A 288,358-nucleotide genomic window follows, 5' to 3' on the forward strand; every position below is an offset into this window, starting at 1 on the left:
AAGGTTATTTTAGAGTAGTTTGGCTAGGGGAAAAATAAGATTACAGTGCTCGAAGGGGTTGTGAGAAGGTGGAAATGGGATTAAAGGAGAAAGGATGAAAAGTTAAGTAGGAAAGAGGCCAGAAAGGAGATACAAAGGAGTTGAGTGTGTGGCGGAAACAGGGAAAAGCAGAAAAGAATGGAGATGGATCCGAGAGGGTGCAAGTAGGGTCACTTGTGGGAGAAGGAAGACTCGTAAGGAGAGTGTGATGAAGCTCTCGGCATTGCTGTGGCGGGGATGGGGGAGCACATACCTTTGAAGTCTGATGCCGGGGCAGGGGAGCGGATCCCTTTCGAAGTCTGATGCCCAGGCTTGTGGTGTTTTGTGCACGTGCCTGGCTCACATGAACTGTACCGAACCCGCAGCATTTTGGGTAGACTTTTGAAAGCCTCGCTATAATCTCGACACAAACAAGCATTGCTGAAGCAATGATGTAGGTCGAAACCAAAAAATAGGGATGAGGAATAGAAGTAACACCATATAGACATGAACAAAGCATAACCAGGTACAGTTGGATTTTATTTATTGTTCTGAAGGATTTTCTCATCAACACAGACCTAGATATGCTAACACGTCACATTAATACTGCGCTTCTTTGTGCTAATGAGTGTTCGATTGTCACAATACAAACAAGGTCAATGTCAGCTGGAAATATCGACAGGATCCCTAGAGGAGATGAGGCCTCGAATGGTGAGGATAAATATGTCTGCATTGACCACCCCAACTCAGAAGTTAGTTGTTATGAAATCCTCTGGCAGAGATAGCAGTTCAGAGTTTGGTTAATAAAACATTGATCATTACTTCCAAGTTCATGCAATGATGCAAACAGTGTATCACAACACCTATAAGATGGGTATTGGGGACCCAGCAGCAGCTGCTGTACCAGCCTATCATCTGTCATGAGGACATTGGACAACAATCTGCATTTTTCGATCCTCCCTTGAGGCTGAAGGCCACAGCCTTCCGTTGGATCCAGCAATTCTTCTTGAGATGCAGTCCGTCTAGCTCTCCCAGCCCAGTAGCCCAGATCTGGATCCTTCTCCCCGGGGTATATATCGCATGAGCCGTAGACCCAGACGCATGAGAGAACGTCTGGATTTTAATGCAAGGTGCACTGGCTTGACTCGCGTGATCTGCAATATGAGTTATTTAACCCCAAAAGAAAACACCAATGACTGTCTCTTCCTGCCTGCGCCAAGTAGAACTTTGACAATAATTGTGATTTTCATGACTGGTCTTTGTCAATTTTCTATAGCATTAGGTCACTTTACTGCAGCGCTGTAAATCTTCTTTAGATTTGCTAGGAGGTGCTCTAGCTGTACTGTCTTAAGGACCAATGATGCTGCAGCCCAGCATCTGTTACCAACAGAGGAATGAGACAGAGACGACATGGAGAGACAAGACTGGTGGTCCATGGGTCACCGAGGGCCCTCGCTTGGTATCTAGAGAGAAGGAAGTGGTCGCTGGACGTCTGGGCCCAGGAGTGATGAGAACTCTGCAATGATAGACTGAGGATCCCAGCCATGTGACACTGGTCTTCTCTCCCTGCATTTGTGCCTGCCAGTACTTGGTAATATGTAATGAATGACTTGGTATTATGTTCATTTGTGATGTTCTGTTTCTCATAAATTGCTCAATGCCTGATTTAGAGGTGGACTGTTACAGGAAACCCTCCAATTATTGGTGATAGTGTTAAATTCTTCATTGGCGGACTCTCCGCCAACACGCACGTATATCCCTTACGCCTGTACGGCTCGATCATTGGCTTACGCCACCATTGTGGACACTTGCAGAGCGGCAAAGACCTGAGAAATGTGGCCAGAGACCAGTGTTTGGGTTGTGCTTGTATCCACCATTTGTGACCTGATGGGGCTGTATGTGCTTTAACACAGGGCTTGCCTTTTGAAGTCTTCTACTGATGTGAAGGGAAAAGTAGCAAGCCACCTCGCCTGATATATCGCTCTAGCTAAGTCATTTCTAAAGTAGTCTTGCACTGGAATCCTTCATACCAATACCTTGCCTGTTTTTTTTATTTTTTTATTTCAGAGTATTTTATTACTACTTTTATAGTCAAGACATTAGAATTTCTGTTACAAAGATGGCCAATCGTAGTCGTAGTTTGTATAACATTGTTAACCGTCACTTCGAAACATATGCTTCCCTAACCCCACCTGACTTGATACCTGCAATGCCATGACCTGAAACATTACAACTTTGTCAGCCCCTAGTATATTTGTGATCCCAAATTAGGAATTGAATTATGTGCTTTAAACAAAAAAAAAACTCCGGCTAATACTGATGCAATGTCTAAGGAGATGTTGTACTCCAGTACAGTCATTGGCCAACTCCGCGTTTTGTCGTCTATGTCCTGTCAAACTCCATTGACACTATAGCTCTGCCACTTGCGGCCTTCCCTGGACCGCTACTGCGCTCTCGGAACGCAACTGCGCTTTCAGGCTGTGACTGCGCACTCAGATCGCAACTGCATGGGTATTGCTTCTTGGCCACTGCCTTAGACAACACTGAGCTCAGTTAGCCTAGGAGTCTGCGGCTGTCCGCTTGTGCTCAGTTGCCACTGATTGTGTGAGTGCGTCCTTGCCTGTCAGCTCACGGTGGAAGCTCTAGATACTGGCATGAGATAGTCATTTGTTTATTTGGCTGCGTTGAGGGTATATCCGTCAGTCGTGATCTCTCTCCTATTCAGCGGTTTTCGCCTTGAGTGTGAGTGCAAATCTTTAACACTAGGTGTTTGTGTACTTTACCGTTGAGTACTGCTCCTCTGCCTCTGAGCCCTCTGGCGGGCACAAGCGGAGGGGGCTTCTGAGATTACCGTACACAACCTGGTTCTAAGGAAGAGGGGATGCCTCCAGCTAGGTCCTTTCTCTTCCATGTTTGGCCTTACTTGGATCTAGTTGAATAGCTAAAGGGATGGGCTTCGAGCAAGGCCTATTCGCGTCTATGCTGGGTCTTAATCAGATCTAGTCTTCTAGCTAGAGGACGATTCGTCCAATTATTCCTTTACTTTTAGAGCTCCTAGTGTGCAGAGACTCACTGGTTTCCATTCCTTTCTCGTGTGATAGTTTGTGTCCCAGTATTATTGCTTCTGCGTTACTGATGCACGGTGCGTGTCATCCTTCTGTGCTCTGAGAGCGACTACATATCAGTCTAAAGTGCTATAGAAATGTGCTGGAGCAGGACATGATTTGAAGAAGATGCGTTGTCCCCCTGGTCTTTTACATCCCTCATTAGTTTGGGATTAGGCACCATTATTACCTGCAAGGCCTGAGTACCCTTCATTAGACACAAGGCAGTGCTCTTATAAGAACCCTGCCAAGGGTTGCCTTTCAAACCTCTGCTCCTTGTTGCCTCCTGGGAGGCTCCTGGTGGTCATGAGTAAGGTAGTGAAGGTTAAGTTAAAGAGACTAGTAATGTACACTTTCCATGGCCATTCATGCTAATAGATCCAACTTCTCCCCACACTTATGTCATATCAGATACTTGTAACTCTTAAGTGCATATAGATACTCAGCCGTACCATAAGTGGCACAAATGTTCTACGCTCCTTTACTACGCACCCACTCCCTGCCCCATAGGATCCTTTAGTTAATACATTTTACTAACTTAGTCCTAGGCAGGGTTAATCGCTCAGTTTGCAAATACATATATAGTAGGGTAAGTGCTATTATTAACCCAGCAATTCTCCTTTAACCTTGAATACCGTTGGGAAAGAGGCTTTTATGAACGTATGATGCAGACGCCACTCGGGCCGTCCCAGCTCAGGGAGGTGTATGTGCACTTTACCCAGTCAAAAATGATTTTGGATGCATGTCATGGGCCTACTGCAGCAACCATGAGTTAGTATTTCACAATAACCCTTGAACCCAAGGAGCCCTCATATGGTGGTAAGGAGATCCTACGGGATGGGGGTGCCCAGGTGGTCTTTGAGAAGTGCATTTCCCACTCACGCCATTGTATAATACTGCGTTTAGCTTGTTTTGCCATGAGCACTTACTTACAGCTGTGTCCATGAGCACTGTTGTTACCCCATGTTACTAATGAGTGAGCAGGTACGTTTAATTTGTTATTCTCGTTATGGGGCAGTCTCTATGTTGGCTTCGAGGTGATCCTAGAGCTCGCTTGGGTAGGGCTCCATCTGCCCTTACTGTAGCTACTGGTGAAGCTGATGCCACATGGCGATTTGTCTCCTGGGGTTGTTCAGCATTTCCTGCCAGTGGTTCCTTTCTGTGCCCACGGACTGCAGTCCTAGGTGACAGCGGCCCAGCACATGGTAGGGCCCACCCGGAGTGTGCTGGCACAGCATCTCCAGCTCCACGCTGGAGGAACCCAGGAGCTCCTGCGGTACCTCGAACATGATCATCTCGTTCCATACCGGACTGATCCTCTGCTTGACGCGCTTCGTCTGCTTCTTCTTCACCTTCAGAGCCAAGTGCCGCAAGGTCACCTTCACAGACATGTCTACATCAGGAGACAGGGAGAAACAACTGTCAGTCAAGGCACTGTACACTACTCCATCTGCCTTCACCCAGTTGGGAAGAGTGGGTGAGTGCAACTCTAGGACCTGCATATAGCCCAGCGCTGTTCACATTCCAGCACATGAAAATTTAAGAAAGGCAGTACCCCAATAGCCTTTTCTTTCCTATTGAACAGTAGTTCGACAGGAACACAAGCCCATTCCATTCCCAGGAATGTCCGCATCGATACTTCTATACCATGGATTCCACTGTTTCTCCAAAGTAATCCAACCCTCAGCAAACAATGACCAATGTGGATGCAACTGATACATCTACATGAAGATACAATGGTGGATTAAACTTGGATCAGGAGAGCTCAGCATTGGTGTAAAGTGCCCGGTCAATGTCAGATTTTTAGGTCCATGAGATAAATGTACATGCAGTCAGTCTACATGTACATACTGTGTATCCCACAAGTAGGTCATCAATCAGGTCCAACCGGATCAAGGTTGGATATCCCTGGAGTAGATCTTATGGGCTCCCTCACCTTCCCCCGTCTTATGGCCTAGTATGTGTATTTCCTGCAGTGTTTCACATGCACTATAATAAAAGTGGTCAATTTGTTCCTTTTCATATGTCTTGTGGAAGTGAGGAGTTTCAGAGCCCACCATATCTCAAATCAAGAGGGCCACCCAGGGACAAAAGTCCAAACTTGCCTTTGCTAAGGAGATCATCGAGCCTACTGGAAGGAAGATCCCTCGCTTTGATGAGGACCACAATGAGACGACTCGCTGCCGGCAGGTAGCTGATGGACAGTAGAACCTCTCCACCAGGGCTGGTGTCACTGTTGGTCTCCGCTCCATCCTGCAATAGAAGAACAGATTTAAGTTAAGACTCTCCATCTCTGAATTGGGTAGTGACCAAACTACATGGATGTCTAATTTGCCCGGGGTTGTTATTTGTCACATAATGAGGCAGCAAGCTGTAAGGTTTGGGGTTTAATTGTGGGGTTGACAAAGAAGGTTCCCACTGTGGCTGTTATTTTGCGTTTGTGGTTTACTTTTCTGCTATGTGTGTATGTTCACAAGTAAAGATACTGATGCTCTTTTTCCCACTGTAGAAAAGGATTTGTTTGGTTGTTTTGTTTTTGCCCACTTTTGGCAGCTTTGTGTCCATTTTTGCCAGGACATAGTCTTGTGGCACCTTCCATGCCCTCTTTTTGAAACCACGCAAGGCATATTAAAATCCAATGCCACCAATGAACCTAGCTCAAGATTTACAATTTGAAAACTACTGGTTATGTTGTGGGCCCAATTTTGTTGATGGGTTTGATTTCCCAGGTTCACTTGAAGGGCAGTATAGTGGACAGCGCCTTTTGGTTCTATTACGTGATATGTGGGATTTTATTCTTGCTGTTGAGGTGGTCGGCTGCAATTTGTGAGACACAGCCATTTCTTTTGTACTGTTGGACACACCAGAGTTCAAGAGAACGTTGATGTTAGTACTATGTTTGTGAAAGTAGTGTAGTTCCGGATCACTGCAGTTAATATGCTGGCAAACTACATTTATTAATAGGATTAATCAAAAACGTGGATAGTTTGTCGAAGGGGGAGAGAACCTACTTCAAGAATATTCACAATCTTGGCTAGCTCTCCTCTGACTTTAATGGGAAGGGCTGCCCTGTATAAGGTGATGTCCCTCCCAAGATTCCGGTATGTGTTGCAAAACACACCCTACCCTGTCCACCCGATCTTCTGTAACCAAATAGATCAAAAGCTCCGTAAATTGTTATGGATCAGGGGTGCCCCGCAGATCACCTTAAAGAAACTTCAGAGAGGAATCTATGACGGGGGGCCTAGCAGTTCCAAACATAATATTGTACTATTGATCCTCACAGATGCTGGTCATCAATGGTGGGTGTACTCTGACTGGGATGAACCTGCCTATAGGGTCGATAGAACGGCAATGCCGGGTAATATCTACAAAGCCATACTATATAATCGTAAGAAGAAAAACACCCTTCCTATTAATACAGCCACTGTGGTCAAGTGCTGGATGAAAGCCGAGGCCTACGTAAGAAGCCAAGACACATTCACAGCCATGACTCCTCTCTGACATACGACAGGTTGACAAAAGTCTCGAACTTGACTGGTTTCTCAAAATGGGCAAAAATAGGCATTGAACATTTAGGCGATGTGTGGGGAAATGGAGCCTTCATTTCCTTTGAATCCCTAAAACAAGAATTTGAAGCCCTTCAGGGACCCCGAGAAACAGCGATCCGGCCACAATTTAGACTAATACAGTAGAAGATTCTCCATAGAACATATTATTCTAGCAGTTTATTGCACAAAATAGGAAGACCAGGAGGCCAATGTGCATGAGGGAATGTGGGCAAGAGGGCTACTTTTTTCATATCGTCTGGGAATGTCTACTTAGTCTCAGATATTGGAAGGAAGTAACCGCTATCATATCACAAGAACTCTTGGTTGAGGTCCCGCTTATGATGCAAGGGGAGGAAGACTGGACCAGACATGCTCGAGTATGCTTGGCAGTACCAGAGGGAGAAACCAAAAGAAACATTGGGCGGGGATGGGGATCGCGACCCCACCATCGGTGGCCGACTGGAAGAAAGACTTAGACTGGTGGCAGAGGGACGGAGGTAGGAGTATATCGCAGTAGGGGAGGCATCATCAAATGGGGAAAAATCTGGAACCCATGGCAACCCTATCGGGCACTAAACCCATCCTTGGGTGAGGATAACCTCATGAAAGGTGTTGGTTCTTATAATTGATGTATTGAAATGTAAATGATATGTACATCTGCTGCTTGCCACTTAAATCATCGATTACAAATGAAACGTCTGATTGTACTGCAACATCGAAAATTGATCTAATGCCGATAATACTATGTGATTATCTCTGCAACTGCTACCTGCAGTTTACCTTGTTGGTATGTAATGAGCAACTGTAATAAAAAAAGATTTGAAAAAAAAGGATAATCACAATCTTTGCCAGGGTGAACCACAGAATAGACTAAATAATCCTGTGTTTAACTCTCTTCTGGCATAAAGCAGTCAGGCTTAACCTAGAAGCAATATTGATAGTATCTATGCAGAACTCAAACAGTATAAAACTCAAAACACAACAGAAGAAAGATCCCAAATCAATTTAGAAAAATAGAGTAAAACTCAAATAAATAAAATGAGACCAGTAAAACAAAAATCAAAATAGTAGAACTGGAATTTTTTTTCAAGTTTGAACTACAAATACTGCCAAAACAGCACAAAGTGACAACTGCAGTTATCTGGTCATACTAGACAGGTTAAAAGTCGAATATTAAGACCGACCGAATTGGACCATGGGTTGAATACAGAGACCAGGTGGAAAGTTTTCCTTCCAACCTAAGACATCAAGTCATTAAGTCATTGCCTCCATCGAATTTGGTGTCAGCCTGACTAGAAAGACAAAGGGCAAGCAGGACTAAGTGTAAGTTGAGTCTGCAATTGGCTGGGTTGGCATGTTTTGAAACCAGAAATAGGATGTCGTGCTGCAGAGGTATTCTGGAATATCATTCAAGAGGTCCTAACCAAACTAACAAGAGTCACAAACATCAGTAACAATATTTCCATAAGTCCTTGGCACTCAAAGAAAGAGTGAAACCCAATTCTCCAACCCCGGAAATGCAAGTTCCTGAAGCCAGGCATCAGTTCCTCACCAGTAATTCTTGACTGAGGGTGTTGCTCCAGATCAGGGTGGGGATATAAATTCTTCACGCCGCCCACATTAATGTCGGAGGACGAGTTTCTTCTGAATGGGACAATATTGTGGGTGGTTCAGCCCATCAGGAAGTGGGGCTGGAGATAATGTTTGCCACTTATTGTGGGTTGAGCTTATGGGAACGATACTCCAATATCCTTTGAGGAAAGGAAAGGCTGGCTGTCATCATGTAAATCCAGGGCTGCTTGGATTGAGGCTGCTTGAGTGCGGAGACAGCGCTACGTGGCAGGCTTCCAACGATGAACGCTTATTTCCAGCAAGCCATGAACTCTAATGCAGTCTGGAGAGATGGCGGCCATATTGACCTTCCAGTCATGACTTCTATTATGGCTCTCTTGACCCTCTCGAACCCTTGTGGAGGTTTTGAGTACGGACTTTGATGAGGAAATAGGAAGAGGCAGCAGCCGTATCAACCCTCACACAATCAGGATAGCATTCTTATTTAGTAACATAAGCACACACAAACATATATATATTTCCTCACCAAAGTCGTCCGAGCAGGAGGGCACGCTTTGCACAGCTGGTGCATGCTGCGGGGACGGACTTTCCCCGAGAACAATCCACCACCACCACCAAGAATGCTCTTGCACTCACCCTGTTCAATATTTTAAGGTTTATTTCACAAGGCTATTGCTGTGGGGAGTGCTGTCAGTGGCAATAGCCTTGTGAAATAAACCTTAAAATACTGAACTTGACCAGTGCAAGCGCATTCTTGTTGGTGGTGGATACCCTTGATTATAGAATTTGGCCCTGAGGAATGAGGTCCCCAAGGCCTAATAAGGCTGGGAGGGGGGCTGCATGCCCCCTCCCCTTCGAATTCAGCTCTGTAGGAAGGGGTCCCCAGTGCCTAATATGGCTCTGGGAGTGGGGCTGCACACCCCACCTCCCCTTCAAATTTGGCTCCGGAAATGGAGTTCCTGGGGTGTAATAAGGCTTGGGGGGCGGGCCATGCAGTCCCCCTCCCTGTGAAAACATTTTTTAAATGCCACCGTTCGCTATTCCAGCCTGCGAGGCGTGGGCTACCTGCAGGGAGCGTCGGCCACATGGCCATCCTCCCACCACACACAGCCTTTGGCCATGCGTGGAAGGGTTTTGGCTTTTAGTATAGTAACAAAAAGCCACTTTACGTTAAAAATAAAACCTAGAAATTTACAGAAAAAAACAGAGGTTAAAGTGACGTTATCGTTCGGAATTGTTATTATATTTTGATTTACATTTTTTAAAAAACTTTAAAAATTCACTCAAAAAGACAAAGCTTAAAGTCAATTTATAGTTAGGTGAATGTCAGTACCAACATAATTTTTAACCTAAAAAAACACAGAAATTCATCAGTTATATTTAGCAGCACTAACTATAACTTGTGCTCCTGCCATGCACTACTTATGACCTCACATATTTCATCACTCATGACATGTTCTAAGACATCACTGATGACATCTCAAATTACATTATTGATGGCATCACTGATGACACTGAGAGACCCCTGACCCTCCTGGTAGGTCGCTCCCCCTCTGCACAGCTCTGCCTGTGTGCCCCTGCCGCTGCTGAGGTCTCGCTCGTAAGTGTGCTTCTTCCGTCTTGGTGCCCCGTTTTTTTGCCTTCTGTGCCACTGTTGTGCCACTGTTTTCCCACTCCTTGTGCATTTTTTGCCTTCTGTGCCACTGTTTTCCCCCTCTTTGTGCCCCGTTTTTTGTCTTCTGTGCCACTGTTGTCCCCCTCTTTGTGCCCCGTGTTTTGCCTTCTGTGCCACTTTTTCCCCCCTCCTTATGCCCCGTTTTTTGCCTTTGGTGTCACTGTTTTCCTCCTCTTTCTGCCCCATGTTCTGCCTTCTGTGCCACTGCTCTCCCCTTCCTTGTGCCCCATTTTTTGCCTTCTGTACCACTGTTTTCCCCCTCCTTGTGCCCCGTTTTTTGCCTTCTGTACCACTGTTTTCCCCCTCCTTGTGCCCCGTTTTTTTGCCTTCTGTGCCACTGTTTTCCCCCTCTTTGTGTCCCGTTTTTTGTCTTCTGTGCCACTGTTTTCCCCCTCCTTGTGCCCCATTTTTTTGCCTTCTGTGCCACTTGTCTCCCCGGTCGCTGTTTCCCCTACAGCCCCGCCCCCCCTGACTGACCACTGCCCATTCGCTGCTCCTGCCTCCCGCCTCCCAGCTGGTCCTCCATCTCACCTCCCCATATATGCCGGACCATGCGCGGCCGTGCCGCAGGCGCGCCAACGGCGCGCCTCAGGCAAACCTGTCTGCGCCCGTCCGCGCCTGGACCGCTCCCAGCACCAGGAACTCTGGACCCCGCACTCACCACGACACCCTCCTCTGCTATGACTCCAGCACTCTCCACGCCGAACGATCTCGCTCCTACTGCCTGGCCGCCCCGAAACGTACCTAAGGACCCTTCTCCTGCCGGAACTGCAGCTTCACCAGCATCCGGCCCGCCAACCCATCCAACATGGAATCCAACTTCCTCAGATGTATACTGCTCAACACCCGCTCTGCCCACAAACACGTCGTCAAACTCTGGGACCTATTCGACACCAATGCCCCAGACTTCGCCTTCCTGACTGAGACCTGGCAGACACCCTCCTCGACACCTGACATCGCCATAGCCATCCCGGAAGGCTACAAGATCACCAGCAAGGACCGCACCAACGGAATAGGAGGAGGAATTGCCATCTTCCACACGAACACTCGCAGACGACACACTCAGCACCGCCAAACACCTGCACTTCCAGATCCACACCGACCCCAACACCACCTTCAGTGGCACCCTCATCTACAGACACCCCAGGACCCCAACCGCAGTTCTGCTACTCCGTCACCGACCTCGTTAGCACACACGCCCTCACCACCATGGACTACATCCTCCACGGGGACCTGAACTTCCACCTCGGGAACAACAATGACGCCAACTCCTCCACCCTGATTGACAACCTTGGCAACCTCAGACTCAGATAACTCGTCACAGCACCCACACACTCCGCAGGCCACACGCTTGACCCCTACTTCTCAGCAAGCACCCTTGTCTTCTTCGACCGCACCACCGAACTCCACTGGACCGACCAACGCTGCATCCACTTCACCTTCCGGAAACCCACCACACAACACCGCACCCAGCAGATGCCTCGCCGCAGCTGGGGCAAGATCACAGAGTACCAGCTAACAGCCGCCCTCGCACAGAACTCACCCACAGACCCAACCGACCCAGATGCGGCAGCACGCAGCCTCAGACAATGGATCAACGACTGTGCCAACACCCTCGCCCCGTTCAAGAAACCCCAGAATACCCACACCAGCAAGAGAGCCAGCTGGTCCACCGAAGACCCCCAGGAACGCCACCCGACGACACCACCAACTCATCAGATCTGCCAAAAGGACCGCCTTTAAAGACCACCTAGACAACAATGCACACAACAGCAAAGAGCTCTTCAGCATCGTGAAGGAACTCTCCACCCCGTGCTCCAACACCAACGACATCCCGGTGTCACAAGACCTGTGCGACTCGCTGGCCACCTTCTTCCTTCGCAAGATCACAGACACCCACAACACCTTCGATACCGTCACCACCCTGGCAACAGCCCACACCCCCGCTCCCACGACCACCACCCGCACCAACCGCCTCCGCACCTGGACCAACATCAACGACACCATCAAGATCATGAACAGAGTCCACTCCGGTTCCACGGAAGACCCCCGCCCACACCACATCTACAACAAAGCCAGCAGCACCATCGCACCCCACCTCCAGAAAACCATCAACATCTTCTTTGAGACAGCGACCTTCCCGGAGAGCTGGAAGCACATAGAGATCAACGCCTTACTAAAGAAACCCAAGACGGACCCCAAGGACCTCAAGAACTTCCGACCCATCTCCCTGCTCCCGTTCCCGGCGAAGGTCATCAAAAAGACCGTCAATAAACAACTGACCAGCTTCCTCGAAGAAAACAACATCCTGGACCCATCCCAGTCATGGTTCCACAGCAACCACAGCACCGAAACTGCCCTAATCGCTGCCACCGACGACATTAGGAACATGCTCGACAACGGAGAAACCACGGCCCTCATCCTCCTGCACCTGTCAGCCGCTTTCGACACAGTCTGCCACCACACACTAAGAGCACGCCTCCACGACGCCGGAATCCAAGAGAAGGCTCTGGACTGGACCACTTCCTTCCTCTCCGGGAGAACCCAGAGCATCCGCCTCCCCCCCCTTCCGCTCCGAAGCCACCAAGATCATCTGCGGCGTACCCTAAGGCTCATCTCTCAGCCCAACGTTGTTCAACGTCTACATGGCACCACTCATCCACGTCGCCCCATCAGCACGACCTAAACATCATCTCCTATGCCGACGACACCCAGCTGATCCTCTCGCTCACCAAGGACCCCCACACCGCCAAAACCAAACTCCACGAAGGAATGAAGGCCATCGCCGACTGGATAAGGAAGAGCCGACTGAAGCTGAACTATGACAAGACGGAGGTCCTCATCCTCGGCTCCACCCCCTCGGCCTGGGACGACTCCTGGTGGCCGACGGCACTAGGAGAACCCCCTACACCCACTAACCATGCACGAAACCTAGGGGTCATCTTCGACTCCACACTCTCCATGACAAAGCAGCTCAACGCCATCACCTCCTGCTTCAACACCCTCCGCATGCTTCGCAGGATCTTCAAGTGGATCCCCACCAAAACTAGAAGGACGGTCACCCAGGCCCTCGTCAGCAGCAGACTGGACTACTGCAATACACTCTACACAGGACCCCGGCCAAACTCCTGAAACGACACCAACGCATCCAGAATGCCTCCTCACGCCTGATCCTCGACATCCCCCGCCGCAGCCACATCACACCCCACCTGAAAGACCGGCACTGGCTCCCCATCAACAAGTGGATAACCTTCAAGCTCCTCACCCACGCACCCAAGGCACTCCACGACACCGGACCAGCGTTCCTCAACATACGACTCAGCCTCTACACCCCTGCCCGCCAGCTCCGCTCTGCAGACCACGCCCTCGCCACCGCCCCCCTCATCCGAAGAGTGACCGCCAGTGGCAGATCATTCTCCCACCACGCCGCCAAGACGTGGAACACCCTCCCCATCCACCTACGGCAGACCGAAGACCTTCTAACTTTCAGGAGTCTCCTCAAGATCTGGCTCTTCGAACAGTAGCAGCACTCCCCCTAGCGCCTTGAGACCCTAACGGGTATGTAGTGCACTTTACAAATGCTATGATTGATTGATTGATTGATTATTAAATCATCCAAGCTACTTCTGTACATTACTCTTTAAAGTAGTGTGTCAGAAGAAACCTTACTTTTGCCTTTTCCTCCATTTTCCCCTTCTATGTTTTTTCTTACATTTTGATTCCTTCTCCTCCTTCATCCTCTTTATTTCTCCTCTTTTTCTCTACTTTTTTGATAAAAAAAATGTATTCGCCTTTCTTTCTCTCAATACTTCTCTCCTTTGATCTTTAATTTTTTATATTTTCCTCCACTTTCTGGCTTTCACCTTTCTTTCTCACCTTTATTTGTTCTCTCTTTTCCTATTGGTTGCTACTTCTTTCTTTCTCTTGCCTTTTTCTGTATTTCTGTCATTATTTTATTTCTTTATCTCTTTCCTGCTTCCTCTTCTCTCTTCCTCTAATTTTGTTCTGTTTTTCTCTCTTACACTCTCTCTGTTAATCTCTCTTTCCCCCCTTTGCTTTCTCCAGAGCAAAGGGACAACACTGTTCCATAGAGACCGCAAATGTAAACCTTTCGCGATACATATCTTGTGCCATTGATGTTTTCTGGTCACTGTAGCAAAGCTGGTGTCCTCTAGGAGCAGTGTTTCAGTTATTTGGCCCCTGCGATGCACAATAAAAGACTTCCTTTCTTGCTTTTGTCTTGTTGGGTTATGGTATTGGCCCATGGTATCTGTGCTAAGCAATTGAGATACATCGATGCGTCCAGAACCTTGCTACAAAGAACTCTTATTTCTTTCCAAAACCTATTGCTTATTAATGATTTGTTTGGCTGGGTACTGGGAATACAGAGATGTATTCAGAAAGTCCTGTCAATCAAAACAAACTTTGACATATGTATCGAACATTTCTAAGACCTATTCTGAGAGTAGGAGTTGTTACATTTTGCTAGGATTATCCTGTAGATAGGAAGGAAGGAAGGAAGGAAGGAAGGAAGGAAGGAAGGAAGGAAGGAAGGAAGGAAGGAAGGAAGGAAGGAAGGAAGGAAGGAAGGAAGGAAGGAAGGAAGGAAGGAAGGAAGGAAGGAAGGAAGGAAGGAAGGAAGGAAGGAAGGAAGGAAGGAAGGAAGGAAGGAAGGAAGGAAGGAAGGAATTTACAAGCCTGTGCGTCGCCGGAGCGTCACTTCTGGTGACGTTCCGGTGGTGGACAGGGCATAGCTATATCTACAAGGCCATGTAAAGCCACCCTGCGTGCTTTACATGGCCTTGTAGATATCGAGTGAGGCAAGGCAGCGCAAGTTGCTGTGTTGTCACACTGCGATGGGGAGGAGTGCCATGGTAGTTACAGTGGGTGTTCCCATGTAACACCCGTGCCATTTGACACATCGCTAGATTTACAACAAGCTGTAAACTTGGGAATGCGTCAAAAAACTACACCTCCCCAGAGGAAACGTAACGGAGAGAAATTACTTTGTTTCTCCCTCTTTCTAAGTGTTCTGCATTCAGCAGCACACATAAAAAGAGGAAAAAGCCTCTGTTGTTTGTTTTTTTGGCACAAAACTCCCCTTCCTGCACAAAAACAATCATCCTTAGAACGCAGTCACCCTTGCACCTTGATTCAAGGGTGACTGTGTTGGCGCAAGGCAGCCAATCGAGCGCCAGCACAGGGAAGAAGGACAAGAGTGTGCTATATCTGATAGATACGATGCACACCTTCCCTTTTCTTTTGCCGTTGGGCTGCTCAGCAGGAAGGTTTGCAGCTCTGCCCTACACCAAAATCTTTGGAGATGAGGCTCTTAGAGACTGCAGAGGAAAGTACCTTTTGAGATTTAACAAATATGTTTTGAGCTCTTTTGTAAAGAGCCTCAAGTCAGGTTGAGAGCAGAAGTGTAGCGGGATTTTGTTCCATGCTTTCCATGTGAGTACTGAAAGCCTCTGTCCCCAGTTTCTGGGCTTCTGAAAATTGGGGATGGCAAGCAGAAATTGTGAGGAAGACATCACATTTTTGACAGAGGTGTCTGGAAAGCATATTCTCTTGTAGTTATCTTTCTTATCACTATACATTACATTATGACAAAGGCGAGGTTTTCGATGCGGATCTGACACCCTAGTTCGTTGGCGAAGACCTAGAACTAATCTAGCTGCGGAGTTTGTACTACTTCCTGCTTAGGAGTCACATATTTCATGCTTTTTAATCACCTATGTGTGCATCCATGGCAAACTTCTGGCACTGACATATTATATTTAATTCTTTTCATAAGGAAATCCCACAAAATACTTTTTGGTCCACCTGGAGGTAATTCATAATTTGAGTGAAATCCCTAGCAATGATTAGGCCCTCACACACTAAGGGTACGTCCTGGAATGCACTTTCAAATCCTATTGCTGCTTAGCAAATTTATGTGAAATATATACATTAAAATGCACTATTTGAAGCCCCTTTTTATACAAAAAGATTTCTTGTGGGACACTACCCAAACCCTTCTAGAAGACTTTTAACTTACTTTGCAGCCAGACTCCTTGGCATCCCTCAACATAAACACATCACCCAATACCTGTGAAACCTCCACTGACTCCCACTCGAGAAGAGAGTAACTTTTAAGATACTCACCACACCTATAAATGCCTCCACAACACCGGACCCCAATATCTCAACAATAGAATCTCCTTTCACCTACCTTAGAGGAACCTCTGATCCACCGACCTTGCTGAGGCACTGTGCATCCGCAGAGCAAGAACTAGTGGAAGATCCTTCTCCTACATCTCGGCCAAGACCTGGTACGAGCTTCTGATTGACATCAGACGCGCCCCCCACCATGCAAATCTTCAGGAAGAACCTCTACCATAAAGTACAACTCTTCAACTGACCAGAGCTGCTTTTCCCCTCCTCCCCTCCCATCAGCGCCTTCATACCCTCATGGGTGAGTAGCGCACTTTAAACTCCTTTATTGATTGATTGACTGGAATTCTAGGTATGTTCTATGCCCTGTCGTTTTCAAAAATGACCACTCACTACTGAAGAGTAGAGGTGGCAGCGAGCAGAGGAGGCAGTGTGAGCAGGATTAGAGATTTAGCATTTAAAATTAACTATATTGTCCAGTCATAAAATTGACAATAAGCAAGAAAAAAGTAAATAAGTCATGGCACTCAATTTCTTCCTGCAATTTTTTCCAATTGATAGTCCATTTATATTCATGATTATGTGACCCTGATCTCACCACAATTCTTGTGAACCTGGCCCCCTTGAGTGCACCCTACATATAACTACACCCCCCGGTGATCTAAAAAGGTCCACCTCAATATATGAGGTAATGCCCATGGATTGTAATTGCATTTAAAAAATTTTTTTTTTTACATTCAGCACTTACTAGCCCTGAGAAGACACTGAAGTGCTTTTCTCAGGGTGAGTATGCGCTTTAAAAATCTTAAACTCTCGGCTTTGTAAACCTGTATAGAACAATATTCTATGTAACAGTTTTGGTGAAACCTCTAACTAAACAATAAATTATCATTTTTACTTTATAATACATGGAAATGTGCAATCCCTGAGCGAAAGCACGTCTCTAATTTCTTATTACAGGCAATTTTCGTGATGACTAGGTTAACCGCGCAATTTACAGCTGAATTTTGACATCGCAATGCCTGCTGAAACAGCAGTCAGGGTGAAAGGCAGGTCACAGAACATAATTAAAGCTGCACATTAAAAAGGCACTGGCAAAGCACTGGTCTGCATTTGGGTAGCCTGTAATTAATAAAAAATGTTTTGCAATCATATTAAATAAGTATTAAAAGTAATAAATAGTAAAAAGCTGTTATCGAAGTTGTGTTGACATTTCCCAAAAGAAGTAAAAGATGACATTTGCAAAAAACATGAAAAGCATGTAAGGAATGCAGAAATGAATGCGAAAACGGGCCCACCTGCCGTGCCACTGAAGTAAACTGTTGTGTAGCAAGATGCACACATGCAAAATGCTGTTCCTCCCAATGGGTTCCACTACCTAAAAAAGGAACTGGGCCTTTGGTCTCAGACCTTTGAGCTATGTGATCACGGAACTCTTCTGTGACTTGTAATATCCTTATAATGTACAGCAGGGGGTACTTTATCTCGTAAAGGAGTGTGGTACTTATTGCCATGCTTGGGAGCAGCAGGAAGCCATGCTGAATTTTCTCAACATCCAGCTCCAGCCTCCCCCCAGAGCAGTAGACTGTAAATGTGAATTCATTATTGAGAGGCAGCCGAAACACAGCAGCTTCGAGGAGTGCCTGCCCCAGTTCTCAGCAGCCTTCCTCACTGCATTATTTAATATCCGCCGTTCGCTGTCTTTGCAGGGTATTCCTCTCAGGAGGTTGCTTCTGACGCAAATCCACAATTTGCTGCACAGTTCACAGCGCCTCTAATTGAGCCTAGCGCTGTAAGAAAAACGCCGCCGCAAGCCGCCAGCTGCAAGTTGCAGGTCTGTTGCAGGTCTGTTTCCCGGCCTGTTTCCCGGAGATCAGAGACTTTTACTTCCACCGCAGGGAAAAGTTGCGGAGCCGCGGAGCGGGAGAGAACAGCCGACAGCTACAAGCCGGGACTGCTCGGGCTGACCTGGACTATCCCGGTGAGTTGGAGAGCAGGGGGCGGTCGACAGGCACGATGCACACGGCTCACACGGTGTAAACAGAGTCGGCTGGTGGGCGAGTGCACAAACTGAGCCGTGCCAGAGCCCGAGCCAAACTCCGAGCTCCAAGCCCTGAGTACCTGCCCCCGCTCTGAGCCCCTGAGCCCCTGGGTGACCTTCAAGAGAGGCTGCAGAAAGGCGTCTCGGCACATGACCCCGGCACCCACAGGACATTACGAACTAAATCTACACCACAAATCAAACAGTCCACGTCACCCACAGAACTGGTTCAGAACCTGGCGCGCCGAACTTCTGCCCCTGTGAGAGGGGGGCCTTCAAGTTGCAGTCAGGCAAGTCAGGCGAGTCACAAGCGCGGCCGCCGATAGGGGCGGTTGCAAAGTAAGAGCCCGGGGAGTAGACCGAGGGAGGCTGCATGACTAGGGGGACTGACCAGAGGAGTAAACTTGTGTACCTGATTGCCAAGGACCACGAGAGCGTTGCTGTGTCGCCACTGGAGGCGGAGCCCCTGTGGGTGTACCGCGCCGGTCTTTCAGCAGACCGAGAGGGTTAGTGAACTACCCTTCCCAGCTGCCCTGCAACCAGGAAGAGGAGGCGGGACCCGAGAGCGCGCTGCAGGCGCTTAAATTCGACGAGCCCCACCGGCAGAGCGGGTGACTGACCAGAGGAGTAAACTTGTGTACCTGATTGCCAAGGACCACGAGAGCGTTGCTGTGTCGCCGCTGGAGGCGCAGCCCCTGTGGGTGTACCGCGCCGGTCTTTCAGCAGACCGAGAGGGTTAGTGAACTACCCTTCCCAGCTGCCCTGCAACCAGGAAGAGGAGGCGGGACCCGAGAGCGCGCTGCAGGCGCTTAAATTCGACGAGCCCCACCGGCAGAGCGGGGGACTGACCAGAGGAGTAAACTTGTGTACCTCATTGCCAAGGACCACGAGAGCGTTGCTGTGTCGCCGCTGGAGGTGGAGCCCCTGTGGGTGTACCGCACCGGTCTTTCAGCAGACCGAGAGGGTTAGTGAACTACCCTTCCCAGCTGCCCTGCAACCAGGAAGAGGAGGCGGGACCCGAGAGCGCGCTGCAGGCGCTTAAATTCGACGAGCCCCACCCGTGTCGCTGGAGCGCCGGGCGAAGCCCCAAGGCCAGACAAGGCTGGGCTGGGCCACGTTATTAACATCTGCGGGACTGTAAAAATACGACACTTACAAGGTACAGTCGGGTCCTTTTGGGAGGCTTTGGAACGGTTGTCTATACTTTATCCTCCCCAGCCCTAATATCAAAAATCATAACTAGACGTATAGCATAAAGAGGCAGTCAAGTTAAATATGAGGAGAGGCTCCAAACTGTCTAAAATAAGCAAAATGCCCACCCTAAGATCTAACACCAGACAGAAAGGTGATAACTCGCAGTCGCAGCCACTACCAACTTTAACAGCGATTGACAAAATGCTGCAACAAACAATTGGGGTAGTGGCCACAGCCATCGAGAACACGGAAAGGCGACTTTCGCTCCCACCCACTGTAGCTGTTCACAACACAGAGGAGGGTCAGTTGATATCTTTAATAGATATCCCAGACGCTAGTCTTTCCCTAACCTCCTCGTATGTTGATCTTCCCTGTGCCCAACCAACCCCAAATATTCCGAAAAATGTGCGCAGAGCAACAGATTCTATAAATGTAGAGCAGTCACCCACAGTAACAACACAATTGAGCAATGCAGGGAAGCCTGCTCAAAAGTCTAGGAAAAAGAGTGCTAGCAAACCTTATAACAAAAATAAGAGTAAAGAGAACTCTAAGGCCAATCATAACTTGACAACTCCGATGGCCAGCTCCACATTTGGCATCCCCTGTTGGGTGGCAAATATGGTGGCAGACCTCAAGGCAGAATTAGAAGAGTCCATTCGGACTCAGCTTAAACCCCTAATGGCCAAACTGGACAGGCTAACATCCGTCATAAACAACAAGGTGGCAGGACCAACCAGGCAGGCACCCCAAATATCATCCATAGCCTCAGATAATGCTAATAAAATGGGAGTGGGGGCTAAAGAGAACATAAGCAGGGGTACATCATCCATTTCCTCAAATACTGGCAAATCAATAAATAATACAGTCCCACAAAATGATATGCCGGCTAAAACAAATCCCTGCCCAACGACTAACACAAAGAGTATAGCGCCACAGGAAGATAAAAATCAGGGGAAAAGTACCACATCAGTAGCTAAAGTAAGTCAGAGGCAAGATAACGTTGGTAATATCATCCAACCCAAAACTAACAACCCTTTGGGCACTCCCAGAGAAACAACGGGAGGGCGGTTCCACGCGATCAATTTACCACCAGAAGCACTACCATACGTAGTGGTCTTAACAGGCGTCCCCCCCCTAAAGGAGGGAAAAAGAGAACAGGAAGGGGACTTAAGGAATAAATGCATTCAATGGCTGAGGTCCAATAAACCTTTGCCCCTACATATGTCTGGAGAAATTCTATCTGTTAGAAGGGGCCAGTGGATTGGAAAGGGCGCAAAAACAATAGCAGGGGATGTAATTGCAATTAACTTTAGAGATACTTCGGCAGTTACCCATATATGCAATTCCCCCTCGATGTCTTTACAAACCAACATATTTCTCCTACCCCTATCATATTTCTATCCCTTGTATGGTAATCATGGAATCCCATACACGTATACAAACAGGGCACAAGTAAATATGGCCCCACCCCCCATGCAGCATCATAGGGTAGAAAACTGGCAGGCAAACTGGCAGGCACCTTGGCACGCACCATCGTTCTACGACCCAATAGCTCAAATGCATGCACATTGGAATAGATTCTCCACTCTGGAAGATGTCGATTGACTCCAACAAAAAAGGGAACTTAACTCAAGCATAGGGAATGTTAGTCCCATGGAAAGCAGGCAAAAACCAGCCTACCTGCCCTCCACCATTACAACAGACCTAGGTAGTGTACCTATCGTATATATGGATGAACACCCACTAGGGAAGAGTAATGACTATACAAATCCCGGTCAGTTGACCGTGTATGGGGAAGATTCTGCCCCAAATGAAATGGGCTCCACAGTGACATTGGGAGAGATTCCAGTCAGCAACTCCATGATAGCCAGCAACCAAAAAGAGGAGGTTGATAAAGGCATAAAAATCCTATCATGGAACATAGCGGGGATTGCATCCAAATATAACGTGAAGGAGTGGAGAGAGTTCATAACCAATTTCCACATCATCTGTCTACAGGAAACCTGGACTGTTGACCACAGTCAATTTCCACTAGACGGGTTTAAAAGTTTTGGAGTCCCTGCAACAAATGCATCATCTGGGAGAGCTATGGGTGGACTACTCATATATGTGGCCCTTCACATCCAGGGGCGCTGGTCAGATCTAAAATGTGCCTCTAGAAACATACAAGCAATCGGCTTTTCACATAAAGGACTAAAAATCACCCTGATAAACTGGTATAACTCGGTGGGCTCACAGAATAAAAATAAAGCTCTGAAAGAATTGGATGAATACCTTAAAAATCTATCTTCATCTAATCCTGCTAAGGGTGTACCATACACGATTCTAGTAGGGGTCTTCAATTGTCACCTTTGTGAAAAACTAAGACCCATAAACAAGGATTGGTCAAGGTGCACGGAGGAAAAGGGGCCTCATTTTGCCCACACTGTTGAAGGAAAGGAGATGGAAAACTTCACCAAGAGGTATGATCTAGTGCCCACAATGGACCTGATTAAGATAGATAACAAGAAGGAACCCAATCCAACATTTAAAGGAAGAGGTTGTCACTCCTATATAGACTTCATTTTGGTGTCCGCAACTCTCAAAAAATGGATTACAAATTGTGACATTATTTTGAGTCCCTTCAGCGACCATAATCCACTGAAGTTGAACATTACATGCATGAATCTCAGCCTAAGAGTGGGTGCACCGGAAGCCCTGGAACAGGTAACCGCACAGGGGAGAAGGCTCAAATGGGCAAAGATAGATGGGGACAAATTCTATCGGGATCTAGTGAGGAAGGGACAAGCACATTTAAAGATTTGTCTAGATGAAAATGTGACAGGCCCAACTGTAGTAAGTGCATTTGAAGAAATTGCCAAACTTATAAACAATCTATTGAAAACCTCACCACGAACAGGACCTAAACAGCCGTTAATGCCACGCTGGTTTGACCATGACTGCACCAAGGCACTAAAAGAGCTAAAAAAAAGCCTTACGGAACAACCGAAAGACAAAGCCAAGATCGCGGGGAAGAGAGCTATTTATAAAAAAGCCCTGAAAACTCGTAAAAACTCTCTACAATATCGAGCATGGGAGGATTTAAGGGAAGCGGCAGAGCGTAGAGATATGTCGGCTTTCTGGAAAATTATTAATGAACCTTGCTTTAAAGACCCGAGAGGGCCGGACATAATAAATACCATACTTCCTGAACAATGGCGGAATCATTTCTGTGGTCTTTACAACCATATGGGGGCCACACTGCAAGAAAAAGGGTCAAAACCACCAACAACCACATGTTTATCGTTCACACTAAAAGAAATAAAATCAGCCATTCAAGGGCTTTCCAAGAATAAAGCCCCTGGTCCCGATGGCATTCCCCCTGACCTCTACCTGAGCAATATAGAGTTGTGGGCTCCCGTCCTTACCAGGGTATTGAACGAGGCAGTTGTGACAGGACTGCCCCGAACATGGTCCTCTGCAACCATTGTCCCCATCTATAAACAAGGCAGTCGGGACGACCCCCAATGTTATCGTCCCATTTCATTGATAGACGTTACGGCAAAAATCATGGGACATGCCATTTTAAATCGTCTGCAAGTTTGGGCAGAGGATCATCACATTTTAACTGATGTACAGTATGGATTCAGGGAAGGGAGATCCACAACAGACCAATGCCTAAATCTATATTTACTTACCGCTAAATATACCATTGCAGCCAAAGAAACCATATATATGGGTTTTATGGATCTCTCAGCTGCCTTCGATCGTGTAAATAGACAGAAATTATGGGCCCTGATGATCTTGATGGGGGTGGATTATGAAATAGTAGACATTTTAAAGGCTCTGCACTGGGAGACCACGGCCACAGTCCGTTACAGCAACGAAGGGATGAAGACTGAACCGTTCCCTTGCACAAGTGGAGTGCGGCAGGGCTGCATTTTAGCGCCGTTTTTATTTTCTTTATACATAAACAATCTGGACAAAAGCCTCATGGAACTAGAAGTGGACTGCCCTAAGATCGGCCAGCGCTCAGTACCAGTCCTCCTTTATGCGAACGACGCTGTGTTGCTAGCCCGAACGCCACTGGGACTCCAAAAACTTATTAATGGGTTCGTAAATTTTATGAATTCTTTGGACCTTTCAGCCAACCTGGATAAATCTTTCATCATGACCACAGGCCGGAATGCAAAAAATAACTTCTCGTACAGTATAGGTAGTCATAAGATGGGAGTAGTTAAGACATTTTCCTACCTTGGCGTCCTCTTCGACGAGAAACTAGAATTTAAAAATCTGGCCGAAAAGCATGCATCCAAATTGGTGGCCTCTACGGGTGCTATAATGGCATATGGAAGGAGGCTTGGTAGGTGGTCACCGGAACAGATACTAAACTTATACAAAGCTGTATCCTGCGCGAAAGTGTTATATGGAGCAGAAGTGTGGGGCTGCAAAATTAATCACATACAACAAAAACAAACGGAGGAAAATACATTTTTCAAAAGACTACTTAAGGTCCGTCAGAGTACCCCGGCACATATAACCCATCTGGAACTGGGAGAACCCTATATCGAGGATAAAATCAAGATTCAACCTCTTATGGCCTGGATCAGGATATGGACAAACCCAGAAGCCAGCTTTAGTAGACAGATAATTATGGACTGTCTAAACCGGGACAAATGGGAACAAATCACGTGGTTAAAATACGTTAGGGATACCCTGGTCCGCATTGGCTGCAAAAACATGTTCACTGACCCAGAGCAGCTGACCACACAGAACAAAACATTGCTTAAAAATTCATTTGAAGCATGGTCAACTGATAGGAGGGCGCTCACTGAAAACAAAAAACCCTCGGTAGCGGCTCATGGACCAGTGGTAACCACAAATTTTAAAATGGAACCATATTTGGCTGTACTGTACAATGCGCAGCAAAGATTTTACATGACCAGGTTTCGTTTGAATTTATTACATCATTTATTGGCAAGTCCTGCTGGTTACACATCTACGGTAGAGGCGAAGGGCTCCTGCGGCTGCGACTCTAGGTCTCCGCAGGACACCCTTCACTTTGTTTTATTATGCCCCCGCTTTTCAGAACCTAGAAAGAAGTTTTTAGTAAGGATCTTGAAAAACCGAAAATTTAAGCACACCAAAGATGCCATTTTATTTTTGCAAAAGGCACCAGATCCTCATACTTTGTTAAGTGTTATTAGCTTTATTAAATCTGCTATAAAATTGAGGAACATGAGGGAAATATCTGTAGACTCCACTTGAACGCAGACTGAAACCCCCATTACCTGAAAATGACAAACTGTACCTTTTTGTAGATATATATGAAATTTTTAATAATTTTTTAACTGTTTTTATATAAATTGTATGTATGTATTAACTATGCACTTTAATGGTATCTTTTTAAGTACCGAATAAAGGAATTTGAATTTGAATTTGAAAACTGGGCCTTTGGTCTCAGACCTTTGAGCTATGTGATCACGGAACTCTTCTGTGACTTGTAATATCCTTATAATGTACAGCACGGGGTACTTTATCTCGTAAAGGAGTGTGGTACTTATTGCCATGCTTGGGAACAGCAGGTAGCCATGCTGAATTTTCTCAACATCTAGCTCCAGCCTCCCTCCCAGAGCAGTAGACTGTAAATGTGAATTCATTATTGAGAGGCAGCCGAAACACAGCAGCTTCGAGGAGTGCCTGCCCCAGTTCTCAGCAGCCTTCCTCGCTGCATTATTTAATATCCGCCGTTCGCTGTCTTTGCAGGGTATTCCTCTCAGGAGGTTGCTTCTGACGCAAATCCACAATTTGCTGCACAGTTCACAGCGCCTCTAATTGTGGCACAGCACTTCAAGGGCCCGACTGAGCTCTGGTTTATCAAGTCAGCTTAATTAGGGCGAGTGCCTTCGGGAGTAAGTAACTGTAACTCATATTTGAGGATACACTAGCCCGGCCTGAGAGGGAGCCGGTGCTTAACTTTTTTGTTTTACAGAGTTTTATACAGCGCTTTACATAGCGCCAGTTGCGTCACAAGAGGACACATTTATTCTTGTTAGGCACAGGAAGATTTAGTGATTTTCCCAGAATCACAGGATGTTCAGCGTCGTTGCCAAGACTCAAACCCAAACTCCTCTCCTCTTGGTCTAGAGCCGATGGTTGCAGGTCGGGCCCACCAGCACTCGTTTTTAGGGACCGGGACTTATTTTTCATCATAAGACTATGAACCATACCAAGAGAGAAAAAAATGAAATGGAAGGAAGGAAGAAGAAGAAAAAGAGAGGAAAACAGTGACAAATGGGGAAAGCAGGGATGAAAAAGAACCAGCACAAGTGAGATGGAGAAACAGGAAGTGTGTTGCAGTGAATGAAAGAGCCAAGAGGTCGAATCAATACTAGAGAACCTTTGGCAGCACCAGGGGCGAGCTTCTGAGATAAACTTTGGACCCAGACATTATTATTTCACATATTAAGCACTGGAGAGAGCCCAGGACCCCTGTCACCCTGGCATCAGTGAGCACTTAATCTACCCACCTCTTCCCCGCTCTTTAGGGCCCTTATCCTCCCCTTCCCGCTCTGTAGGACTTAGTTTGTCTCCTAGCGCCGGGACACCCCATTGCTGGGGTAGCTGTTGCGCTCTACCAAACCTAGAAATTAGAAAATTAGAACCCGTCTCCTAGCCACCGCCCGTGGCAGCCTCCCCAAGGGCAGGCCCTGCAGTCCAAAGAAACACAGGGACATGTTGAATACCACCCCATATTGCAGGAAGCAAGCCTGACCCTGTGTAAGAGGAGTTGGAGATGTATGCAACATTTGCTTTAATAAGGAAAGGTTGTGGGATGGAAAACTCAGAACATATTCTTTCTTACTTGTATTATTGAGATCCATTATATGATTGTACAAAAGGTTGTGTTGTTATCGACATTTATATGGCTCACAAAGTAAATAAATAAAACCACTTACCTTGTGCTCGCCGCATCTCCGAGTGAAAGGTATGTGGTTTTATTTATTTCTGTACTTTCACCGGGCCCGTGGTGTCAAAGATGGTAAGTTGTTCAAATGCCCCCACATACAATCCTGCCAGGCTGGGGGCAAAGACACTCCCCATGGAAGTACCATGGGTTTGTAAATACATCGTACCCTCATAAATAAGTAAGTCGGTCGAAACATGTTGACAACAGCGGTATGAGGAGGGTTGTTTTGAGAACTTTATTTTCTCTTGGAAACACTACCCATCCTTTCTTTTCTTTTAATCCTGGTTGCGGAATCTGTCAATAAAGTTCTGTTTGGTATCCTCAAACCAGTTTTAACAATTCCTTATTAACTGCACGTGTTGCACTTCAGTTCCAGTCACAGGATGACATTCGCTGATCACTACTTTTGTTCATGTATATATTTTGTTTGGTTTTGTATTGTGTCCTGTGGTCTTTTATGTTCAAAACCCCCTCCTCTATGCTTCGTCCAGATTGTGGCTACACCTGGGCGTATTGTAAGCAGACCCGATGATGAAGCATGTCACACACTACGGTGTGTGAGTGAGGGCAGTATTTTCAAAACAATCATATTTGGTTTGTTGTACGGGTTGCTTTGGGGTTTATTTTGAGTCTCTCCATCCCTCTACATGTGTATAATTATAATTGTAAACCCCCACCTCCCAGGGACATCAGATGCCCCATGCTAAGAACATATCTATATGAAACAATTGGATAAATGTATGTTTTATATGTTGTACATGTTATATATATATATATATATATATATATATATATATATATATATATATATATATATATATATATATATCGTGTTCTTGGGTATGTTACTGTGATGTTAGTCATATACGATTTCGTCAAATCTGTTATTGATTTTAAGATGTGAATTAAATATTTTCTTTGATATGAGGTTTTCTGCCCTTCTTTGGCATTAGTAAAACTTAAAGATTAATTCAAGAAATGATTTCCTGTCTCAAGATTGAACTTATGGAGTGTGGGTTGTACATGTGATTGGGAATTGTGAAAGCGTTAATTGAAAAGTACAATACGCTTCATATGGTACGTGCCTAGAGTAATTATGAAGCTATGCCAAGTAACTGTTATATCTGTGGTTGATGCGGGGGTTACTTTTTTCATTAATTTGTATATTGGGGTATGGATCAGTATTTGTGAATGTAGACATTTCGCTAGTATGGTGGGAGTGTTGCACCTAACCTAGAAGCAATCCTACAGGTTAGTTTACTCTGCCTTTTGTGTATCATGGCCTCCATCTCCATGTGTCTCAGCACCGGAGTGTCCATACCGGGGGCATCCATACCTTCGACAGTGGAGGAAAATACCATGAGATTCTGAGCTGTGCTCTGAGGGTCCCAACTGGAGGAATCAGGAATAATACACAAACTTCCCTCAGTAATACTCCATGTTTCCAAAGTTTTACCCAGACACCTATGTTGTGCGGAGTAGCGAAGTATAGGGGTGAATTGCCTCTTATCCATCATTATAACCCACAGTCTTGTCTTGAACAGCCATGTGATTAACTCCACCTCAACTGTGCTGGATGTCGAGGCTATTGCATTGTTTGTTTGTATGCCAGTCCTCCTCCACACAGGCTTGCCTTTGTGGACATTAGTTGCCTGAATTCCTCGCCACAAGGCTTGTCGCACATCAAAAAGGTGAGCCTCCCGGAGAAACCTGGCTCTTTGATTTTGTCGCAGAGTTCAGTCATCCGTACGCAGTATTCTCTTCCATGGGCCATCCAGGGTCGATGCCAGTGGGTTGGCATGGCCAGGTTCTTCAGTGACCTTCCCAGGAAGAGCTGGGCAGTTTCTTGAGTCAGTGGAGAAGGTGATTAATAGCCCATAGCCTGCCCCAGAGCTGCTGCCCTACTCTGGAGTCTTTAGTCGCGACTGGTGTAAATTTAAACGTGATTTGACTTAAACCTGGGTGAAATGGATCAGGTTGAATTGAATATCACGTAAATTGTGTGCCACTTTGAAGTGCAAACTCTCAAAATGTCTTCTAGTTTACAACCTAAGTGCCTTGACCACTAAATCTGCCTTCTCAGGTTTTTCATAACAAGAATATGTATTTCTGTTGCACACGCCTTTTTAAAGACAGATTTTGGAGTTTGACTACGTCGTTTTTAATTATTGACCCCGAGTCAATTATCTCAAATCCCATCAATATATTCTTAGGGTTGTGTGCAAGAATAAAAGCAGCTTAGCCCCAGCGCATGTTTGAATGTAATGGGAAGCAGCAGCCAAGCCATAGGGCTCTTGATATTGGTAAACTGTGGAGAGCAGAAAGGTGGTGGAGTCCTGAGGGGTGGAGTCGTGAGGAGCGAACTAATAAAGTTCTCTGCATTATTTAATACAACATTTGAGGCCAAAGAAATTGTCAAACAATAGATATTTAGTAGTAAAACTGTTGTCCTTTAATTACTCACAAACGACTGCGTTTTAGGATACCCAAAGCCCTTAGAGAGCATGAAGTAGAGTAAAAAACGCGGGGGTCACTAGAGAGTCAATGGACCAGTCCTCTTCTACGGTTTGATATTTTTCCTCTAGTTCAAATCTTCTCCCTCCTTGTGATGGTCCTTTTGGGCGCGACATCCTTCTGGTCCTTGTCGCCCACCCCCTCCACCTATTCCTCCTCCGCTTGGTCCAAAGCCACCTGCTCGTACTCCTTGTCTGCATCTTGAGGCTCCTCCTCCTTCTGATGCTTCTCCTGGTACTCATTCCTGTCCTGCTTCTTCTGGTCCTACTGCTCAGCCTCCTGGCCTTCCTCCTCATCCTCCTGGTCCTCCTCCACAGCCTCCTGGTCCTCCTCCTCAGCCTCCTGGTCCTCCTCCTTCTGATGTGTCTCCTGGTACTCATCCCCGTCACACTTCTTATGGTCCTCCTCCTCAGCCTCCTGGTCCTCCTCCTCAGCCTCCTGCTCCTCCTCCTCAGCCTTCTGCTCCTCCTCATCAGCCTCCTGGTCCACCTCCTTCTGATGCATCTCCTGGTACTCATCCCCATCACGCTTCTTCTGGTCCTCCTCCTTAGCCTCCTGGTCCTCCTACTCAGCCTCCTGGTCCTCATCCTCAACCTCCTGGTCCTCCTCCTTCTAATGAGTTTCCTGGTACTCATCCCCATCACGCTTCTCCTGGTCCACCTCCTCAGCCTCCTGGTCCTCCTCCTTCTGATGCGTCTCCTGGTACTCATCCCTGTCCCGCTTCTTTTGGTCGTCCTCAGCCTCCTGCTCCTCCTCCTCAGCCTCCTGCTCCTCCTCCTCAGCCACCTAGTCCTCCTCCTTCTAATGAGTCTCCTGATACTCATCCCCATCACTCTTCTTCTGGTTCTCCTCCTCAGCCTCCTGGTCCTCCTCCTTCTGATGCGTCTCCTGGTACTCATCCATGTCACGCTTCTTCTAGTCCTCCTCCTCAGCCTCCTGGTCCTCCTCCTTCTAATGAGTCTCCTGATACTCATCCCCATCACGCTTCTTCTGGTCCTCCTCCTCAGCCTCCTGGTCCTCCTCCTCAGCCTCCTGGTCCTCCTCCTTCTGATACGTCTCCTGGTATTCATCCCTGTCACGCTTCTTCTTTTCCTCCTCGGCCTTCTGGGCCTCCTCCTCAGCCTCCTTGTTCTCCTCCTCAACCTCCTGGTCCTCCTCCTTCTGATGCGTCTCCTGGTACTCATCCCTGTCACGCTTCTTCTGGTCCTCCTCCTCAGCTTCCTGGTCCTCCTCCTCAGCTTCCTGGTCCTTCTCCTTCTGTTCCTGAACTACTCTTGTAGTTCCTGAATATCCAAGTCCTGGTCTTCCTGGTCATTGCTGTCCTTATCCTACAGGTCTCCTCAGTTCTGATCCTGCTCTGGTCACTTGCCACTGACTTTCCTGGTCCCTCCTGTGCTGGCCACCTCTGTCCTCAGTCCTCATGATCCCCCGTTCCTCATTCTCCTGTTCCCCTTGGTCCCCTTTCTTGATCTTCCTGGTTTTGGTCCATCAGGTCTGGTCCTATTATTCATGGTGCTCCCTATTCCAGGTACTGTTCATGTTCCGGCCTCTCCCAGACCTGGTCCTGCTTTTGCTCCTCCTGGTGCCAAAACTCCTGGTTGCCGGATCATGGTCATACTCTCTTTAGTCCGTATCTTCCTGTTCCTGTTCCTCCTGGAACTAGTCAAACTGTCCCAGTCCTCCTGGCCTTTGTTGTTCTGACCCTGGCCCAGGTCCTTCTCCCCTGGGCCCTGGTTCTTTTGGTTCTCTTAGTCCTCCATTCCCTCTTCTCTCTCATGGTTCTGGCTTGGCTGCGCTCCTGATCTTCTTGGTCCCGGCTCCCTGGGGGTTCTAGTCACGCGTGTGATCCTGGCCCTCCTTCCTTTGCCCTGATCAGATTGGACCCGCCTCCAGACATTCCCTCTGGCTTCTCTTTTGGTTTTTAGGGCTCGCAAGCGAAGCGAGCGAATAGCCCTTTTACTAGGGTTTCAAAAATGGACCTTGAAATTCCACATAGCTTGTGCAGTTCAAGGTCCATTTTGATTGGGCTTTGCATGCGTGCTGTTCTATAACAAAACACGCAATAGGCCATAGGCAGTCGCGTAGCTCCGCCTATGACCTATTGTTGTCTGTTACGCGCACCAAAGCCCATATGTCTTCAATTATGACGGCCAGACACGGCCACCAAAGATGAAGACAGATGCTGACAGTGGCGCACGCGGGTGCATCATTCGCTGCAATTTTTTTTTTGGATCCATTTCACGGCGAGCAACTAAATCAAAAAACAACCGCTCACATCTTGTTTTTTTTTTTAGATGCAAACTTACACTAAAATATGTATTCACTAGATCATACCGTTGTTCGCTCGAACATTCACTAACAAGCATGCGTGTATTTTAGTGAATGACCTATCACATGACACCTGCAATTATGAACCCACTGTAAGAAAGATACTAATGTTCGCTGCCCTATCACCAAGGTTCCCACCTGTTGTGTCAACAAACAAAACATTACCTCAGCTCTGTGGGGCATATTACCAAGGGCCTTATCGCCGCTTTAGCGGGAATTTTTCCCGCTAAAGCGGCGATAATTTTATCGCCCTATTACCTAGCTGTCGCTAACACCAGTTAATGACAGCTAGTAGGAGATAGCGATCATCTTGGGGCCCACTTTGCATGTCAGCGATAATTATCGCTAATGACATGCAAAGTGGACTGGAAACAGTCGCTAACATCGCTATCTCCTATTACCTACTTTTGGAAATATTTGCGCTAAGCGCGAATATCTCCAAAAGCTAACGCCTGCCCAGAGCAGTTCTTAGCCATGTTATCCAATGGTAGGTGGATAACATGGCTAAGAGCATTAGCTCGGTAATGCATGAATATCGCTGACTTTTCAGCGATATTCATGCATTTCGGCCGATTTTTATCGCTTTTGAGATAAACCTTGATAATAGCAAGGTTTATCTGCGATAAAAATCGGCGGAGCTCTACGATAATATTATCGCCGCTAAGCCAACATAGCGATAATTATCGCTAGTTGTTGGTAATATGCTCCTTTGTTCCCTAAACGTGTCCACTGTTTCTAAGCATTATAAAAAGCAGGTGTTCTATTGGCCAGATTACAGGTGCTCCGTTTATCAACCTCAGATCGATTGAATGCTAAGACAGCTCCGTCAGGACTTGTACTCGTGACCTATTGAGCGCCGCATTTGCTTAGTGACAGTAAAAAAAAATCTAAAACATTCTGACCGCTCAGACCGTTGCCCTCACGTGGAAAATGAACCACACTAACTGAACAACAATATCGAGGAGAGCAGAGCATATAAAAACCATCCAGTAAGTGAAGCAATGAAAAACGGACTGACGTCATATGATGTGAACAGATGTGCACAATTGGCATTTGTGAAGCTGAATCTTGGAAGTTTTTCCAGTAATAATATCGTTTACTGCCACCCAGTGAGGTATTTACACAACAGCTGCTGTAAGCCCTGCAAATTCCTGTTTTTGTTTGATAACTTTGTTACTTTAATCTTATTCAAATATTCCTCTTTTAGCCCTCTCGCGTTGTTTGCACATCATTAGTCACTTTCTTTTCGGGTGTTCAATCATTTTGTGTGTCAACTAAGTGTTCCCCTGCCCAATTAACTTCTTCCGTTTGGTCCAGGTGCTCAATGCCAGCTGTGTTGCTGATTTCCTGCCCACCTGGGTGGAATCTGTAATAGTTCTGATCTATAAGAAGGGGAATAGACATGACCCGACCTGTTACAGGCCTATTTCCCTTCTGGATTCCTTTACAAAAATAGCAGGGAGAGTTATTTTGGACCGCCTCTTGGAATGGGCAGAGGAAAAGTCTATCCTGTCTGATCTCCAGTATGGCTTCCGTTCCGGCCTGGGGACAGTAGAGCAGGGTTTGAACCTTTTAATGTTGGTCGGGAAGTATACGAGGGTAAAACAGGGTAACCTGTTTTTGGCCTTCGTTGATCTCTCGGCCGCCTTTGATTGTGTGATCCACTCTAAGCTGTGGTTACTACTAGAACAACTAGGGGTTGAATCTAATATTATGTATAATCTTAAGCGTTTCTATAGCGACGCCTCAGCCCGCGTTTGCTTTGGCCTAAAGAGAGAACGCACAGATAAAATTCCAATCAGGAGTGGGGTCAGGCAGGGCTGTGTCCTGGCCCCTTTCCCTTTTAACTTGTATATAAATGGATTGGAAGAAGTTCTGTGCAATGATAGCTCGGATCCCCTTATGTAGGTGGCCGCCCAATACCAGCACTATTGTACGCTGACTATGCTGTACTTATGTCACGTACTCAAGTGGGCCTACAACGTGTGGTTGATAGTTTTTCCCGTTTTATGAATGTGCTGGGCCTGAAAGTCATACAACAAAAACTTTCACTATGTACTGTGGTAGGCAAAGCAAACCCAAGAGGCCTATTTTTATAGCAGGACAGAAACTCGATTTTGCCAAGCAGTTCTCCTATCTTGGGATACTCTTCGCTCAAAATGAGACGTGGAGCCAAGCTGTGTCTGCAAAACAACTTGAGCTGATACGCTCGACTGCTGCCCTTAAAATCTTTTCAAATAAACTAGGGACCAGACCACCTGTTTAACTAATTAAAATGTATAAAGCTAAATGTGTGGCTGGCTTTTCCTATGGTAGTGGGGTCTGGGGATCTGCAAATCCCGCACCTATTCAGATGGCTGAAAACTCATTTTTAAAATATATCTTGGCGCTTCCCAAAAGCTCTTCTAACTACAATTGTCACTCAGAACTGGGTCTCTCTTATATATTAGAGCTAATTAAACTAGAGCCTGTACTATTGTGGCACAGGCTCTGGACACATGATGCAACGCACTCAAATAGGGATGTTCTGACAGACATTTAATACTAGAGGGAGCTACAAAAATACCATGGGTGAACTATGTTTGTAACTTTTTAAAGGATATTGGGAGAGAAGATTATTTCTTGAACCCTACTAGTATCTCAGCTATCTCACGGAAAGAGTTGAAGAGGGAGGGTCTAGCTTTTCTGGACTCACATAGAATTGCAGCGGAGGTCTTAAAACCTTCTGTCTTGCAGCATCAAATGGTTTTAACGACTTTTAATATTCAGCCCTATTTAATCTATGTATCAAATAAATATGAGCGTTTTTTACTTTCACGCTTTAGATTTGGTATTTTCCACAGACTGGTTAGTTTTCCTATGATTAATAATTAGACGCATGATCTACCTCTTTGCCTCTGTGATTATATTTCACCTCAGAGTACTATCCATGTCCTCCTGTTTTGTAAATGTTATGATGCAACTAGGAAAAATTTATTGCTCCCATTATTAAGAGAATTAGGACATCGACAGTGTCGTTTGGCGATGCTTAATATTCAATGTCTTGACAACCACCTATGTGTAGCAATAATAACATTATATTTAAAAGTTGTGATGCGCACTAGGAAAAGTATGGACATTTAAATGCACTGTAAAAACACTTTTAATTTTAAACTTTTATTTCTGAGCCTCAATCCCTTGAATTGATTGATGAATTTCTGTACTATAATTATGTATTTCAATAATGTAATCAATGTATTTTTTATGTGTACTTTTATGATTGCTTCTAAACAATCGAAATAAAGATAATTTTGATTTGATTTTACAAATGGGCACCTAACCATGCTGGGGAGATAGCCGCGCTTCCACAGCGGCCATCCCCAACCCTGTCCCCTGGCATCTGCTGACATGGATGGACTTCTTTTAGTTGGACGCATTTGGACGTGTCTCTGCGCTGCCATTTGTTTAATGTGCAGCACTGCAGAGTCGCACATTACGAGGCTCCTGTTCAATGGATACATGTTCTTATGGCAGGGCTTGAACAAAGGTAAATAACTGCGCCCTCTGTTGTTGAGGAACGGCAAGAGAGGCAGTGGATTGTGCATGCCTGCTGACTAGAAACATTTGATGGAGTCTTAGGCACTGAGGTGTTTATTAAATGCAGTTTGGGAACGATCCTTGCCTCCCGTCTTCGTCTGTCTGCTTCATCTCACTCTGGCTCGACGTGTCACGCGCTGTCCAGCTGTTGCATCGTCCTCAGTTCTCTGCATTGCATCAGCTGCATCTTTCATCTGGGTGTGGTGAGTCCTGATACTGGTGCTTTCAAGCCCTCACCGTGCATTGCTGCAGCAGTATCCTCTGTCGACGCGTGTGCCCCATCTGTGTGGCATGGTCTTTTCGATGCATTGTGTCCTGTTACTGGAGCCTAAACAACTACTTACCATCTCTCTTGTCTGCAAATGTGACAGAGGAGATTATGCCACACCCTCAAAGCTACAGGAATGGCTGGTGAAGCAGGTATTAGTATTTTTAGGTCTCGCGACCTATCGATGTGCGCAAGCGCATCGAGCGTAGCGAGAATTCATGTGGCGAAAACATCTTCAAACCAAAGGGCTTTCAGCCCCGCGGTTTTCATGCAGTGCCCGTGTACATGCACGCGCATCGCATGCAAGCCCAGCCTCTCCCGCCCCCATCCGGCATCAGGCTTCTCCTCCCCTAGCAGCACTCCTCCCACACCAGCAACTCCCCCCTCCCACACCAGCACCTCCCCTTTCTCTCCACGCAATCACAGCCTCCCCCTCCCACACCAGCACCTCCCCCCTCCCACACCAGCACCTCCCCTCTCTTTCCACGCAATCACAGCCTCCCCCTCCCACACCAGCACCTCCCCCCTCCCACACCAGCACCTCCCCTCTCTCTCCACGCAATCACAGCCTCCCCCTCCCACATCAGCACCTCCCCTCTCTCTCCACGCAATCACAACCATGCTGCACTGCCGAGCCTGGGCTTTTCCAGCTCTTCCCTCCCACTCTCTCACTCTCCCGCCCCAACCCGACTTGTTCTTGTTTTGTGGTTCTTGTTTGTGCGTAAATATTTGAAACAAAACAATGAAGCAATGGGAAATGGGGGAGAATTCATGTGCTCCATCGGATAGTCAAACCACCGCTTTTTTCCGTGGCGTTTTCTTCGAGTGCACGTACAGGCACGCGCATTTGGCCCATACACTTTCATGGCCATCTGTTCCTGTTCCTAATGGCCCTCCCCCAGCACAGCGTGTACTTCTTCTTGTGTTGCTGTCTCCCTCGTGCTTTTCCCCCACCACTCGTGTTGCTCTCTCCCTTGTGAACCCAACCCACCCCCCCGCCGCTTGCATTTCCCGTACTTGTTTTTATTTTTGACTAAGAAGTCCACGAGAGTGCATGTGCTTGCCTGATTTCTCCCTTGTGTGCATCTCTCCTGTTCCTCCGTATTGCGCTCTCTCGTATGTCTGCGTCTCTGCCCCCATTCTCTCCTTCACAACCAAATGCTTCTCTCCCCTACGCTGTGATGTTCTCTTGACTGTTGCTGTCTGCCATGTCTGAATTTTGCCCACTCCCTGTGTTGCTGCCTCCTTCGTGTACTTCTTCCTGTGTTGCTGGCATTTGGCCCATACACTTTCATGGCCATCTGTTCCTGTTCCTAATGGCCCTCCCCCCTCCCCCAGCACAGCATGGACTTCTTCCTGTGTTGCTGTCTCCCTCGTGGTTTTCCCCCACCACTCGTGTTGTTCTCTCCCTTGTGAACCCAACCCACCCCCACCCCGCCGCTTGCATTTCCCGTACTTGTCTTTATTTTTGACTAAGAAGTCCACGAGAGTGCATGTGCTTGCCTGATGTCTCCCTTGTGTGCTTCTCTCCTGTTCCTCCGTATTGCGCTCTCTCGTATGTCTGCGTCTCTGCCCCCACTCTGGACTGCGCACTTCGAAGATCCTTTGCAGAGTGTAAACGAAAATACTGCATCGTTTAAATGCATTATTTTCACATCATAGCAATACGGTACAGCACCATTAAAAGCGCATAGCAGGCTGGGATAGCTTGTTTTTTACTTGGGCAGCGTTACTTTCGTTTTGCAGGTTTCAACTTTTAATTTTCTTTTTGTAGTAGTATGTGCGGTGAGCACAGGGAGGAGGGCTCATGGGAGAGTCCTGCAGTGCAGAGACCTGTAATAGAACTTCATTTTCTGTTCGGGGGTTTTAGGCCTCAATATAGACTGCTTTAGCTGTTTAGCAAAACCTTATGTTGGCACATTACACTACACCACACCACACTTGCATACATACAGTAAGAGGCTTTTGGTCAGCCCCCTTCAGCCATTGTCTTGTTTCCGACAGTCCCCTTCAGGCATTGGCTCAATCGGTTTTCATTCATGTTTTGGGTCCGCCCATGGCCTATCACAATGTTCACCTCATCCTTTAAATTGATGACGCATGAAAATGCATTGTTTTTTACCTGCCACAACTTAAATGCACTTGTATAAACATCCACACCACTCAGGGACACCACCACAGCACTGAGGGACACCACCACAGCCCTCAGGGACACTACCACAGCCCTCAGGGACACCAACACGGCACTCAGGGACACCACCACAGCCCTTAGGGACACCAACACAGCACTCAGGGACACCACCACATCACTGATGTACACCACAAAATCAATCAGGGACACCACCACATCACTCAGGGACACCACCACACCACTCAGGGACACCACCACACCACTCAGGGACACCACCACACCACTCAGCACCATAACAGCATCACTCAGCACCACAACAGCACTGTCCTTGCTGGCTAACAACAAGCATTCCCATAGCCAATACGACTCGCATTAGGAAAGTGTAAGCTATTGGCTTTGTAAATAACAATGCTATTAATTTATATATTTTCAATGCCAACACATATTAAAAAAATAATGGTCATTTACAATACCAATAGCTCACACTTTCCTAATGCGAGACCTATTGGCAACGCCAGTGCTTGTTTAAATGTATGTTGCATTCATAAACAACCGTTGTTCTGCTCATCTCTAAATTAGATGAGGAGCGCCACCATGTGGCAGACTGTCAAAAGTGCCATGTTGACAATTCAGTGCTGATGCTGAGCACCGTAGACCACCGGCTCAAAACACCACACAGTTCCACGCCACACAGTTCAGCTCCACACATTTCAATTCTGCACCACATAATTCAACAACAAACCACATAATTCAAATCAACACACTTACACAACAAATGCAACCAGTCCACACCTCAAAATTCAACATGTCACACAATTCAACAGCTCACCACATAATTAAATTCCACTACATACCACGCCACAGGACAAGACTAATACACATATTTACGCTTCATAACACTCAATCCCATTCTACATAATTCCAGTTAATTTAAAACCACATAATTACTATCCACATAATTCCACTACACAAATACACACACACTATTCTACCCCGCACAATTCCACAACTAACAGGTTAAATCAATCCATATAATTAAACTCTACACTACATACAGCCACTCGATAAACAAAAGACGTTATTATTTAGAGCACCATTAGCTCCAACTTTCACTAATGGGAGACCAATTGCATTGCAGATGCATGTTTTATTGTACCTTGTGGCAGATCCGCTCCACTGGATCTCTTGGGGCTCTACAAGCAAATTTGGCGATGAAGAGTAAATTGTATTTTTCTTAACAACTTTTTAATTAAAAAGTCCTACTCTTTAATTTCCTGTAATTCCCATAGTTGAAAAAACAAGCATTTGCAATGCAATAGGTTTAGCTCGTTTGAGCTATTGCCACTATAAATGCCAATTCCTTTTATTTATGTTTTGATTTAGATCTGCTTTGTATTTGTTTTCATAATTTCACACTCTTTACGTTAACATAGCCATTGCTTTAGTGTACAGTTGCTATAAAAGCATATAATATGGTATAGTGTGCATTTTCTTTCTTTAAAGAATTGCTTCACTGCAAAAAAAAAACACAAATAAAAAAAATTGTCATTTACAGTGCCAATTTCTCCAACTCCAACAAATGCGAGACCTATTGCATTGTAAATGCTTGTTTGTTTAGAGGCGTCTGTATCTTGAAGCTGTGCTGGGGACCCAAGGTGGACACAAACAGGGGGCTGGTCAGGGACTCCTCTCACAGCTCCTTCTCCAGCTGCTGAAGTTGGACCTCATTGAACCCAGGACCTGGAGACACATCTCTGGGCCTATCTGGCAGCACCGGGCTCTGGTGGCGGATGCAGCTGGGGTGCCACGTGTGTATTGCAGGGTGGCAAGCTCGAAGCATCTACAGATACCGCAGAGGGTCATAGTGCTTGGTGTGGAGATTACTGCAGGCTCATGTCTGTATGTTTACATTATAGCTCAGTGGGTTATGTCTTTTGTTGCGGAGATCCTTGTGTTACCTGTAGGTCATATGTTACAATTCTGCTATTACAGCTCAGTGGGTTATGCACTTGCATGAAAGAGCTGCACGTAACTGGCAAAGCATGCGTTTAGAACCGGGCAGCCTGTTCCTGTCATCATTCTAAGGTAGTAATAATTCTTTCATTGAGGTTCAATCACACCGACAGATGCACCCGAGGCGAATAGACGCATGCAAAGACCTACACGTCCTGAAGACAGCGCTTGAGAGGGACAAAAACTGCTACAAAACATTGGTTTGTCTCTAAACAACTTGTGAAGGGACAGGTCGCGTGTCTCTGTGGAGTGACAGGTCGCGTGTCTCTGTGGAGTGACAAGTCGCGTGTCTCTGTGGAGTGACAGGTCGCGGGTCTCTGTGGAGTGACAGGTCGCGGGTCTCTGTGAAGTGACAAGTCGCGTGTCTTTGTGAAGCAACAAGTCGCGTGTCTCTGCGGAGTGACAGGTCGCGTGTCTCTGTGGAGTGACAGGTCGCGTGTCTTTGATGAGTGACAGGTCGCGGGTCTCTGTGGAGTGACAGGTCGGGTGTCTTTGTGAAGTGACAAGTCGCGTGTCTTTGTGAAGTGACAAGTCGCGTGTCTCTGTGGAGTGACAGGTCGCGTGTCTCTGTGGAGTGACAGGTCGCGTGTCTTTGATGAGTGACAGGTCGCGTGTCTCTGTGGAGTGACAGGTCGCGTGTCTTTGATGAGTGACAAGTCGCGTATCTCTGTGGAGTGACAGGTCGCGTGTCTCTGTGGAGTGACAGGTCGCGTGTCTTTGATGAGTGACAGGTCGCGTGTCTCTGTGGAGTGACAGGTCGCGTGTCTTTGGTGAGTGACAGGTCGCGTGTCTTTGGTGAGTGACAGGTCGCGTGTCTTTGATGAGTGACAGGTCGCGTGTCTTTGCGGAGTGACAGGTCGCGTGTCTCTGTGGACCCATGTGTCTTTGTTGAAGGGACAGGTTGTGTGTCTTTGTGACTCCTTGTGTCTCTGTGGAGTGACAGGTCGCGTGTCTTTGCGGAGTGACAGGTCGCGTGTCTTTGTGGACCCATGTGTCTTTGTTGAAGGGACAGGTCGCATGTCTTTGAGGAGTGACAGGTCGCGTGTCTTTGAGGAGTGACAGGTCGTGTCTTTGTCTCCTCTGATGAGAGTCTGTCTGAGTTTGCCACGAGGGGTGCCCGGTATTCACTTGTGGTCCCTTCAGACACAAGTGCTCACAGCCTTGTGAAGGGAGCCGCTGACGGCCCATTGGCCGTGCCGGGCCCAGCTGGAAAGTTAAGCTGAATTAATGAAATCTTTATTGTCGGATTCTAAAAATCATTAAAATCAAAGGAAAAATATAAAACCGTTTGCACATTAATTTATAAAAGAATGATTTGAAGATAAAGTTGAAGCGCTCTCTCGCCTGTTTCTGCCAGCTTGTAGTTGGTCTAGGGCCCCCCACAGGCTCTACAGTACCCACAGGCTCTGCAGCACCCACAGGCTCTGCAGCACCCACAGGCTCTGCAGCACCCACAGGCTCTGCAGCACCCACAGACTTTGCAGTACCCACAGGGTTTACAGTCCCCACAAGCTCTGCAGCACCCACAGGCTCAGCAGTACCCACAGGCTCTGCAGCACCCACAGGCTCAGCAGTAACCAAAGGCTCTGCAGCACCCACAGGCTCTGCAGTACCCACATGGTTTTCAGTGCCCACAGGCTCTGCAGCACCCACAGGCTCTGCAGTACCCACAGGGTTTACAGTACCCACAGTCTCTGCAGTACCCACAGGGTTTACAGTACCCACAGGCTCTGCAGCACCCACAGGCTCCGCAGTACCCACAGGCTCTGCAGTACCCACAGGGTTTACAGTACGCACAGGCTCTGCAGCACCCACAGGCTCTGCAGAACCCACAGGCTCTGCAGTACCCACAGGGTTTACAGTACCCACAGGGTTTACAGTACCCACAGTCTCTGCAGTACCCACAGGCTCTGCAGTACCCACAGGGTTTACAGTGCCCACAGGCTCTGCAGCACCCACAGGCTCCGCAGTACCCACAGGCTCTGCAGTACCCACAGGGTTTACAGTACGCACAGGCTCTGCAGCACCCACAGGCTCTGCAGTACCCACAGGGTTTACAGTACCCACAGGCTCGGCAGTACCCACAGGGTTTACAGTACCCACAGGGTTTACAGTACCCACAGTCTCTGCAGTACCACACGCTTTGCAGCACCCACAGGCTCAGCAGTAACCAAAGGCTCTGCAGTACCCACAGGGTTTACAGTAACCACAGGCTCTGCAGCACCCACAGGCTCTGCAGCACCCACAGGGTTTACAGTAACCACAGGCTCTGCAGCACCCACAGGCTCTGCAGCACCCACAGGCTTTGCAGTACCCACAGGCTCTGCAGCACCCACAGGCTCTGCAGCACCCACAGGGTTTACAGTAACCACAGGCTCTGCAGCACCCACAGGCTCTGCAGCACCCACAGGCTTTGCAGTGCCCACAGGCTCTGCAGCACCCACAGGCTCTACAGTACCCACAGGCTCTGCAGCACCCACAGGCTCTGCAGCACCCACAGGGTTTACAGTAACCACAGGCTCTGCAGCACCCACAGGCTCTGCAGCACCCACAGGCTTTGCAGTACCCACAGGCTCTGCAGTACCCACAGGGTTTATAGTACCCACAGGGTTTACAGTACCCACAGGGTTTACAGTACCCACAGTCTCTGCAGCACCCACAGGCTCAGCAGTAACCAAAGGCTCTGCAGCACCCACAGGCTCTGCAGTACCCACATGGTTTTCAGTGCCCACAGGCTCTGCAGCACCCACAGGCTCTGCAGTACCCACAGGGTTTACAGTAACCACAGGCTCTGCAGCACCCACAGGCTCTGCAGCACCCACAGGCTTTGCAGTACCCACAGGCTCTGCAGCACCCACAGGCTCTGCAGCACCCACAGGGTTTACAGTAACCACAGGCTCTGCAGCACCCACAGGCTCTGCAGCACCCACAGGCTTTGCAGTGCCCACAGGCTCTGCAGCACCCACAGGCTCTACAGTACCCACAGGCTCTGCAGCACCCACAGGCTCTGCAGCACCCACAGGGTTTACAGTAACCACAGGCTCTGCAGCACCCACAGGCTCTGCAGCACCCACAGGCTTTGCAGTACCCACAGGCTCTGCAGTACCCACAGGGTTTATAGTACCCACAGGGTTTACAGTACCCACAGTCTCTGCAGTACCACACGCTTTGCAGCACCCACAGGCTTTGCAGCACCCACAGGCTCAGCAGTAACCAAAGGCTCTGCAGCACCCACAGGCTCTGCAGTACCCACAGGGTTTACAGTACCCACAGTCTCTGCAGTACCCACAGGCTCTGCAGTACCCACAGGGTTTACAGTACCCACAGTCTCTGCAGTACCCACAGGCTCTGCAGTACCCACAGGGTTTACAGTACCCACAGGCTCTGCAGCACCCACAGGCTCTGCAGCACCCACAGGCTCTGCAGCACCCACAGGTTCAGCAGTAACCAAAGGCTCTGCAGTACCCACATGGTTTTCAGTGTCCACAGGCTCTGCAGCACACACAGGCTCTGCAGTACCCACAGGGTTTACAGTACCCACAGTCTCTGCAGTACCCACAGGCTCTGCAGTACCCACAGGGTTTACAGTACCCACAGGCTCTGCAGCACCCACAGGCTCAGCAGTAACCAAAGGCTCTGCAGTACCCACAGGGTTTACAGTACGCACAGGCTCTGCAGCACCCACAGGCTCTGCAGAACCCACAGGCTCTGCAGTACCCACAGGGTTTTCAGTGCCCACAGGCTCTGCAGCACCCACAGGCTCTGCAGTACCCACAGGGTTTACAGTACCCACAGTCTCTGCAGTACCCACAGGCTCTGCAGTACCCACAGGGTTTACAGTACCCACAGGCTCTGCAGCACCCACAGGCTCCGCAGTACCCACAGGCTCTGCAGTACCCACAGGGTTTACAGTACGCACAGGCTCTGCAGCACCCACAGGCTCTGCAGTACCCACAGGGTTTACAGTACCCACAGGCTCTGCAGTACCCACAGGGTTTACAGTACCCACAGGGTTTACAGTACCCACAGTCTCTGCAGTACCACACGCTTTGCAGCACCCACAGGCTCAGCAGTAACCAAAGGCTCTGCAGTACCCACATGGTTTTCAGTGCCCACAGGCTCTGCAGCACCCACAGGCTCTACAGTACCCACAGGCTCTGCTGCACCCACAGGCTCTGCAGCACCCACAGGGTTTACAGTAGCCACAGGCTCTGCAGCACCCACAGGCTCTGCAGCACCCACAGGCTTTGCAGTACCCACAGGCTCTGCTGTACCCACAGGGTTTACAGTATCCACAGGCTCTGCAGCACCCACAGGCTCTACAGTACCCACAGGCTCTATACCCACAGGGTTTACAGTACCCACAGGCTCTGCAGCACCCATAGGCTCTGCAGTACCCATAGGCTCTGCAGCACCCACAGGCTCTGCAGCACCCACAGACTTTGCAGTACCCGCAGGGTTTACAGTCCCCACAGGCTCTGCAGCACCCACAGGCTCTGCCGCACCCACAGCCTCCGTAGTGCCCACAGGCTCTGCAGTAACCACAGGGTTTACAGTACCAACAGGCTCTGCAGCACTCACGGGCTCTGCAGCACCCACAGGCTCTGCAGAACCCACAGGCTCTGCAGCACCCACAGGCTCTGCAGCACCCACAGGCTCTACAGTACCCACAGGCTCTGCTGTACCCACAGGGTTTACAGTACCCACAGTCTCTGCTGTACCCACAGGCTCTGCTGTACCCACAGGCTCTACAGTACCCACAGGCTCTGCAGCACCCACAGGCTCTGCAGCAACCACAGGGTTTACAGTAACCACAGGCTCTGCAGCACCCACAGGCTCTGCAGCACCCACAGGCTTTGCAGGACCCACAGGCTCTGCTGTACCCACAGGCTCTGCAGTACCCACATGGTTTACAGTACCCACAGGCTCTGCTGTACCCACAGGGTTTACAGTATCCACAGGCTCTGCAGCACCCACAGGCTCTACAGTACCCACAGGCTCTGTACCCACAGGGTTTACAGTACCCACAGGCTCTGCGGCACCCACAGGCTCTGCACTACCCACAGGGTTTACAGTACCCACAGGCTCTGCAGCACCCACAGGCTCTGCAGCACCCACAGCCTCCGCAGTGCCCACAGGCTCTGCAGTACCCACAGGGTTTACAGTACCCACAGGCTCTGCAGCACTCACGGGCTCTGCAGCACCCACAGGCTCTGCAGAACCCACAGGCTCTGCAGCACCCACAGGCTCTACAGTATCCACAGGCTCTGCTGTACCCACAGGGTTTACAGTACCCACAGTCTCTGCAGCACCCACAGGCTCTGCAGCACCCACAGGCTCTGCAGTACCCACAGGGTTTACAGTGCCTACAGGGTTTACAGTACCAACAGTCGCTGCAGTGCCCACAGGCTCTGCAGTACCCACAGGGTTTACAGTACCAACAGGCTCTGCAGCACCCACAGGGTTTACAGTACCCACAGGCTCTGCAGTACCCACAGGCTCTGCAGTAACCACAGGGTTTACAGTACCCACAGGGTTTACAGTACCCACAGGCTCTGAAGTACCCACAGGGTTTACAGTACCCACAGGCTCTGCAGCACCCACAGGCTCAGCAGTACCAACAGGCTCTGCAGCACCCACAGGCTCTGCAGTACCCACAGGGTTTACAGTACCCACAGGCTCTGCAGCACCCACTGGGTTTACAGTACCCACAGGCTCTGCAGTACCCACAGGCTCTGCAGTACCCACAGGGTTTACAGTACCCACAGGCTCTGCAGCACCCACTGGGTTTACAGTACCCACAGGCTCTGCAGTACCCACAGGCTCTGCAGTACCCACAGGCTCTGCAGTACCCACAGGGTTGACAGTACCCACAGGGTTTACAGTACCCACAGGCTCTGAAGTACCCACAGGGTTTACAGTACCCACAGGCTCTGCAGCACCCACAGGCTCAGCAGTACCCACAGGCTCCTACAGTACCCACTGGCTCTGCAGTACCCACAGGGTTTACAGTACCCACAGTCTCTGCAGTACCCACAGGCTCTGCAGTACCCACAGGGTTTACAGTACCCACAGGCTCTGCTGTACCCACAGGGTTTACAATACCCACAGGCTCTACAGTACCCACAGGCTCTGCAGCACCCACGGGGTTTACAGTATCCACAGGCTGTGCAGCACCCACAGGCTCTACAGTACCCACAGGCTCTGCAGCACCCACAGGCTCTGCAGTACCCACAGGGATTACAGTACCCATAGGCTCTGCGGCACCCACAGGCTCCGCAGTACCCACAGGCTCTGCAGAACCCACAGGCTCTGCAGTACCCACAGGGTTTACAGTACCCACAGGGTTTACAGTACCCACAGTCTCTGCAGTACCCACAGGCTCTGCAGTACCCACAGGGTTTACAGTACCCACAGGCTCTGCAGCACCCACAGGCTCCGCAGTACCCACAGGCTCTGCAGCACCCACAGGCTCTGCAGTACCCACAGGGTTTACAGTACCCACAGGCTCTGCTGTACCCACAGGGTTTACAGTACCCACAGGCTCTGCACTACCCACAGGGTTTACAGTACCCACAGGCTCTGCAGCACCCACAGGCTCTGCAGCACCCACAGCCTCCGCAGTGCCCACAGGCTCTGCAGTACCCACAGGGTTTACAGTACCCACAGGCTCTGCAGCACTCACGGGCTCTGCAGCACCCACAGGCTCTGCAGAACCCACAGGCTCTGCAGCACCCACAGGCTCTACAGTACCCACAGGCTCTGCTGTACCCACAGGGTTTACAGTACCCACAGTCTCTGCAGCACCCACAGGCTCTGCAGCACCCACAGGCTCTGCAGTACCCACAGGGTTTACAGTGCCTACAGGGTTTACAGTACCAACAGTCGCTGCAGTGCCCACAGGCTCTGCAGTACCCACAGGGTTTACAGTACCAACAGGCTCTGCAGCACCCACAGGGTTTACAGTACCCACAGGCTCTGCAGTACCCACAGGCTCTGCAGTAACCACAGGGTTTACAGTACCCACAGGGTTTACAGTACCCACAGGCTCTGAAGTACCCACAGGGTTTACAGTACCCACAGGCTCTGCAGCACCCACAGGCTCAGCAGTACCAACAGGCTCTGCAGCACCCACAGGCTCTGCAGTACCCACAGGGTTTACAGTACCCACAGGCTCTGCAGCACCCACTGGGTTTACAGTACCCACAGGCTCTGCAGTACCCACAGGCTCTGCAGTACCCACAGGGTTTACAGTACCCACAGGCTCTGCAGCACCCACTGGGTTTACAGTACCCACAGGCTCTGCAGTACCCACAGGCTCTGCAGTACCCACAGGCTCTGCAGTACCCACAGGGTTGACAGTACCCACAGGGTTTACAGTACCCACAGGCTCTGAAGTACCCACAGGGTTTACAGTACCCACAGGCTCTGCAGCACCCACAGGCTCAGCAGTACCCACAGGCTCCTACAGTACCCACTGGCTCTGCAGTACCCACAGGGTTTACAGTACCCACAGTCTCTGCAGTACCCACAGGCTCTGCAGTACCCACAGGGTTTACAGTACCCACAGGCTCTGCTGTACCCACAGGGTTTACAATACCCACAGGCTCTACAGTACCCACAGGCTCTGCAGCACCCACGGGGTTTACAGTATCCACAGGCTGTGCAGCACCCACAGGCTCTACAGTACCCACAGGCTCTGCAGCACCCACAGGCTCTGCAGTACCCACAGGGTTTACAGTACCCATAGGCTCTGCGGCACCCACAGGCTCCGCAGTACCCACAGGCTCTGCAGAACCCACAGGCTCTGCAGTACCCACAGGGTTTACAGTACCCACAGGGTTTACAGTACCCACAGTCTCTGCAGTACCCACAGGCTCTGCAGTACCCACAGGGTTTACAGTACCCACAGGCTCTGCAGCACCCACAGGCTCCGCAGTACCCACAGGCTCTGCAGCACCCACAGGCTCTGCAGTACCCACAGGGTTTACAGTACCCACAGGCTCTGCTGTACCCACAGGGTTTACAGTACCCACAGGCTCTGCAGTACCCACAGGCTCTGCAGTACCCACAGGCTCTACAGTACCCACAGGCTCTGCAGTAACCACAGGCTTTGCAGCTTCCACAAGGTTTACAGTACCCACAGGCTCAGTGTTACCCCGACCCCCGCCTCACCTTTCACCTCACTTCTGAACCTATGCATTGATGCCACCGGTCTGTGGGGCAGCAGTCCGTGCGCAGGTTGGCAGGGGATGGGGCACATTGCACATTCTCCAGGCAGTGAGCCGTCACCCGCCGCACGTCAGTCAGTCCGTCACTCGCTGCCAGCCTGAGTGGGCTAGAAACGAGATTCACGCAGCTGAAAACTGATGGCTTCGAAGAAAGGAGGAAGCGTGAATCACACGAGGCGACAACGGCGGCTGCCTGGGGAAGGAAGCGAGCGTGGGACACAGCGCCTTACGGCGGCGCGGGGGCGCCTCTTGGCGCGTCAAACCGCAGCAGCGGTATATTTTTAAAAAACGTTTTTGGTGCAAATGCCACAGGCTGGGGCTGCTGCCTTCCACTCAGTGCCAGGCCCAATTCATCGTCCAAATTGCCCAATATGGACACATCAAATGTGTCCTCGTGCAAAAGGGAACAGGTACAAGTTGCTGCGTGTGTAAACACTGGGCCAACGAAGTTGGCTCCAATGTAGATTGCATGAAGATATTTGCACAAACGGAAAAAACACAACGGAATTCACTTTTATTTTTGCAGTGTTTATTCGTAGTAGGGTAGGGAACCAGTGCCGTTTTCTCCAGTTTTAGAATGTGGAACTGAAACAGCTTTGCTCCTTGATATGAATGCAGCATCGGAAATATGGACAAGAAGACAGCGCTGGCGGGGGCAATGAGGGGGGCAATGAGGGGGGCAATGAGGGGGGCAATGAGTGGGGCAATGAGGGGGGCAATGAGTGGGGCAATGAGGGGTGCAATGAGTGGGGCAATGAGTGGGGCAATGAGTGGGGCAATGAGGGGTGCAATGAGTGGGGCAATGAGTGGGGCAATGAGTGGGGCAATGAGGGGGGCAATGAGTGGGGCAATGAGGGGTGCAATGAGTGGGGCAATGAGTGGGGCAATGAGTGGGGCAATGAGGGGTGCAATGAGTGGGGCAATGAGTGGGGCAATGAGGGGGGCAATGAGTGGGGCAATGAGGGGTGCAATGAGTGGGGCAATGAGTGGGGCAATGAGGGGGGCAATGAGTGGGGCAATGAGGGGGGCAATGAGTGGGGCAATGAGGGGTGCAATGAGTGGGGCAATGAGGGGGGCAATGAGTGGGGCAATGAGTGGGGTAATGAGTGGGGCAATGAGGGGTGCCAGCCGCAGTGGCCTCCTGACGAGGGCCTGGCACTCATTTTGTTACAAATTAAGCACGGGTTGCTTCCATGACGACATATGGCGCCCTCGCTACACCAGCCGCATCATATGTTCCTTCACATGATGACCCGTTGTGCCCTCGCTACGCCAGCCGCATCATAGGTTCTTCCATGATGACCCATGGCGCCCTCGCTACGCCAGCCGCATCATAGGTTCCTTCACATGATGACCCGTGGCGTCCTCGCTACACCAGCCGCATCATAGGTTCCTTCCATGATGACCCGTGGCGCCATCGCTACGCCAGCCGCATCATAGGTTCCTTCACATGATGACCCGTGGCGCCCTCGCTACGCCAGCCGCATCATAGGTTCTTCCATGATGACCCGTTGTGCCCTCGCTACGCCAGCTGCATCATAGGTTCCTTCCATGATGACCCGTGGCGCCCTCGCTACACCAGCCGCATCATATGTTCCTTCACATGATGACCCGTTGTGCCCTCGCTACGCCAGCCGCATCATAGGTTCTTCCATGATGACCCATGGCGCCCTCGCTACGCCAGCCGCATCATAGGTTCCTTCACATGATGACCCGTGGCGTCCTCGCTACACCAGCCGCATCATAGGTTCCTTCCATGATGACCCGTGGCGCCATCGCTACGCCAGCCGCATCATAGGTTCCTTCACATGATGACCCGTGGCGCCCTCGCTACGCCAGCCGCATCATAGGTTCTTCCATGATGACCCGTTGTGCCCTCGCTACGCCAGCTGCATCATAGGTTCCTTCCATGATGAACCGTGGCGCCCTCGCTACGCCAGCTGCATCATAGGTTCTTTCCATGATGACCCGTGGCGCCCTCGCTACGCCAGCCGCATCATAGGTTCCTTCACATGATGACCCGTGGCGTCCTCGCTACACCAGCCGCATCATAGGTTCCTTCCATGATGACCCGTGGCGCCATCGCTACGCCAGCCGCATCATAAGTTCCTTCACATGATGACCCGTGGCGCCCTCGCTACGCCAGCCGCATCATAGGTTCTTCCATGATGACCCGTTGTGCCCTCGCTACGCCAGCTGCATCATAGGTTCCTTCCATGATGACCCGTGGCGCCCTCGCTACGCCAGCTGCATCATAGGTTCTTTCCATGATGACCCGTGGCGCCCTCGCTACGCCAGCCGCATCATAGGTTCCTTCACATGATGACCCGTGGCGTCCTCGCTACACCAGCCGCATCATAGGTTCCTTCCATGATGACCCGTGGCGCCATCGCTACTCCAGCTGCATCATAGGTTCCTTCCATGATGACCCGTGGCGCCCTCGCTACGCCAGCTGCATCATAGATTCCATCACATGAAGACCCATGGCGCCCTCGCTACGCCAGCTGCATCATAGGTTCCTTCACATGATGACCCGTGGCGCCCTCGCTACACCAGCCGCATCATAGGTTCCTTCACATGATGACCCGCGGCGTCCTCGCTACACCAGCCGCATCATAGGTTCCTTCCATGATGACCCGTGGCGCCATCGCTACTCCAGCTGCATCATAGGTTCCATCACATGAAGACCCATGGCGCCCTCGCTACGCCAGCTGCATCATAGGTTCCTCCCATGATGATATATGGCGCCCTCGCTACGCCAGCTGCATCATAGGTTCCTTCCATGATGACCCGTGGCGCCCTCGCTACATCAGCCGCATCATAGGTTCTTCCATGATGACACATGGCGCCCTCGCTACATCAGCCGCATCATAGGTTCCTTTACATGATGACCCGTGGCGCCCTCGCTACGCCAGCTGCATCATAGGTTCCTTCACATGATGACCCGCGGCGCCCTCGCTACACCAGCTGCATCATAGGTTCCTTCCATGATGACCCGTTGTGCCCTCGCTACGCCAGCTGCATCATAGGTTCCTTCACATGATGACCCGCGGCGCCCTAGCTACGCCAGCTGCATCATAGGTTCCTTCACATGATGACCCATGGCACCCACGCTACACCAGCCGCATCATAGGTACCATAACATGATGACCCACTGCGCCCTCGCTACGCCAGCTGCATCATAGGTTCCTTCCATGATGACCCGTGGCGTCCTCGCTACGCCAGCTGCATCATAGGTTCCTTCCATGATGACCCGTGGCGCCCTCGCTACGCCAGCTGAATCATAGGTTACTTCACATGATGACCCGTGGCGTCCTCGCTACACCAGCCGCATCATAGGTTCCTTCCATGATGACCCGTGGCGCCATCGCTACTCCAGCTGCATCATAGGTTCCATCACATGAAGACCCATGGCGCCCTCGCTACGCCAGCTGCATCATAGGTTCCTCCCATGATGATATATGGCGCCCTCGCTACGCCAGCTGCATCATAGGTTCCTTCCATGATGACCCGTGGCGCCCTCGCTACATCAGCCGCATCATAGGTTCTTCCATGATGACACATGGCGCCCTCGCTACATCAGCCGCATCATAGGTTCCATCACATGAAGACCCATGGCGCCCTCGCTACGCCAGCTGCATCATAGGTTCCTCCCATGATGATATATGGCGCCCTCGCTACGCCAGCTGCATCATAGGTTCCTTCACATGATGACCCGCGGCGCCCTCGCTACGCCAGCTGCATCATAGGTTCCTTCCATGATGACCCGTGGCGCCCTCGCTACGCCAGCTGCATCATAGGTTCCTTCACATGATGACCCGTGGCACCCACGCTACACCAGCCGCATCATAGGTTCCATAACATGATGACCCACTGCGCCCTCGCTACACCAGCTGTATCATAGGTTCCTTCCATGATGACCTATGGTGCCCTCGCTACACCAGCCGCATCATAGGTTCCTTTCATGATGACCCGTGGAGCCCTCGCTTCGCCAGCCGCATCATAGGTTCCATCACATGATGACCCGTGGCGTCCTCGCTACACCAGCCGCATCATAGGTTCCTTCCATGATGACCCGTGGCGCCATCGCTACTCCAGCTGCATCATAGTGTGGAATTTTAATTTGCGATCTGAACATTATCTGCGCCAGCTTGTCACCTATGTACTACGTGCACGGCAGCCATTTTAGATATCATGGTCTCCCTGTCCACGATCGATCGCCAGCACGTCCCTCTGACCCAGCAAGCATCCTCCGCACACCCTGGCTCCCCCTCCCTCCTCCTCCTTATGAGCATGACCCTTCTGCATGACCCTGTCCTTGGGAGTCACGCCAGCGCCTGACCAACACCTCCTCTCCTCCCATGAATGCCCCTCTGTTGATAAACCTCCCTCCTGCGCTGGATTGTCCACGCAGCATGAATACCACTCCATTGATGGCCCCTCACTCCGTGTCCGACTGTCCACACAGGTCCGAGGCCATTGCCTAAGCCGGGAGATATCATTTACTGCCCTTTATTGTATGAGGTCGCTCTCCTTCAAAGGACCCTCTATTGATCCAGGCCTCCCCACCCCCCTGTGATATGATCAGGCGCACACATCCCAAGACTCGACGGAACACTCAGCTGCGTGATGGCCCCCTCCTCTTATCAGCAGGTTGAGGACCTCTATTGTGAAGGTATATGGGGGTGGGATTGACACTAGGATTACGGGGATGTCTTTTTCTTGCCTTACAAAGATCTGATTGTATTAAAGGAAGGTCACATGCCATAAACCAGTGTATAAGAGGCCAGGCCTCCGAGAGGCTGTTAGAGCACCTCGAGATGATACCTTCTTGTCTGATCTGATGTGTTCTGCTCCGTCGGAATAAAACTTCTGTTTCCTGCCTTCTGGTCTCCAGCGCCTGCCTCATTGCTTGGTAAACTTGAATGGTACAAGGGCGGTTAGCGCCGGGCAAATCTTGAGAAAGGTCCTAGCCCTACCTTTTTCTACAATTGGCGCCCAACGTGGGGCCATCAGCGACACGTGGATCCAGTGGGAGAGGTCCCGATGACAGAGTGAACGACTGCAACGATCGGGAAGAGCTCGTGTCCGATAGACCCTCGTCTGACAGCCGATCATCCGACCTTCACTAGTTCTGAACAGACCTCTCTTGAGTGATCTACGGTCCTGACTGGGAACCATCAGGAGTGCCGCGAACAACACGAAGGAGAGAGGACGATCGGGCGCTGGATCCGGAGGACAGGAAACCGTCCATGCGGTCCGGGTAAGGTCGTGTAAACACGACGAATTGAGGAAAATTGTTTTTGTTTGGATAATACTAGTATTACGCTTTGTTGAAACCCTCTGGAGATTCACTGTCTGCAAACGGGGAAAAACAAACAGGCTCTCTCTTTGCAAGCAGTGAAGGATAGGTAACGCAGACTTTTGTCCCCATTGTAATCCGTCGTGCCTATCTTCCTCCCCCACTGTTTCCCGAACTGTCGTTCGTGGATTATTGTCTGGAGATTCTTTGTCTGCAAACAGGGAAGAACAAGGCCTCTCTTTGCAGGTAGAGAAAGAGTGGGTAACGATAATTTTTCGTGCCCACTTATTCTCCCCACTGGATTGTTTGATTGGCCGATTATTCGGTATTGGTTCTTTTGAGGTATTCACGGCCTCCAAATAACGTAGAATAGAAATATTCTGTCTAGTCTTTGTCCGCCGTGATAAGACAGGTAGTGCAGACTTTTGTCCCCGTTGTAATCCGTCATGCCTGTCTTCTCCCCACTGGTTGGTAGCCTGTTTAGCCCGGACCGCTTATTAGAGATGAACCATCCAGCTCCACTGGAGGGCACCCCTAATAAGGACATGTTCACTAAGTATGGACTAGTCGCTATAGCTTACACTAAACTATGGCATAAATATACGAAAAAGAACCCTGAAAGTCAGTGGCCACTGATAGGTTCCTTTGACGAAAATAAAATAAAAACATTAGAAATAGCGCTCCAGAAGAATAAAACTACGCCCACTATGCTCGACAGTATCGGCATGTGGCGCAAAGAAACGGAACAACGAAAGAAAAGAGAAGAAGCAAAAATAGGGAAAGAATTACGAAAGGCAGCCCACCTAGCCGCGAAGCAACTAGAAGAAGAAATAAAAGAAAGAAAAGATACTATGCAAAACCAAGAATCAGGGTCGACAGGCCAATGTCCTGTTAGGACCCCCTCTGCGCTCTACCCTGAATTGCCCTCCAAACAACGGACGAACGATGAGTTACTACTAGGTCCCCCAATCATCTACATGCCCCCTCCATATGCCCCCTGCCGACAAAGCTTTCACGCTCCGAGTGTGAGCGAAAGCGATCTCAGTGCTAGTGCACCAGCCCTTACGGCCTTTGCACCAGCCACATTAACAACCTCATCAGACGACCCCGAGCCTAGCAAACAATCACCAGCCAGACTAAATAGGTTGAGCAAAGATGAGCGGGATGGGATCGACAAAATAGCAAAGACATTAGTAGAACGAAGGGAGAGCGAAGATTACACAATGAGCGTATATAATTCACATGCTGACAGCCACAGACGGCATTTCATCTTGCGATTTAGCTACTATACCCTGAACGCGTATGAAGATAGGTATCAGAGTAAGGGACCCGCTAAACTAACAACACTGTATAGGAAAATTGATGTTGGAGATGGGACTGAACGTGAGGCGACGGAGCTCTTCATGCAAATGCTTGATGTCTTCCGCCACCTCACAGAACAGAAACCAGAAGCCAAGGTTACGGTCCCTGAAACAACCTCGGCAGAAGTAGCCAATACTATGATGCCTATCAGAGAAGCGGCTCCTTACTGGATCCCGCCACGGGGCCAGGGAACGAACGATGATATTAATAACGAAAATGCAAAGGGAAGGGTTGTGTACAATTGGGTTTACCAACCATGGGACCGACAAGATATCCTAACCTTTAAGCAAACCCTGCCCGACTTAAGAAAGAACCCGACAGCATTTTATACCGAATTAGGCACAGCCTTGGGTTCGACAATAATGACTTTAGCAGATATTGACTTGTTTTTTGGGCTATGTCTGCCGGCTGACGTGTGGAAGCAAATCCGGAAGGCTGACCACACGGATCTGTTTGGACATACCTGGGACCAACTCGGTAAACTAGATAGACAGCGAGAGCCGGGGAGTAAACCAGTGAAGGACATACTGGAACTCCCAGATAAAATAGTTCAGAAATTAAAAACACTGGTCCCGGAAAGAAAAGTAGACTGGTCGATAGTCACGGCCTGTCGACAGAAACCCCAGGAAGATGTGTCAGAATACTTCTCCCGATTTGAGACAGTGTTCTCCGACTACAGTGGCCAAGACATGACCACCGCAACCGGACAGCACCTGTTTGTGCAAAATTATGTAAAGGGACTAACACAAGAAGTCTCCCAAAAACTGCAGACGAGTGAGAGTAGTTGGGGGGCCTCCAAACCTGCAGCTATCCTTCAGATGGCTCAGTATTACGAGCACCAAAAGAATGAGAATGATAGGGCGTCCGAGAAAAAGAAGAAAGATTTAAAGGAAAGGGTAATGATAGCCCAGATACAGGGTATAGCGCTAGGACGGGAACATCAAAGGGGGAACTACCAATCAAACACCCCCAGAGATCTACCTCCTAAAGATCACACCCCAACATCCCACACTGGACGGAGAGACATTAGCAATGACCAATGCGCCTTCTGCAAAGGGTTCGGCCATTGGAAAACCCAGTGTCCGGTTCTGCTAGAGATGAATAGAAATAGGGATTCCAGGGATGTGGCAGGTGGTCCGAGGAATAGAGTACAGGGACGAGGGAACTCCAACGACACCAACAATGACAGATCAGGAAGACTGAACACATTTGACCGTCCCCGACAGAACCAATATCAGCTATCCGAAGGTGAAAATGCCCCCGATTTTGCATAGGACTGCCAGGGGCAAGGGAGGGATCCAGTCGAGCTCTGTGTTGACCAGCAAGGTCCTTATGTCACCGCTAAGGTCTTGGGTACAGAGTCTCCATTCTTGGTAGACACTGGGGCGACACGTAGTGTGTTATCAAAACGACTGATTCCAAGGGCACCCTTGTCTGGCTCACATATAACGTCGATAGGTTTCGATGGGACGCCCTCCACTAACCCCCTGTCCGTACCTATTACCTTTGACCTAGAAAACAACACTGCTGACGTGACATTCCTACTCTCCTCCAACTCCCCTGACGCCATTATGGGCATTGACTTACTGAAGCATTTTCGGGCTACCATTAGGTGTTCCCCAGATGGAATACGAGTCATCCTGTACGACAACCCAGACATGCCCAGATCCCGTCCCCCACGACACATGTGCCCCATAACTGACGCTGACATGTCCTTGCTTGACGACCTGCCCCCGTACTTGTGGGCCAAAAACGACTCTGATGTGGGGCGAATGATGATTGATCCTATCCACATAACTGTACAACAGGACGCTATGCTCCCGAAACTCCCGCAATATCGGATATCCCCAGAGGGTGAGAAGGCACTGGTAGCGATCATTCAGTCTCTGGTAGATGCAGGAGTGGTTGAAGAGGTGGTTAGCAACGTCTGCAACAGCCCAATCCTACCTATTGTTAAGAAGCAAGGTGAAGGAGATGAGAAAGCGTACCGCTTCATCATCGACTTACGAGAGATTAACAAAGTGGTTATACCCCAATATCCCGTAGTCTCTGATATCACCACTATTTTGACCCTCATCCCGTCCACCGCCACCACCTTCACTGTTATCGACCTTAAGAACGCGTTTTTCTCTATCCCCATCCATCCAGACAGCCGTTATCTCTTCGGCTTCACTTTAAAGTCCCGCTCGTACCGATTTTGTAGAGCTCCCCAGGGGTACACTGAAAGTCCCAGCATTTACAGCCAGGCCCTCAAAAGACAGCTGGATGCCTTCCAGCTACCAGAGGGAGTGGTGTTGATCCAATATGTCGATGATATCCTTTTGGCGGCCGACACCACCCCGCTTGCAACGACAGCCACCGTCCAACTCCTACACTTCCTTGCAGAAAATGGCCATAAAGTCTCCAAAAAGAAGTTACAGTTCTGCCAGCCACAAGTGACTTACCTAGGCCATCTTCTGTCCAAAGAAGGGAGGAAACTTACCCCTGACCGAATCCAAACCATCCTAGACACCCCCATCCCAAAAACACAAAAACAGGTCCGCTCTTTGGTTGGCCTAACCTCTTTTTGCAGACAGTGGTTGCCTAATTATAGCCTCATTGTGAAACCATTACTCGCCCTACTGACCAAAGACGTCCCCTCCCCGCTTCCTTGGACCACTGAGTGTCAAGCCTCCTTTAAGGAATTACGGGATGCACTCTGCTCGGCACCTGTCCTCGGAACGCCGGATTACTCCAAATCCTTCTCCCTCTTCACCCACGAAAGGGAGGGATGCGCATTGTCTGTCCTGACTCAATTGATTGGCCCTAAGCAGCGCCCATGTGCCTACTTCTCCGCCACTCTTGATCCTGTAGCCAGAGCCTTACCTGCCTGCCTTCGAGCAGTAGCTGCCGCTGCTGTCTCTATCCGTCAGAGCGAGGGAATCGTACTTTCCAACTCCCTCACTGTATTAGTGCCCCATGCAGTTGACACCCTTTTGAACCAGACAAAGACCCAACACCTGACTAGCGCACGACTGACAGGGTACGAGTTGACTCTGCTTGCACCCCACATTACACTAAAAAGATGCACGACTCTGAATCCTGCCACATTGTTACCCCTGCCTGAAAACGACCCCGACGTCCCTCCCATACACGACTGTGTGACCCTCACAGACGAACAGACTAGGAGTAGGGTTGACCTCCGAGACACTGCTTTCACTGACCCCGATGGAGAGCTATGGGTAGACGGCTCATGCATCAAACTCCCAGATGGCACCACTTCAGCTGCCTATGCAGTCACGACAGCCCGAACAGTAGTTGAGACAGCCTGCATCACACAACGATCTGCCCAGGCAGCAGAGCTGATAGCCCTCACCCGAGCATGCATCATAGCCGCAGGGACCACCACGAACGTATATACGGACAGCCAGTATGCCTTCGGGGTGGTCCACCATTTTGGGCTCCTGTGGAGGGAGAGGGGATTCCTGACGTCCCACGGTACCCCAATCCTCCACGGAGATTTAGTCTCCGCTCTGATTGAGGCAGTTCTCCTCCCCAAACGATTAGCGGTGATCAAATGTCAGGCACACAAAAGGGTGACAGACTTAGTCGGACAAGGGAATGCATTAGCCGACATCACTGCACGAACCACAGCTGAGAATAGGACGGTGACACGCATATATGTGACCAGGTCACAAGCAGAAAAATGGAGTGACACGAGGGAAATGATCAGAGACATACAGTCGGCCAGCACCCCTCACGAATTGACTAAGTGGGCAAGGGTGGGTTTGAAGGATGAAGAGGGTTGCTGGCGAACAAAGGATGCGAACAAATGGTTGCTGCCCGACTCATATCTGATTCCCATACTGACGATGGCACATTCCCCCGCACACATAGGATCTGCACCCATGATCGAACTCATTTCCAAAGTCTGGCACAATGACAAAATCCCTGACTCAGCCAGACGCCTAGTTCAGCAGTGCCTTATCTGCCTGCAACACAACCCCGGGAAAGGAACTGTAGTGCCCCGGGGAGGGTTTGGGACCCCCAATCACCCCTTTGAGGTCCTTCAGATGGATTACATCCAACTAGAGAGATGCCAAAACATGAAGTATGTACTAGTCATTGTATGTGCCTTCAGTAAATGGGTAGAGGCCTATCCAACCCGTGACAACACTGCCATGACTACTGCCAAAGTACTACTGAAGGAATTCTTCCCTCGCTATGGCCTTTGCCGAATTTTATGGAGCGACAATGGCCCCCACTTCATAGCTGAGGTTATCCAACTAATACTAAAGGGGTTGGGGGTGAAGCAACGGTTTCATGCGGTCTTCCACCCCCAATCCGCCGGTCTAGTGGAACGCCATAATGCCACACTGAAGCTGAAACTGGCAAAAATAGTGGCCACCACTGGACTTAACTGGCCGGATGCCCTCCCACTGGCCTTGTTATCGATGCGCTCCACCCCCACCAAGCACCATTTGACCCCCTACGAGGTCGTGTTTGGGCGACCGATGAACCTCTGGACTGCTCCCAAACCGACCTCCATTCATGACGTCCCAGACGTCCTACTATCTGATTATTTGTGCAAGTTAACCAAAACGTTGTCTGTCATTCATCAACAGGTGCAGCAAGCCATCCCCGATGCTTCCAGGGGCCCCGGCCATGACATCCAACCGGGAGATTTCGTGCTGATACGAAATTTCCAGCGAACCAAGAGTCTGGAACCTCGGTGGACGGGCCCCTGGCAAGTGCTGATCACCACCCGAACGGCACTCCGAGTGGAGGGGAAGAAGCACTGGCTGCACGCGCATCATTGTCGGAAGGTCTCTGCAAACCTGGCCACGACAGAAAACGTCAGCACCCAAGAAGAGCTCCTGAGCAAAGACCGACCGATATTGGACTGTTATCCCGATACTGAGGCACTCGAACTTGCAAAATTCTCCGATCCCACTGTGCCGTCCAGAGAAGGGTATTTCCTGCGTCGAAAGGAGGGAGTTTCGGCTAAGTAGGCCACGGACTAAGTTAAATCTCAGAACGGTGACCTAAACACAATCAAGGGTTGCCGGGAGAGAAGCTAAACGAAGTCTGTGGTTCTGCCCGCTACCGAGCTCCCTTGAAGATGATGGAAGCGCCAGATAAGAAGATGATGGAAGCGCCAGATAAGAAGATGATGGAAGCAACAGGAAATACCCAGTATAGAAATCCAAAGACTGACAACTTGCACAAATCAAAGACAATCGCACTCTTCATTGTCTTCCTCTTCTGCCTCCTCCTCATGACCTCCTTCTGGATTCTGGAGGAAAGCACACCGGCTCATGAGGCATTGCTACCTACTGCACAGCCGACCCCCCTGAAGGAGCATCACCTAATCTCTCTGTCGCCTCAGCTCCGAGAAAGGCGCAGGGAATTCTGGAACAATTCCTTCGTGCAACTGTTGCACCAACACAACCTTGCTGCGAATGCTACGAACTGTTGGATCTGCGGGTTGCTCCCGCATGCCACTGGACACTCTATTCCCTTCATCCCTTCACCCTTCTCAGTTCACGGTTCTTGCCTCGCCTGGCTGATCCTCATGCAAGAGAGCCACAAGGACAACGCCACCTCCAGCCGGACAGTGTCACACTTCTACTCTGGGTTCTGGCTGAACAAAACAGGAAAGACTCCTACTGCCCTGTGTCCTGCGCTCGCCGGCGCCACCTTCCTCAAAGACATTCCAGCCAAGGAACGAGTCGAAGTACAGGTGCTCCACAATCCAGCCAGAACCACCTTCTCTCATCTGCAAAAACAAACTACCGCCACTCTGACTGTGGCCCTGTCTGTCATCAATGTCACCGGCCTTGTATGCCTAGAAGGCCAGGGAACGCAACTGGTGGGTCACAGCGCCTGCCGAATCACCAGAACATTGGACTCAGCTGACCCCCCTTCCTTTGTTGCTTCTCCAAACATGTACTTTGTGTGTGGCACCAAGGCTTACACCTGGCTCCCGAAGGGTTGGAAGGGTACCTGTTACATTGCCTTCGTTCTCCCACCCACATATGTAGCCCCTGCCAACCATCACCGGCAGAGGCGTGTAGACGACCTTGGACAAGCCGACTCCACCGGAGCACAGTTCCTAGATGCAGCAAAGGGACTTGTTCCTCTGTGGGGCCCAATGGCAAACAGCCGTGCTATCCGGCACCTGACCCAGGCAGTAGAAACAACGATCAACATCACTGCCGGTATCCTCGCCAACAACACTGCGGAACTTCAGGCGGTCCGCCTTGTGACCCTTCAAAATAGACTTGTCCTAGACGTGGTCCTAGCCGACCGAGGAGGAGCATGCCGCATCATCGGATCCAGCTGCTGCACATACGTGCCTGACAACTCGCCTTCAGTCTACAAAGCCATTGAACACCTCCACAGACTTTCCTCAGAGGTTCACCAAGAACAAGAAGGATGGTCGCTTGGGAACTGGTTTTGGGACACTTTGAAGAATTGGGGTTGGAGGTTGTTTTCCTTCGTGCTGATACCTGTTGTGATCTTATGTGGGTGTTGTTTAGGTATCCAATGTCTGCCACCTTTGTGCGGCCTTGTTTCTAACTGTATGTGCCCAAAGACTTTGGACTTCCGAAATGAGCACATGAGTCCCCTCTATGAAGTAGAAATACGTGGCCTTATGGGGATAAATCCAAACTGACAAGTTGGCGAGACATGTTAAAAGGGAGGACTGTGGAATTTTAATTTGCGATCTGAACATTATCTGCGCCAGCTTGTCACCTATGTACTACGTGCACGGCAGCCATTTTAGATATCATGGTCTCCCTGTCCACGATCGATCGCCAGCACGTCCCTCTGACCCAGCAAGCATCCTCCGCACACCCTGGCTCCCCCTCCCTCCTCCTCCTTATGAGCATGACCCTTCTGCATGACCCTGTCCTTGGGAGTCACGCCAGCGCCTGACCAACACCTCCTCTCCTCCCATGAATGCCCCTCTGTTGATAAACCTCCCTCCTGCGCTGGATTGTCCACGCAGCATGAATACCACTCCATTGATGGCCCCTCACCCCGTGTCCGACTGTCCACACAGGTCCGAGGCCATTGCCTAAGCCGGGAGATATCATTTACTGCCCTTTATTGTATGAGGTCGCTCTCCTTCAAAGGACCCTCTATTGATCCAGGCCTCCCCACCCCCCTGTGATATGATCAGGCGCACACATCCCAAGACTCGACGGAACACTCAGCTGCGTGATGGCCCCCTCCTCTTATCAGCAGGTTGAGGACCTCTATTGTGAAGGTATATGGGGGTGGGATTGACACTAGGATTACGGGGATGTCTTTTTCTTGCCTTACAAAGATCTGATTGTATTAAAGGAAGGTCACATGCCATAAACCAGTGTATAAGAGGCCAGGCCTCCGAGAGGCTGTTAGAGCACCTCGAGATGATACCTTGTTGTCTGATCTGATGTGTTCTGCTCCGTCGGAATAAAACTTCTGTTTCCTGCCTTCTGGTCTCCGGCGCCTGCCTCATTGCTTGGTAAACTTGAATGGTACAAGGGCGGTTAGCGCCGGGCAAATCTTGAGAAAGGTCCTAGCCCTACCTTTTTCTACAATAGGTTCCATCACATGAAGACCCATGGCGCCCTCGCTACGCCAGCTGCATCATAGGTTCCTCCCATGATGATATATGGCGCCCTCGCTACGCCAGCTGCATCATAGGTTCCTTCCATGATGACCCGTGGCGCCCTCGCTACATCAGCCGCATCATAGGTTCTTCCATGATGACACATGGCGCCCTCGCTACATCAGCCGCATCATAGGTTCCTTTACATGATGACCCGTGGCGCCCTCGCTACACCAGCTGCATCATAGGTTCCTTCCATGATGACCCGTTGTGCCCTCGCTACGCCAGCTGCATCATAGGTTCCTTCACATGATGACCCGCGGCGCCCTCGCTACGCCAGCTGCATCATAGGTTCCTTCCATGATGACCCGTGGCGCCCTCGCTACGCCAGCTGCATCATAGGTTCCTTCACATGATGACCCGTGGCACCCACGCTACACCAGCCGCATCATAGGTTCCATAACATGATGACCCATTGCGCCCTCGCTACACCAGCCGCATCATAGGTTCCTTCCATGATGACCCGTGGCGCCATCGCTACTCCAGCTGCATCATAGGTTCCATCACATGAAGACCCATGGCGCCCTCGCTACACCAGCTGCATCATAGGTTCCTCCCATGATGATATATGGCGCCCTCGCTACGCCAGCTGCATCATAGGTTCCTTCCATGATGACCCGTGGCGCCCTCGCTACATCAGCCACATCATAGGTTCTTCCATGATGACACATGGCGCCCTCGCTACATCAGCCGCATCATAGGTTCCTTTACATGATGACCCGTGGCGCCCTCGCTACACCAGCTTCATCATAGGTTCCTTCCATGATGACCCGTTGTGCCCTTGCTACGCCAGCTGCATCATAGGTTTCTTCACATGATGACCCGCGGCGCCCTCGCTACGCCAGCTGCATCATAGGTTCCTTCCATGATGACCCGTGGCGCCCTCGCTACGCCAGCTGCATCATAGGTTCCTTCACATGATGACCCGTGGCACCCACGCTACACCAGCCGCATCATAGGTTCCATAACATGATGACCCATTGCGCCCTCGCTACACCAGCTGTATCATAGGTTCCTTCCATGATGACCTATGGTGCCCTCGCTACACCAGCCGCATCATAGGTTCCTTCCATGATGACCCGTGGAGCCCTCGCTTTGCCAGCCGCATCATAGGTTCCATCACATGATGACCCGTGGCGTCCTCGCTACACCAGCCGCATCATAGGTTCCTTCCATGATGACCCGTGGCGCCCTCGCTACACCAGCCGCATCATAGGTTCCTTCACATGATGACCCGTGGCCCTCGCTACACCAACTGCATCATAGGTTCCATCCATGATGCCCCATGAGGCCCTCGCTACGCCAGCTGCATCATAGGCTCCTTCACATGATGACCCGTGGCACCCACGCTACACCAGCCGCATCATAGGTTCCATCACATGATGACCCGTGGCGCCCTCGCTACACCAGCTGTATCATAGGTTCCTTCCATGATGACCTGTGGCGCCCTCGCTACACCAGCCGCATCATAGGTTCCTTCACATGATGACTCGTGGCACCCACGCTATACCAGCTGCTCATAGGTTCCTACACACATGATGACCCGCGGTGCCCTCGCTAAACCAGCTGCATCATAGGTTCCTACCATGATGGCCTGTGGCGCCCTCGCTTCGCCAGCTGCATCATAGGTTCCTTCCATGATGACTAGTGGCGCCCTCGCTACACCAGCCGCATCATAGGTTCCTTCCATGATGACCCGCGGTGCCCTCGCTAAACCAGCTGCATCATAGGTTCCATCACATGAAGACCCATGGTGCCCTCACTACACCAGCTGCATCATAGGTTCCATCACTTGATGACCCGTGGCACCCTCGCTACACCAGCCGCATCATAGGTTCCATCACATGATGACCCATGGAGGCCTCCCTGCACCAGCTGCATCATAGGTTCCTTCCATGATGACCGTGGTGCCCTCGCTACACCAGCCGCATCATAGGTTCCATCACATGATGACCCGTGGCGCCCTCGCTACACCAGCTGCATCATAGGTTCCTTCACATGATGACCCACGGCGCCCTCGCTACACCAGCTGCATCATAGGTTCCTTCACATGATGACCTGTGGCACCCACGCTACGCCAGCTGCATCATAGGTTCCTTTCATGATGACCTATGGCGCCCTCGCTACGCCAGCTGCATCATAGGTTCCTTCCATGATGACCCGTGGCGCCCTCGCTACACCAGCTGCATCATAGGTTCCTTCCATGATGGCCTGTGGCGCCCTCACTACACCAGCTGCATCATAGGTACCTTCCATGATGGCATGTGGCACCCTCACTTCGCCAGTTGCATCATAGGTTCCTTCCATGATGACCCCGTGGCGCCCTCGCTACACCAGCTGCATCATAGGTTCCATCCATGATGACCCATGACACCCTCGCCACACCAGCTGCATCATAGGTACCTTCCATGATGACCCGCGGCGCCCTCGCTACACCAGCCGCATCATAGATTCCTTCCATGATGACCTATGGCGCCCACACTACACCAGCCGCATCATAGGTTCCATCCATGATGGCCTGTGGCGCCCTCACTACGCCAGCTGCATCATAGGTTCCTTCCATGATGGCCTGTGGCGCCCTCGCTTCGCCAGCCACATCATAGGTTCCTTCCATGGTGACCCGTGGAGCCCTCGCTACACCAGCTGCATCATAGGTGTTAAAACTTAGGCTGCAGCATCAACATTATCAGCGCCATCTTGCCCCTTTTCGAGCCCATTCGTGCGCGTAAGCGGCAGCCATTTTGAGTACCATGGCCTCTCTGCCCATCGTTGATAGCCAGCGCGTCTCTCTCTCTCTCTCTCTCCTGACCTCGCAAAGCATCCCCCGCACGCTGACAGCCCCCGCTCTCACATGCCTTGGGTCATAAACCCCTCTTCAGCGCAGCTCTGCCTCGGAACCCCATCCTGTTCCCAGCGCGACACCTCCCTCCATTCCTTTCATGGTCCCGGATCCTTTGATAAAACCCCCTTTTCTTTGTGCCCGTTTGTCTTACTCGTTCCCAGGCCGCCACCTGGCCCTGCGGATACTGTTATTGCCCCCCCTCCTGTACAGTAGGAAGCTTCCCCCATCAAAGGATCCATGAGTTGATCAAAGCCCCCACCCCATGAGATCCGATCGACCACATACATTCCGTGAATCGGCGGAATGTCCAGCTGCGCGATAATCATCACCTGTTGTGACCGGGGTGGGGACTTCAACTGTAAATGTGTGTGGGAACGGGCCTGAAGCGGGGATTCCGAGGATGTCTTTCCTTACATCAAAGTAGTGACAGAGATGTGTTTAACGTAATAAAGCAATAAACTTGTGTATAAGAGGCCAGGCCTCGGAGATGCGGTTAGAGCACCTCGAGAAGATACCCTGTTGTCTGATTTGACGTGTTCTGCTCCGTCGGAATAAAACTTCTGTTTCCTGCCTTCCAGTCTCCAGCGCCTGCCTCTTTGTTTGGTAACTTGAGTGGGTATAGAGGCGGTTAACGCCGGGCAACTCTGAAAAAGGTCATCAGCCCTACCTTTTTCCACAATTGGCGTCCCAAACGTGGGGCCCATCAGCGACTCATGGATCCAGTGGGAGAGGTCCCGACGACAGAGTGAACGACTGCAACGATCGGGAGAGCTCCTGTCCGATAGACCCACGTCTGACAGCCGATCATCCGAACTTCACTGGTTCCGAACAGACCTCTCTCGAGTGATCTACGGTCCTGACTGGGAACCATCAGGAGTGCCGCGAGGATCACGAAGAATAGAGGACGATCGGGCGCTGGATTCGGAAGACAAGAAATTGTCCATGCGGTCCGGGTAAGGTCGTGTAAACACGACGAATTGCGAAGTGATTGTTTTGATTGTTTGGAAAATACTAGTATTACTCTTTTGATTGATTTGTTTGGAGATTCACTGTCTGCAAACGGAGAAACAACAGGCTCTCTCTTTGCAAGCAGTGAAGGATAGGTAACGCAGACTTTTGTCCCCATTGTAATCCGTCGTGCCTATCTTTTCTCCCCCACTGATTGATTGTTTGAACCCGAACTATTGTTCGCGGATTGTTTTCTGGAGATTCTCTGTCTGCAAACAGGAAAGAACAGGTTCTCTCTTTGCAGGTAGTGAAAGGGTAGGTAACGCAGACTTTTGTCCCCGTTGTAACCCGTCGTGCCTACTTATTCTCCCCATTGATTGTTTGATTGACCGAACATTGACTGTTCGATATTGGTTCTTTTGAGGTATTCACCGCCTGCAAACAACGAAGAATAGAAATATTCTGTCTAGTCTTTGCACGCAGTGATAAGATAGGTAGTGCAGACTTTTGTCCCTATTGTAATCCGTCATGCCTGTCTTCTCCCCACTGATTGGTAGCCTGTTTAGCCCGGACCGCTTATTAGAGATGAACCATCCGGCTCCACTGGAGGGCACCCCTAATAAGGACATGTTCATGAAGCATGGATTGACCGCTATAGCATATAGCAAGCTGTGGCATAAATATACGAAAAAGGATCGAGAAAGTCAGTGGCCACTGATAGGGTCCTTTGATGAAGATAAAATAAGCGCGTTAGAAACAGCCCTTGGGAAACACAAGACAACGCCCACTATGCTTGATAGTCTTGGCATGTGGCGCAAAGAAACCGAACAGCGTAAAAAGAGAAATGAGAGTAGGTTGGGAAAAGAGCTGCGAAAGGCAGCCCACCTAGCTGCTAAGAAACTAGAAGAAGAGATTAAGGAAAGAGAGGAAGCCAAACAGAAACCAGAGGTAGAAACATCAAACCAGTGTCCGGTTAGAACGCCCTCTACGCTCTATCCTGAATTGCCCCTGAAACAACGAGCCAACGATGATCTTTTGTTAGGTCCTCCGATCATCTATATGCCCCCTCCATACGCCCCTTCCCAACCCTTAGCACAGCACCCACTACCCCCAGGCACAAATGAGAGTAGCGCCACAGCTTCGGCCCCCATGGCCTCCGTGCCGGCCGAACTCCTTGTATTAGATACTACACAAACGACAACGTTAGGCGACCCTGAGACCCAAAAGGCTGGTTCCGCAAGAACAAACAGATTAAGCAAGGATGAGCGAGCAGGGATTAACAAGATAGCGAGGACATTGGTAGAAAGAAAGGAAGGTGAAGAGTACATCACGGATATGTTCAACTCGTATGCAGGGAGTCACAGACGACATTTTACCGTACAACTGTGTTATCATGTCTTGAACGCATACGAGGACCGATATCGAGACAAAGGTCCCAAGAGCCTAACGACTCTGTACAGGAAGGTCGATATCGGGGATGAGGGTGAGTGTGATGTGACAGACCTCCTTACGCGTACGCTTGAAGTTTTCCGCCACCTCACTGAACAAGAATCGGAAGCTAAACCCACGACATCCGTAGCAACCGAACCACAAACTGAGCGATCTAACGCCATGATGCCGATACGAGAGGCTGCCCCTTACTGGGTTCCTCCATGAGGTGAAGGAACTAACGATGATGTCAATCACAAAGATGCAAGAGGGAGGGTAGTGTACAACTGGGTCTACCAGCCATGGGATCGGCAAGATATCCTGACGTTCCGGAAATCTCTGCCTGATCTACGTAAAAACCCCACTGCCTTCTATACTGAATTAGGTACAGCCCTTGGTTCAACCATTATGACCCTGGCTGACATCGACTTGTTTTTCGGGTTATGTCTACCAGCTGATGTGTGGAAGCAAATCCGGAAAGTCGACCACCCTGAGCTAGTTGGACATACCTGGTCACAACTCGATGGCATTGATAGACAACGAGAACCTGGACAGAAGCCTTTGAAATCCATTTTAGACCTCCCAGATAAAATCGTACAGAAATTAAAAACCCTGATTCCAGAAAAGAAAGTGGACTGGTCGATAGTAACGGCCTGTCGTCAGAAACCCCAGGAGGATGTATCGGACTACTTCTCCCGGTTTGAAACGGTGTTCTCCGATTACAGCGGCCAGGACATGACCACTGCAACCGGACACCATCTGTTTGTCCAGAATTATCTTAAGGGTTTGTCACCAGAGGTCTCCCAGAAACTGCAGGCCAGCGAGAGTAGTTGGGCAGCCTCCAAACCTGTGGCTATCCTCCAGATGGCCCAATATTACGAACATCAGAAAAATGAAAACGATAGAGCAACAGAGAAAAAGAAGAAAGACTTGAAAGAGAGGGTGATGATTGCACAACTGCAAGGGGTGACTATAGGACGAGACCAATACAAGGGAAACTATCAGACGAATGTCCCTAGGACCGCACCTCCCAAAGACCGCACTTCGACTCCCCACATTGGACGTACAGACATTAGAGAGGACCAGTGTGATTTCTGTAAAGGATCCAGCCATTGGAAATCCCAATGCCCGGTTCTTTTGGAAATAATCAGAAATAAGGACCCCAAGGACATAGCAAGCGGACCGAGAAATAGGGGACAGCAACGAGGGCCCGCAAATGATACGACTAACGATAGATTAAGCAGACCAAATACATTTGATCGAGCCAGACAGAACCAGTGCCAGCAATCTGACTACGATGACGCCCACGACTTTGCATAGGACTGCCAAGGGCAAGGGAGGGATCCAGTCGAGCTCTATGTTGACCAGCAAGGCCCTTATGTCACTGCTAAGGTCCTGGGTACAAAGTCTCCATTTCTGGTAGACACTGGCGCAACACGTAGTGCGTTATCTAAACGACTGATTCCAAGGGCACCCTTGTCTGGCTCACTTATAACATCGACAGGTTTCGATGGAACGCCCTCCACTAACCCTTTGTCCGCTCCGATCCTCTTCGACTTAGAAAACAACACCACTGACACCACGTTTTTGCTTTCCTCCAATAGCCCTGACGCCATTATGGGACTTGACTTACTGAAACACTTCCGAGCGACCATTAGATGTTCTCAAGACGGAGTTCGAGTTTTCCTGTACGACAACCCCGTTCTGCTTAGACATTGCCCTTCCCGACGCATGTTTTCTATCACTGACACTGACACATCCCTGCTTGACACTCTGCCTCCGTATCTGTGGGCCAAGACAGATTCGGACGTAGGGCGCATGATGATTGACCCAGTGCACATTACTGTCCGACCGGACGCGATACTCCCAAAACTTCCACAATATCGGATATCGCCCGAGGGCGAGAAGGCATTGGTAAAGATTATTCAGTCACTGATAGACGCAGGAGTGGTAGAGGAAGTGGTTAGCAACGTTTGCAACAGCCCTATCTTGCCCATCATCAAGAAACAAGGAGAGGGAGATGAGAAGGCATACCGCTTTATCATTGACCTTCGAGAGATCAACAAAGTGGTTGTACCCCAGTACCCCGTGGTCTCAGACATCACCACCATCCTGACTTTGATCCCTTCTACTGCCACCACCTTCACTGTCATTGACCTCAAAAATGCATTTTTCTCTATCCCCATCCACCCAGACAGCCGATATCTCTTCGGCTTCACCCTAAAAGCCCCCTCATATAGGTTCTGCCGAGCACCCCAAGGCTACACGGAAAGCCCCAGCATCTACAGCCAGGCCCTCAAGAGACAGCTGGATCAAGTCCAGTTACCCGATGGAGTGGTGTTAGTACAATACGTCGATGACATCCTTTTGGCAGCTGACACCACTCCACTAGCAGTCACAGCCACCATTCAACTCCTGCACTTCCTTGCGGAAAATGGCCACAAGGTTTCCAAAAAGAAGTTGCAATTCTGCCAACCCCAGGTCACTTACTTAGGCCACCTCCTGTCCAAAGACGGAAGGAAACTCACCCCCGACCGGATCCAAACCATTCTCGACACCCCTGTCCCTAAGACTCAGAAACAGGTTCGCTCCCTAATAGGCCTCACCTCCTTCTATCGACAGTGGTTACCAAACTTCAGTCTCATTGTAAAACCGTTGCTTTCTCTGCTAGCCAAAGATGTCCCTTCCCCCCTCCCTTGGACTACTGAATGCCAATCCTCCTTTACGGAATTACGAGATGCCCTTTGTTCGGCCCCTGTCCTAGGTACCCCTGATTACACTAAGCCTTTCTCCCTTTACACTCACGAAAGGGAGGGGTGCGCTTTATCTGTCCTGACCCAGTCCATTGGCCCAAAGCAACGACCGTGCGCTTACTTCTCTGCCACTCTTGACCCTGTAGCCAGAGCCTTACCTGCCTGCCTTCGAGCTGTAGCTGCCGCTGCTATCTCTATCCGACAGAGTGAGGGGATCGTACTCTCGAATTCCCTCACGGTACTAGTACCCCATGCAGTTGACACCCTCCTGAACCAGACCAAGACCCAACACCTGACGAGTGCACGACTGACTGGATACGAACTGACTCTGCTTGCACCCCATATCACCCTGAAAAGATGCACCACCCTGAACCCAGCAACTCTGTTACCCCTACCAGAGAATGATCCCGATGCGCCCCCTGTGCATGACTGTGTGACCCTCACGGACGAACAGACTAGAAGTAGAATTGACCTCAGAGACACGGCTTTTCCTGACCCCGACGGAGAGCTGTGGGTGGCGGCTCTTGCATCAAACTCCCCAATGGCACCACTTCAGCTGCCTATGCAGTCACCACGGCTCGAACTGTAGTCGAGACAGCCCGCATCATGCAACGATCTGCTCAGGCAGCGGAACTGATTGCCCTGCCACGAGCCTGCATCCTAGCAGCAGGAACGACGGCGAACATTTACACTGACAGCCAGTACGCCTTCGGGGTGGTTCACCATTTTGGGCTCCTTTGGAGGGAAAGGGAATTCTTGACCTCACACGGCACCCCCATCTTACATGGAGATCTAGTCTCCGCCTTGATCGAAGCTGTCCTTCTCCCCAAAAGACTTGCGGTCATCAAATGCCAGGCAGACAAGAGAGTGACAGACATTATTGGACAGGGAAATGCACTAGCCGACATCACTGCTCGAACGACAGCTGAAAATAGGACAACAACACGTATGTATGTGACCAGGTCACAAGCAGAAAAATGGACCGACGCTAGGGACACTATTAGAGACATTCAAATGGCTAGCACACAACACAAATTGACTGAATGGGCACGGGTGGGATTAAAAGACGACGAAGGCTGCTGGCGGAAAAAAGACACAAACAAATGGTTGCTACCTGACTCATACCTGATTCCCATACTGACTATGGCACACTCCCCTGCTCACATAGGATCAGCCCCCATGATTGAACTTGTCTCCAGAGTTTGGCACAATGAAAAAATCACAGACTCCGCCTAATGTCTGGTCCAACAATGCTTGATATGCCTACAACACAACCCCGGGAAAGGAACTGTAGTACCCCGGGGAGGGTTTGGGGTCCCAAATCACCCGTTTGAAGTCCTGCAGATGGACTACATCCAGCTAGACAGATGTCAAGGCCTGAAATATGTACTTGTTGTGGTATGTGCATTTAGCAAGTGGGTGGAGGCATACCCAACCCGTGACAACACTGCTATGGCCACTGCAAAAGTACTGTTAAAGGAATTCTTCCCTCGCTAAGGCCTTTGACGAATTTTATGGAGCGACAATGGCCCCCACTTCATAGCCGAAGTCATCCAGCTCATCTTAAAGGGGCTGGGTATCAAGCAGAAGTTCCACGCAGTCTTCCACCCCCAGTCTGCCGGACTTTTCGAACGACACAATGCCACATTAAAACTAAAATTGCCCATGATAGTAGCTACCACAGGACTGAAATGGCCAGACGCTCTCCCCCTGGCATTGCTATCGATGCGTTCCACCCCCACCAAACACCACTTAACACCTTACGAGGTCGTTTTCGGCCGACCCATGAGCGTCTGGTCTGCACCAAAACCGACTTCCATTCATGACGTCCCAGACGTCCTAATGTCTGATTATCTGTATAAATTGACTGAAACTCTGTCTGTCATTCATCAGCAGGTGTAGCAGGCCATCCCCGATGCTTCCAGGGGTCCGGCCACGACATCCAACCGGGGGATTATGTACTAATCCGAAATTTTCAGCAGGCGAAGAGTTTGGAACCCCGGTGGACGGGCCCCTGGCAAGTACTGATCACCACCCGGACGGCTCTTCGAGTGGAGGGGAAACGGCACTGGCTGCACACGCACCACTTCAAAAAGGTCTCCTCGACCTTGGCCACAACAGAAAGCATCGACAACCAAGAAGAGCTCCTGAACAAGGACCGACCATCACTGAACTGCTATCCTGATACCGAGGCACTTGAACTTGCAAAATTCTCTGATCCCACTGTGCCATCCAGAGAAGGGTATTTCCTGCGTCGAAAGGAGGGAGCTTCGGCTAAGTAGACCACGGACTAAGTTAAATCTCAGAACGGTGACCTAACCACCACCAAGGGTCACCCGGAGAGAAGCTAAACGAAGTCTGTGGTTCTGCCCGCTACCGAGCACCTTAATGATGGAAGCGCCAGATAAGAAAATGATGGAAGCGCCAAATAAAAAGATGATGGAAGCAACTGGAAATACCCACTACAGAAACCCAAGAACAGACAGACTCCACAGCTCAAAGACAATTGCACTTTTCATCGCAATCCTTTTCTGCTTTCTCCTCATGACCACACTCTGGATTGTGGAAGAGAATGCACCTGCTCATGAAACATTCCTGACCACTGCTCAGCCTACCACCATGAAGGAACACCATCTGATTTCGCTCTCTCCTCAACTCAGAGAGAGACGAAAGGAGTTTTGGAATAACTCCTTTGTACAGCTGCTGCACCAGCACAATCTTGCCACCAATGCCACCAACTGCTGGATCTGTGGGTTGCTACCCCATGCCACTGGACATTCAATACCTTTCATCCCTTCACCCTTCTCAATTCACGGCTCCTGCCTTGCTTGGCTGATCCTCCTGCAAGAAAGCTATAAGGACAATGCCACCTCCAGCAAAACCATAACGCATTTCTTCCACGAGGTCTGGCGAAACAAAACCAAGACTCACTTCTGCCCGCAGACCTCCAACGACTCTATCCACATGGACATCCCTGCTAAAGAACGAATTGAAATGCAGGTGTTCAACAATCCAACCAGACCCACCTTCTCCTACCTATGGAAACGAACGGCTGCCACCCTGACTGTGGCTCTATCTGTCATCAACGTCACATGCCACATGTGCATAGAAGGGCTTGGGACACAGTTGGTAGGCCGCAGTGCTTGCCGTTTTACCAGAACTTTGGACTCCACCGATCCACCTTCCTTCTTATCGTCTCCAAACATGTACTTCGTTTGCGGCACAAAGGCTTACACCTGGCTCCCCAAAGGCTGGGGGGGCACTTGTTTCATCTCCTTCATCCTTCCTCCGACTTATGTGGCTCCAGCGAATCACCATAGACAGAAACGAGCCAAGGACATTGAACAAGCCGACTCAACAGGAGCACAGTTCCTCGATGCTATGCAGGGACTTGTTCCGCTCTGGGGCCCGATGGCAAACAGCCGTGCCATCCGACATCTGACTCAGGCAGTTGAGACAACAATGAACATCACAGCTGGTATCCTTGCTAACAACACCGCCGAGCTTCAAGCAGTCCGCTTGGTGGCTCTCCAGAACCGCCTTGTCCTAGATGTGGTTCTTGCGGACCGTGGTGGAGCATGCCGCATTATTGGGTCCAGCTGCTGTACATATATACCGGACTATTCACCCTCAGTGTATAAAGCCATCGAACATCTCCACAGACTCTCTTCAGAAGTCCACCAGGAGCAGGAAGAATGGTCACTTGGTGGGTGGTTCTGGAGTACTGTTAAGAACTGGGGCTGGAGACTGTTTACCATTATCCTGATTCCTGTAGTTGTAATATGCGGTCTATGCTTAGGAATTCAATGCCTGCCACCTCTGTGTTCATTATGTACAAATTGTATTTGCCCTAAGACTGTGGACTTTGGAAATGAACGCATGGGAGCATTGTGTGATGCCGAGGTTAGGAATTTAATGAAGATCGATATCGAGTAGGCAAGCTGGCTAGATATGTTGAAAAGGGAGGACTGTTAAAACTTAGGCTGCAGCATCAACATTATCGGCGCCATCTTGTCCCTTTTCGAGCCCATTCGTGCGCGTAAGCGGCAGCCATTTTGAGTACCATGGCCTCTCTGCCCATCGTTGATAGCCAGCGCGTCTCTCTCTCTCTCTCTCCTGACCTCGCAAAGCATCCCCCGCACGCTGACAGCCCCCGCTCTCACATGCCTTGGGTCATAAACCCCTCTTCCGCGCAGCTCTGCCTCGGAACCCCATCCTGTTCCCAGCGCGACACCTCCCTCCATTCCTTTCATGGTCCCGGATCCTTTGATAAAACCCCCTTTTCTTTGTGCCCGTTTGTCTTACTCGTTCCCAGGCCGCCACCTGGCCCTGCGGATACTGTTATTGCCCCCCTTCCTGTACAGTAGGAAGCTTCCCCCATCAAAGGATCCATGAGTTGATCAAAGCCCCTAACCCATGAGATCCGATCGACCACATACATTCCGTGAATCGGCGGAATGTCCAGCTGCGCGATAATCATCACCTGTTGTGACCGGGGTGGGGACTTCAACTGTAAATGTGTGTGGGAACGGGCCTGAAGCAGGGATTCCGAGGATGTCTTTCCTTACATCAAAGTAGTGACAGAGATGTGTTTAACGTAATAAAGCAATAAACTTGTGTATAAGAGGCCAGGCCTCGGAGATGCGGTTAGAGCACCTCGAGAAGATACCCTGTTGTCTGATTTGACGTGTTCTGCTCCGTCGGAATAAAACTTCTGTTTCCTGCCTTCCAGTCTCCAGCGCCTGCCTCTTTGTTTGGTAACTTGAGTGGGTATAGAGGCGGTTAACGCCGGGCAACTCTGAAAAAGGTCATCAGCCCTACCTTTTTCCACATAGGTTCCATCACATGATGACCCGTGGAGCCCACGCTACACCAGCCGCATCATAGGTTCCTTTCATGATGACCCGTGGAGCCCTCGCTACACCAACTGCATCATAGGTTCCTTCCATGATGGCCTGTGGCGCCCTCGCTTCGCCAGCCACATCATAGGTTCCTTCCATGATGACCCATGGAGCCCTCGCTACACCAGCCGCATTATAGGTTCCATCACACGATGACCTGTGGAGCCCACGCTACACCAGCTGCATCATAGGTTCCATCACATGATGACCCGTGGAGCCCTCGCTACACCAGCCGCATCATAGGTTCCATCACATGATGACCCGTGGAGCCCTCGCTTCGCCAGCCGCATCATAGGTTCCTTCCATGATGACCCGTGGAGCCCTCGCTACACCAGCCGCATCATAGGTTCCATCACATGATGACCCGTGGAGCCCTCGCTACACCAGCTGCATCATAGCTTCCATCACATGATGACCCGTGGAGCCCTCGCTACACCAGCTGCATCATAGGGTCCATCACATGATGACCCGTGGAGCCCTCGCTACACCAGCTGCATCATAGGTTCCATCACATGATGACCCGTGGAGCCCTCGCTACACCAGCCGCATCATAGGTTCCATCACATGATGACCCGTGGAGCCCTCGCTTCGCCAGCCGCATCATAGGTTCAGTTGGTCTAGAAAAAAGTAATGAACAGAGAAAACACCCTTCCAAGACATGTTGTTATCCACCGAGGGGTCAAACCCCTCAGTGGTTTCTAGGACACCACCGACAGCAGCAACAAAGGACTTTAAAATATCATCAAAGGTCCCTACGGAAGGCAAGAGGTGTCCATTCACGAGCTGAAGCAGGCTCCCGCAGGCTCCAAACAATGAGCCTCTGCCTCCCCTTCTTCCGTTACCCACTCCAGTGGGGGGAGTATTTCCAAGAGGGTGGAAATCTATCACAAACGACGCCTGGGCACTAAATAGTGTGCAGTCTAGTTATTGTCTTTTATTCACCAGTCAGACCAAATATTCCATCAAAATCAGCCAATCAACATCTACAGAAGTTCAGATCAGAAGTGAACATTCTTCTGCAGAAGCACGCGGTGGAGCCCATTCCGCTCCATCAACGAGGAACATTGATTTATTCCCATTATTTCGTTGTGAAAAAGAAAAGCCAGAAAAAGGAATTCCAACCCATACTAGATTTAAAAGTCACAAACAAGTGAATACAGAGAAACAAATTCAGGATGCTAACATTACACCAAATTAATCCTCAGATTAATTAAGTAGACTGGCTCTGTTCCATGGATCTCCAGGATGCATACTTTCACATCCCAATCTCCAGAAAGCACTGCCAATTCTTAAGATTTGCAGTAGGACATGATCACTGCCAGTACAAAGTACTTCCTTTTGGCCTTAAACCATACCCCAGAATATTTTCAAAGTGCATGGTAGTGGTGGCTGGACATTTCAGAAAACTCAAAATATGTGTTTATCCATATCTAGACGACTGGCACATCGAGGCGTCAACACAACAACAAGCACAACACCAGTATCAAACCACTGTCTTTACTCTCAATCAGCTAGGTCTTCATATCAATCACCAGAAATCAACCTCATCACCAGTTCAGTCTCTTCATTATCTAGGAGCAACTATCGACACCATAAAAGCAGAAGTGTTTCCTTCGGGGAAGAGACTTATCCATACGTCTGAAATTTCAGTCTCTCATGAATGTTCTCATCCAACGGTGAGGAAAGTGTCATCCATTCTAGGCTCAATGGCATCTTGTATATTTCTAATGCCAAATGCCCATCTTCACATAAGACCTTTAGACGAGTGTCTCGAGGCCCATTGGAGTCAATACTCAGGCAACTAAAAAAAAAATGTAAATGTAGTGCTTATAAGGCGCTGTACACATACCGCTGTGGAACCCTTCCTGGCCTTTCCCTGTGAATTACCCACTCCTGGTCACCCCCAAGGTGAAGCCAGGCCTCCCAGCACTGTTGGGGCCATTGTGGAGATTAGGCAAGCTATTGCCCAGAGTCACAGAGTGGGACCCATGATTAGACTAGGCACCAAGGCGAGAATTATCAGGTCCAGGGAGATTGAGCCCAAGACCCGCCGAGGCGGGAAATTAAACCCTGGTCCGGGCCAGACCTCTGCATCAGGGTCTGCCGCTCTAACCATTGAGCCACACTTCTCCATGTGGGGAGACTGGGAAGACTATATCACATGTTCAAAGTGAGGCAATCCCTCAAACGGTGGTGTCAACCGAAAAATCTCCATCAAGGGATGCCTTTTCACCAGGATGTTCCCTCTAAAACAATAGTGACCAATGCCTCTCTTGTAGATTGGTGAGGACACATGGATCACCTTCAAACTCAGGGAACATAGTCCACAAAGGAAATGACTTACCATTTCAATCTTCTAGAACTACGAGCTGTCCATTTGGCCCTAAAGTCTTCCCTACCATCCTTCAAGGTAGAATCCCTCTTTGTTCAGATAGACAACACAACAAGGATCTGCTATCTGAACAAGCAAGGGGGAACAAAGACCAGAGCCTTATCACTGGACGCACAAACAATATGGAATTGGTTGCTGGCCAGAAACCTGAGGATTACTGAAGCCCATCTACCGAGCATCCAGAATACACAAGCACACTCCCTTAGCAGGATTCTTCAAAAGAATCACTAGTGTGTGCTAAACAACATCATTGTTCATGACATCTTCTGCACCTGGGGCTATACTCACATAGATCTACTCACAACTGCAGAAAACAAAAAATGCCCAAACTTCGAATTGAGGTTTTTTCAATCAGGGACAATGGGGAACGCCATAGGAATTGACTGGTCCAACATATTTTTCTACGCTTTTCCTCCATTAGAACACTTTTTTTTTAAACTGCATTCCAAGTTGCCATTACATCAGCATGTAGAGTTAGTGAGATACATGCTTTATGTTCTCATAAACCATATACAATATTTTATCTAAAATTCTTGGCCAAAATTGTTTTGGATTTTCATATTAATCAAAACATTTCTTTGCCTACTTTCTTTCAACTTCAGCAGAAAGTTCTCTCCACACTTTGGATGTGAGAAGGGTCTTAAAATGTTATCTAGATAAAATAAAATATAAATGTAAGATCAATCAATTGTTTGTAAATTATGATCTAGTCCGAATACGTTTGGCCACATCCAAACAGTCTATATCCAGGTGGGTAGTTTATTGCATCCTAATATGCTACTAAAAGGCAAATAAAACTCTGTCTGGCAAACCAAAGGCCCATTCTACCAGAGGGAAGGCATCAACGGCTACTTTAATGAAGAATAATCCTGTTGCAGATATCTGTAAGGCAGCTACATGGAAATCTGTTCACACTTTTTCGAGACACTATTCTTTGGACTCGGATGCTAGAACAGATGCTCAAGAAGGGCAGGCTTCCCTCAGGATCTTTTACACTTAGGACCATCTCTGGTCCATCCTTTTCTCTTCCATTTGTAGGAATGTGTTAGCTACCTTATTCAGTGTTTTTGATTATCAATGGAGATGCCCTGAAAGAGAAGAATGGTTTCTTAATTGTTATTCTAGCTCTCAGGGGAATCTCAATTTAAATCAAGGGAGGTGTGAGCCCCCCACCCTAGACGCTACAGTGGGGGCAGAATTCATTATAGGCCTCTTCTGCCTGCACCTCTACAGACAAACGCTGATAATTAAAACTATGAAGGAATACAGTGTCAATAAAAAAGCAAGAAGGAGCAGAGAAGAATGAAAGATGGGTAAATACCAGAGGTAAAGATGGAAGGAATATTGAATGGAAGAATTTGTGAAAGGATGGATGGAAGAGTGGATGTAGGAATACGTGGGCAGATGGATGAGTGAGTGAAAGGATGAATAAATGGATAGATGGATAGACTTTTACATGTCAGAATAAATGGATAGGTAGGTGAAATAATGGCAAAGTATAGGGATAGGTGGATGAGTAAGTGAATGGATAGGTGTATGATTAGATGGATGGATGTATGATATGGATGGAGGGAAAGGTGGCAAACTGGATGGAAGGATGGAAAACTGGACAGATGGTAAAATGGATGGATAGATGGCAGGGAAATGGATGGATGAGTGGAAGAATGTATTTGGCAAAGTGGATGGATGGCTCAATGGATGGGTGGGTGGATGGAAGAGTTGCTGGATGAGTGGGTGCATGGATAGTCGGGTGGAGGGCAGGGTGGATGGATGGAAAGACAGACTGGTGGATGGCAGAGTGGATAGATGGATTGATGGATTGATGGCATGATGGAAGAGAGAAAGATTGAATGATGGATGAAAAAATAAATGGATAACAGAATGTTAATGTGAAATAGTGGATATCAGCAGGTGAATGGAAGAGTGAAAGAATGTTTGGATAGATGCTTGGGTTGAAGAGACAAGGGAACTCTTCTATGCTTTAGTACATAGTGGGGACCATTTAAAAATTTCCGGCTACTCCCTAAAAATCATAAGAAACCCGCTGTCCACCTTGCTTTTTTGTTGTCGCTTGATTAAATTTCTTGTGCATTAATGCTTAAATCTATGATAAATACATAGAAGTTCACAGAACTCAATGGTATTGAATCGGTGTAATTGTCAAAATAGGAGTTTTTCATTCTAACAAAATCCCTTGTAGGCAACCTTACTTGATAGTGTTAACTCTGCCCAAGCCTCCAAGGGTATATTGGGTTTCCCCACGACCTTTCTGTCCCCTTAGTATTGTGACACACCTTCCACCATCTTGAAGAAGCCGCAGACTAGGGGAAGTGTATTCATTTCTCCCAAAAACGCATGTCAGCTGTAGTGCATAATAATCACCTAATGCATGGATCCTTCTGAGTGTGTCTATGCATAGGAATTCCTACCGGAGTGGTATACTTTCCAGTAAAAATCCTATGAACACTCACATCTGTGCCATATACAAGGCTCTTGCTAGTGCAACGCAGCTAGTTATCCAAAATCCAAATATGGTATTTGTAAAGTGCGAACTACTCACCCCTAAGAGTCTAAAGGTGCTGAGGGCCGTCGGGGAGATTAAATGAGCATTTGCCCAGAGTCACATGGTGCTGAGCTGCATCTGCTGATCAAACCGTGAGCGCTGAGCTCGGGAGTCAGCCACTCTGGTCCCTACGCCACACCTCTAGATAGAGCCCCATCTAAGTAAATGAAGAAGCAGTAGGGTAATCTTAATAGATTTAGGTCTGCGTTGCCATAAGGGCCATTGCTAAAGCAAATTTGGATACTTCACTGCTTTGCATGACACATCAGTAAACATTGGCTCCTGAGGTTTCTGTTCCTTCCCAACTCTCAGCAGCCTTTCCCCTGTGAACATTCCTGTTACTCCCACTGCCCCTGAATGCAGTGCTGTGGAATCCCTGCTCTCGTTGTACATTTTCAGTTATATGAAGTTCCATCTGCCGGTGTAAATATCCCCACAACCTTGGTTTATGAATCAGGACCTGAGATTTAGCTCTACAGATGGATAAGTGTATGCATTTCAGTGTTACTTGGAGGCATAGTTTCGGAATCCTTCCTTCTGAACCCAGCTGCAGCAGGCCTGAACACCCCCTTTAAATGCTTTTCTCGCTGCCTTGTACTGGCTCTTCTCACACAAACTGAACCTTGGTACGAAACAACAAACTTCATGCACTTCCGGGTTCACAGAAGTGTGCTTAGATTCTGCAGCCCCAGGCCTCTCGTAGCAGCCTCTCTCGGAGTCACCTCATCTCACGCAGGCGGGGTCGCTGAGAGGGAGGGTCTGCTCTGGGGCCCCTCATGAAGCCACTGTAAGAGAAAGGGCCACTGGATCTGTGTGAGAGCCCATCAGGGCTTCTTAAGATGAATGGCTAAGTCACCCTGCTAGACATGTTAAGGTGACCATGTTTGATCTGTAAACAGAGGAAATACATAGAATCTCCTCCAAGGTTGCCTTCAAATTGGAAGTAAAAAGATTCCTTATGAACAAGTTCTTACCCCTCCATGCTCATGACGAGCTGAGCTTGTCATGAGTCACAGTGGAGCTGTGCTCATGATGATGAGCTGAGTTTGTCATAACGACTGCTGCCCGCCCACGGCCGGCTAATTACCCGCGGGAGAATTAATGAGTGGGCGGGTCTGTGTCGAGCTGAGCTCGTCATGAGCACAGCTGGGCTACAGACCCTCCCCTCACCCCCCGCCCCCGCACCGTGGGGGAATTACCCCCGCTGCCAAGGGGTTAATAGGTTGATGGATCGCCTGCTCTAATGCGTTGGACTTACACCTTTAAGCCCTGCGCTGGATGATATTTCTTTTTTTTTCTTTCCTCTCTCTCGATGCACTTGCTCCCCCCCACCCATCTCGCTATGTACCAATTATTTTCTTATTATTTTGCTGACCCCTTGTACTTGTAACCGTTCTTGTCCTGTGAGTTCTATTTTGAAATGTGATTCTGTCTGTATTCCTATTTGACACATGTACTGCAACTGTTAACTTCCTTTCCCCACATATTTTAAAGCGCTCGGATATCCCTCGGGATCATGTTCACGCCATATAAAACTTTATAAATAAATAAAATAAATAAAGATGGAAGCTTCCTGCCCATGGCAAGTACCTTTCCAGGAGGTTTCAGATCCACCCAGTGGTCAGGACGCTCCGCGGCCTCCACGTTGGCCAAGCTCAGCCTGATCTCTCCAGCAGTGTTGTGCCTGGAGAATTTGTCACAGTTCCTGAGGGTTAAAGTCAGCATTGCCTCTGGCTTTTCTGGCTCTACCAGAGGGAACAGTAGTGTGCTCTCCCAGACGACATGGCTCTTCTTGTTCACGAGTCCCGTCTGGGCCACAATCTTGCCAGTGCTGGTGGCCAGGCTACCAAGGACATAGCAGTCGCAGAGCGCCTCTTCGTTGCCTTCCAGTATTCCATTGACTGCTGAGTGAAAAGAGACAGCGCGTTACATCAGAAGGTCTATATTGAGACGGGTGGCATTGGGTATGTTAGTATGATATTCACAGTAGATCAGACAGACTGGCATCCCAGAAATCACTAGAGCATCAAGAAGGGCCCTTAAAATGTGGAGGTCAAGCAAGCATTACCAAATAGCACATACACATGTACACACACATTTATACGGCCCTCGAAGGGCATTCATGCTGACATGCCATGTGCCTGTTCATAGGAGGCAATGTCCAAATTGGTTCATTGTAGCACAGAACATTACATTCAGTACAGGGCAATGTCCAGCGAGAGAGACCAAAGGTCAGATTTACTAAGGACTTGTGTTGTGTTTGCATGATACAAGTCGTTGCAAGGCAACACAAGTCCCAAAATGGGATTTACAGAGCCAAGCAAGAAGCTATTTCCACCGCCTTGCGTGGCTTTGTAAAGAAAGTAACACAACATAGTTCCTTGTGCTGTGTTGCGTTATGTCTCGTTGCAGTTGGCATCTATGCAGCAGCCTGCCTTATTTTGGGTCTCGTTAAGTTTGAAAGGATCACATACACTCTGAGAGAACTCTACTGACTCCCTCAGTCGGCCGAATTACTTTCGAGACATTCTGCAACTGCGCAAAGCTCCTAGACAAGCACAATGGCCAGACTAAAAACCAAGCGATGCAACAAGGTGATTGAACATCAGAAAGCATGCCTTCTCCTGCCTTATCAAAAATCAGGAATTTCATCCCCGACCAGAACTGACAATTGTAATTGCATTTATATAGTGCTTAGTACTCCTGACGAGGTGCCGGGTGCTTTTCAGCTAGTAGCACGCTACTCCGGAACCCAAAATGAATTAGTGGTGAGTTAGAGTATAGGGAAATTAGAAATGTATTTGCGGGTGGACATTTGAGTCTGTTATGTGGGTTGAAAAGGACAGTGGAAGGGACAGATGAGGAAGTGTTTTGCATTTATTTAGGTCTTGGTACCCCTTATAAGGCATCAAGGTGCTTTCAGGGAGTAGCACGCTACTCTAGAACCCAAACAGGATTAGTGGTGAATTAGTATAGGGAAATATGAGTTTAATTTAAGCGATGGGCATGTGAGTCTGTTAGTTGGATTGAAAAGGATAGCGGAGGGATAGAAGAAGGAAGGGTCTAGAAAGTGTTTATTTGGAGATCATAGCAGCTGGAGGAGGTGTACTCTTGCTTCTCACAGCATCTCATCGAACCCAATTTCACCTCTGACTACCCCACTCCTCACTTAACCTCTCGAGAACTCTCTTATCCTATGTAGTCCCCTTGTCTTGCTTTTTACCTACCTTCTCCTAAGGCTGTGCATTGCTCAATCTATAGGTCCATGGTCTATAGATGCCATACATACATACATACATACATACATACATACATACATACATACATACATACATACATACATACAAAGGCAAGAAGCCAATCAATAAAGCAAGACAAGGAGAACAGAAAGGTACCTGAGGTAGAAGAGTGTAAAACGGAGGGGCTGGGAGTTTAATAAACAGGGTGTAGGGTGAGGAGAACCAGCCTACCCTATCAAAAGCATTGTTAATGTTTTCGACATTGATATTTTAATATACAGCCTGTAGTGATAGGCCAAGGATAAAAAGCATTAACTGCTTGTAGTGCTGAATATATTCCCATATTCATGTAATCACCTCATTGAAAATTCTTACCTTCCAGACTGGCCACAGTGACCTCTGCTTTCTCACGGTCATAGACTAGCGAAAAGTGTAGTTTGGGGACCGGGCTCCTGCTGGTCCTCTGCTCAGGGTCCAGGCTCTCAGTCCTGTGGATGTCCTTGTGGAGATCTACAAAGGCAAATGCAAACCCGTGTCACCAGGATCCACCCTGTGGTATTAAGGTGCATAAAGAGTTGTTACAAATTCTCTAAGTGACAAATGTCTCCCCCTCTATCCTGGTACACCCACATAAATACAGGTGCTTTCTTGCGTCTCCTATAAGCGGCAGCCATAGAGCATTGAGACTTTGCCGGGGCGCAAGCCCCCCCGGACGCAATCAAGGCCGGGCTCAAAGCATAAGGTACTGGAGGGCACGGGGTACAATTCACACGTGTCGAGCGTGCTCGATCAAGGCAATGCCCAGGGAGAGTAAGGTGGCAATGTTTACTTTAGATGTAAATGATAAGGCACTTGGGCCCAGGTTTACTAAGGGCTTGCATTGCTCTTGCGTCACGCATGGCAGCACTAGCTCTTCAGATGGTTTTACTATGGCGTGCAGGGACGCCGTGCGTGGCTCTGCTTGGCACGCGAAGTCTGGAGTAACGCAAGGAAGCGCAAGTCTCGGCCTCGCGTCACTCTGGGCTGAGAAGGCGTCCCATGGATTTTGACGCGTGGCCAGATTAACTGTAAATGTGTAAATGTATAGGCATTTATATAGCGCACTACTTACCCGTAGGGTCCCAAGGCGCTTCGACCGCTGCAAAACCCTTCCTGGCTTCCCTGAGAGATGGTCCCTTAATGGGTATCTCCAGGGTGAGACCAGGCATCCCTGGCGGTCAGGTGGGGCCGTTAGTGAAGATGAGGCAAGCTAATGCTCAGAGTTGCCGAGTGTGATCGCTGATCAGAATGGGCACCGAGGCGAGAGAATGATCAGAGTGGGCACCGAGGCGAGAGAATTATCGAGTCGGCTGACCCTGGTCCAGAACGCTAGCAAACCCAGGTGAGGCGTAATGAGGAGAAATGTATTTATTTCTCATTGGTTCTTCCTCTTTCTACGTGTGCTGCATTTTGTAGCACACACAGAAAGTGGAAAGTGCCTTAGATGGTTGCTTTTTGTGTTGGAAGCGGCTCCTGGCAGCAAAGAACAGCCACTAGTGCACCAGGGCAGAGAGAGCACAGGCATGTTCCATATGTTAGTAAATAAGGTGCATCCCTGCCCTCTCCATTTGACACAGCTCAGCTGGGTGTCGCTGCGTTGCACTGGATCACAGGCCCGGCTCTAGCAGGGGGGCCAGGTGGGCCCGACTCACCCAAACGTGACTTTTGGTCCATCTAGTCGGAGCGGAAGATGCTGGAGAGGATGCACAATATTGATTGTTGTGATGTATTTTTCACTTTGTTTACTTTAATTCTCAGTCAGTGGTCAAGGAACCTCTAGAACATCTTTTTTAAAGTGCATTGCTTTTCTATTTATACCTGCAATTTTAAATATGTACTGATAAAGAGAAAAACACCGGCTTTAGCTGATTTTCCCTATTTTTGCACTGGCAGAGACATTAAAATACTGGCTATGCTGGTAAAGTCTGGAGGCAACCCTAGCTCGTGACTGAGACAAGCTGCAGTTGGTGAGCCAGGAGGAGCCGAGCCAACGGTCTGTCTGGGTTCTTAGAGAATGCGCACGAGCCAATCCCTTAAAGTGTTTCTTAATCATACGACAAACATTATGCACAATATTATAAAGTCTCTTCAAAATTCTAAAAGTGCATTTCTTTAAAGTGCAAATGCTTTGACATTCATATTTAGCATTACAGCGCTGCACAGACAAGTAACTTATTAAAAGTGATACTTTTTAAACATGAACTTGGAGCCATTCTTGCCCCCTCTTCACACTGGCTACAGTGCCTTCAGCCCGCAGTGCCCACCCGAACGCACCTTGGGCCCATCCTGGAACAGGGCCTGCCTAATGCATCATATCTTAGGACATATGGGCCTTGGTTGACATAATGGTGCAGCGATAGTGAGATAACTTTTTGTCGAGCTAGGATGCAGGAGCTAACAAAGGTGCAGGCTTCTTCACACGCGCCCTTCACTAGGTCACACATTGGCCTCAAAGTGTGAAGATAGGGGCGGCATGTGCAAGCTGTGCACCTGCACAGGGCCACCAAACCCCAGGGGCCTCCGGCTCTGTTCCACTTCCAAACACCCTGACACCCCCCTTCACTGGACTCTGTGCTCCGCCCCGCCCGGACCCCCTCTTCCGGGGCCCCCTACCTACGCTCCCTGCCCAGGGCCGCCATGAGCCTAGAGCCGCCCCTGGTAAAGAGCGCGGATTCACAGCAGTGACGAGGTCATCCCACCTGGTGCTTTCTGCAGGGTCACACACTGCTCTGGCACAACATAAACACTGGCGCTGAACGCCACTCACTGTTGTGTGGATGCACTACTAGTTAAAGAACAGAAGGAGGGGCTGAAAGTGAAGTCAGCCAGTGGGCAAATTGGGCTGACCCATTGCCCCAAGCGGCATGCTGACGTGGGCGGAAGCGAGACTGGAGTGACACAGCAACAGACCAATGGATGAAGAGAGGTGCCAAAGCCTCCGTAAGTAGGGATATGCGGCTGCCCGAGGCCACGCAGTGGCCATCAGGAGGGCGGCCCCCTAGACATAGAGGGCTTCCCCCGCCCCTCTATTAGCAAAGGGTAAGACCTAGAATTTGCTTAATTATCCTAATTTTAGCACAGCCTAAGACGGACTTCCATTCAGTCAATCCTTCGCCATGACAGCACAGTTAAGCTAATACCCTATAGAACTGAGTTCATACAGAATAGCTACCTGGGCCAGGCTGCACCAGGGAGTATCGCAGGGATAGCGGGATATAGCTTAGCGTACTGTGTGATGGGGCATGCTCACTTTTACTTGTCTAAGAGTAGTCTTTGCATACAAGTTGCTATTTTTCCCCAAGCACATGTCCTGGCAGGCTCCACTTGTGCATCCACGGCGTTCAGCCACTTTTCTCTCCTCACTTCCCCAGCCATAAGCAGCGCTTTGGCCTTTTCCTGTGTCTGCACCTATGAGCATTAACATCAGAAAGGTACCGAACAAATGATATTGATGAGCCCAGTGAGAACAGCCTGTGGCTGTTTATTACGTGTTGTTGGCCGGGAATGTGGGCCACTTCTCCGAGGGGCCCCGGGCCACATGGTGGTCCCAACCCTCCCTGCTGGTAGACAGGCCTACCCAGGAACGAATGGTTATGCAGGCGTTAGTATCACTGGTGCTTGTCTGGTAACCAATCGTTGCTTTGTAGCACATAGTGGTTACAAGAGGTTAGTATAAGTGCATGTCACTACGAGTTATTACCTGGTAGAAGATCACTTGACAGTTGTCGGACTGTTCTCAACACAATTGCACTGGGAAGACACTTCCACACTCTAGGCAAGTAGAATTACTAGAAGTGTAGGTCCGCCACCAAATATGGGAAAGGGCATGTAGTATAAGTGGAAGTGTCTCTTTTTGGGGAAATCTTGTTGGTCAGTTTGTAGGCCCACGCCTTCACCTTTCTTATGCAGTAGGCGCTGTAGGCACTCAAGCTCTTGTCCACTGTGACTTAGAGTTAGTGACGCATGCTTGTTGGTAGAGAGAGAGTATTCTCTGTACCTGGCAGACTCTTTCCTTGGGTTAACAATGGGAGGCCCCTTTCTTAGTAAAGGAGATCTTTTCCATCATTTAGATCCTCTTAAGATGAGAGAGGGCCTGTAGTTTTGGGAAGTGTCTTTAAGGCATAGAACCTTGTTTGTGCCACACCCTACTTCTTCTTCCAGGTGGGGTGACTAAGTGCTCGGGCCGTACACCTAATCTGACCTCTGTCGTGTGGGGGCAGTATCGGCGGCCTGTACCCTTTATGTTAGTAGGCAGTGTGGCCTGTCTCAGTTGCACCCTTTCCTGGGCTTTGATATCTCCCCCCTGACTGTACTGCAGCTGGTCTGCATGGGCTTGCACAGTGGTGGGCACTTGTATCCATGACATCCTGCGAGGCAGCTAGGATACAAAAGTATATTGAGTATAGCAACATCCCAGTACTCCGGGAATCACGCACTGCGTTGTTTAACTTGTCCTTCGCATCCTTGATAGTTGGAAAGGCCGGCAAATGGCAGCTAACGTGCCTGGACGAGCTTCTGCTGCCGGGACCCACAGGGGGGATCTGGCAGGCTCCCTGGGATAAGTCTCAGGTAAATTCAACCTGGGGTGTACAGGCTCCCCAGCTAGTGGAAGCTGCGTTCACTATTAAACATTTGTGTTGGGCACGCTTGTTCTCTACGCAATGGTATGGCAGAAGGCTAGAATCGCCAGGTGAACAGAGTGCAAGTGGGAGCCCTATTTTCCTATAGACTAGAAGTAAGATGCAATGTCGCCTACTATAAGACCGGCAGCAGTCCTACAACCAAAATTCTTCTATGTGCTGCACATTTGAATTTCTTTCTGATAGCATGGTATTTTCCTCGTTTTTAACCGTAACCCCATATTATCAGAGGGATGGAAAGGTCAGGGCGGAGGCACATTTCTGATGTCGCTGACCTGACATTTTCTATGGGATAGCTGGGTCAGCATGCCCTGTAGCTTTCCCTACATGTTTTATTGCAGATTCCTTAAAGTGCATTCCCTGTAAAACAGAACTTCCAACAGCTTCTCCCTTCGAGTAGGGTTGCGCTCTATGCACTAATTATCCACTAGTTTTGGACGAGCGTGGTCTAAAGGCTGTGCAATTTGTGGACGCTAAGGTTTGATGGCTGCGAGTAAGCAAGTAAAGCTACGATAGTAAAAAATTTTACTATGCTAGATACCTTAGTAGTGACACTGCTAACTGTGAAAGGTTAATTATAAGATATATGTACAAAGGGTTCAGGTAGGAAGGAGGCTAAGTAGTGGGGGGCCGGGCCGGCGACGGTTGCCACCGGCCGGGCTGTGGCGGAGTTACAGGGCAATCCGGAAGCAGAGAAGTTCAGCACTGGACCTCAGCGGGCACATAGGGGTGCCAGAGCCTAAGACCTGGGGCCTCAGGGGAGGTTCCGGGAACACGTGTCGGCGCCCCACTAGTCCTTCGGGCGGTTGTGGGCCTGTGCAACCGGGGGTTTGCCTAGTACGCCCGCAAGGGGCGTGAGTATTATGTTTACCATAAGGGGCAGCACATGGTGGTTCGCCCCGGTGCTGCCTGGCTCATCAGGCGGGCAGGTGGCGAGAATGCAGCCTGCCCTTGGATTGCCCGTAAGATAACCCACTATGATTACATAACGTTGTATGTAATAAATAAACCTGCAGCAGTTTCTTCCCAATCTAACACTGGTGTCTAGTGTGTTATTTGCGGGATGCATGCTAAGTGTGGGGTGGGGGGGTCCTGTTGCCCTGTAGTGTCTATCATACAGATCATTTTAGTGGGCTTACCCCAGACCTAAAGAGACTGCCAGTGCCTTGCTACACAGGGGGTAACCTGGGACGGTGGCATGTAAGGGACAAGTAGCAGTAACGTGGAACATGGACTGCGGCTGCCCGAGGCCACCCGGTGGCCATCAAGAGGGCGGCACCGTAGTTACAGAGGGCCCCCCCCGCCCTCCTTCTTGGCTGGGCCACTCACTCCTCCTTTACCAGGAGGAGTCCCGGCAGGAATGGGGGCAGGACCAGTGACGTGCGTCTGGGGCGGTAATCAGAGCCAGCACCGGCAAAGCTTGAAAATGGCGGATGCCAACATGGGGGCTGCCATTGGTGCCTATGTTCGCCATTGCTCTTCGTGACGAGGGGGGGCAAGGCGGTGATGATGTACGCGGTGAATGGGAGGCCGATGGGGTCGAGGCAATGTCGAATTTCTGCGCCGCAATTGCTGGTTGTTGGGGGACAGCGCATCTGCCACGGGCCCGGCATCCGCGAGGAGCGGTCGCCTAGTTCCTGGAGTGCCGGCGGGCTGCTGCGGGCCTCGCGCCTCGGACTGGCTTGATGTGCTGTTCCCCCCCCTTTTGCTCCCGCTTTTATGCTGCTCACCGCATTGCGAGGGGGGGGGCGTATGGTCCAGCGCTTGATGCACTATGCACCTTCACCCCCAACTTCCCCCTTTCCCAACCGCAACAGTTACGTGACCGCGCGCGGGACCGGCTCCGTGCCGGGGGCGCCTATGCATCTGTGTTACGGGCCCTTTGTACGGTCATCGAGTGTGGGCGGGCATCCCAGGACCGAAATTGCACTGTCGCCCTGAACGGGGCTCGACCCGCTGAGGGTCCCCCGGCGGAGCATGCTTTGCTCACTGACCTCCTCTTCCTCAGTGGCCCGCACTTTGCTAGCCCCCATGGCCCCGGCTGCCTCTCATTTGGGGGAGTGGCTGCCTCACATCCCGAGCTCGCGGTGTGCTCGGCACGGGGTGTTGGTTGGGGGACAGGAGTCGAGGGGTGCTGGCTTGTGGGGAGCGCAATGAGCGCCTCCTCCCCCCCGTCGCCTCGCAAATCTTGTCAGTGCCATGTTCACGGCATTCCAGGTTAGTGCCTTAGAATGATACCCTGTGCCACCAGGCATCAGGGAAAGTTGCGCGCTTTCGCGGACGGTCGCTGCTGTTCCCTCGTGCTACGGCATTCCATAAGGCTTCGGAAACAATCGTCAGTTACGGGGGAAGTCAATGAAGTGAGCGGGGCGCCAACCGGCAGGGTGGAAGGGGCCAGTCTATATAGGATATGCAATGTAAATGTTAGCATGGTAATTGGTTGTGTGTGCTTATGGTCTCCTCTGTTTCAGGTTTAGAAGGACGTGCTGGGCGTGCAGGGACATACAGTGCTTAACAAGGTTCAGGCAATGCTGGGGAAGTTGGGCCAAGGTTGTTGTTTGGAAAGGGGCCCTCAGGTTGCACCCAGTTACCCACCATATGAAACTGATTGTATAGGGTGCACCTAGCAGGCTATGGCTGATTACACAGTGGCACACCAGGTCTCAAGGTTGTACTCATGGATCCGTTTTCCTTTCAGACTCACGTCGTACCCGAATACATTTGCAAACGCATCCGCACAGCATTTTAGTGAGATACATTTTCAGAGGTATGTATCATTGCTCACGGGGTTAGCCCAAGACGGCAGGAGAAGGGAGGAATGGGTGTGATACATGGGCCGGGGGGGAAGGCCTGTGGCTTGTGTCAGCAGCGAGGGGTAGTCTTTGCCCTAGGCCACACATCGCTATCCCTGCATTACTCTCACGGAGCCTTTCTTTTTCAGGATCCGAACTTGAAGTGACGAAATGGATAGCCAGGGATCCCCCCCACTTTTCACCCAGATGTCCCAAGTTGACGATTCTTAACCGGGAAGTTCCCACGATGCACAAATGAAGGCACTCATGGACCTGATAAAGGCCAAAGGGGTGGGGTGGCTTGGACCAGCGAACTGTTAAGTGCCAACAGTCCCAGGGATTCCGGTGTTGTCATGTCCCCACCAGCGGCGGAACCTGAGATAACAGAGGACACTGGGCCTACGAGGTCCAAGAGATTGAAGCAGCCCACATGCAAAGACTTTCCTGCGGAACCGGCTACAGCCAAAAGCCGCACAACAGAGTAAGCCAGGAATGTGATAGTCCATGCAACCGCATCCCCTCCCACCGTGGTCAGGGCGTCCCCTCCCCGGGCAGCGGTTGCCCCACCTGCGAACTTTGCTACACATGACGAGTTGGGTAAGCTCACCAACACCCTCACAGACTTTATGGCTGAGATTATAGCAGGACTAAAGACAGCTGGTCAGCCAGCAGGCGGTGAAAAAATGGTTTCGGGGGCGTAATAGGGGCACCAGCACCTGCTCCTTTGGCCACAGCAGAGGCAACTTTTACACTAGTGTGGGGCAGCCAAAATTCACAGGGAGGAACCGGCACAAGCAGCGCAGCGGTTCCCCAGCAAGCAGTCCTACCGCCCCCCCTGCCCCTGGCGAGCAGCAAAGCGTAGCGCCAGCGCCTCTTACCACAGTACTGCCTCCTCCTGCCCCCTCCGTCCAGACACTCCCCCCGCCACCTGCACGTCCACTCCTGTTTCAAGCGCATCACCCGGCGTGTCATCAGCGCCACAAATGTCCATGGCTCCCATGCTTTCAGGGAAGTGCTCTTTGGCTTGGCAGGTGCCCCAGACGGCAAAGGAAGGCATTTGGCATAGGGAGTTTATTGATATTTTCTCCCTTCTCATGCTCGGGGCCGAAGGGGTGGACATCAGAAGATGGGGGCTAAAGAGGAGGAGAAGAAGGTACGCTATCATGCATGGCCTGAGAAATGCATCAAGACCTGGAGGCAGGCTTTCTCTATCTTAGCCGCAGTTATCACAGAGCGTTTTCCCGAGGAAGCGCAGGGCCTGTTTCAGTACGCAAGTGCCATCACAAATGAGGCGGAAACGAGCAGGGGCATGGGTTGGTACAGGTACGACTGCGAATTTAGGAAAAAGATGGCTGTGTGTCCCGAATTAGACTAGGATCAAATGGAGGTTAGGCTCTGGATGTAGCACAAGGGCAAGGGTAAGGCGGAAGTCACAGCTAAAGCCAGCTCCAGTGATAAGAAATTTGAGGCAGGGAAGGGCCAGAGCCAGGAGAAAAAAGGTCAGTTCAAACAGTCCTTTCGGGGGGCGAGGTGGAGGTGGCTCCAACAGGGGGGGCAAAAGAGGCTTTTTTGGAACCTGCAGGTTGTTCAATTCTGGGAACTGTACATGAGGCAAGGCTTGTAGATTCTCTCACACATGTGGCAAGTGCAGCGGCGCCCATCCTGCCTCGTCATGCGACAAGCGGGATTCAGCTGGGGGCCAGCAGAGACAAGAAAAGTAACTCCCCCGACATCTCCTTTACAGTCCAGCTTCCATTGACACCCGACCCGTCTCCTGCACCTCCACATGATCCTTTGTTTCAACTTAAAGCGGCGGCTACTCCATCTGCTTGTCCCCTCCAGTCGAAAGGCCTTCCCCAATTGTTATACCCAACCTCCTGCCTCTCCTGAGGGTATATCTCAATGTGAAAGACAGGGCAACATTGGCTAAAGTTTTTTTTAGAAGGTTTCAAAATCCCTTACCTTGGGCCGAGGGTCAGCAGGGATGCTGACAATTTGAAATCATCTAGGGACCTCCCCGAGGTAGTGTGTGAGAAGATCCGAAAGGAATTGGCTTTGGGGAGGGTCGCAGGGCCGTTCCACCTTCCTCCCTCCCGGATTTCATGGTATCTCGCTTGTGAGTGGTACCTAAAAGAGAGCAGGGTGCGTTCAGGCTCATCCATCACCTATCCTTCCCAGAGGGGGACTCTGTCATCTTGGTTGGCGGAGGGGGCATGCTCTGTCTTCTACTGTTCACTAGATGTAGCCATTGACACCATTAGGAGAGCAGGGAGGGAGGCGTGGTTGGCAAAGGCCGACATTGAGGCAGCATTCAGACTCTTGCCTGTTCACCCTGAGAGCCAGCACCTGCTGGGGTTCAAGTGGGGAGGCCAGTATTTCTTTGACAAGTGCATGCCCATGGGCTGTTCAGTCTCATGCGCCTTCTTCGAGGCATTCAGCCCCTTCTTGCAGTGGTCACACTCGGTGAAATATGAGGTCAGGGCGGTGACTCACTACCTTGATGATTTCTTATTCATTGGGAGGGAAGGTACTGAGGAATGCAGCGATGGGCTTTCATGCTTCATGGATCTGGTGAGACACCTGGGGGGTGCCTTTGGCTCCAGGCAAGACCGAGGGCCCAGCACAGGTTCTCACGTTTCTGGGCATTGAGCTAGACACGGTTAACGGGGTGTGAAGACTCCCTGCCGGGAAGGTGCAGGACCTGCAACGGGACATCCGCGATCTGCTGGGGAGGGACAAGGCACCGCTAGCGGTCATCCAGAGCCTCCTTGGCAAACTCAATTTCGCGGCACGGGTCATTCCTGCAGGCCGTGTTTTTGCTAGGCGATTAGCTAGGTCAACAGCCAAAGTAGTCAAACGCCACCACTTCGTGAAATTGTCAGCAGGCTTGAAACAGGATTTCAAAATGTGGGAGGAGTTTTTGGAGGACTTCAATGGCACGGTCATCTGGAGGGCTCCTTGGGCTGATAGTCCAGAACTCAGCATGTTTACTGATGCTTCAGGCAGGGAGGGCTTTGGTGCAATTCTGGGCGAACAATGGTGTGCACAGGAATGGCCCAACGTCTGACGCAAGCGTGGCATCACTGCCAACATCACAGTGTTAGAGCTCTTTCCAGTTTTCATTGCTCTTCATCTCTGGCCCGGGCCCCTGTCTGACAGAAAGGTCCTCTTTTGGTCGGACAACATGGCGGTTGTCCAAGCTATCAACGGACAAACAGCCAGTTGCCCGTTGGTCCTCTGCCTGCTGAGGGAGTTAGCCAGAAGGAGCCTGAGCTGCAACATTGAGTTCAGGGCGCGACACATTCCGGGGGTCATTAACGTTGCAGCTGATGCTCTTTCTCGTTTCCAGTGAGACCGTTTCCGGGTGGCCTGCCCGCGAGCGAGAGAGGAGATGACCCCCTTTCCACCGGCACTCTGGCGCATCTTGGAGTGGAGCAGGAACTGAGAGCAATGGGGGAGAGATTATTGGCGCCAGGTACTAGGAAGCGTTATGGGAGGCACCTGGCGAATTTCCACGAGGCAGTCATAGACATGGGCTTGACAGGATTACCGCTTGAAGACAGAGTGCAGGCTTTCATTGTCTGGGCAAAGAAGCAGGGCAATTCTCACTCTTGGGTTTGTGGCAATTTGGCCGCCGTTAGCAATGATGCCAAGTTGAAGGGTATGAGGGATCCAGCCCAGTCCTTTGTCATCAGAGCAGCCCTCAAGGGATGGCCGAGGGACGAACCGAGGATACCAGACAATAGAGCCCCCATTGATTGTTGCACTCTGCAGTCCATGCTGGTTGCGTTACAAGCCGTGGCACATTCTCAGTTTGAATCCTCTTTGTTTGCGGCAGCTTTCTGCCTAGCCTTCTTCGGAGCTTTTCATAGTAGCGAGCTGGTGGCACGATCCAAGAGTGACAATTCAGGGGATGCTCTGGGCCTGGATGACGTCAGTGTAGACACGAATCTGACTATCACGCTCAGGAAGTCAAAGACGGAACAGGCAAGGAAAGGGGTTGTCATTGTGCTGGCTCCACTAGGGGACCAACTAGGTTGTCCAGTCTCAGCGGTCCGTGCCTACCTCGCTCTTCGACCAACAGTGGCGGGTTACCTCCTCATGCATGCGGATTTTAGCCCGCTCGCCAGGTACCAAATGGACAAAATTATGTTGGCATGTCTCTCCAGAGCTGGTTGTGCGAATAAGGGAAAGAAGTTCTCTAGCCATTCTTTTCGTATAGGGGCGGCCACTGCGGCTTCCTGCGCTGGCATGTCACCAGCAAGCATAAGAAAGGTTGGGCGCTGGGAATCCCTTTGTTATAAGCGTTACATCCGCCCATGAGGTACGGATTGATGACAAGTTTGCAGTGATTATCTAAGTATTATATTCGTGTGCAGTGTTTGCTGTGTTTTACCATATGTGTCCATAAAAGAACAGAAAGCGAATTGTGTCCTTTGTTTTGACAGGTTCGAGAGTGTGGGTTTTGGGGCATTCAACCGTCGCAAGGTTAGGTCGATGGGCGGCGATCAGGAACTGGATGCACGGTTTCTCCAACACGAAATGCGTGTGGCTGGATTTCCCGGGCATGCGCTGGAACGGCCTTTTGCCTAGGGTCAAGGACTCTCTAGCTGCGAGGGGGGCACCTCCCCATCATCTGGTCATCCACCTGGGGGGCAATGACATCATCAACCTGGGAACGTCAGCGCTTTTGCAAAAAATGAAAGTGGACCTTGGAGAAGTTTGCAGACTGCTGGGAAGTTATGAAGTGTGATGGTCCGAATTGGTACCACGCAGGGTATGGCAGGGCGCTAAGTCAGGTGAAGCAATAGAGAAGTCAAGGAGGAGAATAAACAGTGACATGCGTAAATTCACTTTACAGAGGGGCATTGGTTTCATCAGGCATGAAATGATTCAGGACAAGATAAAAGGTTACTTTGAACCTGATGGTGTCCACCTTTCTCCAGTCGGTATGGACTTGTTTCTATTGGACTTACAGGAAGCACTGCAGGGCAAAGGCTGCAGGTAGTGTAGGAAGCTAGGTGGTGGGGGGCCCGGGCGGCGACCGATGCCGCCGGCTGGGCTGTGGCAGAGTTACAGGGCGATCCAGAAGCAGAGAGGTGCAGCACTGTACCTCAGCAGGCACATAGGGGTGCCAGAGCCCAAGACCTGGACCTCAGGGGAGGTCCGGGAACCCGTGTCGGCGCCCCAGTAGTCCTTCGGGCAGTTGTGGGCCTGTGCAACCGGGGGCTTGCCTAACTGCGCTCCGTCCCACTAGGGGCGTGAGTACAAGAATTACCATATGGGACAGCACACAGGTGGTTCGCCACGGTGCTGCTTGGCTCATCAGGCGGGCAGGTGGCGAGAATGCGGCCTGCCCTTGGATTACCCGTAAGATAACCCATCATGATTACAAAATGTTGTATGTAATAAACCTGCAGCAAGTTTTTTCCCAACATAACACTGGTGTCTTGTGTGTTATTTGCGGGTTGGTTGGTATGTTGTGGGGCAGGGGGGTCCTGTTGCCATGATGTAACTATGCGGCTGCCTGAGGCCACCCGGTGGCTATCTAGAGGGCGGCACCGTAGTTACAGAGGGCCTCCCCCCCCTGCCCTCCTTCTTGGCTTGGACACTCACTCCTCTTGGGGCAGGAGGAGTCCCGGCAGGAAGGGGGCAGGGCCAGTGACGTGCGTCCGGGGCGGTAGGCAGGGTGAGGGGTATTTAAGTTCCCCTCGCCATCTTAGATGCCTCTTTGCCAACCCAGACGCCTCTAGACGCTACCAGGACACTCTTTTCCCTCCCTACCTCTTACCCTGTGTGTCAGCTGGGGGGGGATTGGTTGAACTTTATAATGTATATCTTTTTCGTTGCAGGCGGAGTTACAGGGCGATCCGGAAGCAGAGAGGTGCAGCACTGCACCTCAGCAGGCACATAGGGGTGCCAGAGCCTAAGACCTGGACCTCAGGGGAGGCCCGGGAACTCGTGTCGGCGCCCCAGTAGTCCTTCGGGCGGTTGTGGGCGTGTGCAACCGGGGGCTTGCTAACTGCGCTCCGTCCCACTAGGGGCGTGAGTACAAGAATTACCATAAGGGACAGCACACAGGTGGTTCGCCGCGGTGCTGCTTAGCTCATCAGGCGGGCAGGTGGCGAGAATGCGGCCTGCCCTTGGATCGCCCGTAAGATAACCCATCATTTTTACATAATGTTGTATGTAATAAACGTGTAGCAAGTTTTTTCCCAACATAACACTGGTGTCTTGTGTGTTATTTGGTATGTTGTGGGGCGGGGGGTCCTGTTGCCATGATGTAATATGAGTGTTGCCATGGCATGTAAGGTGAGACAGAATTCAGGGTATCTTATCACATGTAAGGGGAGTAGTTGTACCATATTAAGGACCTGTAACAGTAACATGGACAGAGAAAGAGAGTTTAGTAATAGCATGTAACATGCAAAGCAAGTGTAGCAGACATATGTGACATAGAGTAGGTAATGCATTCACATGTAGGCGGGCTGGTGAAGAGTTTAACTTATTTCTAAAGTTTTATATAGCGCAACATCGGAATCCGAGAGAAAGCTCTGGAGTGGATCATCTCGTTCCTCGCAGGAAGAACCCAGAGAGTCCGTCTTCCCCCGTTCTGATCCAAGGCCACCGAAGTCATTTGCGGCGTACCACAAGGATCATCACTCAGCCCAACCCTCTTCAACGTCTACATGAGCCCCCTCGCAGCCATCGCACGCCAACACAACCTCAACATCATCTCCTACGCCGACGACACCCAGCTGATCCTCTCCCTCACCAACGACCCCACCTCCGCCAGAGCCAACCTGCACGAAGGGATGAAAGACGTCGCCGACTGGATGAGGAACAGCCGCCTTAAACTGAACTCAGACAAGACGGAAGTCCTCATCCAGGGATCATCACCCTCCGCCTGGGACGACTCCTGGTGGCCCCCGGCCCTGGGCACCGCTCCCAAGCCAGCAGACCACGCACGCAACCTGGGCTTCATCCTGGACTCCTCCCTGTCGATGACCATACAAGTCAACGCCGTCTCATCTTCGTGCTTCAACACCCTGCGCATGCTCCGCAAGATCTTCAGATGGATCCCCACTGAAACCAGGAAGACCGTTACCCAGGCACTCGTCACCAGCCGACTGGATTACGGGAACACCCTCTACGCCGGAACCACAGCCAAACTTCAAAAAAGACTCCAGCGCATCCAGAATGCCTCTGCACGACTCATCCTGGACATCCCCCGACACAGCCACATCACCAGACACCTGAGAGACCTGCACTGGCTCCCCGTCAGCAAGAGGATCACGTTCAGACTCCTCACCCACGCACACAAGGCTCTCCACGACCTGGGACCCAAGTACCTCAACGACCGCATGACCTTCTACACGCCCACCCGCCAGCTACGATCGACCAGCCAAGCCCTCGCCACCGTACCCCGAATCCGCAGAGCCACCGCCGGAGGAAGATCCTTCTCCTACCTGGCAGCCAAGACTTGGAACTCCCTCCCCACCCACCTTCTGCAAACCCAAGACCATCTCTCCTTAAGGAAGCAGCTCAAGACCTGGCTGTTGGAGCAGTGACATACCCCCTCCCCCAGCGCCTTGAGACCCTCCCGGGTGAGTAGTGCGCTATATAAATGCCTTGATTGATTGATTGATTGATTGATTGATTGAACATGACCCTTGCAGGCGTCAGAGCGCTTTGCAAATTTTCAGGAAACAGGTAGTCGAAGACAGAACAAGGTGTAACAGTCATAGCATCCCGGAGAAGGGGAGACCCCCTCAAGGTCCAACGAGACAAAACCAAAAATAAGAACATAACATCTGGGGCTGCTGTCAGCTGCCACTCACAGCAATTTCCTGCAAAGAAAGATGAAGGTATGTGGACTCCCTCCAGGCTACGGATTGTTTACTGCTCTCTTTTAATGCTCAAAAGGTGTTATCATCTCAGCTGAAAGCTGATTTGCGCCTGTGATGGCTCGAATGTCATCACCCGAGGCCTGCGAGCCCTCGGCCCCGAGTTATAAACAGATCTGCGGGCGGCCAGTGATGGATGTGTGCGGCTATAAAAAGCCCGCATCCATACTTAACCTTGTTATCTTGTAATGTATGCTCTGGCGGTCCCGGGTGGGTCACGTCCTGGCCCCCGGGCCCGGTGAGACGAGCCGCGGCGCTGTCTGCGCTCCGAGGATGTGGGCTCGGCTCTGGGCGCTGTGCCAGGCCCAGCCGGCTGCTCAGCACCGCGGATAAAAATAGATTTCCTGGACGGCGGAAACGAGATATGGGGGCGAGGAGCACCGAGCCGGAGCTCTGCACGAGCAGAGGGTGGGGGCGTATGGGGGGGAGTCGGGGCTATTTGTATTCCGTTCCCAACTGCGGAGGGACGGAGGGGAATGAAGCAGCAGAAGAAAGACGGAGAAACAGGTCTACCTAAAACCAAGACCCCCGCGCCTAGAGACAGACTGACCACATGAGGCCAGGGAGACCCACCACCCGGCCCCAAACAAGCTGCAGCCTCGTGTGCCCCCACGCCCCCCATCACTTTGGTGGCAAAAAAAGAGCTATAAGGTGGGTGCAGTGGGCCGCTCAGTCCCCGGTGCCACTGCACCCGATGCACTGATCGTCCCGGGGCCCCAGCACGCGCCTGTCTTACTGATTGAGGGGAGCAGGGGTCCCTGGTAGATGCCAGACCCCGGAACACTACAGTACATCATGACGTTTCACCTCAGAACTGCTCGTAAACTGGATGTCTTTAAAGGGAGTATTTTGCAAAATTGTGTAAACCCGTCGTTTAATCAATAACAAGAATTGTTTTTGGAGGGTCCATCTCGGGGTCCCCTGGCAGGGGTGTAACTGCCTCCTCTCAGCCGCGCATCTGTGACGTGACGTCGCTGTGAGTGACTGAATACACATCTGGCCAGTGGGTGTTCCTCTTCATAGCCACCTCTCATCTCCGTCGGCCTCCTCGAGCTGCACCGGCCCCAGCTGGAGAGAGGTGAGCGAGCCGAGCCAGAGCCGAGCCACAGCCGGCCCTTGGCTCTAAGAGCCAGAGTGGACGCGAACAAGCCGAGCCCTGACAATATTTGGCATGTAATTGCAACCAACATCGAGTGAAAATATGATGAAGTCTCTTCAATGGTCAAAACAATATTTCTGTGACGCACTGAAGCGTTTCTCCTTCAGATTATAATACTAAATGGAAAGGGATTTATTACAAGTGATAGTTTTAATTCCTGAATTTATAAATATTCCTGCCTCATGACAATGCCACGTGCGATTTAAGATGCAAGTGGGATGCGTAGATTCTTATTGTAGGGAACATTAGCGCCAATTAAATCCAACAAGTGAGGTGCTTGCACAGCGCACACCCCTAGCTCACGTATTTCAAGGCGCTCTCATAAGCAATATTTAGGAAAAGGACGCAAGCAGAAATGCAATATTTTCCCAGGATCACACAGTGGTAGGATCCAAGGTTTACTGCTTTCAGGGCTCACGGCACTTTAAATGGTCACTTTGTATTCACTTGTGAAAGCTTGTGGCTAAATGTCTGAAGATATATTAAAAGCAGCCAAGAGCATTTACCCAGATAGTTCAAAGTTCGAATTAGAAAGATGTATTTGAAACTGTGTGGTATGGAAAAGAGGAGGAAGGCATTTAAATACCTCAAGGAAGAGGTCATCTTCCACCCCCACAGCTACTCTGACAATCCCCTGGACTGCTCACAAGTGAGGGGCTTCTTGGTTCAGACCGCATCTCCTCTTTTGTGTCCTAACTGATTACAATAATAACACTTCCCCACCTTTTAAGGGTCAAACGACTTACCCTGATACCTTCTCATCGTGAAAGTGGATTGGCTTAGAAACCTCACCGCCCGTCCAGGTATTTGTGGATTGTTTGAGGAATTTTTCCTTTTTATCTTAGTTTCCCAGGGCTTTCCCTTTGGAGGGGACCTGTCCTCTTTCTTCTAAACACCCCCCTGGTATTTTGTGGAAACCCTGGTTCTTACCCACTCATCCGCTGTCTCCTCCTGTTCCCTGGGACCAGACAGCTTGGTGTTGCCTAGAGACTGGCATAACCTTTCTGAGATACCATTAGTCAAGATGTGCTCTTTCATGAATACATTATACAGCCCCCCATAGGTACTTTCCTTGTTACCCTGTGTCCAGCCCTCTAGTGCATTTACCGAGATGTCGTCAAATTCCACCCAGGACTGTGGGTTTACTTTCTGGGTGTCCCTGAACTTCATCCTGTACTGCTCTAAGATGAGATCAAACTTCATGATCAGACATTTCTTCATGTGCCGTAAGATTCAGCGTCATCCCCTTCTATGGTCAGAAGCCCATCCCTCCCAGCAACTGGGATTAACCCCCACAGGAGTGAACCCCATTATTTGGAGCTAACCCTCCTTAGCCTAATGGTCCTATCAAATGCTGTCAGCCATGTATCAATGTCATCCCCTATTGGTACTTGGAAACTATCTCCTTCGGTAGTCTGGTATCAAACCCACCGTCCCTGGACATCTCACCATCTTCCTCTTCTTCACTGCCGCCATCCTTGTTCCCGTACCTTGCCCACTTCTTCATAGCTGGATCTGCTTTCTCCTTCTTTGCAGCTATGTTATCTAGTTGAGTCTCCAGCTCTGTTTCTCTGAGGGGCATCTCTGGGTTCTCTCTGGGGGAGCCTCCCCTCCCCGTGAGCTGAATGCCTGGACCTGGTGCTAGAAGTAGTTGTCAGCAGTCATCTTGCTCCCCCCAGAGGTTGTTGGAGGGGTCCGCCTCCCCTTCATTCCCCGGAGCTGACTCTGCCCAGACCAAAAGGGAACTAGTCAGTGCTGCTCTTCAAATTCTATTGGCAGCTGGTAGCCCCTTGGCCCTACACTGTATCCTAGGATCAACTACTTTAAGGGGAGTCTGGTTAGCAGTTATGCTCCACAGGATCCCTAGTTTTGGGTCACAAAAAGAAACTTCGCAAATCAGAGACAGAACAATTCAGACACATTAAAAATAAATTAAAAGCAGTTTAGTCCAAATGTAAGCATTTCCAAAATCAGTTTTTGTTCTAAATTACTGGTTTTTTAAAGATCTTCACTTAAATACTGTAAATGTAAATGTGTGTATACTTGTAAAGCGCACTATCACCTACAAGGTATCTTGGCGCTGTATACCGCTGTGGAACCCTTTCTGGCTTTCCCTGTGAGATGCCCCTTACTGGGCACCCCCAAGGTGAAGCCAGGCATCCTTGCACTTTCAGGGCCATTGTGGAGATTAAGCAAGCTATTGCCCAGAGTTGCAGAGTCGGGCCCATGATTAGAGTAGGCACCTAGGCGAGAATTATCGAGTCCCTGGACATTGAGCACAAGACCCTGCCGCGTCAGGAATTGAACCCTGGTCCCGGGCCAGACCTCTGCCTCAGGGTCTGCCGCTCTAATCGGTGAGCCACACTTCTCCACTGCATAGTGTGGTCATACACAAGTACTGGATCTCACCACTGCATGCGCTGCTTTCGCCAGGCGAGACCTAATAAAGCATGCATGTCTGCTCTTCCGAGTGTGCTGCATTCCCTGTGGTCCCTAAAGGCCTTTTCCTACTTTCTCAATACTCCTCTTTCTGTCCCCTATTGGTAGTCCCCCACTCTTCCTCCCTTTTTCTCCCCACCGGTGCCCCCCCTTTCAGTTATCAGTTACCCCACTAGAAGCTTGGGGTTCAACTGGGACTGCTGTCCATTATACATGCACTTCCCCTACTGAAGCAGGATGGGGCCTGCGCAGCTGGCCCATGATCCGACAGCATCTCCGCGAGCATGGGCCCACTTGAGGGTTACAACTGAGCAATGCCACCTTGCATTATTACCATCTCATGCCACTGGAGTTGGGCTAAGAAACATCTCATTGCCCCACATGTGTCTGTCACTGTCAAATGTAACATAATGCCAGCAAAGATAAAGTTAGAAAAAAAACTAGGGTACAGCCAAGTCTTGTGGCTTGAGCTAATTGTTGGAAAGGTTCAGAGGTCACATACTGTTCGATGGTGGATCACACGTCCCTCCCGTTCCTTGGGTCTTTCCGGCTTTCCCATTATTGATGTCCTCATCTGCTGGAACCGGAGTCTCAGGCGCTGGATTCTTCCTAATATCAGCGCAATTGATTAGTTCTGGTAAGGTCATCGGCAGCTTTGGGCTATAGATATTGGGGAATTTCAGCAGGGCTTTGGGCTGGATGGGCTCCGTCGTCTGCTCAATACTAAACTGGAGGTGGAAAGAAGAGAGAGAGAGAGAGAGAGAGAGAGAGAGGGGGAACAAAGTATCAAAGAGGATGGTCTCCAGCACAAGCAAGCTCTTATACTTCAACCAAACCTTATGAGAAGAAATTAGGAAAGTCAACCCTGACCTCTTCACCCAAATTCTCGTGGGAACGTCCTCCTCCTCCAATAACATTCTGGCATCCCTTAAGAGCTTCACCATGACATCACTCAATAGCCTCTAGCCCCTATCAGATTACCAAGAACAAAACATAATAAAAGCTAAAATTACAGCGGGTGCAAGGATTAACTCCATCTGTTGACACAAAGGTCTACTGCCCTGGAGGAACACCTGGCTATATCCCAGTCCCAGGTGACCACGTGGCTCCAATCTCGATGTTTAAGTCCATTGGCATCAGTACCCACACAGCCCACCTGAAAACCTACAGGGAGGGGGCATCTGTCTCCACCCCAGACCTGGTTCAAGTCTTCAAGGAACTGGTAACCTCGGTCCAAGCCCAAAGATCTCACACCTTCTCGGCTTTGATTCAGTGAAAGCGGACATCTCATCTGTAGTCTCATCCCGGGTGCGACAATCAACGCCGCTGGGTTTCTCACCTGAATAATTCCAGGGCATTGCTATGAGCTCTTTCTTCTTCAACATGGCACTCACCCAAACTGTCATCTGAGCTATTAAAGTTGTAAATGTTCCAACATCATCAATACTTCGCTGTTTACTAATATGGCCCTTCACTTCACTCAAACGGGCAATGCTGAAAACTCTATTTAAAAAACATAAAATACAGATCACGACAGAGTGTTCAGCTATGGATCATTCTCTACCCACTGCGCTTTGTAAAGGCACTATACATGTTGGTAACTGCCCAACTCACCCCACACCTGCATACCAACTCACCCCAAACCTGCATACCAACTCACCCCACACCTGCATACCAACTCACCCCACACCTGCATTCCAACTCACCCCACACCTGCATACCAACTCACCCCACACCTGCATTCCAACTCACCCCACACCTGCATACCAACTCACCCCACACCTGCATACCAACTCACCCCACACCTGCATTCCAACTCACCCCAAACCTGCATACCAACTCACCCCACACCTGCATTCCAACTCACCCCACACCTGCATACCAACTCACCCCACACCTGCATTCCAACTCACCCCACACCTGCATACCAACTTACCCCACACCTGCATACCAACTCACCCCACACCTGCATTCCAACTCACCCCACACCTGCATACCAACTCACCCCACACCTGCATTCCAACTCACCCCACACCTGCATACCAACTCACCCCACACCTGCATACCAACTCACCCCACACCTGCATTCCAACTCACCCCACACCTGCATTCCAACTCACCCCACACCTGCATACCAACTCACCCCACACCTGCATTCCAACTCACCCCACACGTGCATACCAACTCACCCCACACCTGCATTCCAACTCACCCCACACCTGCATACCAACTCACCCCACACCTGCATACCAACTCACCCCACACCTGCATTCCAACTCACCCCACACCTGCATTCCAACTCACCCCACACCTGCATACCAACTCACCCCACACCTGCATTCCAACTCACCCCACACCTGCATACCAACTCACCCCACACCTGCATTCCAACTCACCCCACACCTGCATTCCAACTCACCCCACACCTGCATTCCAACTCACCCCACACCTGCATTCCAACTCACCCCACACCTGCATTCCAACTCACCCCACACCTGCATTCCAACTCACCCCACACCTGCATACCAACTCACCCCACACCTGCATACCAACTCACCCCACACCTGCATTCCAACTCACCCCACACCTGCATTCCAACTCACCCCACACCTGCATTCCAACTCACCCCACACCTGCATACCAACTCACCCCACACCTGCATTCCAACTCACCCCACACCTGCATTCCAACTCACCCCACACCTGCATTCCAACTCACCCCACACCTGCATTCCAACTCACCCCACACCTGCATTCCAACTCACCCCACACCTGCATACCAACTCACCCCACACCTGCATACCAACTCACCCCACACCTGCATTCCAACTCACCCCACACCTGCATACCAACTCACCCCACACCTGCATACCAACTCACCCCACACCTGCATTCCAACTCACCCCACACCTGCATTCCAACTCACCCCACACCTGCATTCCAACTCACCCCACACCTGCATTCCAACTCACCCCACACCTGCATTCCAACTCACCCCACACCTGCATACCAACTCACCCCACACCTGCATACCAACTCACCCCACACCTGCATACCAACTCACCCCACACCTGCATTCCAACTCACCCCACACCTGCATTCCAACTCACCCCACACCTGCATTCCAACTCACCCCACACCTGCATTCCAACTCACCCCACACCTGCATTCCAACTCACCCCACACCTGCATTCCAACTCACCCCACACCTGCATACCAACTCACCCCACACCTGCATTCCAACTCACCCCACACCTGCATTCCAACTCACCCCACACCTGCATACCAACTCACCCCACACCTGCATACCAACTCACCCCACACCTGCATTCCAACTCACCCCACACCTGCATTCCAACTCACCCCACACCTGCATTCCAACTCACCCCACACCTGCATACCAACTCACCCCACACCTGCATTCCAACTCACCCCACACCTGCATTCCAACTCACCCCACACCTGCATACCAACTCACCCCACACCTGCATACCAACTCACCCCACACCTGCATTCCAACTCACCCCACACCTGCATTCCAACTCACCCCACACCTGCATTCCAACTCACCCCACACCTGCATTCCAACTCACCCCACACCTGCATACCAACTCACCCCACACCTGCATACCAACTCACCCCACACCTGCATACCAACTCACCCCACACCTGCATTCCAACTCACCCCACACCTGCATTCCAACTCACCCCACACCTGCATTCCAACTCACCCCACACCTGCATTCCAACTCACCCCACACCTGCATACCAACTCACCCCACACCTGCATACCAACTCACCCCACACCTGCATTCCAACTCACCCCACACCTGCAGTCAATGATGGACCACTTGGCTTCTGGTCCAGGCTCTCCCCACAGCTATAAACGGAAACACTGTGCCCTCAACATCAGAGAAGAAGTACTCAACACACTGGACTAAGGTCTTGATTTAACTCTGCCGTTCCTGTGCATCGGACAATGACCATTAACTGCTTGCTTATATGCCTAATACAAGCACGGACAAAGTAGGGACTAAAGACTTATACACGATTCCTAATCAGTTATTCCCAGCTAGTTAAGATGGTCACTACTTGTCTAAAGCCTCCTTCATCAGCCACAGGGTGCCAGACAGTATGGCTGTCTCGCTTAACCTTGTCCGCAAATACTTCTTCCACACCAAAAAAAACGTTATTGCATGATTTAAAAAGAAACCTTTGCAAAGAACAAAAGATAAAAATAACACGCATTGAATTTAATAAATAGAGTCCCAGTTCCAGTAATAAAAAGCACCCGACCCCCCTCTTGTCAGAGATCACTTGTAGGAGCCCTGCCACAAATACCCATGGTGATGGACCCTTAGGGGCATTTGTGGTCATGGCCAAGGCAGTGAATTGAGTCCCAACATTCACCGGCCTATACGCCAATCCCCTTTTGGTAGTGGTTTTGTTATGGTGTCTCTGACTGTTTTTCGTATATCTGGATGCCCCCTGGTGTGCACACTGATCTTCGTTTGTATGTGGAACATGGCCCCACTTGCTAGCACACAAGCGAGCACTTGTATGCGGGACATGGCCCAACTGGCTTGCACTCTTGTCATCACTGTTAAGAGGGAGTAGGGAGCAGGTGTCATAAAATGAATGACTCATTTATGAGGAATTGGCCTAGGTCAGCGCCACAAGTTTTCTGCCCTACGCCAATGTGAAAGGGCAAGAATACACTGTATTTATGAAATATGGCGCATTCCTTTCCGTTCCCCCTGCACTGGCACACAATTTCCTGCCTAGCGCCACTGTGGGCACCTTTGCTCCATGGTGGAAGGGTGCCTCCATTGCAGGCAGGAAGGGGCCGCTGGAGCACGATAGAAAGTGATGCTCCGGCGGCGCAAGCCTCTCATAAATAAGCCCCTAAGTAGGAAATTGCCTAAAAGACCTCCTGGCGTGCGTGCACAGGAATGGGTTATGTCTCAAGAATGAGACATGAGAGATGCGGCTCCTGGGACTGGTAGACCCATCACCCACCTCTGCTTTGGCTGACTCAATTGTAACCAACCCGCAATCAGTGGGGAAACATACCACTTGGGTTTGCTCTTTGACTGTGAACTGTCCTTTACTCCTGTAGTCCTCATGCTTTTCACCATCTACGTGGAGTCCTGCTCTCACAACTCTTTAGTGCTCGGTGTAGTCAGCTCTATACTGACCATAGAGATGTCCTCTACAGTCGTCTGCCAACAAAGGATATTTCAAACCTCCAAGGAACACAAACTCCTGCTGCTTGGCAGAAAGGTAGCCACAAAAGGCACCCACACCACACATGCACAAATAAGGCTGCAGTGAGTTCCAAATAAAGCTCAACCGCAGTTAAGTGGCATAATGAAACTTGAGGGGACCCCCTGCAAGGTACATGGAGGGGCCCCCACTCTGGATTTAACCAGGAGCTGTCAGGCCAGAGTACTGTGCTGAGGTCCCCAGTGCACCGCGGGGGCTGTAAGGGCCTGTGTTACTCCACTGCCGCAGTTCACCATTTTGTGGACACTGCCCTCCAAAGCCGCTCTCCTTCACCAGGGTATTCCGCTGTCCTGCCTAGCCGCTGGCTTTCCCCTCCATGTCCAAGACTCCACACTGCACAGCACCTTTCCATCACATCCATACTTTAGGATCCACGTCTGGCAGGGATCTCAAGACACCCTTCTGTTTCACCTGGTGCGTTGTGAACACCCCGCTTTAGCAGAAAAAGCGGGGCGGCGTTCTTGATAGGCCCCTACTGTCTGCAGCTCGGCGGACAAAGGCTCTTAGTAACGTGAAAGGGTGGGTGGTTGTTTGGTTGAGTGAGTTAAAGAACTGATGGATAGGTGTTTGAGTGAAAGGGTGGCTGGTGAGTGAAAGGGTGGTTGGATGGATGAAGGAATAATAATAATAATAAGGCATTTTATAAAGCGCATGGTTACACCCAACGATAAGACCTACCGTACCATCTAAAGACGGGCTAGCAGAAATACAGAAGGCGTAGGGGACACTCACCATGTGACAGTCTAGGCCGACTTGAACAGCCAGGTTTTAAGTCCTATTCAGAAGGTCTTTTCAGCTAGTTCTGCTCTCAGGTGTGCTGGGGGAGAACTCCAAATATTAGCAGCCAAGTGGCTAAAAGAGCGGGCCTCTAACCTGGCCCTCTGCACCCGGGGTAGTCTCACTAGGTAGGCCCTTGCGGATCTCCAATTGCATGAGGTTAAGTAGGGTTTCACCATTGAGATCAGATATTTGGGGCCATTGCCATTAAGAATGTTGTGGCAGTATGTTGTGGCAGTATGTGCAGTGCAATGAGTGCAAAGATGGATGTAAGGATAGAAAAGTGAAAGAATGAATGGATGAGTGAGAGGTGCGGATGGATGATAAAAGTGTGGATGGATGGATAGGTGAAAAAATTGATGAATGAATGATAGGGAGTGTGGATTATGACAGCATGGATGGATGAATGAAAGTGTGGAATGATGACGAGACAGAGTGGATGGATTCGTGAAAGTGTGAGTGGATAGATGGATGGTTAATAGGTGGAGTGAAAGGGTGCATAGATGGATGGAATGAAAGGGTGGATGGATGGACGAGCAACATGATGGGTGGATGAATGAATAGTTAGATGGAAGGATGAATAGAATTATTGACGCTGGGATGTCGTGAACCCACAACCTTTGAAGCTACTGTGGGGTGGAGTTCTTGATGAGTCTCTTCTGTCTGCAACTTGGCAGGCAAAGGGGAGCAGGTGAGTGCAAGAATGGATGTGTGAGTGAAAGGTTGGGTGGATGGGTGGGTGAAAGATGGCTGATAAGTACCTAGGATGGCTGAATAACTTAAAGGATGGATGAAAGGATAAATGACAGGAAAAATTGATCAATTAGTGAAAGAGTGGATGGATGGATGAAAGGATGGAGGGGTGAGTGAAATATTAGATGGATGAGTGAAAGGGAGGGGGATGGATGATGAGAGAAATGATGGATGGATAAGTGGAAGGATGGATGGCTGAGTGAAAGGGAGGTTGGATGGATTGATGGATGGGATTAGTGAAAGGAAGGAGGGACACATGGATGGATGGAGTGAATGGGTGGATGGTTGCATGAAAGGATCTTTGGATGAGTGAAATGATGGATAGATACAAGAAAGGATGGATGAACGAATGGATGGATGGACGAGTGAAAAGGAGCGTGATTGGAAGGATTAAAGGCTAGATAGATGGACAAGTAAAAGAAAGGCTGAGTAAAAGGGAGGGTGGGTGGATGGACGGATGAGAGAAAGTGTGGATGGATGAGTGAGGGGATGAATGAGTAAATTGATGGATGGATGAGTGGTTTGGTCAAAGAGTGAGTGAAGGGATGGGTGATTGAAAGACTGGGTGGATGGATGAATGGATTGGTGAAGTGCAAGGATGGATGGATGGAACGAGAGTGTGTATGGATGGCTTGATGGATGAATGGATAAATAGATGACAGAAAGGATGGATGGGTGATTAAAATGGTGTATGGATAGATAGATAGATAGATAGATAGATAGATAGATAGATAGATAGATAGATAGATAGATAGATAGATAGATAGATAGATAGATAGATAGATAGATAGATGGATAGATAGGTAGATAGATAGATAGATAGATAGATAGATAGATAGATAGATAGATAGATAGATAGATAGATAGATAGATAGATAGATAGATAGATAGATAGATAGATAGATAGATAGATAGATAGATAGATGGTTTGTTTATCAGGATTAGAGATTGATGCATAGGTTTGGATATGGATGGGTGGGTGGATGGATGGAATGGTGAAAGACTGAATGATAGATTAAAAGAATGATAGAATATAACTCTGAAATTTTGGATATCAGCAAATAGATGGAAGGATGAATGGATAGATGCTTGGAATTAAGAGACTCAAGAGCTCTTCTGGGAAGGGTTGTGATAACTTGCTTTGTGTGCTTGGTTCATTAAGAGCTTTGCTGCAAAATGAGGGCTACTCCCTTGGTTTTACAAATGCCCATTAAAAGAATCCTCTATTGTGTGGGCCCCTTTGCATTCAGGTCACCTCACTCTTGCACCATCATGTAGCTAGTCGAATGCTTAGGTCTGACCTGTCTCCCACTACCCAGCAGGGAGCTCGGGATTCCACACAGAGTGACACGGTGCTCAGCCAGGGTCAGGAGAGGTGGGCATGTTCTCCATACAGACTCCAATGCAGCCCTCATGGAGAAGGGGATAGTGCGCATGACTGGTTTGGGCAGCCTGAGAGAGCCGACCAAAGAGTCATTGCACACTCAGGAGTTGGAAAACCACTCCTCCCCTGCCCTGCTCTGTAAGCACAGCAGAGTAGCACCTAGCACCCACCCCCTGCAAAAGAAACATAAAATGGTAATATCTAAAAGTTATTACCATTTCATGTTTTTGCTTCTTGCACTGTGAGAAAACAGTGAGGCGACGCTCCTCTGCCATAGTGGAGGAGCCGCCACTGTCCTCATTACAAGCTGGCTGGCGCTTTAAACTATGGAATGAAGGACATATCGCCCTAGCAAGTCCCAGTGTTTCCAAAGCCCGGAGTACTGTGAACAGAAACACTAAGCCCAGTTTTACCAGGTGAAGAAATGTATCTGGTAAAACTACTGAGAATCCAGGGCTGGCAGTGAACAGAGATATCGGTTGGTTCGACCTCACCCACTCCTTCAGCAGCAAGAAGAGCCTGCAAAGCCTCAGTCACTTTCCCCATCCCAGAGACACTGAACAGCTGCCAGGAATAAGGGAAAAGCTGCATAAAAGGGCCCAGGAATTCTGGGTGTGGCAGGTTGTTAGAAATGGGGGTCTCTAGTTGACAAAGGTAGGTACCTTTGTTCAAATAGGGACCCTTGCTTGTAGTCAAGGTAAGGTGGATGCACACTTTAGATAACCCCTGCTCGCCCCCTGGGTAGCTTGGCATGAGCAGACAGACTTATCCCAAAGGCAATGTGAAATGCAATGTGTAAAGTATTTGTTCTCAATACACACAGTATTACAGTGATAACATGACAAATGGATACCACACCAGTTTAGAAAAATAAAGTATCTTTACCTCAACTCAACAAGACCAAAACAACAAAAATCCAACATACATGTAATAGGAATATGACTTTAAAAAGGTTTCAAACAACTGGGTCCATAGAAAACGATGGATGCGTGATTTTTGTCAAAGTACCTGCAGTTGCGACAAAATTCACATTGCCAAACAACCGACGCGTCAAAGAACAATGAGATGCAACAGTTACTGAGACCATGGGGAGGAGATGCAACAGTTCTGCTGCACGCAGGAGAAGTGATGTGCCGAATCCCTGCTGTAGGGGGAAGTGATGCATCGATTCCGAGATAGTTCTGGTCTGCGGGTGATTCGTCATGAAAACTTGCCGCACAGATACAATGTGTGGAAATCTGTATGCCGCACAGATACAATGTGTGGAAATCTGTATGCGTCGGTGATCGATGCTGAGCGGCGTTGTGTCAGTTTCTGAAGCTGCTATCCCTTAATGCGTCAGTTCTTGCATCGGTGACAGGTGCTGCATCAGTTTTGGCAGCGGCGTGGCGATGCATGGAGATTCTTCTGGCACAGCGGTGCTGCATTGGAAAAACAGCCTCAAGAAGAGCGATGCATCGATTTTCATTGTTCTTGGGGTTTCCTCCAGCTCCCAGCACCAGGCACAATCTCCAGAGGCCCAGGACTGGAAAAGGCACCTTGTGGCAGGTCAGAACTCTCGGCAACAGTGTTCAGGGGAGCTGGGAGTGAAGACTTTGTATCCCTGAGACTTCAGAACAGGAGGCCAGCACACACAGGCCATTGGAGATCTTCTTCAAGCAGGTTCAAAGCAAAGTTCCAGTCTTTGTTCTTTCCATGGCAGAAACAGGAACTGCAGGCCAACCCCACACAGCACACAACAAAAGGGGAGTACTCCTCCTCACAGCTCTTCTCCTTGGCAAAGGTTCCTCTTGATACCAGAAGTAGTCTAAAGTTCAGGGGCCTGGGTCCCACTTTTTATAACACAAATTTCTTTGTTCTCTGGTGGCAGAGAAGCTCTTTTCCCAGCCAAAACCAGTTCTGTCCTCTCTGATGTAGCTGCCTGGCAGGAGGCGGAGACAGAAATGTCCCAGGCAGACCAGGCCCATTCAGGTGTGAAAGAAATCTCCTCCCCCTACACTAAATGCAGCCCAGGTCTATTCAGCCCAGCCCTGACTCATTCAGGAAAGGTAGAACACATATCAAACCACCCCGCACCAGTGGCTGTCTGAGAGAATACACATCCCCTGCCCCTGTCACTCTAAAGCCAGACAGTCAATCCACAAACCAGCAGAGGCACACAGGATGGCTTAGCAAGAAAATACCCACTTTCTGAAAGTGGTATTTTCAAACACACAATATAAAATACATCTTTACTAAAAGATGCATTTTTATATTCTGAGTTCTGGCTTACAAAACTTCATCTTTCGATCTTGTCCAAATGTGAAGTTATATTTATAAGATGTTATGAATAAACTCCCATTCTATCCTATGGGGCAGATAGCCTTTCAATAGTGAATAAAGATAATGGCAGTATTTCACTATCAGGACATGCCCCACACACCAGGGCTTGTCCTACCTTTCCCTTACACTGCACCCTGCCCACAGGGGTACCTTGTGCCTACCTTAGGGTAACTCACATGTAAGAAAAGAGAAGGTTAGGGCCTGGCAAGTGGGTGCACTTGCCAGGTCGGCATGGCAGTTAAACTGCGCACAAACACTGCAGTGGCATGTCTGAAATACCTTTTCAGGGCTACTTATGAGAGTGGCACAATCAGTGTTGCAAGCCCACTACTAGCATTTCATGTACAAGCCCTGGCGCACTCAGTGCACTTTACTTGGGACTTACCAGTAAATCGAATATGTCAATCACGGAGAACTAATTGTAACAACAACTTACACAGGGAGCACTTGCACTTTGACACTGATCAGCAGTGGCAAAGTGCCCAAAGCATCTAAGACAGCATAAACAAAATCCAGCACAGCATCAAAAACACAGAAGTCAGGGGAAATCCCACCAAAGATGCCAAGTCTAACACAAGCTATTCTCCATTCTGTGGGGTTCAACTTGTGATCCCCATTACCTAATAGGGAGATATTGGTCAGTAATGTTGATTTCAGCCCCTTTCTCTCTCAGTGACTTAACAGGGAACTCGTGACGAGAGCCCTGTAGAGCTTCTCCAATATACCTATCCTGCATTGTAGGAAACCCTCCTCTCTATATAGTGTACACAATGGGGTATTTTGTGCAGGGAGGTCGAAGAAACCCTTATTTGTTTATAGAGGCAAAAGTAGATAATACTAACTCCCTATTTTGTGGTAGCATGGGTGAGCAGTAAGGCTTATCAGAGGGGAGTGTTAAGCATTTGTTGTACACACCAAGGCAGTTAATGTCAAACACTCTCAATGAATGAAGTCAAGTCCAAGTTAGAAAAATAGTACTTCTTTTTATATAAAATATTTAGACCAAGAACTTCGGGTACAAGGTAAATATTTTTTTCAGTATGAGAAATCACAGTAAATACAATATGTGCAGGTACACAATTACGCACAATGCATTTCCTATGGAAGGAAGGAAAAAGGCAAGTGGAAAAAACAATGTAAAACATTTGTTGTGTGGTTACCCTTGCAGAAATCGCAAAGTTCGGTGCCAAGGTCCAAAGTGCCAAGGCCAAGTTCTCTGGAGCTGCCCGAATTTCACCAGGAGCAAATGGACATTGTAGCTGGCACGCTACGAAGATAGGAGGCCACCTGTAAAAGCAATGCAAAGGGGGACTTGCAGGCAAGTCTGTAGACTCTCAAGAGAGAGTTGAGGTCGCAAGGGGTCTGTGGCCTCTGGAGCACAGCTGATTTGAAGATGCTCCAGCTGGGCGGGCTGGGTGAAGTGAAGCTTTGTAGCTGGGCAAAGGAACACAAAAATGAACCTCACGTTCATGGACTGGCACCTTGGAGCAACGATTCTGAGGCTGCTGGCCCACTACTGGGGTGGGTCTCCAGAGTTCTGGTGTCCCTCATCGGGTTCTGGCTTACTATGAAGTCGGAGTCCCCTTGGCCTCAGCTTTGTAGTTTTTTGCAGCTGGGGTCCAGTGCCCTGTGTATTCATCCCTTTCCACTCTGGTGGATCCTGGAGCCACAAGACATGGTGTGTAGGCTAAGCTGACCCTCCAGAGCAGGTGTACCTCTTGCTGGTACTCAGAAACATCAGTTGGGCTGGGGACCTGGATGACACTGGCCTGCATGTTGCATCTTTTTGATGCGTGTGGCTGCAGGAAGATAGCACCTCTATCTCAAGTGAGTTCTTTTGTAATTTGTGATGTGCTGATGACCCTCAGTGATGAGACGAGCTGAAGGTTGGTGATTGCCAAGTTCTATGGTGACAGGCAGGAGTTCATGCCTAAAAGTGCACCACAAGGTCTGCAGTTCACGGTCCCACAGCGTTTCTACATTTGTCTTCTTCTTGTGTCTGTGGAATCTAGTTTCAGGGCCTCGGTGCCACCTAAATAGTAAATTTAGGGGTGTTACAAGGGAGTGACAGGTAGTGGCCAATGCGCCCTTTAACTGGGGTGTCTACCACCCTCTGTTATGCTGACCCCCTGTGGGTGAGGGGCATAGCCCTAGCCCTGATTGGAGAAGTCCCACCATCTTCAAGATGTGGGCACTGAAAAATGTACTTCCTCTCACCTCCAGCAGGAGTTGGCTGAGGAGGGTACGCCTCTTACTCTTTCTTAGTTTTCCCATCTGTCTTCTCTCCAGAAGGGTTGAGGACAGTAGGGGGGGGGGGCAGATCCTGCTATCAGGAGAGGCTGGGACTGCATCACACACGCAGCAAGGCCTTTGAAACTTCCTGCCACTGATGTTTTTCCAGAACCGGGTGTGGGGGGAGGCTGTGAACACTTCTGCCCATGACAGGCATTTGTTCTTGGCCTATGAGGGCACTTGCGCTCACCCCAGGAGATTAGAACCCTGTCTGATGGTGACAGGCTAGCTATGACCAGTCGGTGAGCACACTAACGTTCCTCTAAGGGGTCCTCTGTGTGTATTTGTTAATAAATCTGACACTGGAATCAGTGCAGGTTTATTAAGATGAGATGTTTGGTCTCAAACTTTCCTTAATACAGTGAAGCCATCAGGGAGCTGGGGAACTCGTGATGACAAGTGTCTAGCCCATGTACTCCTCATGGCTTCCCTGCTCACTCACAATATCCAAGAATCAACATGGATGTTGCAGGGGCATGTCTGCTCATGCAGATCTGTCCTCACGGGACATATAGTGCACCATGCCTTAGGACTATTTGGCCTGCTAAAGGGGTGCCTTACCTGTATCCCATGCAGTGCCTGTGAGCATGTCACACAGGAATGTGTGCCATATTGAGTGTTCGGTTGCATCAAGGCATGCAGTCTGTAATGGCCGCGTGCAGGGCCTTGGTGAGGCCACCCTAGGGACGCACAATTCATGCTTCTACCCTTGGGGTTCCTTGTCACTGCCAATGCCCTATGTACGAGGGGTACCATTTAATAGGGACTTACAAGGAGTACTGAAGTTGTGCGAATTGGGAAACAAATAGTACAGTTTAGGTAAAGAGCTTCTGGCACAAGGGGCCTGGTTGGCAGTGACCCTGTGCACTTCCAGGCAATGTTGCATTATTTTCCGGGCTAAGAGTGGGGGCTAACCATGTCTAAAAGAGGCACTTTCCTACATGCTTCCAGAACTGGGACCCAAGTAATGAGATGTCGTGCACCCTGGTATTACATTCTAGAGACATCCAATGTACTGAGGCATGCACAAGCCTTTAATGGGCCCTGGGGGCATTGTGCTTAGCCCAATGAGAAGGTGTGCAGCGCCACCTTCTGCCACTGAGAAAGGTGGCACTTTCGATGTCTGATCCCTCTGATTAAGACATGCAGCCAGACTTGACAGCAGTAATGGTGTACCAAGTGCCCTGTCATGGCTCTATTAGAGGACTGGGGTTGGCACTCCGGCCCTACCTTATCTAGCACGATGCAGTGCACTCGTGCTCACACGGGCCGTGTAGTGTGACGACAACAGTGGCCTACAATCTGAGGTCAATTACCATGCTGCCTATTTGAAGAATCACAGTGACTGGCTAGGCACTTTGGGCCCTAACTGTCAGTCACTATCAGAAATGTATCCAATATGGTGGATTCCTGTCCTTTCCCCCTGCGCTGGCACCGTCTTGGTAGGCTAGCGCCAATGCCCGGACCCTTGCACCATGTGGTTCCTGTGTTGTCGGCAGGATTGTTGTTGTCCAGGAAGGAACCCCCCTCCCCCCGTAACAGCCATGGAACTCTTACTCCTCCGTATGATTTTGTCCACTGGGTCCCATCACACACTAGCCGAACTACTGAGTCCTGCGTCGGTCACACGCGGAAAGGAGCCGGAGAACTCCCAGGGTTCTCAGCGGTGCCATGGCACGTGGAGCACATTCAGTCACACAGTCCTCTGGATACTCCTATTGTAAGTATAGAACTACAGCTCCCATCATGCAACGGGCCGTTTCCTGAAATATAAACAACAACGGTCCTGGGGCTATTCTGGTGACATGGCCTCAGGCCGCATCCAGTTGTTGGCGTATCTGACACCGTTTCCTGAACAATCTGCCTTTTTTGCACATTGTAAAGTGAAAATACAGCAATGAAGCATCACTAACAAGGAAAAATAGCTGCGAGTAATGAGTAGCTTAGTCAGCCCCTGGAATTATGGGAAGGGTATACCCCCTCTGCCTGAGAGTAAGAACGACCAAGTGGCTGCGAGACGCAGATATCAAATCTCAAAGCGGGGGGGGGGGTGACTTCCACCCATCCCTTGGGGCAGCTGTAGGAGTGACTCAAGGTCAGCTGACGCGTTTGAGAGGTCACGGCTCATCGAGGTCAGCTCGACCTTTCCCTGCGCTTCCGGTGGTGCAATACACAGAAGGTCATCGTTATGTGGGTACCGGTTTAATTCTGGCGACCTTTATATTCTGCCTTCTCTACACGTTGTTCATCTTCCGCTCTGTCGCCCCCCCCTCCCCAGCAAGCGCGGATTTAATGAGGCCATTTGCATAAAATCTGTATCCTTTCTCTGAGATTCCATCTGCTCCACCAGATGCATCTTAAGGAGGCAAAGAACATATTTCTGTGCAGGGCTGTCTCTGCGCCGGATGTGGTCACTGTAGACAAGGGGTGAGAGGACACCTGCGGATGGACATGTAGCTGAGCCGAGAGCAACTGACACAATCTCACGTGACTTCTATGTCCCTACAAAATATATTCGAATCAATAGAAATCCTACATTTCTGCCACGGTCTGGTACCTCACTTAGAAGCAGGCTGTTCCTGCAGCAGTGACGTCACACATGAAACAGCTGCATCACACCAGAAGCAGCCATATCCCATCCTTGTGTATGACATCACCCCACAGCAGTGACATCACCCCACAGCAGTGGCATCACACTCAAAGGAGCGCCATCATACCTGCAACAGTGGCATCATATCTGTTACAGTGCTAGAACACCCGCAGCTGTGACATCATATCCACAGCATTGACAGTACATTACGTGTAGTGACATCACACCCACAGCAGTGACCTAAGCCGCTCAGTAATGACATCACTCTCGCATAAGCAACATCACACCCACAACAGCGACATTGCACCAGCAGCAGTGACATCACACCCACAACAGCGACATTGCACCAGCAGCAGTGACATCACACCCACAGCAGTGACATCACACCTTTGCCAATGGCATCACACCATGGTGGATGGTTAATGCATTCTGAGGTATGCTCTTTAAGGAGGGGAGTCTTCCATTCTTCCTTAAATTGATGCAGAGCTGAGGGATGCTGATGGATAACCGGATGTTGTTTCAGATCCTTGGGCATAGGTGGAAAGCTGCTGACCACCTTTCTTCTCCTTTTCACACTTCATCGAGCCTAATTACCGGTCCGGTGGTCCAAGAGCCTCCAGACGCGCGGGGGCACGACGGTGACGGGCCAGCCACCCCTGCACCGGCGGTCGTACTGCCCAATTACAACCATGCTGCCATTGCACTGCCACAACCGCCAGAGACCTGTGCTGCAGTCAGAGCGCAGCAATATGGCGATGGAGCCGCTGTGGCACCGCCAAGCATATTACAAGTTTCAGTGCCGCAGCGGTGTCATGGAAGTCACTCATTAATCCATGAAAAAGGCTGAACGTCCCGAAACAAAGGCTGCCCATGTGCATTGGGATGCATGCAGGGGGGCACTACATGCCCCCCCTACAGGCCTGTACCGCAGTACCTGCATGGCACGGGCTCCTCAGTCCATGCCGTGCAGGAACTGTTTTTGGCGTTCGCATTGCAGTGCCCATTTTCAGAGGCACCACTTTGGGACTTCCAAAAAATAGCTTGCCAGACAAGAGAACACCCGTAATCCGGTAGGTGGTGCGCCTACGGGTTTGGCAGTGCGGGTCATCGGCATTGGCGGTCCGCTGCTGCACCACCAAACTCGTAATCAGACCCTTAGTCTGAGGTCTGATGGTGAGAGGGCAGATCTTCTGTTCCGCACCAAGGCTCAGGAGCTCTGTTCCAACGAAGACGCGCAGGTACTACCCCTCCTCAACAAGCACAATGAACCGAAGGGGCAGATCTGCATACAACAGCACCTGCCGATCAAGAGCCCCCACGCAGAGCAGTTAGACTGTGGGCGAGGAGACCTGCCCTACGCCAGGTGCCCTCTTGCATCCTCTACTCGCTCTTGTGTCGAACTGCGTTGCTTTATAACTAAGGTTTGTGCTTAATTACAAACCACAGGAGCCAGGTTCACCGCCCTATTGGTGGGACCCAGCTGATATGAGCAGTTTCATGGGGATGCCTTTACTCACAAGCAGGATGGTCCCCAATAAACACGACGACCAAGAACTGGCCCTGAATCCTCAGCAATAAATAAGCAACGCAGTTATTAATTTTGTGCTGCGAAAACCAACCAGAGCTGGATGCCGACACATGCCACCCCGTGAGCGCTGAGAGCAGGGCCCAAATCCTAAGAAAAGTAGGAGAGGGGAAAAATGAGGACAAGCAATGGGCGTCAGTGTCACTTCATCAAAAGAAGGGGGGCCACAACCATATCACATCCTCCAGTAGAGTCAATGTTGGGGTAAAATCTTAACAATGTCTATAATATATGCATTCCAATATACATTTGTTTCCATATTTTAATATAAAAAACACCTGCAGGGTACAGAAAGATTTTTTCTTCTTGTTTTATTTTTATTGGTGCCCTGAAGAGGCCTCCTGAGTACCTGAGCGCTGCAATAATAAAGTAAATATCATTCGAAATGGAAAGCTTAATATTGCCTTATAGGCGCCGTAGTGGACTATACCAGCTATTAAAGGCTCGCTGCAGCATTAAAGGGCCGAGCCGAAGGCGAGGGACTTTAACAAGGCAGCCGGACTTAAATAGCCGGTTTAGCCCTTAGAACATTCTGCCACTAGAGGGCAGAATGTTCTAACAAATTAAACAAAGGTTTCAGGGAGCACCCCCTCAAGCTCCCTGAAGCCTTTGTTCACAGTCAAAAAGAATCATTGGAAAGTTGGAGCTCCGGGCTTATACCAGCCATTATAAGCCCAAAGCTATGCCATTGTTTTCAGTGGAGCTTTCAACGTTCCAATGTTCTCATTTATTTTATTCATGTAAATCACATGCATATTTTCCAGGTATTGAGGAGTGGCCTTTATGAATGAGTGGAAATGACATTGAAAACGAAGGTTACTGGTACTCTCAAAAGGGGCAGTGTTTGAACAAGTAAGCTAAATGTCTGCTTTGAATCTTAGAATGTTTTGGTGCTAAAGCCCTGTGAAATAAAATCATTATTTACTGGTAATCTTCATTACCCTGAATCATAGTCTTCCTCGTCCCAGTCCTGACATGTCTCAGGGTATACGAAGTGAATATAATTTGCACCAACAACAAGGAAGATGCGCATAGAAATACCTTTATTTTAGCATGCAACAATTACTGAATTGCGGCCCTTAACACTTCTGAAACCAAATGGTCTTCCCAGACTGAGATAGAGCCAACATGTAATCATCAACAAAAGTGTGTCGAGATGACCACGTGGTCTCACTGCATGTTTCGGACAAGGAGGCAACCCAGCTTCTGGCCATGAGGCTTCCGCCAACTTTATCCATCAGCCTTGCGCTCACTGCGGGGTTCTTCGTTTGCTGATCTCTGTGCTTGTGCAATGCTTCCATCACCCATCTACTTAACATAGGAGGGGACACTTTTTTACCTTTGTTAGCTGCCCAAAATGACATAAACAAAGAATCTGATGCTCCAAAGTGTATTGTTCTCTCGACATACGTGGAATTTGAACTGAAAACAGGTAAAAGTATTGATCTAATACGATTATATATTTCCAAAATTGACCTTCAGGATAGACTTCGGGTCTGGTCTCAAAACCACTCTGTCAGGGAAAAATCTCAGCTAAGGGTAGGACAGTAAGAATGCGGACAACTCCCCCACCAGTGGCTCAACGGGCAAATCCTGCAAGCCTTTCAACACTATCGCTCAATCCCAAAGCGGCACCTGCTTCTGAAGGGATGATCCCTTGAGCCTAAGACTCTTAAAGATACGAGCAACAAGGGCGAAACACTTGGGAAACTTGTCATTATGAACCCTTGGTGCTCTCACAGCCCCACTGAGCAGATGACGTTGCTGGAGCAAGAGTCTTGAGAAGCCTGTCCCCCTTATATTCCCAACACCTGGACAGTATCTGTAGAGTATGGAGGTTCTCCCAACACTTGGACAGGATCTGTAGAGTATGTAGGTTCTCCCAACACCTGGACAGTATCTGTAGAGTCTGGAGGTTCTCTCAACACCAGGACAGGATCTATAGAGTCTGGAGGTTCTCTCAACACCTGGACAGGATCTATAGAGTCTGGAGGTTCTCCCAACACCTGGACAGTATCTGTAGAGTCTGGAGGTTCTCCCAACACCTGGAGGGTACCTGTAGAGTCTGGAGGTTCTCTCAACACCAGGACAGGATCTATAGAGTCTGGAGGTTCTCTCAACACCTGGACAGGATCTATAGAGTCTGGAGGTTCTCTCAAAACCTGGACAGGATCTATGGAGTCTGGAGGTTCTCCCAACACCTGGACAGCATCTGTAGAGTCTGGAGGTTCTCCCAACACCTGGACAGGATCTATAGAGTCTGGAGGTTCTCCCAACACCTGGACAAGATCTATAGAGTCTGGAGGTTCTCTCAACACCTGGACAGGATCTATAGAGTCTGGAGGTTCTCCCAACACCTGGACAGCATTTGTAGAGTCTGGAGGTTCTCCCATCACCTGGACCGGATCTATAGAGTCTGTAGGTTCTCCCAACACCTGGACAGGATCTATAGAGTGAGTCTGGAGGTTCTCTCAACACCTGGACAGGATCTACAGAGTCTGGAGGTTCTCTCAACATCTGGGCAGGATCTGTAGAGTCTGGAGGTTTTCCCAACACCTGGACAGCATCTGTAGAGTCTGGAGGTTCTCCCAACACCTGGACAGGATCTGTAGAGTCTGGAGGTTCTCCCAACACCTGGACAGTATCTGTAGAGTCTGGAGGTTCTGCCAACTACTGGACAGGATCTATAGAGTCTGGAGGTTCTCCCAACACCTGGACAGGATCTATAGAGTCTGGAGGTTCTCCCAACACCTGGACAGTATCTGTAGAGTCTGGAGGTTCTCAGAAACACCTGGACAGGATCTGTAGAGTCTGGAGGTTCTCCCAACACCTGGGCAGGATCTATAGAGTCTGGAGGTTCTCCCAACACTTGGACAGGATCCGTAGAGTCTGTAGGTTCTCAGAAACACCTGGACAGGATCTGTAGAGTCTGGAGGTTCTTCCAACACCTGGACAGGATATATAGAGTCTGTAGGTTCTCCCAACACCTGGACAGGATCTGTAGAGTCTGGAGGTTCTCCCAACTCCTGGACAGGATCTATAGAGTCTGGAGGTTCTCCCAACACCTGGACAGGATCTGTAGAGGCTGGAGGTTCTCCCAACACCTGGACAGGATCTGTAGAGTCTGGAGGTTCTCCCAACACCTGGACAGGATCTATAGAGTCTGGAGGTTCTCCCAACACCTGGACACTATCTGTAGAGTATGGAGGTTCCCCCAACACCTGGACAGGATCTGTAGTGTCTGGAGGTTCTCCCAACACCTGGACAGAATCTATAGAGTCTGGAGGTTCTCCCACCACCTGGACAGGATCTGTAGAGTCTGCAGTTTCTCCCAACACCTTGACAGGATCTGTAGAGTCTGGAGGTTCTCAGAAACACCTGGACAGGATCTGTAGAGTCTGGAGGTTCTTCCAACACCTGGACAGGATCTGTAGAGTCTGGAGGTTATCCCAACACCTGGATAGGATCTATAGAGTCTGGAGGTTCTTCCAACACTTGGACAGGACCTGTAGAGTCTGTAGGTTCTCCCAATACCTGGACAGGATCTGTAGAGTCTGGAGATTCTCCCAACACCTGGACAGGGTCTGTAGAGTATGGAGGGTCTCTTAACACCTGGACAGGATCTATGGAGTCTGGAGGTTCTCCCAGCACCTGGACAGGATCTGTAGAGTCTGTAGGTTCTCCTAACACCTGGACACTATCTGTAGAGTCTGGAGGTTCCCCCTACACCTGGACAGGATCTATAGAGTCTGGTGGTTCTCCCAACGCCTGGACAGGATCTGTAGAGTCTGGAGGTTTTCCCAACACTTGGACAGTATCTGTAGAGTCTGGAGGTTCTCCCAACACCTGGACAGGATCTATAGAGTATGGCGGTTCTCCCAACACCTGGACAGGATCTGTAGAGTCTGGAGGTTTCCCGAACACCTGGACAGGATCTGTAGAGTCTGGATGTTCTCCCAACACCTGGACAGTATCTGTAGAGTCTGGATCTTCTCCCAACACCTGGACAGTATCTGTAGAGTCTGGAGGTTCTCCCAACACCTGGACAGGATCTGTAGAGTCTGGAGGTTCTCCCAACACCTGGACAGGATCTGTAGAGTCTGGAGGTTTCCCGAACACCTGGACAGGATCTGTAGAGTCTGGATGTTCTCCCAACACCTGGACAGTATCTGTAGAGTCTGGATCTTCTCCCAACACCTGGACAGGATCTATGGAGTCTGGAGGTTCTCCCAACACCTAGGCTGGATCTGTAGAGTATGGAGGTTTTCCCAACACCTGGGCAGGATCTGTAGAGTCTGGATCTTCTCCCAACACCTGGACAGTATCTGTAGAGTCTGGAGGTTCTCCCAACACCTGGACAGGATCTATAGAGTCTGGAGGTTCTCCCAACACGTGGACAGGATCTATAGAGTCTGGAGGATCTCCCAACACGTGGACAGGATCTATAGAGTCTGAAGGTTCTCCCAACACGTGGACAGGATCTATAGAGTCTGGAGGTTCTCCCAACACCGGGACAGGATCTATGGAGTCTGGAGGTTTTCCAAACACCTGGGCAGGATCTATAGAGTCTGGAGGTTCTCCCAACACCTGGACAGGATCTATGGAGTATGGAGGTTCTCCCAACACGTGGACAGGATCTATGGAGTCTGGAGGTTTTCCCAACACCTGAGCAGGATCTGAGCAGCATCTGTAGAGTCTGCAGCATCTGCCCTCTCTGCACTCCATGATGGGAAAGAAACCCCAAGTGTAGGGTCTCTTTAACCTTGTATGCCAAAGACAGCCTGCTGTGAACAACCCAGGGGCTCTAATCCGCCTCTTTGCCACGTCCAAGCTCTCAAGACCAGGCATTGAGAACTGAAACTGGTCACTCCTGAAACTGAACAGGACGATTGGGAGGAAGAGTGAAAGGACCTCTGAGCACCATCTGCGTGATAAGCAGCAACCAAGCGCGTCTGCACTAAATGGAGAAATCAACATGAGCATCAATTCCTCCCCAGCAACCTTCTGTAGTACCTTTGGGAGGGGGCGGGGCTGGGGAAGTAGCTAGTGAGGCCATGGGATGGACAGTGCACCCACTGCATAGGCCTGATGGCACCATGTGTCCGTGCAAACCAGGCAAGCGTTGCATCCTCTGGAGATGTTAAGAGGCAGACTGAACGAGTGATATCTGTTGGAAGTGAGTCCGAGTTATGTTAAAAGGCAGAGACTCAGAGCGTTGGCCTGAAAAGGTTATGTCCTTGGGAAACACGCCACTCTCACCAGCAGCAGATGCAGTTCTGGCCAAGAGAATATCATTCTTGCTAGGTCAAGACCTCCAGCTCCTTGTTCTCCCTTCACGGTTTAAGTATGATCTTGTTACCTAATTTTCTGTACTAAGCATCTATACCTTTAACTGAGCAGGCCTGAAGCCCTTAATAGAGTGCTGCTGGTTCCCTTCCGTTGGAAGAGACGTCACTCTCGCTCAGGGGCCAGTGACACTTTATTGATGCCGGAATCCGCCTCCCTCCCCCCACAAGCTTGCATCGGTTGCCAACAAGCTTGGAGGAACTCACCTCCCTAAGTTGGTCTCTGAGAACCACCGCTGATGGTCTGCCACTCTCTGGGAAGTAACCGGAACCGTGATCTCAAGGTCCAGAGTCGCCCGGTCCCAGTGACTCAACAGTTGAATGACCAATGGCTAAAGGCGAATGGGTAATGGCTTTAAGTTAAACCGAGACAAGGGGATCACTATAGATACAGCAGCCATACACCTTTGAACTCTCATCAAATACCGAGCTAGGGTGAACTGTTGTCCCAGGAGGGCCTACAGATTAAACTGAAGGGCCAGGACTCTCTTCTGAGGCAGAAAGGCCCATTCCCACTTCTGTGTCGACATCTGCATCTGTGAATGTGACTCGCTGAGCCGGGATCAGACAGGAATTGTCAGGTTGAGGGTCAGGCTCAAGTTACAGAGAAAACTGCAGACTGCGCTCACATCCCAACCTGCTCCACTGAAGAGGGAGGAAGCAGCCGAAAGCCAACCATCATGATAGGGAAAGAAAGAGATCCCTTTTAATTGCAAAACCGTCCCCACTGGTGATTTGTGAACACAATGGGTGATGTGCATATGGCCATGTCTGAACTGGGGTGGCAGAGTGGGCTAAAGAACGGTGATGGATTAAACCCAAATCAGTTGACTGGCGGTGAGTGCTTGTATTGTCAACGCTCCGTCCATCATTTCCTTTGGTTTTTCTTCAGAGGCCAAAGGGAAGGACTTGGAATTGGCAGTGTATGCCCTGTACTACAAACCTCAACTACTTCCTGCTGTCTGGGTGGATAGGAACATGGAGTTGACGTCCTGTAGGTCCAACATTGACAGAAAGTTCATAATGGGCTGGAGGTTGACCACCCTTAAGGTCTCTTGAAGCAGAATCGTGTTCAGGTCCTTGGGATCGAGGTCTGATTGGAATGATAAATGTAGTTTTGGCGCAAGAAATCGTATTAGATAGAACCCTTGATCCTGATGGCTCCCCGGTACTTGAATCACCGCTTCCTTTGACAATGAGGACCTGACTTATGTTCAACGTTGACTCCCTTTTAGTAGGGTCTCCCTGTAACGGGGTACATTTGTACCGTGCTGCTGGGGGTTTGTCCTGGAACTTCTGAAGACATCATTTGTTTATTGCTGACCAGACCCAGGCACCATGAATGATTTCTGACCATTGTGGAAAAAAGTCCTTGACCGTCCACCCACTTTCATAAAAGTATTTAAACAGTTACAGAATCTTTTTCTCATCAGCGGCTTTCTGCATCATTTCATTAAGTTCTTCTTTGACTAACTTAGCCCTTGTAAGTCGCCGCTTTTAATCAGAGCCATCTGTACGACATCGATCTTTCAAAGTCTCATCCAGAGCAACCTCCTCCTTGGACCACTGAAGAATGCAGCTGACCACAGATTTTCAAATGAAGTATCCCATATCAGCTGAGCTAAGAGATCCATATTAGCTGGAACGTGACCAGCGCCTTGCTGAACGCAATCATAAAGCCCTCGGAGATCTTTCTAGAGAACTTGGTTGCATGTGTGTTTGTTCTCAAGGAGGAGTTCTGTGGTAAACACCCTCATAGTGACCCCTCTACCTTCCCCTCTAGCACACCCAGAAGCCTCTCATCCTCTGACGCTGGTGAAGAAGTAGAAGTGACTGAGAAAAGAATTGTGTTCTTGTTGGGAACTTGAGAGAACTGTTCCTCAAAGATATCAATCATCAATCTCATACCTTTCATTAAAAAAGATGAAGTATAGACGATTTGTCCACATGGTTCTACTCTTTAAAAAGGATATTCTTGATCGCATCATGGATTGGTGATTTATCAGGAGGGGAGAACTGTGCTGTGCATACAACGCGTCCTGATCTTCCTGGATTTATTCAACACCCAACACGTCTCTAATTAATTTAGTTTCAAACCAGTGCTTTAAATGGGCTGGGAGAGCCCAGCACTTCTTTCATTTGAAAGGGAGAGTACAAGCACTTTTTAACACTGTTTAAATACATTTAATGGGAGAGTACCAGCACTTCTCATGGAGCAAAGATCTAGACAGTGAGTACCTGAACTTCTATGTTTCCATTTAAAGCACAAGTTAAAGCCTCTTGCAAGCGGCACCCTGGACGCAACATCCTGTTCATCATCAGAGTCTGATCTGACCATCTTGCAGCTGGCTCCTTCCTACTGTTTGTTTAATCAAAGCCTCCAAATCAACCTCCAGAAATCTGGAGGACTTCTTTCTCCGCGGGAGGGATTGGATTTTTCATCTTAAAGGTGGGCTTTGTCGACTCTGTGGTCGCAGTGCCCGCATGCAATGCCTAAACTGCAATGTTTGCAGAAAAAAACAGCTTTATTGGATGCTTGAAAACCAGTTCTGGTATTGGGAGATACTGGCTCCAGGCAAGGTGAGCAGCAGGACTCTCGGTTTACATGCACTGCAGGTAGCACCCGACAGAGGTGGGAGCACCGCTCCAGCCAGTCTTCTCTGACCTGTTTCCTGAGCATGCGCTTTCCCTACTCCAGCTCGGCACATGAGAAGCATCAGAGCAACGGTGCTCGGACACAGACAAGACCGAAGTACTCATCCTGTGACCAACGCCCTCAGCCTGGGATGACCACTGGTGGCCGGCTGCACTAGGAACCCCTCCCACCCCTACGGACCACGCACACAACCTCAGCATCATACTGAGCTCTTTGCTCTCAATGAACCGCCAAATCAACGCGGTATCCTCATCCAGTTTCCACATGCTCCGCCTGCTCCGAAAGACATTCAGACAGCTTCCCACAGAATCCAGAAACACGGTCACCCACCACTTATCACCAGCAGACGTGACTACGGAAACGCACTCTACATGGGCATCACTCAGTAACAGCTCAGAAAGCTACAGAATGCCCAAAGCGCCTCGTCCAGACTGGTCCTCGACATCCCCCGCTACAGCCACATGACACATCACCTCTGACAACTCCACTGGCTCCCTATCAACAAGAGCATCACCTGCCAGCTCCTCAGTCACGCCAAGAAGACCCTCCCTGAAGCAGGACCAGAATATCTCAACCATTGCCTCACTTTCCACATACCCGCCAGACCCAACTCCACTCCACCCATCTCACCCTGGCCTCCGTCCCACGGATCCACAAGACCAGAACCAGAGGACAATCCTTTGCCTACCTCACCGCCAAGACCTGGAATGCCCTTACCCTTTACCGCAAGCAATCTGAGTTGTTGATCCAGTTCAGTAAGGACCTCAAGACCTGGCTCTTCGATCTCGGTAGATTGGAATGAGGTGGATTGGATTGAGGGTGGATTGGAGTAGAGTATATTGAATTTGGCTAGATTGGGGTAAATTGGACTGCTGTGGGGTGGATTGGATTAGAGTGGGGTGGATTGGATTGGGCTGAGGTGGGGTGGATTTGATTGGATTAGAGTGGGGTGAATTGGGGCAAATTTGAGTGGGGCGGATTGTTTTGGATTGGAGTAGGGCAGATTTTTTGGATTGAAATGAGGAAGATTGTTTCGAATTGGAGTGGGGCAGATTAGAGTGGGATACATTGTTTGGGATTGGAAGGGGATAGATTGAAGTGGGATGAATTTTAAATCGAAAAACTAAAATAAAACTATGCTATATGTCACGTTCCGTCCTTTGTTCTCCTATATTGATTCATGACAGAAAATAATATTTTTGCTATTTTTTCCAGGCATTGGTAAGGCCAGTACGGCAGGCTTATGACAAACAACATTTGGAGGTACATGAAAGCCAGACATATTTGCATTACCGGTGATTGTCTTTCAGTGATGAGGCATGTCGCGCGTCCCCTGGTGGGCGCTCTGTAAATTTATCTTCCTCTGCTGGGTACCAGAAACGTAAGGGACCACCCGAAGTAGAATTCCTTTTAACATGACTACCTGTGGTCCTCGTGCTATTGCTTGGTTAAAGACAAAAATTTACTGCTGAGCTGCGGCGATTTTTATCGCAGATAAACCTTGGTATTACCAAGGTTTATCGCAAATGCGATAAAAATCGGCCGCAATGCATGAATATCGCTGAAAAGTCAGCGATATTCATGCATTACCGAGCTAATGCTCTTAGCCATGTTATCCACCTCCCATTGGATAACATGGCTAATAACTGCTTAGGGCAGGTGTTAGCTTTTGGAGATATTCGCGCTTTACGCGAATATCTCCATAAGTTGGTAATAGGAGATAGCGATGTTAGCGACTGTTTCCAGTCGCTAACATCTTGGCACACCCACTTTGCATGTCATTAGAGATAAATATCACTGACATGCAAAGCGGGGGCCAAGATGGTTGCTATCTCCTACTAGCTGTCGCTAACTGGTGTTAGCGACAGCTAGGTAATAGGGAGAGAATTTTATCTCCGCTTTCTTGGCTTTTAAAGCCAAAAAAGCGGAGATAAACCCCCTTGATAATATGCCCCGCAGTTCCCAGTACCATTGGAGCAGAAGCCTTGTTCACTAAAACTGAGGAATGATTGGTCATGGGGCTGCCCTCCCTAGAGTCAAGAACAGAGTCATGGCTACACTAGCAACCAGACCAGTAAGTATTACTAGGCCAACCTGCATGTGTTACCACTCACCACCAGCCACGGTCCTGGGAACCACACAGGAAACCAGTCCCAGGTTTCAAGGGCTGCTCTGTGAGCCCCCAGAGATCACAGAGTCAGAAACCACATCAAAAATGAAATACAGAATCTCTCTCTCCATAGAAACAAAAAGAATGCAAGAAACACAGAAAGCAGGAAGTACTCATAAACCAGGTTAGTAAAATCAATAAACATGTCATGGCAGGTATTCCTTTCGCAATAATATATCTATATTTTACACAAAGAAATAGCAGAATATGAAAAATTGGGGTCTCCTTTGAAAGCCAGTGGTCTCTAGACTATAGGGTACATGAGAGATGACCCAACATAGCTTTACTATAACATAACAGAGCCACACATGTCAACTGCCAGAAAGTTACAGGAGGCAATGTTACTCTAGTAACATGGGGGCATATTTACAAGGATTGGTGCCACCGGAATGTCACTTTTACCGACTTTCCGGTGGCGCAATGACCTGGACCATATTTACAAAGCAGTGTTAAGCCACGTTGTATGACTTAATGGCGCCTTTTTAAATATGGTACCCTTTCACGCAGATAACTGCATGAGAGGGGGTGCAATAGGTGTTGCTGTGGGTATTCCACCACAATACCCATTGCTCTTTGACACTGCCCCAGATTTACAAAGATGTGTGGAGCTAAGGTGCTACCAATAACCAATGGCATGCAAGAGTGGGCGTTAGAGATACCCACCATGGAGTGGATACAACAATGAAGACTAATGGAATATTAATGGAACGACTGTTGTATAATTGTGGTAATTGTTGCAACACCCCATTGTGACTCTCTTACTCTGATTATACGTCAATACTTTTCATCTTGCTCTTTCAACCCTATGTATAGCACTCTGATACACATGGGTCATGTGCGCGCTTTATAAAACACTCGAAAATAAATAAATAAATATAAAAATGAACCGCTTCCATGCTCGTGACGGAACCGCTCCATCACGAGCCTCGGTTGAGCTGTGCTCATGACGGAGCGCTTCCGCCATGGCCCGCTCGGCGCGCCTGCGCGGCGCTGCTTTTTCGCCTGTGCGGCGCGTTCTATTGAGCGGGCGGGGCCATGACGGAACCGCCTCCGTCATGAGCACAGCTCAACCGAGGCTCGTGATGGAGCGGTTCCGTCACGAGCATGTGAGCGCCGCTTGGCCCCCTCTCCCCCCTAGCACTGCGGCGGAATTGCCGCCGCAGCGAAGGGGTTAAAAAGTGGCAAAATGAGTAGAAATCCTTTTTTTTTCTCCTCGTTTGTGCTTTTTCTCTGTGTGCCCCATAGAAAGAGCTAAACGCCATGAGTGATTGTTTTTGTGCAGGACGGTGTCCCTTCCTGCACAGGAACAATCAATAAATAACGGCTATTCACTTCTTCTATGTGTGCGGCACAATGAGGCCCACTAGAAGTAGCAAATCGCCATTATTGTTTGTCCCAGAGACCTAGGGTTGTCCTGGAACCATGGTACCTTGCGATTAAGAACGCTAAGGATTTTCTAAAAATCTGCCACTCGCATTAATATTTTTGTCCGGCAGGGTCCCTATTGTCTTGGTGAGGGTTCCCTTTGGCTGAGTATATGGGTCTCCAGAAGCAGGGGAGCTGGCATTTCAAAATGGGTCACTCCACGGCAGTGATCCCTGGTTCATCTTTTGCGTCATGCTCAGCTGGGCATCTCTCAGGCAGCTTTTAAGACTCAGGTAGGACAGTCAGGCTGGTGTGGACTGGTGCTTGTGCTGTTGTTCACTGTGTGGTAAGAAATGCTCATTGTTAGTAGAGAGGGACCTCTGCCTAGTTGGCCCTTCATGCTGGGGCTCAGGGACAGACCTCATGCCAGGTTGGCCCCAGATAGAGGGCAATGGACTGTTCCTTGCTCTCTTATCAGGATGGGCCTTCCATGTCCATGGGGGGCTTCCGGGAGTCGCTGTTGAAAGTAATGGCTTCTGCAGCCCTGCCCAAGACTCCATCGGTCCAGTAAAGCAAGATTGAAATCCAGCCGCCACGAAGGAAAGAACTTTGTTTACTCTTCTAGACAGCCAGTTAATAATGAAAGAGGCAATTTTAGCAGCCAATTTTCGAGACTATCTGGGAGATGTTGGCTTGGCAGAAAATGATGTGTATTCTACTTCAAAGCCAAACAGTTTTCAAAAACAACTTCTTATTTCTTCATTGCATTTTCATTATGGGAAATGAGGTCACGGTCCCCATGTAATGCAACATCAATTTATAAGGCGCTCCAATACTGAGAAGGTGTCCTGACACTGACTGTATGTGCAGGTAACAATCATTTGCTTTTGTTTTATGGAATCAGATAACCAAACAAACTCTGTTTTCAGATTATCTCCTGGGCTCAGAAAGATTGATAGAAAAAGTGGCCAGCATCCCACTGCAGACTGCTGTGAAATGGTCCGAGCGCCCACCACGTGATGGGCAATCAGTGCTTCTGGCCTCTTAGACATCCTGATTGGTCTATGCACAAGCACCACTTCTGAAAGCTCAGAGGCAGCCAGCCAAAACTGTTGAAACAACCTTGTATTTCATCATTTCAGAAAAGCTGCCGTCAGCCTGCGCCTTCCCAAACCTTTGGCTTCATAGAGGTGTGGACGGCAGTGCTTGAAATGGAAATACAGAAGTGCTGGTACTCACTATCCGAGAGTACCTGTTTACCCAAGTAGGGCCAGCACTCGCCAATTAAAAGTATGCAACCCCCACTGAGGAGTGCAGCTACTCTCTTTTTAATTCTCCTGCTGGGACAGTGAAAGACCAAGGGTCAGATGTGCAAATCTTTTTTTCAGCTCACAAATGGCCAGATTCATAGAATCAGACCGTTTGTGACTGGAAAAAAGCCTTTTACTGTGTACCAAAACTTATTTTGCAATTCAGTAGCCTATTACCGAATCGCAAAACGGGTTCGCGGTTTTGTATTGGGAAGGGGCGCTTTAAAGACGTCACTTCCCAATAGCGACTTGCAGTGGTATGAGTGAATGTTTGGTGACCGAAATACGGTTGCAAAACAATCACATTTTACCATCAACTTCAAGTTGGTGGTAATCCATTTGCAAATAGGAAGGGGTTTGTGAATGTATGAGAAAATATTTTTTAAGAGCAGGCGGTGGCGCCACGGACCACTGACTACTCATAAAAAAATCAAAAGAAAACTCTACATTTTTCTTTTTGAAACGCATCCCATTTTTCTTTAAGGAAAGCATGCTGCATTAAAAAAAAATACCTATTGCTTTACTTAAAAGCAAACACAGACATGGTAGTCTGCTGTCCCGCATTTGCGGACGCAAAACAATCGCAATTCGCTATTAGGAAGGGAGCCCTTGGTATGCCCCTTCCTCATACCGGCTCACAAACCCTATTTTGCAAGTGAGTAATAGGTTACTGTCTTGCAAATTAGCGTTTGTACATGCTGCAAACGTTTTTAGCTATTGCAAACAGCCTGATTTTCTATTTGCGACTGCTAAAAAAGGTTGTACATCTCGCCTTTGATGTGTTAGGTCAATTGCGACCTATTGGGAATCGCAAACAGTGTAAAATACACTGTTGTACATAGCTGTTTGTGATTTCCTAATAGCGAATCTATATTAGAACATCGCAAACCCAAAGCCACTTACATCTGGTCTCTACTTTTCTAGCTTGACCAAAACCTTTCCATCGACACTGAGATTCAGATGTGGACATCCTGCTCCGCCTTTGTGAAAACCCCAAGAAAGATTCTCCCCTTTGTACCGCTGATTAACAGGACTAGAGTCAGAGCTGGTACTTTCCAAGTAAAAGCATGATGTACTTGCTAAAAAGTGGAAGTGCACTCTCAACCCTGTTGTAAAGTGCTGGTCCTCTCCCATGAAGAGAATCGAGCAGCTGCTGAATGTGCTGCTACTGTCTCATGCAAACCTGCTGACAAGTGCTGGTACTCTCCCATTAAAAGTATTACATAGCCACTGAAATGGCTGCAATTTCCCCCTTAAAGGGCATGCTTACATGCCATAAAACTGAAAACAAATGAAGGAGGGGCTGGTGCTCAGGCCCTGAAAATACCCATCCATTTCTAGCAGTGCAGTCACCATTCAAGAACGTGAAAAGGGGGCTCCGAAAAAGAGAGAAACTGTTCAACCCTGTTCAGGGCGATTGGCGGGCAAGAAGTGCTAATTGGGCCAAGAACAGGGGGGGCCGGGGATGTTTGCTTCTGATGTATTGATGTCCATCCTACTGTGGTTCTGCAAACTGGGCCAAATTCAACCCTCAAGCAGTTGAGTCTCTGTGCTAGGGATGGTGAGCAGTGAACACGCTTCTCAGGGAGGTGAGTGTGGGGCTACAACAGGCGCAATAGATACCCAACTGAGGTGTGCTGCAGCGGCCAGAGCAGCTGACTCCGGCGTGTGAGGCTCATAGTTCGATCCCCGGCGGCAGCTCAGCTCAGCATCATGGGACTCTGGACAATAGCTTATGTATCATCCCGACGCCCCCTAGCGCCTTGAAACCCTTCACGGGGTAATGCGTTTGCACTTTGCAAATATGGAATATTAAGTACTGTATTTTGAGTTACTCATGTTTGCATTTTTTCATTTTAACCTCTGTATGAACTCATTATCGTTTCAGGATTTTATAGTACTTGTAAATACTCTTATTTTTATCTGTAAATGTGTAAATATGTCTTTTTATGGTTATTTACCGATAATAAAAGCTTTTTGACTGACTTGACTGAATATTATTAATCAATATGAAAATGACCGGATGACTGGGTAAAAATTGCGCCGAGTTGAAGAATAGTAAATAGCGCTCCAAAAAAGGTAGCTCAAAGGATGAGGTAACGGTCATCCACCATTGACCAACCAGTAGGAAAAAGATCTCTACCTTCTAAACAAAAAACAAATATATCCTGAGCTTAAATCCGTACAAGTAAATGTCCTTATTAAATCAGAACGAAGTAGACCTTATTCTTTTCATTCTTCATTTAATCTTCAGTATTCCAAACTTGGTCCTAGCCAACACGTGTTTCGTCTTTCTTGGTGTCAACCATAGACTTCGTCAGGGCTGCCAAGAATTAGAACTTTTCACTAACAGAAAGCGAGCAAGTAGTAAATCGCAATGGAAAATTCCCAAAGTCAGTGTATTTGTAAAAGCAAAAAGTGTTCATGAGGTAAATTGTGGCCTCTCCATAAATAATTCCAGTCACAAAATCATCTGTAGTCAATCTGTATCGATAACGATGTTCTCTTATGGGAAAAACCGGCGTGTTGGCTAGAACCAAGTTTGGAATACTGAAGATTAAATGAAAAATGAAAAGAATAAGGTCTACTTCGTTCTGATTTAATAAGGACATTTACTTGTACGGATTTCAGCTCAGGATATATTTGTTTTTGAATGTTATTAATAACTGATTGTGTAGTCCAGTTGTTTTTTGTGAACGGAAGAGTATTTTAATACATAGCAAAACTTGACACTACACAAAATCAAGTACTCAGAGTCTCTGATGCAGGGTTACGCCCCATCGATGAGGATGCCTCCCCTCTGCCCTCTCCCACCTTCCCTTAATGTAAAGGTACCCCAGTGTAGGCTTCAGCACAGGTGCAGTGCCCGCCCCTCACCTGGTAGGTATTAACAGCACTAATGCACGCAAAGTGCATGAGGACAGGCATTACTGTAGTTATTGTTAGTTTTAGGCATTATTTGTCTTCCAGTACAGTTTGGGATGTAAATCTGTGGGTACCTTGTATTAAGGTATGATTAAAGTTACTGTGCAGCAACATGGTCATATTTCTGTTTTTATAATTTTTCAGACATCTCACCTGGTGACAAAGAGGGCCCCTGATGCTCAAACGTTTGCCCACTGGGCATTGGGTGGCATTGAACATAGGCTACCTGAGTACCTGAAAAGGATTTACTGTATGCGTCGCAGTCCTATGGCACTGGTGAGGACTTGGTGTTTGGATTTGGACAATACCGTACACTTAGGGCATCATTTATGAAAAGTGACGCATCGCTGCATGAAAACAGCAATGCATCACTTATCATTGCGCCCTCCTTGCGATACCAATGATGCGTCATATTTACAGTATGACGCATCATTTTGCAAGGAGTTCCAGATACGTTCGTTTTTCTGACGTATCTGTAAGCGCAAAAGTGACGCATTGCTGGAGTGTCTCACAATTTGACGCAACTTCAGCAATGCGTCCTTTCACATGGGGCAAGCCCCATGTGAAAGGGCCTGCGTCAGTCTTACGTCTGCTGTGAGGCAGGTGTAAGATATTGACACATTTGCATTTGATAAGTGGCGCAGTGAAATCTTATAGATTTCATGGCGTCACTTCTACAACCCTTTCTTGTGTCAATACACCCCCCTTGCATACATTATACCTGGTGCAGGTATAATGTGGCGCAGGTGTTTACAAAGTGACGCATCTACCTAGATGCCTCACTTTGTAAACATGGCGCTACAAGGCGCATTTTTAAGCCACTGGTGCGTCACAAAAAGTGACGCACCGGCGGCGTAAAAGTGACGCATAGCCTCAAAATGAGGCCCTTAGTGTGCAGGCGCCGCCCCACCGCTCTTACCTGCACGGGCCGCGGCTGCTTTTGTGTCACTTGGGTCTGTCGTCTGACTCTAAACTCGTAACATGACTATTGAGCATAGCTGCTCATTCTCACCCATCCCTCTATTAATTACCATTGGTATACATATATATGTAATTTTCCCCGCAGATACTTTAACTTTACATTGAACTATGTTCTACATGGACATAGGAAGTTATAGCGTCAAACAGTTACATATCACACGGGTAGAGTGAATGCACTTCAGCTTCACTAAATCACAAATGGTGTCTCCCAATCCCTCATTCGTTAGGGTGCAAGTCTTGGCTCGGCCTCCACTTCATAAACACAGACATCTTATCGCACTATCTGCACCTTTCACACTATGGTAATGGGAGAATCATCATCTCATACATGTATCATCTCTTCTTCTTCGGTCACAGGCCAGCTCTCTTCCTACGGCTTCTAAACTGTAGTGTAACCCTACAAGGGTTACATTTGATATCTATGTTGTCATCTTAACTCAGACTGATGTGACCCTTTTAGTGTACACTTGTTTCAGCCTTGAAAAAGTCTTGTAGACGAAACACGTGTTGGCTGCCTTTTTGTAGATGTATTTATGTTATACGACGATATAGAGCAGAATAAAAGCCAAGCATATTTATAAGAGAAAAACTTTCTGTTTCTGTTGACATATCATTGTGCACGAGAACTGTTAGGACTTGTTTGTGTGCTTCGGTACCATTTCTTCCTTAAACTCACTATGCTGGGACCTTACTCTAAGACGGATCTCTTGCCCGAGCACCACGACTGGGACAGTCTTCTATTTTTAACTTTATTTCCTTCTACTTTGATCACGTGTGGGATGTGGGAACCCTATAGCATGGCATTAACTTTGTTTTGTGTTCATTTAACCTGTAGGCTTCATGGTAGGCTTCACACTGCTCGTTTCTTGGCTGTGCTATGGATGGGCATCGTGAGAGAGCTCTCCAACCCCAACGCCGGAACCAACGACATCACCCCATTGCAAGACCTCTGCAACTCCCTCGCTTCCTACTTCTACAACAAGATCGCTGACATACACAACAGCTTCAGCACACAAACAACGCTCCCCACGACCACACCAACGCCCCCCACCACCACCCTCAACGCCTGGACACCAATCAACCTCGAAGACACCATCCGCACGATGAACTCAATCCACTCCGGATCTCCAACCGAACCCTGCCCTCACCACGTCTTCAACAAGACCGACGCTGTCATCGCACCCCACCTGCGGGACATTATCAACACCTCCTTCGACACCGCCACCTTCCCTGAGAGCTGGAAGCACGCCGAACTCAGCGCTCTACTAAAGAAGCCAACGGCGGACCCCACCGAACTCAAGAACTACCGCCCCATCTCGCTCCTCCCGTTTCCAGCCAAAGTCATCGAGAAGACCGTCAACAAGCAACTGGCAGCCTTCCTCGAGACGACTGGATCCCTCGACCCATCTCAGTCAGGCTTCCGGGCCAACCACAGCACCGAGACCGCCCTCATCGCTGCCACCGACGACATCCGAACCCTGCTGGACAACGGAGAAACAGTGGCCCTCATCCTCCTGGACCTCTCTGCGGCATTCAACACTGTCTGCCACCGCACCCTAGTGCAGCGCTTCAGCAACGTCGGAATCGAGGAGAAAGCACTGAAATGGATCATCTCCTTCCTCGCCGGAAGGACACAGAGAGTCCGTCTGCCCGCATTCAGATCAGAAGCCACGGAAGTCATCTGCGGCGTCCCTCAGGGATCCTCGCTCAGCCCCACCCTCTTCATTGTTTACATGAGCCCCCTTGCAGCCATCGCACGCCAACACAACCTAAACATCATCTCCTACGCCGATGACACCCAGCTGATCCTCTCCCTGACCAACGACCCCGCCACCGCCAGAGCCAACCTACACGAAGGGATGAAAGACGTGGCCGAGTGGATGACGACCAGCCGCCTGAAACTGAACACAGACAAGACGGAAGCCCTCATCCTGGGCTCCTCACCCTCCGCCTGGGACGACTCCTGGTGGCCCCCTGCCCTGGGCAACGCACCCAAACCGACAGACCATGCACGCAACCTGGGCTTCATCCTGGACTCCTCCATCTCCATGACCAGACAAGTCAACACCGTCTCCTCGTCCTGTTTCAACATCCTGCGCATGCAGGGTACATATGATCTTCCGCTGGATCCCCACCGAGACCCGGAAGACGGTCACCCAGGCCCTCGTCACCAGCCGACTGGACTACGGCAACGCCCTCTACGCCGGAACCACCGCCAAGCTCCAGAAGAGACTCCAGCGGATCCAGAACGCCTCGGCGAGACTCATCCTCGACGTCCCCAGACACCTGAGAGACCTGCACTGGCTCCCGATCAACAAAAGAATCACCTTCCGGCTCCTCACCCACGCACACAAAGCCCTACACAACCAAGGCCCGACCTACCTCAACAGCCGCCTCAACTTCTACGCTCCCAAACGCCACCTCCGCTCGACCAGTCACGCCCTTGCCGCCGTCCCCCGCATCCGCAGAGCGACAACAGGAGGAAGGTCCTTCTCCCACCTGGCCGCCAAGTCTTGGAACTCCCTCCCGACCGACCTACGCCTGACCCAAGACCACCTCTCCTTCAGGAAGAAGCTCAAGACCTGGCTGTTCGAGCAGTAGCGGACCCCCCCCCCCCAAGCGCCTTGAGACCCTCCGGGTAAGTAGTGCACAATATAAATGCCTATGGTTGATTGATTGATTGAATGGGTTGAAACTTGCCAGCCACAGAGATTTGATGTGACCGTGTCCCTCGTTGGCACACATGCGTGCAGTGTCAGGAGGCAGAGATGGCGGGGTTATCTCCAGGTGGTGACCCACTATTGGGTACTCAACCATCTACATAGGATTGGCCCACCAGTTGGGTGTGGCCTCCCCAGGGACTGAGGTAAGTCCCATCAGAAGTGGTCTTTGCAGCGATGCAGTCTGCTTTTGGGCACAGGTCCACGGACAGAAGTTGAGTAGCTTCAAGGTGCTGCAACACCAGTGGCTAAGTTATGATCAGGTCAGGTCAGTGCCACGTGGTCGCTCATGCACACTCTAACAAGTACCTCAAGGCAGAAGCTCCTTCTTCACACATACTCTGCACAGGCACACAACTGGAAAGTGCCATGAGGTTTGCCACTGTACAAGCCTGTTCAGACATACTTAGGGCACATACCACATGCTAACTTGGGTCTCTTCTTCAATGGCACAGACTGCTTGAGCACACTCTGGTACAAGAGTCTTTGCTGAGATGGCAACGTTTCTAATGGTACACTTGGCAAGAGCTGGTTCTTGGTAATAGTCTTTGCTTTAGCCGCCTAGACCACCCAGGCATAGCGTGAAGCAGGTGCCACGGTGAAGACAGCACAGCTGATGGTGTGTTTTGCTCAGGTACAGTTCCACAGTAGTATAAATCTTCGGTGTCATGGTGATGGGTGACTATGAGCATAGAGGACATGCCATTCATTCTTCCACGAGTCTCTGTCCGACAGAGCCATAGCACCCGGGTCACCATTCTTGCCCACCATGGTAGTCCACTCCTCCTATAGTCGACTCGCTCCTTCCTTCTTCCGGAGCCAGGATCCTCCGGGCTTCCAGGAAAAGGAACAGTTCTTCTTCCAGGTGAGCGTACAGGTGATCGCCCCTCATCTCTGGGAGATTGGCTGTCAGGCAACCATCCACACTGGTTATGCAGTAGCCCTCTGGGTACTCTGTGGAGCACCCCCTTCTTGGTTGAGGAGGACTTGGAACTGGAACAACAAGTGGGTCAACAGCTCCCAGCTTATCCAGGCACAGTGGACAGGGGATGTGTATTCTATGTTAGCATTTCCAGAATCATCTTGAGTTGGTTCGTCTTTCATGAGTCCTTCTCAGACTTTGCGTAAAGTGATGCTACTCACAGTGGAGTCACCTCCAGGCTGGAGCATCCACAGCAGGTGCCTTCTGTACCTGGCTGCCCCAGCCATGCCTTATAATGATCCTAAAGAGAGATAAAAGGCTGCAGACACGCTAAAATATCCTTAACTCTCTGACAAAAGGAACTGCAATCCCACCCTTCACCTCCACCAGCTATCAAACTACAGTATTCAGGGAGACGACTAAACAACTGTCTACAGCACAAGGACCTCATTGCATTTCTAAAGGCAGCCTGCCTCCTCTTTCCACACTTCAGTATCCAGGTTCCCTCCCTCTAGTGTCTGGAATGGCCGCAATACACTTCCACTGTCTGAGAAAGTAAACCCACCGCCATCATGTTCCCACGAGGAGGAGGGATTTGAGAAATGGTAGCCTAAAGACACCCTCATTCCAGTTCATCCGGACAAGAATATTGTGTGTAACATGTAAACCCTCCACATACATACATGCCTTCATGTGCTCGGGATATCGGTGCAGGGATGGGAAACACCCATCACAGTGATTTCAATACACTGCGGTGCTATCGCACTTTTACATCGCATGACCCTTGACATCGCGATGCCGTTAACATTGCATGCAATTACAACGAAGAAAGCATGCTGCCTACAGAAACGGCCTTTTCCTAACCAGGGTTCGAGCCTTCTATCGACGCCTCAAGTGCGCTTGCACGCTAACCAGCGCTACCTAACCAGGGTTCGAGCCTCAAGTGCTTCTTTTTATTGTACTATCAATCAGGCATGCATGACTTACTGCTCCTACGTGTCTGATGAGTTGTTTTTTCTTGGTGAATGGTGAGTGAAAGGCTGCGGCTGATTCAGAGCTATAAGGATTCCAGTTTCATTAAAGAACACAGGGGCATATTACCAACAACTAGCGATAATTATTGCTATGTTGGCTTAGCGGCAATATTTTTATCGCTTAGGAACCTTGCTATTATCAAGGTTTATCTCCTAAGCGATAAAAATCGTCCGAAATGCATGAATATCGCTGAAAAGTCAGAGATAGTCATGCATTACCGAGCTAATGCTCTTAGCCATGTTATCCACCTACCATTGCATAACATAGCTAAGAACTGCTCAGGGGCAGGTGTTAGCTTTTGGAGATATTCGCGCTTAGCGCGAACATCTCCAAAAGTTGGTAATAGGAGATAGCGATGTTAGCGACTGTTTCCAGTCGCTAACATCTTGGCATGCCCACTTTGCATGTCATTAGGGATAAATATCACTGACATGCAAAGTGGGGCCCAAGATGGTCGCTATCTCCTACTAGCTGATGCTAACTGGTGTTAGCGACAGCTAGGTAATAGGGAGATCATTTTCTCTCCGCTTTCTTGGGTTTTAAAGCCAAAAAAGCGGAGATAAACCCCCTTGATAATATGCCCTACACTTCTCATCTGGCTGTACCGGTGCTTTTGAATGTGTTATGTGTTATGCTACATTGTTCACAATGCACTAGGAAACGCCAATACACAACATTCTATATATTGACATCCTACTGCTAACTGATATTGTAGCTTCCGTAGTAAAAGCCTGCAATGACATGACCCTTGACATTGCAGGCTTTTACTACGGAAGCTACAATATCAGTTATATATATAATGACATCAATAATTTGTCCACCAATAATCTGTCCACCAGTAGTGACCAATTAATTTTTGTCTATCAGCAATACAAACAATATAGAGTGTTCAGCGAAACGTCACTTATTCAGTCTCAAAACAAAATATATGAGCAAATGAGTAGACAAACGGCAAAACCTTATGCGTAAAGTTGGGAAATGCATAGACGTATGTTGGATACTATCAGCTCACCACAACCTTTATATTATTTATGAATACAGGCTCCGTCACGGCAACTTTTAATCTCTACGGTGCAAATAATTCCACCTACCAGGGACACCTGATGGCTCCCATAAGGTAAAAAGCAAGGATGCAGTTACATAAAAATCCAATTTAATATATGGATATGTAATGTAACCAAAATCTTGTTCTGTTTCATTGTCCAAACACAGGATACTTCGCTGCAACACATTTATCCCTGAACTGGTAGCAGCGCTAGGCAATTGAATTTCTGATCCGGGCACTTACATGAATGAAGTATAAAAATATGTTAAAAATTAGGGTAGTTTCTATGCCAGCATTCCTTTGACTCATCTATCATGTATAAACAAGTTGAGAAATATATCTCTGACCTAATTCTTACAGATCACTGTTTAAATAAGCACAGAACGAAAATATTGACTGTTAGCCCGAAGGTTCTCCTGGGGTAAAATGTATATCTTGTTGACAATATAGATGATGACGGAAGCGATATGAACAACACAGAATTGACATTGTCTAGGATGTGTATTACATGAGATTGAGGCACTCCTCAAATACGATACTCTTTGTTTAATTTGATTTACAGACTCTATCTTCTAAATGTCATTCATGATGTAAATAATAGTTGTAATTCAAAAGCTTACAACATGCATTGAATCTGGCATTTTGCCACTATTATGATTGTATTTCCACTAAAAGGTATTTTCAAATATCGTTTTATTTTGAGGAGTTGAGAGCTCTTTGGGTGTTATATATATCAATTAGATCATACTTTTATTGGGTTGAAACAGTATTTTAATTTTTAATCTGTTATCATCTTTTAGGGTACTCAAGATATGAAATCCATGTCCTGAGGATGGTCTCCTACATGAAAGAACAGAGACCAAAATGTCGACTGTGGCTTTATCTACGATTGAATACTCAATCAATTTTGTGATAGGTAGAGAAGCTTGAGCAATTGATGTAGTAAGGGCTGTGTAGATTAATGTATTTACCCTTCTACATCATTGCTGTTTATCTTGTACCCAACTTTTTAACTTGATTTGAAAAAAGATTAAATACTTTTTGTCTATATACACCCGTTTTTCAACCTCTTTTTGCTCTCTCCCTCCTTTGATTACTAATAAGTGACAGTTTTGAACACATGTCATTTTTGTTGTTGTATAACCAACATTAGTGAGTTCAAATCACTAAGCCCACATGATTTCATTCTTTAAGTGATTTCAAAATTTCTGTGTCTATCAAAATCCCTTGAAGGTATCTTCACCCTACTGTATTATAAATACAGCGCATCCATAGTGGCACAAGGGTATTGCAGGCTGGCGCAGGAAAACCTGCATCTACGGATGCGCCAGTTTCTTGTAAATCTGCCCCTATTCTGCACATTATTCCTCATTTCCATGCTCAAACTCACAGTAGGGGATACTTACTACACCTGCTAAGTAACCCCCCCTTGGTGTTTACTGTGTATGGGTACTCACCCTGTACTGGAAAGTAGCAATAAGTAGGGACCTACCACCAGTAATAAGGACACAATAAAAGGTTCAGTCAAGGTCTCAATAAATTATGCCCATGGTAGCTGGCAATGAGCAGGCAGGCTTCACTTAGGAGGCAGGTGTGTAAAGCATTTAAAAATACCATTACATTAAGTAAGTAAGACACAATACACACCAAAAGCCAACACTAAGTTATAAAAATAGGGTATGCTTTTACAAACAAATTCCCAAATGACAAAAAGCCAATGTAGGGTAGCTGAATTATGATTTGTTAAAGATTAAAAGTAAAACTAGCACTTAGAAGCAAATAGCGCTTAAAGGGTTAAAAAAGGAAGCGCTGGACCAGAGCAAAGCCCAGAGTTCAGGCCACCCGCGATGTAATACTTTTACAGTTAATTCCAGAACTGTTTTTTGATTCAGAATAGTGGTCCACAACACCAGCCAAGGATTCAGATGCGTTATTTTGCCTCTTGGGGTCTGGGACTACAACTCCCACAATGTACCTGGTCAACTTACACAGCTTTTTACAATAGTTGCTCCAAACTTCTTGAACGTCTTCCTGAAGTTCCTCTTGTGGTTTGAAAGTGTCCAAAATACCAATGCAAGGATTGGAAGCTCTGAGATGGTTCTTGGGATGTTGGGACTACAATTCCCACAATGCAGCTGGCCAAATCCTTAAAAGTTCACTTTACGCACTCCACGATTGGGATTTCTTGTGGGGATGGTACAGGTGGGCTCTGTTGAGCTGTAGCTTTTAGGGAGTCCACGGCTTAATCCTTGTGGAGCCAGGCAAAGTCCTAAGGAATGCACTACTAGATTTTACATCAGATGCTGTCCTTCAGAGTGCATTCCTTTGGGTGCAGATCAGGATTCCAGCATGGGCAGTCCTTCTCCTTGTTGTTTCAGGCAGCACATCTGATTTGCCATGCAGCTTTCCCATACTTATTCAATGTTCCTGGGCGTCAAGCGAGGGGGGGGGGGCACCCCTCAACAATGGGTTGCAGGGTGCCACCCTCAGGTATGACCACTTCCTCCAAAGTGTGGCATAACCTTCTCCCAAAAAGCACTATTCTACCAAAATGGAGAAACTTTCTCCTGGAGGTGTTCGATCTGGATAAGCCAACCCGCTGGTGTGGCTAAGATTCTCAAACACTCCCCTTCCAGCTCCTTCACTAATATTCTTACAGGAGCTCCTGTGTGACTGGGAATGAAGTATGTGGGGGTGAGCCTGTGCTGTCCTGAAGTGTCAGTCTTCTTTTAGAGACCAGTTTTGCCACTCCACCCTCATCCTGCCTTTTGTCTCGGCAGCTACAGCTCTCCTTCCATAGGAAATGCGTTGTCTCTCTAGCAGGCCACTCCAAACCTCATGAATACAGCTTGGCTCATCCTGGCAGAAGTGGGCCAATCAGGAGAAAGCATCTGGAAGGCTGGATTTTGGCTGACAGTAAAGTAGTTGGATTTATCATAAATGTTAGTTTGAGTCTTTGAATTACATTTCTAGCTCGCAACTGTCAATATTTAACTTAAATAAATTGTTCCAATGTTATCCTATGGAGCTAGTTTTCTACACATCTTTTATAATGTCCCTTCTTTTTGTTAAAAGGCACACTACCTCTGGTGCACCTAGGGAGACCTTAGGGGTAACTTATTGGTAAAAGGAAGGTAATTTGTGACTTTGCAATTACCTTTAGTTCCAAAGTTGAATTTGCATATAACTTACCTTTAAAGCCAGCTTGCAAGGAAGCTCCGGCTTTTAAAATGACAGCAGGCATCACAGTAGAGCACACTTAAATACATTAAATCTACTGTGCCTCTAAACCTACACGCCCTACCATATACTAGGGACTTACAAGTAGCTTGTCAGTACCATTTGTAATTACATCTAATTACCATGTACTTTCAATCAAATCACAGACCCGGGCCTGGTTAAAATCAGAGTCAGAATATCTGCATCTAGTAGTCAAAATAGGGCAACAAGTAGTGGGACACTGCAAAAAATCCTGGTTTCTCACATAACTGGTGATCAGGACCTAGGACCGCCATCGCTGTCAACAAAGGAGAGATAATTGATACTTGAGGACCTCAGAATACAGCTGCCTCAATCGCAGCCTGAGGTGGCTGGCCTAGCATTACTCTTAAGAGGTGTGCAAACCCGTGGTGGTAAGACTACAGTTGAAATGGAATACGGAATAGTGCTCGACAGCTGGAAAGGTGTGATGCTACACCAACTACCCACGCTAAGCCCGCCTACTTGGACAGTAGCCCAGCCCCTCACTTGCTTGGCGGAGCTAATGGTTTATGATTATTATCAAAGCTAGTGCAGTTTAACAGGAGTCAAGGAGGATTGGCGCTCAGCTATTTATTATGGGTTGTGCTCTAATATTGATCAATATTAGTTTATGGGGCATCAGTATGGGGATTGGACAGAAATATAATCTAATTAGGATAGAACGCCTCATAAGGAAGGAGGCCATGGGCATCTGCAGCTTTGCACTGATTCAAACCATAGGATTGGGTAAAGGGTAGGATTTGTGAATGCAGTGGCGAGGCAAAATCATTTGCATAATGGGTTTCATCATTGATCTATTGGTTCACTAGTGATCTACCTACCTATGCAGTATAATGAAAGGGTGTGGAGGTATATATTTCTCAGAGGTGGGTTTAAGTCTAGAGACATGAGCTACTCTGGGGTGGTGTCACGTGGCCCGTAGGGACACTAGCGTTTTTCACTAAGTTAGCATGAGCACGTTGCAGCTTGTCTGCTTCTTTGCGCACGTTACTACGCGCCTTTATTTTTGCAATAACTTGAATGACTGCTTTCGCATGAGAGCTCATCGCTGTGTTAATTCTCTGCTTGCTCCTGGGATTTTTACCTCTGACCCTGCTCACAGGCAGGTCGCTCCTCACGCTGCTGCACGGCTCTGGCTGCATTGTTTTTGCCTAATCTTATATTTTTCCCCTGTGCCTAACTTGCTTTCTTGCCCAGACTTATTTTTATTCCCCTGTGCCTGTACTTGCTTTCTTGCCCAGACTTGATTTATTCCCCTATGGCTGTACTTGCTTTCTTGCCCTGACTTGTTTTTATTCCTCTGTGCCTGTACTTGCTTTCTTGTCCACACTTGTTTTTATTTCCCAGGGCCTTACTTGCTTTCTTGCCCATACTTGTTTTTTTTCCCCTGTGCCTAACTTGCTTTCTTGCCCAGACTTGTTTTTATTCCCCGGTGCCTAACTTGCTTTCTTGCCCAGACTTGATTTTATTCCCCTGTGCCTAACGTGCTTTCTTGCCCAGACTTGTTTTTATTCCCCTGTACCTGTACTTGCTTTCTTGCCCAGGCTTGTTTTTATTCCTCTGTTCCTGTACTTGTTTTCTTGCCTAAACTTGTTTTTCCTTCCTGTGCCCAGTTCTTCCATGGCCCCAGCCCCTTTTTTCCTGCCGCTGCATCCCTGTGACCCCGCCCTCCTGCAATAACATTTGCCGCCCCGCTCCCGCCTCCCAACTTCTCCTCCCTCATATGGACGCCACGCAGTGGTCACGCCTAAGGCAAGCCCGTCTGCGCCCGACCGCCGCAGGAACCCACCCAGCACCAGGACCCCATGACCCCATGAACGCCACAATGCGCGACACCGCTACAATGCCAGAACCCGCCATGCACTCAACACCAGACAATCACACACCTGCTTCCTGGCCGCCCGAAGCGCATCCACGGAGCTTTCACCTGCCGGAACTGCAGCTTCTCAAGCATCTGCTCCACCATGCTGCCGACCAGGAAAGAACCCAACCACCTCAGATGCATTCTTCTCAACACCCACTCCGCCCGCAAACACGCCGTTGAACTCTGGGACCTACTCCACTAACCTCCTCAGATATCGCCTGCCTGACGGAGACCTGACTGAACCCTGCCTCGGCACCCGACATAGCCATAGCCGTCCCGGAAGGCTACAAGATCACCCGCAGGGACCACACCAACGGAACAGGAGGAGGAATTGCCATCGTCCACAGGAGCACTCTCAGAGTCTTGATCAACACAGGTGACACCCTCAGCAACGCCGAACACCTGCACTTCCAGGTCCACACCGACCCCAACACCACCCTCAGAGGAACCCTTATCTACAGACCCCCCAGACCCCGACCACAGTTCAGCGACTCCATCGCCGACTTCGTCAGCACATACGCCCTCGCCTCCACGGACTATCTCTTCCTGGGGGACCTGAACTTCCACCTCGAGAACAACAACGACACCAACTCCACCACCCTGATCGACAACCTAGCCAACTTCGGACTCAGACAACTCGTCACAACACTCACTAACTCCGCCGGTCACACGCTTGACTCCATCTTCTCTGCAAGCCCCAACGTCTCCTTCAACCACACCACCGAACTCCACTGGACCGACCATCGCTGCATCCACTTCACCTTCAAGAAACCCACCATGCACCATCGCACCCAACAGATGCCTCGCCGCTGCTGGAGCAAAGTCACCGAAGACCAGCTGACCACCACCCTCGCCCAGAGCTCATCTGCCAACCCCACCGACCCCACCACCGCCGCCCTCTACCTCAGACAGTGGATCAACGACTGCACCAACACCCTCTCCCCGATCAAGAAACCCTTCAACAGTCACACCAACAAGAAAGCCAGCTGGTTCACTGAAGACCACCGGGCCCCCAAGCAAACCTGCCGAAAGCTGCAGAAGATCTGGCTCCGTGAACGAACACTGGACAGCCACGCAGCCCACAAGAACGCCACCCGCAGACATCATCACCTCATCAGATCCGTCAAAAGGGCCTCCTTCAAAGACTGCCTAGACAAGAACGCGCACAGCAGCAAAGAGCTCTTCAACATCGTGAAGGAACTCTCCAACCCCAGCTCCAACACCAACGACGTCCCACCTTCGCCAGACCCCAAGGACCTTAAGAACCTCCGGCACATCTCCCTGCTCCCGTTCCCGGCAACAAGTGACCCACTACCTTGAGGAGAACAACATCCTGGACCCTTCCAAGTCTGGGTTCCGCAGCAACCACAGCATCAAGACTGCCCTCATCGCCACCATCGATGACATCAAGTCCCTGCATCCACGACAGCTTCAATGCCACGACTGCTCCAACAACAACTGAGACCTCCGCCTCTATGACCACCATCCGCACCAACCGCCTGCTCTCTTGGACCAACATCAACAATGACGACACCTTCAAGATCATGAACACCAACTACTCCGGATCTCCGTCAGACCCATGCCCACACCACATCTTCTGCAAAAAGCCAGCACATCCAACGCACCCCATCTCCGGAAAGTCATCAACACCTCCTTCGAGACAACAACCTTCCCGGTGAGCTGGAAACATGCTGAGATCAACGCCTTACTCAAGAAACCCAAGGGGGACCCCAAGGAACTCAAGAACTTCCGGCCCATCTCCCGGCTCCCGTTCCCGGCAACAACTGACCCTCTACCTTGAGGAGAACAACATCCTGGACCCTTCCAAGTCTGGGTTCCGCAGACACCACAGCACCGAGACTGCCCTCATCGCCACCATCGATGACATCAAGTCCCTGCTGAACAACAGAGAAATGGCGGCCCTCATTCTCCTGCACCTGTCAGCCGCCTTTGACACGGTCTGCCACCACACAGTACGAACACGCCTCCACAACGCCGGGATCCAAGAGAAGGCCCTGCACTGGACCACCTCCTTCCTCTCCGGCAGATCACAAAGCGTCCACCTTCCCCCCCTTCCGCTGCAAAGCCACCGAGATCATCTGCGGTGTACCCCAGGGCTAATCCCTCAGCCCAACTCTGTTTAACATCTACATGGCACCGCTCGCCCATTTCACCTGTCGGCACAGCTTCAACATCATCTACTACGCCGATGACACCCAGCTGATCCTCTCCCTCACCAAGGACCCCCACACTGCCAAAACCAACCTTCACGAAGAAATGAAGGCTGTCGCTGAATGGATGAGGAACAGCCGACTGAAGCTGAACTCGGACAATAATTAGGTCCTCATCCTCGGATCCACCCCTTCGGCCTGGGACGACTCGTGGTGGCCGACAGCACAGGGAACCGCTCCAACACCCTCCGACCACACATGCAACCTAGGGGTCATCCTCGACTCCACGCTCTCCATGATTAAACAGGTCAAAGCCATCTACTCCTCCTGCTTCAACATCCTATGCATGCTCAGAAGGTTTTGCTGCAGAACCGCGAAGAACGGCCACCCAGGCCCTCATCAGCAGCAGATTGGACTACGGAAATGCCCTCTACGCAGGAGCCTCGGCCAAACTCCTCAACGCATCCAGAATACCTCTGCATGCCTGATCCTCGACATCCCCCGCTGCAGCCAAATCCCACCCCACCTGAGAGAGCTGCACTGGCTCCCGGTCAACAAGAGGATAACCTTCAAGCTCCTCACCCACGCACACAAAGCACTCCACAACACCAGACCAACGTACCTCAACAGACGACTCAGCTTCTACACCCCCACCCGCTAGCTCTGCTCTGCCGACCTCGCCCTCACCACAGTCCCCCGCTTCTGAAGAGTTACCTCCGCAGATCGTTCTCCCACCTCGCCGCCAAGACCTGGAACACTCTCCCCATCCACCTACGGCAGACCCAAGAACCGCTGACTTTCAGAAAACACCTCAAGACCTGGCATTTTGAGCAGTAGCAGCATTCCCCACCCCAGCACCTTGAGACTCCCATGGGTAAGTAGTGCGCTTTACAAATGATATCATTGATTGATTGATTGATTGATTGACCGAACATTATGTGCAAGGTCGACCAACAAGGCCCCTTGATATTTTGTTCTGGCCTGACCTTAGCCCTCAGACAAAACATACTGATGCAGCTGTTGTTTGGACAGAGTACTTGCATTTTTAGTGGGGTACACAAATAGGCGACACACACTTGAAGAGGGACCTTTCCAGGGGGACGAACGAGACAGCACCTATGATGTAGATCTACCATCTATAGGCTAAGGTATGGGGTCTGCGGACAAAGCCCAGAGATCTTCTATTATATAATAATATTTCTAATTAGCAAGGGGAGGAAGGTTAGGCACTATAGTCTTTTCTCCATTGTCTTTTTATGGTGACATCTCCCTTCATGATATATGAACTAGCTGCTATGCTGAATATATTTGTACTATACTATTTCCTGCTTGTTGTGGCATGTATACTGCATGTTAGGGCATGTTAGTTAAAATAAATATTTTAAACAGTTTTGTGTCTCTGTCAGATCTTATTGTGGGCAAGTGCAAGAGAGTGATCAAAAGGGTGTGTCTTGTTACCGCGAATCTTGAGAGATCTGGGAGTGTTGTGTTTCCGGGGTGTCTAATCATTTGTTTCTCTGTGAGTGAGGAGACACTATAGCTAGTTAGTCCAGGTTCGTGGTTACTAAGGTAGTAGAATGACTCCGTCCCTATACATCGAGGTTCCATAATCCTGCGCATAGTTCTATGTTTGTGCAGAATCCCTGCAACAGTGGTAAACCCCAAAAGTAGGAATTCAGAGGAGGATAAAATGCGTGCCTCAGTGATTGCCTCAATGGAGCCAAGAAAGAGACTGCAGGGCCCTATTAGCAACATAGAATGACTCCAAAACGTATGATGACCTAGGTCTAAAACGGTATACAACCGTTACCACGCAACTTTTACCACGAAATACTGTTACAACGAAACTATTACAACGCAAGTGTATTTACAACGCATGTATTTACAACGCATTACACTACAACGAAGATACTATTACAACGCATACCATTACAACGTAAGTATAGGTAAGTTTATCTTTTTTTTAAAACATTTATTAGGGGTATTGGGTTATGGGGTACAGGGGTATTTTAGGGTTTAGGGCTAGGTTTGGGTTATGGGGTACAGGGGTATTTTTAGGGTTCAGGGCTAGGTTTGGGTTATGGGGTACAGGGGTATTTTTAGGGTTCAGGGCTATGTTTGGGTTATGGGGTACAGGGGTATTTTTAGGGTTCAGGGCTGGGTTTGGGTTTTGGGGTACAGGGGTATTTTTAGGGTTCAGGGCTGGGTTTGGGTTATGGGGTACAGGGGTATTTTTAGGGTTCAGGGCTCGGTTTGGGTTTTGGGGTACAGGGGTATTTTTAGGGTTCAGGGCTGGGTTTGGGGTATGGGGTACAGAGGTATTTTTAGGGTTCAGGGCTGGGTTTGGGTTTGGGGGTACAGGGGTATTTTTAGGCTTCAGGGCTGGGTTTGGGTTATGGGGTACAGGGGTATTTTTAGGGTTCAGGGCTAGGTTTGGGTTTTGGGGTATAGGGGTATTTTTAACATATATATTTACAAATTCTTAAATAAAAATTAATATAATTAATTAAAATATTTAAATAATTATTAGTTACATTATTTTAAAATATTATATACTTACCTATACTTACGTTGTAATGGTATGCGTTGTAATAGTATCTGCGTTGTAGTGTAATGCGTTGTAAAGGGTCCTGCGTTGTAAAAATTGCGTGGTAATGGTATGCGTGGTAAAAGTATGCGTGCTAACGTCATACATCCGTCTAAAACTTGCCATCTGCAAGACAGATCAACAATCACTGAAAGTAATTACAGCTGTTATCAGAACTGGACCTTCACCAGTCCAACAGGCTTTTGAAAGCTGGAATGAGCGTAAGATAAGTGCTGAATATTGTCGATTGAGTGGACAGCAAGTAGAGTCAATCATGGTGGCTGTTTCCATGTCCTAGTCTAAGATCGCGATCAGCATACCTGAAATCTGATTACAGAGTACAGAGTGCACTCTTTCATCCATCTGGCACCTTTCAAGGACAGACCTACGCTAATATTATGTTTAATATATTCTACTTCTTTTGAATAAGTAATGTCATTTTATTTGAAGTGTATTTTTAAGTCTGACTTGGCGGTGCAACTGTCCCAGATCCTCCTATGTGCCGAACAGAAAAAGAGGATTTAAAAGTGCTTCTGATTGAGGGGCCTTGGCTCCACCCACATGCTAATTACTGTCAATGCTGCATTTGATTGGCCAGACGTTCTCTACTTCCACTGAAGACTGCTTGTATTGCACAGTTTGCATTCTGAGGACTATGTTGGTTATAGTGGCAAGCACTTGATCAAGGTGGTAGGCCTGAGGAGTTTATTATGAACAGTCATGACAAAGTCACTAGGCCTGGTGCATTCATTGTGAGAAGCAGATGTTAAATTGAGTAGGCCTTTAAGGGTGGATTGCTATTACTTTGCATTAAAACCTACAAATATGTATTTTGTTACATGGAATCTCGCAGTTGATCTATGTGGGTAAGGGTTTTAGTGTCGGTAAACCCCTCTGCGAACCGTGGGGATAGATGATTCACACTGTGATAACCCTTGTCAGGCCCTCTGCGGAGAGATAGCATGTTGTTTTGCCAAATTTAATTTTGCTTATATTTAAAGTTATAGGGCTGAATGTCTGCTGGTTACCATACAGGAAAGCGCATGTTCAGTACGGTAGGCCTGGGTTGGTTATGGTGACAAACTAACAATAAAGGTCAGAGGCCCCTATTGGTTCACTGGGAAGCTATCTCAGATGCCATAGGCCCATTCTATCATTTACCATGCATATATCGCTGAGTTTGTATGTTTGTTTTGTTGTGGTTAAGTAAGTGGGTGAATGGAAGAATAAGTCAGAGGGGGGCTGAATGCATGCATGAATGCAGGGATCAGTGACAGAGCGCCTGCATGATGACGCATTGAGTATCTAAACCCATTAAAGACTGACAAGGCACTTTCATTTATAAGCCAGACCTGCAAGCATTGTCAAGGTGTGGCAATGATTATATCTGCTTGCTTTATTGTCACTCAAACAAATTATTCAATAGAGAAGACAGAACAGCTCAGTGGGGTGACGATGCACAGGTACGGCCAGCAGATCACACGTTCAAGTCCTGGCTGTACTGAGGGAGATGTTCATCCTTCTCAGGGTGATCAAATAAGTACCACTAAACTGAGCAACTATGACAACTTTTACTAAGCACCAAGAGGAGGTGTAGTTTCTGGAGTGCGCTATGCTTGATTAATGACACACACCACTGGACCTGTAACAGACCCCAGAGGGTCTCCGGTGGGTGGTGGTCTCAAGAGGGAGACAGAAGGGAATTGAGTCCATCCTGCTGGCACACGTTATGTTAGTATGAAATTGTAGAGCGCACGTTCACCCCAGGGTTTCTTGGCGCTGTGTGCCGCTGGGAAACCCGTCCTGGCTTTCCCTGTGAGATGGTCCCTATTGGGCATCCCCAAGGTGAAGCCAGGCGTCCCCGGCAGCGAGGCCGTTGTGGAGATTAAGCAAGCTATTGCCCAGAGTTGCAGCGTGAGACCCATGGTTAGAGAGGCACCGAGGCGAGATTTATCGAGCCCGCTGACATTGGTTCCGTACCCTGCCGCATCGGGAATTGAACCCTGGTCCCGGGCCGACCTCTGCTTCTGGGTCTGCCGCCTCTAACCGGTGAGCCACACTTCTCCACACGTCCCCTTGTAACCACCCCCGCCTTGAATGCGCAGTCTGCACAGCTCTGGATGTGAGACACAACAATGCGCAGCAGCAGCTTCTCTCAGCTGCTCTTACATAAGGTTGTGCAGGGATCTGGCACAGACTACTAATTGCTCCCACAACACTCCTGCGCTGCTGACAGCTGAAAAACAGCCGCACAAATGCGAGGAGAGAATGCGCAACAGTCCTGCCCCTCCCTCCTCCTGACCCCATTTTCTCTTCCATGGCAGGTCTAAGCGCACTCGTCCACTGCACATTTTTATTTCGACTCTGATGGTCACAACCATGCCATTAACTAGGGATGTTACAGGTAATGTCTGAGGTGCATTGTCTGTGCTGCGAAAGAGCACAGACAATGCACCTCAGGTCTCCCTGCCGAAAGAGCAGGGACTGTACGGGTCAGAGCAGGGGTGCACTGGTAAAGTGCACGAAGGTCCCGCCACTGGGAGCTGCACACGGTCCTGAAGGCCAAGACTGAGGTGCATTGGTAGAATGCATGAAGGTTCCGCCCACTGGGAGCTGCACGCGGTCCTGGAGGGCAAGACTGAGGTGCATTGGTAGAATGCATGAAGGTTCCGCCCACTGGGAACTGCACGCGGTCCTGGAGGGCAAGACTGAGGATCATTGGGAGAATGCATGAAGGTTCCGCCCACTGGGAACTGCACGCGGTCCTGAAGGCCACGACTGAGGTGCATTGGTAGAATGCAAGAAGGTCCCGCCCACTTGGAGCTGCACGCGGTCCTGGAGGTCAAGACTGAGGCTCATTGGTAGAATGCATGAAGGTTCCGCCCACTGGGAACTGCACGCGGTCCTGGAGGGCAAGACTGAGGATCATTGGGAGAATACAATCAGGTGCCGCCACTGGGAGCTGCATGCGGCCCTAGAGGCCACGCCTGAGGTGCATTGGTAGGATACAAGAAGGTCCCGCCCACTTGGAGCTGCACCCGTCCTGGAGGTCAAGACTGAGGTGCATTGGTAGAATGCATGAAGGTCACACCACTGGGAGCTGCACGCGGTCCTGGAGCCCAAGAATGAGGCGCATTGGTAGAATGCATGAAGGTCACACCACTGGGAGCTGCACGCGGTCCTGGAGGCCAAGCCTGAGGCGCATTGGTAGAATGCGAAGGTCTCAACACTGGGAGCTGCATGCGGCCCTGGAGGCCATGCCTGAGGTGCATTGGTAGGATGCAAGAAGGTCCCGCCCACTGGGAGCTGCACGCGGTCCTGGAGGGCAAGACTGAGGATCATTGGGAGAATACAATCAGGTGCCGCCACTGGGAGCTGCATGCAGCCCTAGAGGCCACGCCTGAGGTGCATTGGGAGAATGCATGAAGGTCCCGCCACTTGTGCCTGCACGCGGTCCTGGAGGCCAAGACTGGGGTGCATTGGTACAATGCATGAAAGTTCCACCAGTGGGAGCTGCACGCGGCTAAGACTGAGGCGCATTGGTAGAATGCATGAAGGTCCCACCAACGGGAGCTGCACGCAGTCCTGGAGGCCAAGACTGAGGCACATTGGTAGAATGCATGTAGGTCCCGCCACTGGGAGCTGCACGCGGCCCTGGAGGCCAAGACTGAGCAGCATTTGTAGAATGCATGAAGGTCCCACCACTGGGAGCTGCACGCGGACTTGGAGGTCAAGACTGAGGTGCATTGGTAAAATGCATGAAGGTTCCCCCACTGGGAGCTGCACACGGTCATGGAGGCCACGACTGAGGCGCATTGGTAGTATGCATGAAGGTCCCGCCACTGGGAGCTGCACGCGGCCCTAGAGGTCAAGACTGATGCTCATTGGTAGAATGCATGAAGGTCCCGCCACTGGGAGCTGCACGCAGTCCTTGAGGCCAAGAATGAGGTGCATTGGTAGAATGCATGAAGGTCCCACCACTGGGATCTGCACACGGTCCTGGAGGTCAAGACTGAGGCGCATTGGTAGAATGCAAGAAGGTACCGCCACTGGGAGCTGCACGCGGCTAAGACTGAGGCGCATTGGTAGAATGCATGAAGGTCCCACCACTGGGAGCTGCACGCAGTACTGGAGGCCAAGAATGAGGCGCATTGGTAGAATGCATGAAGGTCCCACCACTGGGAGCTGCACGCAGTACTGGAGGCCAAGAATGAGGCGCATTGGTAGAATGCATGAAGGTCCGGCCCACTGGGAGCTGCCCGCGGTCCTGGAGGTCAAGACTGAGGCGCATTGGTAGAATGCAAGAAGGTCCCGCCACTGGGAGCTGCACGCGGCTAAGACTGAGGCGCATTGGTAGAATGCATGAAGGTCCCACCACTGGGAGCTGCACGCAGTACTGGAGGCCAAGAATGAGGCGCATTGGTAGAATGCATGAAGGTCTCACCACTGGTAGCTGAACGCGGTCCTGGAGGCCAAGACTGAGGTGCATTGGTACAATGCATGAAAGCCCCGCCACTGGGAGCTGCACGCGGCTAAGACTGAGGCGCATTGGTAGAATGCATGAAGGTCCCACCACTGGGAGCTGCACGCAGTACTGGAGGCCAAGAATGAGGCGCATTGGTAGAATGCATGAAGGTCCGGCCACTGGGAGCTGCACGCGGTCTTGGAGGTCAAGACTGTTGTGCATTGGTAAAATGCATGAAGGTTCCCCCACTGGGAGCTGCACACGGTCATAGAGGCCAAGACTGAGGCGCATTGGTAGAATGCATGAAGGTTCCGCCCACTGGGAACTACACGCGGTCCTGGAGGCCAATACTGAGGCGCATTGGTAGAATGCATGAAGGTCCCACCACTGGGAGCTGCACGCTGTCCTGGAGGTGAAGACTGAGGTGCATTGGTAGAATGCATGAAGGTCCCGCCATTGGGAGCAGCACGCAGTCCTGGAGGCCAATACTGAGGCGCATTGGTAGAATGCATGAAGGTCCCACCACTGGGAGCTGCACGCTGTCCTGGAGGTGAAGACTGAGGTGCATTGGTAGAATGCATGAAGGTCCGGCCCACTGGGAGCTGCACGCGGTCCTGGAGGCCAAGCTTGAGGCACATTGGTAGAATGCATGAAGGTCTCAACACTGGGAGCTGCATGCGGTCCTGGAGGCCCCCCCTGAGGTGCATTGGTAGAATGCATGAAGGTCCCGCCACTGGGAGCTGCACGCAGTCCTGGAGGCCAAGGCTGAGGTGCATTGGTAGACTGCATGAAGGTCCCGCCACTGGGAGCTGCACGCCGTCCTGGAGGCCAAGCTTGAGGCACATTGGTAGAATGCATGAAGGTCTCAACACTGGGAGCTGCATGCAGTCCTGGAGGCCCCATCTGAGGTGCATTGGTAGAATGCATGAAGGTCCCACCACTGGGAGCTGCACGCAGTACTGGAGGCCAAGAATGAGGCGCATTGGTAGAATGCATGAAGGTCTCAACACTGGGAGCTGCACGCGGTCTTGGAGGTCAAGACTGTGGTGCATTGGTAAAATGCATGAAGGTTACCCCACTGGGAGCTGCACACGGTCATAGAGGCCAAGACTGAGGCGCATTGGTAGAATGCATGAAGGTCCGGCCCACTGGGAGCTGCACGCGGTCCTGGAGGCCAATACTGAGGCGCATTGGTAGAATGCATGAAGGTCCGGCCCACTGGGAGCTGCACGCGGTCCTGGAGGCCAAGCTTGAGGCGCATTGGTAGAATGCATGAAGGCCCCGCCCACTGGGAGCTGCACGCGGTCGTGGAGGCCAAGAATGATGTGCATTGGTAGAATGCATGAAGGTCTCAACACTGGGAGCTGCGCGCTGTCCTGGAGGCCCCCCCTGAGGTGCATTGGTAGAATGCATGAAGGTCCCACCACTGGGATTTCAGCAGGTATTGGATGTCAGGGCTGAGGTGCATTGGTAGAGAGTATGTGAGCCTCAGTGCGGGAATCACCAAAATGCCCTTGGTCAAGACTTAGGTGCTTTTCTGTCATAAACATGCCATGTCAAATTGTTTATAGCATGGTTAACAAAAACCTATATAGTTTAAATGCTTAACTGTTGAAATATAAATCACATTTATTGTGACACACATAGAAGACAATTGAGTGCAAAAAGCTCCTAGATATATGTTTCCACTTCAGTATTGCGCACAAATGATCTGGTCATAGGAGTGATTTTCTTCCCCCACTTTGATATTCACAAACCAACTTGGTGCACCCCCAATGGCAGAGACAGAAGCCAGAAGAATGCTAAGCAGCACCTGGAGGCGCACACTGCAAGGCCTGAGAGTGAGGAAGGGAGCGGGCACAGCAGTCATCACCCTTCAGTAGCAGCTCAAAAAAGAACAGGAAACATCAGGATGCAGAACGCCCAAGCCCTTCAGTGGGCCCCAAGCCCAAGGAGGCATTTGTCTTACAATCAAAAACAGGTTTCAACTCCTGATAGAAATGGTAGATCAGCCAGAGCCGCTGCAGGCACAATCAACAAGAACTGGGAACAGGTCTCTTCAATATATGTGTAGAGCAGTGAACCGTGCAAGACAAGGAAGAGGAACGAATGGATAAGACAAGACACAGGGCAAGCTATGGAAGACATGAGGACAGCAAAAAAGAAACTCATGGAGGCCACATCTGAGAGGCTGCACAAGATGGCCCAACAACAGTACACAGAAGCAAACAGAGCAGTCAAAAGAATGACAAGAGTAGACATGTGGGGCATGTGGAAAGCATTGCCAGCCAAGCAGAAGAGACCTCCAATAGAAGAGAACAGGGGTAGGGATTGTCACTGCCATCTCCTCTCTCAAGAACAGAAAAGCTTCTGGCCAAGGCTGAAATGTTCAAGGCAGCCTGTGAAACACCAGCCAAGATCCTCCAAGCACTGTTGACATCGATTTCAGATGTCTGGAACACAGGCATCATAATCAATATTACAAAGAAGGGAACTTTAATTAACTGGTGAAGCATCACCTTCTGTCAATCCCGAGGAAAATCTTGGCGAAAATCATTATGCAATGCATCTCTGATACCAGGGCCAAGCAGTCGAGGAAAGAAAGGGCTGGGTTCTGCAAAGGTAGAGGGTGTGTTGATCAGATCTTTACTCCACACATCATCCCAGAGCAATGCATGCAGCAGCATAGGTAGCTATACATCAACTTTATTGATTTTGAGAAAGTCTTTGACTGTATCCACCGTGACATGCTATGGCGTATACTGACAGCCTATCGCATGCCGCGGCAAAGCTTCTCCTCATCAGGAATTTCTATGACAATTTTCACCGGATGTTGGACACTGTTTTTCCCTTTCTCCCGGTTGTGTTTCTTTCAGCCTCCCCCACCTCTTTCCCTCTTTCATTCTTTGTCTACCTCCCCTGCTCCTATCCCCTCTCCCCTGAATCTCTCCCTTTGCCTGCTTTTCCCCTTACATATATGTTTTTAACACATGCAACTACGCTCCAGCAACTTGCAACTATGCTCTGAAACTGTGTAACTTGTCACTATGCTCTGAAACAATGCTCGTCCTCATGTAAAGCGCTCTGATACCTCCGGGTCTAGCCAGCGCTATATAAAACTTTTGAAATTAATTAAATAAATAGATAACAAATACCTGCACGGTGGGAAACAATGAGTACAGCTTCAAAGTCTAAACCTTTGTGAGAAAGGGATGTGTGATGTCAGCATTGCTTTTAAACCTCGTCATCGACTGAGTAAAGCAACACACAACCGGAAATCAAGCCAGAGGCATCAGATAGGTCTCTCTGTACACTTGAGGACACTGACAATGCGGATGCCCTAGCCCTGCTCTCTCAAACACACCAAAATATGCAAGAAAGGACGCCTCACCTCAAAATCTATGTGCAGCAAGTTGGGCTTACAAATGAATGTGAAGAAATCAGTTGCATTGCCACTCAACATACCAAACCCTTCACCAGTCTAGGTGGATGAAGAGGACGTGGCCAAGAAGAGCTAACCTAGCTACGCAGTCCTATCAGGCATGCCGGCGAGGCAGGCAGTGACATTGATAGCAGACTGAACAAGGCCAGGATTGTCTTCAGGATGCTGAACAATGTGCGAAGGTCATCTCAGTACAGCACCAGCACCAATATTAGGCTTTACCAATGTTGCGTTCTGTCCACGCTCCTGTATGGATCAGAATGCTGGCAGATGACAAAATGCGACATCACTAAACTATCAGCCTTTCACATTGATAACCTGAGAAGAATCTCACTCATTTTCTGGCCGTGAACTGATGGAGCAAGGTGAAGAATAAAATGTTGTTCAAACTTGTGAAATTAATCTCTCAATAACAAAGTAACCAAATTAAAAGCTTGTGGTGAAATTATTAATCAACTTAGTTAAAGAATGCATTTATCATTACACGCGGGATAAACGAATATGCTTTATGTTGCAAACGCAAAAGAAAATAATAAACTAACCTTGTCTATTGTCTTTGTCAGTATTAAACGCGGCAGTAAAATTATTGGCATGTGCCTATTTTATGTGCTTATGTCATGTCTTTCGTGATAAAAGCCCTGGAGTTCCTGCTGTACGAAAAGGAGAAGTAATTATGATGCTGCCTATGTGTGCTTCTGCTAATTAACAGGATTAATTAGTTAAGGGAGAGGGTAACAGAATGGGTCTCAATTCTTTAATTAATTGATGTCTTGTGTTTGTTTAATAATAGTTTCCAAAGTGAGGCCTAAAAGAATGGTTCAGAAAATATGTCTGGCAGAGCTGCAGACGCAAAAGTTTGTTCAGAGTGAACTTTTCACACAAGCGCAGCCGAGAAGATTTTGCTGCATTGTCATCGTGAATTAAAAAGCAGCTTTTTGGTCGCGTTGAATGTGCTCATGGAAAGATGTCCCAAGGACAGGAACTGGATATGCTTGCCAAGGTTAGGAAGTGAAATGTACAAAACTCGAGGAAAGTTACTTTCTTGAGGAAGCTGAATTAAAGACAATAGGGCTTATGTAAAGCCTGGACTTGGTCAAGAGTTGGATATGACCTAATAACTTTATCGTGGACTGACACAGGACAGCCAATGAGAAGCACGTATTTTCATGAAAGAATGTAAAATGTAGAAAGTTTAGCTAGAAAGAAAGGTATAAAGTCTGACACAATGCGCAAGAAAAAAACTCTTACTTTCCGATTCCTGAGTGTTGAGACATGCTGATGGACCTTTGGTGCATGTAAGGACAGCAGACTTTAAATGATTTTTTCCTTTTCAGGCGAAGTGAGAAATAGTCAGGGAAATAGATTTAGGGAATGGAAAACTGTTATTTTGCTAATAATTCATGTTTCTGAGCTTGCTACGAAATGTCAATCTTAATTTCATTTCTCTATTAAATGCTGCTTTCTTCCTATGCAAAATAAAATAAAGATTCTAAACGTAAATGCTTTTTCCTATGAAAAATAAAGATAATAAAATTAGATTTGAAAAGACAAGGTGGTCTTGTTTATTCATGGTCTAGTTTCCATCAGTTGATCCAATCGCCTTTAGTGATTTGATTTATGCGTGACAATATGTTTAATAACATGCTAAAGAAAGATAAACTGCACTTGTATATAATAATGTAAATATTTTGTGAATAGATTTATTAATCAAATCACCTGATTCAGTTGCTCAGAAATTGTCTCATTGGTGTTATGGGCCTGAATATGTGTTTTATGTTTAATGGTGAGTATTGAGGTGATAGGTAGCGTTTATGAGACAGTTTTTCAATCAGAGCGCTGGATCAATTACCATCTCCAACCAGAAGCTGCTCACCAGATGCAAGCAGGAGAGCATGGGACCATCAATATGAGAAAAAGATGGAAATGTATAGGACATACCATTAGGGGAGTACAAGATTCCATCACAAGAACAGCTCTCCACTGGATTCTAGAAGACACATGGTGGAGACGCAGGCCAAAGAACACCTGGAGATGAACTATGGAAAGAGAACCGAAGACCCTGGACCACAGCTGGGCACCATACAGGAAGAGACCGAGTGCTAGTCTCATTGTTGGTGTTGTCAGTCAAGAGATGGGTGAGGAAAGAGATGCACTGGTAGAACAGCATCAGGTCTGGACCACAAGGAAATGCTGCTAAGATGGAATGAAGTACACAGGTGGCGCCGTGTTTGGGTCCCAGTGATGGAATAGCATGTCATTGTACTACGAAACATTGAGCAGAGCCCCATGGCTAGAATAACAGAAGGTTGAAAAAGTCATGAGTGATGGGTGGACCTCTTCCTCTGAGACTGCAGGACCCCAGTGGTCAGCACTGTGGAGCACTGGTGGGTTGCGTTAGTTGTTGACAGTCAAGACTGAGGTGCATTAGTAGAATGCATGTGGATGTTATGGATGATGCACACACAACAACATGTTTGGAAATGCTTGTTACACAATGGGAATCTCTATCGAGTGATGGGTACATGGACATGTAAGGTAGACACTCTCCTATGGATGTGTGTTGTTACAACGCATGCTTTTTCCACGCATGCCTTTACAACATAGGTTTTACAACGCAAGTCGTTACAACGACTTCCGTTGGGGGCGCTGGATAGTGAATAGTTTAATTTACTATTCCAACTCCAGTCCTCGTGGATAGTAGGGAAGGTTTTGGATAGTTAATTAAACTATTCCCTATCCCACAGCGCCCTCCAGCGCAAGTCGTTGTAACGACTTGCGTTGTAATTCCTGAGTTGTAAAGGTACTGCGTGGAAAAAGTTTTGTTGTAAAGGATGTTTCCCCTCTCCTGTAGGGCACCGCTCCTACCTGTCTAGACTCCATTTGGCCCCTTTACTTTCAACCTTGGCCCATATGTGTGGCGCTGTAGTTTGTGCCCAGCTTTATCCTGATGTCAAGAGATTGTCACATCCCAAGTGTCCCATCTACCTTGAATCTCCCAATAAGGCTATCACATAGTGTCCCAGGTCTGCTGGGTCTGTGGGGTGGGGAGCATTGCAGCACTACTGCCACGCTGTGCTTCTTTGGTCAAGGAAGGGAAGTTGTACTTTTGTTGTGATTCAATAGGTGCCTCTTTTGAGAAGGAAGGGAAACTTGCAACACTGTTTTATGAAAGAGAGACACTGCTACTGTTCTGTGAGTGACAGAACCCTGCACCTCTGTTACACTGCACCACTTGTTCTGACAGCAAGCACTAATGCGCACATAGGGTGCAGTGGCACCAGAACTCACTGTACGAGGGGCCTATTGCATTGCAGATAATGCGGTATTTCCTACTCAGGCAGGGAGGGGGCATTGAACGCCAGGCTCCATGGCACTCTTGCTAGGACATTGGTCGTACTGCTTGCTTTAAACTTGATCTCCCACCATGCACTGCGTCTCCCTGCAGGCCCTCTGCTGCTCTCTCCCTGTGACCCTGCACTGCTCACCACCCACTTGACCCTGTGCGCTAGCCCTTTAGAACCTGCACTGCTCCCTCCCTTATGCCTATGGAGCACAGACACATACAGGATAAGAACTCGAGGGTTTCCTGGTGTGAAAATAAATTATAATTGTATTTATATAGCGTTTACCCCTGAAGAGAAGGCTCAGTGTTCTGGGGGAACCCAAACAGGATTAGTGGTGAATTTATAAAGGGAAATATGAATTAAGTGGAGCAGTGGACACCTGGGCCTGTCAGTTGGATTTAAAAGAAGAATGGAGGGTTAGAGGAGAGAAGAGTCTAGAAAGTGTTTATTGGGAGATCATAGGAGTAGGAGGAGGTTTGTGATGAGTAGAGGGGAGACTGAGAAGAGGAGAATCTCAAGAAATGGATTAGGGAGGCCATGAATTGAAGTGAAGTCTTGGATGAGTCAAAGAAGGAATACATGTCGGAAGAATTCATGTCGAAAGGCTTGTTTGGGGGATCTTAGCACTACAGGCGCGCCAAGGAGTGGATAGAGGAGTCAGGAGTCTGGACAGGGTTATTTTGGAGATGTGCTTTGGGATGAGTCAGAGAGTGGAGGTAGAGGATATATTGAGAGAGGCTTCACTGACAAACTCACACAGGTGCAGCAGGGCAGCTGCAGGGCAAGATCACCTGTATGGCTGCCAAGGGCTGCTGCCTCTGCTGAGCATCACTCAAGCTTGCAAACATCTTTTGATTAGACAGAAGACAAACATTGGCAGGGATTTTCTCGGAACATAACTGGGCTATTCTTAGGCCTCCTCGGTGGACTCCGCAGGAGGCGGAGCCAGGTGGAAAGGGCGGAGTCTCGTCCCTGCTAATGATGCCGGGGCAGGGAATGAGGGCAGTTCAGTCACAGCAGGCATGATCTAAAAGAGCACGATGGGCGACTAGAACTGTCTGCCCTGCAATAGGCCACGCCAGCTGCGGTGGTTAGATTGAGGTACATTGGCTGAGCTTCTGCATGCTGGGCCCAAGTCATGCGGAAGGGCCCCCTGCTGAAAGGGCGGGCCAGCTGCCACCGGCAGGTCTGTCTGTGGACCTCGCTGCTCCATCAGTCCGGGGTGCTGTAGGGAAGGACTGAGGTGCATTAGCAGAGCTGTGTGCAGGGCTCAGGTGCTGAAGGGGGTTCAGTGGTGTGAGAATACGGGATGCTGCAGCAAAGTATTCGGTTTGTGGAGTATATTTGAGTGATTGCTATCCTAACAGACAGTTGAAGACCTAGACTGAGGTGCATCGAGAGAGCTGTGGGTGTGTCTGCAACAGCTCAGGAGGCAGCCAGTCTGGCCTGAGGCGCGCTGTCAGAGATATAGTTTCTGGCTCCCAGCGCTGCGAATAATGGCAGTGCTGAAGGTCAGGGTGGAGGTGCACTGCCAGAGCTGTGGATTCAACGCTGCGAATGATGGCAGTGCTAAGGTCAGGGTGGAGGTGCACTGGCAGAGCTGTGGTTTCAACGCTGCGAATGATGGCAGTGCTGAGGTCAGGGTGGAGGTGCACTGGCAGAGCTGTGGTGTCTACAATGCGAACGATGGCAGTGCTGAAGGTCAGCGCAGAGGTGCACTGGCAGAGCTGTGGTGTCAACGCTGCGAATGATGGCAGTGCTGATGGTCACAGTGGAGGTGCACTGGCGGAGCTGTGGTTTCAACTCTGCGAATGATGGCAGTGTTGAGGTCAGGGCAGAGGTGCACTGGCAGAGCTGTGGTTTCAACGCCGCAAATGATTGCAGTGCTGAGGTCAGGGCAGAGCTACACTGGCAGAGCTGTGGTGTCAACGCTGCGAATGATGACAGTGCTGAGGTCAGGGTCGAGGTGCCCTGGCAGAGATGTCGTTTTAATGCTGCGTATGATGGCAGCGCTGAGGACAGGGTGGAGGTGCACGGGCAGAGCTGTGGTTTCAATGCTGTGAAAGATGGCAGTGCTGAGGACAGGGTGGGGGTGCACTGGCAGAGCTGTGGTGTATACAATGCGAAAGATGGCAGTGCTGAAGGTCTCAGTGAAGGTGCACTGGCAGAGCTGTGGTTCAAACACTGTGAAGGATGGCAGTGCTGAGGTCAGGGTCGAGGTGCACGGGCAGAGCTGTGGTTTAAACACTGCGAAGGATGGCTGTGCTGAGGTCAGGGAGGAGGTGCACTGGCAGAGCTGTGTTTTCAACGCTGCGAATTATGGCAGTGCAGAGGTCACAGTGGAGGTGCAGTGGCAGAGCTGTGGTTTCAACATTGCAAATGATGTCAGTGCTGAGGTTAGGGTGGCGGTGCACTGGCAGAGCTGTGGTTTCAACATTGCAAATGATGTCAGTGCTGAGGTTAGGGTGGCGGTGCACTGGCAGAGCTGAGGTTTCAACGCTGTGAATGATGGCAGTCTTGAGGGCAGGGTGGAGGTGCACTGGCAGAGCTGAGGTTTCAACGCTGCAAATGATGACAGTGCTGGGGTCAGGGTGGAGGTGCACTGGCAGAGCTGTAGTTTCAACGATGCGAATGATGCTAGTGCTGAGGTCAGGGTGGAGGTGCACTGACTGAGCTGAGGTTTCAACGCTGCGAATGATGGAAGTGCTGAAGTCAGGGTCGAGGTGCACTGGCAGAGCCTTGGTTTCAATGCTGCGAATGATGGAAGTGCTGAAGTCAGGGTCGAGGTGCACTGGCAAAGCTGCGGTTTCAAAACTGCAAATGATGACAATGCTGGGGTCAGGGTGGAGGTGCACTGACAGAGCTGTAATTTCAGCACTGTGAATGATGGTGTTGCTGAGGTAAGGGTGAAGGTGTACTGGCAGAGCTGTGGTTTCAATGCTGCAGATGATGGCAGTGCTGAGGTCAGGGTCGAGGTGCACTGGCAGAGCTGTGGTTTCAATGCTGCAGATGATGGCAGTGCTGAGGTCAGGGTGGAGGTGCACTGGCAGAGCTGAGGGTTCAATGCTGTGAATGATGGTAGTGCTGAGGTCAGGGTGGAGGTGCACTGGCAGAGCTGAAGTTTCAACGCTGCGAACCCTGAAGGTGTTCATTAGAATCCCATTTACAGACAGATGTCGCACATACTTCTCGGAAGCCCCATCGTCCCTAAAGGCAGTCATTAGAATCCCATTGACAGACAGATATCAGACAGATGTCTGACACCCTCCCCCCCCCCCCCCCCCCCCATCCCCGAATGTGGTCCTTAGAGTCCCATTGACAGACAGGTGTCTGATACATGTCTCAGATCCTTTCCGGAAGCCCCTCCGTCCCTAAAGCCAGTCATTAAAATACCTTTTGCAGAAAGATGTCTGACAGATGTCTGCCCCCCATCTCGGGAGCCCCCCATCCCTGAAAGTATGGGAACATTGCCCCCCACCCCCATCCCTCCAAACCCCTCAGTGGGCATGTGGGGCTCACCTGCTGGCTCGGCTGCAGCACGCTGGCCCGGGTGCTCTCTGACGCCTCCTCCTGGCCAGGGTCCGGAAGCCCCTTCCTCACCCGCATGCAGTGACACACGAAGAGGATGCCACAGAGGGCGAGCAGGGCGGCGCCGGTGCCCAGGGTGGCACCCAGGGCGAGGACTGGCAGCGGCAGCATCTTGGAAGCGGGCACCTGCTGGTGTTGAAGGGGAGCCTGGGGCCAGGGTAGGGGGCTCTGCCAGGGATCGGTGGGCGGGTCATGCCAGTCTGGGCGCGCGGCTCCGGGGGGCAGCGATGGGCATCCGTGCGCGCGCCGAGGAGCAGCGCTCACTGACGGAGGCGCTCACTCTCGAGGGATGAAGGCAGAGCAGCTCCTGACGTCAGAGCCGGGGCTGCTGTGGATGCTCTAGATTCATGGGCTCCTCGCCCCCCTCTCTCACCTGGGCCGGTGGCTTCTCTTCTGAACCGTGCACAGGGGCATGGAACAACAGCTGAAAGAACTCCCAGCCAGCGCCTGGAGGCGGGCAGCTCCCCTCAACACACTCCAGCATGCGCCTGGAGGCGGGCAGCCCCCCTCAACACATCCATCTGACCAACCATCTATACACTGATCTCTTTCCCCACTCGTCGGTTTTTAATACCTCTATTCATCCACCTGGGCAGCCAATCAGTTCATAATCTACACACTGCTCTATCCATTCATTCACCCATTTGGGGCATATTTACAAGGGCTTTATCTCCGCTTTTTTGGCTTTTAAAGCCGATAAAGCAGAGAAAAAACATTGCCCTATTAACAAGAGGGTGCTACCATGCATTAGCGCATGTTAGCACCCATTTACCCGACGCCTCCCTTTGCATCTCTAATGAGATGCAAAGTGGGCGTCACTGGGCAGTCCAACCTTGTAAATATCGCTGATGCGCACATTGTGATATTTACAAGGCTGCCAACGCATTTTAGCAGACGTTAGTTTTGAGCGAAAACCGGTTTTCGCCGGAAACTAACAACTGCTTAAATGCAGACTTAGGCATACCTATTATGGGGTGGATTGTGCTGATACGACCATGTGGGTCGTATCAGCAAGGTTATCGCCGTTTTGCAGGGAACATCACTGAAAAACCAGCGATGTTCCCTGCAAAACGGTGATCTCCCCGCTATTGCTGGTAATTATATCGCCCTGGGGAAATGCGTTGTAAATAACGCGCTAAGAGGGCGATATAATCAAGCGATAGACGGCGATAAATAGAAAAGCACTAAGCGCGCTTGAGTCTATTTATCGCCGTCCTTGTAGATATGCCCCTTAGTTGTTATCAGTGGGCCTTCATCCATTCACTCTAACCACTCATCTGTTTCTCAATCCATCCATCAACCCAACCAGGCTTTAATGGGGTTAAACAAGTGGGGTCTCTAGAAGTGGGGCAGGCCTCTGTACTTAAAGATGTGGTGTAAAGAGGTGAACTGCATTTTCTTTACCTTGGCCTTGTCAATAGTTTGACAACTGTGTACCTCTTCCACACACATTTGCACATAATCATGATTCTGACCTTTCTTCTGTGCGCTCTGCAGAGAGGCCAAGGATTGGATGACTATGCATTCTGAACACATTTTTGAGTCAGTGACAAGCATTGTGAGAAACTCGCACTCCCTTTAGAGCTATCCCACCAACCCTCCACTCCCTCAACTGGCTTCCCATTGAAGGTAGATGCATCTACAAATTGGCCGGCATAACACACAAGACCCTTCACTCACATTCCCCCAACTACCTAAGCAGCAAACTGGTAAAAGTGGAAAGATCCAGAAACCTGAGAAGCTCCAACTCACTTCTTCTCATCCCTCTGAAATTGAAAAAGAAAACCACTCAGTCCCTATCCATCTCTGGTAGCGTACCCCAGGATGTGGAACACACTCCCTGTAGTACTCAGATGCAATCCTTCCTTCTCCTGCTTCAAAACTCCTCCTCAAGAAATACTTTACCAACCGAGTCAACTAACCTAGTCTTCAATAACCTAGCGGACTCCCCTCTCACCTGACCATCAAGGATAGGTGGGTTTCTGACTATCTCATCAACCTCCTGAGCTTCCTCCCTCCCACTCACTGAATGCCTAATTAATAATTATAATGTTTTGCTTGTATCTTTATGCATCCGCATGTCCTGCTATGTAATGCAACTTTTTTGCCGTTGTGCATGTAAAGCGCTCTGATACACCCGGGTCTAGCTTCTGCTTCAAAAGGGACCTGAAACTCCAACAATAGGTGGTTATTTGACTGTTTCAACCTCCTGAGCTCCTCCCTCCCCTTCACTGAATGCCTAATTATAATGTTTTGCTTGTATCTTCATGCATCCTTGTGTCCTGCTATGTAATGCAACTCTTTTTCCTTTGTGTGTGTAAAGCGCTCTGATACCCCGGGTCTAACCAGGGCCGGCCTTAGGCATGTGCAAGCTGTGCACCTGCACAGGGCCACCAAACCCCAGGGGCCACCACGCCAATATATATCCTTAATATATTAATCCTCTGAGGATGGATATATATTTGCGTGGCGGTCCCTGGCAGGGATTTGGCGGCCTCCGGCTCTGTTCCACTTCCAAACACCCTGAGCCCCCCCTCTTCACTGGCCTCCGCGCTCCGCCACGCCCAGACCCCCTCTTCCGGGGCCCCCTACCTATGCTCCCTGCCCAGGGCCACCATGAGCCCAGAGCCGCCCCTGGTCTAACTAGCGCTATATAAAAAAATAAAATAAAGACCTCAATTGAGGCCCGTTATAAGCACCTGGAGGAGACTCGTCGGACGATGCAAGCAATCATTTTAGCAGGGTAGTTCGCAGGGCCACACATGCACAAATACACACACACTCACTACCATACATTCACACACGTGCACACACACACACACACTCATTCACAGCCCTCACTCAGTCAAATATGCATAAATACATACATTCATTCATAACTGTACGCATACAAGCACCAAACAACAAAAAGCAAAACTTACCTTCACTGCAGCTTTCCTGGAGGGAAGTCTCAGGGTTCATGGAGGGTAGGGACTGCTGCCTTCTCTCATTGGCTGATGTAATGTCAACCAATGAGGGAGTCAAAAAACTACAGACGTTATAATACTGATCTCAATTCACCATCTCACATCATGATCACACAAACCACTGTGTATGACCATATATTTTATTTTTTCAGTTTTTTTAATATCATTTTTTCAATCGTTTTTTTCAAAGTTATCAAAAAGGTATTTTTCATTGGTTAGAACAACAATTTGCCACAAACCATTGTATAACATAGAGACACAAACACCTTATTGCATTAAATTACATTCTTTACAACAAAACAAACTTGTTTTTCCAAACAAGTGTTTTACGCAAGCATCTACCATGAACTAATAGAAGTTATAACTGAGATGGTGTATATTGAGCCCAATTGGCACCCTGTTTGGTTTTGCCCTTGTTAAAAGAATACATAAGTAGTGTGTTAAAACTAGGGGTGGGCGTACTACTCGTAGTCGTACTACTTGAAGCTACGTGAAGATGTTCTCACACTACGCTAGCTTTGCGTAGCTTTGCAAGCGTGCGTAGTAGTTTGTCGGACCCATTTGCGAAGCGTTTTTCTTGCTCGGGAGCGCGTTGTGCCTGTTTGGGCGGTGTCTGCGTGCTCGGGGGATCGTAGCTCACGAACGTACCCATGCGGTGGGCTATGGCCTCGGCCATCTTGTTTTTTCAACTGTCCCGCCCGCTCGCGTTGCCTTATTTCCTGTTCCGGCCCGCATATATCATGTTCACGTTGTGCATGTCATGTTCGGGAACGCTATCTACTTGTTCGCGACAACAAGTGCGCGTTAGTGAGAAATATCACGCAAACTTACCCACGTGGTCGCGAGAGGCGCGGCCATCTTGTTTTTCACTCTATGCTAATTTTCTATCCAGCTTTAATCTTTGCAATCTTTACTTATTTTCACTGTTTTTTTCACTTTTTTTATTTATCATCTCTGTCTCTCTGTCCCTAAGTTTATATTTTGTGATTTATTTCTACTTTCACTGTGTTTTTGTTACTTTTCTACTGTTTTATTTTACTTCTTTATTCAAAATCCTACTTCTTCCCCCTAACTTTCCCTTTTCCTTCTTTTATTTTCTGCCTCCACCCCAGAACCATGACCAAGGGCAGTATTACCGGCTCCAAGGGCAAGGCGCCTGCGCCCAAGAGCCGGCTGCCTTGCAGCAGAATAAGCCCTGCAGGGGTGCAGGCCCGACAACTTTTCGGGGAGGTGGGGGTGGCCGCCCTGGTTTTCTTCATCCAGCCAAAAAAGAAAATTCCCTTTGGGCAAGTGAACAATAATACAAAGGTACTTACAAACAATAGACTCACTAGTACATAAGCATAACAAAGAAGCAATGAAAAATGGAAAATTCAAAAACGTGAAAACACTATAATAGGATCAAAACATTAGTACAATTTATTGACATACATTATGTTGATTAAAAATTGGGAAACAAACACAGGACGTAACAATAATAAATAAAAACATTCCAATAAAAAAGAAGCTACAGGAAAAAGGACTAAATTCAAACAACAAAATTATTTCGAATTTTCCTTAATTTTGTGATCCACATTCACTCCTTGAGCATCGACGCGTTTCGGCGGTATGAACAAAGTATGACCGCCTTCATCAGGGTATATGTATAACTGTTTCCCAATAGTTCTCAGGGATAAAATATTTAAGTCAGTGCGTCATAAGGGGTATATGTCCTCCTTATCCTTTTCTTGGGATATTCGGCCTGCGAATTATCCTATAGTTCGCTGATATAAAAATATAGTTGCTGCGGTAAAATCCAACTTCCAAAGTACGTCCAGCACTATGGCTGAAAGACGAAATCTTAAAAAGTGTATGCCTGGAACGCGGTACAGTCTTAATTAGTTTACAATTTGGTAGGGACACAGCGTGACTCCTGATACCCTTCAATTTGGGCAACTCAACATGGGTTTCTGTCCTCCAAAGCTTGCTAAGCCGGCGTCCCGCGTCCTCACGTACGTTTAGGCGAAATCAACGAAATCAACGGAATTTGGGTGGATAGTGGATAGCAAGAATCATCAGCAGTGTTTGTGTCAAACCCAAAGCCAAGGCAAGGAAGGAAGGAGTGGACGCATGGGTGGCTGTTGGTGAAAGTGAAACCAGCTAAGGTTTGTTAAGCGATGCCTAATAAAGAATGATAGACATTTACTTTTAATGGATGGATGCCCCCCGGATGGATTGTATTCATCATAGGTGGAGACTGTCACTGGATGCAGAGTCTTACTTTGAAGATAATGTAAAAGAAACTGCACCAGAGTAGCAAAGCAGAGGGTCATCATATATTATATAGAAGTAGAATTTCATTTCAGAATACAGTTGATGACTCAGTAGTTTGCAAGCACATCATATATATTATGAAGCGCCTTCCTCTGAATCCAAGGACCACTTCCTATCTGTTATTTTGTTTCTGATTTTTATTTATATGTTTACTTACCAGTACCACAATCCATAGTTTGCTTCCCCCCACCCTGCCCCTCTCCACGTCACCGTCCACCAGCACTCCCACCTCTGACCGCTACTGGACTGACATGTCGTTCCATATAAGTAATGATCATTGGATCATAAGTATATTATAATATTATTAATCTGCCTTTTTGTAGTCGCCAGACTCCAGGGCACAGTGAAAGTGAAATTGAGCAATTGCCATTCATGTAACAGAGAGAGTATGGCCAGTGCCACCCGTAATCGAAAAATATACAAGCTTCCCCACCTGCAGCTTAGTTAAAAGTAACATGCATCTGCATATCCTCGTATGTTGGTCTTGGACGCAAGCTTAGCTGACTTGTCAGCTACAGCCTACAACAAGGTTATCTAATTTATGTAAACTAGAAATACGAAAAAGACTGGTGTTCTTCTGTGTACTGGAGTCCATTCATAATACTAGGGCAAGTATAATGCCGGAAAAAAACTCCATCAAATGTTAGAGGCCGGGGAAGCAGGAGGATAGATACTTAAAGTTAGCACAAATGTTATGTACTGCGCTTGCTAGTGCTACTGTGCCACTATGTGTTGAATTCATTTCGTGTTACTGTTTTGCTAAGAGTTTCGGTTACAATTCTGTTTCTTTCTTTATAGTTCCTCCTTCCCAAAAACCATGACGGAAGGAGTTAGCAGCCAGGGCCCGGCAACTGAAACTGCAGGCCATTCTGGAGGAATACCACCGGCTGGTGGCTCAGGCCGAGGAGGAGGAGGAGGCGGTGGCAGCAGCTGCTGCCGCTTCCAATGCCCCGGGCCCCAGCCAGGCCCCACCTGCATAAGTACAGCGCCACGGTCAGGCAGCCGCCCACTGTTGCAATTTGTCAACATCTGCCGCCCCCCCACATGGATGCAAATGTAGGTGCAGGCATTTCGCCAACAACTTCTCCTCCGGATGACACAGCTGGAGGACCAATTAGAGGAGCGCGTCAAAATACTGGTGTACAAACACCTTAAAGCCATCCGATTATAGATGGACCCTGTTGACTTGCCCCTTTTTTAATACTTTTGTTGGTGGATGGGAATTGGGTGTTGGGGTTTCTCTTGGACATTCATTGGACTTGGACATTGGTTGGGGTTAGGGAGAGGGGTGGGTGAGGTGTGGGATAGGCTATTTTTATGAAAATAAATGTTATTTATTTATACTTACACATACAATGTTAATGTTTTTTGGTGGGGTTACTGTTTCACGAATTAATGTACATCACAAGGTTTACTAGCAGATACAGGGCAGCAGCCAGTGTTTGATTTAAATAATCTGCCAATTTTGTAACATGCAAACAGATAGATGAGGTACCCCTCAATGAGTTATATTTGTCCTACTAGTACTACCATTCGCTCCTCCTACTCCAATATACCTCCCAGCAAACTAATCTTACCTGTGAATAATGATGAATAAGTTCGGCACAGCAATAGCTGCATGGTTTCCCAAGACAATGGAGAAGATGCAGTGGTTGTGGTGCTAGTAGTAGACACTGGCACTAGCATTTTCAAACAAAACAAACAATTGCAATGCAATAGGTCTCGCATTAGGAAAGTTTGAGCTATTGGTATTGTAAATGATACATTTTTTATTTATGTTTTGGTTTTGAAAATAGCGAAATGTATAGCTATGTCATTTACAATGCCAATAGTTATAACTTTCGCAAATGTGACACCTATAGCATTTGTAATGCAATATGTGTTGTATTTACGTGACCTAGATGTATTGATATTACAAATGACAATGGCTTTGAATTTTTTGTAAATAATTAATACTATTTAAAAAAACGTTATTTATGTCTTTATCTTACAGCTGATACCGATAAATAGAATAATACACATTGTCATTCAGTACATGAGATGTAATTAGACAATGGGATACATGGTAATGCGTAAGAAGAGATTCAAGCTCAGGCACACAATAATATTAACAAACTTCCACCCGTCCCTCCCCGCTTCGCCCTCCCCCCAAACTCTCCCCCTAAATCTCCCAAAAGCAACAACAATGAGAGTGCCATGTACGACCAAAATGTCTGCCAATGAGTCCAAGAGTCAATGTTCCAAATTACTCTTGCTAAGCGGGCCAGCGTCCCTGGGATGGAGGTAGATGTTCAGTGCAAGTCAAAAGACTCCCCTCAAATGCCCCCCGTATGTAACCTCATTACTCTGCAAAGTACAACATAGCTGCTGTCCCAAATCATTCTCACACCTGATTCACGCCTCTGACCCAGCCACACCCGCCGTTTCAACATTTTCAGCCTCCGAATTCTGGCCTATGAGATAGGACATCAGGGGTCCCAAGAAATCCCGGGGTCGGGACTTTAACAGCAACTGTTCTGCATAGACATCTCATGTACCCACACCTTAAATTTGGGCGCTCTTCCCCTGCCCCATCTGCAGGCAATCTGTCGGCAGGCCAGGAGTATGCCCATTACCAGGAATTTACGGTGGGGCGTTTTTATCACAGCGACCAGGCCCAGTAAAGCCCTAATGGGAGTGGGCTCAATGGGAACGCCCAGCATTTTAGTTAGTCCCGCAAAGACCTCCCCCCAGTATGTAGTTACCTGAGGGCAATCCCACGCTAAATGCATGAAGTCAGCCGGGCCACGGCCACAACGGATGCATCTATCATCACCCCTGAGCTGAAGCCTATGTAACCTCGCCGGGGTATGATACAGCCGATGCAAAGGCTTAAAGTGTAGCAAACGCAGTTTACTACTGCCAGAAAACGCCGCAGTCTGAAGACAAGCCATTTCCCATTGTTCATCAGTAAGGGATACATCAAAATCCCACTCCCTTCTGGCCCTCACTAGAGAATGAGGAGGTGCGGACTCTAGCATATAACAAAGATATAACGTGTGTAGGGGCGTCTGTTTGTAGCATGGAATGGAGAGAGACAAATGTTGCTAGCTCCTGTGGAAAGTCTGGGGTCAGGGCCCGTACACTCTGCTTGAGCCTGGTGTAAATGTAAAGGTCCATAAATGTGTGTGGATAGTCCCCAAAGAATTGGTCTGTTGTGCGGAATACGCCCTCAATGTACAAGTCTCCCCAAATTCCATATTGTAGTTTAGTTAATACATTTTGGCATATCTTGTCCTCGGTGATGGGCAGTAAGGGAAAGCATCGTAGGTGTATCCTAGGGGAGTACATCAATTGAATTCCCTCAGCCTTCACCAGGCATTGCCATGCCTTGACAGTGCAATCTACCATGGAGGGATCCCCTCCCCTTTCCTTGTATGGAGTAAATACATACCCCGAAGTCAGGGCTGGGGCCATGTAGCCATCTTCCACTGCGAGGTGGGGCATGTACGGGGGCGGGTGAAACCAGTAGACGGCAAAGTGCGCCTGCGCACTATAATAATATTGCTCAAAATCAGGCATGTCAAATCCGCCATATCGATACGGCAACTTAAGCATGGTTAGCTTCAACTGCGCTTGCTTCCCCCCCCCCCCCATATTAACGGCACCAGTTGCGTGTTTAGTGTTTTAAAGAAGAAAGCACCCGGATGGTAAGGGATGTTTATAAATAAATACAGAAATTTGGGCAATATAACCATTTTGATCAGGGATATCCTCCCAGCCATCAAGAGGGGCACCTAAGGCCATTTAGCGACATTATCTGTCACCTTGTCCATAGCCTGTCCATAGTTCGTTCTCATCGAAGCCTCCTTATCTCTGGTGACGTGGATTCCCAAGTACTTAAGCTCATCCAGCTCCCCCTTTAACGGGTAATCTAATGGGAGTGCTAATGTATGATCGGTAAGCGGAAAAACTGCAGACTTACCCCAGTTCATTTGTACTTCGGCTATTGCCCCAAACTTCGTAATTTCTCGTAGAACAGGGTTGATGATCATCAAAGTGTCTTATGGCAGGCACAATGTACCTTTGGCTAACTAGTTCCCATCCAGTCCAAATGGAATCAAGGGTAGGCTCATCACCCGCAAATGAAATAAGCATGACCATCTTGTGTTTGTGGTTTGGAGACCAACAGTCCATGGGGAAGAGGATACTCAAGGAATGGTCTCTAAGTTGAATTGAATCACAACTACTATGTCTAACGAAGATACTGGATGTGTTTGTTCTTGTAGAGGTACAAATAAAACCTCATTCAGCCAGTGCAAGGTGAGTTACATCTGGCATATTATGATTTAAAGGGTTGTTAAAGTTCTCAAGGACGGAAAAAAGGGGGACATTCCAGCACATCCTGGCTGTCACTGTCCAAGATGATGAAGATGCAGGTAAGAGTCACTAAAACTGTTCAGCACTACTTTCAAAGGGGCACTGTCTTCTATATTGACTGGTATAGATCCAGCCTGTGGAAAAGTTAATTGTCTGCCTGTATTTATCTAGCAGCAATACACAAGTGCTGTCTTTTAGGCTGAGCGGTGAGCTTTGGCACAGTTCGATTTAGGAATAAGTCCCCATTCCTTCTCAAGAATACATTCTACTAATAGCCAACGAAATGAGTATGCTAGACCAACAGTGGGACCCTAGACCTGGGAAAAGAAGGCTACTTCCTTGGAGCAGAGACAGTCATGAGTAGCGGCAGCTAAGGCACCACCCTGAGACGCGAAGGCAGGCAGAGCGTTTGGGTCCAAATGCTCTGGCCTTCCAACGGATGATGAGTCTGTAGCTCAGAGACCGTCCCTGACCTTGGATCAACTGTGGTAGCACCATTGCCCTTAAGCAGGCCAACTCATTTGCAGTGGGCGGAATGGATAAAAGTCGCCAGACCTCGGTATTTGACCTCAGTGTTTGTGAGAAGCAAGACTTGTTATGGGCCATACCAGTGGATCTGTCTTCCTTCGATTCTATCACAGGACCGGAGGCTTCGTATTATGCTACTCTTTCATTTTAATGCCACAGACAGCAGCCATTTCTTGTATATGTAAACAAAACTACATTTCCCATGATGCAAACACCACATCACTTCCTGCAATTGCCCATAAGAGCCAGGTGATACCGGTTATCGTCCTCTTTCTATGCTGCTCACACAGTCAGCTAAGTGCCTTTGCTTGCCTTGATATTTGTACTTATTATTATACTGTGATGCTAATGTTTGTTTTAATACACCGTTTTAGCGCATTCTAATACGCGTGTACGCATTGTGTTTTCATGCTGTTGCCTTTTAGGCTGTTGCCTTGATTTGCCTTGGGTCTTGCAGCCGCACTACCCCGCTGCCTTTGGGGGTGTGCCAGCCTGGTAGTCTCTACGGAGACAGAGGTGTGATTTCAGCGCGCTCTGTCGAGCGCGAGCGTTAGCAGTCAGCACTTCCCCCGCTTCCTGGGAGGTGCGCGCTGACTCCCGAACTCCGGTACATTAACACCGGTCTGCCCAAGTTGCGGGTATTTGCTTTGTAACCTTGCCTAGATTAAATTTAAAACACTCACCGGTACCGCCCCGCCTTTGGCGGGCTTGTTATAGTGATATTGAGCACAGAGACCTCCCTAATCGTCCGAAAGTGCTGGGGCAGCTAGTTTCACTTTCACATCACTAGGTTTCGACGTGCGTAGCCCAATTGGGCTGGTTTTGGTAGGATTGGTCTACACACGTCCCTACTGCCCGTTTTAGCACTTTTTAGGTCGTTTTTTTCCCCATTCTAGCTAGGATTGTTGTAAAGCAGGACTCCTACGACTCTCTGGCTAAAATAACTTTCAGGGTCTGGAGAGAGCACACCTCCTGTGTACTTATGGTCTGCATTTGCCCCATCTACGCCCCAAGAACTCTTCTACAGCACTGCTGAGGAGCTAGGTACCGGTGATTAGACTGTGCTGTGGGTTGGCTCCCCCCTTACTCCTCTCCATATACTTTTGCTAACCTCATGAACAGGTCCATTTATAAATTTGGCACCACTATGGAGGATTGGGTTACCTATGAGGAGGATGATGCTGTTTATCAGGAAGAAGTGCCTAGTGCTTCCATTGAGGATAATATTGTTTATTGTCCTGGATGCCTCGGTCCAGGATTCTGTCAACAAGGCCCTGAAGAAGACAGTTACGGGAACTGTACAGCTAGCGCTGGCTACTGTGTTAAAGCCTATCACTAAACAATTCAATCAATCAATCAATCAATCATTACATTTCTAAAGTGCGCTACATACCCGTTAGGGGCTCAAGGCGCTGGGGGGGTGGGGGGAGGGGGTCGCTACTGATCGAAGACCCAGGTCTTGAGAAGTCTTCTGAAGACCAGTAGGTCCTGAGTCTGTCGTAGGTTGGTTGGGAGGGTGTTCCAGGTCTTGGCGGCGAGGTAGGAGAAGATCTTCCGCCGGCTGTGGTTTTCCGGATGCGAGGTACTGTGGCGAGGGGGAGGTTGGCTAAGCGGAGGCTTCGGGAGGTGGTGTGGAAGCTGAGTCGGTTGTTGAGGTAGGTAGGTCCGGTGTTGTGGAGTGCTTTGTGTGCGTGGATGAGGAGCTTTAAGGTGATCCTCTTGGTGACGGGGAGCCAGTGCAGGCCTCTGAGGTGGGGGTGTGATGTAGCTGCGACGGGGGACGTCGAGGATCAGTCGAGCTGAGGCGTTCTGGACTCGTTAGCGTTCTGGAGCTTCTTAGTAGTTCCTAAGTAGAGGGCGTTCCCGTAGTCGAGTCGGCTGATGACGAGGGCCTGGATGACGGTCTTTCTCGTGCTGATAGGGATTCATTTGAAGATTCTGCGGAGCATTTGGAGGGTGTTGAAGCAAGACGCGGAGACGGCGTTGACTTGCCTGGTCATGGAGAGGTTGGAGTCGAGGATGACACCCAGGTTGCGTGCATGGTCTGTGGGTTCCGGGGCTGTGCCTAGTAAAGTGGGCCACCAGGAGTCGTCCCAGGCCGATGGGGCGGGTCCGAGGATGAGGACCTCCATCTTGTCTGAGTTCAGCTTCAGTCTGCTCTCCTTCATCCAGTCGGCTACGGCCCTCATTCTTCTGTGGAGGTTAGCTTTGGCGGTGTGGGGGTCTTCGGTGAGGGATATAATCAGCTGGGTGTCGTCGGCATAGGAGATGTTGTTGAGGTTATGTTGTCATGCAACGTGGGTGAAAGGAGCCATGTAGATATTAAACAGAGTTGGAGTGAGGGAGGAACCTTGTGGAACGCCGCAGATGATCTCGGTGGTTTTTGAGTGAAAGGGTGGGAGGCGGACGCTCTGGGTTCTTCCTGAGAGGAAGGATGCGGTCCAGGCCAGGGCCTTCTCATGTATGCCGGCGTCCTGGAGGCGTGTTGATAGGGTGCGGTGGCAGACTGTGTCAAAGGCTGCTGATAGGTCCAGGAGGATGAGGGCTACTGTCTCTCCTTTGTCCATCAGGGTCCTGATGTCGTCAGTGGCGGCGATGAGGGCAGTCTCGGTGCTGTGGTTGCTGCGAAAGCCGGTTTGGGATGGGTCCAGGATACTGTTGTCTTCAAGGTAGCGGGTTAGCTGTTTGTTGACGATCTTCTCTGTTACTTTCGCCGGGAATGGAAGAAGGGAGATGGGCCGGAAGTTCTTGAGGTCCTTGGTGTCCGCCTTGGGTTTCTTCAGAAGGGCGTTGATCTCGGCATGCTTCCAAATTTCTGGGTAGGTGGCTGTCTTGAAGGAGCAGTTGATGGTTTTCCGGAGGTGGGGCGCGATGCTAGTGCTGGCCTTGTTGAAGACAAAGTGAGGGTAGGGGTCCGATGGGGATCCGGAGTGGATGGAGTTCATGGTTTTGATGGTGTCTTCGTCGCTGATGCTGGACCAGGTGGTCAGGCGGTTGGTGCGGGTGGTATTCGCAGGGGCGGTGGACTCAGTGGTGGGTGCGGGGGGTTAGAGTTGAAGCTTTCGTGGATGTCGGTGATGCTGCGGTGAAAGAAGGTGGCCAGGGAGTCGCACAGGTATTGTGATGGTGGGTCGTCGTTGTTGTTGGAGCTGGGGTTGGAGAGTTCTTTCACGATGCTGAAGAGCTCTTTGGTGTTGTGTGCGTTTGTAGGCGGGGGTACAGGGACGACCTTGACACCAGGTGTTGCAGGCAAAGAGGGTTTTATTTTCAAAGTGCTTTTATATACAAATGTCTTTCTCCTCCTCTGGGTCAGGCGGTCTCGGGGGAAAGCGCTGGGATCCGTGGTTGATGTTTCTACAGCTTCTTGATGGTCTTTGGGGAAGCTCTTAGCGGGACTCCGACCAGCTCCGTTACATGGAAGAGACCAAAGAGAGAGGGATGCCGTTACTGTATGCTCTTCTCAGGTTATGCACCTTCAGGGACCGGGGTAGTGAGGACAGCCCTAGTGTACAGTGCTCATACGACTTGGTGCAACGGTGAACGAAGGTCGGGATAGGAGGTGAGGTACAGGGAAGGAAACGGGTAGTGGAAGGGGGGGGGTCGGAGACACGAAGGGGAGGAAACAAACAAGGGCTTTTTACACTACTTTACACGTGAGCACTCCGGCTCCCCACCCAGGCTGCCCAACGCCGCCGTACCTGTGACAGTCACACTCCTCCCTCGGGAGTGTGGCACGGAGGATCACGGGGTCGTTGGCCTCCTGGCTCTCCTCCTTTCACCGGCTCCACCTCGCCTCCTCGATGTTCCTCCGGGGTCTTTTCCTCCTCGTTTGCATCCTTCTCTCCGCTTGCTGCTGTCTCGTCTTCCTCCTTCCGCTCCTCCGGGGTGTAAACACACCCTCCATACATCACATCCTGGCCTTTGACCATTCCGGTGGTGCTGACGTCCACAGGGGGCGGATCCTCCTTCTCGGAATCGAACGCCCAGTTAAAGGGGCCGCTGTGATCGCCATCCACGCTGCGGTTGAACTGATCGTTCCTCCATGGGTCAGTCTGTAACGAAGGAGGAGGATCAGGGTCAGCGGGGCACGGACACCACCATCCCCCCGGGGTAAGCCTTCCGACCTCACCCCGTTACACTCCTCCCCCCCTGGATTCGCCCACTCGGGGAGAATGGGCATTCTGGACAGGAAGTCTGCGTTGCCATTATCGCACCCTTTCCTATGTTTTACTGTGAAGGCAAATGGTTGGAGAAATAAAAACCACCTCAGGATCCTTGCGTTATGGGATAGGTTTCTGTGCATCCACTGCAAGGGGGCATGATCAGAATAGAGTGTGAAGGCTTTACCCTCCAGGTAATACCTGAGCTTGTCCACTGCCCATCGTATCGCCAGGCATTCCTTCTCCACCGTAGGATACTTCTGTTCCCTCACGTACAGGATGGGGTGTTCGAGTCCGTCGGAACCTTCCTGAGACAACACCGCACCTATGCTAGTGTCAAATGCGTCTGTTGCTAGGGTGAAGGGTTTCTCAAAGTCAGGAGAAATCAACACGGGGCTTGATGTGACGGCCGCTTTCAGGGCCTGAAAAGCCGTACTTGCCTCTTCCGAGGGAGGGCATGGCAGGGTATTCCGAACCTGCTTTTGCAGGAGGTCCGTCAAGGGGGTTGAGAGGGCAGCAAAGTTCTTGATCCTGTAATAGCCGATAAGGCCCAAGAAGGCCCTTAATTCTCGCTTGGTCGTAGGGAACGGCGTTTTGGTGATGGCTTTTATCTTCTCCTTCTGAGGGGCTATTACTCCGTCCCCCAGCATAAACCCCAGGTACTTCACCTTGGAATAGGCAGCTCTGGATTTCCGAGCGTTCACATGTAGGCCGGCCGTTTGCAGAGCACGAAGGACTCTGGCAACGTGGCCCAGGTGTGTCTCCCATGTTGGACTAAAGACGACTATGTCGTCCAAGTATACCGAGCTGTACTTGGTATGGGGAGCCAACACGGTGTTCATCAACCTCTGGAAAGTGGCCGGGGCTCCATGGAGCCCAAAAGGTAGCACGTTGAACTCAAACAGCCCGTCCTCAGTTGCGAAAGCCGTTTTGTGCCTATCCGCCTCCCGCAGAGGCACCTGCCAATACCCTGTGGTCAGGTCGAAAGTCGTGATGTAGCGGGTGTAGGAGAGTAGGGTCTGCAATCCTATGATCACCCAGATTTTTTGCTTTTGTTTCACTGGTTTACGACTTTCTCTGGCTGTGGGCCTGCCAATCAGACCCACAGCCTGGCTGTTCTCTTTCTAAATTACAACATGTACCCTAGGTGCATTTACCAATTGATACTGGGCCACCTTATCAGACCCTGTAACTCAGGGCATAGGTGTACCCAGGGCTGCCAGGGGCTGCAGCATGTATTATGCCACCCCTGGCTGGCCTCCTAAATTTGACACAACTGGCTGCATGACAGCTGGGGCAAAGTCGTGTAATCACCCTTTGCTGTAGGTGTAGTATACCTATACCTAACCCTAAAATGGACACACAGATTCCTATCAGTCACTCCTATGGCAGGCCTTGACAATCCTGAAGGCAGAGTGCTTGGAATCGTGTGAGATGGTGCTCTGGCATGAGCTGAGCCTGTCTGCAGCTTGCGGAACCAAGTCCTAATAGCTGTTCCATGATATCGCATACCATATACTCTTAAGTGCATTATAATCCTCGCGGTTAAATGCTAACTTTGGTATTGCTTTATCAAAACATGTCGAGTAAGGTGTCATACGAATTGGAATACTAACCCCTCGCCAATTCTGGCGACGGGGTTAGCATTCCACCCTTCTAGAGGGACACGACATGTATGTAACTGTGAACCCCGGTTAAAGTTAACTAAAGCCTCAGCTCCACAAAATGGATGCTGCCACCACAGACACGAGTCTGACCTCCTGCTGCTGGGAGTCCTTCCAGCGAGGGAGGCTTGGACAAAGGGTTTCCTGTCCGGGGCGGTGCTAGCACCATCCCAGACATGGTTTTGTGTATCCTGGGTAGGCAGGGCTTTTCAGGAAGGTGACTGCTGAGTGGCACCCCGGTGCTCACTACGCATAGGCCAGTCAGAACCAGTTCCAGGGGCACACCAGCCCCTGGCCTGGGGAAGTCCGGCAGGGGAGAGGGGTGTAACCACCCCCCTCCTGGTCCCACCCATAGGCAGGACCTAGTCACCGGGTCAGCCCCCTTTTTTAGTATAAAGATGGGAGCGGGCCCCCTGTTCAAATTAGATCATCTTTGGAATCAAGACACGACTTTCTGCGAAAGGACTTCAAGATTTCTTCATCAAGATTCTCCCTTGTGGCTAAGGAGTAGTCACCCTGCATCCGCAGGCACCATCCTAAAGAACACTGCGGTCTGCTGCAAGTCCTTCATCACGAATCCGACGACCCAGCTCGACGAGACCCGGCTTCCCTGGCACCTCTGACCTCTACTCACCTCTACAGCAAAGCTGAGAACCGTGAGTGCGACGAGACCTCGAGGGACCGACGATCGCCAAGACTGCACGACTTCTTTGTAACAAGCCCACCGAGTCTTCCACTGGTGAGTGCTTTGGGGTCCGAGAAGCCCAACCCTGAGCAGCTCCAGCACCGAAGATCAGCCCTCCAGCATCTCCACGATCTGCGTGGGGCCCTTCTGCTTTTGCGTGCTCACCGCGCTGTGTGGCTACTAGCCGGCTGGCTTGTGGCCTTCTACACGACGCCCGACGACATCACTGCTGCTGGTCTGGTTGCTCCAGACTGGCCCTTGCTTCCTTGCAACAGAGAAGCACCCCGGACCCTCCTGGTCCACTTCAGACGCCATTTTAGGTCCACCGCGTGGGCTTGAATTTGCCAAGGCTTTGTTGCCCAATCCTGGGTCCAGCGACGCCGACAGCTTCAATCTTCGTGGGACAGCTCGCTCCTCCTTCCTGGTCGCCGACAACGCCTCCTGGTCCGTGAGATCTTCGAGCACAGCGTCACCCACTCACCTAGTCGAGGTGGCTACCATCCGGTGCCCTCCTGGTGCCCACTGACTACTGGCTAGTAGTCTCGAACTTGGTCCCCTCTGCTTTCAGGTGTCATCTTCCATCGATCCAGGCTTGGATCCACCGAACTTTCTTCACTGGTCGCCTGCCAGCAACTTCTTTCTTCCAGGCTCCTGGTCCGTCTACGAGGATTCCCGACGTCCTTTGAGTCCTATGCAGCTGCAGCCCCTGGGCTAGGTAACTTCGGCATTTCGGTGCTCCAGCATAGCCTCAGTATCCAAGGGTCAGGATCCACTTTCGTTTTCTCCCTACCAGGTCGGGTTCGCCCGAGAACACTAAATTTGCAAATTCTGGCTACCATAGACTTTGTCCCGCATCTCGCGTGAGAGTGCACACACTGCACCCGAGTCCCCTAGGCCTCCTGTAAGTAATCTGAAGGTTCTATAGTCAAGTCCTAGCAATTCCAAAGCCTACTAGTACTGTACTTACCTGCTAGTAATTTCGCATTCCACTTTCAGAGTATATGGTTTTCCGTGCCCCTCGGGCATTTGTATATACGGTGCTAACTTAAGTATTTTCGTAAGAGTTTTGGTTTGTGCTTAGTACCCTGTCCTCATAAAGAGTACAGGGCTGTTGTGATTCTTAATAAATATCTGTTTATTTTCATAACACTTGTGTGGTGTCCTTTCACTTGGTATTCAAGGGGTATATGTGTGGTAAACAGCTGGCTTAACACGCCCTCTCGAGTCTTTAGCCTTAGACTGCTCGTATCCACGCTACTAGGATAGCTGGTCTATAAGGTTGACTTACAACCAATCATCAATAAGGGTTGCTGGACTGATACATAGTGTTCACTAGAATAGTGAGCACTGCATATCAGGCCACCTTCTCACATTGGTGAGCAGCGGTTGGGATTTGAGCTTGCTGTTGTTTTACCACACGTATCCTAAGAATATCTTGTTGAAAGATCACATAAGTACTGTTAGTACATATAACTTAGCTTAGAATACTCTGAGCACTACTGAACCAGCTGTTGCAGCTCCTCAAGGCTTAGCACACCTTGGCTGCAACTCTTAGCAAGGGATCAGTAGGTAAACACATAGTGTAGGTAGGTGCATCACTTACACCACACTAGAAACAGTATGTCGGACAAAGGAGGAAACTCTGAGTCTCCCCTTGTGTCAGTTGACCCTCCACAGGTCATACCTTCAAGATATACTGTGCTTAGCTTCCATGAGGTACGACAAGTGTGTACCTCTAGGAAGATTAAGCAAGGGGCTAACCCCACCACCTCCTTTCTGATTGGTCTCCTGGAGACTTATGATGCCAGAAAGGCTGACAAACTTCTTAGCCCTTCTAATCCAGATGGAGGCATGCCTCCCCTTGAGGGAACCAGAGGAGACCCTGACCTAATCCACCTCTCCACTGAGAATGAAGATGGGGAGGAGGATGAGGATGAGGATCCCTCTGGGGATGAGGCAGACAAGGGACAGGTAGAAGTCAGCAGACTAACCAGGTTCAACTTAAGCAAACATGACAGTGGTACTGGGGGACCCCTGGGGCCACTATCAGGTCAGCTTAACATTGGGAATGGACGAGCCAGATCTCTGTCAAGAGGCTCTGGCAGATCCCTTCAAACCAATGGCTCTCACAACTCTTCTCAAAGAGGGATGACTTCCCCTCAGAGGAGAGTGTATGAAGCTAAAGAAAGGGCAGCCAATCTGAGGATTGAAAGGGAAGAACTTGCCCTGGCCAAAGAGAGGCTTGCCTTTGCTAGAGAGCAACAGTTAAGTGGGGTAGTCCCCACTGGTGGCAGCATTGTACCTAGTAATAGGGAAAGGAGTTTTGATACAAAACACCTAGGTAAGATAGTGCCCCCCTTTAAACAAGGGGATGACATCCACAAATGGATTACTGCTCTGGAGAGGGCCTGCACTGTGCAGGGTGTTCCCCAGAGTCAGTGGGCAGCAATCTTGTGGCTCTCCTTTGAAGGCAAAGGTAGAGATAAGCTCCTCACTACAAGAGTGGAGGATGCTAACAATTACCAAGTCTTGAAAAGTACACTGGTTGAAGGGTTTGGCCTAACCACTGAGCAGTACAGAGTGCTGTTCAGGGATACCCAGAAAACTCAGTCTCAAGATTGGTCTGACTTTGTAGATTGTGCCACTAAGGCTTTTGAGGGCTGGTTGCTGGGCAGTAAGGTTACTGATTATAAAGGATTGTACAATTTGATGATGAGAGAACAAATTTTAAACAATTGTCAGAACCAGTTGTTGCATCAGCATCTTGTTGACTCAGATCTGACCTCTCCCCAAGAATTGGGAAAGAAGGCAGACAGATGGGTTAGAACAAGAGTTAAACAGAACCAGGGCCAGAATCAAGGTGGTCAGAAGAAAGCAGACCAGAAGGGTAAAGATTCTAAGGGGGAACAAAATGACCAGAAGTCTTCGACAGGTCCCCAACAACCCAAAGAGGGTGGGGGTCAGGCTCCCCAGAAGAAGAAAAACCAAGAAGGCCAATCTAAAAGGTGGTGCCAATACTGCAAAAGTAAAACTCACTGGTTTAGTGAGTGCACCAAGAAAGGAGGAGGGCAGACTCCTGCCACTGCAGCCCATAAGGCACCTGTGCCCCCTAGTACAGTCAGCAGTGGTAGTGCACCTCCCAAGGGTTTAGTAGGGTTAACCCTGGGTTCTGAGGGGTGTGACAACTTAGTTGGTACACTCACTCAGGCTGTCCTTGTCAGTACAGGGGATATGGATATGTCCCCTGACATAAGTCCCAATACTTTGGGCAAATACAGACAGACACCTTTCATAAATGGAAAAATGGCTCAGGCCTATAGGGACACTTGTGCCAGTGTCACAATGGTGACACCTAACTTTGTGGACCCTGGACAGATCATGCCAGGTACAGAATTCCTGGTGACCAATGCAGCAATGTCACTACCAATCACAGTATGGCAATTGTAGCTTTCTCCTGGGGAGGGGTAACTGGCCAAAAGAAGGTTGTAGTTAGTTCAGACCTCCCAGTGGATTGTTTGTTGGGCAATGATTTGGAGTCATCACAATGGTCAGAAGTGGAGCAGAGGACTCACATGGAAATGTTAGGCTTGCCAGCACATGTGTTTGCTGTGACCAGGTCACAGGTCAGGAAATGCCCCACTGAACAGGTGCTGGATCCTGGAACAATGGACCAGACACCTCCCAAGAAGAAGAGCAGTAGGGTTAAGGCTGTGCCTTCCCCCTTGCCCCAGGTTGAGGATCAAGTCTCAGAGGAGGCTGACCTACAGGAATTGAGGGAAACTGAGCCCAGAGAGTTTGAACTTGATCAAGTTGAATTCTTGGGTTCAGGGGGACCCTCAAGGGAAGACCTGGGGAAGGACCAGTTAGACTGCCCTTCTCTTGAACCCCTCAGACAGCAGGCTGCTGCTGAGGCTGCTGGGAACGCCACCGGTACCCACAAGGTATACTGGGAAGATGGACTCCTGTACACTGAGTCAAGAGACCCCAAGCCTGGCATGACCAGGAGGCTGGTTGTACCCTTGTCTCAGAGAGGTTTCCTACTTACCTTGGCCCATGAGATTCCCTTAGCAGGTCACTTAGGCCAGACAAAGACTTGGGACAGGCTTGTCTCACACTTTCACTGGCCTCACATGAATGAGGATACCAAGGAGTTTTGTTGCTCCTGTGTCACTTGCCAAGCCAGTGGTAAGTCAGGTGGCACAACAAAGGCCCCCCTTATACCAATGCCTGTGGTGGGGGTGCCCTTTGAAAGAGTGGGGATTGACATTGTTGGTCCAATGGAACCCCAGACAGCATCAGGGCACAAGTTTATACTGGTGGTAGTGGATCATGCCACCAGGTATCCTGAAGCTATTCCACTTAGGACCACCACAGCACCTGTGGTGGCAAGGGCCCTAGTTGGAGTGTTCTCCAGAGTGGGCTTCCCTAAGGAGGTTGTCTCTGACAGAGGTGCAAACTTCATGTCAAGCTACTTAACTGCTATGTGGAAGGAATGTGGTGTCAACTACAAGTTCACTACACCCTATCATCCACAATGCAATGGGCTTGTTGAAAGGTTCAACAGGACCCTAAAAGGGATGATTCATGGACTACCTGAAAAGCTCAGGCGTAGATGGGATGTCCTGATTCCCTGCCTTCTGTTTGCTTACAGAGAGGTCCCACAAAAGGGGGTTGGCTACAGCCCTTTTGAACTTTTGTATGGGCATCCTGTGAGAGGCCCCCTGTGTTTGGTGAAGGAAGGATGGGAGAGACCTCTCAAAAAGCCTGCAACCAGCATAGTGGACTATGTACTTGGTCTCCGCTCCAGGATGGCTGAGTATATGGAGAAGGCATCTGAAAACCTTAAGGCCAGTCAAGAACTCCAAAAAGCTTGGCATGACCAAAAGGCTGTCCTGACTGTTTATCAGCCTGGACAGAAGGTGTGGGTGTTGGAGCCTGTGGCCCCAGCAGCACTCAAAGACAAATGGTCTGGGCCCCACACAATTCTTGAGCAAAAGGGAGAGGTCACCTACCCGGTGGACCTTGGAACTCCCAGGAGCCCCCACAGGGTGCTTCATGTCAACAGGCTCAAAGCATATGTCGACAGGAAGGACATGAGCTTGCTCATGGCCATAGATGAGGAACAGGAGGAAGAGAGTGACCCTCTCCCAGACCTGCTCACTCAGAATCCTGATGATGGGTCAGTAGATGGTGTTGTCTTTTGTGGCAGCCTCTCTGAGCATCAACAGAAAGACTGTAAACAGGTTCTTCAGTCTTTCAGACATATGTTTTCTCTGACACCCAGTCAGACCAATTGGTGTACCCATGAGGTTGACACTGGTGACAGCCTGCCAGTTAAGAGTAAAATCTACAGGCAGCCTGATCATGTTAGAGACTGCATAAAAACTGAAGTGCAGAAAATGTTGGAGTTGGGAGTCATTGAACCCTCAGATAGCCCTTGGGCTAGTCCAGTAGTTCTAGTGCCAAAACCTCACACCCAAGATGGTAAGAGAGAGATGAGGTTTTGCGTAGACTACAGGGGTCTCAATGCAGTCACTAAGACTGATGCCCACCCAATACCAAGGGCAGATGAGCTTATAGATAGATTGGCTTCTGCCAACTACTTAAGCACATTTGACTTAACAGCTGGGTATTGGCAAATCAGGTTAGCTGAGGATGCCAAGCCCAAGACAGCATTTTCAACCCCTGGTGGGCATTATCAATTTGTGGTAATGCCCTTTGGTCTGAAAAATGCACCTGCCACCTTCCAAAGGTTGGTGAATCAAGTCCTCACTGGGCTGGATGACTTCTGTGCAGCATATCTAGATGATATTGCTGTCTTTAGCTCCACCTGGGAGGATCACCTGGTCCACCTGAGGAAAGTGTTAGAGGCTCTGCAAGCAGCAGGCCTCACTATCAAGGCCACCAAGTGCCAGATAGGGCAGACACAGGTTGTATACCTGGGCCACCTTGTAGGTGGAGGCCAGGTTCAGCCACTGGAGAGCAAAATACAGTCAATCAGGGACTGGGCTCCTCCAACCACCCAGACTCAGGTTCGAGCTTTCTTGGGCCTGACTGGATACTACAGAAAGTTTGTCAGGAACTATGGTTCAATTGTGACACCATTAAATGAACTGACAAGTAAGAAAATGCCAAAAAAGGTTCAGTGGACAGCAGGCTGTCAAAAAGCATTCGATGACCTAAAGCAGGCCATGTGCACAGCACCTATCCTTAAGAGTCCAGACTACTCCAAACCATTCATTGTCCAAACAGATGCTTCTGAGTTGGGTGTGGGAGCTGTTCTATCTCAACTGAATTTTGATGGTCAAGACCAGCCCATTGCTTTTATAAGCAGAAGGCTGACCCCCAGAGAGAAGAATTGGTCAGCTATTGAGAGGGAGGCCTTTGCTGTGGTTTGGGCCCTGAAGAAGTTGAGGCCATACTTGTTTGGCACTCACTTCAAGATTCAGACCGACCATAAGCCCCTCTTGTGGCTAAATCAGATGAAGGGTGAAAACCCCAAACTGCTTAGGTGGTCCATTTCCCTACAAGGGATGGACTTTACAGTGGAACATAGACCTGGTACTGATCATGGCAATGCCGATGGGCTCTCCAGATATTTCCACTTAGAACAAGAAGACTCACCTGGTCAAGGTTAGCTTATTGTCCCAAAGTTTGGGGGGGGGGGGTCATGTAGGAGAGTAGGGTCTGCAATCCTATGATCACCCAGATTTTTTGCTTTTGTTTCACTGGTTTACGACTTTCTCTGGCTGTGGGCCTGCCAATCAGACCCACAGCCTGGCTGTTCTCTTTCTAAATTACAACATGTACCCTAGGTGCATTTACCATTGATACTGGGCCACCTTATCAGACCCTGTAACTCAGGGCATAGGTGTACCCAGGGCTGCCAGGGGCAGCAGCATGTATTATGCCACCCCTGGCTGGCCTCCTAAATTTGACACAACTGGCTGCATGACAGCTGGGGCAAAGTCGTGTAATCACCCTTTGCTGTAGGTGTAGTATACCTATACCTAACCCTAAAATGGACACACAGATTCCTATCAGTCACTCCTATGGCAGGCCTTGACAATCCTGAAGGCAGAGTGCTTGGAATCGTGTGAGATGGTGCTCTGGCATGAGCTGAGCCTGTCTGCAGCTTGCGGAACCAAGTCCTAATAGCTGTTCCATGATATCGCATACCATATACTCTTAAGTGCATTATAATCCTCGCGGTTAAATGCTAACTTTGGTATTGCTTTATCAAAACATGTCGAGTAAGGTGTCATACGAATTGGAATACTAACCCCTCGCCAATTCTGGCGACGGGGTTAGCATTCCACCCTTCTAGAGGGACACGACATGTATGTAACTGTGAACCCCGGTTAAAGTTAACTAAAGCCTCAGCTCCACAAAATGGATGCTGCCACCACAGACACGAGTCTGACCTCCTGCTGCTGGGAGTCCTTCCAGCGAGGGAGGCTTGGACAAAGGGTTTCCTGTCCGGGGCGGTGCTAGCACCATCCCAGACATGGTTTTGTGTATCCTGGGTAGGCAGGGCTTTTCAGGAAGGTGACTGCTGAGTGGCACCCCGGTGCTCACTACGCATAGGCCAGTCAGAACCAGTTCCAGGGGCACACCAGCCCCTGGCCTGGGGTAGTCCGGCAGGGGAGAGGGGTGTAACCACCCCCCTCCTGGTCCCACCCATAGGCAGGACCTAGTCACCGGGTCAGCCCCCTTTTTTAGTATAAAGATGGGAGCGGGCCCCCTGTTCAAATTAGATCATCTTTGGAATCAAGACACGACTTTCTGCGAAAGGACTTCAAGATTTCTTCATCAAGATTCTCCCTTGTGGCTAAGGAGTAGTCACCCTGCATCCGCAGGCACCATCCTAAAGAACACTGCGGTCTGCTGCAAGTCCTTCATCACGAATCCGACGACCCAGCTCGACGAGACCCGGCTTCCCTGGCACCTCTGACCTCTACTCACCTCTACAGCAAAGCTGAGAACCGTGAGTGCGACGAGACCTCGAGGGACCGACGATCGCCAAGACTGCACGACTTCTTTGTAACAAGCCCACCGAGTCTTCCACTGGTGAGTGCTTTGGGGTCCGAGAAGCCCCAACCCTGAGCAGCTCCAGCACCGAAGATCAGCCCTCCAGCATCTCCACGATCTGCGTGGGGCCCTTCTGCTTTTGCGTGCTCACCGCGCTGTGTGGCTACTAGCCGGCTGGCTTGTGGCCTTCTACACGACGCCCGACGACATCACTGCTGCTGGTCTGGTTGCTCCAGACTGGCCCTTGCTTCCTTGCAACAGAGAAGCACCCCGGACCCTCCTGGTCCACTTCAGACGCCATTTTAGGTCCACCGCGTGGGCTTGAATTTGCCAAGGCTTTGTTGCCCAATCCTGGGTCCAGCGACGCCGACAGCTTCAATCTTCGTGGGACAGCTCGCTCCTCCTTCCTGGTCGCCGACAACGCCTCCTGGTCCGTGAGATCTTCGAGCACAGCGTCACCCACTCACCTAGTCGAGGTGGCTACCATCCGGTGCCCTCCTGGTGCCCACTGACTACTGGCTAGTAGTCTCGAACTTGGTCCCCTCTGCTTTCAGGTGTCATCTTCCATCGATCCAGGCTTGGATCCACCGAACTTTCTTCACTGGTCGCCTGCCAGCAACTTCTTTCTTCCAGGCTCCTGGTCCGTCTACGAGGATTCCCGACGTCCTTTGAGTCCTATGCAGCTGCAGCCCCTGGGCTAGGTAACTTCGGCATTTCGGTGCTCCAGCATAGCCTCAGTATCCAAGGGTCAGGATCCACTTTCGTTTTCTCCCTACCAGGTCGGGTTCGCCCGAGAACACTAACTTTGCAAATTCTAGCTACCATAGACTTTGTCCCGCATCTCGCGTGAGAGTGCACACACTGCACCCGAGTCCCCTAGGCCTCCTGTAAGTAATCTGAAGGTTCTATAGTCAAGTCCTAGCGATTCCAAAGCCTATTAGTACTGTACTTACCTGCTAGTAATTTCGCATTCCACTTTCAGAGTATATGGTTTTCCGTGCCCCTCGGGCATTTGTATATACGGTGCTAACTTAAGTATTTTCGTAAGAGTTTTGGTTTGTGCTTAGTACCCTGTCCTCATAAAGAGTACAGGGCTGTTGTGATTCTTAATAAATATCTGTTTATTTTCATAACACTTGTGTGGTGTCCTTTCACTTGGTATTCAAGGGGTATATGTGTGGTAAACAGCTGGCTTAACACGCCCTCTCGAGTCTTTAGCCTTAGACTGCTCGTATCCACGCTACTAGGATAGCTGGTCTATAAGGTTGACTTACAACCAATCATCAATAAGGGTTGCTGGACTGATACATAGTGTTCACTAGAATAGTGAGCACTGCATATCAGGCCACCTTCTCACATTGGTGAGCAGCGGTTGGGATTTGAGCTTGCTGTTGTTTTACCACACGTATCCTAAGAATATCTTGTTGAAAGATCACATAAGTACTGTTAGTACATATAACTTAGCTTAGAATACTCTGAGTTCTACTGAACCAGCTGTTGCAGCTCCTCAAGGCTTAGCACACCTTGGCTGCAACTCTTAGCAAGGGATCAGTAGGTAAACACATAGTGTAGGTAGGTGCATCACTTACACCACACTAGAAACAGTATGTCGGACAAAGGAGGAAACTCTGAGTCTCCCCTTGTGTCAGTTGACCCTCCACAGGTCATACCTTCAAGATATACTGTGCTTAGCTTCCATGAGGTACGACAAGTGTGTACCTCTAGGAAGATTAAGCAAGGGGCTAACCCCACCACCTCCTTTCTGATTGGTCTCCTGGAGACTTATGATGCCAGAAAGGCTGAGAAACTTCTTAGCCCTTCTAATCCAGATGGAGGCATGCCTCCCCTTGAGGGAACCAGAGGAGACCCTGACCTAATCCACCTCTCCACTGAGAATGAAGATGGGGAGGAGGATGAGGATGAGGATCCCTCTGGGGATGAGGCAGACAAGGGACAGGTAGAAGTCAGCAGACTAACCAGGTTCAACTTAAGCAAACATGACAGTGGTACTGGGGGACCCCTGGGGCCACTATCAGGTCAGCTTAACATTGGGAATGGACGAGCCAGACCTCTGTCAAGAGGCTCTGGCAGATCCCTTCAAACCAATGGCTCTCACAACTCTTCTCAAAGAGGGATGACTTCCCCTCAGAGGAGAGTGTATGAAGCTAAAGAAAGGGCAGCCAATCTGAGGATTGAAAGGGAAGAACTTGCCCTGGCCAAAGAGAGGCTTGCCTTTGCTAGAGAGCAACAGTTAAGTGGGGTAGTCCCCACTGGTGGCAGCATTGTACCTAGTAATAGGGAAAGGAGTTTTGATACAAAACACCTAGGTAAGATAGTGCCCCCCTTTAAACAAGGGGATGACATCCACAAATGGATTACTGCTCTGGAGAGGGCCTGCACTGTGCAGGGTGTTCCCCAGAGTCAGTGGGCAGCTATCTTGTGGCTCTCCTTTGAAGGCAAAGGTAGAGATAAGCTCCTCACTACAAGAGTGGAGGATGCTAACAATTACCAAGTCTTGAAAAGTACACTGGTTGAAGGGTTTGGCCTAACCACTGAGCAGTACAGAGTGCTGTTCAGGGATACCCAGAAAACTCAGTCTCAAGATTGGTCTGACTTTGTAGATTGTGCCACTAAGTCTTTTGAGGGCTGGTTGCTGGGTTACTGATTATAAAGGATTGTACAATTTGATGATGAGAGAACAAATTTTAAACAATTGTCAGAACCAGTTGTTGCATCAGCATCTTGTTGACTCAGATCTGACCTCTCCCCAAGAATTGGGAAAGAAGGCAGACAGATGGGTTAGAACAAGAGTTAAACAGAACCAGGGCCAGAATCAAGGTGGTCAGAAGAAAGCAGACCAGAAGGATAAAGATTCTAAGGGGGAACAAAATGACCAGAAGTCTTCGACAGGTCCCCAACAACCCAAAGAGGGTGGGGGTCAGGCTCCCCAGAAGAAGAAAAACCAAGAAGGCCAATCTAAAAGGTGGTGCCAATACTGCAAAAGTAAAACTCACTGGTTTAGTGAGTGCACCAAGAAAGGAGGAGGGCAGACTCCTGCCACTGCAGCCCCTAAGGCACCTGTGCCCCCTAGTACAGTCAGCAGTGGTAGTGCACCTCCCAAGGGTTTAGTAGGGTTAACCCTGGGTTCTGAGGGGTGTGACAACTTAGTTGGTACACTCACTCAGGCTGTCCTTGTCAGTACAGGGGATATGGATATGTCCCCTGACATAAGTCCCAATACTTTGGGCAAATACAGACAGACACCTTTCATAAATGGAAAAATGGCTCAGGCCTATAGGGACACTTGTGCCAGTGTCACAATGGTGACACCTAACTTTGTGGACCCTGGACAGATCATGCCAGGTACAGAATTCCTGGTGACCAATGCAAGCAATGTCACTACCAATCACAGTATGGCAATTGTAGCTTTCTCCTGGGGAGGGGTAACTGGCCAAAAGAAGGTTGTAGTTAGTTCAGACCTCCCAGTGGATTGTTTGTTGGGCAATGATTTGGAGTCATCACAATGGTCAGAAGTGGAGCAGAGGACTCACATGGAAATGTTAGGCTTGCCAGCACATGTGTTTGCTGTGACCAGGTCACAGGTCAGGAAATGCCCCACTGAACAGGTGCTGGATCCTGGAACAATGGACCAGACACCTCCCAAGAAGAAGAGCAGTAGGGTTAAGGCTGTGCCTTCCCCCTTGCCCCAGGTTGAGGATCAAGTCTCAGAGGAGGCTGACCTACAGGAATTGAGGGAAACTGAGCCCAGAGAGTTTGAACTTGATCAAGTTGAATTCTTGGGTTCAGGGGGACCCTCAAGGGAAGACCTGGGGAAGGACCAGTTAGACTGCCCTTCTCTTGAACCCCTCAGACAGCAGGCTGCTGCTGAGGCTGCTGGGAACGCCACCGGTACCCACAAGGTATACTGGGAAGATGGACTCCTGTACACTGAGTCAAGAGACCCCAAGCCTGGCATGACCAGGAGGCTGGTTGTACCCTTGTCTCAGAGAGGTTTCCTACTTACCTTGGCCCATGAGATTCCCTTAGCAGGTCACTTAGGCCAGACAAAGACTTGGGACAGGCTTGTCTCACACTTTCACTGGCCTCACATGAATGAGGATACCAAGGAGTTTTGTTGCTCCTGTGTCACTTGCCAAGCCAGTGGTAAGTCAGGTGGCACAACAAAGGCCCCCCTTATACCAATGCCTGGGGGGGGGGGTGCCCTTTGAAAGAGTGGGGATTGACATTGTTGGTCCAATGGAACCCCAGACAGCATCAGGGCACAAGTTTATACTGGTGGTAGTGGATCATGCCACCAGGTATCCTGAAGCTATTCCACTTAGGACCACCACAGCACCTGTGGTGGCAAGGGCCCTAGTTGGAGTGTTCTCCAGAGTGGGCTTCCCTAAGGAGGTTGTCTCTGACAGAGGTGCAAACTTCATGTCAAGCTACTTAACTGCTATGTGAAAGAAATGTGGTGTCAACTACAAGTTCACTACACCCTATCATCCACAATGCAATGGGCTTGTTGAAAGGTTCAACAGGACCCTAAAAGGGATGATTCATGGACTACCTGAAAAGCTCAGGCGTAGATGGGATGTCCTGATTCCCTGCCTTCTGTTTGCTTACAGAGAGGTCCCACAAAAGGGGGTTGGCTACAGCCCTTTTGAACTTTTGTATGGGCATCCTGTGAGAGGCCCCCTGTGTTTGGTGAAGGAAGGATGGGAGAGACCTCTCAAAAAGCCTGCAACCAGCATAGTGGACTATGTACTTGGTCTCCGCTCCAGGATGGCTGAGTATATGGAGAAGGCATCTGAAAACCTTAAGGCCAGTCAAGAACTCCAAAAAGCTTGGCATGACCAAAAGGCTGTCCTGACTGTTTATCAGCCTGGACAGAAGGTGTGGGTGTTGGAGCCTGTGGCCCCAGCAGCACTCAAAGACAAATGGTCTGGGCCCCACACAATTCTTGAGCAAAAGGGAGAGGTCACCTACCTGGTGGACCTTGGAACTCCCAGGAGCCCCCACAGGGTGCTTCATGTCAACAGGCTCAAAGCATATGTCGACAGGAAGGACATGAGCTTGCTCATGACCATAGATGAGGGACAGGAGGAAGAGAGTGACCCTCTCCCAGACCTGCTCACTCAGAATCCTGATGATGGGTCAGTAGATGGTGTTGTCTTTTGTGGCAGCCTCTCTGAGCATCAACAGAAAGACTGTAAACAGGTTCTTCAGTCTTTCAGACATATGTTTTCTCTGACACCCAGTCAGACCAATTGGTGTACCCATGAGGTTGACACTGGTGACAGCCTGCCAGTTAAGAGTAAAATCTACAGGAGCCTGATCATGTTAGAGACTGCATAAAAACTGAAGTGCAGAAAATGTTGGAGTTGGGAGTCATTGAACCCTCAGATAGCCCTTGGGCTAGTACAGTAGTTCTAGTGCCAAAACCTCACACCCAAGATGGTAAGAGAGAGATGAGGTTTTGCGTAGACTACAGGGGTCTCAATGCAGTCACTAAGACTGATGCCCACCCAATACCAAGGGCAGATGAGCTTATAGATAGATTGGCTTCTGCCAACTACTTAAGCACATTTGACTTAACAGCTGGGTATTGGCAAATCAGGTTAGCTGAGGATGCCAAGCCCAAGACAGCATTTTCAACCCCTGGTGGGCATTATCAATTTGTGGTAATGCCCTTTGGTCTGAAAAATGCACCTGCCACCTTCCAAAGGTTGGTGAATCAAGTCCTCACTGGGCTGGATGACTTCTGTGCAGCATATCTAGATGATATTGCTGTCTTTAGCTCCACCTGGGAGGATCACCTGGTCCACCTGAGGAAAGTGTTAGAGGCTCTGCAAGCAGCAGGCCTCACTATCAAGGCCACCAAGTGCCAGATAGGGCAGACACAGGTTGTATACCTGGGCCACCTTGTAGGTGGAGGCCAGGTTCAGCCACTGGAGAGCAAAATACAGTCAATCAGGGACTGGGCTCCTCCAACCACCCAGACTCAGGTTCGAGCTTTCTTGGGCCTGACTGGATACTACAGAAAGTTTGTCAGGAACTATGGTTCAATTGTGACACCATTAAATGTACTGGCAAGTAAGAAAATGCCAAAAAAGGTTCAGTGGACAGCAGGCTGTCAAAAAGCATTCGATGACCTAAAGCAGGCCATGTGCACAGCACCTATCCTTAAGAGTCCAGACTACTCCAAACCATTCATTGTCAAAACAGATGCTTCTGAGTTGGGTGTGGGAGCTGTTCTATCTCAACTGAATTTTGATGGTCAAGACCAGCCCATTGCTTTTATAAGCAGAAGGCTGACCCCCAGAGAGAAGAATTGGTCAGCTATTGAGAGGGAGGCCTTTGCTGTGGTTTGGGCCCTGAAGAAGTTGAGGCCATACTTGTTTGGCACTCACTTCAAGATTCAGACCGACCATAAGCCCCTCTTGTGGCTAAATCAGATGAAGGGTGAAAACCCCAAACTGCTTAGGTGGTCCATTTCCCTACAAGGGATGGACTTTACAGTGGAACATAGACCTGGTACTGATCATGGCAATGCCGATGGGCTCTCCAGATATTTCCACTTAGAACAACAAGACTCACCTGGTCAAGGTTAGCTTATTGTCCCAAAGTTTGGGGGGGGGGGTCATGTAGGACAGTAGGGTCTGCAATCCTATGATCACCCAGATTTTTTGCTTTTGTTTCACTGGTTTGCGACTTTCTCTGGCTGTGGGCCTGCCAATCAGACCCACAGCCTGGCTGTTCTCTTTCTAAATTACAACATGTACCCTAGGTGCATTTACCAATTGATACTGGGCCACCTTATCAGACCCTGTAACTCAGGGCATAGGTGTACCCAGGGCTGCCAGGGGCTGCAGCATGTATTATGCCACCCCTGGCTGGCCTCCTAAATTTGACACAACTGGCTGCATGACAGCTGGGGCAAAGTCGTGTAATCACCCTTTGCTGTAGGTGTAGTATACCTATACCTAACCCTAAAATGGACACACAGATTCCTATCAGTCACTCCTATGGCAGGCCTTGACAATCCTGAAGGCAGAGTGCTTGGAATCGTGTGAGATGGTGCTCTGGCATGAGCTGAGCCTGTCTGCAGCTTGCGGAACCAAGTCCTAATAGCTGTTCCATGATATTGCATACCATATACTCTTAAGTGCATTATAATCCTCGCGGTTAAATGCTAACTTTGGTATTGCTTTATCAAAACATGTCGAGTAAGGTGTCATACGAATTGGAATACTAACCCCTCGCCAATTCTGGCGACGGGGTTAGCATTCCACCCTTCTAGAGGGACACGACATGTATGTAACTGTGAACCCCGGTTAAAGTTAACTAAAGCCTCAGCTCCACAAAATGGATGCTGCCACCACAGACACGAGTCTGACCTCCTGCTGCTGGGAGTCCTTCCAGCGAGGGAGGCTTGGACAAAGGGTTTCCTGTCCGGGGCGGTGCTAGCACCATCCCAGACATGGTTTTGTGTATCCTGGGTAGGCAGGGCTTTTCAGGAAGGTGACTGCTGAGTGGCACCCCGGTGCTCACTACGCATAGGTCAGTCAGAACCAGTTCCAGGGGCACACCAGCCCCTGGCCTGGGGAAGTCCGGCAGGGGAGAGGGGTGTAACCACCCCCCTCTTGGTCCCACCCATAGGCAGGACCTAGTCACCGGGTCAGCCCCCTTTTTTAGTATAAAGATGGGAGCGGGCCCCCTGTTCAAATTAGATCATCTTTGGAATCAAGACACGACTTTCTGCGAAAGGACTTCAAGATTTCTTCATCAAGATTCTCCCTTGTGGCTAAGGAGTAGTCACCCTGCATCCGCAGGCACCATCCTAAAGAACACTGCGGTCTGCTGCAAGTCCTTCATCACGAATCCGACGACCCAGCTCGACGAGACCCGGCTTCCCTGGCACCTCTGACCTCTACTCACCTCTACAGCAAAGCTGAGAACCGTGAGTGCGACGAGACCTCGAGGGACCGAGGATCGCCAAGACTGCACGACTTCTTTGTAACAAGCCCACCAAGTCTTCCACTGGTGAGTGCTTTGGGGTCCGAGAAGCCCCAACCCTGAGCAGCTCCAGCACCGAAGATCAGCCCTCCAGCATCTCCACGATCTGCGTGGGGCCCTTCTGCTTTTGCGTGCTCACCGCGCTGTGTGGCTACTAGCCGGCTGGCTTGTGGCCTTCTACACTACGCCCGACGACATCACTGCTGCTGGTCTGGTTGCTCCAGACTGGCCCTTGCTTCCTTGCAACAGAGAAGCACCCCGGACCCTCCTGGTCCACTTCAGACGCCATTTTAGGTCCACCGCGTGGGCTTGAATTTGCCAAGGCTTTGTTGCCCAATCCTGGGTCCAGCGACGCCGACAGCTTCAATCTTCGTGGGACAGCTCGCTCCTCCTTCCTGGTCGCCGACAACGCCTCCTGGTCCGTGAGATCTTCGAGCACAGCGTCACCCACTCACCTAGTCGAGGTGGCTACCATCCGGTGCCCTCCTGGTGCCCACTGACTACTGGCTAGTAGTCTCGAACTTGGTCCCCTCTGCTTTCAGGTGTCATCTTCCATCGATCCAGGCTTGGATCCACCGAACTTTCTTCACTGGTCGCCTGCCAGCAACTTCTTTCTTCCAGGCTCCTGGTCCGTCTACGAGGATTCCCGACGTCCTTTGAGTCCTATGCAGCTGCAGCCCCTGGGCTAGGTAACTTCGGCATTTCGGTGCTCCAGCATAGCCTCAGTATCCAAGGGTCAGGATCCACTTTCGTTTTCTCCCTACCAGGTCGGGTTCGCCCGAGAACACTAACTTTGCAAATTCTAGCTACCATAGACTTTGTCCCGCATCTCGCGTGAGAGTGCACACACTGCACCCGAGTCCCCTAGGCCTCCTGTAAGTAATCTGAAGGTTCTATAGTCAAGTCCTAGTGATTCCAAAGCCTATTAGTACTGTACTTACCTGCTAGTAATTTCGCATTACACTTTCAGAGTATATGGTTTTCCGTGCCCCTCGGGCATTTGTATATACTGTGCTAACTTAAGTATTTTCGTAAGAGTTTTGGTTTGTGCTTAGTACCCTGTCCTCATAAAGAGTACAGGGCTGTTGTGATTCTTAATAAATATCTGTTTATTTTCATAACACTTGTGTGGTGTCCTTTCACTTGGTATTCAAGGGGTATATGTGTGGTAAACAGCTGGCTTAACACGCCCTCTCGAGTCTTTAGCCTTAGACTGCTCGTATCCACGCTACTAGGATAGCTGGTCTATAAGGTTGACTTACAACCAATCATCAATAAGGGTTGCTGGACTGATCCTTAGTGTTCACTAGAATAGTGAGCACTGCATATCAGGCCACCTTCTCACAGCGGGCTTCCCCTATTCGCTCTATGAGCTCATCCACCCTTGGGATGGGAAACGCGTCAAAAGAGGAGATCGCGTTCAACGCCCTGAAGTTCATGCAAAAACGGGTTGACTCGTCGGGTTTTGGCACCATGACTATGGGAGATGCCCAGTTACTTCTCGAAGGCCGAATCACCCCTAGTCTAAGCATGTCTTGCACCTCCTTTCTTACGTCGGCCCTTTTGGCCGCAGGAATACGATAGGCCCTTTGTTTGATGATCTGTCCCTCTTTGGTGTGTATTTGATGCTCCGCCATATGGGTGCATCCAGGGGTATCTGAGAACAATGGGGAAAAGGGGCGTAGGACTTTCATCAGTTCCTGTCTTTCTTTGTCGTTTATCTCCGGATTGACCGGAAGTTGTTCCAAGGTCGACAGTTGTGTGCTTGACGGAAGGGCTAGATTGGCAGAGCTGGGGGGGGGTCCTAGCCACTTTTTCAGGAGATTGATATGGAACGTTTGTCTCCTAGATGGGGACAGTCGCAACCTGTATGTTGTGCGGCCTATGGTTTCTACTACCTTGTACGGCCCCTTCCACTCGCTCCTGAACTTTTGGGTGGAAGATGGTAGGAGTACCAACGCCCAATCTCCTTTCTCTAGTGACCTCCATTTCTTTCCTTTATCGTATTGATGTCTTTGGCTTTTTTGTGCTTTTTCCAGGTTGGAATAGGCGAGGTCTCGCAGCTTGCCCAGGCGAGACCTCAACTGCTGGGTGTATTCTAGTAGGGTTCTCTGTTCTGCGGCCTCTTCACCCTCCCATGCTTCCCTGGTGATTTCCAGCAGGGATCTAGGCTGTCTACCGTACAGGAGCTCGAACGGCGAAAACCCCAAACTACTCTGGACTTGGGCTCTTACGACATAGAGGGCCAAGGGCAACACCCTATCCCAATCCTTGGCTTCTGTATTCAACAGTTTTTTTAACGTTGTTTTCAGGGTCCTATTATACCTCTCTACGAGGCCATCTGTTTGGGGATGGTAGGCAAAGGTGCGGATGTGGCGTAGGTCCAGTAACTTGCATACTTCTTGCATCATCCGGGACACGAATGGGGTCCCTTGATCGGTGAGGATCTCCCTCGGAAACCCCACCCTCGAGAATAGCTCCACCAATTTATCAGCCACATTCTTGGTGGTAGGCGCACTGATGGCGAAGGCTTCCGGGAACCTTGTGTTGTAGTCAACCACTACCAATGCATATGTGTGTCCTCTGGCAGTGCGTGGCAAAGGACCAACGAGATCCATCCCTACCCTTTCCCAGGGGTTGCCTATGACGGGTAATGGTTGTAGGGGAACGGCAGGGGGTTTAGTAAGGTTCTTTTTTTGGCACGCCTCACATTGTCTGCAGTAGGATTCCGCTTCTTTGTATATGCCTGGCTAGTAGAACAGACACAATATATTTTGGGTTGTTTTCTCGGTCCCGCTATGCCCAGCTGTTAAGTGCGTGTGAGCATAGAACAGAATCTTTTCCCTGCAGTCTTTGGGTACCACTAATTGGCTTGGTTCACCCGCCTTCCCTTCCCTATAAAGTAGGTCTTTTTCTATCCTGAATCGGGGGTATGCTGTTGTCTGGTTGTTCTGTGCCACGTGAGCCGCCTCCCACGCGTTCATGAGTGAGGGATCGTTGGCCTGGGCAAACTTGAACCCCTATCCAAGGCCCAGGGTTCTATCGATAGGTAAGCCCCTGCCGGTCTGTCTCCCAGTTCTCTTTTGAACATAGACAGGAAGTCTGGATTATCCACTCCTATGATTAACTCTTCAGGCAAAGAACCCACCACCCCTACTTTTACCGAGCAGGGCTCCCTACCCTTCGGGTGCAAGGTGATGCGGGCCAAGGGGTAGGGTTTTACGTCCCCGTGCACACACCTGATGTGTACTATTTCTTCATGGCCTATTTGAGCTGGGTGCAACAATCGCTCTTGGATGACAGATTGTCTACAACCCGAATCCAACAGGGCTTTCACTGGTTTCTGATTCACTAGGACTCTTACGTAAAACGAGGGTCCCATTTCTGCTGTGTACATCACGGCTCTTGGTATGTAGCCGACCTCCATGGGCTCTTCCGTTGGTTTTCTGTGGGGGCACATCCGTGCTATATGCCCCCATTCCCCACATTCGAAGCATTGAGGCCATTTCAAGGGGGGTTCCAGCCGGTAGGGCCGAGGTTTGAGGGGCTCGGGGATTGTCTTTCTTCTGTCCTGTTTTGGTGGTGGGGCGCTGGTCTTACCGCCTTTGTCCATATCCCAAGGGAATGACCGGGGGCGGCCCTGGTATAGTTGGCCGCCATCTCGATAACCTGAGCGGCGGTCAGCCCTGGATGCTGTCGCAACCACCTCTGGGTGCCATAGGGTAAGGCCTCCATGAATTGTTCCAAGATGATACTGGTCATAACTTCTTCCTTACTTCTGCTACCTGGTCTCAGCCATTTTTCAGCCGCCATCTTGATCCTCAGGTACAGTGTCTTTGGGTTTTCCCCGGTGTTTCCCTTTTCTTTTCTAAACCGGAGCCTGTAGGCCTCTGCGTCCATTCCTAAGTGGTCCAGTATCACCTCTTTGACTTCATAGTAGGAAGCGGTGCCAGAATGGTTGGCTACCTGATAGGCTGTTTGGGCCTCTCCTGTCAGTAACGGGGCCAAGAAGAAGGGCCATTTCTCCTCTATCCACCCACAAGCTCTAGCGGCCCGTTCAAAATTGAGGAGAAAAGCATCGGGGTCTTCCCCCGCCACGTATTTCTGTAATGCCACTCCTGAGGGGTGTGGCCCTATGGGTCTTCTATCAGCCGTTGTTGCAGCGCCTGGGGCCTGTACGGTCTTTTGAATGCTGTCCATCTGCTGGGTTATTGTTGTACGAAACAGCTCCCTATCGGCGTCTGCTGTGTTGATCTGTTGACCAATGGCCCATTCCAGCTTTTGTTGCCCGTCGATCAGGGTTTGAATCACCTGGTCCATTGCCATGGCCGGTTCCGTTGGGGAGGATCCCACTTCTGACACCAGTGTAGGCGGGGGTACAGGGACGACCTTGACACCAGGTGTTGCAGGCAAAGAGGGTTTTATTTTCAAAGTGCTTTTATATACAAATGTCTTTCTCCTCCTATGGGTCAGGCGGTCTCGGGGGAAAGTGCTGGGATCCGTGGTTGATGTTTCTACAGCTTCTTGATGGTCTTTGGGGAAGCTCTTAGCGGGACTCCGACCAGCTCCGTTACATGGAAGAGACCAAAGAGAGAGGGATGCCGTTACTGTATGCTCTTCTCAGGTTATGCACCTTCAGGGACCGGGGTAGTGAGGACAGCCCTAGTGTACAGTGCTCATACGACTTGGTGCAACGGTGAACGAAGGTCGGGATAGGAGGTGAGGTACAGGGAAGGAAACGGGTAGTGGAAGGGGGGATCGGAGACACGAAGGGGAGGAAACAAACAAGGGCTTTTTACACTACTTTACACGTGAGCACTCCGGCTCCCCACCCAGGCTGCCCAACGCCGCCGTACCTGTGACAGCCACACTCCTCCCTCGGGAGTGTGGCACGGCGGATCACGGGGTCGTTGGCCTCCTGGCTCTCCTCCTTTCACCGGCTCCACCTCGCCTCCTCAATGTTCCTCCGGGGTCTTTTCCTCCTCGTTTCCGTCCTTCTCTCCGCTTGCTGCCGTCTCGTCTTCCTCCTTCCGCTCCTCCTGGGTGTAAACACACCCTCCATACATCACATCCTGGCCTTTGACCATTCCGGTGGTGCTGACGTCCACAGGGGGCGGATCCTCCTTCTCAGAATCGAACAACCAGTTAAAGGGGCCACTGTGATCGCCATCCACGCTGCGGTTGAACTGATCGTTCCTCCATGGGTCAGTCTGTAACGAAGGAGGAGGATCAGGGTCAGCGGGGCACGGACACCACCATTCCCCCGGGGTAAGCCTTCCGACCTCACCCCGTTACAGCGTTGTTGCCCAGTTGGTCCTTGAAGGCGGTCCTCTTGGCGCTCCTGTGATGAGTTGGAGGTGTCTGCGAGTGGCGCTCTTGAGGGCTGTGTGGCTGTCTGGTATTCGGTTATGGAGCCATTTCTTCTCCAGCTTCCGGCAGGTGTGCTTGGAGGTCCAGAGGTCTTCGGTGAACCATCCGGCTTTCTTGTTGGTGTGGTTGGTTGTGAAGGTCTTTAGAGGGGCGAGGGTGTTGGCGCAGTCGTTGATCCACTGTGTGAGGTTGGTTGCAGTGGTGTCTGGGTCGGTGGGGTCGGTGGGTGGTCTCTGGGCGAGGGTGGTCGTCAGTTGGTACTCAGTGACCTTGCCCCAACAGCGGCGCGGCAGCTGTTGGGTGCGGTGGTGTGTGGTGGGTTTCCTGAAGGTGAAGTGGACGCATCTGTGGTCGGTCCAGTGGGGTTCGGTAGTGCGGTTGAAGGAGATGTGGGGGCTTGCGGAGAAGATGGGGTCCAGTTTGTGTCTGGCGGCGTGGGTGGGAGTCGTCACAAGTTATTTGAGTCCGAGGTTGGCAAGGTTGTCGATCAGGGCGGAGGAGTTGGCGTTGTTGTTGTTCCGAGGTGGAAGTTCATGTCCCCAAAGAGAATGTAGTCCGTGGAGGTGGGGACGTGGGTGCTGATGAGGTCGGTGATGGTGTCGCTGAGCTGTGGTCGGGGTCTGGGAGGTCTGTAGATGAGTGTACCTCTGAGGGTGGTGTTGGGGTCGGTGTGAATCTGGAAGTGCATGTGCTCGGCGGTGGCGTGGGTATCGTCGGTGTTAGTTGAGATTCTGATGGAGTCTTTGTGGATGATCGCGATTCCCCCTCCTACTCCGTTGTCGCGGTCTTTGCGGGAGATCTTGCAGCACTGTGGGATGTCTATGGCAATGTCTGGTGCCGAGGTGGCGTTCAGCCAGGTATCCATCAGGAAAGCGACGTCGGGGCGGTGGAGTCTAGGAGGTCCCATAGTTTGATGGCGTGCTTGCGAGTGGAACAGGTGTTGAGGAGAATGCAGCGGAGGTGGTTGGGTTCTATTGCTGGTGTTTTGGTGGGCTGGATGCTGGTGTAGCGGCAGTTGCAGCAGGTGAAGGGTCCTTGGGTTCAGGGTGGGCTCGTCCGGTGTTGAGTGCGTGGAGGGTGTTGGAGTCGTAGTGTAGTCTGGCGTATCGGGGGGCGCGGTGTCCAGGGGTTCTGCCGCTGGCCGCGGTCCAGGCACGGACGGGCTCAGACGTGCTTGCCTTTGGCGTGCCAGAGGCGCGCCCGCTGCGTGCGTCCGCTGCGCTTCCGCGCGGCGACCTCCATAAATGGCGAAGTGGGAGGAGCAGCTGGGAGGCAGGAGCGGGGTGGCCAATGGGCGGTAGAGGGCGGGGTACAGAAGAGAAAAGGGGGCGGGCCACAGGCGAACAGCGGCAGGGAGCAGGGGGGAAAGGCAGCGGGAAACAGTCACGGGGAACATGGAATCAGCAAAATACTGGTAACTAAAGCAAAAGCTCACAGAAACTGGCAAAAAATACTGGTAACTAAACAAAAAACACACAGATACTGCAGACAGGCACTCAGTTGGCAAAAGTGCGGGAGACACGAGCACTGGGGCGATCAGCGCCGTACAGGAGCGAGGCAGCAGCTGAGGGCTCACTGCAGCAGCGGAAGGGGCAGGAGCCCTGGGCACCTACGGTGGGAGCCGCACGGTATGTGTGGTGACCGGCCCTGCAGGGTCAAGGGTCACAGCTCACCACCATGCGTGGCCTCCATAAATGGCCAAGTGGGAAGGAGGAGCAGCTGGGAGGCGGGAGCGGGGTGGCCAATGGGCGGTAGAGGGAGGGGTACAGAAGAGAAAAGGGGCGGGCCGCAGGAGAGCAGCGGCGGGGAGCGGGGGGAAAGGCGGCGGGAAACAGTCACGGAGAACACGGAATCGGCAAAATACTGGTAACTAAACAAAAAACACACAGATACTGGCAAAAAATACTGGTAACTAAACAAAAAACAAACAGATACTGGCATACAGGCACTCAGCTGGCAAAAGTGCAGGAGACACGAGCACTGGGCGATCAGCGCCACTCAGGAGCGAGGCAGCAGCTGAGGGCTCACTGCAGCAGCGGAGGGGGCAGGAGTCCTGGGCACCCACGGGGGGGGGAGGGGTTGGGAGCCACACGGTATGTGTAGCGACCGGCCCTGCAGGGTCAAGGGTCACAGATCACCACCGTGCGGCAACCTCCATAAATGGCCAAGTGGGAGGGAGGAGGAGCTGGGAGGCGGGAGCGGGGTGGCCAATGGGCGGTAGAGGGGGGTTACAGAAGAGAAAAGGGGGCGGGCCGCAGGAGAGCAGCGGCGGGGAGCGGGGGGAAAAGGCGGCGGGAAACAGTCACGAGGAACACGGAATCAGCAAAATACTGGTAACTAAACAAAAAACACACAGATACCGGCAAAAAATACTGGTAGCTAAACAAAAAACAAACAGATACTGGCAGATAGGCACTCAGCTGGCAAAAGTGTGGAAGACACGAGCACTGGGGCGATCAGCGCCGCTCTGGAGCGAGGCAGCAGCTGAAGGCTCACGGCAGCAGCGGAGGGGGCAGGAGTCCTGGGCACCCACGGGGGGGGGGGTAAGGGGGGGTGGAGGAGCCGCGCGGTGTGTGGAGCGACCAGCCCTGCAAACAGGGTCAAGGGTTATGTAAACAATTGGAAATGTTTGCCAAGCGCCATGGTCTTTCTAAACCTGCAGCCCCTAGCAAGGACGGGGCTCCCTCTTCTGATCCACAATCTCAAGTTTGGCCTCACTCCTATTCCTTGTCCTCTTTGCCTGCTCATGAACATCAGAAGTCCAAGGATACTGACACTGACACCGAATCGAACACTACGTCCACTGGCACCCCTGACGAATCTCCCCCGAGAAAGAAGAGTAGGAAGTCCAAGAATGTAGAGCCTGCTGCTCCTGTGTCCACTCCCTTTACCTTCAACCCGGCTGACATTGTGCAGCTGAGGTCGTCTGATTGGCTTCCAGCACCTGAGGTTGCCGCCTATCTACATGACAACCTCCGTAAAAGTTTCGATAAGGAGGTGAGATATAGGCTTCGGTCTGATTGCCCTAGACCGGACATCTCAGATAAGGTCGCAGAAACTCCCGATATTGACTCTAGTATGCTGACTTTCTTGAAAAATTTCGCGAAAGATCCAAAAAAGGGCATTGACCGTGCCTGGAGGGGGTGTCAGGATAAACTCCTCGACGTTGTGGGACCCCTAGCAAAGCTCTTATAGTTGGCCTTGGAGGCGCAGGAGACGGGTGCCGCAATGGATCTGCATGTTCTGGCAGGTTGGCGATATGCCTCTTGGGCAATGCTAATTGTGCAATTTCCATGGACCGACGCAAGTCTGTCCTTATGAGTATGTACTCCAACCTCACTGAGTTAGCAGTGGCTGAGCCTGGTCCACTAGCGGACGGCAACCTGTTCGGTGAGCGTTTTGTGAAGGACGTAGCCAAGTATGTGGGTACCTTCACAACCCTTGATAAAGCCCAGTCAGGAATAAAGAGAGCATTTCAAGCTGGTGTTTTTAACAGGGCGGGAAGAGGCCGGGGACGCTCGTTTGTCCGCCAGTCATTCGATGGCCCCCAGAGAGTTGATCGAGGCAGAGGTGATTGGGATTCCACCTGAGGGGGAACGTTTTATCCGACCAGGCAGCGTTTCAACAAACTATGCTTCCACAGAGGAAACTACCGTGGTGGTTTCCAAGCAGCAGAATCTTCAGGTGAGCGCTCCATATACCTCCTCCCTTCCTCTGGGGGAGTCGTACTCTGCACTTCTTTCACAATTGGGTTCAATTGTCTCAGGACGCTTGGGTGTTAGAAACTGTTCAGGGTTTTCATCTCGATTTCTTTCAGGTTCCCTATCAATACCAACCACCCAGACAGCTGTCTTTTTCCCGAATAGAATGTGATTTTATAGATTCACAAATCAGAGAATTGCTGCAGAAACATGCGATAGCACGTTGCGACGAGGGTCCTCAAGGTTTCTGCAGCAATATTTTTCTGGTTCAGAAGAAGGGCGGTGTTTACAGGTTGGTACTCAATTTGAAGGATTTCAATCACTATATGGTTTACAAGCATTTCAAGACGGAAAGCATCCATCTCTTAACGGATCTTCTGAAACAAGGAGACTGTATGGTCCGGTTGGACCTGAAGGACGCCTATCTATCTGTTCCGATCTTCCCTCCTCATCTGAGGTTTCTGCAGTTCCTGTGGAGAGATCGGTGGTACGAATATTTGGTCCTTCCTTTCAGTCTTTCTTCTGCTCCATGGTGTTTCACCAAGGTGTTGAAACCAGTGGTGGCCTACCTCAGGCAGCAGGGGATTCGCATGACAGTATATCTAGACGATCTCCTGATAAAAGCGCAAACACCGAAAATGGCGGCATAGCATCTGCGCACGACCATTGCTACGCTGCAGAACCTCGTATTTCTGATTAACAATCCGTGTTGTGCCCGGTACAACAGGTAGAATTTCTGAGGTTTATCATCGACTCACAGTCAGCTCAATTGAGGCTTCCCCGTTCCAAACTGCGCAACATGCATAAAGAGCTTCGCTCTCTGCTGTCCAAACAGGTAGTCTCATTGAGAACTATAGCCAGGATAGTGGGTCTCCTGGCATCGTCGATACAGGCGATTTTCCCGGGGCCCCTCCATTATCGAGCTCTTCAGGGGTTGAAAATTCAACATCTGTAGAAGGGCCTCTAATACACGGACTTGGTTCCTCTGTCATCAGAGGTTCGTCAAGAGCTTCAATGGTGGCTCAGCCACGTAGATGTGTGGAACTCTAGTAGTCATAGAGTCCGATGCCAGCCATTGGGGCTCGGGAGTGCGTTGCGGAAATATTTCCACAGGAGGACGATGGTCTCTTCAGAAGCTAGAGCTCCATATCAATTGTCTAGAGTTGCTCGCCAGCTCTTTCGCCATCAAGACACTCTCGTCCAAAAAGGTCTCATGTTGCATCCTTCTGAGGTTGGACAACATTTCGGTGGTACGCTACATCAACAAACTGTGAGGTACAAGATCCTCCATGTTAGTATCTTCCCACTGTGCAAGGATTACAACTTCTGAGAATGACAAGTGGTCCTTCAATTTGGTGCCTACTTTCTCAAACAATATTTGACTGTCAGCTCCCTGAGCAGAATTCATTCTAGGTGAAACCCAAGAAAACATACATCTTATATGAATGCTTCAAAACTGAACTGTCTCTTCTAAACTGTGATTAGCTTATCCCCTCCTCTTTCCTGTTTTCCTACTTTCTCCTACTAGTACCTCCTATTCCCATTACCGCCCTCTTCCTTGTGTTCTACCACTCTCCTTTTAGCACTCCATTCCACCCACCGTATCATTTGCTCACCACCCTTCTCTCTGATCACCTTCCTTTCTCATAATTTTTATCTTTCACCAGACTCGTCTTCCACCTTCACCATTTGACACTCCTCTCTTACTACTCCCATCTTATCACCCTCTCCCAGTACATGCCTACCAATCATCAGTCTACTTGCATCACCCAATTTGCTCATCATTCTCCTGCTCCTATATTCTGCTTTCCCAGAGTCCTCTTTCATCTTCCTTCATCCAACTCAAACACAATCTTCATCACCTTCTCTAGTTTAACACTCATCACCCTCATACTCTTCTCTAATCAACATCTGTTAAATGTGTTCTCTTGACTTCTACTCACTCGGATACTGTTGTTTCACCTATCTCTTTCTTTACCATTCTTTTGTTTTATCCTTTTTTCTTACCTTCCTCTTTTTTATCCTCACGTTCTCCTCTAATCACCCTCCTCCATTTCTCATCTCTGCACCTCATCCCCATTTCCTCATCAAAATTCTATAATTGTTGATAAACTTCCCTGCCCTAGAGAGCCACAGGTATGAAAACTGTTGACCTGGGTTTTTCAGGACTTTTGTTGAAAAGACACCATCCCAGCTGCTAGTTAATCGTCAACATTAGTGCGTTATGTGTTCTAGCTTTTGATATGCCCCAAAAGACCAGATTTATTTGAAGCTTAAATATCTGTCTTTACCCAGATCAGAGACACTGAGAAGCTCAGAATATTTATACTGATGTAAGGGCATACAGGTTGTCCCACTCCTGTATAATTAATGAAAGGCTGACAAGATTTTAATTTGCTAAGTCACAGATTATAGGAACATCTTTGAAGCAAGTGCATCAGCCCACAGGAGTATCTCATCTCTTTATGATCTGAGTGGCTACAGCAGTGCTATATTCTATTTGTATCTATTCAAATGACAAAGAAAGAGAATAAAACGAATACTCAGTCACTGTTGCTCGCCACAATGTGTGGTGTTTGTGCCATAATTGAGGTGTAATTATATTAGACTCAGCCATCAGCGAGTACGGCTGGATATTAAAAGTAGGCAGTGCTGCCACAGGACAGCCGCCAGTTTTTTTTCCGTTTAATAAGAACTTGCACTGCCCCAGTCAATGCTGTATCTGTGTTGTATTAGTGAAACTTGTCAAAAGTCTTCACTTCAGAAAAGTCAAAGGATGTGGTATTTGCAGTATATAGTGCTGCACTTTAAGAATAGCACAAAAGCACACTAAGATATAAATACTAATTCCACATTTTCTATTACTTATCATGGGATGGCAAAATACTATCAGATTACTGTGGCCCTGTAGTATCTCTTAAATACTGTGTGATGAGAGCGTTTGTGTCTCTTCTATCTAGTAGGGGTGTTACAGGCTTTCCTCCTTTTCACATGTGCTCATTGATAACAGCCATCCTCACTGACTTCACTCCTGTCTACAGGCACTTCTAGCAGCCCATGGCATTGGTGCATATCAAGTTTATTAAACAATAAGGGTGAGAAAGCGAGGCCTCTGGCCCAAAGAAATAATAAAGAAAAAGAACAAACAATGTGTTATTGCTTGCAAATCGGCTTTAGGAGGGCCATGGGGCTACCTTGGGTGGGCCTGGCCCACTGGCCCTTCCGCTAGAACTGGGCCTGGGTACATTCGAGGTCAGGGGCGTGCTTGACGAATAGCAGGTGGTTTGAGGGTTCCTAAAGGGCTCTCTGGGGAGGGCTAACAAGGAGCACTAGAGTGCTGGCACAGCAAACAAGTGTGTTTACGAGGTAGGGTCAGGTGCCCGGGGACTGGGCGAGGCTGATTGTAAACATTGGGGCATTGACTGCCGGCACTGGGGGCTGTTCACCTGAACAATGGCGGCTCACAGGAGTGCTGGAGAGTGGCTGTGGAGAGGCCTTTAGGGACAGAGACTCACAGGCCGAATCTGGGTGACAGGGCCCCCACTCACTGATGAGTCGGGGACAGTCTGGCAAAGGCCTGTGGTCCCTTTAGAGTGTCAAGACTCTAGAGAGAAGCTTAAGGAGGGGTATGCTTACTGTGGCACCCCTTACAGGCCTGGGGAGAGGAGGGTCTGTGACTGGTGCCTCTTTGCCTCCCAGCCACCTGTGCCGCATGCCTACTTCTGAAATCAGACCCCCAGCTGGCCCTAGTGTCTTGTCACCTCCCACTGCCTACTACGTCATGTGCATTCTAACCTTCAAATCCAGTCCACCCATTCCACTCACCCAAATATCCATCCATCCAACCAACCATCTACCCAACCAATCATCCACCATCCTCAGCCACACACCCATCATTCCATTCACCGATCCATCCATCCATCCATTCAACTATCCATTCATCCATCCAGCAGCGGCTGGTGCAGTTAACCGCCGAAGGGGGGATCTACAGACGATAGAATAGAGTAAAATAAATAAATCCTATTCCAACATCAGTCAACTTCACCCACCCTCCGAGCTTAACTGCATCACCCGCTGCTGCATCCATCAATCCGTCTGTCCGTCCATCCATCCATTCAGCCATCCATTCTCGGCCATACATCCATCCTGTCATCCATCCAGACGTAACTCTGTCCATCCATCCGTCCATCCATCCATCCCCAGCCACATATTCATCCGTCCATCCCTATCCACACACACATCTATTATCCATCCATCTATCCATCTGTCTGTCCGCCCATCCCCCCAGCCACACACCCATCCGTCCGTCCATTCACCCACCCACCCATCCATCCGTTCGCCCATGCAACCATCCCCAGTCACACACCTATCCTTTCATCCATACATCCATCAGCCCAGCCATTCATCCCCAGCCACACACCCATCCTTTCATCCATCCATCCATCGGTACCTCAATCCACCGATCCAACCATCCCCAGCCACATATCCATCCGTCTATCCCTAGCCACACACACATTCGTTCATTAATCCATCTATTCGTCCGCCCAGCCACCACGCACCCATCTATCATCCACCTATCCACCCATCCCTCCACCTATCCATCTATCCCTCCACCTATCCATCTACATCCATCCATCAATCCGTACCTCCGTCTGCTCATCCATCCATCTATCCACAGCCACACATCCATCCATCCATCCACCCACATCCATCCATTCATCCTACCACCGTCCACCAACCCATCTGTCATTCCATCCAAAGTGGGGCAAAGTGATAGGTTATGGGCTGTGCCACGGGGGGCCTCCATGTATTTTTCAGGGGGGCCCGCTCAAGTTTTGTTTCGCCACTGTCTTCAGCGTTACTTCACTCCTTTCTATTTTCCCTACTGATTTTAGCTGATAGCCACAATAGCATGCTGATCTGTTTCTAGTGCTTTGCAGACTCACTGTCCAACTGCAGAGAGAAAGTGTGTCCCTTCATCACTAGTGATCTGGCTTGGCACTATGAACCTACAGATAAAGTCCCTTAGCGGCAACCAATTGACAGTGACAGCTTGCAAGTGGGCGTAGGCGTGTGCTTCCATATATCCTGAGAACAAACAAACCACTCATACCACAAAACAAAACATTTGTGTATTTAAGTAATTGTAGGCAATCTACTTCGATATGCATGAAGGGGCCCCAAGGCGGAGGGTGAGCAGCAGGGATCGCATTTATGTCTTTTTCAACCAATAAATCAATTTGTAGATTTGTAGAGCACTTCTTGTCACCTGTGAGGCTATCCAAGTGCTGGCACGGTCCAGCTTTCATCTGATAGAGGTGGAAAGGTCCATAGATGAAAGGGTGGCTCGTTCCATGTCTCTGCTGCTAGGTAGGAGAAGGAGCGACCTCCACATCTGCTATCTCGGATGTGGGGGGTGAGGGTTAGAGAAATGGTCGCAGAGCAGAGCTGCCTGGTGGGCTGATGGGAGTTCAGGCGGTGATACAAGTATGCGGGTCCTCAATTGCTTACGGGTCAGAAATTTGAACTGTCATCTTTTCTGTACATGGAGCCAGTGGAGTTTCCTGATGTTCATTTAGGGACATTCAGGACGAGTCTGGCAGAGGTGTTCTGTATGGTTTATAGTCATCGTAGGTGAGCTTTGATGCCTGGTGGACAGCAGGGCCATAGTCCAGTCGGCTGGAGATGAGGGCCTGGGTGATAGAGTGTCTATAGCTTTGGGGTAGCCATTTGAATATCTTACATAGCATGTGGAGTATGAAGTAGCAGGAGGAGGACATGGAGTTGACCTGTGTTGTCATGGTTACTTGTTGCCCAGAATGATGCCTAGGTTTGTAGTGTGGTCAGTGGGGGCAGGAGTAGGTCCAAATTCTGAGGGCCACCAGGATGCGTCCCATGGGGAGCTTTTGTTTCCAAAAATCAGTACCTCTGTCTTGTCCGAATTGAGCTTTAGGCAGTTGTCGTACATCCAATTGGCGACATCTGTCATGCAGTTGTGGAAGTTGGTCTTGGTAATGTCTTTGAAGAGGGAGAGGATGAGTTGTGTGTTGTCGGGGTAGAATATAATGCTGAGTCCGTGGGTTTTGGCGCTGCTGGCTAGAGGTGTCATGTAGGTGCTAAAGAGGGTGGGGCTGAGCGAGGATCCTTTGGGTACTCCACAGATGATGTCCTTTGGTTTTTGCAGGTGAAGGCAGACTTTTTGTGTTCTCCCAATGAGTAAAGAGGAGATCCATCTAAGAGCGGCTCCTTGGATGCCTCTGTTGTGCAGCCTTGTGATTAGTGTGTGGTGGGAAACCATATTGAAGGCTGCCGAGAGGTCTAGGAGGATGAGAGCCACAGTCTTTCCTCGGCCATCGGTAGCAGCAATGAGGGCTGTCTTGGTGGTGTAGTTGCTGCAGATTCAGGATTGGATAGAGATGAGTAGGAGATTCTGTTTTAGATTTAAGGGGAGATTTTGTTTGATGGCTTTTTCTAATACTTTGACCAGAAACAGGAGCAGGGAAAACGGTCAGTAGTAGTTTAGTTCGCTGGGGTCTGCCAATAGTTTCTTTAGCAGGGTGTTGACTTTGGCTTATTTTCAGATCCCAGGGAGGTCGCCGTGGCAATTGAGGTGCTGAACAAGGTGGTGAGTAGGTGCTGATTCTGGCTGCGACTAGGTTGAAGATATTGTGAGGTCAAGGGTCGGTTAGGGCCACTGATTGGGCCGAGTACATGATGGAGGCGATGTCCTGCAGGGCAAACGGGCTCAATTCGGTTAGTTGCATGACTGAGGTGGTAGTGGGCTGGGGTTAGTCCTGTAGATGTTGACGATCTTTTTCTTCTGATGGGATAATTTTGTTTGTTGCAGCTTAGGAGCTAAGGAGTTTGGGAATTCTTTGACAATATTGAAGAGTTTTCTTCTGTTTTTGGAGCTTTATTTGATCCTTGCGGCAAAGGCCTTTTTCTTCAATTCTCTCAATTGTTTGTGTTAGAGATTGAGGGCTGTCTGGAAGGCGGTCTTGTCAGTCGTGTCCTTGCTGGTGCGCCATCACTTTTCCAGTGGCTCCAGTTGTTTCCAGTGTTGTTTAGTGGTTCTGAGGTTTTCAGTCAACCAGCTAGCTTGCTTGGTGGACCTTCTGTGGGTGTTGTTGCCAAGAGCGACGCTGTTAGTGCAGTTGGTATTCCAATTGTTGAAGTTTCTGATGTTCTGAGCTAGGTTTTTGGAAGAAATAGGTGGTGGTGAGGGCGTTGATCCATATGTCCATTGAGACTTTGCTCCAGTTGTGGTGGGGAAAGTTCAGCAGCCTGGGAGAGGTCCATAAGCTGGTGATGTTGAAGTGAATGATGGAGTGGTCGGACCAGGTGACTTCCGTGGGTGCTTACAGCTGATGCGGTCCATGGTGGTGAAGATGTAATTTATTGTGTGTCCCGCAGTGTGCGTGGGGGTTTTCGATGAGTTGGGTGAGTCCGATGTTGTTCTTGCTGCTGAGTAGGTTGGTAGTGTTAATGTCATTGTTGGCTGATCAAGATGAAATGTGAGTCGCCGAGGAAAATTTAGTTGTTGGAGTCTATGGTGAGGAGAGCGATGAAGCGATGAAGTCGGCGATGAAGTTGAAGGTAATATTTTCAGCATTAAATGAGAAACAAGTGACACAGGACTGGCAATAACCTTGGTCAATAAAGTAACAGAAGGGCACATACCAATGGGTTGCTGCAGTGAAACATTTACATGGAAATGCATTTAAATCAAAACCAGAAACACAATTTAATCACACAATTTAATCAAAACTACAGTGCAGACAGAACAGTGTCATGAGTGATTTATTGAATGTTAAACAACAAAGCAATAGTTGTTAAAATGTGTCAAGAAATAGAACTATGGAACAATTTATAGTTAAACTGGCACCAAGGCTAAAGTTCACACCAGCCCCCCTCGTTTTAGGAGACAGCTGCTGCATGGGAATGGTGTTTGTCTGTTTGGGTGTCAGTGCTGAAGGAGCACGCTTCCCTGGGGAAAAAACAGAGGGGGAGGGCGTTCCACAACTTGGACGCGTGATAGGAAAAACGCCGGCCTCCGGAGCGAGCTTTCTTGATCCTGGGTATTTGGGTTAGATGAGCATTAGAGGATCGGAGAGTTCTAGACGTGGTATGCGGGACAACAAGGTCCTTAAGGATTGGCGGGGCTTTTCCATGAAGGATTTTGTGGGTTAGGCACAGGGCCTTGAATTGCACCCTTTGCACCACGGGCAACCAATGTAATGCTCTAATCGCTGGTTTAGCTGAACAACGGTTCTTGGTGTCAGTAAGAATCCGAGCAGCAGCGTTTTGCACAACTTGTAGCCTGGCTGTAACTTTCTTTGGTGCGCCGAGATATAGGGCGTTTCCGTAGTCCAGTCTGGACAGGATAAGACCCTGTAAGAGAAGCTTTCTTGACTGAAAAGGGAGCAGGGGGAGGATCTTGCGGAGAGTGCGTAGTAGACCAAGGCAGGTTCCAGCCAATTTTCTTGCCTGGGTGTTTAGGGTGAGGTTGTGATTGAGCCAAATCCCCAAGCTTTTGATTTCCGCTTTGGGGGTTGGGGGAGGGCCCATGCATGGGGGCCACAGAGACTCCGGGCAGAAATGGGACTGGTTGCCCATCACCATTATCTCCGTTTTGTCGCCGTTGAGTTTTAGGTGGGATGAGTTCATCCAGCTGACTATGTCCCCCAGGCAGGAGTACAGATCGATGGTGAGATTGTCTTGCCGGCTGAGGGAGACAACCAGCTGGGTGTCATCCGCGTAGGTCAGGAGTTTGATACCGTACGGGATGACAATCTTTTCCAGGGGCGACATATATACGTTAAAGAGCGTCGGGCTCAATGACGAGCCCTGAGGCACTCCGCAACATATAGGGGTCTCCCTGGAAATTAAGTCTCCCTCCGCCACCTGGAAAGAGCGGTTGTGGAGGTAGGATTTTAGCCACGACAGGGCCGGCCCTGAGATACCAAGGTCTCTGAGCCGCTGAGCCAAGATGCTGTGGTTAACGGTGTCGAATGCCGCGCTGAGGTCCAGAAGGATCACTGCCACTGCTCCTCCTGCGTCAATGATCTTCCTGGCCTCTTCAACAACCGCTACCATCGCTGTTTCCGTGCCCTGGCCCGGGCGGAATCCTGTCTGTGACGGTTTTAACAATTCGTTGGTTTCCAGGTAGTTTGATAGTTGACTGTTGATGAACTTTTCAGCCATCTTGCTAACGCAAGGGAGGTGGGAAATGGGCCTGAAGTTGGCCATATTACTGGGGTCGAGGTTGGGTTTTTTGATTAAGGCTTTGACTACCGCCTTCTTCCAGCTCGGCGGAACCGTTCCGCTTTCTATAGAGGAGTTTATCAGGTTCACCATTGGTGCAAGAATGGTAGGAGCGACTTGTTTAAGGTGTCTGACTGGTGCTGGATCATGCGGGGACCCGCTTTTGAGGAATTGAAGGATGGGCCTTAGGGTTTCCTCACAGATGGGAGAGAACATATCAAGTTCTGTGTTCGGGTTCTGGGCCTGCCATGAGTGGATAAGTGGGGGGTCCGCAGGGGGAAGAGGGGGGAGATGTTGGAGGATGTTTTGTATTTTTTGGTCAAAAAACGTGGCTAACTCATTACAGTGATTGTCCGAGAGATTATACGTGCAGGATGGTTCTGGGGTTTTAAAAAGTTTTTTCACGATTTGGAACGTTTCTCTGGACGAGCAGGATGCCTTACTAATTTTTTCATTAAAGAAGGCTGTTTGAGCAGTTTTGAGGGCTTTTTTGTAGTTGAGAATAGCCCGTTTATAGTCACTGTTGCTGTTGGGATCGAAGTCTTTCCTCCATACTCTTTCCGCTCTCTTGCAGTTTTTCTTTAGGAGGCGGACCTCGTGTGTAAACCATGGGGAGGTGGCTTTTTTCCTAGGTTTCAGATACGTTTTTTTGGGAAGAGTGGTATCTAGGGAGTTTTCAATCCAGAACGTGAACTGCGCGTCCGCAGAATGAGGGTTACTTTCAAGCTGTGGCCTGGTATGCTCTAGTGCATGTTTCCATTTGTCGAGGTCGAGTTTGGCCCAAGGGCGGGAGAGTCTGCCCGGTGCTTGGATGGAAGGAGAAGTGGTCTGGATCCGCCAGCTGAAAGGGATAAGCAGGTGGTCGGTCCAGGGCACTGGGATTGGTGTTCCCACCATGAGGTCGGGAAAATTGCAAAATATGGGATCAAGCAAGTGCCCAAGATTGTACGTGGGAAGATTGTTTTGTAAGTGGAGTTGGTGAGCTGCAAGGTCTTGGATCAGTTCTGTGGCAGTGTCATCTTTGCTATTGTCGAAATAGACATTGAGGTCTCCTAAAATTAGGAAATTGGGCCGGGTGCTAGCCATGGCCACGGAGCATTCCAAAAGTGAATTATGGAACTGCCCCATGGCTCCTGGTGGACGGTAGATGAGAACTCCTGAAAGGGAGTTATGGGGGAAATTTGGATAGTGAAGTGCGTGTTTTCACAGTCCGTCAAAGGGCTGTCGAGAAATCTGCATGAGAAGGATTCTTTTAAGATGACGGCTATTCCTCCTCCCCTACCCTTTGGACGGTTCAAATGTTGTATAAAGAAGCCTTGGGGCAGTGCCTGCACGATGTCAGCGTCTGAGTCTGGGGCAAGCAATGTTTCTTCAAGAAGCAGGATCTCTAGATGGTGCTCCCCAATGAGTAAGTGTATTTCGTGGGCGTGTTTGGGCAGAGACCTGCAGTTGATCAGGGCCATGTTTATGATCGTCTGGGGGTTGTGCTTGTTTATAGAGGGGGTGAGTTTGAATGGACAATGGGGACAGTAAGTGCGATGGGACTCGGCTCTAAGTGATTGAGAGCATAGAGGTAGGAGAGGCTGATTGAGATGGTATAAGGATTCTCTGGAGTATGAAAGCCTCGACTGCTCCCTAGTGCCTGGCTCCTGGCTCGGTCTGGCGCGGACGGGCGCAGACGGGCTTACCTCTGGCGCACCTCCGGCGCGCCAACGACGCGCCCGCTGCGCTCGTCCGCTGCGCGTCCGTCGGGGAGGGGTCATTTTGTAGTGTGGGGGCCTAAATTGGCCGCAACGCTAGAGCGCCGACCGCCCTTCCTAAGATGGCGGCTGTGGAGAGCGCTGTTTGTTCTGCCTACTACGCGGTCCAGGAGACCCTAAATCGGCCACCAGTGGAGTGTGCGGGGACGGGGGTTGCAAGGAGGTGTCGGTAAGCTTTTAGGACGATGCAACTGTGTCTTACTCACACAGCGTTAGGGTGGGTATAGACTGTGTCTCGATCACACAGCGTTCAGGGAGAGCGTAGGGGTCCAATCAAGTCAAACAGGTTAAAATTACACACAGCAAATCAAGATACAATTTTTAAAAAGAAGACCTTGGCTCCCGGCTTCCGCCTCAGGAGTGGACAATTCTGTTACTGAATCTGGCTGTCAGCTCGCTCTATTTGTAGTGTGGGGGCCTAAATCGCCCACAACGCTAGAGCGCCGACCGCCCTTCCTAAGATGGCGGCTGTGGAGAGCGCTGTTTGTTCTGGATTGTGTGCCTGATTGTGCCGGTGCCACTGCCCATATCATAGCGATATTGCTTTCCTTCAATTTAAAGACCACTCTTGCCTGATTGTGCCCCAATCTCATCCGGTTTTGCTTTTGTTTTTGCTGCCATTTTTTTGTTGTTATGCCTCCTAGCCCGTCTCTCCACCCCGCTCCCGCCTCCCAGATGCTCCTCCTTCCCACTGAAAGCTAAGGATCAACCCATTAGGCCAAGCGCTGTGACCGTCCTGACTCGTGCAGAAGCGGTCGCTCGTCACGCTCCCTGCTGAACCCGGTATCGTAGCGCTATATTGCTCATTGCTACCAACTATTAATTGTGCCTGATTGTGCCATTACTTATATCATAGCGATATTGCTCGCATTGCTTGTTAAAGCATTTGTGCCTGATTTTACCATTACTTATATCATAGCGATATTGCTCGCATTGCTTGTTAAAGTATTTGTACCTGATTGTGCCGGTGCCACTGTCCATATCATAGCGATATTGCTTTCCTTCAATTTAAAGACCACTCTTGCCTGATTGTGCCCCAATCTCGTCCGGTTTCGCTTTTGTTTTTCCTGCCATTTTGTTGTTGTTGTGCCTCCTAGCCCGGCTCTCCACCCCGCTCCCGCCTCCCAGCTGCTCCTCCCTTGCTCCGCCCCCCTCCACTATCCACTTATGTCAGAGCAACATACGCACAGCGTTCACGCGCAGCGGACGCTCCCTATGCGCGCCGAAGGTGTGCCAAAGGTAAGCCCGTCTACGCCTGTCCGCGACCGTCCCGCGCCCAGCGCCAGACCCCCTGTTCCCTGCAAAATCCACTCCACCCGCATAACGTACGACGCCGCAACCCTCTCTGCACTCAACACAGGACATCTCCCAGACTGCCATAAAGCCGCCCCAGGACACACCCATGGACCCTTCACCTGCCACTCCTGCAAGTTAGACTGCATCAGGACCCACACTAAACCCACAAACGCCAAACTGAGCTCCGACACTAACCACCTGAAGTGCATCCTGCTCAACACCCGCTCGGTCCACAAACACGCCACTGAACTATGGAACCTACTAGACACCACATCGCCGGATGTCGCATTTCTTACAGAAACCTGGATGAACGCATCATCAGCTCCCGACATCGCCATAGCCATCATCCGAAAGGACCGAATCAACCAAACAGGAGGAGGCATCGCCATCGTCCTTAAGAACACCATCCGCATCACGACCAGTTCCGATGACAACCTCACAACCGCCGAACACCTTCACTTCCAGATTCACACCGACCCTAAGACCACACTCAGAGGCACCCTCATCTATAGACCAGCCGGACCCCGCACACAATTCAGCGAAGACATCCCAGACTTCATCAGCCCACACGCCCTTCCCTCCGAGGACTACATTCTACTAGGAGACCTCAACTTCCACCTGGAGAAGAACAACAACAGCAACACCATCTCCCTTCTGGACAACCTCGCCAATCTCTAACTCAAACAACTAGTAAACAGCCCCACCCACTACGCCGGACACACGCTCGACCCAATCTTCTCCTCCAGCAAGCACATCTCCTTCAATCACACCACAGGACTCCATTGGAAGGACCACAGCTGCGTCCACTTCAACTACCGAAAGACCACGACCCACCACCAGCCACAACAAATTCCCCGTAGAACCTGGAACAAAATTACCACCGACCAGCTCACCACTACGCTCTACCAAAACCCTCCTACCAAATCATCAGACCCAAATCAAGCAGCCATCCACCTCACACAATGGATCACCCACAGCGCTGACGAATTAGCACCCTTGAAAAACCATCAAAACAAGCCAGGTAGCAAAAAAGCCCCAAGGTTCAATGACAACCTTAAGAACTCCAAAAAGAACTGCCGCACCCTCGAGAAGGCCTGGCGAAAAAACCCAACCACAGACAACATGACCGCCCTCAAGAACGCCACCCGCAAACACCACCAGCTGATCAGATCCACCAAGAAATCAACTTTTAAGGATCGACTCAACAACAACGCCCACAACAGCAAGGAACTCTTCAACATCGTCAAAGAGTTTACCAATCCCAGCGCCAGCACCAACGACATCACTCCCTCTCAAGACCTCTGCGACTCTCTAGCCTCCTTCTTCCACAGCAAAAACGCTGACATACATAACCGCTTCGGTGACCAGTCCACCCCCCTTACCTGCGAACCGAAGCCCCCCACCACCATCCTTTGCGCCTGGAACCCAATCAGCACTGAAGACACCATCCGCTTGATGAACTCCATCCACTCCGGATCACCAACTGACCCATGTCCCCACCACATCTTCAACAAAGCCGACTCCATCATCGCACCCCATCTTCGGGATATCATCAACTGCTCCCTCAACACCGCTACCTTCCCGGAAAACTGGAAACATGCCGAACTCAGCGCCCTCCTGAAGAAACCCACAGCAGACCCCACTGAACTTAAGAACTACTGCCCCATTTCGCTCCTCCCATTCCCTGCCAAAGTAATCGAGAAAACCGTCAACAGTCAGCTCGCCGCCTTCCTCGAGTCCAACGGCTCCCTCGACCCTTCACAGTCCAGTTTCCGAGCCAAACATAGCACCGAGACCGCCCTCATCGCAGCCACAGATGACATTCGAACACTACTTGACAACGGAGAAACAGCTGCCCTCATCCTACTGGACCTCTCTGCAGCGTTCGACACAGTCTGTCATAGCACCCTTATACAACGCCTCAGCAACGTTGGGATACAAGGAAAAGCATTGTACTGGATCATCTTGTTCCTCGCCGGAAGAACCCAGAGGGTCCGCCTCCCCCCTTTCAGATCAGAGGCCACCGTAGTCATCTGCGGCGTACCACAAGGATCATCGCTCAGCCCCACCCTCTTCAACGTCTACATGAGTCCCCTCGCATCCATCGCGCGCCAACACAACCTCAACATCATCTCCTATGCCGATGACACCCAGCTGATCCTCTCCCTCACCAAAGACCCAAACACCGCCAAAACCAACCTACACGAAGGAATGAAAGACGTAGCCGAGTGGATGAAGAACTCTAAAACTGAACTCAGGCAAGACGGAAGTCCTCATCCTAGGATCATCCCCCTCCGCTTGGGACGACTCATGGTGGCCTCCGGCCTTGGGCAGCGCACCCAAACTAACGGACCACGCACGCAACCTGGGCTTCATCCTGGACTCCTCCCTCTAGATGACCAGACAAGTCAACGCCATCTCATCATCATGCTTTAACATCCTACGTATGCTCAAAAAGATCTTCCGCTGGATCCCCACCGAAACAAGAAAGACGGTCACCCAAGCACTTGTCACTAGCCGAGTGGACTACGGAAACACCCTCTACGCCGGAACCACAGCCAAATTACAGAAAAAACTCCAACGCATTCAGAACGCCTCCGCCAGACTCATTCTAGACATCCCCCGCCACAATCACATATCCAGTCACCTGAGAGACCTCCACTGGCTCCCCGTCAACAAGAGAATAACGTTCCGTCTCCTCACCCACGCACACAAAGCCCTCTACGACCTAGGACCTAAATACCTCAACACGCGCCTGACCTTTTACACTCCCACACGCCAACTTCGATCGTCCAATCAAGCCCTCGCCGCAATTCCACGCATCCAAAGATCCACCATAGGAGGAAGATCTTTCTCCTACTTAGCAGCCAAAACCTGGAATTCTCTCCCCACCCACCTCCGCCTCACACAGAACCACCTCTCCTTCGGAAAACAACTCAAAACATGGTTATTTGATAAGTAACGAACACCCCCTCCCCCAAGCGCCTTGAGACCCTCAGGGACTCCTTTACATTTCTGCTTCCACCCAGCTTGTTTTTTCACTCTTGCTTGCTTCTGTAATTGAGATACGTCTTTAGCATTGGTACTGGAAATAAGTCAGTTATTACAACATGCAAGGCAACCTCGGCAGTTTTAGACAAATCAGCGTTTTTACAGCAGAATCAGCAAAAGCATTCCTTTCCAAACATCATCATGAGAGCACCGAGAAGCTGCTCAAGTTACAGCTATTACTTCAAGCAATTGCAGGGCGCCTAAAAGACTTTGAATGTACTGTCCATGTTGAATAGGAGGGGAGGAGTGGGGGGGAAGGGGGTGCCTGCTGATCCCAGGAATCTCTTCTGCAGTCACAGAAGCACAAAGTCATCTGTCCCTCCCAATGCTTTGTCCGAGTCTGAGTACAGAGTGACACTCTTCCCTTTGGCTTGGATGCAAGCCCTTACCGGGGCAATGATTCTGACTGTGGGCAGGTTACAGCTCTGCACAACAAAACATACAGTGGAAACAGCGGGCACGATTCACAGTACTAACTTAAGACAAAATTCTAAACTTACTACCATTTTGGTATTCACAAAAGGCACTTACTCATTTTCGTATTCACAGAAGGCACTTACTAATTTCGAGTAATTTACTCATTTTGAGTATCTTACTCATTTTAGTATTCACAGAAGGCACTTACTCATTGATGAGTAAGTGCCTTCTGTGAATACCAAAATGAGTAAGTGTCTTCTGTATATACCAAAATGGTAGTAAGTTTAGGATTTTGTCTTAAGTTAGTACTGTGAATCGGGCCCAGCATAGCCAGCAACCAAATCACCAGCTTCAATTCTGGAACAAAAACCATCTACAAACTACTTTAATTCTCAGTCTGTTCAAGGTATGTCAGTTAGGCCAATAGCTTACTAACTTGTGCGATTGTAAAATCATGTGGTTTTCCTTCTGACTAGGAGGCATCAAAGAAGTAGCTTCAGTGTGGGACAGGTGGGTAATATGAGAACCAGTCAACACGATTTCATACCATGACAATTGGGCAGTAGACAAATGTTACAATTGTAATTGTAGTTATATAGCAGATACTGTCCCTGTAGACGTCTTGAAGCAATATTTGGTGAGTAGCACGCTGCTACGTAACACAAAAATGGAATAGTGGTGGTTTAGCAGATGAAACATAAATTGTTATTGCGAGTGGTGGGAGCGGTAGACTGTGGGTCTGTTAGCTTGGCCAATAGGAGAAAGGATGGATTGAGGATGGAAGAGTTTATAAAGGATTACTTTGGAGTTCATATTAGTAAAAGAAGTTTGGGATGTGTGAGGCAACGTCACGTGTTAGTTGGATAAATATTCTGAAGGATGGATAAAGGAGGAAGGAGTTTGGGTTAAGTGTGAGAGAATGATATTTTGAAAGAGGAATATGATGAGACATAGGGTAATAGTTTGAGGCGGTTTTGGGAGATTAGGTGGCTTTTTTTCTTATCTACAATGGGAGGAAAATATATAAATATGTAGAAACATAACCCTTAGGAGGTATACATGCATAGATATTTTAACATGATATGCCTATGGAAAATAATCAGGAAATAGAAAGCCCTAAATGTTCATGTAGGGATAAATATTTACAAACTCAAGCTTTTCTGGTTTTGCTGTAAATTATGGTTTATTATTTTATTTATTATTATGTTTTTGTTATTTTGTATTTGTCCCTCAATATTTCAATAGTGACGCACTTATAGATACAATTGCTATAATCATATTTAAACATTGTACTAAATATATATTATAAGCATACACTCGTCATATTCTTATTTGTTAGTGATATATTGAATTACTTATAAATGGATACATTGATATATGATGAAAATATATCTATATTTATGTATATAATATTTTTTATTTTTTTTAGATTTTTTTTAAATATATATATATTTTTTTAATTCCTCTAGTAAGTATAACAAATCTATAGAGAGATACAAACCCATATTTCTTTGGTTGTTATTCCCGTTAATTATTTAGAACTATTTGTTTTTATTTTTTGATTATTTTGAAATTGGCATCCTTGTGATTTTTTAAGTAATAAGTGTATTGAATAGTTAACATTTACAAATACTTTCTGTATAATCATGTTTATATGTTGTAATATGAGTGATTATAATAGAGATCCATAGGCATGTAGTTAGATACCTATGTTATGTATGTAAAGATGTATATACATTTTAAATATAAATATAAGGAGTGTATATATTTTTTTAAAGTAATGTCTACTTTGTACATTTGTTAAACATAAATATAAGTATATACATTTTATTAAAAATTAATTTATTCATTAGTACAAGGAGATATACAGATCTGAATACAACTATACAATCAAAGTATAGATGTTTAGAGACACACATATATGCATCTACAAACTAAATCAGAGCTGCACCACTATGAGATGAACAAGTCGAATCATTGCTCAATCAAGCACAGAATGAGAAATTCTTCTTCTTTATTTTTTCTGTCTTAGAAAGCAACAGCCAACGCGTTTTGTCTATAACATAGGACTTCTTCAGGACATTTGTCAGTCTGAGGCGACTGAAATATAAGTAGATTGGTTTGAAGTGTTGTAAATAAGACGTTCTGGGCGTAGAAGGATATTAAAGTGGCATTCAAATCAATTGTCCGGCATACAGATCAGATGTCAGCTTCCATCTACGCTCAGAACGTCTTACCTACAACACTTCAACCCAATATACTTATATTTCGATAGTTGTTAAAATGTGTCAAGAAATAGAACTCTGGAACAATTTATAGTTAAACTGGCACCAAGGTTAAAGTTCACACCAGCACCCCTTGTTTTAGGAGACAGCTGCTGCATGGGAATGGTGTTTGTCTGTTTGGGTGTCAGTGCTGAAGGAGCTCGCTTCCCTGGGGAAAAAACAGAGGGGGAGGGCGTTCCACAACTTGGACGCGTGATAGGAAAAACGCCGGCCTCCGGAGCGAGCTTTCTTGATCCTGGGTATTTGGGTTAGATTATTTATGAGCACTTGCGTCACTTTTGCGCTGTGGTGCGTCACTTTTTGTGATGAACTAGCAGGGTAAAAAATGTGTCATATTGCATCATATTTACAAAGTGACACTTCTAGGTATATGTGTCACTTTGTGCCACATTATACCTGCACCAGGTATAATGTATGCAGTTGTGGGGAGGCATTTTGGCACAAGTCAGCCTCGTAGCAGTGACCCAGTGAAATCTATGAGATTTGAATGCGTTAATATCTTATGCCCCCCTCACAGCATGCGTAAGACTGACGCAGGTACATATGAAATGGGACTTGCCTTGCAACAACACTCACAACAGCAAGGAACTCTTCAGCATCGTTAAAGAGCTCTCCAACCCCAGCGCCTGAAACAATGACATCACACCCTCGCAAGACCTCTGCGACTCACTCGCCTCATTCTTCCACCGCAAGATCGCCAACATACACAACAGCTTCGGCGCGCTGACCATGGACCCCACCACCGCACCAGCACCCCCCACCACAACCCTCTGCACGTGGACCCCGATCAGCATCGAAGACACCACCCGCCTGATGAACACCATCCACTCCCGCTCCCCTACCGACCACTGCCCACACCACATCTTCAACAAAGCCAACTCCATCATCACACCCCAACTCCGGAACATCATCAACAGCTCCTTCGCATCCGCCACCTTCCCGGAGAGCTGGAAACACGGCAAGTTGAGCGCCCTCCTGAAGAAACCCACCGCGGACCCCACGGACCCCACGGACCTGAAGAACTTCCGCCCCATCTCGCTCCTCCCCTTCCCAGTTAAAGTCATCGAGAAGACCGTCAACAGACAACTCTCCGCCTTCCTCAAGACCAACGGATCCCTCGACCCCTCACAGTCCGGGTTCCGAGCAAACTATAGCACAGAGACCGCCCTCATCGCAGCCACCGACGACATCAGGTCGCTGCTCGACAACGGGAAAACTGCGGCCCTCATCCTCCTGAGCATCTCAGCAGCCTTCAACACCATATTTATTTTATTTATTAAAGTTTTGTATAGCGCTAGCTGAACCCGAAGGTATCAGAGCGCTTCACAACACGTACAAATAGGCATCAGAAAGACAGTGCGGAAGGAGAACAGGGTAGGGAGCACATGGGTGAAGAGAAAGTCTTTACAATAGAAACAGGAGCACAAAACAGGGCAGAGTCAAAAGCAAGTAATCCGGCTCTGGGAACGCAGAGAAAATGGGCTTTCACAGTCAAACGTGGAGATCATAATACTATCCAGAGCGCTCAAGGAAGAGGGCTTTGAGTAACATCTTGAATTTCGGGAAGGAGACGGTCGTTCTGATATGTGGGGGGATGGCGTTCCATATCTTGGAAGCATTGCCCGCAAAGGATTTGCTGGATGTTTTGTGTTTCTAGGATTTCAGAGGAATGAGTAGGAGCGTATTGGATCTTCTGAGGTTCCTTGACTGACCGGCCTTTTTGAACTTGTTGGCCAGATATTCTGGGTTGCCTGTATGCAGGGCTTTGTGAGTGAGGCAGGCTGTGCGGAAGCTGGCTCATTGGTCAATAGGGAGCCACTTCAGGTCCTTAAGAGCCGGGGAGATGTGATCGTATTTCCTACTTCCCGTGACTATTCTGGTTGCGGCGTTAAGGGTAGAGGTCAGAGGACCCAAGTGTGATTTGGCTGATCTAGTCAGAGTAGCAATGCCATAGTCAATTCTGGAGAGTACCAGAGCCTGAGTGGCCTGTTTCAGGTCTTTCGTGGGGAGGAAGGGTTTCAGTTTGTAGAGGAGTTTCAGGTTCAAGAAAGCACTTTTGGCAGTTTTTGCGATGTGTTCTTTCATGTCCAGTTTAGGGTCAAGAGTGATCCATAGGGATTTTACGGACTTTGTAGGAACAAGAGGAACATTCAGGGCGTTTAAGGCTTTGAGCCATTCTAGTATTTGGGGGCTTTCATCTTTGTTCGAGATGAGGAGCACTTCAGTTTTTCCTTCATTGAGTTTGAGGTTGTTGGATGAGAGCCAATGTGGAACTTCAATCAGTGTGCAGTTCAGTCTATGGATGTCTGCGATCGAAGTGGTTTCCAGGTAGAGTTGTGTGTCGTCCGCGTAGAGGTGGAAGGGGATGTTGGACTTCCTTAGAATATAATTGAGGGGCTCCATGAAGATGTTAAAAAGTTGAGGTGAGAGTACTGACCCTTTAGGCACTCCTCTAGTGATGGGGAGGGGGTCCGATTTGCAGCTTTTAATTTTGATTCTTTGAGTGCGGTTGTTGAGAAAGGAAGAGAACCATTTTAGGACCGTCTTTTCCAGACCTGCTCTCTCCTGGAGAACATTGAGTAGCAGGGCATGATCCACTGCGTCAAATGCAGCCGAAAGGTCTAAGAGGATGAGAAGGCTACATTAGTTGGAGTCGAGCGACATGTGAAGATCATCCAGGACATTTAGGATTGCGGTTTCTGTACTGCAGCCTTTTCTAAACCCTGATTGGTGTGGGTCGAGAAGATTCGTGATTTCTAGGTGCTGGGAAAACTGAGACAGCACACATTTTTCCAGAATTTTCGATAAGAGTGGAAGGTTCGAAACTGGTCTGAAGTTATTCATGTCCTTGGGGTCCAGGCCTGGTTTTTTTAGGAGTGGCGTGACTTGACCTATTTTAAGGCAGTCAGGGATGGAGCCCTCGCTCAGAGAGCTGTTGATGCTCTTGGCCCAAGTTGGGGCTAGAGTGAGCTTCTTTTCTTTAAATTTCTTTTTTATTCTGAAGTCGCTATCCAGAGTGGTTTGCGTGATCAGATTCGTCAGCTGAGCACCAAATTCGGAGGAGTTGCCCAGAGGATGGTAGAGGAGAAGGCATTGAAGTGGACAGTGGTTAGGCGAATTGAGGTTGACCGAAAGGCATTCAAAGGAGTTATATATGACGGAGGGAGATTCAGTGATGGAGTGGTCATTTTTGTGGATAATAGCTATTCCGCCCCCTTTGTGTACGGGCCTGTCTTTGTGAATAATTGCGAAACCGTGCGGCACTAGCTTGTCCATGATGGGAAGGGATAGAGTGTTAAGCCAAGTTTCAGTGATGAAGGCTACATCCAGGTCATGCGAGAGAAAGGTTTCGGCAATTTCCGTTGCATGTTTGAAGGCGGAGCGGCAGTTGATGAGCATACAGTTAATCGGGCGGTCAGCATTCGATTTTGGATTGACAGAAGTAGCTCTGGGTAAGGAGGAGAGATAGTATGGTGGTCTGGCAGCTTTTCGGGGGGGGGGGGATCTCTCCCCACTCCAGTGATGACTTGAATTGAGGCCAAGGGTGAATGGTATTGGGGTTGAGGTAGGGCTAGCTGCGTAGAAGGGGATTCGTAGGAGGCGACGAGGGAACTCACTTCTTGGGGCGAAAGGGAGGGAACAATTCTTCTAGGACTGTCAACTCGTGGCTCTGTCCTGGGTTTGGTGGGAGGAGGTCGGGAGCCTGGGGGGGGCCTGGACCCGACTGGAGGCAGAGAGTCAATCCTAATGGGAGGCGGCTGGAGGAGGGGTGGTGCGACGTAATGGGCGGGTGGCAGGAGTTTCTCTAGGGAGGATAGGGTTTCCTTCAGGCCAAAAATCAGAGTAGCGATCTGGGCTTCTAAAAGGTCCAGGCGTTGCGTTAGTTTGGGTGCTGGGGGGGAGAGGGGGTGGGTGACGCTGGGCCTAGAGAGGGAGGGGCAGTGGGGTATGACTTTGATGGGGGGATAGTAGGGGTTGGGAGGACCGGTTCCGAGTTAGAGTTCGATTGTGGGTGGACAAGAGAGGGAGAGAGGCTATGGGGTAAGTTATTATTCGGAAGGATAGTCGGGGTGGGAGGATCCGAGTCGAGAGATCGGGAGGGCGAGGGAAAAGGAGGTGGAGGATGTCTTCACTAAGGGGGGCGATGAGAGCTAGAGGAGTGTGGGTGCGCGCAGGGGGCTGTGGCTCAGTGTTGATGGGTGGTCTGGGATCTCTATGTTAAGGAGACTGAGAGCCTGGAGTGATTTGGGAGACGCGGGCTAGAGGGAAAGGAGTCGGATGGGTAGGTGGGGGTGGTCATCTTCTGGGAGTTTGGGTGAAGGGGGGCAGGGGGTGGGGGGTAGAGTGGGGTGGGGCTGGGGGGCGAATGGCTGGAGACATGATTAAGCGCGGGGGAAGGGGAAGTTGAGGTGGTGGAGGCAAACTCTTCGGGTTAGGAGTTTGACGGGAGTCATTAGGGGTGGGGGAGTGCGGCTGTTGAGGGTGGAGAGCTGTGGTCGTTTTAAGAGCGGGGAAGAGGGAGTCGAAGAACTCTAGGTTTTCATCTTTCGCCTGAATTAGAATGGTGCCATTCACAAAGATGGTGATGGAGATGTCTCCGGTCAGGGACTGTTGGTTCAGGGGGGAAGGAAGTTAGTTTCCGGTTGTGTTCTGTGAAGGTGGTTTTGGAGACAGGGAGGAGTGAGTTAAAGGTGGAGACCCATCCATCTGGCCTGGTGGTGTGGAAAATGAAGTCCGTTTTTCTCAGCCCTCTCGCTGAGCAGTGGTAGGTGTCCACAATTAGTGTTTCGGGGTGTTGTCTAATTAAATTTTGTTTAAAGCTTTTTTTTGCTTTGAAGGAGAGACTGCGTGGGAAAGTAATGGCGTAGGTGTTCCGGGCAAGCGGAGACAAGTGGTTAAGTGCCAGGGAGGGATGCGTGTCTATACGCATGGATGGCGGCATCGTAATAGAACTAGGGGGGGAGTGAGGCCGTTCGGTGACTGAGGTGACCGGCCTTGACGGAGGAGGGAGGGCTTAGTTGTAAGAACGGAAGGGCGGAGTACAGCCTGCGGCCATCATTGCGCCTTCCTTGGGAAGACTCTTGAAATTGGTCGGAGAGGTTTTGTTTAGCGAGATTGTGAGATGACCGAGGTGGCTGCCAAAAGTGGCCAGGCAGCCCTAGGCAGGGTCTGCGAGAACTGGAGCTGCGTGATGGGTCGAGTATGGAGTCCCTGAAGATCGCCGTTAGTCTCCTCTGGTCGTGGCGTCGGGTTAGCGCCGCGGGGACCCAAATGAAGTATTTAAAGTTGGGAGTCTCCTTAATCGCCTAGTACACGGTTATGAGATGTCCGAGGTGGTGGCCATATTGGGGCCAGGCAGCCCTAGGCAGGGGCAGAAAAAACTGGAGCTTGCATGGGGTGCAGGGGAAGGTGCCCCTAAGGAACGGCGTTTGACTCTTCTGGTTGTGGTGTCGGGCTAGAGCAGCAGGGGCCCAAATGGAGTAGTTAGAATTAAAGATAGAAGATACCTTGTTCTCCTTTACAAGTTCAAGAGATGTCCGAGTTGGCGGCCATGTTGGGGCCAGGCAGCCCTAGGCAAGGTTGGAGAGAACTGGGGCTTGCTTGGGAGGCAGAGTGTGGTGCCCCTGTAGATCAGCGATTTTCTCCTCTGGTTACGGTGTCAGGCTAGTGCATCGGGGTCCCAAATGGAGTCATTGAAGTGGCTGATCTCCTTATACGCCATCTTTAGGTTTAAGGGATGTCCGAGGTGGTGGCCATGTTAGGGCCAGGCAGCCCTAGGCAGGGTTGGAAAGAGCTTGAGCTGGTGGGGGGCGGGGGTGACAGAGTATGGTGCCCCTGAAGATTGGATACTGTATATTTCGTATCGCGGCGGGGGCCCAAATGAAGCACTACAAGTCAGGGATCCACTTGTTCGCCTTTAGTTATTGCGGCGGGCCGCCATCTTGGAGGCAGGCAGCCCCGGTTGAACATCTCGTCTAGGACCGGAGTGGGGGCAACGGCCTTTCCGCTCCGGGCCTCTCTCGCGATTCTGCTGCGAGATTCGGCGTCACTCCGCTACGGATCCTGGTACCTAATTCGTATCGGAGCTTCACGCTGTACCCTCAGGCCCGTGAGCCTGTCCACGCCGCACCAGGCACCACATCGAACCCCCGGCACCGGTAAGTGCAGACAGATTAGTCAGCGGGGTGAGGGGGCAGGCGAGAGCACTGGCGTTGGCCCGGGAAGGGCGGGTGTCAAAGGCGTACCTCCTCTCGTGGCTGTCTCGCTCTGTCATGGTCCCGTAGACGCTCTCAAGGGCACAGGGCAGCAGGGCAGCCACCGGTTCCGGGATGAATCGATGGGAGTGTCGCTTGGCAGTCTATTCTTGCGCCGGGAGTTCGGTGGGGTCGCTCCGGTCAGGATTGGCATCAAAAGTGATCCATAGACCGGAGGTCATCCCGCACCCTGATACAGTGCCTCTGCAACACCGGAATCCAAGGAGCAGCCCTGGAATGGATCACCTCGTTCCTCGACCGAAGAACCCAGAGAGTCCACCTCCCCCCGTTCCGATCCGCGTCCACCGAAGTCATCTGTGGCGTTCCACAAGGTTCCTCACTCAGCCCCACCCTCTTTAACATCTACATGAGCCCTCTCGCAGCCATCGCACGCCAACACAACCTCAACATCATCTCATACGCCGACGACACCCAGCTGATCCTCTCCCTCACCAACGATCCCGCCACCGCCAAAACCAACCTCCAGGAAGGAATGAAAGACGTCGCGGAATGGATGAAGATCAGCCGTCTGAAACTGAACTCAGACAAGATGGAAGTCCTCATCCTCGGACCATCTCCCTCCACCTGGGACGACTCCTGGTGGCCCCCTGCCCTGGGCACCGCACCCAAGCCAACGGACCACACACGCAACCTGGGCTTCATCCTGGACTTCTCCCTCACGATGACCAAGCAAGTCAACGCCGTCTCGTCATCCTGCTTCAACACCCTGCGCATGCTCTGAAAGATCTTCCGATGGACCCCAAAGAAACCAGTCGACGGTCACCCAGGCCCTCGTCACCAGCCGTCTGGACTATGGGAACACCCTCTACGCTGGAACCACAGCCAATCTCCAGAAAAGACTCCGGTGCATTCAGAACGCCTCAGCATGACTCATCCTGGACATCCCTCGCCACAGCCACATCTCTGCTCACCTGAAAGACCTGCACTGGCTCCCCGTCAACAAGAGGATCATGTTCAGACTCCTCACCCACGCACACAAGGCTCTCCACAACACAGGCCCGAAGTACCTCAACAACCGCCTCACATTCTACACACCCACCCACCCACTCAGCTTCGATACCCCAGCCTCGCCCTCGCCTCCATCCCACGAATCCGCAAATCAACCGTCGGAGGAAGATCCTTCTCCTACCTGGCAGCCAAGACATGGAACTCCCTCCCCACTCACATACGGCTGACCCTGGACCATCTCTCCTTCGGCAGAAAACTCAAGACCTGGCTGTTCGAGCAGTGGCGATCCCCCCCCCCCCCTCAGCGCCTTGAGACCCTAACGGTGAGTAGCGCGCTTTAAAAATGCTGTTGATTGATTTGTAATTACCCTTTGATGGAGGTACGTCTAGCAATTCGCATTTTTGCATCTACAGATACCGTAACTCCTTGCGACATGATGCGTAATACTGTAAATTTGACGTATCCAGCATGTCGCAAGGAGGGCGCAATGAAAAGTGACGCATCACTGTAATCATGCAGCGATGCGTCACTTTTCATAAATGAGACCCACAGGGTTTCAACTTTTCACGAATCACTGACAAATTATCGATTTAACAAAATTCGGCCTACACAAATATTGTGTCTTAAATATAGATTACAAATACATCGACACCCTATATTTATGTATAAAATTACTAAAACATCGATCTAACTATATCGATATACAAAAACATTGACAGCACAAATTTCGATAACAAATAAAACAAATAATATCGACAGTCCTTATTATATATATCACATTACAAAAACATCGATTACTAAAATATAGACAGCAAAAATATTGACAATATCTAAATATCGACAGCTCAAAATTATTCTAACAATTTTTTTAAACACACTACACATTAAAACAATTTAAATAAAACCCATATAACTATGTATATACATTCTAAACACTATTAAATAAATATATCTCTCTAAAATAATTATAAAAACACTTGATACAAACACATTTAATATATACACATATTTAATTCAATATTATACATTTTTAAAAGCTATACTATGTTATTAAAATATTTTGAAAATACTTACTAATACACTAATTCTCTGGGTAAACATTTAACATACAGCCAACTTGATTAATTAACTTAAAAAAATTCAAACTAACCAATAGAAACACTTTTCAAGGTATCTAACCAATCACAACCAAACACTAATTAAACATACCCTATATAAAGAGGTGAAATTAATACTCTAAAACCAGCAGAAAATATACAGCTTGAAGGAAAACTGCACATTTTTCTACTACCCTAAAGATTCATCTTATACGAAAATAGGCACATATAGTGTTCCTACAGGAGTCACACTTGACACACTCTGAAGCACTCCTGCTGCGGAAGAAATGGAGAGGCACTGTGTTCTCTACCACGTACTCTGCATTCTCCAGAGGGGCCACGATCTGGGTACGTCATGGTACTCCTTTTGTGGAACTGGAGAGGCGGACTGACGACCAAGGACGCTACGTACTAGTGAGAGGTACCCTAGACGGAGAAGTGGTAGTGCTGGGCAGCATCTACGCCCCGAATTTCGACCAAGATAAGTTCTTAGCTAAGGTGGGCCGGGCTCTAGCGGACTGGGCGGACGTCCCCTGGATCCTGGGAGGCGACTGGAACATGATCTTAGATGTGACCCTTGATAGGTCACACCCCCCCTTCAGGCGGCGGGAACACATAAACTATCTGAATTGTTTGGGACATGGCTTCGGGGCTGGGGATTGGTTGACACCTGGCGCATATTGCACCCGACACATAAAGAATATTCATGCTACTCCCCTGTACACAACCTGCACACCAGACTAGACAGATTTGTATGCACCAGCTCTCTCGCGGCCAGATGCGACGCAGCAGATTATCTGGCTAAAACGTTCTCGGACCACCGGCCGTTGACGCTCGACTTACACTGGGGTTGAATACCCTCGCCTGTCCCTACCTGGAGGCTTAACCCTGCGTTGCTTGCGGATGGCCCGTTTCACTCATATATAGCTGAGGCCTTAACTGGCTACTTCGATACAAACTGGGGCTCTGCGTCCTCGAACTTAGTGGTGTGGGACGCAATGAAAACCGTAATTCGGGGGGCTGCTATAGGCCGCCTGGTGGGAGCCAGACAGGAGATCCATAGTAAACTGTGTGAGGTAGAGACGCGGTTAAGTGACCTGGAAAATGCGGCGGGGCAGGACCCTGACCGCCGACCGGATCTACAGCAGTGTAATATCGAACATGCTGAACTACTAGAGACCCTGAGGGTGATGGACTACGGAGCCTATTTGAAACGGCAACAGTCAGAGGCAGATAGGTCCGGTGCTTTGCTCGCCCGGCTGGTCCGGGATGCCCCTGAGAGCCCTACAATAACGTCTATCCGGAACGCGGCAGGTGATCTGATACACACTCAAATGGGTATTAATACTGTGTTTAAGACACACCTGGAGACCCTCTATGCTCCCCCCTCTGTAGAGGACAGGGACGAAATGACGTAATTCCTGGATGACTTGACGCTCCCAGTGCTGGCCCCGGGAGTCCAGGCGGCTCTAGCCGGGCCTATAACACAGCAGGAAATAAAGGTAGCGATCCACTCACTTAACCGGGGCAAAACCCCGGGTATGGATGGCCTACCAGGGGAGTTTTATCAATCATATACTGATGTGTTGGCCCCTGTCCTGGAGAAAATATACCTCACTGCGTACGAGGCTGGCCATCTCCCGGCTACCACCATGCAGGCCTTGGTGATTTCAATCCCAAAACCCGGTAGGGACCCTCAGGATGTAGGTAACTACAGGCCCCTTTCTATGCTCTCCACGGAGTATAAGATTCTCAGTAAAGCGATTGCCTTGAGGATCCAACATCACCTCCCTGGCCTGATCCATACCGATCAATGTGGCTTCCTCCCAGAGAGGAGTACCTCCCAAAACTCGAGGCGACTCCACGCCCTCATGACAACTACACCCCACAATCTGCCACACGCGGGCTGCATAGCCCTAGACCTCCGTCAGGCGTTTGACTCTTTGACGTGGAATTTCATGTTCGAAGTCTTACATCGCTTTGGTTTCCCGGAAGCCCTGATCAAATGGATCCGTTTATTATACACGGGCCCGACGGCCAGGGCGCGCACAGGAAGGCACACTTCGGACAGTTATGGAGTCCACAGGGGCACCCGCCAGGGCTGCCCATTGTCGCCACTACTGTTTGTGTTGACGCTGGAGCCCCTGGCTATTGCGCTTCGCAATAGAGCTGCGGAGGATGGCATACCGGTGGGGGGCACCGACCACATGACTTCAATATATGCCGACGACATCCTGGTGTTCCTCCGAAACCTGCGAGGAGACCACTCGTCTCTGGCGGATATCTTCAGGCGATTTGAGGACATATCTGGGCTGGCTATAAATCCAGGGAAGTCCCTGGGCTTCTTTTTTCGAGATGGCCAACGACCTCCCCTCATACAGTTCGGGACCTACGACATACAAGTGGCACCGACCACGTTCAAGTATCTCGGAATACAGGTCTACCGAGACCCGGAGGCCCAGATTGACGGTAATATCCGTAAGGCCATTACTGGCATACGAGGTAGCGTGGGCTTCTGGACGTCATTGCCCCTATCGGTAATGGGACGAGTGGTGGTCTCGAAGATGGTCCTACTTCCCCGCATTCTGTATTATTTTGTGAACCTACCGGTTCTGCTGCCGCGTCAGATATTTACCTCACTGAATACATTATTGGTCACCCTCATCTGGGGCTCGGGGAGGAGGCGGATCAGCCTTAAAAAACTGCAACTGAATACTAGGCAGGGCGGACTGGGAGTGCCGGACCTGCGCAGTTACTACTATGCCAGCCAACTCCAATGGCTGACCCGATGGGTGGGGGGCAGGGACTTGCATGAGATCGCTTACACGGAGGACAAACTGGCGCGGGGAGACCTGCACTCCCTCCTCTTGCCCAATGCTAGAATTCCTGGGGACTGCCACCCCCTCCTGCACGTGGCCTTGACCTGCTGGAAGAAAGCGCTGTCGTACTCGAATGGGACCCCCCCATATGCAGACAATATACCACTACTGGGACTCCCGACACCGCAGGGGACCTTAACATGGTGCAGATTGCGACCCTGGGCGGAGACTGGAGTGGACAGGGTGGGAGACCTGTTCGGCGATGACACCTTGCTGGACCATGATTCATTTGTGCAGGCCACGGGAGCACCTTCACGCTTCTACCTACTACACGCCTCGGTTGCGCACTATGTCAGACGGGCTTGGGCCCCGCAAAGGACGAAACCGGAACAGCATGAATTAGTGCATCTCTTACACTACATGGGAGCGGGGGGACACCTAGTGAAATGGCTATACACTGGCATCAGGGAACATGTACCTTCACCGATTGCTACACTCAGGGAGTCCTGGACTGCAGACTCAGGGGAAAACATAACAGACGGGGAGTGGAAAATTATTTTAGGCCATCATAGACGGGTGTCTAGGAATGTTAAGTTTCAGTTCATACAGGCCATGGTTCTCCACAGAGCTTACCTTACACCCCAGAGGCTGCATCGGATGTTCCCTGCCACCGCACACTGCTGCCCGAGATGTTACCAGGATGAGGCACATATTCTCCACATGCTATGGACATGCCCGAAGCTACACTCTTACTGGGGAACGATCAAACATACACTACACTCCATAACAACACTCCGAATCCCTGAGGGAGCGTTACCATGCCTGCTGGGGAACAGAAAGCGGCCCAAGACATGCAAGGCACAGCTGAGATTTACGGACCTGGCACTGGTGCTGGCGATCAGGGTGCTCACCATGAGATGGAAGTCACCCAGGGCCCCGCAGATAGAAACGTGGCGCAGCGACTTGCTGAAATGGGGCAAGGCAGAATCCGCGGCGCTGCGAGACGAGGAGAGCAAGGGCCTGCGCAAATATCCTATAGCTCAGGAATGGGACTTAATGATGATAGACCTGGAGGAGATAGACCTGGACTGCTCGGGAGGCCCGGTGGGATGAACTCGCAAAGGTGGCGGGAGGGGGACGAGGCTTAAAGGGCACCAATGTGACTCACAGGGGCTAGACCAGACCTACGGCTTTTACCACTTCAGACATACATAGTGCCACCTTGACCCGGGATGTGGAGTGTACGAGTGAGAACGACCAGGAGACAGGGGGTGGGTGGGCGGTTGGGGAGGAAGGGACAGTTGGGGTATGCTACTTATGACGGACACGATTCTGGAGGGTACGGAGTACATATGGGAATCATCCTGGGGATGCTCTGATAAGCAATTTGAAACTGAAATGCACTGCTCCCACAAGTTTCTGGGTTTGAAAACGGAAAAGACTGATGTATGTTATGATAAGAAAATGTACAGAAATGTAAGGCATCCTGTAACAGTCACGAATAAAGAGTTTAAAAAAAAAAAAAAAAAAATGTCCTCTTTAAACACTAAGGAAATGCTAAAGAAATAGCTAAAATGTTATAACAATCTAAGAAACTCCTACTTAACTTTCTAAATATTTTTTTTAAATAAACACATGTTTTAAATACAGAAAATGTGAAATGCTTGTTTTAAAAAAACCTACTTGTATTATAAATACTAAACAAATTATTAATCATACCATTATTTATTTCAACAGATACCTTAAAAAAGAAAAGCAGCAACATATCAACAAAGGATCTACGTTCAAAAACTAAAAATTAAAACTTGGTAAGCATAGAAGACATGCACATGTACTATTATTTGTTTTTTTAAATCTCACAATGTTAGTACTTGACTGCATTCAAAACTAAAAAGTGAATTTTTTTAAACTGATATCTATTTCAGATTAAATGTACAAAACCTTTTAATAATAAAATATGGTACCCTACAAAATGTGTTACCAAAATACATATATAAACATTCACTAAAATATGCTTAATTTTCTTTCCACAGACCACTAAAAACAATAAAAGCATCAAGCAACAAATACATCTACTTTGAAATTCTACAACTTTACAATTGGTAAGTACCTAAAAATGTTACATACATAATTAATTACTCTTGTAATAAAAATACTGTTTCTAATATTATTTAATACACCCTTTCTAGATTTAAGAAACCAACAATGGCAGAAGAAGCAAGATTTGTAAAATCTCAGAAAGGAAAATATTTGTTATGCTATATGGGGTATACTTATACTCAGGAAAAACAAAAAGACCTTAAAGTAAACTGGAAATGTACTAAGTATTACTCTAACAAAAGCTATGGCCGCACAACAACCAGAGAAACAAGTGTAATTAATACCACTGAACATAACCATCCACCTAATATCTCAGAAATAGAAGTTAGATCTACTCTTGAAAATATTAAGGAACTAAGCAGCACCTCTGACCTACCAACAAGTGTAATACTAAAGGAATTACTACCTAGAGTACCTAGAGAGGCAAGAGGTCAGTTAACAACAATAGCTGCTATAAAAAGAACCATAGCTAGGACCAAAAAATCCAGTAGACCAACAATACCAACACCTAAAACTTTTGAAGAGGTCATAATTCCACCTGAGCTTACCATAACTCATAATGATGAACCTTTTATCTTCTACGATAACAACAACAAAGATAAAAGGATAATAATATTTGCTACAAACAACAACCTAAAAAAATTAAAAGAAAGCCAAACATGGATGATGGATGGCACTTTTACCATATGCCCTAAACCATTCTATCAATTATATACTATACATGGGCAATTCCATAATACTTGCATACCATTCATCTATTGTTTGTTACCAAACAAACAAACTTCTACATACACTGAAATATTAAACAAAATAAAAGAAGGAACAACAGACTTCTTTCCCCTAAAAATTATAATAGACTTTGAACAAGCAATGATAAATTCCATCCTTAAAACATATCCGCACACATCCATACAAGGATGTTACTTCCACTTTAACCAATGTCTTTGGATACATTTGCAAAAATCAACTCATAGGGGCTCATTAGGATGGCGGACGGAAGTGCCTCCGCAGCCCTGGAGTATGCGGAGCATGCCTTTTCTGCGTCCGCCTGTCGCGGTCACTCCGTCCGCCATATCAGGATAGGAAAGATTGTCCAAATTCCATCCGCGATGAAAGAGCACGCTCCGTCGCCCAACTACACCCGACCACGCGGCGGACGTACCCAATCCAGAGACTCCGCCGTACGGACTGACGTCTAGGACCGTCCCCCAAATCAAGATGGCGGAAAATACACATAAAAGCGCTGCGGAAAAACAACCTGCCTGAACACTGCGGATGCCCCACAGCGAACATACCCCCCACGAGCTGCTCGCCGATATGGACCCAGCACTACACGCTTACCCGATACTCTTCGTGATCCACCACGTCCTAGTCTTGGTCCACTATCGAGGAAGACGCAGGTACGCTACAAACCATTCGCTGTCTGGAGGGGAGTACCTGCAAGGGTCGTGACGTTGGGAGGGGGAGTGTCATGTATCTGAACCCACTGATTTGAAGCAAATACAAATACACACCTGTATCACACACGCAGTAATGACTCCGACAAAGCACGACACATGATTGACTTTCTTTATTACACATAATTGGGGTATAATCACAGTGTATGCTTGAGCATGGGCATTGTGGCCACCACAGCTGGTACATCAGTGGCAGCACATGAGATGGCAGACTGCAGTATCACAACAGCAACAGGGCATTGTGGGCATCAGAGCAGGTACATCAGAGGCAGCACATGAGAGGGCACACTGCAGTATCACAACATCAACAGGGCATTGTGGGCATCAGAGCAGGTACATCAGAGGCAGCACATGAGAGGGGCTAAGTGCATCAACAGTCCATTGCACTGAACAGGTACATCAGAGGCAGCACATGAGAGGGCAGACTGCAGTATCACAACAGCAACAGGGCATTGTCGACACCAGAGCAGGTACATCAGAGGCAGCACATGAGAGGGCAGACTGCAGTATCAGAACAGCAACAGGGCATTGTCGACACCAGAGCAGGTACATCAGAGGCAGTACATGAGAGGGGCTAAGTGCATCAACAGTCCATTGCACTGAACAGGTACATCAGAGGCAGCACATGAGAGGGCAGACTGCAGTATCACAACAGCAACAGGGCATAGTCGACACCAGAGCAGGTACATCAGAGGCAGTACATGAGAGGGGCTAAGTGCATCAACAGTCCATTGCACTGAACAGGTACATCAGAGGCAGCACATGAGAGGGGCTAAGTGCATCAACAGTCCATTGCACTGAACAGGTACATCAGAGGCAGCACATGAGAGGTGCTAAGTGCATCAACAGTCCATTGCACTAAACAGGTACATCAGAGGCAGCACATGAGAGGGCAGACTGCAGTATCACAACAGCAACAGGGCATTGTCGACACCAGGTACATCAGAGGCAGTACATGAGAGGGGCTAAGTGCATCAACAGTCCATTGCACCAGAGCAGGTAAATCAGAGGCAGTACATGAGAGGGCAGACTGCAGTATCAGAACAGCAACAGGGCATTGTCGACACCAGAGCAGGTACATCAGAGGCAGTACATGAGAGGGGCTAAGTGCATCAACAGTCCATTGCACTGAACAGGTCCATCAGAGGCAGCACATGAGAGGGCAGACTGCAGTATCACAACAGCAACAGGGCATTGTCGACACCAGAGCAGGTACATCAGAGGCAGTACATGAGAGGGCAGACTGCTGTATCAGAACAGCAACAGGGCATAGTGGACACCTGAGCAGGTACATCAGAGGCAGCACATGAGAGGGCAGACTGCAGTATCAGAACAGCAACAGGGCATTGTCGACACCAGAGCTGGTACATCAGAGGCAGTACATGAGAGGGGCTAAGTTCATCAACAGTCCATTGCACTGAACAGGTACATCAGAGGCAGCACATGAGAGGGGCTAAGTGCATCTACAGTCCATTGCACTGAACAGGTACATCAGAGGCAGCACATGAGAGGGCAGACTGCAGTATCACAACAGCAACAGGGAATTGTCGACACCAGAGCAGGTACATCAGAGGCATTACATGAGAGGGGCTAAGTGCATCAACAGTCCATTGCACTGAACAGGTACATCAGAGGCAGCACATGAGAGGGTAGACTGCAGTATCAGAACAGCAACAGGGCATAGTGGACACCAGAGCAGGTACATCAGAGGCAGCACATGAGAGGGCAGACTGCAGTATCAGAACAGCAACAGGGTATTGTCGACACCAGAGCAGGTACATCAGAGGCAGCACATGAGAGGGCAGACTGCAGTATCAGAACAGCAACAGGGCATTGTCGGCACCAGAGCAGGTACATCAGAGGCAGCACATGAGAGGGCAGACTGCAGTATCAGAACAGCAACAGGCCCTTGTCGACACCAGAGTAGGTACATCAGAGGCAGTACATTAGAGGGGCTAAGTGCATCAACAGTCCATTGCACTGAACAGGTACATCAGAGGCAGCACATGAGAGGGCAGACTGCAGTATCAGAACAGCAACAGGGCATAGTGGACACCAGAGCAAGTACATCAGAGGCAGCACATGAGAGGGCAGACTGCAGTATCAGAACAGCAACAGGGCATAGTGGACACCAGAGCAGGTACATCAGAGGCAGTACATGAGAGGGGCTAAGTTCATCAACAGTCCATTGCACTGAACAGGTACATCAGAGGCAGCACATGAGAGGGGCTAAGTGCATCAACAGTCCATTGCACTGAACAGGTACATCAGAGGCTGCACATGAGAGGGCAGACTGCAGTATCACAAAAGCAACAGGGCATTGTCGACACCAGAGCAGGTACATCAGAGGCAGTACATGCGAGGGGCTAAGTGCATCAACAGTCCATTGCACTGAACAGGTACATTAGAGGCAGCACATGAGAGGGCAGACTGCAGTATCAGAACAGCAACAGGGCCTTGTCGACACCAGAGCAGGTACATCAGAGGCAGTACATGAGAGGGGCTAAGTGCATCAACAGTCAATTGCACTGAACAGGTACATCAGAGGCAGCACATGAGAGGGGCTAAGTGCATCAACAGTCCATTGCACTGAACAGGTACATCAGAGGCAGCACATGAGAGGGCAGACTGCAGTATCAGAACAGCAACAGGGCATAGTGGACACCAGAGCAGGTACATCAGAGGCAGCACATGAGAGGGCAGACTGCAGTATCAGAACAGCAACAGGGCATTGTAGACACCAGAGCAGGTACATCAGAGGCAGTACATGAGAGGGGCTAAGTGCATCAACAGTCCATTGCACTGAACAGGTACATCAGAGGCAGCACATGACAGGGGCTAAGTGCATCAACAGTCCATTGCACTGAACAGGTACATCAGAGGCAGCACATGAGAGGGCAGACTGCAGTATCACAACAGCAACAGGGCATTGTCGACACCAGAGCAGGTACATCAGAGGCAGTGCATGAGAGGGGCTAAGTGCGTCAACAGTCCATTGCACTGAACAGGTACATCAGAGGCAGCACATGAGAGGGCAGACTGCAGTATCACAACAGCAGCAGGGCATAGTCGACACCAGAGCAGGTACATCAGAGGCAGCACAAGTACATATTCCAAGCAACCCGTCCCAAGGACCACAACAGTGGAAGTCTGTTCACAATGGACAATGTACACACCGTGTAAAAACATGTGAGTGAAGTGAACAGCACCTCACATCACACTATCAGGTGGATTGCGTGAAGTACCTGCATCGGACAGATTGCCAGCACCAGAAACTTGAGTGTGCGACACAGCCTCAGCTCGAGTGACTGACACATGGGCCACAGACCCAGACACACTGCCAGCACCAGAAACAGGAGTGTGACACACAGCCACAGATGCAGTGACTGACACGTGAGCCACAGACCCAGACACACTGCCAGCACCTGATACAGGAGTGTGACACACAGCCACAGCTCGAGTGACTGACACATGCGCCACAGACCCAGATACACTGCCAGCTCTTGATACAGGAGTGTGAGACACAGCCACAGCTCGGGTGACTGACACATGCGCCACAGACCCAGATACACTGCCAGCACCTGATACAGGAGTGTGAGACACAGCCACAGCTCGAGTGACTGACACATGCGCCACAGACCCAGATACACTGCCAGCACCTGATACAGGAGTGTAAGACACAGCCACAGCTTGAGTGACTGACACATGCGCCACAGACCCAGATACACTGCCAGCACCTGATACAGGAGTGTGAGACACAGCCACAGCGCGAGTGACTGACACATGGGCCATAGACCCAGACACACTGCCAGCACCAGAAACAGGAGAGGGCATAACTGATACAGTGCTACTACATGATGCATGACAGCAAACAACAGACACAGTGCCACTATCTGACACATGCGAGTCAACTGCAGCTGCGCCACTGGGACCACTGAAATGATGAGCCACTGGGCTGTATGGGCCAGGAGGCAGGGTGGCTCTGGGAGCTGGGGATAGTTGCACTTGACCGACATCGGGGTGGGCATGTGTCAATGGTGTGTGTCTACGTCTCTTGGGGATATGTGAGTGCACCCTGGACAGGACAGGACTGGCAAGTGGTTCGGACGGAAATGAAATATCACCCACCATGGGTGGTGCATCTGCTGCCGGGGGTATGCTCTCTGGGGACGTGCTGGAGCCTGCTTGTCGTTTGCTGTGTGGCTGCCTTCTGGCCTCTGCAACATGTGTCGTGGGGGATACTACAGCAGGGCCCACCTTCCTCTGCTCCTGACGGGCCCCGATGGGAGTGGAGCTAAGGGGTGACTCCACCGCGGAGACATCTGTATTCCGTTCCCTCAACAACATCAGCCTCAGTGCAGCAAGGGGTGATGTATGCCTGTCCTTGATAGCGCCAGTGTCCATGGGAGAAACCTTGTCCCTTGGATGTTCTTATTCCGTAGGAGGAATGTTGTCTCTGGACTTTCCCTGTTCCCTGGATGGTGCCCTGTTCCTGGCCGCAGGCTTGTCATCTGTGGTGTACCTGTCTCCAGAACACACCTTCTCCCTATGTGTGTCCCTGCCCTTGGGAGTGTCCCTGCTCTTCTTAGGTGCCTTTGTCTTTTGACTGACCTTGTCCCTGCCCTCTGAAGTGGCTCCTTCCTTACTAGTGTCCCTGCCCTTGGGAGTGGCTCCTTCCTTACTAGTGTCCCTGCCCTTGGGAGTGGCACCTTCCTTACTAGTGACCCTGCCCTTGGGAGTGGCTCCTTCCTTACTAGTGTCCCTGCCCTTGGGAGTGGCTCCTTCCTTACTAGTGTCCCTGCCCTTGGGAGTGGCTCCTTCCTTAGTAGTGTCCCTGCCCTTGGGAGTGGCTCCTTCCTTACTAGTGTCCCTGCCCTTGGGAGTGGCTCCTTCCTTACTAGTGACCCTGCCCTTGGGAGTGGCTCCTTCCTTACTAGTGTCCCTGCCCTTGGGAGTGGCTCCTTCCTTACTAGTGTCCCTGCCCTTGGGAGTGGCTCCTTCCTTAGTAGTGTCCCTGCCCTTGGGAGTGGCTCCTTCCTTACTAGTGTCCCTGCCCTTGGGAGTGGCTCCTTCCTTACTAGTGACCCTGCCCTTGGGAGTGGCTCCTTCCTTACTAGTGTCCCTGCCTTTGGGAGTGGCTCCTTCCTTACTAGTGTCCCTGCCCTTGGGAGTGGCTCCTTCCTTAGTAGTGTCCCTGCCCTTGGGAGTGGCACCTTCCCTTCTAGTGTCCCTGCCCTTGGGAGTGGCTCCTTCCTTACTAGTGACCCTGCCCTTGGGAGTGGCTCCTTCCTTAGTAGTGTCCCTGCCCTTGGGAGTGGCTCCTTCTTTACTAGTGTCCCTGTCCTTGGGAGTGGCTCCTTCCTTAATAGTGTCCCTGCCCTTGGGAGTGGCTCCTTCCTTACTAGTGTCCCTGCCCTTGGGAGTGGCTCCTTCCTTACTAGTGTCCCTGCCCTTGGGAGTGGCTCCTTCCTTACTAGTGTCCCTGCCCTTGGGAGTGGCTCTTTCCGTATTAGTGTCCCTGTCCTTGGGAGTGTCCCTGCTCTCATGAGGTGCTTTTGTCTTTTGACTGACCTTGTCCCTGCCCTTGGGAGTGGCTCCTTCCTTACTAGTGTCCGGGCCCTTGGGAGTGGCACCTTCCTTCCTAGTGTCCCTGTCCTTGGGAGTGTCCCTGCTCTTATGAGGTGCCTTTGTCTTTTGACTGACCTTGCCCCTGCCCTTGGGAGTGGCCCCTTCCTTACTAGTGTCTCTGTCCTTGGGAGTGTCCCTGCTCTCCAGAGGTGCCTTTGTCTTCTGACTGTCCTTGTCCTGGGTAGTGTCCATGGAACTGGGAGTAACCCTTGCCTTGGGAGTACCTTTTGTGTGGGATGCCTGTGTAGCATGTGAAGGCATTTCCCCCAACACCACTTGTGGGTCCCGTGTGTGTACTCCAGTGTATCTGAGGTTGTCTTTGTGAACAGATTTTGCTGACCTAGGGGATAGTGTCTGAGCCCTCCGTGCCCTCACGTGCTGGCTGACGCTGCTTCTAGTGCAATAACCTGTATTTGAGTCCTGGTCAGAATATTCACTCCCCCCTGAGACATCCAGTGTTGTAGATGGGGAAACAGAAGTAGCACCCAGTCCATGCGACTGTACAATAGCAGACGATACACTGCTAGCCAATGAATTAACTGTCCTGTGTAGACCAGCAAGATCGCCATGCATCCCTTCCATGAATGCCACCACCTGCCCCAACTTCCTATTGTGGTCTTGGAATGCATTTATCATATTGGTCTGCCCCACACACAGCTGTTGCAGCAGATCAACAGCCTCAGCACAAAGTGTATTTTGGCTCACCGAGGCTGGGGCAGCGGTGCCTACACCGAACGCCACTCTGCTCCCCCTACTCCTGCACGAACAGTACATGGTGCAGTTGGCGGCAGTGTGTGCCCTGTGTGCTGTGTCCCGACCGAAGGTGTTGATTGGCCACTCCCAGTCTGTGACAACAGTGCAGACTCACCAACACTGTCGGAAGATGAGGACGATGTTGTCTCCACATGCGAGTCCTCAGGGACGGTCCTGTCCCCCTCTCCAGCGCTGCCCTCTTCTGTGTCAGTCTGCATGTGCTCGAAGTCTGATCCGGATGCATTGCCTCCAATCATCTCCGCCGTCTGTGGCTGAGTGCCCTCTGCCAAAGCTGAAATGCATAGAAAAGAGGTGTAAGTCATGGGCACACTCACGTACAGTAGGACAAGGAATCCATAATGCCATTGCTGACAAAGTAGATCTAGCCCCCAACCTGCACACGGCCCACCCCTACCAGTCATCCTCACATGAAATAAGCGGTGTTGGCCGTGAAACATGTACAGCATGCGGACAGGGCAGGAGCACGTACATCTGCACACATGTCTTGCCATGGGGCGACGGACCACTACAGCATGTGCATCAACACTCAACTGCTTAGCGAGTGGCGTGTCTACATGCCGGACCTGGAAGTGACATTTGACTCCGCCAATGGCACCAACATGCCATTGCAACGATACATAGGCTACACGGAAGTCACTAATGTGTCTGGGCAACAATACATGCATTGCACTCCCAAGCAACATACACAGACAGTATGCTTACCGCTACTTTGCTGTTGATCCACACGCAGCCGGTCGGACAGGTCAGGATGCATCACAGCAATGATACGGTGCATGAGAGGGGTCATTGAGCGTCGGGCCAGACGTGGCGTTCTTGGAATCATCCCTAGTGTCACTTCCGCTACATTCTTGCTCAGCCTGGAAATGTCGTCCCAGCGTTTGTGGCAGTGTGTATGTCGTCTATTGGACACCCCCACTGCCCGTATATCACGTGCAATGCTCCTCCACACGTCCTTGCGAAGGTGCAGCTTGACCTACCATGATGGGAGACAAAAGGGTGCAAGTCAGTGGACAGTTGGCCAGTCACACAGATAGGGGCAACACGTATCTCTCAGCAGCCATGCACATTCCGACAAATGTGTTGGGCCCACAGCACACCACGAAGATTACAGAGGCCAGGAGTAATTGACCACCTCATGCACACCAACATGTCCCCCACTGCACTTACCACCTGTCCGGGGTCACCTTACAGCCGTCCGAAGTTGCGGAGCACACCGTCCACGAGGACATCCAGCTCCGTGGCGGTGAAGGGACGAGACCGGAGCTCTTTGACTCTCGACATGGAAAGTTCACGGAGTATGGCACTAGAGCAGCTGTCGGTGGTCAGCTCAGCAGCAGCAGGTCGAGGTGATGGTCACAGGCAGCAGTCGGTGGTCAGCTCAGCAGCAGCAGGTCGAGGTGATGGTCACAGGCAGCAGTCGGTGGTCAGCTCAGCAGCAGCAGGTCGAGGTGATGGTCACAGGCAGCAGTCGGTGGTCAGCTCAGCAGCAGCAGGTCGAGGTGATGGTCACAGGCAGCAGTCGGTGATCAGCTCAACAGCAGCAGGTCGAGGTGATGGTCACAGGCAGCAGTCGGTGGTCATTTCAACAGCAGCAGGTCGAGGTGATGGTCACAGGCAGCAGTCGGTGGTCATCGTTGAATGTGTGCTTTTGCAAATCACACATATATAGGGCCCTGAGGCCATGTCAGTGGCATACATCGTCAGCCATTGGTCATCCCTGGATGCGTGTTTGGAAAAGGGCCAATGACTGGCCCTGGTGTTGTGGTGCACTGCATCCGCTACTTTCGATTGGGCATACGCGGGCCTTGTTCCCACTTCCCATGTGCACAGACCGTCACACATCGGCACCCGCATGTGCAAGCTTCCGGGACGGATGCTTCACTTTCAACAATGTTCAATCACTGGCGCCAACATGGCGGGGCACGTATTCGGCGGGGGAGGTGCAGGCCAACACATCCTTTAGCTGATGTCAATGGACATTTATTTATTTATTTGTGTATTTTGTAAAGCGCAACAGCTGCCCCAACGGGGCGTCCCGGCGCTGATAAATCATGGAACTTAGAGGCTAGGCACCAATGGGGCATTATATGGGGAAGAGATGTGTTTTCAGGGACTTTCGGAATGCTAATTCGGATTGACAGGCTCGTAATGCAACCGGGAGGTTATTCCAACACCGAGTGGCACAGACCTCGAATGTTTTCCCTCTGGCGCGAGTACGTTTAAATCTAGGGGTTTCCAGCAGAAGTAGGGAATTTGAGCGTAATGTCCTGGTGTTGACATACGGTCTCAGAGTGCTTTTCAGATGTGCCGAGCCTTTGCCCTTGGAGGCCCGGAAAGCCAGGGTCATGGCCTTAAAAATACATCTCTTGGAAATGGGGAGCCAGTGGAGTTTACGGAGGTGTGGGGAGATGTGATGTCTGGCAGGAATTCTCTCCACCAGCCGAGCAGCAGCATTCTGGACAGTCTGTAACTTGTGGCATAGGCCTGCTGTGATGCCAAGATATAGTGCGTTGGCGTAGTCCAGGTGAGATATTATCAGGGCTTGTACCACAGTCTTACGGCAGTCCATCGGCAGGTAGTTGATGAGCCGTCTAATTGTCTTGATCTTAGCAAAACAGGATGCTGCTACTGTTTGAACCTGGGCGTTGAAACTGAGATGATTATCCCAGCGCACTCCCAGGTTTCTCACCGAGTCTTTAGGCGTGGGGGCATGGCTGAGATCATCCGGCCACCATAAATTAGAGTCAAGAGGGGATGATGAGTTAAAAAACAGAATCTCTGTCTTTCCCGCGTTGAGTCGGAGGGAATTGTAGTCCATCCAGCTAGAGATGTCTCTTAGACAGTTTTTCAATGGGTCGAAGGCAGAGGCAGTGGGGGTATCAAAGGTGAAGAGTAACTGAATGTCGTCAGCGTAGGAGGTGGATTTAATCCCAGTTTGCGCAATCAGTTTAGCCAAGGGGGAGAAGTAAACATTGAACAAGAGCGGGCTCAGGGAGGAGCCCTGTGGAACTCCCCATTTAAGTGGTCTAGCGGTGGAGGTGTAGGGAGGGGTGTATACCTGCTGAGTACGGTCACCCAGGTAGGAAGAGAGCCATCTCAACACTGTACCGCCAATACCCAGGTCTCCCAGCCTTCTCAGCAGGATCTTATGAGAGACGGTGTCAAATGCTGCTGAGAGATCCAGCAGCACTAACACCGCCCTCGACCCTCGATCCAGCGTCCATCTCACCGAGTCAGCCATTTCAACAAGGGCCGACTCCGTGCTGTGGCCCGATCGAAAGCCGTGCTGAGAGTCATGCAGGAGCCCATGGGATTCAATATAGTTGGCAAGCTGGGCGTGCACCAGTTTTTCCAGGATCTTAGCTGGGGCGGGCAGGAGAGAGATGGGCCTGTAGTTACTAGGGTTATCTGGGTCAAGATCAGGTTTCTTAAGGATAAGGACTAGGGACGCATGCTTCCATTTTGCGGGAAAAATGCCCGTTCTCAGGGATTCGTTCCAGATATGGTTAAGGAATGGGTTGAGCAGGGGTGCCAGTTTTTTATATTGTTTGGCTGGCAAAGGGTCCTTGGGGGAGCCAGATTTACAGTTGAGTAATTCTACCAGCTGGCAGTTCATGACCCCCCTTACAGTCACATTGCATCGTACACCGGCCGGCCCAGCCCGGCCCAGGACCGGCGTGCCGGCCATGTCAACCACCGCCGTGCCAGGCCCCGTTCACTACCGCCATGCCAGGCCCGGCCCAGGACCGGCGTGCCGGCCATGTCAACCCCCGCCGTGCCAGGCCCCGTTCACTACCGCCGTGCCAGGCCCGGCCCAGGACCGGCGTGCCGGCCATGTCAACCCCCGCCGTGCCAGGCCCCGTCCACTACCGCCGTGCCAGGCCCGGCCCAGGACCGGGGTGCCGGCCATGTCAACCACCAACGTTGACATGGCCTGCATGGCGGTAGTGGACGGGGCCTGAAATGGCGGTGGTTGACATGGCCGGCACGCCGGTCCTGGGCTGGGCCTGGCACAGCGCATTGACATGGCCGGCACGCCGGTCCTGGGCCGGGCTGGGCCGGCCGGTGTACGGTGGATGATGCAATGTGACTGTAAGGGGGGTCATGAACTGCCATGTCCATTGACATCAGCTAATGGATGTGTTGGTCTACACCTCCCCCGCCGAATACGTGCCCCGCCATGGTGGCGCCAGTGATTGAACATTGTTGCAATTGAAGCATCTGTCCCGGAGGCTAACACATGCGTTTGCCGATGTGTGACCGTGACGGTCCGTGCACATGCAGCCAATGGGAAGAGGGAACGCGGCCCGCGTATGCCCATTCGTAAACAGCGGAAGCAATGCACCGCCATGGCGGCGCCAATGATTGTATATTTTCAGACGATGCACCGTGTTGTATTGTCTGCAGTTGCGTTATGACAGTTGTGTGCGTGATTGCGTGACTTCATATGTCATTCTCTATTCCATGTGTGTCCATACTATGCCCATCGGTGTGCAAACAATGTGCAACACATGTGCATGTCGACGTGTTGACGGCGGGTATTTCCCTACACACGTTTCTAGTTCTTCACATCTACACAGTACATCCCAGATGTATCGCCACATTCTGATTCTGTTGTCAGTGTGTGGTTTATGTGAGGTAATAACTATGGTGGGGGTACACATGTATTCAGTGTATGTGTGTTGCCTGTTGTGTATGCCCACCATTATTGGTGTTGCCATTGGTGCATGATGAGATGGTGTGTGTGTATCTTTATTGTTTGTGTGCATGCACTTGCATGTGTGTCTGTGATGTGGCTTCTACACATTTGGGTCATGACACATGTCTTGTTGGCAGTAATGGTGACCTGAAACTTAGTTGCATTGCACATGTTGAGACACATCATGTTGCTAGTGGCTGCACATTGTTGCTACGGCACTCCATGTTGTAGTGATAATCAGAGATGTCACACATATGACAATTATCCACTACATTTTACTTGTTGGTAGAGTTTGTTGACATGTGAGTGAGTTGCACAGCCATGCATTGTTTGTGAATTGACTTCCATTCCATCTACTCCCACACAGGAGGGCTCCAAATGTCCATCGCCCATACACTGTGCTGGAGGATATGGTTGATGAGGAGGTGATCAGGAAATTCCGGCTGGTTTGACGTCGATTGATGGAGCTTGTAGACCAATTGTCTCCTCACCTGCAGCCACGAAGAACCTATCCAGGTTCCATTACACCCACAGCAAAGGTGATGGCGGCACTACACTTTTTTGCAACAGGCACCTTTCAGTACACAGTTGGACATGCCGGGGGGATGTCACAGTCCATGTTCAGCATGGTACTTCGGGATGTTCTGAAAGCCATGATGCTGTACAAGGATGACTACATACAGTTCCCACAGCTGGCAGAGTTGGCAGCGGTCAAAGCAGACTTCTATGCACTGGGTCAGATACCACACGTAGTGGGTTCCATTGATGGCACACATATCACTCTCATTCCACCACGGGCACGTGAGCAGGTGTATAGGAATCGGAAGCACTTCCATTCCCTCAACGTGCAGGTGGTGTGCCAGGCCGACAACATCATATCCCATGTGTGTGCAAGATTTCCATGCTCTGCACATGACTCCCACTTCATGCGGAGCAGCATTGTCCCCCAACTGATGGTAAATCTGAATCCAGCACAAGCGTGGCTGGTTGGTGAGTATGCTGTGGTGACAGGAGTGATATCTGTGTGGCATGGTGTGCCCACCAATTCTGGTAGTGATAATCCTGTCTCTCTATTCCCCCAACATAGGCGACTCGGCTTACCCAAACAGGCCTTGGCTGCTGAGTCCCATACGTAATCCAACTACAGCGGGTGAGATGCGATACAATGATGCCCATGGAAGGACACCTCGAGTGTGGTTGAACGTACTTTAGGACTGCTGAAGTCTAGGTTTCGGTGCCTGGATAAGACCGGAGGGGCCCTGCCTTACTCATCAGGCAAAGTATGCAGGATCGTGATTGCCTGCTGCATGCTCCACAACCTGGCTGTGCGCAATAACATAGAACTGCTCTTGGACCCTGATGAACAACAAGTTCCTCGCCCTCCCAACCCACCCATGTCGACTGATGAGGATAGTGGTGAGGAGGAAGGTGTGGACCAGAGGCGCCAACTCATTGATCGCTACTTCCCTTGAATGTGAGTGAGCACCTCTTGTGCTGGTTGTGTATGCCTTGTGTATGTTTGCTGGTGTTGTGTGGTTGTGGTCTGCATCATCTGTGTGTTCTGCTATGTGATGTTTGCATGTGTGTGTGTTTATTTATTTGGACATGCAAGTCTCCATGATGTGTGTCCTCTCATCCAATCATTTTGTGATGAGTGTGGTTTGTGGAATGTTGCACTGCAGTGTATTGTGATTGGTGTGATTCTGTTCCCTGACGTGTCTTTGATGTCTCTGTTTTTCCCTAGGTCACTCCCGCTGCGGCATGATTATGTACGACTTGGATCCCTGAACCTGGTAACGTCTGTTTCTGATACAATCATGTGAATAAACATGGAGGCAACACATCATTGAGTGAGTAAGTGGTATTTATTTACAGATTGTGCATTGGTGCTGGTGTATATTTACAAATGAGTGTGGGGTGGGGGAGTGTGAGTTGAAGGTAATGGCAGATGAAATGTCCGTGCTGACACCACATTGGGTGGTGTTTGGCTAGTCCAGCAGTCCTGTGCCAATGATTGGCTATATGGGACTGGATAGTTTGCTGGGTGAATGGCTGGCTCTGGCAGTGTCTCAGTCATTGACGGCCCCTCTTGGGTCGTGTGGAAGGAGCATCCCCACTGCTCTCCCCTACTTCCAGCCTCGGACGGACCCTCAGTCTTGGAGGTGGGACGGAGTCAGCTGGGGGGGCAGGTTGCTCAGGTGAAGGACTGGGTTATTTAAGACCCAGCGGTGCCAGGGGACAACACCTGAAACCTTCGTGGGTAACCTGTTCCGGCGTACGAGTGACAGAGACACGGGACACTTCCTTCGGCGTCAAAGATTCGAGGTTTATTTACTGCAGGGAACACAGAAGTCACGAGAAGTACACAACAAGTATGTTCGCGGGATCTGCTTCGATTTGCTACTGTGGATCGCTCCTTTTTATACATATTTCTCCCATAGGCTTACATAGTGCACAAAGGTTTACAACTTGGTTCCCATAATTATCCCCGAGAGGGGTCGCTTTGATGTATTCAGGGTCCGGAACATAAGTGCGGAAACATTTGGCGGTTCCCAACTGTAAAAGCCCATCTTCCCACCATTAGTACATTCCAATCAGCAATAAACAGATCGAAGAGGGAACAAAGACAGGTGCAGAGGAAGATGGAAACAGTGGGGAGATCGAAAAAGGGTGTAAAAGGGAAGGTACCGGGAAACACGAGCTACAGGCATCAAAGGGACGTGCCTAATGAGATGCACGGCTGAGACAATAGACCGGCACGGCAAGATGAGCCTCGAGCGGGGCCATCTGCCTTACAGTATCATCCCCCTCATCATAAAGACACTTTCAAAGGAAATGTGTCTTCCGCAAATGTCTTGGGAATCCCAGGGTCGCGAAGCGGACAACGTCCGTTTGCTGGCTACTTGAGGGCAAGAAACAAAATGGATGCCGTATCTAAGATGGAACCCGTGGGTACAGATGGATAAACCCACGAAACAGACGATCGGTTTAGGTTAGCACAACGAAACTGCGTACACCCACTAAACTCGTCATTTGCGGTTCATAGATACCAGACTCGACCATATTCGTGCGAGTCGAAAACACCACTTACAATCGTCACGGAACCTCAGACGCTCCTTTTGCCCTCATGTAGGCAAGCACTAGTCAGAATCATATTCGATATTCATCAGACCATCTAGATGTTGCTGTAACATCGCTCTGTCCAACCGAGCTCCTTTGGCAACAGGCGGTTGTCTTATACACGTCGTAGCACAGAGGCCACATAAGGCAGGACCACACTGCACACAAAGGCAACACGTGAACAGGAACGCCACAACAACTCCGATGATCATCAGAATCTTCCAACCCCAAGTCGACATCAGGCCCCAAAACCACCCAAGCAGCGTCCAATCCCCTACGTCCACGTGTATGGACTCAGAGATCTTATGCAACTTTGAGATGGCTTGATAGACGGTCGGAGCATTATCTGGAATGAAAATGCAGCAGCTTGAATGGATCACCTTACATACCCCACCTCGATCTGCTAAGATCACGTCTAAAACCATACGGTTTTGTAACGTCATAAGCCTATCCGCCTGAAGTTCTGTGGTGATATTACCAAGGGCACTGGCAGTAATATTGGCTGTCGATTCCACCACTCGAGTCAATTGTCTCAGGTTCCTACTATTAACCATAGGCCCCCAAAACGGGAGGAAACCCTTGAAAAAGTCTCCTGCCTCTTGACCGGCAGTGTCCTCTTTGCTAATTACGCCCCTCACAACTCTAGTCTTGTGATAGTCTGCATCTACAGTGAACGTCGGAGGCAACAAATTTGCAATAAAACATGAGCCCACAAAGTCGGAGGGCAACCATGGATACGCACGATCATGGCAGACAAAGTATGTACCCTTGGCAGCCAGAAACACAGGGGACGAGACCATCGGCAGAATGTAATTCTCGGAGCAAGCACTCTCTCCAAGACGAGCTTTCGATCTTCGGCCACGACCCATTAGACAGAAATTACCAATGTGGGGTACGACCCATATCGGAGGCGAGCTTCAAAGCTGTTTTTCACTCGTGAGCGCACTATACTCGACCTTACTCAGGACCCTATAGGCTTGTACCTCTTCCTCTGGGATGAGCGACGGCTCATAGATATCTCTATCCAAATCTTCTATCGCTATAGACAAAGGCTTATGATACGAGCCAGGACCAGAGTAGGGAGAACGTGGCTCTCGACTGGGGTAAGAATCTAGTGCGCTCCGAAACATTGTTTGGAATGCTCGAGCTGAACCCTGAGAACTATAAGGTAGGACCAGATATGGAATTCCCTTATCAGTGGTATGTGGCATTAGCCCACACACCCAACAATTAGTAGTATTAACCACTAACTGGTGCTGATGAAGGAGCTGGATAAAGGAATTATTTCGGAATTCTGCACGTCTAACCTGTTCGTGTTCGGGTAAGATATGGAAGGAATGAGGGGATGCAGTGGAGGTAAGCTTAGGGTCAGAAGTAGGAGTAGGTATGGTAGAAGGTAAGAAGTACAACATCATGTAATACACCCCACCCGCCAATAGTGCAGAAACAGTCAAAAGCAATACGAACACTTGAAACATAAAACATTTGGTACGAATAAGTTGTTGCAATTTGAATCTTTGCGCTTGAGCTTCTTCCAAGTCCATCAGCTTTGAAAAGGCCATCCCCTATGACCGTCCGCAATGCTTCTTGACGCACTTCGTTCTGTGTAGCAGTAGTCAATCCCTAGGAGTTCCCAGGAACCGACAGTCTTTAACCTAGCGTTAAGACCTACTAACCAGAAGGAAGTACACGCGCGGCCCTATGGCCTTTATTCACAATGTATGTACAAAAAGTCTCTCAGCTGTGAAAGCAAAAACACATGCGGAACGAAACTCAATATATACAAAAACAATCACAATAATACGGGTGTTCAGACTAATCGTAGCAAACGGGATAATGCAATTGTCAAGGGACAAAACGAAATTTCTTTATTAGTCCTTAGTGCTGGATCGCAAAAAGTATCGGGTTTTCCCAGGACGTGTCTGTTCATCAAACAAAGGATCCGATGAGGGAACAGAGTTCTGCTGATCAGTCGAATGTTCTGGTCTTGAGTCTTTTGGTGACAAATGTTCAACAATGTCTTTCTGCTGCACTGAGGATTCTCCGACAGGTTGTGCGTCGCTAAAAGGTACAAAAGCCGGCAATCCTTCGGTTTCAGCTGAAGCAATGCCCTTCCTCACCCACAAGTCTGCCGGTAAAGGTATAGGAACCTTCTTTGTATGAGTGGCATGCACCCAATTTTTTCGACCTTCCAAACGGACGGCAGTTCTCGTGGCAAGGAGGACCTGGAAGGGTCCAGTGAAGCGGGGTTCCAAATTCTTCTTGCAGCAAAGTTGCGGGTAACCACCCAGTCTCCGGGTTGGAGCTGGTGGCCTGGACCCTCCGTCTGCGTCGGCAGTGCTTCGTAAACCTGTTGGTGAATTAACCTCAGTTTAGCAGTCAGATCATGAAGATAGTCAATCAACATTGGGTACTCAAGACTAGAAAACACACCCGGTCTAGGGACCCCCCAAACATTCGCAGGACGACCGAACACTATTTCATAGGGGCTAAGCCCTACTCGGGAGTGTACTGTCGCCCTTGTTGACAATAAGCTAAGGGTAAAGCGTCAGGCCACGAAAGACCAGTCGTAGCCTGAATCTTCGCCAGCTTTAGTTTAAGGGTGCCATTATACCCTTCAACCAAACCAGCTGACTGGGGATGATTGGCGCTATGGAATTTTTGATTAATTCCTAGGCCCTTACACACACTCTTCATCACACTCCCCACAAACTCACTTCCGTTATCAGACCATACAATCCGAGGCATTCCATACCGAGGAAAGTATTCCTTCAGCAGGATTTTCACAGTCGACAGGGCAGTGTTGTCTTTGAGAGGGTAGGCTTCAATCCATCGGGAGAACGCGCAAACCACAACTAAAACGTATTTCAGGTTATTGCATCTCTCCATATGGATGAAGTCTAATTGAATCACCTCAAAAGGACATGACGGGGGAGCAAAATGGCCAGGAGGTGTTGGGGTTCCCTTACCAGGGTTGTACAACATACATACCATACAATTCTTAACCAACCGTTCAGCACATTTCGTGATACCATCATTCTTCCACACAGGGGACAACAACTTACAAATACCTTTCACGCTAATATGTGCTAACCCATGTGCCATTGTCACAACAGCTAGCACATACGCATCTGGCAACATCCATCTCTTATGTTCCGACAAGTCAACCCAACAACCATTCGCATCCAACTTTCCCGTACTTTCTTTCCACTTCGTCTTTTCAGTCTCAGTGGCCTCATTCTGTATCGCTTTCACACTCTCGATAGTATCCTCACACATGCTCGTTTCTGTAGGCCACCTAACCGAACTCGCCACATACATTCGAGTGCTAAGGTTCCGGGCAGTCTCCTTAGCAGTCTCATCCGCAAACGCATTACCACGACCGACATCATCCGTCACCTTACGATGCGCACTACATTTAACAATCGCTACCTGCTTAGGCAACGTAAGTGCATCCAAAAGATCATTCCCAAGCTGGCCATGCTGAATCTTCGTACCATGCGACGTCATAAACCCTCTCTCTCTCCACAATCGTCCAAAGCTATGGGCGACGCCAAATGCATATTGGCTGTCGGTAAACACATTCACACGTTTCCCTTTCGCTAACACACACGCTCTAGTGAGAGCAATCAGTTCTGCAGCCTGGGCAGAGTTCAATTTAAAACATGAACCATCCACATACAAAGTCCCATCGGGATCATCCAAAGGAGTGTTTTTAAGGTCCACGCGACCTTTTGTTTCCTCCTCAGTCCTTAAATAACAGTCATGAGCTGGTATTTCATCTGACTCTGTACTGATTGGCAATAAAGTCGCCGGGTTTAGGACATTACAACGTTTTATCTGAATATGACTTGCCAAAAGCGTCAATTCGTACCCAGACAATCTTGCACTCGTCAAGTGCTGAGTTTTCGTACGATTCAAAAGAGTGTCAACTGCATGCGGAACCATCACCGTAAGCATATTATCCATGACCAATCCTGCTGATTGTCGGATGGACACCGCAGCTGCCGCTGTTGCTCTCAAGCAACTCGGCAATGCCCTAGCTACCGGGTCCAAGGTCGAGGAAAAATATGCACATGGACGTTGCTTACCACCAAAAGGTTGCGTTAAGACACTCAAAGCACAACCTTCCCTCTCGTGAACATATAATGTAAACGGCTTACTGTAGTCAGGGGTACCTAACACAGGAGCCGAACACAATGAGTCACGCAATTCAGAAAAACTCTTCTGACATTCTTCCGTCCATGGTAAAGGAGTTGAAACATCCTTGCACGTAAGAGCCACCAATGGTTTCGCTAGCAATGAAAAATTTGGAATCCATTGCCTGCAATATGACGTGATACCTAGAAAGGCACGCACATCTCTTTGGGTTGTTGGCACAGTCATCCGGGCAATTGCTGCAATTCTTTCTGGGGTCAACCGCCTTCCCTCCTTTGACAATAAGTGACCTAGATAGGTTACTTCTTGACAACAATATTGGAGTTTAGAAGGTGACACCTTGTGATGTAAGTCACAGAGATGTTGCAGCAACGACACCGTAGCAATTTTGCAAATGTCCTGAGTATCTGCAGCCACCAATAAGTCATCGACATATTGGATTAAGGCCGCACCAGCCGGCAACATAAACGCATCTAGCTGGCCGTTTAAGGCTTGACTGTATATCGATGGACTTTCACAATAGCCCTGGGGAGCCCGCTTAAACCGGAAGCTACGTCCACCAAGGGAGAAACCGAAAAGGTCTCTGCTCTCCTCAGCAATCGGGATACTGAAGAACGCATTCTTCAGATCGATCACCGAAAACCAAGATGCCGATGCTGGAATCAGAGTCAGTAGCGCCGTGATGTTGGGCACAACAGGGAACTGAGGAATCACAATTTTATTTACCTCCCTGAAATCGATAACAAAACGATAGACAGGCGGTTTCGAAGGATCAGTTCGTTTCAGAATAGGCAACACAGGACTGTTGCACACGTTTCCCCGAGTCTCCTCAATAACGTCTTTCTCGATCAGATCATAGATGATTGCCAACAACGCTCGTTCACCATCAAGAGAGATACGATACTGGGGAATACGTGGCAATCGCACATTAGATTTCAGCTGAACAACATAAGGGGAGATGTCGAGCAGGCCCACATCATTGGGACCTGTTGCCCACAAAGATGCAGGAAGAGAACTCAATTCCGGTGGAAGCTTATCGAGAGACAAGTACATAGGAGAGACAACCCTCTCACCCAAAGTAAGCTTTACTCCCGCAGGAGAACAATACAAAGTCGCATACAAACGTTTTAGCAAATCCAGGCCCAAAAGATTTTCACCACAGCCAGTAGTCAAAATCAAAGGAGCTTGAAGCTCGCGAGGCCCTATTATCAGGGGCAAAGGGCGTGAAACTGGATTGCTAACGGGGGCGCCAGAGAATCCAACGGAAACATTTGTCAAGCCAGACAAAGGTGCGCCAGGGAGTTTCGAATGCATTATAGAACTTTTCGCTGCACCAGTGTCCAACAGAAAAGGCTCAACGACGCCCGATGTAGCAACTGCGACGTAAGGCCCTCTCTGATCAACCGGAACTGATACCACTCCCTCCCCTTGTCTATGGCTGTCCTAGTAATTACTGTCGTCGGTTCCCTGATCGACGTAATAATCGTCTACATTGTACTGCGCAGATCGTCCTTGCGAGGATCCACGTTGATCAAAACAATTATTGGAATTTGATGAGTTATCTGAACGATCATTTTGAGCACCACGACCCCTACCACGTGATGTCTGCTGAGAACCACCACGACCTCCTCTAGAGGAGTTACCACTATTACGATCATTTAGAACAGGACAGTTGAATTTTAAATGACCCTCCTGTCTACAATAGGCACACTGATTGTACCCTAATGAAGATCTTTGGGAGGAGGAGTCATTTCGCGATTGCGACCTATTTGACTGTGGCTGCGATCGATTCCGCTGCGAATCATTCTGAGTCGAACGCGGAGGATAAGCCTGCTGCAACAACACTTTAGTTTTGAGTTCTTTCGTCTTTTTATCCGCGCGGTCGTTCTCTTCTTTCTCCCTATTCTCATAATATTGAGCCGTAGCCAATATCTGAGCGGAAGTAGAAACAGCCCACGCACTTTCTGAGTTTCTTAATTTGTTGCTCAAGTCAGGCAATAAATTTGAAACAAATTTGTCCACAAACAACCTCTGACCACCTTCAGTACCCATATCTTGACCGCTGTGGTCGATGAAAGCCTCCTCGAATCTCGTAAAGAAATCCGAGACACTCTCATCCTTCTTTTGTTTGCAAGCGGACAGTTTGTCCCAATTCACCCTCATAGCAGGCATAAGCGTTTTCATTAGGGTAATTATTCTCTGAGGGAGATCGGTAATAAGCTGTTCGGGTTTAGCACCACCAGTTTGCAACCCATCCGCCGCTACAAGGGCAGCCCAATCACCACCTAATTCATTTGGATGATTTTCCTGATAAATCTTAGCCCATACCGGCTGCGGTACGACATTGCCAAACAGCATATCGATATCGGCAAGAGTCATTATTGTAGCGTCTACAAGCTGCGATAATTCTTTATAGTACCCTGCAGGATTTTTACGAGGGTCAGGCAAGGATTGCTTCACCTGCAACACTTCCGATCGTTTCCACGGGAGATGAATCCATACTCTCTGGAAGTGTGGCAGGATCGGCGGAGCTTGAGTAGCATCACCGGGTATGTACACTGGCGGAACCTCTCGCATGAGAAACTGACCAGACGCATCGAACTGTCTTTCAACGTCCTCAACGAACAAGGCTTGAGGTATCGGAGAGGGACGGAGGGCCAATAATTGCTCGATGGCACGTCGAACATTTGTACCCACTACCATTCCGCTCGAAAACTGAAGCTGTAAGTTGGTCAAAGCAGCTAACACATCTTCCGATGCATCTGCCGAAATTTGATCGCGCAAAGCCTTGCACATTTCTTCAAAAACATACCTCTGTGTCGGTACATTGAATTGATTGAACGTATTCAATACCGAACGCGGAGGATTTCTATAGGGGTGCAGCATCCATGCCATCGCCATATTATACAGCGCAGCACGTTCCCTATTACCGGGGAGCTGACTACGTCTTTGTGGACCGTCCGAATCAGCGGACTCAAGAATAGGTCCAAGAGAAGTAGCAAAATTTGCAGCCATTGAAGGGGTGCGACGTCCAGTAATTGGAGAAGTATAAGATAGAGTAGTAACAAGAGAAGGAGTAGAAACAGACGAAGCAACAGGAGTAAGTAGAACAGGAGCAGTAGCGGGAGCAGGAGTATGTGGAAGTACAAGCGGAGGAGCAGTAGGAACAGCAGTAGGCAAAGGAGCAGGAACAATCGGGAGGACAGGTACAGGTTGAGGAACAGGTTGGGGAGGAAGAATAGGAGGAAGTACCGGAGGTACCACAGGAGCCGTGGTACCCTGCACATACGGAGGTGGCGATTTCATAAGATAGGACATTAAGGGATCCTCAATTAATTCTTCCTTTTTATCCGGCTCCGTAGGCAAAGCGGGATAGCATTTATCTATAGACATGCGCTGTAGCCTATCAAATACTTCCTTTTCCTTATCCTCCTTATCACGCTGGAACTGCTCAGCTTTCTTTACAATGGTAGCAACACCATCTCTCTGATTACGTTTAGTCTGTCTGATCTCTTTCTGTCTGGCTTCTTTACGCCACAACCGAAAGGCATCAAACATGGCCGGCCTTGACTTTTTCTTAAACAATTTAGCTTCTAGGTTATCTAAAATCGGGGTCTCAAAACTACCATGAGGTGGACAACTAAGGACACCATCTTTTTTGGTGTAACGAATCCAATATTCATTAAAAGTAATCGGACCTAGTCCATGTTTACTATAGAGCTCATAAGTGGGAGTTCCAACCGGAGGTATCGGACAAGAGTCCTCCAGTCGGGAATCCGTACCACAACGTCTGAAACAACTAAACAGAGTACAGCGACCAGGCATCTTGCACACCAGCCGAGTTTCACAAACTTCAAGGGTTACGGGATTTACCAAGTCCCAGCAAAGAGCAAAAACCCTCGGTCTTTGGCGGCTGCAGTCGTCAAATATCACAACGAAGTACCAAGAACCACAAATGCAATGGAACCATGCAACAACTAAGCAACCACAACTAAGAACTCTGGGAGAGACCCACAAATACTTAACTCAAAGATCGATGGCGTCACCAGGAAGGCCCGTCAATCGTCTCGCTATACCAAGGTCTACGCCAGGCGCCAAAACAGGTCTACAGTCAGGGCAGCAGTCCGTCGCAGCCGTCAGGAGGCGGGAATCTTCGCGGGAAAAAGTCGGCGGGCCACTTATTTCGACAACAGGATCGATGAAGCGGGGTGCACCTTCCCTCGGAGATTTCACACGAAGTTCCTCACGATCGTCGGGCTTGGACCGGTACCACTGATGCAGCCCCACTTTGGGCGCCAACTGAAGGACTGGGTTATTTAAGACCCAGCGGTGCCAGGGGACAACACCTGAAACCTTCGTGGGTAACCTGTTCCGGCGTACGAGTGACAGAGACACGGGACACTTCCTTCGGCGTCAAAGATTCGAGGTTTATTTACTGCAGGGAACACAGAAGTCACGAGAAGTTCACAACAAGTATGTTCGCGGGATCTGCTTCGATTTGCTACTGTGGATCGCTCCTTTTTATACATATTCCTCCCATAGGCTTACATGGTGCACAAAGGTTTAAAACTTGGTTCCCATAATTATCCCCGAGAGGGGTCGCTTTGATGTATTCAGGGTCCGGAACATAAGTGCGGAAACATTTGGCGGTTCCCAACTGTAAAAGCCCATCTTCCCACCATTAGTACACTCCAATCAGCAATAAACAGATCGAAGAGGGAACAAAGACAGGTGCAGAGGAAGATGGAAACAGTGGGGAGATCGAAAAAGGGTGTAAAAGGGAAGGTACCGGGAAACACGAGCTACAGGCATCAAAGGGACGTGCCTAATGAGATGCACGGCTGAGACAATAGACCGGCACGGCAAGATGAGCCTCGAGCGGGGCCATCTGCCTTACAGTATCATCCCCCTCATCATAAAGACACTTTCAAAGGAAATGTGTCTTCCGCAAATGTCTTGGGAATTCCAGGGTCGCAAAGCGGACAACGTCCGTTCGCTGGCTACTTGAGGGCAAGAAACAAAATGGATGCCGTATCTAAGATGGAACCCGTGGGTACAGATGGATAAACCCACGAAACAGACGATCGGTTTAGGTTAGCACAACGAAACTGCGTACACCCACTAAACTCGTCATTTGCGGTTCATAGATACCAGACTCGACCATATTCGTGCGAGTCGAAAACACCACTTACAATCGTCACGGAACCTCACAGGTGCCACATCCGTCGCCAGTGGCGCAGGTGGCGGTGGTGTTGCTGCCCGTGGCGTTGGTTGAGGGGGGGTGGGGGTGGGGGTGTTGCGGGCTATCCATTCCCTCCACATGGTTGTCTGCTGGGCCATGATGTCAACAATTTGTCCAAGCCGGCTGTCAATGGCCGCAACATGTTGGTGTACTCCATTGAGTCCTGGTGGGCACGATCTGCCTGTGCCTGGCCACGCTCGTAGTTAGCCGGGACCCTGGCTAGGGCTTCCAGTGACTGTGCCACGGGATGGGGTGGGTGTCCTTCCTCTGCACGACGTTGCGTAGAACTCCTGCCTGGCTGATGTGGTCTCGTCTCTCTCTTGACACGCCCACTCTCCCTGCGTGGCTGGGATGGCGCAGGCCCTGCGTTGTGCGGTGGGTTAGGCAGGGTGGCAGAGACAGGAGTGGTGGTACTGATGGTGGTGGAGGTGGTGGTGGTGGTGGCTGTGTAGGTCACTGTGGCCGGTGTAGCAGGAATTGCACAGGCGGTAGTAGTTGGGGCTGGAATCTCCTGGGAGCCAGATGGCCCTGGCAGCCTGCTTGGGCCCGCACCATCCTCCGCACCGGAGCTGGCTCTGGCATCATCCCCAGAGAGTCCTGTGTGAGGCGAGTCTTGAGGCCGGATGGTGGTTCCACCAGTGAGATTAAGATCACCTGGGGGAAAAGATTGTGCAGATCAGTACTGTGGACATTACGTGTTCTTTTCAAATTGATGACATTTCAGTGTCCAGTCGCACACAGCCCACCCACCACCACCGCCCTCCCTGTGGACATGGGGGCCTGTTGGGAGTTGTACTGGTGACCTCTCACACACCCCACACACCACCACCGCCCTCCCTATGGACATGGGGGCCTGTTGGGAGTTGTACTGGTGACCACTCACACACCCCACCCACCACCACCGCCCTCCCTGTGGACATGGGGGCCTGTTGGGAGTTGTACTAGTGACCTCTCACACACCCCACCCACCACCACCGCCCTCCCTGTGGACATGGGGGCCTGTTGGGAGTTGTAGTGCCATCCTCTCACACACCCCACCCACCACCACCGCCCTCCCTGTGGACATGGGGGCCTGTTGGGAGTTGTAGTGCCATCCTCTCACACACCCCACCCACCACCACCACCCTCCCTGTGGACATGGGGTCTGTTGGGAGTTGTACTAGTGACCTCTCACACACCCCACCCACGACCACCACCCTCCCTGTGGACATGGGGGCCTGTTGGGATTTGTAGTGCCATCCTCTCACACACCCCACCCACCACCACCGCCCTCCCTGTGGACATGGGGGCCTGTTGGGAGTTGTACTGGTGACCTCTCACACACCCCACCCACCACCACCGCCCTCCCTGTGGACATGGGGGCCTGTTGGGAGTTGTACTAGTGACCTCTCACACACCCCACCCACCACCACGCCCTCTCTGTGGACATGGGGGCCTGTTGGGAGTTGTACTAGTGACCTCTCACACACCCCACCCACGACCACCGCCCTCCCTGTGCCATGGGGGCCTGTTGGGAGTTGTAGTGCCATCCTCTCACACAACCCACCCACCACCACCGCCCTCCCTATGGACATGGGGCATGTTGGAGTGGTTTACACGTTGGTGAGTATGTGGACTGCATGCATGGGTTGGGGCCTGGGAGATGTGTCTTCTGAGTTGTGTGAGGCACACCATGTCGTTGTGCTCGTGGTGCTTGGTTTGTACTTACCAGCCTCTTCTCCTTCCTCAATTCCTTCAAGGGTCTCTGGGTGCAGTATGCCCAGCACCTTTTCCTCCCATTCGGTGTAGGGTAAGGGCTCCGGGGGGGTTCCGCCGCCAGTGTGATGTGCCCGGAGATGGTTTTTGCCACAAATTGCTTTCACCCTGGTTTTAAGGTCATGCCACCGCCTCTGTATCTCCTGCTTGGTCCTCGGCACAGTCCCTGACACATTCACCCTAGTAACTATCCTGTCCCACATGTGATTTTTTCTGGCCACGGTGGTCTGCTGGACTAGGGCCCCGAAGAAGTGGGGTTCTACACGGATGATTTCATCCACCATTACCTTTAACTCTGTGTCCGTGAATTTGGGGTTCTTTTTTGGGTGCCATGGTGTGTGGTGCTCAGGGTGTGGGTTTGAGTGAGTTAGGAGGTGCAGGTGTGTGGTGTGTAGGAATGGGGTGGTGGGTGTTTGTGTTGTGGGTGTGTTTGGGTGGTGGTTGTGTGTCTTCTATAGGTGTGTGTTGTAGGTACTCTTGGGCCTCTTGCTAGCAGCTATGCTGTGATGCAAAGGATTTCGGTAGTGGGTGGGAGTACTTTTATAGTCTGTGTCTTGGTCCTGTCTCAATGGTTATTGGCAGTCAGGTGCTAGGTGGGTGTGTTGACTAGTGTGCATTATTTGGTACTTGGGGGTGGGTCATTGTGTCTTGTGATTGGTTTTGATGTTTCAGGTGGGTGGTAGTTCTGTTTCCTGTGTTTGCTATTTACTTCCGTCGCACTGTTTGTCATTGGTTTGACGGTAGGGATGTTGTTCGTGTTGGCCTTCCGCTGTGATGCACGGTTTCTCGTTGCATTGTTACCGCAGCGGACGTGGATTGCGGTGCCTACCGGGGTACTTGCGGAGTTATCCTAATCGCAGACACGGAGCCTCCGCAGGTATAGCGGGAGATGTGGCTGTTCACGCGGTCATGTGCGTACGCGGAGGCCGGTGTTTCATCGGTTCTGTCCGCTTGCAGCGGTCTCAGGTGTACTCCGACCGCCGCGGACGGAGTTTGGTGTGTTCCGTCCGCCGCAATCGGAGTTTCGTTCAAATATTATCCTAATCGCTATTGCGGTTTATCCGTGGACCGGTCCGGAGTATCTTGCCACCTTCCTTGGCAGACGGAACACGTTTCCGTCCGCGATCCTAATCGACCCCTTAGTGTTGAATATGCAACCAATATTACATTTGTATACCAAATAAAACACCTCATAGCCCTAGCATAGGTGCCAATCACCGATGTGGCTGAACACTATAACCTTTTAATAGAAAGTTCTTTCTATACACAAAATGAACAAAAATTTGCTCCACTTTTGGATTCTTTCGTGGACACCTGGGTGGGGAGACTACACAGGTCAGGCCACAGACGCCAACCTAAATTCCTAATATCTTGGTGGAATGTATATCTACCAACCCTAAACCAAGAAGCCAAGACAAACAATGCAGTGGAGGGTTGGCATAATGCCTTTCTATCTTCAACTGGCCGAACAACTCCTACACTACACAAACTCCTAACAGCAATCCAAAAAGAACAAAGTTTTGTAGAATTAAGAATGGAGCAATCTGTCTTACAATTAAAGCCCAAACTATCAAGACAAACTGCCCAAATGTACCAATATTTACAACAAGTACAACTTTACCCTACAACAAGAGGACTAGAATACTTAAAAATAATAGCCAAATCACTGAACTGAAAATACTCACCCTATAAAATTTGCAACAGCAAAAAAATGCCTTAAATATAACCAAACACATCTCCTTCACAAAATATAACATATTTATTTTGTCTAATAAATTTAAATATTTTTAAATATGTAGACAAAATAAATATCTAACTAAACAAAAACAGTTTAAAAATAGAACATTTCCCAACCCAAAAAATTAATAATATAAAATCACTTACCTTTCACAGCAACGTAATTAGAAAATCCAATGATCCATAACAATCCATGTAGTTATAAATCCACAGCATAAAAAAAAAGAATTGGCCCAATAAAATGCAAAAATACAACTGTGCAAAATACATCCAACATCCAAATAATTTGAAAATTCTGAATCCATCAAAAACCCGAAAATGGTACAAAATGTAAATAAACGCTCTAGGAAACCCGAAAAATAAAAGAAGTGTAAAATACATATCAGTTAAAACAACTGAAACACACTTCTTTTTAAAAAAAAAACGTAACAGCTCGGAAACAGAAAAGGCTCTTTCCAAAAACCTAGAATAGAAAAATAAACATTCCCACCAACATAAAACTTTGAATAATACATTAAAATTGACCATAAAATACATATTTTAAACCAAAACTAAATAAACAGCCACAAACACAATAACTCCAAGGCCGTAAACAGAGAAAACGCAAAGAAAACGGAAAAACGTACATAACCAACTACACACAAAGTAAATCCTAATATATTAGTCCACAAATCCTAAATAACAAACTACTACCTTCAAAACTTACTTAAAATAGTTAAAATATAACGAATAGCACTCTTACCTTCTCAGACGTGAAGTAGCTTCCAACCGTGAGCTTGAATCTTCTAAAATGACCCAAAAAGACTAAGAGCGGTTACAAAATAAAAGCCCCAAATGATAGTATTACCAAAGAAATAGTGAAATAAATGTCCATTAAATTTATTTTACTAGTAGAAATTTAGTAAAACTGTATACATTAATTTTCTACATTTATGCAATGTATTTTTGTTTTTTCTATAATAATATTGTTCTACTAATACATTTTTTATAATAACATCACTTATTATTATTGTTTATTATTTAATGTTATAATAATGAAAACATATTGTGTTAAAAAAATCATTTTTCTGTATTTATTTTAAAATGTTACTGTTTTTAATTTATTAATATTAACATTATAACATTAATATTAATAAATTAAATATATGTAACTGATATTATAATTAAAAAATGTTATAAAAACATATATTGTATGATATTAGCAATAAATAATATCTATGTTGATATTTGAAAACATATCAATATATATAACATATATTGAACTGCACATTTATATGTTTAAAATGTATTACAATGTCATTTAATAACATTTTTGATTTATTTGTATTTCTCTTAAAATGTATATACTCTATATATTTTATTCTTCAATGTTTTGTCATTCACTATATTATTTACATATACCTAAAATGAACTTTACTGGAAAACTATCCAAAATATAAAAAAATATTTGTCAATTTACTTCTATTTATTTGTTTAAATTGTATACATTCATTTATGAAGCATGTATTATTTGCTTTATGTACTGTATGAACAAATAAAGATTTTTTTTAAAACTGTGTAATTTTGGTCTACTACCTATTACAAAATCATGACTACCAATATATAAAAATGAATTATTTTAAACTTGATATATATAGATATAAAAAATGTTAACATATATACTAAACTATTTTTATCAATTTACTATTCACACATAAATCTAAATTTTATTTAGGTAGATGCTGGACACTGAACATAATACATTTACTAATCCAACTCCAATCTAAATACCATTTAAGTTCATACTAAACACTTAATCTATTCAATGTACTATTCCAACTCCAATCTGCATTTAATTGAGGTAGGTGCTGTACACCGAACCTATTTAATTTACTATTCCAACTCCAATCTACATTTAATTGGGGTAGGTGCTGGACACTGAACCTATTTAATTTACTATTCCCACTCCAATCTACATTTAATTAGAGTAGGTGCTGGACACTGAAACTATTTAATTTACTATTCCAACTCCAATCTACATTTAATTAGGATTGGTGCTGGACACTCAACTTATTTTAATTACTATTCCAACTCCATTTTACATTTAATTAGGGTAGGTGCTGGACACTGAACCTATTTAATTTACTATTCCAACTCCAATCTACATTTAAATAGGGTAGGTGCTGGACACTCAACCTATTTAATTTACTATTCCAACTCCATTTTACTTTTAATTATAGTAGGTGCTGGACACTGAACCTATTTAATTTACTATTCCAACTCCAATCTACATTTAATTAGGGTAGGTGGTCAACACTGAACCTACATAATTTACTATTCCAACTCCAATCTACATTTAATTAGGGTAGGTGCTGGACACTGAACCTATTTAATTTACTATTCCCACTCCTATCTACATTTAATTGGGGTAGGTGCTGGACACTGAACCTATTTAATTTACTGAGGAAAAAACAGGTCTATCAAGCACTCTCAAGATTATTTGGTATTTCAAATAACTATTATTTTCATTCACAAGTTCTAAGACCAATAAACCAAATTCTTCATTAGCAATTATGCTTCAATTATAGTAAGTGTAAAGTTCATTTGTAGATAGTAGATTTCCAAAATACGGATCCAAACAAGATGTTAGACTTCAAATTCTTTATTTCATGCACATTAAAATTATTTCCAGCTCCCCCCGCCGACACGTGTTTCGTCTCATAGAGACTTTTTCAAGGCAAAAAGATGTTATGGAGGGATGTTAATTTAACACGAGTCTTGTCTCCCAGTGTAGGTATGGATAAGGTCAAGAGTCACATAATCAATATAGGTCCGAATGAAATATTCCAAGGGGAAGCGATCCTTCCAATCCTGGTCACTTAACCCAACTTGTACATGGAATATAAAGAGGAGTCCAATCTCGCGATCAATGTCTAAGGTAATGTTCTTTGTAAGTTCAGAAGTCTTGCTGCTTGAAGATTGGTACGTTATGTTATGGTCTCTACAGGGACCATGATAAGTCTCTCATTCAGAGCGTCGTCACGAAGAAACCTCCACTGCTGCCAGCTACCTTTACTTTACTATTCCCACTCCAATTTACATTTAATTAGAGTAGGTGCTGGACACTGAACCTATTTAATTTACTATTCCTACTCCAATTTACTTTTAATTAGGGTAGGTGCTGGACACTCAACTTATTTTAGTTACTATTCCAACTCCATTTTACATTTAATTAGGGTAGGTGCTGGACACTGAAACAATTTAATTTACTATTCCAACTCCATTTCACTTTTAATTATAGTAGTTGCTGGACACTGAACCTATTTAATTTACTATTCCAACTCTAATCTATATTTAATTAGGGTAGGTGGTGAACACTGAACCTATATAATTTACCATCCCAACTCCAATCTATATTTAATTAGGGTAGGTGCTGGACAATGAACCTATTTAATTTACCATTCCCACTCCAATCTACATTTAATTGGGGTAGGTGCTGGACACTTGTAAACGTGTAAACTTGCAAATTTATAGAGCGCGATTTGTTGCCCGGAGGCGTCCAAGCGCTAGGATAACCAGAGCCTACTGATGAGCAGAGGAAGGGAGACTGGCAGTTAGTGGGTTAGACACTGAACCTATTTAATTTACTATTCCCACTTCAATCTACATTAAATTGGGATAGGTGCTGGACACTGAACCTATTTAATTTACTATTCCAAATCCAATCTACTTTTAATTGGGGTAGGTGCTGGACACTGAACCTATTTAATTTACTATTCCAACTCCAATTTACTTTTAATTAGGTTAGGTGCTGGACACTCAACTTATTTAGTTACTATTCCAACTCCATTTTACATTTAATTAGGATAGGTGCTGGACACTGAACCTATTTAATTTACTATTCCCACTGCAATCTACATTTAATTGGAGTAAGTGCTGGACACTGAACCTATTTAATTTACTATTCCAACTCCAATCTACTTTTAATTAGGGTAGGTGCTGGACACTGAACTTATTTAATTTACTATTCCCACTCCAATCTGCATTTAAATGTGTTAGGTGCTGGACACTGAACCTATTTAATTTACTATTCCCACTCCAATCTACATTTAATTGGAGTAGGTGATGTACACTGAACCTATTTAATTTACTATTCCCACTCCAATCTACATTGAATTGGAGTAGGTGCTGGACACTGAACCTATTTAATTTACTATTCCAACTCCAATCTACATTTAATTAGGGTAGGTGCTGGACACTGCAACTATTTAATTTACTATTCCCACTCCAATCTACATTTAATTGGGGTAGGTGCTGGACACGGAACCTATTTAATTTACTATTCCCACTCCAATCTGCATTTAATTGGTTTAGGTGCTGGACACTGAACCTATTTGATTTACTATTCCCTCTCCAATCTACATTTAATTGGGGTAGGTGCTGGACACTGAACCTATTTTATTTACTATTCCAACTCCAATCTACATTTAATTTGGGTAGGTGCTGGACACTGAACTTATTTAATTTACTATTCCAACTCCATTTTACATTTAATTAGGGTAGGTGCTGGACACGGAACCTATTTAATTTACTATTCCAACTCCAATCTACTTTTAATTAGGGTAGATGCTGGACACTGAACTTATTTAATTTACTATTCCAACTCCATTTTACATTTAATTAGGGTAGGTGGTGGACACTCCCCACCCTTATCCCATTTAACCCAACATCCCACTGTTAAAAATGTAATTTAATTTCAAATTTCAAATTTCAAATTCCTATTTCTAAATTTAAATTTCCAATTCCTAATTCAAATATTTTATATTTCCAAAAATAAATTTTTATATATATATTTTTTAAACACTCATCACCCTTATCCCCTATAAACCTTACATCCCGCTCCTAAAAATTTAAAATAATTTTTAAATTCAAATTGTCAATTTCCTATTTAGAAATTTTAATTTCTAATTCCTATTTCTATTTAAAATTTTTACTATATATTACATTTTCTATGTATGGGCCCGATTCACAGAATGAACTTAAGACTCAACCCTAAACTTACTACTGTTTTGGTATTCACAGATTGCACTTACTACTTTTGGTATTCACAGAATGAACTTACTACTTTTTGCATTCACAGAATGCACTTACTACTTTTGGTATTCACAGAATGAACTGGCTCATTTCGGTATTTCAGAAGTTAGGACTCCTAACTTTAGGACTCCTAAATGCCTTCTGTGAATACCGAAAGTCTTAAAATTAGGATTTTTCTCAGTTTAGTAGTAGTAAAGTTAGGACTCCTAACTTTAGGACTCCTAAATGCCTTCTGTGAATACTGAAAGTCCTAAAATTACGATTTTTCTCAATTTAGTAGTAGTAAAGTTAGGACTACTAACTCTAGGACGCCTAAATGCCTTCTGTGAATACCAAAAGTCTTAAAATTAGGATTTTTCTCAATTTAGTAGTAGTAAAGTTAGAAGTCCTAACTTTACTACTACGAAATTTCGGTATTTACAGAAGGCATTTAGGAGTCCTAAAGTTTGTAGTCCTAACTTCTGTGAATACCGAAATGAGTAAGTTCATTCTGTGAATACCAAAAGTTGTAAGTGCATTCTGTGAATGCCAAAAGTAGTAAGTTTATTCAGTGAATACCAAAAGTAGTAAGTGCAATCTGTGAATACCAAAACAGTAGTAAGTTTAGGATTGAATCTTAAGTTCATTCTGTGAATCGGGCCCTATATTTTTAAAACACTTCCCACCCTTATCCCCTATAAACCCAACATCCCGCTCCTAGAAATGTAAAATAATTTCTAAATTCTAAATTTAATTTCTGAATTCTAAATTTAAATTTATAATTTCTATTTCCATTTAATTTTTTTACAAAATATTAATTTTTAAATGTATATTTTTCAAACACTCCCCACCCTTATCCCCTATAAACCCAACATCCCGCTCCTAAAAATGTAAAATAACTTCTAAATTCTAAATTCAATTTCCAAATTCTAAATTTTAATTTCTAATTCCTATTTCTATTTATTTTTTTACAAATTATTAATTTTTGTATGTATAATTTAAAAACACTCCCCACCCTTATCTCCTATAAACCCAACATCCCACTCCAAAAAGATTTTAATAATTTCTATTTTCTAAATTCATTTTCATATTTCTAAATTTTATTTATAATTCTGATTTCTATTTAATTTTTTTTAAAAATATTACATTTTCAATGTATATTTTTAATACACTCCCCACCCTTATCCCCTATAAACCCAACATCCAGCTCCTAAAATATATAATACATTATTAAAATCTTTTATATTATTATTAACTATTATTGCAAAAATATTTAACATTTCTATTTTAAAAAATGTTAAACACATATATTTTTACATATCGATATTTTGTCTTTTCGATATTATATATATCGATATTTCTGATCTCGACATTACTTAATTCGATATTATTTACAATCGATGTTTTTATTAACGATATTTACTACATCGACATTTCTTACCTTCGATGTTAAAAACTCGATATCAATGCTATATGACATACGTAACTCGATATTTTGACTGTGTACCACTTTTCACATGGAGAACATAAGAAAGGGTGGCTGTTTAACACAGATTGTGTTTTTGTTTCCATTAGATTCTGGGGCGGGCGGAAATGCGGCGGGCGCATGCTGGTGACGGAACCGCTCCGTCACCAGCGTCGGTTGTGCTGTGCTTATGACGGAGCGCTTCCGTCATGGCCCCGCCCGCTCAATAGAACGCTCAGCGCAGGTGCGGAATTCGCACCACGCAGGAGCGTCGGGCAGGCCATGACGGAACCGCTCCGTCATCTGCACAGCGCCACCGTGTCTGATGACGGAGAGGTTCCGCCATCAGCAGGGGATGGGTTAAGACCAGGTAAGAGTCCATTTGAACGGTTAAATGTGCAGTTTCAAACAAAATGCTGGGCTCGAAGAAAATCATGTTTGCAGTATGTTTCAATGTTGTGGAGAGTAACGAATAGCTTTTCATTTATTTCCTTGTGTTTTCTGGATTGTTTGGAAACATCTTCTCCAGCAAAACACTGATATGAACAGTGTACAGCAGATTTGTGCCAGCAAACGATTGACTTTACCTCTGGTATGAACGATGGAGCTAGCAGAAGTCAGGTGGTGCTGCGCCCTCTGCTGCCTTCCAGTTAGAATGACAGTTAATCTGAAGAAAGATCAACATCTAAACTGCTGCCTCACATAGTAGAGAATAGTTAGCTGGGACTCAAAATAGCCTTTTTCGAGAAAAAAAAGACGTTCCTCAAAAAGTTTTGTTAAAACAAACCAACCAATGCTCAATCCAGAATTGAACAAAAAGTTTCCATTGAATTGTAACGATGACAATGTAGTTCGAGGAAATGGGTTTCCATGAACTCGCACACAACAGACTCTCCACCCCCTCAGGGACTCCTTTACATTTCTGTTTCCACCCAGCTTGTTTTTTTTAACTCTGATGAGCTTGCTTCTGTAATTGAGATACGTCTTTAGCATTGATACTGGAAATAAGTCAGTTATTACAACATGCAAGGCAACCTCGGCAGTTTTAGACAAATCAGCGTTTTTACAGCAGAATCAGCAAAAGCATTCCTTTCCAAACATCATCATGAGAGCACCGAGAAGCTGCTCAAGTTACAGCTATTACTTCAAGCAATTGCAGGGCGCCTAAAAGGCTTTGAATGTACTGTCCATGTTGAATAGGAGGGGAGGAGTGGGGGGCAGGGGGGGTGCCTGCTGATCCCAGGAATCTCTTCTGCAGTCACAGAAGCACAAAGTCATCTGTACAGAGTGACACTCTTCCCTTTGGCTTGGATGCAAGCCCTTACCGGGGCAATGATTCTGACTGTGGGCAGGTTACAGCTCTGCACAACAAAACATACAGTGGAAACAGCGGGCACGATTCACAGTACAAACTTAAGACAAAATTCTAAACTTACTACCATTTTGGTATTCACAAAAGGCACTTACTCATTTTCGTATTCACAGAAGGCACTTACTAATTTCGAGTAATTTACTCATTTTGAGTATCTTACTCATTTTAGTATTCACAGAAGGCACTTACTCATTGATGAGTAAGTGCCTTCTGTGAATACCAAAATGAGTAAGTGTCTTCTGTATATACCAAAATGGTAGTAAGTTTAGGATTTTGTCTTAAGTTAGTACTGTGAATCGGGCCCAGCATAGCCAGCAACCAAATCACCAGCTTCAATTCTGGAACAAAAACCATCTACAAACTACTTTAATTCTCAGTCTGTTCAAGGTATGTCAGTTAGGCCAATAGCTTACTAACTTGTGCGATTGTAAAATCATGTGGTTTTCCTTCTGACTAGGAGGCATCAAAGAAGTAGCTTCAGTGTGGGACAGGTGGGTAATATGAGAACCAGTCAATACGATTTCATACCATGACAATTGGGCAGTAGACAAATGTTACAATTGTAATTGTAGTTATATAGCAGATACTGTCCCTGTAGACGTCTTGAAGCGATATTTGGTGAGTAGCACGCTGCTACGTAACACAAAAATGGAATAGTGGTGGTTTAGCAGATGAAACATAAATTGTTATTGCGAGTGGTGGGAGCGGTAGACTGTGGGTCTGTTAGCTTGGCCAATAGGAGAAAGGATGGATTGAGGATGGAAGAGTTTATAAAGGATTACTTTGGAGTTCATATTAGTAAAAGAAGTTTGGGATATGTGAGGCAACGTCACGTGTTAGTTGGATAAATATTCTGAAGGATGGATAAAGGAGGAAGGAGTTTGGGTTAAGTGTGAGAGAATGATATTTTGGAAGAGGAATATGATGAGACATAGGGTAATAGTTTGAGGCGGTTTTGGGAGATTAGGTGGCTTTTTTTCTTATCTACAATGGGAGGAAAATATATAAATATGTAGAAACATAACCCTTAGGAGGTATACATACATAGATATTTTAACATGATATGCATATGGAAAATAATCAGGAAATAGAAAGTCCTAAATGTTCATGTAGGGATAAATATTTACAAACTCAAGCTTTTCTGGTTTTGCTGTAAATTATGGTTTATTATTTTATTTATTATTATGTTTTTGTTATTTTGTATTTGTCCCTCATTATTGCAATAGTGACGCACTTATAGATACAATTGCTATAATCATATTTAAACATTGTACTAAATATATATTATAAGCATACACTCGTCATATTCTTATTTGTTAGTGATATATTGAATTACTTATAAATGGATACATTGATATATGATGAAAATATATCTATATTTATGTATATAATATTTTTATTTTTTTTAGATTTTTTTTAAATATATATATATTTTTTTAATTCCTCTAGTAAGTATAACAAATCTATAGAGAGATACAAACCCATATTTCTTTGGTTGTTATTCCCGTTAATTATTTAGAACTATTTGTTTTTATTTTTTGATTATTTTGAAATTGGCATCCTTGTGATTTTTTAAGTAATAAGTGTATTGAATAGTTAACATTTACAAATACTTTCTGTATAATCATGTTTATATGTTGTAATATGAGTGATTATAATAGAGATCCATAGGCATGTAATTAGATACCTATGTTATGTATGTAAAGATGTATATACATTTTAAATATAAATATAAGGAGTGTATACATTTTTTTAAAGTAATATCTACTTTGTACATTTGTTAAACATAAATATAAGTATCACGCTCCCTGTCCCACTGGAAAGTCAGGGCACTCGCGGGCGGGTGCGGTTTGCGGTAATGGGTACCCGCATTAACACTCTGCTCGGCTTCAGAAATCGTATCTTCCAAAGAACCGCACTCGTGGAACCAAAAGATTTAGCAGTGCTCACACCATAAGTTTATTCACAGATGTTAACAGACGCGTTTCAGCATTACGCCTTCCTCAGTGTCAATTACATTGTGGAGACTCGCCTGGGATATAGCGGCAAAACAATCATAAACATGGTAGACGGACAACCTAAGTTTTAGGGTCGCGCCATCTTGGAACATGTCAATACAGTTCGCAGTTAGGTGCATATTACCCCATGAGTGGAAACAGATTCAATCTTGCCGTGGGTCGGCATGGTACCCCGTGTATGCACATCCGGGGAGAATGTGGGGTGCTCTAGAATAAAGCCCCGCTAACCCAAGTTTCCAAAGTCCATCACGCCATGTATTGGCAAGTCCTATATTCCAGTCTACTCCAGTGCACAATATATACAGTGTCCCAGTTCGCCCTTCACCCATCATAGGATCAGTTTATAACAACCAAACTTCAAACTTCTGCAATGTAAAGGTCTCTTGTACATGAGTTCATGGGAAATATGTCAGATTTCGTATTGGCTCTCTCATTAGTTATTTTCCCAGATGTACCGCCAATTCCTCCCCATGATTCAGCCCCCTTGGTACTTTGGTCATAAGGTCTATTATGTACCTTGATTCCAGGCGTCTCAATGTTTTTAACCTGTCACCTCCTCTTGGGTTTTCAGGTACAAAGTCTAAGCCAAAGTACTGTAATTTGGTCCTGTCCCGTTGGTGCACCAGATCAAAATGTCTCGCAACTGGGTATGCAGGGTCAGCTTTTTCTATTGCCCTTTGATGCTCAAGTACCCTGATTTTGAGTTGGTGGATCGTACTTCCGATATATTTTAATCCACATGGACAGATTAGGCAATAGACTGCAAAGTTCGTACTGCAGGTTAGGAATTTCTTGATTGATTTGGTGATACCTGCTCCCGAGAGGTCATATTTCCGCACTCTCTTGCATCCCGTGCAGGCCTTACATTTCCCTCAGGGGAAAAACCCTCCCAGCTGTGCAATTTTGCCTGTTCTTGGAGTTGCATTCTTGAAATGGCTTCTCACCAAAGAGTCTCTCAATGACCTTGCCTTACGGTACGTGATCAGGGGCTTAGTTGGGATATCGTCTTTCAATATGGGATCAGTTCCTAGAATATGCCAGTTTTTTTGCAAGATCTTCCTTAATCCCATAGAGTCACTGGTGTATGGTGTGATTAGGCGTAATTTCCCTTCATTTTTAGATTGTTCATTGGGTGCTTTTGGCTTTAAGAGATCTTCTCTTTTGATTTTCCTCACTTTCTTCAAGGTTTTATCCAGAGACACTGGATCATATCCTCTTCTGCTGAACCTTTCTATGCAACCTGCTGCAGCTGTTTCAAAGTCCTTCTCTCTGCTGCTGTTTCTTTTCATCCTGAGCAGTTCCCCATACGGGATGCTTTGTATCAGCCTCTTAGGATGGTTGCTATCGGCTCGCAGAATGGAGTTGCCTGCCGTCGCTTTAATATAAGTAATATAAGTATATACATTTTATTAAAAATTAATGTATTCATTAGTACAAGGAGATATGCAGATCTGAATACAACTATACAATCAAAGTATAGATGTTTAGAGACACACATATATGCATCTACAAACTAAATCAGAGCTGCACCACTATGAGATGAACAAGTCGAATCATTGCTCATTCAAGCACAGAATGAGAAATTCTTCTTCTTTATTCTTTCTGTCTTAGAAAGCAACAGCCAACGCGTTTTGTCTATAACATAGGACTTCTTCAGGACATTTGTCAGTCTGAGGCGACTGAAATATAAGTAGATTAGTTTGAAGTGTTGTAAATAAGACGTTCTGGGCGTAGAAGGATATTAAAGTGGCATTCAAATCAATTGTCCGGCATACAGATCAGATGTCAGCTTCCATCTACGCTCAGAACGTCTTACCTACAACACTTCAACCCATTATACTTATATTTCGATAGTTGTTAAAATGTGTCAAGAAATAGAACTCTGGAACAATTTATAGTTAAACTGGCACCAAGGTTAAAGTTCACACCAGCACCCCTTGTTTTAGGAGACAGCTGCTGCATGGGAATGGTGTTTGTCTGTTTGGGTGTCAGTGCTGAAGGAGCTCGCTTCCCTGGGGAAAAAACAGAGGGGCTTATTTATGAGCACTTACGTCACTTTTGCGCTGTGGTGCGTCACTTTTTGTGATGAACTAGCAGGGTAAAAAATGTGTCATATTGCATCATATTTACAAAGTGACACTTCTAGGTATATGTGTCACTTTGTGCCACATTATACCTGCACCAGGTATAATGTATGCAGTTGTGAGGAGGCATTTTGGCACAAGTCAGCCTCGTAGCAGTGACGCAGTGAAATCTATGAGATTTGAATGCGTTAATATCTTATGCCCCCCTCACAGCATGCGTAAGACTGACGCAGGTACATATGAAATGGGACTTGCCTTGCAACAACACTCACAACAGCAAGGAACTCTTCAGCATCGTTAAAGAGCTCTCCAACCCCAGCGCCTGAAACAATGACATCACACCCTCGCAAGACCTCTGCGACTCACTCGCCTCATTCTTCCACCGCAAGATCGCCAACATACACAACAGCTTCGGCGCGCTGACCATGGACCCCACCACCGCACCAGCACCCCCCACCACAACCCTCTGCACGTGGACCCCGATCAGCATCGTAGACACCACCCGCCTGATGAACATCATCCACTCCGGCTCCCCTACCGACCACTGCCCACACCACATCTTCAACAAAGCCAACTCCATCATCACACCCCAACTCTGGAACATCATCAACAGCTCCTTCGCATCCGCCACCTTCCCGTCGAGCTGGAAACACGGCAAGTTGAGCGCCCTCCTGAAGAAACCCACCGCGGACCCCACGGACCTGAAGAACTTCCGCCCCATCTCGCTCCTCCCCTTCCCAGTTAAAGTCATCGAGAAGACCGTCAACAGACAACTCTCCGCCTTCCTCAAGACCAACGGATCCCTCGACCCCTCACAGTCCGGGTTCCGAGCAAACTATAGCACAGAGACCGCCCTCATCGCAGCCACCGACGACATCAGGTCGCTGCTCGACAACGGGAAAACTGCGGCCCTCATCCTCCTGAGCATCTCAGCAGCCTTCAACACCGTATTTATTTTATTTATTAAAGTTTTGTATAGCGCTAGCTGAACCCGAAGGTATCAGAGCGCTTCACAACACGTACAAATAGGCATCAGAAAGACAGTGCGGAAGGAGAACAGGGTAGGGAGCACATGGGTGAAGAGAAAGTCTTTACAATAGAAACAGGAGCACAAAACAGGGCAGAGTCAAAAGCAAGTAATCCGGCTCTGGGAACGCAGAGAAAATGGGCTTTCACAGTCAAAGGTGGAGATCATAATACTATCCAGAGCACTCAAGGAAGAGGGCTTTGAGTAACATCTTGAATTTCGGGAAGGAGACGGTCGTTCTGATATGTGGGGGGATGGCGTTCCATATCTTGGAAGCATTGCCCGCAAAGGATTTGCTGGATGTTTTGTGTTTCTGGGATTTCAGAGGAATAGTAGGAGCGTATTGGATCTTCTTAGGTTCCTTGATTGACCGGCCTTTTTGAACTTGTTGGCCAGATATTCTGGTTTGCCTGTATGCAGGGCTTTGTGAGTGAGGCAGGCTGTGCGGAAGCTGGCTCGTTGGTCAATAGGGAGCCACTTCAGGTCCTTAAGAGCCGGGGAGATGTGATCGTATTTCCTACTTCCCGTGACTATTCTGGTTGCGGCGTTAAGGGTAGAGGTCAGAGGACCCAAGTGTGATTTGGCTGATCTAGTCAGAGTAGCAATGCCATAGTCAATTCTGGAGAGTACCAGAGCCTGAGTGGCCTGTTTCAGGTCTTTCGTGGGGAGGAAGGGTTTCAGTTTGTAGAGGAGTTTCAGGTTCAAGAAAGCACTTTTGGCAGTTTTTGCGATGTGTTCTTTCATGTCCAGTTTAGGGTCAAGAGTGATCCATAGGGATTTTACGGACTTTGTAGGAACAAGAGGAACATTCAGGGCGTTTAAGGCTTTGAGCCATTCTAGTATTTGGGGGCTTTCATCTTTGTTCGAGATGAGGAGCACTTCAGTTTTTCCTTCATTGAGTTTGAGGTTGTTGGATGAGAGCCAATGTGGAACTTCAATCAGTGTGCAGTTCAGTCTATGGATGTCTGCGATCGAAGTGGTTTCCAGGTAGAGTTGTGTGTCGTCCGCGTAGAGGTGGAAGGGGATGTTGGACTTCCTTAGAATATAATTGAGGGGCTCCATGTAGATGTTAAAAAGTTGAGGTGAGAGTACTGACCCTTTAGGCACTCCTTTAGTGATGGGGAGGGGGTCCGATTTGCAGCTTTTAATTTTGATTCTTTGAGTGCGGTTGTTGAGAAAGGAAGAGAACCATTTTAGGACCGTCTTTTCCAGACCTGCTCTCTCCTGGAGAACATTGAGTAGCAGGGCATGATCCACTGCGTCAAATGCAGCCGAAAGGTCTAAGAGGATGAGAAGGCTACATTGGTTGGAGTCGAGCGACATGTGAAGATCATCCAGGACATTTAGGATTGCGGTTTCTGTACTGCAGCCTTTTCTAAACCCTGATTGGTGTGGGTCGAGAAGATTCGTGATTTCTAGGTGCTGGGAAAACTGAGACAGCACACATTTTTCCAGAATTTTCGATAAGAGTGGACGGTTCGAAACTGGTCTGAAGTTATTCATGTCCTTTTGGTCCAGGCCGGGTTTTTTTAGGAGTGGCGTGACTTGACCTATTTTAAGGCAGTCAGTGATGGAGCCCTCGCTCAGAGAGCTGTTGATGATCTTGGCCCAAGTTGGGGCTAGAGTGAGCTTCTTTTCTTTAAATTTCTTTTTTATTCTGAAGTCGCTATCCAGAGTGGTTTGCGTGATCAGATTCGTCAGCTGAGTCCCAAATTCGGAGGAGTTGCCCAGAGGATGGTAGAGGAGAAGGCATTGAAGTGGACAGTGGTTAGGCGAATTGAGGTTGACCGAAAGGCATTCAAAGGAGTTATATATGACGGAGGGAGATTCAGTGATGGAGTGGTCATTTTTGTGGATAATAGCTATTCCGCCCCTTTGTGTACGGGCCTGTCTTTGTGGATAATTGCGAAACCGTGCGGCACTAGCTTGTCCATGATGGGAAGGGATAGAGTGTTAAGCCAAGTTTCAGTGATGAAGGCTACATCCAGGTCATGCGAGAGAATGGTTTCGGCAATTTCCGTTGCATGTTTGACGGCGGAGCGGCAGTTGATGAGCATACAGTTAATCGGGCGGTCAGCATTCGATTTTGGATTGACAGAAGTAGCTCTGGGTAAGGAGGAGAGATAGTATGGTGGTCTGGCAGCTTTTCGGGGGGGGGGATCTCTCCCCACTCCAGTGATGACTTGAATTGAGGCGAAGGGTGAATGGTATTGGGGTTGAGGTAGGGCTAGCTGCGTAGAAGGGGATTCGTAGGAGGCGACGAGGGAACTCACTTCTTGGGGCGAAAGGGAGGGAACAATTCTTCTAGGACTGTCAACTCGTGGCTCTGTCCTGGGTTTGGTGGGAGGAGGTCGGGAGCCTGGGGGGGGCCTGGACCCGACTGGAGGCAGAGAGTCAATCCTAATGGGAGGCGGCTGGAGGAGGGGTGGTGCGACGTAATGGGCGGGTGGCAGGAGTTTCTCTAGGGAGGATAGGGTTTCCTTCAGGCCAAAAATCAGAGTAGCGATCTGGGGTTCTAAAAGGTCCAGGCGTTGCGTTAGTTTGGGTGCTGGGGGGGAGAGGGGGTGGGTGACGCTGGGCCTAGAGAGGGAGGGGCAGTGGGGTAGGACTTTGATGGGGGGATAATAGGGGTTGGGAGGACCGGTTCCGAGTTAGAGTTCGATTGTGGGAGGACAAGAGAGGGAGAGAGGCTATGGGGTAAGTTATTATTCGGGAGGATAGTCGGGGTGGGAGGATCCGAGTCGAGTTTTGAGATCGGGAGGGCGAGGGAAAAGGAGGTGGAGGATGTCTTCACTAAGGGGGGCGGTGAGAGCTAGAGGAGTGTGGGTTCGCGCAGGGGGCTGTGGCTCAGTGTTGATGGGTGGTCTGGGATCTCTATGTTGAGGAGACTGAGAGCCTGGAGTGCTTTGGGAGACGCGGGCTAGAGGGAAAGGAGTCGGGTGGGTAGGTGGGGGTGGTCATCTTCTGGGAGTTTGGGTGAAGGGGGGGCAGGGGGTGGGGGGTAGAGTGGGGTGGGGCTGGGGGTCCGAATGTCTGGAGACATGATTAAGCACGGGGGAAGGGGAAGTTGAGGTGGTGGAGGCAAACTCTTCGGGTTAGGAGTTTGACGGGAGTCATTAGGGGTGGGGGAGTGCGGCTGTTGAGGGTGGAGAGCTGTGGTCGTTTTAAGAGCGGGGAAGAGGGAGTCGAAGAACTCTAGGTTTTCATCTTTCGCCTGAATTAGAATGGTGCCATTCACAAAGATGGTGATGGAGATGTCTCCGGTCAGGGACTGTTGGTTCAGGGGGGAAGGAAGTTAGTTTCCGGTTGTGTTCTGTGAAGGTGGTTTGGGAGACAGGGAGGAGTGAGTTAAAGGTGGAGACCCATCCATCTGGCCTGGTGGTGTGGAAAATGAAGTCCGTTTTTCTCAGCCCTCTCGCTGAGCAGTTGTAGGTGTCCACAATTAGTGTTTCGGGGTTTTGTCTAATTAAATTTTGTTTAAAGCTTTTTTTTGCTTTGAAGGAGAGACTGCGTGGGAAAGTAATGGCGTAGGTGTTCCGGGCAAGCGGAGACAAGTGGTTAAGTGCCAGGGAGGGATGCGTGTCTATACGCATGGATGGCGGCATCGTAATAGAACTAGGGGGGGAGTGAGGCCGTTCGGTGACTGAGGTGACCGGCCTTGACGGAGGAGGGAGGGCTTAGTTGTAAGAACGGAAGGGCGGAGTACAGCCTGCGGCCATCATTGCGCCTTCCTTGGGAAGACTCTTGAAATTGGTCGGAGAGGTTTTGTTTAGCGAGATTGTGAGATGACCGAGGTGGCGGCCAAAAGTGGCCAGGCAGCCCTAGGCAGGGTCTGCGAGAACTGGAGCTGCGTGATGGGTCGAGTATGGAGTCCCTGAAGATCGCCGTTAGTCTCCTCTGGTCGTGGCGTCGGGTTAGCACCGCGGGGACCCAAATGAAGTATTTAAAGTTGGGAGTCTCCTTAATCGCCTAGTACACGGTTATGAGATGTCCGAGGTGGTGGCCATATTGGGGCCAGGCAGCCCTAGGCAGGGGCAGAAAAAACTGGAGCTTGCATGGGGTGCAGGGGAAGGTGCCCCTAAGGAACGGCGTTTGACTCTTCTGGTTGTGGTGTCGGGCTAGAGCAGCAGGGGCCCAAATGGAGTAGTTAGAATTAAAGATAGAAGATACCTTGTTCTCCTTTACAAGTTCAAGAGATGTCCGAGTTGGCGGCCATATTGGGGCCAGGCAGCCCTAGGCAAGGTTGGAGAGAACTGGGGCTTGCTTGGGAGGCAGAGTGTGGTGCCCCTGTAGATCAGCGATTTTCTCCTCTGGTTACGGTGTCAGGCTAGTGCAGCGGGGTCCCAAATGGAGTCATTGAAGTGGGTGATCTCCTTATACGCCATCTTTAGGTTTAAGGGATGTCCGAGGTGGTGGCCATGTTAGGGCCAGGCAGCCCTAGGCAGGGTTGGAAAGAGCTTGAGCTGGTGGGGGGCGGGGGTGACAGAGTATGGTGCCCCTGAAGATTGGATACTGTATATTTCGTATCGCGGCGGGGGCCCAAATGGAGCACTACAAGTCAGGGATCCACTTGTTCGCCTTTAGTTATTGCGGCGGGCCGCCATCTTGGAGGCAGGCAGCCCCGGTTGAACATCGCGTCTAGGACCGGAGTGGGGGCAACGGCCTTTCCGCTCCGGGCCTCTCTCGCGATTCTGCTGCGAGATTCTGCGTCACTCCGCTACGGATCCTGGTACCTAATTCGTATCGGAGCTTCACGCTGTACCCTCAGGCCCGTGAGCCTGTCCACGCCGCACCAGGCACCACATCAAACCCCCCGGCACCGGTAAGTGCAGACAGATTAGTCAGCGGGGTGAGGGGGCAGGCGTTGGCCCGGGAAGGGCGGGTGTCAAAGGCGTACCTCCTCTCGTGGCTGTCTGGCTCTGTCATGGTCCCGTAGACGCTCTCAAGGGCACAGGGCAGCAGGGCAGCCACCGGTTCCGGGATGAATCGATGGGAGTGTCGCTTGGCAGTCTATTCTTGCGCGGGGAGTTCGGTGGGGTCGCTCCGGTCAGGATTGGCATCAAAAGTGATCCATAGACCGGAGGTCATCCCGCACCCTGATACAGTGCCTCAGCAACACCAGAATCCAAGGAGCAGCCCTGGAATGGATCACCTCGTTCCTCGACCGAAGAACCCAGAGAGTCCACCTCCCCCCGTTCCGATCCGCGTCCACCAAAGTCATCTGTGGCGTTCCACAAGGTTCCTCACTCAGCCCCACCCTCTTTAACATCTACATGAGCCCTCTCGCAGCCATCGCACGCCAACACAACCTCAACATCATCTCATACGCCGACGACACCCAGCTGATCCTCTCCCTCACCAACGATCCCGCCACCGCCAAAACCAACCTCCAGGAAGGAATGAAAGACGTCGCGGAATGGATGAAGATCAGCCGTCTGAAACTGAACTCAGACAAGATGGAAGTCCTCATCCTCGGACCATCTCCCTCCACCTGGGACGACTCCTGGTGGCCCCCTGCCCTGGGCACCGCACCCAAGCCAACGGACCACACACGCAACCTGGGCTTCATCCTGGACTCCTCCCTCACGATGACCAAGCAAGTCAACGCCGTCTCGTCATCCTGCTTCAACACCCTGCGCATGCTCTGAAAGATCTTCCGATGGACCCAAAAGAAACCAGGAAGACGGTCACCCAGGCCCTCGTCACCAGCCGTCTGGACTATGGGAACACCCTCTACGCTGGAACCACAGCCAATCTCCAGAAAAGACTCCAGTGCATTCAGAACGCCTCAGCATGACTCATCCTGGACATCCCTCGCCACAGCCACATCTCTGCTCACCTGAAAGACCTGCACTGACTCCCTGTCAACAAGAGGATCATGTTCAGACTCCTCACCCACGCACACAAGGCTCTCCACAACACAGGCCCGAAGTACCTCAACAACCGCCTCACATTCTACACACCCACCCGTCAGCTCCGATACCCCAGCCTCGCCCGCGCCTCCATCCCACGAATCCGCAAATCAACCGTCGGAGGAAGATCCTTCTCCTACCTGGCAGCCAAGACATGGAACTCCCTCCCCACTCACATACGGCTGACCCTGGACCATCTCTCCTTCGGCAGAAAACTCAAGACCTGGCTGTTCGAGCAGTGGCGACCCCCCCTCAGCGCCTTTTGACCCTAACGGTGAGTAGCGCGCTTTAAAAATGCTGTTGATTGATTTGTAATTACCCTTTGATGGAGGTACGTCTAGCAATTCGCATTTTTGCGTCTACAGATACCGTAACTCCTTGCGACATGATGCGTAATACTGTAAATTTGACGTATCCAGCATGTCGCAAGGAGGGCGCAATGAAAAGTGACGCATCACTGTAATCATGCAGCGATGCGTCACTTTTCATAAATGAGACCCACAGGGTTTCAACTTTTCACGAATCACTGACAAATTATCGATTTAACAAAATTCGGCCCACAAATATTGTGTCTTAAATATAGATTACAAATACATCGACACCCTATATTTATGTATAAAATTACTAAAACATCGATCTAACTATATCGATATACAAAAACATTGACAGCACAAATTTCGATAACACTTATATCAAAACAAATAATATTGACAGTCCTTATTATATATATCACATTACAAAAACATCGATTACTAAAATATAGACAGCAAAAATATCGACAATATCTAAATATCGACAGCTCAAAATTATTCTAACAATTTTTCTAAACACACTACACATTAAAACAATTTAAATAAAACCCATATAACTATGTATATACATTCTAAACACTATTAAATAAATATATCTCTCTAAAATAATTATAAAAACAATTGATACAAACACATTTAATATATACACATATTTAATTCAATATTATACATTTTTAAAAGCTATACTATGTTATTAAAATATTTTGAAAATACTTACTAATACACTAATTCTCTGGGTAAACATTTAACATACAGCCAACTTGATTAATTAACTTAAAAAAATTCAAACTAACCAATAGAAACACTTTTCAAAGTATCTAACCAATCACAAACAAACACTAATTAAACATACCCTATATAAAGAGGTGAAATTAATACTCTAAAACCAGCAGAAAATATACAGCTTATCACCAAAAAGTAAGTAATCTTATGTTTCTGAATAAAATGTTACATTAAATGCAACCTACTGTTCATCATCAAAACTTTAAAACTGCTTTTCTATCTATCTCTACATATTTCCAAAACAGATTCAACTTTAAGAAACAGATGAACAATTTCTACAAAACTAAAACAACCAACTTAAAAAGTAAGTCTATTAAATGTCCTCTTTAAACACTAAGGAAATGCTAAAGAAATAGCTAAAATGTTATAACAATCTAAGAAACTCCTACTTAACTTTCTAAATAATTTTTTTAAATAAACACATGTTTTAAATACAGAAAATGTGAAATGCTTGTTTTAAAAAAACCTACTTGTATTATAAATACGAAACAAATTATTAATCATACCATTATTTATTTCAACAGATACCTTAAAAAAGAAAAGCAGCAACATATCAACAAAGGATCTACGTTCAAAAACTAAAAATTAAAACTTGGTAAGCATAGAAGACATGCACATGTACTATTATTTGTTTTTTTAAATCTCACAATGTTAGTACTTGACTTCATTCAAAACTAAAAAGTGAATTTTTTTAAACTGATATCTATTTCAGATTAAATGTACAAAACCTTTTAATAATAAAATATGGTACCCTACAAAATGTGTTACCAAAATACATATATAAACATTCACTAAAATAT

The 288,358-nt window shown here is 49.0% G+C and overlaps 1 protein-coding gene across 1 annotated transcript; it reads right to left on the minus strand.

The window, feature by feature from the left end:
- Nucleotides 1-538: 538 nt before the first annotated feature.
- On the minus strand, nucleotides 539-166,115 carry SYT13 (synaptotagmin 13). Its single transcript, XM_086959618.1, has 6 exons — nucleotides 165,785-166,115; nucleotides 102,172-102,397; nucleotides 83,069-83,203; nucleotides 81,045-81,358; nucleotides 5,228-5,375; nucleotides 539-4,515 (listed from the first exon to the last, which is right to left on the minus strand). Exons 1-6 carry the CDS (start codon nucleotides 165,962-165,964, stop codon nucleotides 4,208-4,210), a joined length of 1,311 nt encoding a protein of 436 aa, XP_086815744.1. The 5' UTR covers nucleotides 165,965-166,115; the 3' UTR covers nucleotides 539-4,207.
- Between the last annotated feature and the right edge of the window lie 122,243 nt (nucleotides 166,116-288,358).

Source organism: Lissotriton vulgaris, chromosome 2_2 (genome assembly GCF_964263255.1).
Source record: "Lissotriton vulgaris chromosome 2_2, aLisVul1.2, whole genome shotgun sequence".
Classification (NCBI taxonomy): Eukaryota; Metazoa; Chordata; class Amphibia; order Caudata; family Salamandridae; genus Lissotriton; species Lissotriton vulgaris.

Bases quoted from the DNA above. Each gene is read 5' to 3' on its own strand.
- SYT13 (XM_086959618.1), bottom strand. From the start codon at position 165,964: ATGCTGCCGCTGCCAGTCCTCGCCCTGGGTGCCACCCTGGGCACCGGC. The intron at 5,376-81,044 runs GTACTTGCCATG...CTTCTATTGCAG, and splicing joins ATCTGAAACCTCCTGGAAAG to GATGGAGCGGAGACCAACAG. The intron at 4,516-5,227 runs GCAAGTTTGGAC...CTCCTGATGTAG, and splicing joins CGATGATCTCCTTAGCAAAG to ACATGTCTGTGAAGGTGACC.